Source organism: Hyperolius riggenbachi, chromosome 6, assembly GCF_040937935.1.
Source record: "Hyperolius riggenbachi isolate aHypRig1 chromosome 6, aHypRig1.pri, whole genome shotgun sequence".
Lineage (NCBI taxonomy): Eukaryota > Metazoa > Chordata > Amphibia > Anura > Hyperoliidae > Hyperolius > Hyperolius riggenbachi.
The window spans coordinates 55115680-55325264 of NC_090651.1; the positions used below are offsets into that span (position 1 = coordinate 55115680).

The 209585-nt window shown below is 45.8% G+C and overlaps 1 protein-coding gene and 1 long non-coding RNA gene across 2 annotated transcripts; one reads left to right on the plus strand and one right to left on the minus strand.

Moving 5' to 3' along the window:
* Nucleotides 1-6630: 6630 nt before the first annotated feature.
* Nucleotides 6631-115543, minus strand: AK4 (adenylate kinase 4). Its single transcript, XM_068239304.1, has 6 exons — nt 115331-115543; nt 112535-112725; nt 62965-63084; nt 26599-26771; nt 14545-14663; nt 6631-11204 (listed from the first exon to the last, which is right to left on the minus strand). Exons 2-6 carry the CDS (start codon nt 112677-112679, stop codon nt 11066-11068), a joined length of 696 nt encoding a protein of 231 aa, XP_068095405.1. The 5' UTR covers nt 112680-112725; nt 115331-115543; the 3' UTR covers nt 6631-11065.
* A 29956-nt stretch (nt 115544-145499) lies between these two features.
* Nucleotides 145500-161275, plus strand: LOC137520848 (uncharacterized). Its single transcript, XR_011021950.1, has 5 exons — nt 145500-145843; nt 146981-147077; nt 150622-150667; nt 158712-158862; nt 160597-161275. It is a non-coding gene; the product is annotated as an uncharacterized lncRNA (long non-coding RNA).
* The last annotated feature ends 48310 nt before the right edge of the window (nt 161276-209585 follow it).

The window sequence follows — 209585 nt, forward strand, 5'->3', positions numbered from 1 at the left end:
AAGGTTGGTAAAAACAAAGAGTTTTACAAGGCTTAAGCCTAGTACACACTTTCAATTATGATTAGCTAGTCACTGACCAATTTTACCATCTCCATGTAGTATGAGAGCTTAACTACATAATATTCTATATCTGTTGACTCTTATACTACATGGAGGTGGGAAAATTGGTCAATGATTGGCCAATCATAATTGAAAGTGTGTACCAGGATTAATCATAGGCTTCCATGTATCTGAAAATAATGCATCAGCCATATTTGATAAAAGTTATGCTGGCCATACACGTTTCAGTTGTGATTGTTTAACGGCAATGTATTTCGATACATAAGAATAATTCTACCTATACAAAATTGAACGGATAAGTTAACAATTATTAACTGCAATAGTTTTATTGAAGTGGAACGCTAAGAAAAATGTTGAGCTCGTTTTATTAAATTGGAAACTATAAAATATTTAAATGATGACCTATCTACCGTTACAACGGTGGACCGAATTAAAATCTTTACGTGTGTGGCCAGCATTAGACACAGGACATCTTGTTGGCTTTCCGTGAGTAAAGGAGGGAATAAATCTCTATATTCTTTTTCAAATAGCGAAATCTTGTCAAGCTGTTTCCCCAATGTTTACAAAAGATGTTACTTATTGATTCACTTCAAAGATCCAAAATAATGCACATATCAAATTAGCTCAAAACAGCCAATCAGCTACATACTTCCAAGATCTGATCAAGAAACAATTCTGAGGACCGCTTCACATTGGGCACTTTTCCACGTTCGCGTTCGTGATTCCGCAGCCCAAATATCGCAATTTGTTGCGATTCAGCACAATTTGCGCTTGTGATTCCCGTTCAATAGAATGAGAATCACAAAACAATCGCCCCCAAAACGATGCATGCAGCGCGTTTGCGATTAATCAAAATCGCAACCGCTGCAGTGTGAATGTATCCATAGGGATACATCGTAGCAGCGCTTTGCTGATCGCCGGAGATCAGTAAAGCGCTGAAACATCACCCAATGTGAACCAGCCATTATTGGGTGTTATGCTAGAGCACTTAAAGTAAACGAGTAATTAAAAAAAAAAAAGTTTAATACTTATCTAAGTAGCGAGAACCCTCTGGAATCTCCAGAGGCTTCCCTGATCCTCTACAACCCCTTCGCTGCCATCCAGAAACCTGCTTACCTTGCCAGCTGCGCTCCCCTCCATGTACGAGCACCACCGCACTGTGCAGGCACCAGCGGGTTCACACCTGCGCAGTGGCACGTAGCTGCTCATGCACAGAGGTAAAAAACTGTGCTGCGCACGCCGTTCCCTGCACCTGCACAGTGCGGCTGCACTCATACACAGAGGAGAGTGCAGGTGCAAGCAATCTTCAACTTCATTGTTGAAGTTGTTCAGAGGGTCCTAGCCCAGAGCAGGAGGGGCGTAGGGAGACTGGAGAAGCCTCTGGGACATCCAAAGGCTTCTTCCTACTGAGGTAAGTATCTAACTTTTTTTTTAATAAAGGTTACAGGTACACTTTAAAGCGTACCTAAAGTAAAAAATGAAATACTTACCTCAGTAGTAGGATGCCTCTGGATAGTCCAGAGGTTTCTCTAATCTTCCTCGAGCCCACCGATTCAGCACAGGGTGCTTCTGAACACACCCAACAAGAGCTTGTCAAATATGCTCTCATGGCTGAGCTCCCATCCATGCACATGCTCCTCCATGCTGGCTTCAGTCTACTAGGCATGCGCAAACCATAGTTGCACATGCATAAAACGGATGCACTATTACATGGACAGGAGCACAGCCACAAGAAGGAGGGGGTCCCGTCCAGCAGTGATGAGCTTGAGGGGGATGTGGGGAACCTCTGGACCATCCAGGCATCCAGAGTCTTCCTACTACTTGTGTAAGTATTAAACTTTAAAGGACAACTGAAGCGAAATGGATATAGAGGAGGCTGGCATATTCATTTCCTTTTAAGCAATACCAGTGGCCTGGCTGCCCTGCTGATCCTTCCTCTAATGGTGGGAATACACTACGAGTTATTTTTGACAGATAGATGACTCTATAGATCATTTCCAACAGGCCTGATTTTGAGCATTTTTTGATCGATTTTCTCATGGAAGTGAATTGAAATCGATTGGAAAAACAATCAGAAAATCGATCAGCCAGAAAATCTGCCAAAAAAATTCATTGTGTATTCCCAGCATAATTTCTTATAGCCGTAGACTCTGAACAAGCATGCAGCAGTTCAGGTGTTTCTGACATTATTGTCAGATCTGACAAGATTAGCTGCATGCTTGTTTCTGGTGTGATTTGGACACTACTGCAACCAAATAGATCAACAGGGCTGCCAGGCAACTGGTATTGTTTAAAAGGAAATAAATATGGCAGCCTCCATATCACTCTCACTACTTTAACCACTTGATGACCCACCCTTTACCCCCCCTTAAGGACCAGCGTGGTTTTTAGTGATCTGTGCTGGGTGGGCTCTACAGCCCCCAGCACAGATCAGGGTGCAGGCAGAGAGATCAGATTGCCCCCCTTTTTTCCCCCCTATGGGGATGATGTGCAGGGGGGGTCTGATCTCTTCTGCCTGCGTGTGGCTGGCGGGGGGGCACCTCAAAGCCCCCCTCCGCGGCGAAATTCCCCCCTCCCTCTCCTACCTGCTCCCCCCCCCCCCGGTGATCGAGGCTGCACAGGACGCTATCCGTCCTGTGCAGCCAGTGACAGGACGTCCCCTGTCACATGCCGGCGATCCCCGGCCGCTGATTGGCCGGGGATCGGCGATCTGCCTTGCAGCAGCGCCGTACAAATGTAAACAAAGCAGATTATTTCCGCTTGTGTTTACATTTAGCCTGCGAGCCGCCATCGGCGGCCCGCAGGCTATTCACGGAGCCCCCCGCCGTGATTTGACAGGAAGCAGCCACTCGCGCGAGCGGCTGCTTCCTGATTAATCAGCCTGCAGCTGGCGACGCAGTACTGCGTCGCTGGTCCTGCAGCTGCCACTTTGCCGACGCATGGTATAAGCGTGCGGTCGGCAAGTGGTTAATACCTCACACGTTTGCTTTAATATTCCTTAAAAAATAGGCTTATACCAGGAATGTTTCATTTGATTTCATGTGCTGGTTTCAAATGCCACAATTCTCCTTAGCTTAGAATTAATGGTGCATGTAACCAGCCCAGTTACAATTTGAACTCGAATTTACGATGTCTCCCTGTCACCAGAGTCTATTTTATTTTATGTTGAGGGAACTGTTGATCGTATCAATTTAGCCAGGATGCCTGGGAAAGCCTCCTCAGTATCAGTTAAGGCATCTAATTGCATTTATGTTTGCTAAAGAATGTTTCTCCTCTGTATGTCAGTGTATACAGTGGCTTGCAAAAGTATTCGGCCGCCTTCTTGTTTTCCACATTTTATCACATTACTGCCACAAACATGAATCAATTTTATTGGTATTCCATGTGAAAGAACATTACAAAGTGGTGTACACATGAGAAGTGGAACGAAAATCATACATGATTCCAAACATTTTTTACAAATAAATAACTGCAAAGAGGGGTGTGCGTAATTATTCAGCCCCCTTTAGTCTGAGTGCAGTCAGTTGCCCATAGACATTGCCTGATGAGTGCTAATGACTAAATAGAGTGCACATGTGTGTAATCTAATGTCAGTACAAATACAGCTGCTCTGTGACGGCCTCAGAGGTTGTCTAAGAGAATATTGGGAGCAACAACACCATGAAGTCCAAAGAACACACCAGAGAAGTCAGGGATAAAGTTATTGAGAAATTTAAAGCAGGCTTAGGCTACAAAAAGATTTCCAAAGGCTTGAACATCCCACGGAGCACTGTTCAAGCGATCATTCAGAAATGGAAGGAGTATGGCACAACTGTAAACCTACCAGGACAAGGCCGTCCACCTAAACTCACAGGCCGAACAAGGAGAGCGCTGATCAGAAATGCAGTCAAGAGGCCCATGGTGACTCTGCACGAGCTGCAGAGATCTACAGCTCAGGTGGGAGACTCTGTCCATAGAACAACTATTAGTCGTGCACTGCATAAAGTTGGCCTTTATGGAAGAGTGGCAAGAAGAAAGGCATTGTTAACAGAAAAGCATAAGAAGTCCCGTTTGCAGTTTGCCACAAGCCATGTGGGTAGAGTGACCAGACGTCCCGTATTGCCCGAGACGCGTCCCGGATTCGGGGTCCGCTGTCCCAAGCTGCATGAGGTCCCGGGAAACGTCCCGCTTTCAGCAGCGGGACGTCCTGGCCTCAGGACTCTGGCCACTCTATCCTCATGAACTGGCAGCGGCGTCTATAGACGCTGTGCCAGTTTATTGCCCGCAGCCCCGCTCCAGCCTCCTGCTTCTTCCGGTGTTTTGACACTGGCAGGCGAGCAGGGCTACGGCAAGATGGCTGCCGAAGCCCTGTACTGGAGACTATTTGTGTCTCCAGTACAGGGCTTCGGGCGCCATCTTGCCGTAGCCCCGTCAGCGCGGGAGACGAGCAGGAGGAAGGTGGTCCCGGGAGGAGCGCGCCAGAGGCCGGTGACTTCTGACAGGTGAGTAAATGCTTTCTTTTCCAGGTGAAATGTTTGCCCGCATTGCGTTTCTTTTCTAGTGAAATGTTTGCCCGCATTACGTTTATTTTCTGGGGAAATGTTTGCCCACATTGCGTTTCTTTTCTGGGGAAATGTTTGCCCGCATTGCCTTAATTTTCTGGTGAAATGTTTGCCCGCATTGCGTTTCTTTTCTAGTGAAATGTTTGCCCGCATTACGTTTATTTTCTGGGGAAATGTTTGCCCGCATTGCATTTGTTTTCTGGTGAAATGTTTGCCCGCATTGCATTTCTTTTCTGGTGAAATGTTTGCCTGCATTGCGTTTCTTTTCTAGGGGAAATGTTTGCCCGCATTGCGTTTACTTTCTAGTGAAATGTTTGCCCGCATTGTGTTTACTTTCTAGTGAAATGTTTGCCCGCATTGTGTTTACGTTCTGGTGAAATGTTTGCCCGCATTGCGTTTCTTTTCTGGTGAAATGTTTGCCCGCATTGCGTTTACTTTCTAGTGAAATGTTTGCCCGCATTGCGTTTCTTTTCTGGGGAAATGTTTGCCCGCATTGCGTTTCTTTTCTGGGGAAATGTTTGCCCGCATTGCGTTTATTTTCTGGTGAAAAGTTTGCCCGCATTGCGTTTATTTTCTGGTGAAATGTTTGCCCGCATTGCAGTAATTTTCTGGTGAAATGTTTGCCCGCATTGCGTTTATTTTGTACTGACATGTTTGCCCGCATTGCGTTTCTTTTCTGGGGAAATGTTTGCCCGCATTGCGTTTACTTTCTAGTGAAATGTTTGCCCGCATTGCGTTTACTTTCTAGTGAAATGTTTGCCCGCATTGCGTTTACTTTCTAGTGAAATGTTTGCCCGCATTGCGTTTACTTTCTAGTGAAATGTTTGCCCGCATTGCGTTTACTTTCTGGTGAAATGTTTGCCCGCATTGCGTTTACTTTCTGGTGAAATGTTTGCCCGCATTGCGTTTATGTTCTGGGGAAATGTTTGCCCGCATTGCGTTAATTTTCTGGTGAAATGTTTGCCCGCATTGCGTTTATTTTGTACTGACATGTTTGCCCGCATTGCATTTATTTTATACTGACATGTTGCCCGCATTGCGTTTATTTTGTGCTGATATGTTGCCCATTGCGTTTATTTTCTGGTGTCCGGGGTAACTGTTACTGCATTTATTATTTAATGGTCATAGATGGCTATGTTTGCTGCTTTGTGGTTACGGTATACTATTAGCATCACACAGTTTCTGCTCACCCATGATGCAAAGTCTTGTTTGTCCACATCATGGCGTAAACACTGCTTTCCTATGCCTCGCTGTTACATCATTACGTTAGCTCCGCCCATACAATGTCATGGCCACGCCCATCACTGAGCTGGAGCTGTTTTGCAAAGAAGAATGGACAAAGATTTCAGTCTCTAAATGTACAAAGCTGGTAGAGACATACCCTAAAAGACTGGCAGCTGTAATTGCAGCAAAATGTGGTTCTACAAAGTATTGACTCAGGGGGCTGAATAATTACACACACCCCACTTTGCAGTTATTTATTTGTAAAAAAATGTTTGGAATCATGTATGATTTTTGTTCCACTTCTCACGTGTACACCACTTTGTATTGGTCTTTCACATGGAATTCCAATAACATTTATTCAGGTTTTTGGCAGTAATGTGACAAAATGCGGAAAACATCAAGGGGGCCGAATACTTTGATAAGCTGTGGGCCGAATACACTGTATAAGCTGTGTTTTTCCGTTTTGGTCAGGAACCAGTCCGACGAGGGCTTTTTATAAGCCGAAAGCTCACTGTTTACTCATCTCCAAGTTAGCCAATAAATGGTATCATCCTGATTCAAAACACCAGGAATGTAATAAATGAATATAATAACACTGAAGTGTGTAGAGATCCACTGGATCACATACATGAATATACATCAGCCTATGTATATCTTCATGTTCACATGTGATCTGCCATCTGCACACGCGTGATCATGTTTGTATTAGTGACACAGACGTTTATGGTAAAATGCATCCGCATGTATATTACACACATGCTAATGCACAATGATGGCGAAAACAAAATAAAAAAAAAAACACGAGTTAAAAATGTATATTTTAATTGTAGCTGATGATATGATAATAATGACAGAACAATGCGCAGTCTCATGATATTATTCTAGCAGCGGGGTGTGCATCTCCCTATAATGTAGAACACGTTACCCAGCAATTCATCTGATTAAACTCTGATTTTATACCAACATCTTTGGACTGTAATATATATATCATGTTTATCCTGTTTAAAAATAAAAATACATTTCTCGCACATTTTTTCCCCCACTAATACACCAGAAAATATTGAACGAAACGCCAACGGATAACAAAAGTCATAGCAACACAACAAAAGTGCACCTGTCACATCTACAGGGTGCTGGCTACCATTTTATGCACTGGGTTCTATGCCATGAAGCACTATAGCCTGACTTAGGCCACAATCACAGTGGCCATTGTGTTGTGCTCCCTCTGACAGCAGCAACCGGTCGGGAAAGCGGCGCTGAATGTTATCGGCGTGTTATGTCGGGTACAGTGAAGCATACAGTCAATGAAAAGTATGCTTCACTTTTACTGTTAACACGTGTGTTTACTGGTAACACACTGCATTCAATGCATAACCATACCGCAACCCGTTATACTGTAACGCACCTGCCACGCTATGAACGCCGCATAGGTGATTGCACATTGCAGTGTGGTAAGCTGCTTTACAAAGTGACCGTTACACTGCACCACTGTGAACGAGGCCCAAGGGTCTTCGAGAATGGAGATCGTTGTAGAACATAAGTGATACTGGAAACCTGACCTGAATTTAAGTGTACCAGAGCTCAAGCTAAAAGAAGAACCAATACTTACCTGGTGCTTCCTGCACACGAGTCCTTTGCCGTTCTCCAGCGGCTTGCCGTTCAGCCGCGATCAGCCCCAGTAACAGGCTCAGTCGGGCTCAGTCTGGGTTTTCTGCGCATATTGACCCGACTGAACCTATTACCAGGGCTGATCGCAGCTGAACAGCAGACCGTGGGAGGACGCGAGGGACTTGCATGTTTATGCTGCAGGAGGAAGCAGCGGGTAAGTATCGGTTCTTATAATGTAGAGCTCTGGTTTCCTTTAGTATTTAAATGGTGTTTGCTATTGAAAGGCAAGAGTTCTGCTCAGGATCACTGATCATCAACACATACACAGGAGCCAGAACCTCTGCCTTTTGTGGGCTACGCCAACATTTCAAAGAACTGGGGCCAGAAATGACATTGGAACATCACTAGATCCTAATGATTTCATTCGATCACTACTGTCCCAGACTATAAAAGGGCAGCCTCTAGTGTTTGTAGGTGACAAGTACACGTAAAATGTCAGTCCACCAATATTTCAGTTTTAGACATTAGCAAGCCGAATAATTCTCCGTAATCTCTTTGAAACTCCAGCTACAAGATTTGAAACTAGGCCCCTCATTCCATCCAGTATTGCTTTTAAAAACTGATCTAAGCTTTAAAGGACAACTGAACTGAGAGCCATATTTATTTCCTTTTATAGAATACCTGTTACCTGGCTGCCCTGCTAATCCTTTGCCTTTAATACATTTAGCCATGGCCCCTGAACAAGCATATGCAGTTTATGTTTCTGAGATCTGACAAGATTAGCCACATGCTTGTTTCTGGTGAGATCCAGATACTACTGCAGCCAAATAGACCAGCAGGGCTGCCAGGCATCTGGTAATGTTTAAATGGAAATACATATGGCAGTCTCCATTTTCTTCTCACTTCCGTTGTCCTTTAATTAATACAATTAAACTCTCTTCCTGGCTGCCTTACTTACCAGTCCCATCACATATCCTCCCCCCAGTAAAGTCACACAACAAGGCTGCACCACTGCTGATGTCAGAGCCTAGTCAGGGGAGAGTAGGGAAGAGGAAGCATTGTCAAAACACTCTGACTTGCTTATTAATGTGGGACCCCAGTACACATTCTTTTCCTGTAAACGGACCCCATGCAGAGTTGTGCAGTTTGTTTCTATTGCCCTAAGTTTGGCCCCATATAGAGAAGGGTACTATTACAACCTTGTTCAGCTTTTTATTGCTGTCTGCATCCTTACTGAGATTTCTTTACTCCGGTCCGATGGGAAGCCCGACTTTGATAATGGAAGAAGAGTTCCCATTTGAGACTGAACCCCCAACTCCTGTCTTGGTGGCAACCAGTTCCACAAACCTGTGGAACTCAAATCCTGTAGAAAAAGACAACACACTTTCCCACATAGGGAAACTAACATAAATAAAAACCGATAAACAGATTTAACGTTCTCGATGCAATATCCAAAACTCTAAAAATAATAATAAAAACAAGTTTTTTAGCTGGACTTTTAGTTTAAGAAAACGTCTCTCTCTCTCTCTCTCTGCTGAAGATTTTCATAAAGCTCTACATAGCGCATTCTGGGGATTTACAGCACTAGAGTTTCCAAGAGATACAGGTGAATGATCCATCTTGGGTGGACTGACCCCCTAAACCTTGACTCTAGGGAAAATAATATTGTATTTTTGGATAGTATAGAAAGAGGTTAGAACCTTGTTTGAGATTTGTATTGCTGTTCCTATCGAGAACAAATAAAACCTTTTTTTTGTAAATTGATGAGGCGTTGGAATCCCCATCAAGGTTTTATTGCTGTCTGTGACTTCTTGCCCCCAAAACCATTAATGTTAATCTTTAAAGGACACCTGACCCGGAGCAAAGCTAAATAAGGTAAGCACAGAGGTCTGGTCATGTAGGATCTACATACCTTTCTGCGTTGTCTGTTCCTCTCTAATCGCATCGTGAAAAATCTGACCTTTGCCTACAGTCAAGAAGGAAGTGACTGGATTCCTGCGGTTACCTGTGTATGGGGCGGGGAAGAGGAGGGAAGAAGAAGGAACATCGCCACAAGCCAGCCTCTTCCTGTCTAGAGATTTAATTTTATCCAAAAGTCAGATTTTTCAAGGAGTGACTACAGGGATCGGGGTGGGGGGGGGGGGGGGGAGGGGGGGAATGGACGACACACATACGTATGTGGATCCAGCATGAGCATACTTCTGTGCTCAGCTTAGGAAGCCTTGCTCGGTTCAGGTGTCCTTTAAAGGGGAACTGAAGTAAGAGGTATATGGAGGCTGCCATATTTATTCCCTTTTAATCAATACCAGTTGCCTGGCAGCCCTGCTGGTCTATTTCTCTGCAGTAGTATCTGAATAACACCAGAAACAAGCATGCAGCTAGTCTTGTCAGATCTGACTTTAAAGTCAGAAACACCTGATCTGCTGCATGCTTGATCAGGGGCTATGGCTAATAGTATTAGAGGCAGAGGATCAGCGGGCTGCCAAGCAACTGGTATTGATTAAAAGGAAATAAATATGGCAGCCTCCGTATACCTCTAACTTCAGTTCCCCTTTAACCTAATAAAGGTCCACAAAGGCCTCAGAGAAGGGAATTGAAAATGGCCCCAAAATAGCAATAAAAACTGAAAATGATCTAACCCCTTTACAAACTACCCATTTTTGTTTTTCCCTTAGGTTGGGGTTCAATTGACAGGCACAAGTGACAGTTATAAAGTAAATTTGTGCTCAATCAGTAGACTTCATTGGTTGACAAAAAAAACACACATCTCTGCATCACAGAACAAATTAAAAACACTTTCTCAAAATAAGTGCTTAAAGAGACTCCGTAACAAAAATTGCATCCTGTTTTTTATCATCCTACAAGTTCCAAACGCTATTCTAATGTGTTCTGGCTAACTGCAGCACTTTATACTATCACTGTCTCTGTAATAAATCAACTTATGTCTCTCTTGTCAGACTTGTCAGCCTGTGTCTGGAAGGCTGCCAAGTTCTTCAGTGTTGTCGTTCTGTGATGCATCTCCCCCCTCTAGGCCCCTCTCTGCACACTGCCTGTGTATTATTTAGATTAGGGCAGCTTCTCTCTTCTCTCTTATCTTTTACAAGCTGGATAAATCCTCCTCTGAGCTGGCTTGGCTTTCACATACTGAGGAATTACATACAGGCAGAGCTGTCTGCACTCTGCAGGAAGAAACAGCCTGACACTTCAGTGGAAGATAGCTGCAGAGAGAAAGAAACACACAAATGATCTCTTGAGATTCAAAAGGAAGGGTGTATGCAGCCTGCTTGTGTATGAATGTATTTTCTATGTGTGGACATACTGTACATCAACCTACTTCCTGTTTTGGTGGCCATTTTGTTTGTTTATAAACAAACTTTTTAAAACTGTTTTTAACCACTTTTAATGCGGCGAGGAGCGGCGAAATTGTGACAGAGGGTAATAGGAGATGTCCCCTAACACACTGGTATGTTTACTTTTGTGCGATTTTAACAATACAGATTCTCTTTAAAGCTTTCAAAAAGGGGGAAAATATATATATATATAAAACAAAATACCATATACAGCTTTTATATATAGTGAGAACAGAGCACCACATGGATACGGCACACGGAGACCAATAAATAGACGAGGTCTTAGGACTCTTCAGGACGGAAGGCCTGGCTGGTGTCCTCTGGGTGTACCGGGGCGATCTTAGTGCTCATCAGCGTGTAGATGTACGGCCAGATTTTGTTGGTTTCTGTTCCTGAGAAGGTGTGGAGAATGCCTTTACTCCTGCCAACACAGGGGGAAATGAAGACTTTACAGCTCAATTCAATTAAACTTGAACATGGCAAACTCTAAAACAATCAGGTTGATTAAAATAAATCTGTAAGAAAAAAAAAAAAAGAGCCCCTGGGGGGTGCTTGCCTCGTAGCTGACGGCGCTGAGACAGAGGAGGAAAGGGGAACGCCTATTTAGGATCCAGAGGCTTTCCCCTTTCCTCCTATGTTCCGGCGCCATCAGCTGACGAAAGTCCATCAACAGATGCCAGGCTCCAGAGTCATAACAATCCTGTGAGAGCCTCGTGCAGGCGCAGTAGCGGCTTTCCTTCAAGCTCAGGCGGAAAAGTCTGAGCCCAATTAGATCCACTCTACTGCACAGGAGAGCGGTGTCAGCTCCTGCACAGTAGAAAGGATCCGATGTGCAAGGCTCTTACAGGATTGTTATGGTCCCGGAGCCCCGGCGGATTTTCAGCAGCTGACAGAGCTGGAGTGGAGGAGGACAGGGGAAGCCTCATTAGGATGCAGAGGATTCCCTCTCCCTCTCGAGGTAAGTTCCCCCAGGGGCTCTTTTTCTTACAGATTTACTTTATTGTAAATTATATGTGCAAGGACAGGGCTCTCTCCCCCTTTTGTGTCTTGGAATTTGTTATGCGTTTTGATAATTGTGTTACATTTTTCACTGTCATTATTGCTCACCAATTGTCCGCAGCGTACTGCGCAGGCACAGTAGTTCTGCGCCTGCGCAGTGCGGACAACGTGGCCATGATTGACAGCGGCGCTTCCCGCAGGTGCAGTAAGGACGACCTTGAGGTCGGCATATGCACCGTGCGGGGAGCCCGGGACAGCGGCGGAGAGCGGAGCGGTGAGCGTGGGACAGTCGGCTGCAAGGGACTGGAGAAAGTCCCAGCTGAGTAAAGCTGATTTTACGTTTTTTTAGCCTGATGTTTCCTTTAAGCAACTAATGCTATCACTGATGCGGTGAATGGGAAAGGGGCAGCTTTATTGGGATTGGCCCAAATCAGGATGTGCAAAACATGGTCCTACAGACAACCCTGTGGTTGTACTGAAAATAATAAATGTATATTGCATCGGTCATGCAGGAGGTCCAAATAACGCATACGTGTGTTTGGGTCCTTGCTGAAGTCTGTGTCACCCTATATGTAAACTACATATGGGTTATTTGTACCTCCTGCATGACCGATACAGATATGTTTTTATCAATGTTTTTATTGTGAAGAAAGTATTTCTTATTTTTTAGTACTACCTCAGGGTTGTCCGTAGGACCATGTTTTGCACGTCTTGTTCCCTAGTATGTATTCGGAATTGTCTGCAGACCAATCAGGATGGACAACTGATCCCAGAAGCCCTCAGGCTGCCACAACAATCAAGTAACTGATTAGTCCTGGCTGGTGCCGTAGTGCACTCGCCCTGGGGAACTGTCAGTGCATGTGGGAACGCACATCTACAGGGGTGCTGGGGATGCTGCGCCGGTGGACAGAAACGCCAGATCCTTCGCGGGATCACTGCCGAGGTGAGTGCATGACAGTCTGTATTATTATGTACTCCATGTTTGTTTCTTATAGCGCCACGGAACATGTTAACGCTTTATAAATAAATAATAACAATAAGTATTATCTTTGCAATGGAACTTTTCAGATTCAAAACTCCTTGCTTGCCTGCAGCTGTAAATATGATCCAATCAGTGGGATCATTCCGTTAAAAAGATCGACTGAACTATCGATACATCGATCGTTCGTTATCAATTGGCACAATTGACAACATCCGATCGATGTTGTCCAATCATTTGGGAGATTGCACTGTTAATGGGCACCTTTATACTGAACCCTTTATGTCTGACATGCTATCAGGAGGAATGAGTCAGGCCTGTAGAGAGCACACAGAGATTCCTTGTGCTGTGATGTTATGTAAGAAGCTGATTCACTGATCCATGAGACCATACTGCACTAACTCCCTCTAGTGGCCATGACAAGACAGAACTCGGTCAGTCTCTGTGCTGGCTTGTCTTCAGTCTTCACAAGAAACAATTACAGTAATAATAATAATAATGTGCTTTTCTCCCATAGGACTCAAAGTGCATAGATATGTCTAAGACCAAAACAGGGTTGCAGGCTGGACTGTGTAACAGAGAAAATAGTCAGGTTTTCATAAATGACAGACTGAACAGGTGGCTTTTCAGTTTGGACTTTAATGCTTCCAGGGATGGAGATGTCCTGAGTGGGTGTGGCAGGGAGTTCCAAAGTGTAGGGGCAGTATGAGAGCAGGCTCTGTTTACAAAAAAAAAATGCATTTCCAAAATATAAGGCTTCAGTAATGTAGCACATCAGTAGGGCTTCGAACAAACACTAAGGCTTCTTGCACACCAAGACGTTGCATTAGGTGGCACGTTAAGGTCGCATAACGTGCACCTAACACAACGTATGGTGCTGCAAGAGCCGACGGTAGAGTGAGCCGCGTTAGGCGGCTCGAGTCCTATAATGTCTCCCAGAGTGGCGCTGATTGGCCAGCGGGACCACGTGATGCGGAGCGAGACACTCCACATCACGTGGTCCCGCCGGCCAATCAGCGCCCGCCAGTGCAGTGAATATTAAGTAGCCATGTGCGCGGCTACTGTAGCTGGCTCTCCCCACCTCCTCCGCCCCCCACTGCGCATGTGCAAACAGTCTAACGCGGCTATAGCCGCTCCAACGCTGTAGCATGCTGCACTTTGCACAGAACGTGCAGCGTTACATGTAACGCAACGTGGGCTGTGTGAACAGCCCACTTGTGTTACATTGCTGTGCGTTGGGGGAGCGTTACAGGCGCACTAACGTGCGCCTGTAATGTCTTGGTGTGTAAGCAGCCTAAAGCCTTGTATACATGTATGGGAATTGTGGTTTGTCAGGGATCGGGACTCTATCCCTTGAGGAACAGTTCGGGGCTGGGTTAATGCATTGCTAGTTCACATGTCGAACTCTAGTCCTCATGGGCCGACATCCTCACAGTTTTTTGGCACAGCTCAAATTTATTGATGGTCTGAATCAGGAATGGCGTGGTTCATCAGATAGAACACATTTCTCCATTTCTCAGTCCATCCTAAACACTGGCATGGATCTAGCCCTCCAGGCCAGGAGCATTAACTGGTTCGGGACCACAGTAAGTAGAATCCACACCGATCGTTGCTCCTGGAAGGAGTAAACTCGGCTTGAGCTTCCTCCTATCGGTCAAGGGCTGTTTTCATTAGCTCCTGACCTGAACCAATCACAGTCACCAGGAAGTGTAAAAATAAAAAAAGCCAGAGGCTCCCGTCCCAAATGAGTTAAGCAGACAATATAAGTAGCTGTAATACTCACTTGTATCGTTCTATGACTGGTTTGGCAACATCTTTGTACTGGCGCAACCTGGCAACAACTGCGTCCGGCTTATCGTCCTCTCGCTGGACTAAAGGCTCCCCTGTGATGTCATCAATACCCTGAAATTCAACGTAAAAAATAAACAGACAGCTTTAAGATTTCTTTTGGGTCCCCAATGCTGAATTTTTAAGTGAGTTTTCAAACAAAAATCAAATGCGAACAGTGGCAATGAGATTAATTAGACAAATGTGCAGCAAATTAAAATGACCCTAAAGTAAACTTTTAAAAACAAAAGAGGGCGACTGAGAGCCCAATATAGTGCAGTATGTACTGAACACGCATAGATGACAACTGAATTAGAGCGATACTCACAAACGTGGGTTACCTCAAAGGCAATCAGGCGGGTTAAGAAATTGCTCTCTGTAGTATCAGGAACCATGGAATGACACCGCTCTACCAAGGGTGGACAATAGGCTTTGGCCACAATTCAGTAAAATCATACTAGTGATAATAAGGCAAGTGAAAACTTATCATCACACATCAATCAGTACTTTAAGTGTTAATTCACTAAAGAAGTTTGCCTTATTGACATGCAGTGATACGTTTTCACAGGGAAAGTGTTCTTATCACTCCAGTCCTTAAGTTATCACCTCTGTAGTTATTCTTACAAGCAGTATATAAGGAGGGGAGGAGCACAGGCAGACAGGATGTAGCGCCACCCCTCCTGCTGCCAGTACGATTACAGCTAGCCTGTGTAGGACACCAAGGGAAGGAGAGAGAGTGTGTTTGTTCTGTGTGTGTGTGTGTGTGTGTGTGTGTGTGTGTGTGTGTGTGTGTGTGTGTGTGTGTGTGTGTGTGTGTGTGTGTAGCTGTGTGTGTGTGTGTGTGTGTGTGTGTGTATGTGTGTATATATATATATATATATATATATATATATATATATATATATATATATATATATATATATATATATATATATATATATATATATATATATATATATATATATATATATATATATATATACACACACACACACAGTGGGTTGCAAAAGTATTCAGCCCCCTTGACGGTTTCCACATTTTGTCACATTACTGCCACAAACATGCATCAATTTTATTGGAATTCCACGTGAAAGACCAATACAAAGTGGTGTACATGTGAGAAGTGGATCGAAAATCATACATCATTCCAAACATTTTTTACAAATAAATAACTGCAAAGTGGGGTGTGCATAATTATTCGGCCCCCTGAGTCAATACTTTGTAGAACCACCTTTTGCTGCAATTACAGCTGCCAGTCTTTTAGGGTATCTCTCTACCAGCTTTGCACATCTAGAGACTGAAATCATTGCCCATTCTTCTTTGCAAAACAGCTCCAGCTCAGTCAGATTAGATGGACAGCATTTGTGAACAGCAGTTTTCAGATCTTGCCACAGATTCTCGATTGGATTTAGATCTGGACTTTGACTGGGCCATTCTAACACACAGATATGTTTTGTTTTAAACCATTCCATTGTTGCCCTGGCTTTATGTTTAGGGTCATTGTCCTGCTGGAAGGTGAACCTCTGCCCCAGTCTCAAGTCTTTTGCAGTCTCCAAGAGGTTTTCTTCCAAGTTTGCCCTGTATTTGGCTCCATCCATCTTCCCATTAACTCTGACCAGCTTCCCTGTCCCTGCTGAAGAGATGCACCCCCCGAGCATGATGCTGCCACCACCATATTTGACAGTGGGGATGGTGTGTTCTGAGTGATGTGCAGTCTTAGTTTTCTGCCACACATAGCGTTTTGCATTTTGGCCAAAAAGTTCCATTTTGGTCTCATCTGACCAGAGCACCTTCTTCCACATAGCTGCTGTGTCCCCCACATGGCTTGTGGCAAACTGCAAACGGGACTTTTTATGCTTTCTGTTAACAATGCCTTTCTTCTTGCCACTCTTCCATAAAGGCCAACTTTGTGCAGTGCATGACTAATAGTTGTCCTATGGACAGAGTCTCCCACCTGAGCTGTAGATCTCTGCAGCTCGTCCAGAGTCACCATGAGCCTCTTGACTGCATTTCTGATCAGCGCTCTCCTTGTTCGGCCTGTGAGTTTAGGTGGATGGCCTTGTCTTGGTAGGTTTACAGTTGTGCCATACTCCTTCCATTTCTGAATGATCGCTTGAACAGTGCTCCGTGGGATGTTCAAGGCTTTGGAAATCTTTTTGTACCCTAAGCCTGCTTTAAATTTCTCAATAACTTGATCCCTGACCTGTCTGGTGTTCTTTGGACTTCACGGTGTTGTTGCTCCCAATATTGTCTTAGACAACTTCTGAGGCCCTCACAGAGCAGCTGTATTTGTACTGACATTAGATTACACACAGGTGCACTCTATTTAGTCATTAGCACTCATCAGGCAATGTCTATAGGCAACTGACTGCACTCAGATCAAAGGGGGCCGAATAATTATGCACACACCACTTTGCAGTTATTTATTTGTAAAAAATGTTTGGAATCATGTATGATTTTCGTTCCACTTCTCATGTGTACACCACTTTGTGTTGGTCTTACATGTGGAATTCCAATAAAATTAAATCATGTTTGTGGCAGTAATATGAGAAAATGTGGAAAACTTCAAGGGGGCCGAATACTTTTCTATACAATTCAATTGTAAAAATCGTGTTGAAAGATAGCATCTGATTAAATAATTGTACTGTTAATGGGCACCTTAAAACAGATTTTGAAAATAGACCAATTTTGTCTTCCTACCTGGAGCCTTTTAAACTGTTTTTAGTGTATTTTAATGTTGTTGATGCCTTTGTTTTACCTACTATTACACTGTCTGAAGTAAACTTGGGCAATACAAACTGAACATATAGAAAACCATGGAGATGATAATAGACTTTAGGAGATCTCCCCCCCCCCAGCACCTCCCCTTAACCATAAATGGATCCACAATAACCCAAGTGGAGTCATTCAAGTTTCTTGGGTCCATGATCTCAAACGACTTAAAATGGGACAACAACACTGCCACTATTGTCAAGAAAGCACAACAGAGAATGTACCATCTACGGCAGCTGAAAAAGTTTGGCCTACCTCAAAATCTAATGGTGCAGTTCTACACTGCAATCATCAAATCCACCATAACATCATCTATGACTGTATGGTTCAGCTCCTGCTCAGCATTAGAAAAGGGGAGGCTGCAGCGCATCATCCGATCAGCGGAAAGGATAATTGGCTGTAGCTTACCTTCCCTGCAGGATCTTTATACTACCAGGTGCAGAAAGAGAGCAACCAAAATTGCCTCTGACCCCTCTCACCCAGCTCACTCCATCTTCCAGCACATGCCTTCAGGAGTAAGATTCCGGTCAATTGCTACCAAAACCTCTAGACACAGGAACAGTTTTTTTCCTCAAGCGGTAGCCATACTTAACCACTTAGCAACCCTTGCCACGCTTATCTACGCCCCTTTAAAATTCACCTGGGGCACAGGGGCGTAGATAGGCAACTCCTGTTTGTTTTCCCGCTGTGAGCGTTCGCGTGCGCGATCGCGTGCACGCGGATGCGCGGCCGCGTTCGGCACCCGCTGGTCAGCCAATCAAAGTGCTTACAAGTTTGAATGAGCACTGCCAAAGCCAATGACAGTGCTCATTCATTCAGAATGTGTGTAAACATTGAATCAGTCACTATGCTGTTACAGTTACTGAGATCACTCGTGAGAGGATCTCAGATAACCAATACAGCATTAGTGAGTGATCAGCATCAGTGAGGGTTTTTTAAAATAAATTATACCCCCATTAAGCCCATTAACCCTTGCCTCCCTGAAATGTTAAAATTGCTGTGGTTTTTAGGTGAAAAACCCTGTGGTAGAGAAGTGGTTAATGCTGAACCACGTTAGAGCTGCTAGGACTGAAAGTAATCAGCACAGAACTAAACATGAACAATTCTCACATTGCTTACTGCCACTATACTTATAATGTCCTTAACTTGTAATATTCACACTGCCTGTCCTTGTATTGTTTTTGTTTGTGTTTGTTAAGCAACTGCCAAGACAAATTCCTTGTAGGTGCAAACTTACTTGGCGAAAAATAAATTGATTCTGATTCTGATTCTAAAGTACTGAATTTGCTGAAAACTCTGACATAGACTTTTTATTCTAGACTTAGAAGTACTACTTAAAAAGTCAGGAGTAAGTTCCCTTCCCCCAGTGTCAGGAGGAAGTCCCCGCCCTGTGACCTTTTTTAAGCCTCCCTATTGGCCTTCAATATAATAAATGGCTTTACTGACCAACAGAGGAGCAAGGGAGCTCAGTTCACTTTACTCTTACTCCTACTTATGGTATATCAGCTGCAGCTCTATAAATGCTCCCAAGTGGCAACAGTTTCTCACTTTCTACTAGTCACATTCCAGGAATTAAAAAATGGCCGGTGCTCCTAAACAATGACCCTGTTTATCCCTTAAACTGGACAGCGTGTGGATCCCTTAGCTCTTTAGGGACTCCCAAGTCAGAAATGAATTTACACTCTATACCAGTGTTTCTCAAACCTGTCCTCGTGACTCCCCAACAACACATGTTTGCAGGCAACCTCACCTATGCACAGGTGGTGTAATTAGTGCCTCAGCTAGGTGGATTCCATGTAGCTGAGATACTAATTACCCCACCTGTGCATAAGTGAGGTTGCCTGCAAAACATGCACCATTGGAGTTGTCACGAGGACAGGTTTGAGAAACACTGCTCTACACTGTACTAAAAAATACAAGAACTACATTGGGTGTTTGTAGTGCAAACTGGCAACATTAAAATGTTACGCTACATAGCATAAGGCCCCGCCCTCTGTACAAAGGTAGAGGTCAATAATTCCCCACATAACATAACCAGGTGCTTTAGGTTAAGAAGTCCTTAAAACACAAACATTGAAAGGCTAATATACAACCACAGATAACCCTGAAGTTAGATGGGTTAGTGGTTACAATTTAAAAGACTTTTATATATGTTGAACCTGAGCCAGATTAAACAAACTCTTTATATTTTCCTCCCAGTCCTCAGAGATTTGAGGTCACAAGTGAAAACCTGATGGAGGTCAATAAACATCGGAACCACCATAGAGTATACATCTACATAAAGGGCCTGATTTGCTATTGCCACGGGTGCATAGCTACCAACTGTACATTTTTTTCAGAGGGACAGTCCCTTTTGGGAACCAAATCACTCTCCTTCTTCAATTGTACCTCTTCCAGGACTGATGTACAGATTTATATAAATATAAGTGTTTTTCTGCTGAAAACGTGTTTAAATTGACTCTTAACTTTATTCACATTATTTAAAGAGGAACTGTAACCAAGAATAGAACTTCATCCCAATCAGTAGCTGATACCCCCTTTCCCATGAGAAATCATTACCTTTTTTTTTTCTTTTTTAATAGATCATCAGGGGAGTTTGTATGGCTGATATTGTGGTAAAACCCCTCCCACAGTGTGATGTCAGGACCATGGTCCTGACAGTTTGCTGTCTGTGAGCCTTGTTGCACTGTGGAAAATCAAAGCTGTTTCCAACTGCCAAGCAACCACTATCTCCCTCTATGATTATGTATAGCTAGAAAAAAAAACAACCTTTTAGCCTATTGCAATGTTAGGGGGTGTTGTTATAGATAATAGCAATTGGCGCTGTCTGTTTTTTTTCACGTCTGCCAGAAGTAAAGATGATTACGTGCAGGCTGGTTGTGGATCAAACAATATGAACAAATTACATGGTGAATATCAATCATTTCTTGATCTCTCTTATTTTGTAACTTCTCACTTTGCAATGTATTAATTTTTTCCCCTTTTTGCTGCAGTTCCTCTTTCACTTTATACATTTCTTGTTTTCTAATGTTAATATAAAGGATAATGAACCAGGATAGAAAGGAGTGTTTTGAATTATAAAACAACATATTTTTCTTATGAAATCTTTATGGCATGCAAGACTAGGGGCGTGACTAGACTGTGCCAGGGGCATTATTAAAGGTGTGGCAAGGGTGTGATTAGGGGCGTGGCTTTAGTGTCCCTCTTTCTTATCTCAAAAAGTTTGGAAGAATGCAGGTGGTTGTGTGCATACCCATTGCAGCCCATCTGAGGGCCATAACCTTACTGATTTCAGTGACCGCTGGTGCAGTTCTGATTTCACAGAAAGCCACAGGTGTCACAATTTCAACACATCACGGACCCATCTTTGGTGGGCTAGATGTGATCACATTCAGCCTGATGTTCCCAGTTGTAAAAGACTTACAATAGACTGCAATCTCACAGCTAAGTAAATCAAGCCCCAAGTGTTTGGCTGCAGTTCTCTGATTCGGCTGCAGATGGCACTGCTAACATTGTGGTTCTTTCAACAGGAAAAACATGAACCACATTCATCAAAATTAGATCTATACCCAGACAGCCTGCAGAGTTCTCCCTAGATGCTTATTTGTCAAGTATAGCCTACAGTGTGAGGACACTTGCAGACAACATACAGCCAATCGCTATCCTTACTGTTACTACCTCTTCAGTGGCTTGCAAACGACAAGCCCAAGAGCAGCTTAGGAACTGTAGTTCTAGGACAAGCTTCACAAGCATGGCATATGTTTACTAATCTTCAAACTGTGCGGATAGGTGTCATGTTTAAAAGAAAAACACCCATGGCTATAATTGCTGGGTAATTCCTGCAGGGGTGAATTGGCTATTTTATCTCAATGTCATCTGAAGTCGGGAGGGATTTTTTCCCCTTTAGGGCTTATTGGTCCAAGCCCTGTAAGAGCATTTTCACCTTTCTCTGGATCATATGAGATATGTTATGCTGGGTACACACGATCCGTTTTTTCCGCTTGATTTTCCACCTAATCATTTTTTTCCACTCAATTCTCTTATCTTCCGCTTGTTTTTCTTATCTCTTTCCATTCGCTTCTATGAGAAATCGAGCCAATTGGCCGATCGGCAGGAATGTCGGAAATTATCTATCGAACCCATCTATTGGGGGTAAAAACGTATGGAGTATTCCCAGCATAAGAGTACGGGCTAATGTTGTACCCGTTTTCTGGTTGAACAACCTACCCATGTACAGCAAAGCCCCTGATATCTGGAACTGAGATAATTGGAAGTCTCAACTAACCGGCATGCCTGAAGGATAATGGGGACTGTTGGTTTTTTTTGGGGGTGGGGGGGGCATGGGGACTTGGGTAGGCTCGGTGGCATTGAAATACTTACCAAGCTTCCAGCAACGTCTTGTAGCCGTTCTGCAGCTCCTAGCGACGTCCTGGCGCCGTGTACGGAGGACGCCAGAAAGCCGCTAGGAGTGCAGAGAGGCTACAAGACGTCACTGGAGGCTCGGTAAGTATTTACAGGGGAGGTTTCTGCTCTGTCAGTTGCTTGCTTGAGCAAACGGCAAGCACATGTTTCTGTCATCAAGCGATCCCAGCCTGTGCCGGATATTGCAAACTCTGCTTTAATCTATTAAGATCTGATGATGATCCATATGTTTTTAAGTCACGTTTTAAATATCTAATCTTTGCGTTTGATCAAGAGAAAGTGTCTTCTTGTATTTAGGAAATTTATAGAAAATTTAATCCACATTTATTTAGGTGCCAGATATTGGGAGTCAATGGCTATCATTCATAAAGCATTTCCGCATGCGGAAATGCTTAAAACAGCTGACTTTACCGACCACGTAGCAAATTCAGCATTCATAAAGGCTCCTTCTGCATGAAAAGCTGACCTTACCGAGCAGAGCGATAAATCTCCGCCTTGTGCAGTGATTATCATAAAAAAATGTAACAAAATGTTAATTTATAAAGATTAGAGCAAGCGGTGAAGTACCACTCCCTCTGATGTGGCGATAACAGTGTTAAGTGAATGGAGACACAGACCCCTCAGGCAGCTGCAGTAGTGCGGAACACGGAGAAATGTATCAACTCGGCTGCTTTCTGTGCTTCCGCAAGCCTACCGCCAGCCTAGTTCAGGGAATCTACGCACTGCTACCGCACCTGGATACATTTTTATGAATGAGCAGCCAGAAGTCTAAAACACCGACAGTGGTGATTTCCCGCACAGATTCTCTTTACCGACAACAGGTTTATGAATGATAGCCATTAGGCCTCACAATACTGGTTTAGGGTTTCCTCAATAATTTGACCCTTTCCCTTTATATGGCCAAACTTTACCACTTGCCCTGTGCCAAACCCTAACCTGACCCACTCCAGCTCCTGCTGGTGCTGAACCCAAACTACCGATGTCTTCAATAACTAACACTATTGTTAGTTCTTTCATTTAATCACAGAACTACTGACTAGCTAAATGACACTTTACTATATTACTGTATAGAACAGTTTCAACAACAACAACAAAAAAACAGTAAGATTTTATTTAGGGCCTGCACACACTTGTGTGTTGGCCAGCAATGCAGGAGGCCACACGACACATGGCTCCTGCGTTGCTGGCCACGGCATTGCTGATCCCATTCAGTTACACTAAATGCAAAAGCAAAGGGGTGGCCAACCTTTTTAGGCCAAGGGCCATTGTAACGATTGTGTAATTATTTCCGTGGTCAGCGCACAGGATGCGCGCTGACACTGCGGAAATCCTCCACAAGTGTATAATCGGAGAGAACCCAGCAATGGTGCTATGCACCTGTAGAGGGGAATTCCTGCCGGCAGATGGAGCTGTGGAGAACAGAGGAACAACCCCTCTGTACTGCCACAGATGCCAGATAGGAATTGTACGAGGGGAAGCAATGCAGGGCAAGATAGCCCTTAAAGAGAGAGAGCACAGAGACAGGATGTATGTGTGTCCACCAATCTAGTCGCCACCCAGCGACGATGAACACACAACAGTGAAGACCAAGTGGGAAAGCAATCGCAAGAGATGGCGATTGCTTACAGCGACACAAGACTGAATAAGCACAGAGAAGGAATGTATGTATGTCCACCAATCTAGTCGCCACCCAGCGACGGCGAACACACAACAGCGGAAACCAAGTGAGAACGCAATCGTAAGAGATGACGATTGCTAACAGCGAAACAAGACTGAGTAAGCACAGAGAAGGAATGTATGTATGTCCACCAATCTAGTCGCCACCCAGCGACGGTGAACACACAACAGCAGAAACCAAGTGAGAACGCAATCGCAAGAGATAACGATTGCCAACAGGGAAACAAGACTGAGTAAGCACAGAGATAGAATGTATGTGTGTCCACCAATCTAGTCGCCACCTAGCAACGGTGAACGCACAACAACGGAAATGAAGTGGGAACGCAATCGCAAGTGTAGCGATTGCCAATAGTGACAAAAGACTGAACTAGACCGAGCACAAGTATAAAGAAAGAGCACAGGGACAGAATGAATGTGCGTCCACCAATCTAGTCGCCACCCAGCAACGGTGAACACGCATCAGCAGAAACAAAGTATGAATGCAATCGCCAGACTGGCGATTGCCAACAGACACAAGACTGAGCAGGACAGAGCACGAGAGTAGCAAAAGGCACAGCAAGCAACAACAATAAGAACATCAAGGAAAATAACAAACGCTAGCTAAACGGGAACACCGCACTCATTCGCAACAGCGAACGCGTTTAAGCACGATCACCGCGTGTTAGGCGTCCAGTGATAAGCGTGCCACCCTAACTAACCAAAGTACACAAACACGAAATAGAGAACGCGAACACTTGCTAAACGGATACCTCACCGAGCCTACAGCAAGCGTTCGTACCAGACAAGACAGACAGACAGATGGGGCTACCAGTAGCAACCGCTGCTCTGACTAGCACCCCTAAGGCAGAATATAGAAGGAACCACCGCTGCTACCACTAGAGCGGATGCGATCCAGACAGACAAACAGATGGGGCTACCAGTAGCAACCGCTGCTCTGGTTAGCACCCCTAAGGCAGAATACAGAAGGAAGCACTGCCACTACCACTAGGGCGAATGCAATCCAGACAGATGGAGCAGCCAGCAGCAACCGCAGCTCTGGCCTACACTCCCAGACAGACAGAACGATTTCCTGTCGACCGCCGCTGGCGACAAGACAATCGAGGCAGAGAAACAGAACAAGGCAATACAAGTAATACAACCTGACTGCACTAGAAGGGATGCCTAGTGCAGTCCCTAGGAATACTCTAAGATAATCTTTAGCAAACAATAGCAGGGCTGACACTCCAGGAATGTTTAGCAGGAACAAACCATCATGACCAGCAAAGGATCCTGGGAGAACATGGTATTTATACTGCAAGCCTTCAAAGGAGGCAGCTAGGCAATTTGCATGACAAGTGTATGCAAATTCCTCAGTGACAGAGCAAGTCTGAAACTTGCAAAGTAAAGACAGGTCTCTTTTCCAGAGACCTGCAGCCCTCAGACTTAAGGAATGGTCAAACAGCTGTCTGCCTGTGCAGACAGCTGAATGGATCATTACAGCCATAACTCCGTTCTTGGGAGTGATAGGGGGGCCGAACTAACAAAAATTAAACCCAATTTTTGCTGATTGCCGTTAGGTACACTATGTCTAACATTTTGCCAAATTATTTTTACGGAAATAACCCATATACTCTGTGCAGTAAGCACAGTAGCAGCTGCTAATCAGTGGCTGTTACTGTTGCTGGCATACTGGGGGCTGCTAATCAGTGGCTGTTACTGCTGCTGGCACAGTGGGGGCTGCTAATCAGTGGCTGTTACTGCTGCTGGCACAGTGGCAGCTGCTAATCAGTGGCTTACTGCTGCTGGCATAGTAGCAACTGCTAATCAGTGACTGTTACTGCTGCTGGCATAGTGGCAGCTGCTAATCAGTGGCTGTTACTGCTGCTGGCATAGTGGCAACTGCTAATCAGTGGCTGTTCTTGCTGCTGGCATAGTGGGGGCTGCTAATCAGTGGCTGTTACTGCTGCTGGCATAGTGGCAGCTGCTAATCAGTGGCTGTTACTGCTGCTGGCACAGTGGGGGCTGCTAATCAGTGGCTGTTACTGCTGCTGGCACAGTGGCAGCTGCTAATCAGAGGCTGTTACTGCTGCTGGCATAGTGGCAACTGCTAATCAGTGGCTGTTACTGCTGCTGGCAAAGTGGCAGCTGCTAATCAGTGACTGTTACTGCTGCTGGCACAGTGGGGGCTGCTAACCGGTGGCTGTTACTGCTGCTGGCACAGTGGCAGCTGCTAATCAGTGGCTGTTACTGCTGCTGGGATAGTGGCAACTGCTAATCAGTGGCTGTTACTGCTGCTGGCATAGTGGCAGCTGCTAATCAGTGGCTGTTACTGCAGCTGGCATAGTGGGGGCTGCTAATCAGTGGCTGTTACTGCTGCTGGCATAGTGGGGGCTCCTAATCAGTGTCTGTTACTGCTGCTGGCATAGTGGGGGCTGCTAATCAGTGGCTGTTTCTGCTGCTGGCATAGTGGCAGCTGCTAATCAATGGCTGTTACTGCTGCTGGCATAGTGGCAGCTGCTAATCAGTCTGTTACTGTTGCTGGCATAGTGGCAGCTGCTAATCAGTGTCTGTAGACAGCATCAGGGGCAACCAGAAATGGCTCGACATTTGGCCCCCGGGCTGGACTTTGTAAATGCCTAGTATAGCACAACGCACTGAAATGCATACAGCAGTGTGTCGCCAGGGCCCATAGCCGCGCAACCCTTCAGTGTGGACATCAGACGGTGCCATGAAGGCACTTTCTGATGTTGCTGCGGGTATCAAATTATGTTGCTTTGCTGAAACAGCTGAACGTCACACTAGGAACACAACTATGGACTGGGCTTTATTCTTACAGCAGAGAGGAACGTCATTCTGACTACTTTTTATTGTGAAATAGGACATTTGAACTTGCTGTATTTTTAATTACAATTTCCCTCTATTAGGAGTCTGTAGATATTGTTTTTGGACTCCAACTCCTTGACCCAAAAATGTCTCAGACTGAACAGCCCTGCTAAATACCACACCGTATTTGGCTCTGCATCTGCATTCACATAGTCTACTGAAACCTATGAGGATATTTACTCTGCGGAAATACCTCGTGCTGTTCGCTGTAAACTCCCAACAACATACAACAATACAAATCACACTGAATCTCAAGGACTTCATTATAGGGTCTCACAGGCACATTAGGGGGCGTGAATTCCAGGTTGTAGACTCGTCCACTGGGCGGGTGAATCCACCTCGTGTTCAGGCGATCTTTCAGCGTCTCAAAAGGAATGTTTAAAGTTATTACTAAGTCCAGCTCACACATCGTATCCAGTGTCTCTGCCTGGACAAGGGTCCTGGGGAAACCTACAGCCAAAACAAAACAAAACAATATTAGAGATGTGTTCTGTGGCCTGGAAAAAGCGTATCTACTATAGCTAACATCCATTCATTTTTCTGCTTCTATCAATATATGTCCATTGTAAAGTTTTACCTTATCATTTTACATAGTCAGATTTGTCCAAGATAGCAGCATCCACTAGAGGGTGCAGCCCGTGTGATCGCAGGGCGGCCCAGAGCTGTGGAGGACCCAAACTACTAACCTTCCCTTCTTCCAATACAGGGGACTTAAAGAGGAACTCCAGTGAAAATGTAATTTAAAAAAATGCTTCATGTTTACAATAATTATGCATCAATGATTTAGTCAGTGTTTGTTCATTGTAAAATCTTTCCTCTCCCTGATTTACATGCTGACATTTTTACTGCTGGCAGGTGATGTCAGTGGAAGGAGATGCTGCTTGCTTGTTTGGCAGTTGGAAACAGCTGTAAACAGCTGTCATTTCCTACAATGCAACAAGACTCCCACAGTGTGATGTCAGAACCATGGTCCTGACATCACACTGGGGGAGGGGTTTCACCACAATATCAGCCATACAGAGCCCCCTGATGATTTGTTTGTGAAAAGGAAAAGGTATCAGCTACTGATTGGGATAAAGTTCAATCCTTGGTTACAGTTTCTCTGTAAGTTCAGATCAGGTGTTTTTGTGACTTCACTTCTTAATTCACAAACGAGTAGCTATGACTGACAGAAATCAGCTGGTCTAATCTCTGTCATAAAACGTGGGCGTGGTTACTCCTTGTTTGCCTTTGTGAATTGCATCTTTTGATCATTTCCCCTGCTTTACCGACCTAATTACCGAATGTTTTAGACCATGTCTAAAAATAAGTCTAAAATATTACACCAAACCACCAGTAGACTAAAAACCATCTGTAGACTAGTCTAAACTTCTTAGTGAATTGAGGCCAATGCATTATGGATTTATTTTCTTTCTTTGTGAAGGGGGCAGGAACATCACATAATTGTAACGATTGGTGGCAACACGCAGAGAGAATCTGATTATTGGTGATCTGCAGATTCACCAGTAATGCAGATATACACCATATTATGAATGATCTGCAGAATCACTAATTAATAATCCAGGTATGTCTAACCTCTAGACACCTGAGTGGTGCGAGTGTTTGGTGTAACAGTACAACTCTGAGCATAGACCACCAGGGACCCCGGTGGCCTGAGTGACTTGAGGAATACTCCCCTGACTGTGGGGAATATTCCTGTAGCCTGAGGACTCCCTAGAAGAGGGACCCAGGCTTGGTTGCAGGAAGCCCTGCTGCTAATATGAACAGGCTTGCCCTAACTAGGTGTGAGGGCGTATTCTCTATGCCCTGGAACCGGGCTAAGATATAACATAGAAATGACACAGTATCCTAGTCTTGGGTGTGAGGTCCGTAGTCACAACACCCTGGAACTGGTCTAAAGCATAACATAGAACTGACACAGTATCCTAGTCTTGGGTGTGAGGTCTGTAGTCACAACACCCTGGAACTGGTCTAAAGCATAACATAGAATAACAATACAAGTAATCTGGCTCAGTGTGAATTCCCAGGTCCTCCTGGTTCAACACACTGTAGGATCTGACTAAGGTCTGAGTGCTTCCACATAAGTGTTCGCAATGGCAGACAACCAGCAACTGGCAAGCAAGCTGTATATATAGCTGCTGGAGTCTGCCGCCCCGCCCAAGCCACTCAGCCAATCATGAGTCCAGCAGGAATCAGCTGATCCTCCTGATCAGCTGACACTTCCTCTGCTGGTATAAAGGTCCTGACATCTGGGCCGCGCGCGCGTAGCTCTCCATGTCGTCCATATGAACCAACAGACCCAGCCACACCAACCGCACGCCGCCGCGTACAAACCGCCGCGTTGGACGCGGAAACAGCCGCCTCGCCGTCAGTACCAGCGGCGGATTTTCCGCGTTCCCTCGTAGTGCCAGGCGCACGTCTCCGCATGCCAGCTGCTGTGCTGGACGCGGACTCAACCGTCCTGCCGTTAGTACACGCGGCGGCTTTTCCGTGTTTCCTCACAATAATCTACATAAGTGCTCCTGGGAAGAAAGTTGCAAGGCACCATAGTCTAGGGTAAACATAACTGGGAGGTGGGGTTACATGCCAATATACAGTGATATATAAATACTGTATAAGAAGCATTCCTGATGCCAAAACAAGGATAAATAAAGAGGTACCACAATGACACATAATAGAATGTAACACATTATTCAAGATACCCAATTTTATGTTAAAGAGACTCCGTAACAAAAATTGCATCCTGTTTTTTATCATCCTACAAGTTCCAAAAGCTATTCTAATGTGTTCTGGCTAACTGCAGCACTTTGTACTATCACAGTCTCTGTAATAAATCAATGTATCTTTCCCTTGTCAGACTTGTCAGCCTGTGTCTGGAAGGCTGCCAAGTTCTTCAGTGTTGTGGTTCTGCTATGCACTTCCCCCTCAGGGGGGAAAGAAACACACAAATGATCTCTTGAGATTCAAAAGGAAGGCTGTATACAGCCTGCTTGTGTATGGATGTATTTTCTATGTGTGGACATACTGTACATCAACCTACTTCCTGTTTTGGTGGCCATTTTGTTTGTTTATAAACAAACTTTTTAAAACTGTTTTTAACCACTTTTAATGCGGCGAGGAGCGGCGAAATTGTGACAGAGGGGAATAGGAGATGTCCCCTAACGCACTGGTATGTTTACTTTTGTGCGATTTTAACAATACAGATTCTCTTTAAGTATACTGGTTTCAGCATCAGAAATGCATCCCTCCCAGTGATGTTTAGCCTATGCTATTTAGTTATGCAACCTTCTGCCCCAGAGCATTCTGGGAGACCAGATGTTGTTTCTGTTGGCTTCGAAATACACAACAAAAAAACAATCCGCAGTGATAGACGGTGATGCCCCAGTGCCATTTACAGTTCAGAAAGCAGACTTGCTAAGATATCTTTGCAAGCTTAAAGTGAACCTTAAAGGAATACTATCGATGTATGCATTTATTTTTAAATGCTGTATGTTGTAGCACACATTAGGGCAAGTACTAGGAGCAATTTGATTCCTCACACAGCTGTTCCTCTCAGCTGTAAAATCCTCCGTCAGTTTTGGCGTCAGTGTTGGATACAAAATGTCCTGCGCCTTCTATCAACGCTAAACGTCAGGAAAGCCTCCGGCCCTGACGGCGTATCCCCAGCCTGCTTGAAAACCGGCTGTCGGCAACTGGCCCCCATCCTCTCTGATATCTTCTCCAAGTCACTGAAGGAAGGCAAGGTTCCCACTTGCTTCAAGAGGTCTACCATCATACCTGTCCCTAAAAAGCAGGGGGTCTCAGACCTTAACAACTTTAGGCCCGTGGCCCTGACGTCCGTCATTATGAAAACCCTGGAGCGGGCGGTCCTAGCCAACCTCAAGCTCTACACTTCGCCCCTCCTAGACCCCTACCAGTTTGCCTACAGGGCAAACAGGTCCACCGATGACGCAATTAATATCTGCATGGAGCTCATCAATGACCATCTTGATAGGCCAAACGCGTATGCCAGGATACTACTCCTTGACTTCAGCTCGGCTTTTAACACCATCTGTCCACGCATACTACAGGAGGACCTTGCCGCACTTGGTGTCCACTCAAGCTTACGCCTTTGGATCACAGACTTTCTCACCAACAGATCCCAAGTCGTCAGGCTGAGCGACATCTGCTCCAAAGCAGTGACAACAAACACAGGCGCCCCTCAGGGCTGTGTGCTGTCTCCACTACTGTTCTCCCTCTACACGAACAACTGCAGATCGGAGGCAGACTCAGTCAAGGTCATCAAGTTCGCCGATGACACCACCGTTGTCGGCCTTGTCACTAAAGATAACGTCCAGGAGTACCGTCAGCAGGTGGAGAGAATCTGCAACTGGTGCAAGGAGAACAGGCTGGTGCTTAACACTGCTAAAACTGTCGAGCTAATAATTGACTTCAGGGGGTCGGCCCCCACCCCTCCCCCAATCTATATTGATGGCACTGAGGTAGCTAGAGTGCCCTGTGCCCGTCTTCTTGGCACTACTATCTCCAGTGATCTCAGTTGGAAGCCCAATATCACTGCCATCCAACGGAAAGCCCAGCAAAGACTCTACTTCCTCCGACAGCTAAGGAAGGTCGGCATGACCCGAGAAATTCTGACCAGCTTCTACTCGGCCACCACTGAGTCAATCCTCTGCTCTTCCATCCTGGTCTGGTACGCTGGAGCCACCGCCAGTGACAAGCTCAAACTACAGAGGGTCATTAGGTCGGCGGAGAGGATCATTGGGTGCCCTCTCCCCTCACTTGCACTACTGTACAACAAAAGACTGAAATCCAGGGCACTGAGGATCGCTAACGACCCCTCACACCCAGGCCACCGATACTTCAGCTTGCTTCCGCTAGGCCGGAGACTTCGAGCCATCCCCGCAAACTCCCTCCACATACTTCCATCGGTGCAAGCCCTAACGAACGGTGGAACAAGCCGGGCCATGGCCGAACAGTCGACCGAACCACACAGCCCACAAGATTAACCACTGGTCATCTCGGGGTCAATTAACGGACTAGAATGTTATATAATGTAATGTAATGCAATTGATTGCTTCTGCTGTTGCTGACATCGATCCATTTCTCTATTATATGTCCCCTTTATATGTCTTTCTCCCGAGCTATATGTATGTGCCAAAAATAATTCCGGGCATGAGCAATCATGCTTGGCGAAATAAACGATTCTGATAATACTGAGCTCCCAGAGGGCTAGACCATGTCTCTGCAAAGGGGAGATGCTATCAACTCCTCAGTTTATAGTTTAATGATCACCTTGCTGAAAGAATCTTGTTGATATGGTGGTAAGGGGTTAAAGATTCTAGCAATGTGTGTTTATTATCTTTGCTTCTCTTTACTGATAAAGATACTAATAATGCTAATTGTAGACAGTGGTCTGCCCCTCTCAGCAGCTTGTAAAGTGGATGCAGCCTGGAGTGAATGCCTCAAGCAGGCAGCCAGTCTGAGTGTAAACACAGACTCCTGGTATAGCTAGTTATATTCCAGCAATATTCCAGCTCATTTAGTTACCTGTTACCACCTCAGTGAAATATATTTGTGAGCTGTGTGACAGAGTAACCAAGCAGCTCAGGGTGACCCAAACTACTATGAGCTGTGTGAGAAATGAATTTTTAAGCAGGGATAGCGAGAGAGAGACCTGGGTGAATAAATAAAGTGCCCTTAGCACTAGTGGTAATGTGTACACTAATATAGAGTATTAAAAAAAAAGTCGTTTCAATCGATAGTACTCCTTTAACCTCCTTAGCGGTAACCCCGTGTGTGACACGGGGTAAGCCGCCGGAGGGTGCCGCTCAGGCCCTGCTGGGCCGATTTACTTAATTTTTTTTTTGCTGGACGCAGCTAGCACTTTGCTAGCTGCGCCAGCACCCCGATCGCCGCCGCCGCGCGCCCGATCGCCGCTATCCGGTGCGGCGCGCGGCCCCCCCCAGACCCAGAGCGCTGCCTGGCCAATCAGTGCCAGGCAGCGCCGAGGGGTGGATCGGGTCTCCCAATGACGTCCCGACGTCGCTGACGTCGGTGACGTCATTCCGCCCCGTCGCCATGGCGACGGGGGAAGCCCTCCAGGAAATCCCATTCTTTGAACGGGGGCTGGGGGGATGCCGCTGAGCAGCGGCTATCATGTAGCGAGCCCTCGGCTCGCTACATGATTTAAAAAAAAAATAATTAAAAAAAACTGCTGCGCTGCCCCCTGGCGGTATTTTTCATACCGCCAAGGGGGTTAAGTGAACAAAAAAAAAAAACAGCAACATAGAGGGAGCTATTGTTGCTGGGAACGCGAAGAATCACTCGCGTTCCCAGCCTGTCAGTTCCTGACGGCGAAACCGGAAGTGGTCGCCGGCGGGACCAGAAGGATCGGAGAGACACGCCGAGGGCCCCAATCAGCTGCAGGGGGCTGAGGAAAGCCCCAGGTGAGTAGAACTCGTTTTTTTTCACTTAAGTGCCTCTTTAACGCCAGGAAACCCTCAGGCTTGGATGGTGTGTCATCAAACTGCTTGAGAACCTGTGCGTACTAACTTGCCCCTGTCCGAACTTCCATATATAACAAGTCACTAACAGAAGGTAAAGTTCCCTCCTTCCTCAAAAGGTTGATGTTTATTCCAGTTCCCAAAAAGCCAGGAAACACAGAATACAATAATTTTAAACCTGAAGCCCTAACTCCAACCATCATGAAAATTTCTCAATCAACTGGTTCTTGACTTTCTGAACCACTCGACTAACGCTCTCATTGACCCTCACCAATTTGCATACAGGGTTAACAGGTCCATGCAGCACGCCATCAATGTCAACCTGGCAAACATCATGGAACACCTTGACCAACCCAACTCCTATGTCAGCATCCTGTTCTTGGACTTTAGCTCTGCCTTCAACACCATCTGCCCGGACATCCTTTTCGACAAGCTTAGAAAAGTGTTGTCAGCACTCTGTTCGCATGGGTCAAGGATTTCCTATTAGAATAGTAGTTAGACTTAGAATATACTAATATTCTTACACAGATCACACAATTCTTATGTCCAGGATTCGTTGGATTCAAAAAAGATTTAAAATCAAAAATCTTTTTGGATTTGGATTAGAGGAACCTGGGTATTCTTCCCATCTCTAATCCTAAATAATTTACTGCATTCTACTATATGTCGTTACATTTTGTCGTTGTCGTTGTATGTCGTTGCATATACCTGGGTCGAACTGCTGGGTACGGACCGTAGCACACTGATGTACTAACCCGAGCCGCACTGCCTGAAACGGTCTGTGTTTGCACCCTATGCCTGTATGTTTTGTCTTGTCTTCTAGTTGCCAGACACTGTATTGCACTGCCACTCTGTAGACTCCCACTGAGCGGGTTCTACACCCATGGATCCCACGAGGCACCCTCCACGTACCACCTACTCTAGGGCACAGCTCCTCACATGGGAACATACTGTTGCCCCACACCCAGAGGACAGTTTCCTGTCCAACTCCGTATGGAACCACGTCCAGAAAATCACTGCCCCCGAGCTAGAACCCCGCACAAGCCGGCGACACAGATGCTGTCAAGCAGGCGCACGGGCGAGATTGAAGAGGAAGGGCCTGCAGTCAGCCATCCCTGCAGCCATCCCTGCAGCCCTCCTCGCAAATGTCCGCTTCCTCCCCAACAAGCTGGATGAACTGAGACTCCTCGGGGACAAACGCGGACTTGGCAAAAAAAACCCAATTCTTTGCTTTACGGAAACATGGCTCCACGAGAACATCCCTGATAGCGCACTACATCTCCCAGGCTACAGCCTCATCCGCGCAGACCGTGACAGCACCCTCACAGGGAAAAAGAAAGGGGGGGGGGGCATCTGTTTTTACATTAGCTCTGCTTGGTGCTCCAACTCCACCGTACTTGCAAAGAAATGCACATCAGAGCTAGAGCTCCTTCTGGTAAATTGCAGGCCGATATACTCTCCCAGGGAGTTCTCCTCCTTTGTTCTCGCTGGTGTCTATATCCCACCTGATGCTGATGTAAAAAATGCCCTGAGCGAGCTCAGCGACACTGTCACGCAGTGGGAGACGGCCCTCCCGGACTCACTGTTCATCGTCATGGGCGATTTCAACAGGGCCAACCTCCGCCAAGAGCTTCCCCGCTACCATCAGCATGTCACCTGCTCCACCAGAAATGCCAACACACTGGACCACTGTTACACGGTCCTGAAGGATGCATACAAAGCCACCCCCTGGGCAGCTCTAGGCTCATCTGATCACTGTCTCATCCACCTGATACCAACTTACAGGAGATGCCTGGAGACATCATAACCGGTCCTCAAATCCTCCAAAGTGTGGTCAAGCGAAGCGAAGCTACAACTTCAGGCCTGCTTCGACTGTACAGACCGGCAGACCCTGGAATCGCCAAACCTGGACGAATGGGCAGACAATGTTACCTCATACATTAACTTCTGTGAGAATCACTGCATACCAACGAAAACCTTCAAACTCTAACCGAAGGACAAACCGTGGTTCTCAAAAAAACTACGGCAACTTCGCAGAGGCAAATAGGACTCGCACAAGTCAGGAAACCGAGATGAATACAGAAGGGCAAGAAATGACCTGAACAGAGAACTGAGGGCGGCCAAGACGGGCTACGCGGATAAACTGGAGCAGTACCTCTCCTCAAATGATTTGCGAGCTGTGTGGAAAGGGCTCAAGGCTGCCACCAACTATAAGCCTCCCCCCCAGCATGCAACACCGAGTGCTGAGCTCGCCGAGAATCTCAGCGAATTCTACTGTAGATTTGAAAACCAGTCTCCGTCACAGCTATGGGCACCCCCCCCCCCCCCCCCGGCCACTGCCTTTGAGGCCCCGAGACCAAACTTGCCCCCTCCATCAGTGAACGAGGCGGATGTTCTGCAACACTTGTTAAGGATAAATGACAGGAAAGCCTCGGGCCCGGACGGTGTGTCACCAGCCTGCCTAAAATCCGGCGCTCGACAGCTCGCCCCTATTCTTTCCTCCATCTTCAACAAGTCCCTTCAGAGCGGGAAAGTCCCCACATGCTTCAAGAGGTCCACCATCATCCCTGTCCCCAAAAAGCAAGGCGTCACTGACCTCAACAACTTCAGGCCCGTGGCTCTTACATCAGTCATCATGAAGATTCTTGAAAGGTTGGTGCTCCCCCTCCTCAAGCGCACCACGGAGGCCCTGCTGGATCAGCACCAGTTCGCATACAGAGCAAATAGGTCCACCGACGACGCCATCAATATCTGCTTGGAGCTCATCCACGACCATCTGGACAAACCTGGCACGTATGCCAGGATCCTCCTTCTTGACTTCAGCTCAGCTTTTAATACCATCAGCCCCGAAATACTTCAGGAGAACCTTGCCTCACTCGGGGTCCACCCCACTCTTCGCCTGTGGATCACAGACTTCCTCACCAACAGATCCCAGGTCGTAAAGCTAGGCACCATCTCCTCTCAACCTCGGATTACAAATATAGGAGCACCACAAGGGTGCGTTCTGTCGTCGTTACTGTTCTCCCTGTACACAAATGCTTGCAGATCCACAGCTGACTCCGTCAAAGTGATCAAATTCGCCGACGACACCACCATTATCGGCCTCATCACTAAAAATGATGAGGAAGCGTACCGCCACCAGGTTGAGAGCATATGCCACTGGTGCAGGGAGAACGGGCTGGTCCTAAACATGGCAAAAACTGTTGAGATGGTTGTTGATTTTAGGAAGCACGCCAATGCCCCCCCCTCCAATAAGTATCGATGACAAAAAAGTTGAAAGAGTTCCCTGCGTCCGACTTCTGGGCACCACCATCTCCAATGACCTGAAGTGGAAGGCAAACACCTCCTTCATCCAGAGGAAAGCCCAGCAGAGGTTATTCTTTCTTCGTCAACTGAAGAAGTTCGGCATGTCCCCGAAACTTCTGACCATCTTCTACTCCACAATTGCATCTGTCCTCTGCTCTTCCATTCTAGTCTGGTATGCCAGCGACAGACACAAATTACAGAGAGTCATCAGATCAGCAGAGAGAATTATAGGAAAACCGCTACCCGCTCTGGACCTCCTGTACCACTCAAGGCTGAGCTACAGAGCTTTGAGGATTGTAAATGACCCCTCGCACCCAGGCAACCGGTTTTTCAGCCAGCTTCCTTTGGGCCGGAGGTATCGGTCCATCTACACCAGGACCACTAGACACAGAAATAGCTTCTTCCCCTCAGCTATAAACTCACTAAACTCTCACCACGCACCCCCTTCCGCAACGTGATCATGTTTTTGCCGCCACACATATCCTTCATACACCTGAGTGCTGTGTAAATATGCATACTTAGAAATTGAAAATTGGAAGTGAAAATTGAGTGTTTGTTTGAATGTTTTTTTCTGTATGAAATGTCTGATATAGTGCTGATCTTTTTTGTGATGTATTCTGTGCACCCTATCCTACCTGTATCCTGTACGTGCCAAGACCAATTCCGGGCACGACCCAGTCGTGCTTGGCGAAAATAAAGATTCTGATTCTGATTTACTCTTTAATTTATACTGGTGCTGTCAGTAAAAGGGGTTTTGATGGTACTTATAGGAAGTTCGATGTGGATACATCATAAGGGTATTCCGATAGGCTGCCGTTCTCTAAGTTTCTGAAATGCTGGACTTACAATGAAGTATGGCAAGGATATGCCTGTGATTACAAATGCTGGCACTACGGTGGTTTTCATTAACATTCCATTAACATGGGCGGTATGACGGGGTGGAGTATATCACTCTTAACCTGCAGTAACCTCACCACATAGCAGTGAATGAAGTGAATGATTTTTAGTAGCTGTCAGCAAAGGTTCACACATACAGAGATACCTTCAGGTGGTGGTGAAATCACAGCTGTACGCAGAATTACTGAGAGCGTGCTGGGACCTGAACTGCATCGTTAAAAACGATTTCATTTGGTTGCACATTTCAAAAGACAAATCAAGGATTTTTTTTTTGTAGCTTTACTTTTTAAATAGCCCATAAAGGGGTTAGTATCTTGGAGGTGATGGATGAAGTCTACACACTGTTCTGTTGTTGTCTCTGTTACTTTGTGAGATTTTCACAGTGATCACGTCCTGCAGAGACACTAGACCTGACGGGGCTCAGGGTGGGATTACAGTACCAGCCGGTACTTAGAAAGGAGCGAGCATAAGTTAGCAGCGCACGCTATGCAGCACTACAGTGCGTAGCATGTGCACAGGATTTTTAACTCGCGCTGCTCAATTTAAGTTGCGCTGCTTAGTGAATCAAGGCCTATAAGAGGTAGTTCTAACCTCTCACCATACTCATAGCTCCCAACTGTCCCTCTTTCAGAGGCACAGTCCCTCTATGGAAACCAAATCCCATTGTCTCTCTCTCTTCCCCATTTGTCCATTTCAAGACTGATATAGAGATTTGTGTAAATATATGTATTTTTCTCCCGAAAATGTGTTTACCTGACGCTAAACTTTATTCCCATCAATGAAAATGATATACAGTATTTCTTATTTTTAAATGTTAAAATGATGGAAAACTTGTGATGATAGAAAGGACCAGTGTGGTTTGAATGATAAAACTACATCTTTTGATTCTGAATTATTTGTGATATGCATGGAGATGGGTGTGGTGGGGGTGTGGGTAGAGGTGTGAGAAGCGAAAAGGTCTGGCACTACAATCCATCTAAAAGTTCAGTGAAAAGCTGGTGCATATACAGTATACTGCAGGCATAAAGAAGTGTTGGCATAGTAAATTACAGTATATATATCATCACTGATGCTCTGGATGCAGGGTGCTGGCTGTGGGCGCCAAGCGTTGAGGGGGTTACGGCTTGATGACTGATTTACAAATTAGCTTCTTCTGAGACTGGGATGCACACAAAGTAACTTGAACTGGCCGCCATAAAAGCATCTACAAGCAGAGACGCGCTTCTAGTCGGCTAATGAGCCCCGCCCCTTAGTTAATGAACAAATGCTGTACAGTGTTAAGCCAAAGACGCGCCTACTGCCGCGTCATAGTAGTGACGTGTGCAGGGCAGGTAGTGTGCGTACATGTTAAGTGGACGTTTCCTAATTCCTGTTCTGAATAGGCCTGGAGAAATCACTTCAAGAGAGGAAAGTCTTTCCAACAGGAACACCTCAGTAACCACAACCCAAAACTTCTTCAAACCCCTTTCTACACTGTCACATGGTTGGGTGCTGTAGGAAAATGCAGTCTCTGGAAATGACCATCCACAGGGGAGGTACACAGCAAGCCACAAAATGGGTCAGGTTTATCAAAACCAGTGTAAGCAAAACAGGTGCAAAAGTGGAAGAGTTGCTCACAGCGACCAATCAGAATCCTGTTCAACTAAGCTTATAATTTGCTGTAGCTAGAATTTAAAGCCAATGGGAACCACTGTTAAAATAAAAAGACAGATACTTTCCTAAGGGGAGGGAAGTCTCTGGATCCTAATGAGCCTTCCCTCTCCTCTCCCGGTGCCCTTGGTGCAGCGCTGGCTCCCCGGTTAAATCCCCCTCTGTGGGGGACTTTGGAAGTCTTTGGGAGCCGAGGTGGCTCCATACTGCGCAGCTTGAGTGCACAAGAGAGGGCGTTCGGGAGCACTCGGGCTCCCGAAGACTTTCCGAATTCATCTTCGCCGACGGAAGGAGCAGTATTTAACTAGTTTAGTCAAATACTGCTCCCGGGGACAGTGTGGCACCAAGGGCACTGGGAGAGGAGAGGGAAGGCTTATTAGGACCCAGAGCCTTCCGTCTCCTTAGGTAAGTATCTGGTTTCTTTTTTTAACAAGCGGTTCCCATTGGCTTTAAAACTCAGGGTCTCATCTGCTAACCTCTTTGTCTTCTCCTCGAGTGTCTCAACTCCACTACCCTTTAGATTGTAATCTCACAAGGGCAGGGACCTCACCCTTGTGTTTCCTGTTTCTGTGCAATTTATCAAATAATCTTCCATTGGTATTGGTGATGTTTTTCAAACTGCACATCATGTTTGTATCTGTACTTGTGTCACTGGTTGTCCTGATTGTCCAGTTTGTTGAACTGCTCATGTATCTTTGCTCCCTGTTGTTGTATGTTTCTGAACATTGTTTAGCGCTATAGAAGGTGATGACCCCCTATAAATAAATAATAATAATCCTCGATGTAGGCATCTGTTCCACTTTCTCAGCAGTTTGGCCTAATCTACTCCCCGGCCTCTATAGGGACCATACATCACTTAAAGGTAGCCATACATCTAGCGATGATGGGCAGATTCGACCAAGAGACATATCTCTCTTATCGAATCTGATGGGCTGCCTATACACCGCAGGCCGATTCCCGATCAATTTCATGCTGATTTGCATGGGGCTCTAAGAACTCTATTGATTTGCATACTAGGAGCTTTCTGCTTATCACTATTGGATAATACCTATCTCTGCATGACCTCTGTATCATTGCAGGTGGGGGGATGATCAGGCCAGGAGCAGGAATGGCTGGAATAACACACCACAAAGTCTAGTCAAATTCAGGGACCCCGAGGGCAAGTCCCATTAGAATCAGCAGGAAGCACTGCTAATATATCCTCACCAGTACAGGATCCACTACAGGATTGCATTAGCATGAAAGCGCTGTCCTCTGTCTCCAGGCTTTGCGCACTGACAGCAGCAGAGGATGGTGGATGTTGTACAACACCAGTAATGAAGGGGTTTCCTTGCAGTGACCTGGCAGAGGTGTTGTGTAGGCGGACAGCTCGTCAGATAAGGACATCTCCGCCAGCTTGCTGGAGAAAGCCTCCACACTCATCTCCCTAATGAGGAGAGGATTCCACACTACAAATCAGAGCTGAACAGATCAGGCTAAACAGAGAATCGCCCTCTACTCTACCATGTATTTAACCAATATGTTTAATGCAGCGCTTCCTCGTGTGCACGTTTCATCACAGCGGCTCAACATGCCTTACGCGATTAACACTGAAACTGACGTGGCTGTGATTGATGGATACAGTATCAACTGGTGAAAGAGTACATTGATGGGGGGCTGATAATAACCAGTGGCGTAGCTAAGGAGCTATGGGCCCCTTAGCTACCCCCACCCAAGCGCTCTATACATAACAATTGATACAGCGCACCAAAACCTGCCGAAGACATCCACAGTGTCAGAGGTGCAAGAAGGGGATGGGGAACAGCGTGTTAAAGATTATTATCATTCAAAGCATTTATAGAAGTGATCATTGCAAGCACAGGACCAACAAAGAGCTAATAGTGCAGTTAAAGAGAACCAGAGACAAAGCACCCTCATGCATTTTACCTTATAAATCAGTGGGAACATGACAGTTAACACCTAATCTGCTCTTTGTTTCATTGTTCTCTGTTTAATCTGACTGTTATCACCTCTGATAAGAATCCCAGACTGAGCATTCAGTCTGGCTTTGCTACGGAATGATTATAGCTAAGTCTGTCTTCTCTGGTGTCTTTTCAAGCCCAAGCCTGCCCCCTTGTGGCTCTGCTATAATGACTCAGCAATAATCATTCCCGGCAAAGCCAGACTGAGTGCTCAATCAGGGATTCTTATCACAGCTGATAACAGACACTTTTAGCAGTGAGGATGAAACAGAGAGCAGGGTAGGCGGTTTCTCTAATGTTCCCACTGATTTATATAGTAAAATACATGAGGGTGCTTCGTCTCTGGTTCACTTTAAGGGAGGGCAATACGGGGCACCTCTGGTCCGTGGGCCCCTGTGTGGTCGAGGTCTCTGCAACCCCTATTGCTACACCACTGATAATAACAAAGCTGCCCTGTCTAGTCCTGGCGCTACTCTAAGACTCATATTATCTTTGTGTTTCTACAATCCATGTTCAGAAATGTTAATCCGGACCTGAACTCAGAACTTCCTCTCTGCTCTAAAAGATACACAAAAGCATAATAACCTTTAAAAAGAAAACATTTCATTGTTGCAGCTGATGCAAATGCTGCAATAAAATCTGCAGTGTGTCTACTTCCTTCCTTCATGGAAGCAGACATATTATCAACATCCCGTGTTTATAAATGAGCTGCTCTGCCATGGCAGTAAACTAATATGGCTGAGAGATCAAATTACAGGCTAAACTCTCTAAATACATACAGGGGGCATTTCTCTATGTTTTCCTTCTGTCCTGTGCAAGAGTTGAGGTCCACTTTAAGGGCTATTTCACGTGGAAGGCTTTCATTCAGCACAGGCCACAGATATCTAGCTTTTGACATCCTAAAAACTGCAGATAAACCTCCAGGCTCTGGAAATGAATGAGTGTTCAAAGATGATTATATCATTAGCGGTTTTCTAGTGTTTGTGTGCTTGTTCAGCAGTTGTAAAATGTTTGTATAAATCGTTAAATAGTCAGTTTTCCTGCCAACCCCTTTCTATAGACTTGAATGGGGATGCTTTTCAATACTTTCAAATGCAAACAAATTTTAAAGCGTATGGCAGAGTTGTACGTTGTCCTACGTGTCCGAAAGGTGGGTGCATCTTGTTCAACCGGACTATTTGTACAAGATGTACAGCATAATATTAGTATTCTATTCGCAGGACCACTATCACAAAAACGTTAAAACGCATGCAAACATACACATAAAAAGTACACTTGTTCAAGACTAGAGTAAACTGCACTTACTCTTACTAGGTTGCTGTCATTAAAGGCCCATACCGACCCAGCGATTTTTGCTGACATTTTTTGCATGGCGAACGTGTTTTTTTCAGAAATCCCACAATGTTGTTTAATGAAAATTTATGAAACGATGTTTAATGGCGCATGACACCCTGCAGCGATTGTTCATTTTTTTATCAACTGAAATGTCCGATTAGGTCAATGAGGATCATTTCAATCCTCAATGTCTTATGCAGAATTTGCAAACAACGCTTCCCGATCAGGAAACGATTGTTCGTTGGCGAAGATCTGCTGGTGGATATTTACAGTTGGTAGTAAAAATAATATTTTAGTTTATGCTGTTCAGTACGTGCTTTTGAAAATAAAGAAACCCCTGAGAATCCCCCATGAGGAGATGGACTAGTGCAAGATTTTTGAAGTAACAGTGAAATGGAAGAAAAATGAATATATAGTGCATTTTACTCTGGGGGCAAATATACATTTTTTATATATGTATTTAAAATTTACATTTTTTTTTTGTGTGATAGCTGTCCGTTAAGGTGCTAGACCTATGGATAAACCTTGATTAGGGTTCCTGGTCATACAAACGGCTGTTGCGGTATTTATGATGTATTGGGTGTTGAAAGACGATTGGAGTTCAGGTTCGTCTCTGCACCAGTACAAATACAGAATTGCTGATCTGTTTAATTTGGTTCTGTATGTTGTGCCAATCAATTGGTTGTGTGTTGTATTTAATATGCAAGATTTACAGTAATAAAGCTTGCCTTAAAAAAAGGTGCCAAATCTATACTCAACACGGAGGTGCCTGGCCCTTCTACTGACCACATATGCTATTACTCCATTGTTATTGCCTGATGAAGCGGGATCAAACCTGCGAAACGCGTTGCATTGTCCCCTGGAGTATGTAAATAAACTTGTTCTATTTGATAAACACATTGGCAATTTTTGTGTTTGCTTGGAGGCAGTAAGTCCACCACTGCCTCCTCATGTTTGAAACTTTTTAGATACTTTTAGCCTTTTGGCGCCTCTGTATCCATACTACGCTATACACAAATGGCTGTGTGTATGGGCTAGGCACAATGGGAGGGGCATACCAACATAGTGTTCACACAGTGCGAAGACAGGAGGTCAGGTGACGGGCAACACTGGTTTGTGGTGAAACATGCGGTTTAAGGCCCGTACTCACGGGCTGCAAAACTCGCCTGTCGCCAGCACACGTGAGCGTGTGGGCGACAGGCCGGCGACAGCTTCTCGCCAGGTCCCTCCGCGTACACATGCGGAAGAGGGACCAGCGGCAAGGTGGAAGCTGTCGCTGACGTTCCTCCTCCCCCCGCCGGAAGCTCACCGGAAGGTCTGTGCACCTCAATGGAGGTTGCTGTCGCTAGTCCGCGTACTCACGCGGACTAGCGACAGTTGCGGCGGGGGGGCAGCGGCGACTGTCGCCATGCGATTGAAACTTTCAATCGCATGGCGACATAGCGACGGGCGACAGTTCGGGGGCGCGCGCGCGTGCGACGGCCCATACTCACGGGCGACCTGTCGCCGCAACACGCGCGCGCCGCGTGTTGAGGCGACAAAAGTCCCTTTGTGAGTATGGGCCATTACACAATTATGGACACATGAGGGGAGGAGCAGGATGATGCACGGCGAGCTTCATGTGGAAAGATGAATATACTGTCTGTTTTATCATGTGGTTTTTATTTTTTTATTCAGTGAAACTGATTAAGACTAAGTGGAGAAAATTTCCTTTTCAGGAAGCACATGAGTGTAATGGCAAAATCCCAAAGCACATCCACAGGACAGAGAGTTTTGTTTCCTCGCCTGGTCAGAAGGCTGTAAGAGTTTTTTTGTTAAATTTTAAATTTTTTTTAACTGTATTTGAAAGTGTATATATAGTGTATATTTTCTTTTTACAGTGCTAGTGGCAACGTTGAGGCGTCAGGGGATGCCGGACCATCAAGTTCTAGATGTAAACTCAAGGTGATCGTCATAGAAACAGTATCTCCTGACCAATTTTTTTACCTTTCATCAGCCACACACATCAATAACATTTCAGTCTCCCTCGTCAGTTCTTATGTGTCCATGGGCCTTTCCCTAGTCCTCTTGTCATCCAGAGCCTCATCCTTCTCAGTCCATCCCAGCATGCTCCTGTCCCTCTGCAGTCATTTTCCATAGGCCCTGTTTACACTTAATTAGTTGGTACGTGTTTTTTTTTCTTCTCCATAGCAGTGCATTGTGAAATAGATTTCAGTTAAATGCGTTAAGTGTGAACTGTGCCATAGGAAAACATGGGCATTGCTTTGAAAATCAGTTGTCCTTTCAGTTGTAACAGAGAAACTGATTAAATGTAAACGGGCCACAGGCACACATCCCAGATCCAACACCACCAACTAGATGAGATGCCCTCATGTGTCCCTAAGGCTAGATTCACAGGAAAGCCTAAAGCAATAGACATTTTGAAGGGTCATGTGTTAAGCACAGGTTTTGCTCAGATATGTGCTGACGCATACCTTATATCCAATGCAGTGACAGACCACAAAGTTCAGACCTGCATGATTTTTTCAGACACCGCACATAAGTCTGGCATGTCATAGACAGTATGCTAACTATGACATGTTCATTGCAGCGGACAAGATGGAAGAATTGAGAAGAAAAAAACAAAACATATAGATTGCTATTGGACTCAAGATTGCTATTGGACTGTTGGACTCAAAGCGCTTGAGAAAAAGCTGTTAGCGGCATGCTCAGTAGGCAGTAGTAGTGTTAGGGAGGCTTGCCCAAGGACTCCTTACTGATTCTGTAGTGGCTTACTGAACTGGAAGAGCCAAGATTCCAACCCTGGTAACCAGTGCACTATCCAGCCACAAGAGGAAGGTTGTGTTGTGAACGGTCACACCCCGTGACCGGCCCTGTTCTAGTGTGAACCCAACCTTAGTGATGTAACCAGTACGGCATGCACGTGAAGACATGTATACTCGAGCGTGGAGAGGAAACAGCCGAGGCCACTGAATGACAAATTCGTCACTGGGTGAAGCCAAAAGACAGCTCGCCCTGCGCCTGCTGCTGGGTGGAGTTTTGCTATTCCCCCGCTGAGTTGTAGCGACTGGATTTGCTGCATGCCTGTTTCAGGTGGGTAAGTCAGACACCAATGAGGCATAAAAGATCAGCAGGACACCAGGCAACTGGTATTATTTAAAATAAATATGGCAGCCTGCATATCCCTCTGGCTTCAGGGGTCCTTTTATACAAGTATACCATTAACAGCTGCTAACTCCTTCAGAAACCAACAGCAGACTACAGCAAAGGCTTGTTGACTCATCCTGTCTCTTCAAACTCTTTACTTTACTTTTCCCAGGAAATTCTTAGAATACCCCTATTTACAGCTGCTGTCTATTATACAGACTGTCTGAACATCCACCATGAAATGTCTCATCTGAGGCAGACAGGCCCAGGCTGGGTCAGACAGCAGGGAGTTTGACATAACAACCTCTTTGCTTCAGAGAAGAGATATTTCAGGAGCAATGTTTCACAGAAGCATTTACCTATGGTGTGCATATCAAGTGCAATTTACAATCTACTTTGCAATTTAGGAAGTTTTCCTCCCAAAATGTATGCAAATTAAACTAAGTCTTACCTGTTCATTAGTGTTCTTTATTATACACCCCCCAATTTTCAAAAGAATCGCTAATCTGCTGACACTATGGAGTAGATAACAAAGAATGCTGGCACTGTGGAGTGAAGTAGCTGCTGGCACTGTGGATTAAAGTTGCTGCTGGCACTGTGGAGTGGTGTTGCTGCTGGCACTGTGGAGTGGAGTAGCTGCTGACACTGTGGAGTGAAGTAGCTGCTGGCACAGAGGAGTGGAGTAGCTGCTGGCACAGAGGAGTGGAGTAGCTGCTGGCAATGTGGAGTGGTGTAGCTGCTGGCCCTGGGGAGTGGAGTAGCTGCTGGCACAGAGGAATTGAGTAGCTGCTGGCACAGAGGAGTTGAGTAGGTGCTGGCACTGTGGAGTGAAGTAGCTGCTGGCACTGTGGAGTGGTGTAGCTGCTGGCACTGTGGAGTGGTGTAGCTGCTGGCACTGTGGAGTGAAGTAGCTGCTGGCACTGTGTAGTGAAGTAGCTGCTGGCTGTGGAGTGGAGTAGCTGCTGCCACTGTGGAGTGGAGTACCTGCTGCCACTGAGGAAATGGAGTAGCTGCTGGCACTGTGGAGTGGAGTAGCTGCTGGCACTGTAGAGTGGAGTAGCTGCTGGCACTGTGGAGTAGTGTAGATGCTGGCACTGTGGAGTGAAGTAGCTGCTGGCAATGTGGAGTGGTGTAGCTGCTGGCACTGTGGAGTGGAGTAGCTGCTGGCACTGTGGAGTGGTGTAGCTGCTGGCACTGTGGAGTGGAGTAGCCGCTGGCACTGTAGAGTGGAGTAGCTGCTGGCACTGTGGAGTAGTGTAGATGCTGGCACTGTGGAGTGGAGTAGCTGCTGGCACTGTGGAGTGGTGTAGCCGCTGGCACTGTGGAGTGGAGTAGCTGCTGGCACTGTGGAGTGGAGTAGCTGCTGGCACTGTGGAGTGAAGTAGCTGCTGGCACTGTGGAGTGGAGTAGCTGCTGGCACTGTGGAGTGGAGTAGCTGCTGGCACTGTGGAGTGGAGTAGCTGCTGCCACTGTGGAGTGGAGTAGCTGCTGCCACTGTGGAGTGGAGTAGCTGCTGCCACTGTAGAGTGGAGCAGCTGCTGCCACTGTGGAGTGGAGTCGCTGCTGGCACTGTGGAGTGGAGTCGCTGCTGGCACCGTAGAGTGGAGTCGCTGCTGGCACCGTAGAGTGGAGTAGCTGCTGGCACTGTGGAGTGGAGTAGCTGCTGGCACTGTGGAGTGGTGTAGCTACTGGCACTGTGGAGTGGTGTAGCTGCTGGCACTGTGGAGTGGTGTAGCTGCTGGCACTGTGGAGTGGAGTAGCTGCTGGCACTGTGGAGTGGTGTAGCTGCTGGCACTGTGGAGTGGAGTAGGTGCTGGGACTGTGGAGTGGAGTACCTGCTGCCACTGAGGAAATGGAGTAGCTGCTGGCACTGTGGAGTGGAGTAGCTGCTGGCACTGTGGAGCAGTGTAGCTTCTGGCACTGTGGAGTAGCTGCTGGCACTGTGGAGTAAAGTAGCTGCTGGCATTGGGGAGTGGGGTAGCTGCTGCCACTGTAGAGTGGAGCAGCTGCTGCCACTGTGGAGTGGAGTAGCTGATGGCACTGTGGAGTAAAGTAGCTGCTGGCACTGGGGAGTGGTGTAGCTGCTGGCACTGTGGAGGGGAGTAGCTGATGGTACTGTGGAGTGGTGTAGCTGCTGCCACTGAGGAAATGGAGTAGCTGCTGGCACTGTGGAGTGAAGTAGCTGCTGGAACTGTGGAGTGGAGTACCTGCTGCCACTGAGGAAATGGAGTAGCTGCTGGCACTGTGGAGCAGTGTAGCTTCTGGCACTGTGGAGTAGCTGCTGGCACTGTGGAGTAAAGTAGCTGCTGGCACTGGGGAGTGGGGTAGCTGCTGCCACTGTAGAGTGGAGCAGCTGCTGCCACTGTGGAGTGGAGCCGCTGCTGGCACTGTGGAGTGGAGTCGCTGCTGGCACCGTAGAGTGGAGTCGCTGCTGGCACCGTAGAGTGGAGTGGCTGCTGGCACTGTGGAGTGGAGTAGCTGCTGGCACTGTGGAGTGGTGTAGCTGCTGGCACTGTGGAGTGGTGTAGCTGCTGGCACTGTGGAGTGGTGTAGCTGCTGGCACTGTGGAGTGAAGTAGCTGCTGGCAATGTGGAGTGGTGTAGCTGCTGGCACTGTGGAGTGGAGTAGCTGCTGACACTGTGAAGTGGTGTAGCTGCTGGCACTGTGGAGTGGTGTAGCCCCTGGCACTGTGGAGTGGAGTAGCTGCTGGCACTGTGGAGTGGTGTAGCTGCTGCCACTGTGGAGTGGAGTAGCTGCTGGCACTGTGGAGTGGAGTAGCTGCTGGCACTGTGGAGTGGAGTAGCTGCTGGCACTGTGGAGTGGAGTAGCTGCGGCCACTGTGGAGTGGAGTAGCTGCTGGCACTGTGAAGTGGTGTAGCTGCTGGCACTGTGGAGTGGAGTAGCTGCTGGCAATTTGGATTGGTGTAGCTGCTGGCACAGAGGAGTGGAGTAGCTGCTGGCACTGAGGAGTGGTGTAGCTGCTGGCACTGTGGAGTGAAGTAGCTGCTGGAACTGTGGAGTGGAGTACCTGCTGCCACTGAGGAAATGGAGTAGCTGCTGGCACTGTGGAGTGGAGTAGCTGCTGGCACTGTGGAGCAGTGTAGCTTCTGGCACTGTGGAGTAGCTGCTGGCACTGTGGAGTAAAGTAGCTGCTGGCACTGGGGAGTGGGGTAGCTGCTGCCACTGTAGAGTGGAGCAGCTGCTGCCATTGTGGAGTGGAGTAGCTGATGGAACTGTGGAGTGGAGTACCTGCTGCCACTGAGGAAATGGAGTAGCTGCTGGCACTGTGGAGTGGAGTAGCTGCTGGCACTGTGGAGCAGTGTAGCTTCTGGCACTGTGGAGTAGCTGCTGGCACTGTGAAGTAAAGTAGCTGCTGGCACTGGGGAGTGGTGTAGCTGCTGCCACTGAGGAAATGGAGTAGCTGCTGGCACTGTGGAGTGAAGTAGCTGCTGGAACTGTGGAGTGAAGTAGCTGCTGGAACTGTGGAGTGGAGTACCTGCTGCCACTGAGGAAATGGAGTAGCTGCTGGCACTGTGGAGTGGAGTAGCTGCTGGCACTGTGGAGCAGTGTAGCTTCTGGCACTGTGGAGTAGCTGCTGGCACTGTGGAGTAAAGTAGCTGCTGGCACTGGGGAGTGGGGTAGCTGCTGCCACTTTAGAGTGGAGCAGCTGCTGCCACTGTGGAGTGGAGTAGCTGATGGCACTGTGGAGTAAAGTAGCTGCTGGCACTGTGGAGTAGCTGCTGCCACTGTAGAGTTGAGTAGCTGATGGCACTGTGGAGTAAAGTAGCTGCTGGCACTGTGGAGTGGAGTAGCTGCTGGCACTGTGGAGTGGAGTAGCTGCTGGCACTGTGGAGTGGAGTAGCTGCTGGCACTGTGGAGTGGAGTAGCTGCTGGCACTGTGGAGTGGAGTAGCTGCTGGCACTGTGGAGTGGGGTAGCTGCTGGCACTGTGGAGTGGGGTAGCTGCTGACACTGTGGAGTGGAGTAGCTGCTGACACTGTGGAGTGGTGTAGCTGCTGGCACTGTGGAGTGGAGTAGCTGCTGGCACTGTGGAGTGGAGTAGCTGCTGGCACTGTGGAGTGGGGTAGCTGCTGACACTGTGGAGTGGAGTAGCTGCTGACACTGTGGAGTGGTGTAGCTGCTGGCACTGTGGAGTGGTGTAGCTGCTGGCACTGTGGAGTGAAGTAGCTGCTGACACTGTGGAGTGAAGTAGCTGCTGACACTGTGGAGTGGAGTAGCTGCTGACACTGTGGAGTGGTGTAGCTGCTGGCACTGTGGAGTGGTGTAGCTGCTGGCACTGTGGAGTGAAGTAGCTGCTGACACTGTGGAGTGAAGTAGCTGCTGACACTGTGGAGTAGCTGCTGGCACTGGGGAGTAGAGTAGCTGCTGGCACTGGGGAGTAGAGTAGCTGCTGGCACTGGGGAGTAGAGTAGCTGCTGGCACTGTGGAGTGGTGTCACTGCTGGCAGGGGCGTAGCAATAGGGGGTGCAGAGGTAGCGACCGCATCGGGGCCCTTGGGCCAGAGGGGCCCCGAAGGGCCCTCCCTCAACTACAGTATTAGCTCTCTACTGGTCCTGTGCTCATAATAATGACTTCTATAGATACTTTGAATAGTGGTAATCATTAACAAACTGCTCCCCATCCCCTTCTTGCACCTCTGACACTGTAGTTACCAATGGCAGGTTTTGGTGCGTTGTATCAATTGTTAAGTATAGAGTGCTTGGGGGGCCCCAATGTAAAACTTGCATCGGTGCCCACAGCTCCTTAGCTACGCCTCTGACTGCTGGCATTGTGGAGTGTAGGCTTTGGACAGCGGCGTGGTTGTTGTGTGCAGGTGCATTTATGCGTAATTACATCCTTTGGTTAGTATAGAGGATGTCTTTATATGCAAACTGTACAGAACTGAAAGTGTCTGTAGGAGCTGCTTCTGCCTGCCTGGCTCACTCCGCTGACATCTAGGAAGAAGCGACTCTCACATTAGCGGCATAATGAGTTTTGGAAAGGTGCTTCCGATACAGCACAGATTACATATAAAGACCTGTTATAAAATAAGACATTGATGTATGACTTACTTATCTGGCATTGCTTGTGGAGGAAAACCCCTGCCAGCAGTATTGCTGATAGGATTTATTTTTTTTATTGACATTGCTAACGTCCCCACTCCCCAGAAGGTGAAATCTCCTGGAAATACAGAGAAGTCTTAATACCATACATACTAGAATATAAACCAAGCCTTACATTTTGCCTGGAATTACAGGTAAAAAAAGATTGGCACTAATATAAACTGAGGGGGCTTTAAAGCAAGTCTGAAGTGAGAATAAATAAAAAAACAGATACTCACCTAAGGAGAGGGAAGGCGCTGGTCCTATAGTGCCTTCCCATTCCTCTCCTCATCCGCTCGTTCCCCGCAGGCTCCTCCGTTTGAATCTTCCGCCGTGGGAGACTTTGGAAGTCTTTGGAAGCACTCGGGCTCTGTACTGTGCACGGATGAGACCGGCCGCTCGCGCAGTACAGAGCGGCCTGTCTTTAGAAGCCCGAGTGCTTCCGAAGACTGACAAAGCCAGCCCAACCTGGAAGAGAGCAGTCTACGATCGAATGGTCGTAGACTGCTAATGGGCGAGCTTGCGGGGAAACAAAGGGACCATGAAGGCTCTATAGGACCCAGAGCCCTCCCCCTCCTTAGGTGAGTATCTCTTTTTTATTCTCACTTCAGACTCCCTTTAATCCTCTTACAGCCACCCAATCCCGACACACTGGTTACCAAGCTGGTGCTGTAGCCGCTGTGATGCACCCTCCACCAGTCATCACTGCTCTTCCCAATAATGCAGTGTGTAGCATTGCAGTGTTTCTGCTGCAATTTATTTATCAAAACTGCTCAACAATGTATTGCTGGATGCCCTAATTGTATATGTATACTTGCTCCCTATTATTTGTTTGGTACTATGTACAGAGCAACGGAAGATTTAAAAAAAAGATCTTAAAAAAAATTTAAGATTGCCTAAGGGCCCTTTTCCAACCGTTTCCACTGCCCAGATGCGATCGTCCGCATACAGCAGTGGATGACTTCCGGTTGTCTTCCAGAAGTCTGGATGCGGCCGTCTGTTACTGCCTAGGGGAATTGGATGTGTGCCGCAGATATCTGCGGCATGCATCCAATACTTTTCCTGGATCACATCACATTGCAAAATTCGCATGCAATGTAAACTACTCCATTGACACGCATTGGCTTCAGGTTTGATGAGATGTGAATTCACTGCTAGCGGAAACGGGCCCTAAGGCTCAATCTGATGTATAAAGTCTTCTTTATAACACTTGAAGTACACATGGCTTTTGAGGTTTTAATGACTACATTCCCAATTGTGGCCCTAATTCCTACGGCTTGTAACGCCTGTGTAGCTGAGGCAACTGGTCATTTCCCAGATCTTCCTTATGCATTTTTCTCGATAAGGCCAGGGTCACACTTAGCAGAATCATATTTCCCTATAAAATATATTGAAAAACTCATGCGATTCTGCTAAGTATGACCCTGGCCTTAGATAACTGGGAACAAACATGACTGAATTGGGTAAAACTTCCCATTGATATCAATCATAAGAACTTGCGACACCTACCTTCCTTTCCCTTTTTCACCCCCTAGCTGTTATGACCTGTTGTCACATACACTTTTACTGTGCCAAAGGGGCCACACTGCAGATGTTTTGCAGGGGTTCAGTGGTCTGTAACAAAGAAATGTTTTTTCTTTAAAGGTTATTATGCTGCTGCTTATTTTTTAGCGCAGAGAGGACGTTCTGAGTTCATGTCCATTAGTCAGACGAAGACCATTTTTTTTTAACAATCTACAACACAGAAAATACTGCAGAGCACAATGTATGTTACACAATGGGCCTTGGTTACAGCTATGCTCATTTTTCTCGCCTAGCTTCCCTATTTCAGGCACAATAGACGTTAGTCACAGTTAAGTTATGCTCCGTGTATTTCTTTAGCTTGCCTTTTTCAGCACGCTATTTATCACTGCTAAGCTCCTCATTTTTTACATTACATATTTGATACACAATAGGCCTTAGTCATAGGTAAGCTTTGACTTGCGCCAAAGATGTCCAATCATACTCATGGCCACAAGTTTGACATTGATTCTGAAATACCTAAATTATTGCACATTGTACATATATAGCAATTGTTGCTGCTTAACTCCTTTTTGTCCCCCCCCCCCATAACAAATGAGAGCAGTATAACCCCCCCCCCCCCCAACATCCCCAAACATCATGAGAGGGCAGAATAGGGGCAGTCCCATTCCACCACTTTCTCCAGTAAGCCTGGACAGTACAGCGAGCCTTCTCCATAGCGAGTATGGACAGTGTCCTTGTGGGGTGTGCCATTAAGGTCCGAAGTTCAAAGATTCCGCCCGTGGACCACGCTCATGGCCACAATGCATGCTGGAAGCTGTCCCTATGGGAGAGGTTCTCATATCTATGTACTAGACAAGACAAATAACATTTATATCGAGCATTTCTACTGGTGGACTCAAAGCGCCAGAGCTGCAGCCACTAGGGCACACTCAGTAGGCCAGCCTTTCTCAACCTTTGTACCCTGGAATAACCTTGCAAATAACTATTGGATCTCAAGGAACCAGAGCCGGGACAAGGTCCTCCAGCACCCAAGGCTGAGACACCAAAGTGAGCCCCTCCATCCCTCCCACCCCAGCGGTCACACACTGATTGCTATCAGACTAAGAGGTGCCCCCGAGCCCCCAACACCATAATCTCTAGTTATCTGGCTTGCAATCACTCACTGCCTTGTATCCCCTTTTCTTATTTCTCTCTGCTTCAAACACAATAGGGAAATGATAGCTGATTGAGTTGTGCACCCCCTCCTACACTGCGCCCTGAGGCTGAAGCCTCTCTTGCCTCTGCCTGGCCCTGCAAGGAAGACCTGCAAACAATTTTTTGATCTTGAGGAACCTCTGCATGTATTTTGCAGCAGGCAGCATGGTCGTTAAAAGTAGGTGAGGCTGTTTATTTCACTACCCCCTATTACACTGCCACTCATTTCACTGTCTACGTATCCTAGTGCTTTGTATTAATGTATTCATTATTGTTATGAACTCTAATTTAGTGCTTCTTTTTACAGTACCCCTATTATACTTTCCACATGATGGGGGAAAATGCCAAGGAACCCCTGCAGAATACTCAAAAACCCTGGTTGATAAAGCCTGCAGTAGGCAGTAGCAGTCTTTTCCCAAGGTCTTCTACTGAATAGGTGCAGCTTACTGAACAGGAAGAGCCGAGATTTGAACCCAGATCTCCTGTGTCAGAGGCAGAGCTCTTAAGCAGTACACTATCCAGCCATGTATTACATGTAGCCAGGAGCACGCTCCATAGACAGAATCTTTGACATGCGGCCGCTGCGAGCATTGATGGCACAATCCACACGGACGTGGCTACAGTGGCCCCCCATAGGTAAGCAATGGAGCTCCCCCTAACCCCCCTATTCCCACGGCATACAGAGTTAAAAACAGAGCTGGATCATCCACAAGGCAAACCTAGGCAGTGCTGCTAAAATCCGGATCCGGGAGACATCCAGATAGTTCTATCCGGATATCTCCCAGTTACCTGTGCGGGGTGGGGTGTCAATCTTACCCTTCTGACGTCTTATTTGGTCCATCCCTCGGCGCCTCCCACAATGCGGTAGAAGTGGCGGTCCCGTGATTACAAACACTTCCTTCTTCCAGGTTGAAGGAGGAAGTGGTTGTAATCACGTGACGCGCGTGGAGTGCATCGTGGGAGGCACCGAGGGATGGACCGAAGGAGAGTGGCTGGAAAGTGTACTGGTTAAGGGCTCTGCCTTTGACATGGGAGACCAGGGTTCGAATCCTGGCTAGGTCAAGTACCTATTCAGTAAGGAGTTCAAGGCAAGACTCCCTAACACTGCAGGGTGGCCTCTTGAGCGCGTCCCAGTGGCTGCAGCTCTTGAGCGCTTTGAGTCCGACAGGAGAAAAGCGCTATACAAATGTTCGGATTATTATATTATTATAAGACATCAGACAGGTAAGATTGACCTCCCCGCCCATCCCGCACAGGTTTATTGGGAGATATCCGGATTTGAGCAGCACTGAACCTAGGTAGTTGACTAGGGCATGGAGAGAGTCTAGGGGCCTGGTGGATGCCCTACCAAATTGTGCCAAAAAAGCCGGGTGATCATCAGCAGTGGGTAAAAATTGCTATCTTGCCCCATTTTATCTTAATCCTTTTCTGGTTACAAGCCTCCTTTATGAGGAAGTTCACTGTAAAAAAAAAAAAAGTGTGATGGTTGCTCAGTGCACTTTAAAGAGACACTGAAGCGAAAAAAATATATGATATAATGAATTGGTTGTGTACTATGAATAATTACTAGAAGATTAGCAGCAAAGAAAATATTCTCATATTTTTATTTTCAGGTATATAGTGTTTTTTCTAACATTGCATCATTCTCTAATATGTGCAGATTACACAACACTCAGCATTCAAAATGATTCTTTCAGAGCAGTCTGTGAACTAATGACCTCTCCTCTGGCAGGGAAAAAGAAAACACTTATAAAAGTCAGAAGACAGCCCTCTCCACGACTTTGAAAGTCGTAGAGCTTAATGGCTTTTTTGCATAGAGATAACAACTGGAGTTTCTTAGCTCTTCCTGTACTGGAAACAATTAGACTGATGTATCTGATCTTAATGTTTTATTTCTTATCTGCACTACACATACAAATCATAATATCATAATTTTTTTTTCGCTTCAGTGTCTCTTTAAAGAGAGTCTGAAGCCAAATTAAATACTTCTTTTTACCTGATATTTATCTTAAGCAATATGAGCAGTGCTGAAACTCTGCATTCCCGTGCAGAACGAGGTCTTCATACCCCCCAATAGCAGAATTCTACAACTTTCCAGGTTGTGGATTTTGCTGCCCGGGGAGGCAAAGCTTTGCGCTGTAGCTCTGCCTCTACTGGAGTCAATCTCCGCGGATCTCCGCCTCTCCCCGCCCCTGTCAGTGAAAGAAGAATGAGAGGGGCGGGGAGAGGCGGCGATCCGCAGAGATCGACTCTAGTAGAGGCAGAGCTACGGCGCAAAGCTCTGCCTCTACCAGGAAGCACTCTCCGATTTTTGCCCCGGGATTTGGAGGGTATAAAGACCTCGTTCTGCAGCGGGAATGCTGCGTTTCAGGACTGCTCATATTGCTTAATTTAATTTGGCTTCAGACTCTCTTTAAGGCCAATATTGATGAAGAAGTCAACTAACTTACTAGTATATTTGGTTGGCAATGACACCAGCGTTGCCTTTAGCACTATCATTGAATAGATATTCATGGCCGGTGCAGCCTAGTGTGCACGCCTGACTATACCCCGTCTCAGACACAATCCTGCATGAAACCCAGGTAAGCACGCACAGCGTTTTATTGACCGCAGGAACATGGCATGTTACTACAAATACACACGCTTCCCTTCTGCATGTATAATCAGCTTTAATGTCAGCAAAATCAATATTCATCAAGGAGTGGGAAACATAATCTATCTTCTTTCCTGTTCACCATAAACAGGGCAGCAATAAAAAAAAACAACAGACGACTCATTAAACTGACAGGTACATGTATTAAAAATTAAAGGGAAGCAGTGAAATATGTGACAGACATTACACTCCTTCTCTTGTGGTGAGAGAATGAGGGGGGGGGATACATTGTAACCGCCACTAAGTTCTGAGGAGGAGGAGGGGGATACATTGTAACAGCTACGAGGTTCTGTAGAGGGGGAGGGGGATACATTGTAACAGCTAGGAGGTTCTGTGGAGGGGGGGGGGGCACATTGTAACAGCTACGTGGTTCTGTGGAGGAGAAGGGGGAGGGGGATACATTGTAACAGCTACTAAGTTCTGTGGAGGTGAAGGGGGGGGGGGCACATTGTAACAGCAACGAGGTTCTGTTGAGGAGGAGAGGGATACATTGTAACCAGTGGCGGCTCCAGGAAATTTTTTTAGGGGGTGCTATGCAGGTGCTGGACCAATTTCCGGGGGAGCTGACGACCTGCGCCGCGGCAAAAAATGGGTGTGGCTACAACCTGTGGGCGTGGTCATGACCGGATGAGGGCGGGGCTAACTGTAATTTAAAGTGAACCCAGGGTGAGAGTGATATGGTGGCTGCCATATTTATTTCCTTTTAAACAATACTAGTTGCCTGGCAGCCCTGCTGATCTATTTGGCTGTAGTAGTGAACTGAATTACACCAGAAACAAGCCATGCAGCTAATCTTGTCAGTTCTGACAATATTGTCAGAAACCCCTGACCTGCTGCATGCTTGTTCAGGGTCTATGGTTGAAAGAATAAGAGGCAGAGGACCAGCACGGCAGCCAGGCAACTGGTATTGCTTAAAGGGAGATAAATATGGCAGCCTCAATATTATTCTCACCTCGGGTTCCCTTTAAAAGTGCAACGCAAAGACAGAGGGCCCAAGTTTTGGTGACCCTTTTCCCAGAAAATTCACATAATTGTGCAGGTTTTCTCAAGAAAATACACGTAATGTGAGCAGATTTTAACAAAAAACGTCCAATGACCCCAATATGCACAATCGTTATCAGATATGGCTCCAATATGCACAATCGGTAGCAGATATGACCCCAATATGCACAATCGGTAGCAGATATGACCCCAATATGCACAATCGGTAGCAGATATGACCCCAATATGCACAATCGGTAGCAGATATGGCCCCAATATGCACAATCGGTAGCAGATATGGCCCCAATATGCACAATCGGTAGCAGATATGGCCCCAACATGCACAATCGGTAGCAGATATGGCCCCAATATGCACAATCGGTAGCAGATATGGCCCCAATATGCACAATCGGTAGCAGATATGGCCCCAATATGCACAATCGGTAGCAGATATGGTCCCAATATGCACAATCGGTAGCAGATATGGTCCCAATATGCACAATCGGTAGCAGATATGACCCCAATATGCACAATCGGTAGCAGATATGACCCCAATATGCACAATCGGTAGCAGATATGACCCCAATATGCACAATCGGTAGCAGATATGACCCCAATATGCACAATCGGTAGCAGATATGACCCCAATATGCACAATCGGTAGCAGATATGACCCCAATATGCACAATCGGTAGCAGATATGACCCCAATATGCACAATCGGTAGCAGATATGACCCCAATATGCACAATCGGTAGCAGATATGGCCCCAATATGCACAATCGGTAGCAGATATGGCCCCAATATGCACAATCGGTAGCAGATATGGCCCCAATATGCACAATCGGTAGCAGATATGGCCCCAATATGCACAATCGGTAGCAGATATGGCCCCAATATGCACAATCGGTAGCAGATATGGTCCCAATATGCACAATCGGTAGCAGATATGGTCCCAATATGCACAATCGGTAGCAGATATGGTCCCAATATGCACAATCGGTAGCAGATATGGCCCCAATATGCACAATCGGTAGCAGATATGACCCCAATATGCACAATCGGTAGCAGATATGACCCCAATATGCACAATCGGTAGCAGAAATGACCCCAATATGCACAATCGGTAGCAGAAATGACCCCAATATGCACAATCGGTAGCAGAAATGACCCCAATATGCACAATCGGTAGCAGAAATGACCCCAATATGCACAATCCGTAGCAGATATGACCCCAATATGCACAATCCGTAGCAGATATGACCCCAATATGCACAATCCGTAGCAGATATGACCCCAATATGCACAATCCGTAGCAGATATGACCCCAATATGCACAATCCGTAGCAGATATGACCCCAATATGCACAATCCGTAGCAGATATGACCCCAATATGCACAATCCGTAGCAGATATGACCCCAATATGCACAATCCGTAGCAGATATGACCCCAATATGCACAATCCGTAGCAGATATGACCCCAATATGCACAATCCGTAGCAGATATGACCCCAATATGCACAATCAGCATCACCTGAAAAAGAAAAGAAAAACCCATTTACTCACCTACAGCCAGAAGACCTTCTTTCCCGACCTCCTGTCCCGAGTCCCGACCTCATTGTGGCGCCCAGCGCCCGCGCGCCCACGATCCTCTTCCTTCCCGACGTCACGACGAGACTTCCTGCCTGCATGCAGAGAGCAGGGCTACGGGAAAATGGCCGCCCGAAGCCATGCACTGCAGACTCGAAGTCTGCAGAACAGGGCTCCGGGCGGCCATCTTACCGTAGCCCTGCTCTGCTGCTCCGTGCTGCCGCTGTGAACTGACTTGGCGTCTTTTAGACGCCTGAAGTCAGTTCACTCCAGGGGGTGCTTTGGGGGTGCTTGGACAATTCTAGGGGGTGCTCGAGCACCCCCTTGCACCCCCCTGGCGCCGCCCCTGATTGTAACAGCTACGAGGTTCTGTGGAGGGGGGGGAGGCACAATGGCCTCAATTCACTAAGCTTTATCAAACACTTTATCGAACAATTGATAATTTACCTCATAGGTAAAATCTAATTTTGAATTCACTAAGGTGTTATAGATTTATCAAATGTTTTATCGATAAAACGTTCAACAGAATTAGATTTTAGTCATGAGGTAAATTATCAAACGTTCGATAAAGTGTTTGATAAAGCTTAGTGAATTCAGGCCATTGTAACAGCTAGAAAGGTTCTGTGGAGGGGAAAGGGGGATACATTGGAACAGCTACCAGGTTCTGTGGAGGAGGAGGGGGATACATTGTAACAGCTATGAGGTTCTGTGGAGGAGGAGGAGGGGGATACATTGCAACAGCTATGAGGTTCTGTGGAGGAGGAGGAGGGGGATACATTGTAACAGCTACTAGGTTCTGTATTTACAAAAACAGATGACTCATGCCTTTCCGTTAATGTATCAGGCAGGCACGCTCAGCCTGGAGCATGGAATATTCCACAGCGTGATGAAGGCACACAGAGCCTGCATGACTCGCATATCACAAGAAGCGTAAGGATTATCAGACCGGCAGCCCCCTTACTACAAATAGATGAGAGAGACTTTACTTAAAGGGTCACTTAAGGCTAGAAAAAAAAATGAGTTTTACTCACCTGGGAATTCCACCAGCCCCCTGCAGTTGTCCGGTGCCCTCGCAATCCCGCTTGGATCCTCCTATCCCCATCGGCAGCTACTTCAGTTTTCGGCGACAGGCGCCAACAGGCACCGACAGGCCTGGGAACGTGAGTGACTCTTCACGTTCCTGGCCGCAATAGCAGGGGGCTGTCACCGAAAACGGAAGTCACTGCCCGCGTGGACAGGTGGATCCGAGCGAGACTGCGTAGGCATGGGACAGCTGCAGGGGGCTGGTGGAAGCCCCAGGTGAGTAAAACTCATTTTCTAGCCTAAAGTGTCCCTTCAAAGGACAACTGACGTGAGAAGAATATGAAGGCAGCCATATTAATTTCCTTTTAAGCAATACCAGTTGCCTGGCAGCCCTGCTGATTTATTTGGTTGCAGTAGTGTCTGAATCACACCAGGAACAAGCATGCAGCTAATCTTGTCAGATCTGACATGATCTGGGTGGTGCAAGACAGCAGCTGATGATGGTGAATTCACAGCCTTCACCTGCTGTACAAAAAAGCCCTTAGAGCTCTTTCAGGTTAGCCAACGCGTGCACGGCCACCGGGCTGTTTAGAGGGGACCAAGCGGAGGTGATGGGCAGTGGGACATGCATGACATCTCCATTCTCATAGGCTTTTATTGGACATATTTTCCCATCCGGCCCAGGAAAATGTGCCAATTTGGGACTCTGCGTTCCGTAGCAAACGGATTCATGATTTTTAATAAGTTGAAGCGGATCCTATTTTTAACATATGATCCGTTTCCTGCGTTTAAGTGGAGCTTAAAGGAATCATCAGCCAAAATGATAAAAATCTGCTTTACTTACCTGGGGTTTTCTCCAGCCCCTTGCAGCCGACTGTCCTACGCTGACCGTTCCGCTCTCCGCCGCTATCCCAGGCTCCCCGCGCAGTGCAGAAGACGACCTTGAGGTCGTCCTTACTTTGCCTGTTTGAAGCGCCGCTGTCAGCGGCTTGCTGCGCAGGTGCAAAACTACTGCGCTTGTGCAGGAAGCCGCGGAAAACGTCGGCTGCAAAGGGCTGGAGAAAGCCCAAGGTAAGTAAAGTCGATTTTTATCATTTTGGCTGATGATTCCTTTAAAAAAAACCTCCCGAATAGGTACGTTTTTTAAGCAAGTGTGAACCGACCCTAAGTTTGAGAATGGGGGCTGGGTAAGTAAATCGGAAAATATCAGTCAGAAAAGTTACCACAGCTCGAAATCATGCTTTCGATCAAACTGTCCAATTTCAGGTGTCAGTTAATTACAGGCAGATTACATCAAAAATATTTATTCTGCTGGAAAAGTGGATCCACTTATCTTTAGCTCCTATTAGAGGCTTCATTTTGTAAGAACTGTATAATGCCTGGTACACACCATGCAATTTCCCGTCAGATAGATGGGTCTAATCGATTATTTCAGATATGTCCGATCTGACTGCCGATCATTTTTCTGGTCGATTTTCTGATTATTTCTATACAAAATCGATCGGAAATCCGATCGGACCTTTCAGAAATGATGGATTTGACTCATCTATCAAATGGGAAATTGCATGGTGTGTACCAGGCATAACAGTGCCGTTACCTGTTGTGATTGCGATTTCTTTGAGTCTGACCTGCATTCCATATACACTGTAAAATAAATGATCAAATAAGACAGAAACAGGTTGATTGCCTTTGATCCAATTGCCACATTTGTGTGGATGGTCTCGTTGGATGGTAATTTGATCATTCTCAATATAAAAGCAACTGAACTGAAAGCTGGAAAACATTGCAAGGGGTTTGATCAGCAGGAGAATTCTTGGATATACAGTAGTGCATACAATGGTAAAAATCTCCCAGTCACATTAGATGGCGCACTCGCTGTTTCGGCAATCTGAATGCTTGGTTCCTAAAATAGCAGTGGATCTGTTTAACTTAATCAGGGAATTTGTATGTATATAATAATCCGGTGACCTACAAAACACTTACATTCACGTAAATCCGTTTCTACAAGTATTTTCGGCTCCCTACATCTGTCACACTGTTGCTGCCTCTTACGCACAACGGGAGCCTCCCAAGAGGACCTGTCACTAAAAAAAGAGATAGCACATCCCGTATTTAATAAAGCTAAAGTGAAAAAATAAGTCACATACTCTCCTATGGACAGGGTAGACTCTCGATCCTATAGAGCCTTCTTGGTCTTCTCACGGCCCCCTCAGTACAACGCTGTCAACCCCGTTGTACGTATTCGACCAACTAAACAAATATGCCTTCGGAGATCCTCAGAAGCCTACGGAAACACTCACATCCCCAAGTGCTTCCAAAGACAGGCCGCTCTGTACTGCGCATGCCCAGTATAGAACAGACCTCTTCTGACGCACTCGGGTACACTGGTGCTTCCAAGTGCACCCAGAGGTGGCAGATTTGAACCAGGGACAGCACTGGAATGTGTACACCAAGACCCTCTCCATAGGTAAGTATCTTTTTTTAAAAATGTCACTACAGATTTAATTAACTGGATGACATTTCATGATCTGCTGATGTCATCAACATAAAACTGAATTCACACTGTGGTTAGTTATAGTCCCATTGAATAGTTATTTGCCCTGCGTACAGCTGCCAACTCTACTCAGCCCGGCGCTATGTTTATAATAGGGTCCATCAGAACGATAGCTAGGAAAGTACCAGTAATAGTATTTCTCCAGAAAAAAAAATGGTGTTTTTCAGAGTGCTATATTTCCTAAAGTGGCAGTCAGCTACAAATATACCTAGTTTTAAGTTTTCCAATTTCGATAGAAATATCATTCAGTCCACCAATTGGGAGTAGACGCTGACACTGTTGCCATGGGATCGCTGTCACATGTGTGGCAGTGATAGGCCCGCCAGCCAGGGGGCTGTCCTCCACAGGGCTGGATAACATTGGCCGCCTCTCTCTCACTGGCAATATGCCAGTGATGACGCATCTGCGCCCTGTCTCCCATCAGGTCCGCGTACCTGAGGGAGCAGACATGGGCATGACGGGTGGCAGGGGGCGTGTCCCGCTCGCACGAGCGGGAGCGGCCGCCTTGGTTCTCTCCGTCATCTCCAGCCACGTGATGAGTAGGCATGGGGGGATTGGTTCACCTTAAACTTACACAGTACCCCATCAGGTCCGCCTTGTGAGCGGAATGATGATTGGAGGAAGGATATACAGCCATGTGATTGGCTGTTTTGGAGGTATGGTGAGATATATAAGCATGTGAAAGTCAAGCATTTATGTCAGACCTGTCATTTAACTTGATAAAGGAGCACCAGCCCCGAAACATCGTTATTGCTGTAATGATGACAGAACTACAATAAACTATCTTTAAAGAGTACAATACTTGACGGTGCCGGTTGATCCTTTCCATACATTATTATTGTTCAAAATGAAGCACTTTTTATGACATTTATTTTCACAGGAGTTCCTCTGTAACAGGTTTAAATATTGGGGTTGACTTAATACATGGGATCTGCATTATAGTCGCGTGTGGATGGTACTTGCAATAAACTAATCAAAGGGCTTGTACAGATAAAAACAAGCTCTGCCACTCAGTGCCTGCAGGAGGCTAGGAGGCATTGGTGCTTGAAGCTTGGATTTGCATCAAAAAAGTACCTGTCTTCAAGCTGTTCCCCTAGGGGTGTATTGACACCAGCTGAAAGTACCAACTACTGTATGTCTGTGTACAAGTGCAGTAAGTAAACTGATTGAGTTGATCTCATACCGTATATAAATGTTAAACAGAAGAGAAAGTATCACGTTACCATCCAGCAACCAGCTGTGCGTTGTCCTCTTTTCCAGTTCAGACAGCATGACTCGAGTAATGAGATCATCGGGAACAGGAAGACCTTGCTGGACGTACTGCTTGGCCAACACTCCAACCTCTATGGAGAAAAAATATAATTACAGGTAAATATTATCTATACATATATTTTAGATTGTGAGCTTGCAAGGGCAGGGCTCTCTCGCCCTTTTGTGTCTTGGATTTTGCTATACATTTGTATATCCTGTTACATTTGTCTCTGTTATTATTATGTCTACCAATTATGTACTGTGTACCAATGTCTATATTTTGCATATACCATTGTCAGTATCATTTTGTCCTCCCTTGCTTGTTTCTTACTCCGTACAGCGCCAGGGAATATGTTGACGCTTATAAATCACTAATACTAATAAAAAGATGATCACAAGGAGAAGAACTGGGCACTTGCTTCAAAAGGACGAATTATGAGTCAGCTCTGCTTATGGCGGGGCCAGGTAAAAACCCAACAGACTGTACTTACTAAAAATTGTTTTCATTAGAGCCTGCTATTTTAGTCCAGACACTGCTTCCATTGCTTTTGAATCTTTAGGACAACTAAAGTTGCCTGGCAGTCGTGCTGATGTATTTGACTGCAGTAGTGTCTGAATCACACCAGAAACAATCATGCAGCTAATCCAGTCAGTTCTGACAATAATGTCAGAAACACCTGATCTGCTGCATGCTTGTTCAGTTTCTATGGTTTAAGGTATTAGAGGCAGAGGATCAGCAGGATAGACAGGCAACTGGTATGGCTTAAAAGAAAATACATATGGATGGCATGCGCAGAAGACCCCGACTGACGCGAATTAACCATCCACCAGGGCTGAACGACAGACCGCGGGAGGAGGATGAGGAACTCAGACGTGCTTATGGAGCTGGAGGAAGCCACAGGTAAGTATCAAATCTTTATTGTTTTACATCTCTGGTACACTTTAAAGGGTACATGATGTGACCTTAAAGTGCACCTGCGCCTGCACAGAATGATTCCAGCCACGGGACTAGGACCACGAGCAGCGCATGCATGCCTCCGCAGAAGAAGCCGACGCAGTTGGGTCGCCGGCTATTACTGCGGAACAGCTGACGAGTGGGTGACTGGCCAGCTGCAGCGAGGGACACAGAGACTTTGCCCTAGGTGAGTCAAACTTTGCTTTCTTTAGGTCACCTCATGTATCCTTTAAAGGAAACCTCAGATGACGAACACCTCAGGATTATTACTTACAAGGGGCTTCCTCCAGCCCTCTTCAGTCTGTCTGGTTCCTTGGATTCCGTCTGGAACCCCTCTGTTGAACCGCAGTGAGGCCATGCATGATCCTGGCCACGTGCACTATTCAATCGTGCTCCCGTGGCTGCGAGCGTTCTGCGCAAATGCAGTTATAGTCTTTGTGAACTGCACATGCACAGAACGTTCCTGGCCACGGAAGCATGATCGGGTGGTGCGCAGCCTAACCCATGCATGTGCAGTGGCCCATAAAAGGGCCAGTGAAGGAACTGATTGGGCCAGACTGCAGGAGAAAAGAGAAGACCAGACAGACTACATGGGGCTGGAGAAAAGCCCAGGTGAGTAAAAATCCAGAGGTGTTCTTCATCTCAGGTTCACTAAGGGCGGTTAACCCTATCTGCTTTGGTGCGCGATGTACATGGCTCGGCATCACTGCTGGCCACAGTGCAGCATGGTGTGGTGCGTCTCCATTCAGTACAAGTGAAGTGGCCCTCTGTCTTTGCGGCTTACGCTTACTGCACCACATGCAGAGAAGCATAAAACTGCTCTATTAGTGAACATTGTAAATAAAATCAGATCTAAGAAACTCTAGGCATAGCTCTCAACTGGCGCCTCTTAGTCTAATAACAATCAGCGTGTGACTGCTGGGGTGGGAGGGATGGAGGGGCACACTTCACCCAGAGGAGGCTAAGACACTTTGGTGTCTCAGCCTTGGGTGCTGGAGGGCCTTGTCCCGGCTCTGCATTAAAACAAATTAAAACTCCAATAGGGAGGTCAAGGCTTCGATAGATCTATAATGAGTATATAATCAACATATGGTTAACAATAGATATATAACTGCAATAGAGTCAACAGGAAAAAAGAGCACCAAACCACAAATACTGTTCATTTATCTAAGCCAAGTATAGCTTTCTCCTCTGGAGAAGAGATGAGGGGGTCATGGAAGGCGTGAGGGCCCTAGGGGGCAGTGCTCACCACAGTCTATGAGGAAACTGGGTAAGAACACTTGTTATGCTGGTAATGAGCTGCTTTACAGCTCCATATGCATTAACACACTCTTCCTGCATTAACCGTCATAGGAGATCTTTGTATATGCCATTTGCAGAGGTATTTATTGTTTAGATAAATGAACAGTTGTGGACCTCCCTATTGGAGTTCTTTTATTCTATTTTTTTTTATGTTTTATGATTTTAATGGGGATACGTTTCCTGAATAATAAAACACTTTTTGGACATACTGAGGTGGCGATATATGTTTCAACAGTCGATCGAGCTCTTTTGCATAAATAACAACTCAAGTTTTTTAGCTCTTGCTGGACTGGAAATCAGAAAGGACTTACGGTAGTTCAGTTAGAACAGAAAGGTCTATAGTATTATATATGTACCGTACATGTTTATCTTATCATATCACTTCAGGTATGTTTTACGCACTTCAGTACTGAGGAGTTTTTCCCCTTCTGTACCAGAGCAATGTTCACCTGTCAGAGCTCCTTCCATTCATTCGCCATTAAACTTTATTACTACTAATCACAATGAAACGATTTATATCTTGTTTTATCCACCACCAATTAGGCTTTCTTTGGGTGGTACATTTTACTAAGAATTATTTTATTCTAAATGCATTTTCCTGGGAAAAATAAGAAAAAAAATGGAAAAATTCATTATTTCCCAGATTTCAGCCTTTATATTTTTAATATAATACATGCTACCGTAATTAAAACCCACACATTTTATTCTCCCAATTGTCCCAGTTATTAAAACGTTTAACATATTTTGCTAGTACAATGTATGGTGCCACCATTTTATTTGGAAATAAAGGTGCATTTTTTTTTGCATCCATCACTACTTACAAGACAATAATTCCATAAATGACATTAATATACCCTTTTGACATACATATTAAAAAAAAATTCAGTCCCTAAGGTAACTATTTCAGTATTTTTTTTTTTATTGTCATTTCTTTTTTATATGCATGTAATTTATTTAGGTAACTATGGGAGAGGGTAGGAGGTAAGGGGTTCATTTTAAATGTATATATAGGTCTTTTTATTTACCACTTCAGGATTCTGCGTACGCATAAGTGCGCCCCTGAATCCTGAAGCGGTTTCCATGGAAATGGCCGCTCGAATGAGCGGCCGTTCCATGTCAGTTCACGGAGGGTGTCTCCGTGAACACCCTGCGAGCCTCCGATCGCGGCTCGCAGGGTAAATGTAAACACGTGTGGGAAGATCTTCCCCGCTGTTTACATACATACTGCGCTGCTGCGCGGCAGCGCCGTAGAGGAGATCGGCGATCCCCGGCCTCTGATTGGCCGGGGATCGCCGGCATCTGATAGGCTGAAGCCTATCTGAGGTGGCGCAGAATGGATTTCAGTCCTGCGCAGCCCATAATGAAGAGGGGAGGGAGAGAAGGAGGCAGAGGGAGGAATAGCGCTGCGGAGGGGGGCTTTGAGGAGCCCCCCCCGCTAGGCACAGCAGCGTGGCGGCGATCAAACCCCCCCCCAGCAGGACATCCCCCTAGTGGGGAAAAAAGGGGGGAAGTCTGATCACCCTGCCTGCTATCTGATCTGTGCTGCGGGCTGAAGAGCCCCCGCCGCACAGATCAGGCTGAAATCCGGAAGTGGTTAAAATAAATAAATCTAGGTGTACTTTTACCATTTGGCCACAAGATGTCCTCGCGCATTATTTCCTATTAGCGCACTATATAAGTACGGTAACAGGAAGTAATGTGTGGACAAGTTACAAATGATCGCAGCATCTCATTGATCATTGACACGGGGACTTATATTAATGAATGGGAACTACATTTCCATTCATTCATCTCCCCTCTAAATATGCGGGTGGGTGCGTGGGAGCAAGCAGCGGCCATCCGCCGCAATAGACGAATACCTACGTCCCTGTGCAGGAACTGAAGTCCTGCAGGATGTAGATAAACCGTCTCAAACCACTTGTGGTTAAAAAAAAAAAAGAAAAATGATGTAGAGGGAGGTCTTTGGATGGTCCTGAGGTTTCCCTTGTTCTCCTGAACCCCACAGCCCGCCTGCATGGGATCATCTTCTAGTTCAAGGCCGCGTTCTGCGCCTTACCGCACTGGCGCAAGCATACTCACGCATGCAGAGTACGGACACACTTTTCCCAGATATGTTTAGAGGGACCCTGGGTGGTATGTTCATGAATCCTATTATTTGCTAAGTACCTAGTATTTTTCTTTTTAAAATGTACAAGTTTCCTTTAAAGTTGACCTGAGCTCTTGCTCAGAAGGAAAACATAGAGAAATGCACCCTGTATGTATTTAGAGAGTTTAGCCTGTTTAATCCCCCCCCCCCATCTGTGACTAATCACCACTATATTTTGATCTCTCAGCTGTGTCAGCTGACTGCCATGGCAGAGCAGCTAATTTGTAAACACAGGATGTTAACCCTATGTCTGCTTCCAATAAAAGCAAGAAGTAGACACACTGCAGATTTATTGCAGGATCTGTGTCAGCTGTAACAAAGAAATGTTTTTCTTTAAAGGTTATTGTGCTGTTGTGTATCTTTTAGAGCAGAGAGGAAGTTCTGAGTTCAGAATCGCTTTAAACTTGAAGTTTTTCAAATATCTGAATAGGTGGGGAAAGCATTGCTGGAGTAGCTGCGTACTTTCAGCAGTTCCTTCCTTTGCTTGTTGTCACTGTGAGATTGCTTAACTGATAACTGTACTGAAGCAGAGGAATACTGTTACCCTCCTCAGAAGCGCTGAAAAGAACTATGGTGTGTTATCTACTGCTCTATAGCCCTGGGGATACTCAGTAGATTATTCTCAGGGTAGACTTCTTGCTGCCACCCACCCCGATTTGTAATGTTTACACAGCACCTGACAATTCACTCGGCTTCATTTAATGTTCTCACATGACATGCTGCAGCTTAACACAATAGCACACTGGCTGGCTGTGAGTCTGTGACAAACAAACTGCTCACCCTCAGCCACTCCATGCTCAGGAAGGTACACACAGTACAAAAATGCTGCCCCTTAAATTTCTGCGCCTGATGCAAATGTTTCACCTTGCTTCATGAGAGAACCGGCCCTGATTATTCTAGATGATCTGGTCCTCAAGTCTAACCAGCTGTGTGGTAAATGAGCAGCACTGTGCATAAATTTTAGTCATAGGCCACACCCCATCGCCACTGACAACTACACTGAGAAATGTGGAGGAAAAGTGGCAGATGTCTTTCTCTGTATTTTAAACACACAAATCAACATACGGTAACTGGAAAATCTTGGAAGAATTTTTGTGTCTGAGACTGAAAGACTGCTGCACAGAAGTGGAGGAGGTTAAGATGGCAGCCTCCACAGAGCTCTCCAGGTGTACTTCCAGTTTTACACCAGGCTATTGCGTTTGCAGTGCGATGCTCTGTCCCCATCGCAACACACAAAACGTCATTCATATGATCCTGCAGCAGAGTGCACCGACAAGGTCATATGCATAGCGCCCCCTGCATGCCCTTCACCACCCATCGCCGCCCCTCGCCCAGCGATGTACTTCCTGCCTGACAGGAAGTCCGCCACTGGGTTCCTGGGTTTGCCCGTCGTATTCCAATCGATTCATGTATGTACTGTAGTGTCTGAATCACACACCTGGTGTGTGATTCAGACACTAATCCAGTCAGACTTCAGTCAGAAACACCTGATCTACCGATCTAGGCTTATTCAGGGCCTATTGCTGAAAGGCAATGTGCACCGTTTAAAGGGACACTTAAGCCAGGAATAAAAAAAAAATAGTTTTACTTTACTGGGGCTTCTACCAGCCCCCTCCAGCCGTCCCATGCCCTCGCAGTCAGTCATGGAGCCTCCGGTTCCCCGCCACCAGCTAGTCTCATTTTTGACAGGCCTGGCCACACATTTTTCTTCGCTTTCCCGTCCGCAATAGCGTCCTGCGCCTGTGCAGGACGCTATTGAGGACAGGAACATGAAGGAGGATACGCATAGCCAGTTCTGCGCAGGTGCAGAAAGCCCGCTGACTCCCTGTCAGCAAAAAATAAATTAGCTGGTGGCAGGGAAATCGGAGGCTCTGTGATTGACTGCAAGGGCCCGGGACGGCTGCAGGGGGCAGGTAGAAGCACCAGGCAAGTAAAACTGATTTTTTATTCTTCACCTCCAAGGGTTTTTAACCTAACGGACCAGAGCAATTTTCAGTTGTCAGTGCTCCTCCCTTTTATTCCCTAATAACTTTATTACTACTTATCACAAGAAAATGATCTATACCTCTTTTTTTCGCCACCAATTAGGCTTTCTGTGGGTAGTACATTTTGCTAAGAATTTTTTTTATTCTAAATGCATTTTAATGAGAAAAACAGAAAACAAAGAAAAAAAATTATTATTTCTCAGTTTTCAGTCATTATAGTTTTAAAATTAAACATTCTCCTGTGGATAAAACAAACACGTTTAATTTGCCCAGTGGTCCCGATTATTAAACCGTTTAAATTATGTCCCTATCACAATGTATGGCGACAGTATATTATTTTGAAATAGAAGTGTTATTTTTCTGTTCTGTTTTTTTTGTTCTGGCTATAATTACAAGCCCCTATGTAATAAAGTAAAATTAATTTTCCCCCATAAAATATAGAATAAAAAAGCTGAGTCACTAAGGCAACTATTTATTTTTTTTAAGCTGATTTTTTTTTTACAAGTGTATTTTTTTTTGGGGGGGGGGAGGGGGGAGGGTTGGAAGTGTAATTTTATTAATGATGTGTATATACTTGAAAATGTATGTATTTTGAAGGTGTAATATACTTTTTGGCCACAAGATGGCGCTACACTCGTTATAGAAAGTGTTCACTTTTTTTTTTTTTTTTACACTTTATTTAATTGTTACATTTCCTGTTTTTGTGAATGCACGTGCTGTTCGCGGTCACGTCCATTCACTCCAGGCACTGCGATTGGGTAGAGGACCGTTCGGTCTTCTTCCCCAATCACCCAGCACGGGATCCCGACGGACACAGCGGCAGTAGCGGCGCGCACATGGCGGTAGCAGTGGCGGGAATGCGCGACGTATTAAAACGTCATGTTGCCGTTAATAGCGGTAAGCATGACGTTTTAATACGAAATGGTTAAAGAGGAACTGTCGCGAAAATCTTAAAATTTAAAACACATACAAATAAGAAGGACATTTCTCCCAGAGTAAAATGAGCCATAAATTACTTTTCTCCTATGTACCTGTCACTTACAATAAGAAGTAGAAATCTGTCATTAACGACAGATTTTGGACTAGCCCATCTTCTCATGGGGGGGTTCTGAGGGTTTTCTTTATTTTTAAAAGCACTTAGGCCTGGTGCACACCGAAAACCGATAGCAGATCCGCAAAATGCTAGCAAATTTTGAAATGCTTTTTCTTATTTTTCTGTAGCGTTTCAGCTAGCATGTTGCGGTTTTGTGAAGCGTTTTCGGTGTAGTAGATTTCATGTATTGTTACAGTAAAGCTGTTACTGAACAGCTACTGGAACAAAAATCGCCTGGCAAACCGCTCTGAAGTGCCGTTTTTCAGAGCGGTTTGAGTTTTTCCTATACTTAACATTGAGGCAGAAATGCCTCCGCAATCCAAAATCTGCAGCAGCCCGGGAGTATGCGTTTCTGCAAAACGCCTCCCGCTCTGGGGTGCACCAGCCCATTGAAATACATTACCCAAGCTTATCCGTAGCCGCAAGCGGATCGCAAACCGCAGCCGAACCGCTCTGGTGTGCACTAGGCCAGAGTGAATGGCAGTTGCTCCATCCAACTGCTAAAATAGTGTACAGTGAGCAGGGAGGCTGGCCAGCATCTTTGTATTAATCATTTTCAGGAAATGTCTTTATAAAGAAAAAAAGCCATGCTGAGAATACCCTATGGAGAAATGGACTAGCCCAAAACCTGTCGCTAATGTCAGATTTCTACTACCTACTGTAAGTGACAGCAACATAGGAGAGAAGTAATTTATGGCTTATTTTACTCTGGGAAAAATGTACTTCTTATTTGTATGTGTTTTAAATTTTAAGATTTTCGCGACAGTTCCTCTTTAACTGCCCCTTTAAAGGGAAATAAATATGTCAGCCTCCACATCCCTCTCACATTAATGGGGAAACTTGCTATGTGTCACAGGGTTTGATGCACACCACGCAGTATAAAAGGCACAAGTCCTAAAGAGATAAATTGTTTTTCTTGGGTCCTTCCAGCCCTGGTGATCAGGGAACTTGCTGAACAGGCGACAGATGGAGTGTGAGGGAGTGGGAAGCGCAGGGCTGTGTGTGCCGGGATAAGCATGCGTGATATACGATGACAAAAGGGAAAGCCACCGATTATTTCACGCTTACAAAGCTTCCCAGAAAATAGGAAGTTCTGGATTATCATGAACAATCCACTGGCCGACAGGGCTAAATCCTTCGGTCAATATAACAAAGCCAAACACCTAGGGCTGTCTAATCCTACACCAAGCATGCCACCCCAATGCAGGGGAACAACAAGCCTCAGCATGGCTGGCTGCCAGAGCTCTTAAAGTAAACCTGAGATGTTAAAAATAAAAAAATATATATACATACCTGGGGCTTCCTCCAGCCCCCTTCAGGCTAATCGGTCCCACGCTGTCTTCCCAGGCCGCCTGGATCACCGCTAGGTGGCCCGGTAATTCCGCCACTCGGTGTCAGTCAGCAGTAGCGCAGAATGTCGGAGCACGTGCATGCGGCTGGCCCTACGTATGCGCAGTAAGCTTCAATTCCCAGAGGTAACAGGCCATCTAGCAGAAGATCCAGGCAGCGAAGGAGGACAGTGTAGAAGCCCCAGGTGAGTTTTTTTTTTACAGATTTAAAGAGGAACTGTTGCGAAAATCTTTAAACTTAAAACACATACAAATAAGAAGTACTTTTATTCTTGAGTAAAATGAGCTATAAATTACCTTTCTCCTATGATGCTGTCACTTACAGTAGGTAGTAGAAATCTGACATTACCGACAGATTTTGGGCTAGTCCATTCCTCCATAGGGGATTCTCAGCAGGGCCTTTATTCTTTATAAATACATACCCTGAAAAATCTTTATACAAAGATGCTGGCAAGCCTCCCTGCTCGCTGCACACTATTTAGGCAGTTGGACAGAGCAACTGCCATTCACTATCCTCTTTTAAAAATATAGAAAACCTTGAGAACCCACCTATGAGAAGATGGGCTAGTCCAAAATCTGTTGGTAATGTCAGATTTCTACTACCTACTGTAAGTGACAGCAACATAGGAGAAAAGTAATTTATGGCTCATTTTACTCAGGAAGAAATGTACTTCTTATTTGTAAGGGTTTAAAATTTTTGCTGCAGTTCCTCTTTAAAGTGTACCTGAGACGGGGAACTAAAAAAATGTATACATACCTGGGGCTTCCTCCAGCCCCCCTTAGCGGAGGCTGGATGGTGTACTGGTTAAGTGCTCTGCCTCTGACATGGGAGACCTGGGTTCGAATCTCGGCTCTGCCTGTTCAGTAAGCCAGTAATTCAGTAAGGAGTTCATTGGGCAAGACTCCCTAACACTGCTACTGCCTACTGAGTGCGCTCTAATGGCTGCCTCGCAAGCGCTTTGAGTCCCACAGGAGAAAGGCGCTATACAAATACTGCCATTATTATTATTATTACAGATGGCCCGGGAGGACGGTAAAGGAACAAAGAAGGGGGCTGAAGGAAGCCCCAGATATGTATAAATGTTTGTATTCCCTGTCTAAGGTTTCCTTTAACCACTTCACCACTGAGGGGTTTTACCCCCTGAGCACCAGAGCAATTTTCACCTTTCAGCGCTCCTTCCATTCATTCGTCTATAACTTTATCATTACTTATCGCAATGAAATGAACTATATCTTGTTTTTTCCGCCACCAATTAGGCTTTCTTTAGGTGGGACATTATGCCAAGAATTATTTTTTTCTAAATGTGTTTTAATGGGAAAATAGGAAAAATGTGGGGAAAAAAATAATTATTTTTCAGTTTTCGGCCATTATAGTTTTTAAATAATGCATGCTACTGTAATTAAAACCCATGAAACGTATTTGCCCTTTTGTCCCGGTTATAAAACCATTTAAATTATGTCCCTATCACAATGTTTGGCGCCAATATTTTATTTGGAAATAAAGGTGCATTTTTTTCATTTTTGCGTCCATCCCTAATTACAAGCCCATAGTTTATAAAGTAACAGTGTTATACCCTCTTGACATAAATATTTAAAAAGTTCAGTCCCTAAGGTAACTATTTATGTATTTTTTTTAATTGTAAATTTTTTAATTTTTTTTTAATTACAAAAAAAAAAAAAATGGGGAGTGTGGGAGGTAATGAGTTAATTTTATGTGTAAAAGTCATTTATTTGTATGTGAAAAATGTGTAGGGTGTAGTCTACTATTTGGCCACAAGATGGCCACAGTAACTTTTTGTTTTAATGCGACCTCCAAGCTTCCTTCCGGAAGCTTGGAGGAAGTATAAGGAGGCTGGACACGTGAGTTTTTTCTCACAATGATCGCGCTGCCCATAGGAGAGCAGCTGATCATTGCGGGGCTTAGATCAACGAACGGGAATGGATTTTCCCGTTCATTGATCTCTGGGCGAGCGGGCGGCGGCGTGTTTACTAGCGGCGGGCGGCGTGTTTACGAGCGGGAGCGCGGGCAGCGTCGGGAACGCGGAAAGTACGTGTTTCTCCGTCCCTGGTTGTTAAAGGATGGAAAAAGGGGCGGAGAAATACGTACGCGCGGGGGTAAAGTGGTTAAATCTACTTTTTAAGCTTTTAAAGGGAACCCAAGGAGAAGGGAATATGTTTATTTCCTTTTAAACAATGCAGATTGCCTGGCTTTCCTGCTGACAATACATTTAGCCAGAGAGCCTGAACAAGCATGCAGATCAGATGTCTATGACAAATCTGACAAGATTAGATGCATGCTTGTTTCAGGTGTTTGATTTAGAGCCTGCTGATCAGAAAGATCAGCAAGACTGCCAGGCAACTGGTATTGTTTAAAATGAAATAAATATGTTAGCTTCCATAGGTCTTAAAGGGGAACTGAAGATAGAGGTATATGGAGGCTGTCATGTTTATTTCCTTTTAAGCAATACCAGTTGCCTGGCAGCCCTGCTGATCCTCTGCCTCTAATACTATTAACCATAGCCCCTAAACAAGCATTCAGCAGATCAGGTGTTTCAGTTGTTCAGACTTTAAAGTCAGATCTGACAAGACTAGCTGCATGCTTGTTTCTGGTTTTATTCAGATACTACTGCAGAGAAATAGACCAGCAGGGCTGCCAGGCAACTGGTATTGATTAAAAGGAAATAAACATGACAGCCTCCATATAGCTCTCTCTTCAGTTCCCCTTTAATCCTCGAGTTCCTTTTATTGTTTAATTGTCCATGCTGAGTGACAGTCTGTAAAGGTGGCCATACAGCTAGCGATTTTGGCGGTCGATCGACCAATAGACAGATCTCTCTCTGATCAAATCTGATCAGAGAGAGAGATCTGTTGGCCGCCATAAACCGCAGGCCGATTCCCAACTGATTTCAGCACGAAATCGTTCTGCAATTGGCCTCATAATGCCGCCTTGTCGCTCCCAGCCACAGTTCTACTTAGTGTAAATGTACCCTCCGTGCCACTACAATAATACATTACCTCTCCACCACCCACGCCCCATGTGGATATTACCCATGTGCGGCAAAAGGTCGTCTGAGAGGTAAAGTATTAATGTGGGGGAGGGGAGGGGAGTAGGTTGTTACACTTACACTAGGGGGGACAGCGGCAAGTGGTTTCCATCACGTTCATCATTCACTGTTATCGCACGCCGTTACTGCCGCTCCCCTGATCGTGCATGTTGGCCCGACATCTTGCAGTAGTCTGATCTATACATTCGACCAATTTCAGCCCGAAATTGGTCAACCGGGCATGGTTTTGGCGATACAAAGTTTTTAATCCGATTCAATAATAATTATTGAATCCGATGGTCGATCGGCTGCCAAATCGGTAAATGCATAGGCACCTTTAGTATGCCAGAGCTAAGGTCTATGAACTGTTAAACCTTTTTATCTCTTCCCTGCTTTCAGAAGCTGTTCTCTGCAAGGATAGCTGTAATTCCTTATTAGTGAGGTTTACACTATAGTCCTATTAGATTCTGCCACTTGCATGCCTGAATGTTAACTCTTCGAGGCAGAGAAAGAAAAAAAAGGAACACAGCCTAGTTATTTGTATTCTTGGCACTGTACATACACAAGTCTATCTCATCAGTCTGTTTTCAACTCAGTATTCATTTAAAGGATATATGTAGGGCTTTTAGCATCTTAAAATAACTAGCACAATTATTGTGTTCAAAGTATATTCTAGGATTATTTTTTCAGTAACACATCCCTCCCCATCTATACTTGCTTAGTACCTCCCCCCAATACTCATCTCTAAGTGTCTTTAACTTTAAAGGTCATGTGATCCCACCATCCAGCTGGACAGCCATGTACAGGAAGTGCTTGAAGCCTAAAGATCCAGCACTCCGCCCACCGGCGGGAAGCCACTCCCTCCTCGTCCATCCGCCCCCTCTATGGCAACTCATGCAGGCCAGGATCTGTTGCCTGAGGGACGGAGCTACCAGGTGACTGCATTTGAAAGTGTGTGCTTAGCTTCACAGTTTCACAGAAGAATTTAGAACGTTAGCAGAGGAGCCCTTTCATTCTGCTTGTGTGACTGTTTTATGGCTCCATAATGTCTTTGCCAAAATTGTCTGGGAAGGCTGCTGTGAGCCACGATTTTTAGGCAGGCAGAAGGGAAAGGTCACACGGGCTCATCTGAGTTGTTTTGAGCTATATTAGGAATAGGAATGATCTGGAATAACCTTTTGACACAATGTGGCCCTGTTAGAATGTGTGTGGACCAGGATGACCTGTACAGATACGGCAGTGTGTATGTGACATCTTAATAGGGAATCTGAAACATTTAAAGGGAACCTGAAGTGAGGGGGATATGGAGGCTGCCATATTTGTTTCCTTTTAAACAATACCTGGTAGCCTTGCTGATCTATTTAGCTGCAGTAGTGGCTGAATCACACTAGAAACAAGCATGCAGCTAATCTAGGCAGATTTGACAATAATGCTGCATGCTTGTTCAGAATCTACAGGATCTTCTAAAAAAAATTAGCATATTGTGATAAAGTTCATTATTTTCTGTAATGTACTGATAAACATTAGACTTTCATATATTTTAGATTCAAATACACACAACTAAAGTAGTTCAAGCCTTTTATTGTTTTAATATTGATGATTTTGGCATACAGCTCATGAAAACCCAAATTTCCTATCTCAAAAAATTAGCATATTTCATCCGACCAATAAAAGAAAAGTGTTTTTAAAACAAAAAAAAGTCAACCTTCAAATAATTATGTTCAGTTATGCACACAATACTTGGTCGGGAATCCTTTTGCAGAAATTACTGCTTCAATGCGGCGTGGCATGGAGGCAATCAGCCTGTGGCACTGCTCAGGTGTTATGGAGGCCCAGGATGCTTCCATAGCGGCCTTAAGCTCATCCAGAGTGTTGGGTCTTGCGTTTCTCAACTTTCTCTTCACAATATCCCACAGATTCTCTATGGGGTTCAGGTCAGGAGAGTTGGCAGGCCAATTGAGCACAGTAATACCATGGTCAGTAAACCATTTACCAGTGGTTTTGGCACTGTGAGCAGGTGCCAGGTCGTGCTGAAAAATGAAATCTTCATCTCCATAAAGCTTTTCAATAAGATATTATTGTGTAAGTCAGCAATATTAAGAATATTATGTATTACCTGCTGGCATCAGGTGGAACTACTAAAAGTCTGGACTAAAAAATCTTTCCTCAACTTACTTCTATGAGAATTGATAACTGGCCTAGCCAGACACAGAATTTTTATCTTGGTTTAAACTCACCACAAAGCGAGTGCTAGTTGCTGTTCTGAACACCAAAGGATTCTGGTAAATATTAGACTGTGGAGCCCGTTGTACAAACTCCGCCCCCACACTAGCTGCGCCACCATACATCATTGAGACCCCTTTCGGTGTCCTGAATGGAAAGGGTGGTGAGCAGCAGCTCAGCCACACCCATTTCCACACACATCCGACCCACACTTGGCCACACCTTCCCTCCAAAAAAGCAACACGGCCTTGCCACTAATGATACAGTCTACATAACTAGTAGTGGTGGTCACTGATTTCTAAAAAAAAAAAAAAAAAAAAAAGTATTTCTAGCAATTTTATACAATAAGACCTATATTGCTGCTGTAGTGAGAGAGGAGGGAGAAATAGAACTGCTGCCTGGGCAGTCGCTGGCAGGAAGTCAGCTGTGCGCAGCATGAAGTCCCCCCCCCCCCCCCCCCCCCAGGCTATAAAAATATTTCATCCTTGTAGTCATCATCAGATCCTCAAATCCTAATGGATACTAGAGCCAGCTGTGGGGATAGTATGTGGGGACTGGAATCCCTTTGAAAACAGAACATTTACAACCCGCTGAGAATAAGCAGCACTGTCTAAATTATCAGCAATATACACTACAGCTGGCTTATGGTGGCGTTCCAAGGCCTCTGTAATACCATATATACCAGTGTGGCAGAATTACCAACAGGTGTTTTGATGATCACATATGCCAGATAAGAATTCTCACTACCGCCATACCACAAGAAGCAAGAATTGTATCATTTTCCATGTAATATTCTGTGCCAATAATCCAGTAGAGTAGCAATATTCCTGCACTTGCGCAGAACGCGACCACGAGCAGTGTGGCCAGGTCACAGGCTGCTATGGAGGGGACCCCGGAAGACCAGCTTGGAGTGGAGCAGCAGTAAGGAACACATTGGCTTCCAGGGGCAGGAGGATGCCCCAGGTAAGTAGATCTGATTTTTTGATAATGCCCAGATGTATCCTTCAAATGAAAGGAAATTGAAGAAGCCTAACTCATGTCCTGAACAAGAATCTACAGGGTAAATATAATAATCTTTAGCTGCACAAATCAGAGTTCCTAATATCTGTAAGCACAACACGTATGCTCTTCCTGATTCAGGCTAAACCAGACTGGACTGATTAGTGTGAGGATCCGCTCGGCTGCCTGCGCAGGCAGGCAGCCTTTTGACCACTGTTCAGGTCTGCATTCTGCAGGTCTCTGGAAGAGAGACCTTTTGTCAGTTTGGCAGCTTGCTGCTGAGGAATTTGCATATGTTTGTCATGCAGATTGCCTAGCCACATCCTTTGTAGGCTTGCTCTATATATACCATGTGATATCACAGACCTGGGCTGGTCATAAGGGTTAGTCCTGTGAAACACTCCTGTAGTGTCAGCCTTGCTCATTGTTTGAAGATTAGTTTAGAGTAATTCCTGGGACTGCACTAGGCAGGTTCCCTAGTGCAGTTAGGATTGCATATCTGTTTTGTTTGTCTGTTGCGATTGTCCTGTCCCTGCGGTGGTCGACAGGAGATCGTTCTGATCTTTGTTCTTGGAGTATATCTGGAGCAGCGGTTGCTACCAGCTATCTCATCTGTTCTGTCTTTGCCTGGATCGCACTCACCTTGCGCTAGTGCTGTGGATCCTTCTGTTCTGTCTTCCTGGATCGCACTAGCCTCTTGCGCTAGTGCTGTGGATCCTATCTCTCGCTTTTTCCTGTTTTCGTGTATCTGTCTTGTCTGCTACGAACGCTTGCTGGAGGCTCGGTGAGGTAACCGTTAAGCAAGCGCTCGCGTCCTCTGTTTCATGTTTGTCTGTCGGTGGTTAGTTAGGCGTGCTTGTCTCTGTTGTGCTTATCACGTGGAGACCGCGCATAAACGCGTGCGCTGTTGCGAATGAGTGCGGTGTTCGCGTTTAGTTAGCGTTTGTTGTTTTCCTTGTCTCCTTATTGTATTATTTGCTGTGCCTTTGCTACTCTCGTGCTCTGCCTTGCTGTAGCCTTGTGTCACCTCTAGCAATCGCCTCTCTCGCGATTGCGTTCCTACTTCATATCTGCTGTTTTGTATGCACCGTCGCGGGTTGGCGACTAGTTTGGTGCACACACATACAATCTGTTCCTGTGCTCATTCTCTTCCGCAATCGCTTCTCTTGCGATTGCGTTCTCACTTGGTTTCTTCTGTTGTGTGTCCACCGTCGCAGGTTGGCGGCTAGATTGGTGGACATACATACATTCCTCATCTGTGCTTATTCGGTCTTGTGTCGCTGTTAGCAATCGCCATCTCTGGCGATTGCCTTCTCACTTTGTCTTCATGGTTGTGTGTTCATCGTCGCAGGGTGGTGACTAGTTTGGTGGACGCTTTGATCTCTCTCTTTCAGGGCTATCTTGCCCTGCGTTTCTTCCCTTCGTGCAATTCCTGTCTGGCGTCTGTGGCAGGGCAGAGGAGCTGTTCCTCTGCACTCCACAGCTCCCTCTGCCAACAGGAATTTCCCTCTACAGGTGCATAGCACCTTTTGCTGGGTTTCCGCAAATTACACGCTTGTGGAGGATTTCTGCAGTGTCAGCGCACGTCTTGTGCGCTGATCACGGAGAGAATTCCACAATCGTTACAATTAGTCTTTTATTTCCCATCTGATTAGTCCTCTCACGAGCAAAATTTTGGTGTGGACCTCACCTGAGCATCTGTCTCAGGGAGTGAATTTTCCCAGATGAAAGAAATCTGGTACCAACATACACATCTTTGGACACTTTCCAAGACTTTCTTTATTCAACTGCCACAACAGCCACAATCACTTTTTTTCAGCCATATCTGCAAAGTTGTCATGGCACCACATTCTGTGTACCACCAGCACCTCTGGCTTGTATACACTTTTCACATATTGCATTCATCATGTGTACTCCTCCTGTCCACTCCCGCAAATTCAAACACCTCCCTCACTTTTCACACAAGCCCCACATTTGTTGAGCAACCTCTGACTGTAAACTCTTCCAAACTAATGATAGGTGGTTCTATCTTCTGGGGATTCCGGTTTTGCAAGATCACTTAGTGTTTCCAATGACCTCTTGCAAAAAGAGGCATGGAGATAACTTAATAAATGGCCAACCTGAAACTCTCAGCCACAAAATCACCATATTGTAACCACCTAATGCATGCCACTGTAGCACTCTTCCTGATTGGAGCCTGTCCACCTTGTAGTCCTGGGTGTTGCTGCCCTGTGCTTTTAGTCCTCCTGACCTCCAAAATAAAATTCTTTAAAACCCAACAGAGTGGGAACCCGTTGTGAAGTAAAACAGTCCTGAAAAGTCAAATGGTCAGAAAAACCGTGGCACAGCTTTAGCACTGAAATATCTTTTTTGGCTGGAAAACTGCACTGGGTTCATTAGCCTATCTCCATTTTTTTTACATTTTGTGTAAAATTCATTGTCCCTCTTTCCTCTGCAGTGGTCCTTCTTTTTGGTGTAATGTACTGAATTAAATGAATAAATGTGTCAATCTACTAATAGAAATTTCCATCAGCTTTAAGTGCTGCTGTCAGTCCATCACTTCACAAGGAGATTGTATAATCAGACGGCATCTAAGCAAATTTAGAAGTTTGCAAGCACTAGTGAAAATCAGACGGCATAATACAGATATTGTATACAGAACATTTTGGACAAGGATTGTTAAAGTGAACCTTCGGACTAAAAATCTACTCAGCAGCACTGAAAAGGCTTGGTGTTTCTTTAACAGTTTCACAGCATCAGAACTTTCTTTCTTACCAAAGCATCATTTTTAGCTGCATTTTTAGCTAAGCTCCACTCATCAAAGAAAACTGCCGGGTGTTTTTTCCCTGATGCTGTGCAAAGCATGATGGGATTTCCTATGTTGTTATTCATGTTGCCTAGCAACTAGGAGGGGTGATCAGCACACAGGACAGTTGGAGCTGTGTCTCATGCTCCCTGTCACCTCCTTTAAACCAAAAAGATGGCTGCCCTCATGAAATCAAACATTTTCCTGTTCTTTTAAAACAGGGTGGGTAAGAGATGATATTACCTATCTATTTTAATTAACATAACTAATGCAACTTAATGACAGTATTTTTGTTTAGGCTGAAGTTCCTCTTTAATGAAATTAATGACATCATAATAAACTACTGGATTTTCAGCCTGGTCACCCTGAAGGCTGGACTGTGCGCTTGGAGTTACAATTTAACCGCCACTCTCCTTGAAAGTGTCAGGAGTCATAGTGACCTATTTTTAGGTTAAGCATCTAGCTTGGCACTAGAATGAACTCTAACACTCACATGTCCGCCAATAAACTATCAACTGTTTCCATCCCCTCATACCTCAACTTTATATAGGAATATTGTGTTTGATCAGTATGACTTTCTACTAAGGCACTGTACGGCTGTTTATCACATCATGTGATCACCTGCCCCGCCCCCCATGGTGAATCCAGTATCCAACAACAAACAGTAAGTATCGAGTGAAATGGTATAAAGGGACAAATAAAAACCAAGAGAACAGGTCAGAGATATCAAATCACATTTTTCTTTTATTTAAGTCCACTTCCTGGGAAAAAAACAAACATCTTTGTAGCTATAGTAGGATAGTGTGATAAGGTGTCTGAATCTCTTTTGGATTGTTATTGCTGTTCTGTGTCCGCCTCTGTAAGAATTTCCATCACTTCCTATACATACAGGAAGTGGGAAAGTATTTTCATCAATGGCAGACAACCTGTTAACCTTCTCCAATCCTTTGTCGGACTATGACCGGCATTGGCCTATTCCAGCATAGGTCCCATGTTGGACATAGTCCGGCATAAGAAAAATGGCCGCTGCTAGGTGTTGCTGTTGTCGGATAAAATGGATGTGCGCTGTGCCCATTCTCTGCTGCTGCACCACGTCATCTAAATATTATGTGCGCACATTTGGGCTCATAATTAGGGACACTTTTGCCAGATCTTGTCAGGCATGGTGTTACCCTATGTGGATTAAAGTGTTGGAGAGCGCCACAATATGCCGTGTAATTACGCTATCATGTTGGTGCATGATCAATGAGGGCGGAGCTTCAGCATGGGGTCTGCCACCAGCCCCGCCCCCTCCCCCTGATGCCAGGTAACCTCCTCACTCTAGTGCGAGGAGGTAAGGACCCTCCGGATACCCTTGCTGAATCACTCATGTACTCCTCGCACACCAGAAAAAATTAAGTGCTGGGGGGACATAAATGATCCAGAAATTGGATTGCAAAGGCTACAATGCTCCACAGAGGCAGCAGGAACAGGAAGTAAAGGAAAATCTCTCCAAGCGGCATGTGCAGAAGAGGAAGGACCTCCTCCAGAGACACTTCAAGCAACAGGAAAACCAGAATCGACAGGAAAACCAGCAAGATGACAGGAATACTACCACCAAGACTAATGATGAAGAAAGGGGTTCTGGAGAAGAACTCCAAAAAGTTCAGTATAAAAAGTTACAATCCTTTGTATGGTTTATTGGCTCTATACACTAGTGTAAAGTGTATGGAATAACAGGACATCCTTATCTGATCAGTGCAAGCTTAAGATGACCAGATAGCACTATAAACCCACGTTGCAATAAGCAACCACCCTACTAGGCACAAGGAACGGCCTACCATTGGTGCAGATAGAGTTCTCTGGATCAGAAGGAGATGCTATGTCACCCCATCATTTCAGAGGCCTCGTCCGCCTCTGCTATGGGGACATGGCTCTTGAAGCCGAGGGGGTTGCTATGTTCTCCCTTCATTCTGGAGCCCTGTCCCTCTGCTGGCAGGTACCGGACTCTTTCAGATGGAGGAGTCATGCTTTTTTTTTTTTTTTTTTTAATTCTGTTATTTCCTGGCTGTGGGGAGATGTTTTATATAACAAAAGCACAGACATGTTGTTTAATATCAATGAGAGCCTGCTGTGAGCACGTCTTATAATAGCTGTTAAGCCAGCCGTACAAGACCAGAATAAAGCTCTCATTAAACACTTGTCAATTTTTTAGGGATGAGCAAAAATGTCAAACTTTTGATTGGTCAGCGAGACTCACACCACGTTATATTGCGTTAAACAGCGTCTGTTACAATGCAACCTGTCAGTGTGAAAGTACCCTAAGGCTTCTCTTCCACGATAATCTGACAGACGCTCCAGTCCACTGGCCGGGTGATTGCTAGCCCTCGCCACGGGCGACGGACAGACGCCCCCCCCCCATGCAGTTGTGTCTGAGAACGGTGGTTGCCATGCTCAGCGGGGACATCAGAGACTAGTTTTATGCTGCATGGTGACACCACCGCTTGTCAACACTTTGGTCCCGATGTTCCGCTGGGTCTTATCAAGAAGCGGCAAGGAGCTGGGTCTTATCGAGAAGCGGCAAGGAGGACACAGGAAGCCTCTACAGGATCCAGAGACTTCCGTCTTCTTAGGTAAGTATGTTCTATCTTACCCTGTTCACTCACCTCACGTTCTCTTTAATTTACCAGTTGGTTTATATCTCTTATCTTTGACTTCAGTTAAGCAAACTTATCTGCAAAAGCCAATGGCAGAGACAGCCATGCAAATATCACAAGTCGGACAACCTGGTCTTGAAGTGTTTATCCCCTTGAAAATCTTCTTTCGAGCATATAAGTATGCTAACAGCCACATATACAGGAAACCCTGTTTTATCATCAGATCACAGCACTGATTCTCTAACAAGATGAATGCTGCTGTTCTGTCACGAAAAATTACATTGTGTATGGATCAACACAGTAGAGGTCAGGATAACCATACAACACGATTAGCACAATTAAAAATGCACCTTTTTCTTGCTATGAATAAAACACACCATGACTCACAGGTTGGCCTGTTTGTTTATCTGTACACATGCATCAGAGCTCTGCCATCTAACATGTGCATTGGTAATTATTGAAGGTTGACATTTTGTTAATAATTATTATGAAGACATGCTGCTGGGCATCCTGCCGGTTCTGCCCTGGGGGAGTCCTGCTGCAAGATGTTATGCTAGTATTAGGCTAGACACTAAGCAGAAACGCTAGCAGTTTTGCCGCTAATGCTAGTTTATGGCCACATGTAAAAACGCATGTATGTGCATTTTACAGTATGCATTTTTCAAAATACATAACTTGTTGCATCATTTTGAAAAACGTGTGTAAAACGCACATAATGTATTTCAATGGAGATGCAAAATACTGCATTTTTTTACATGCTTTTTTTGATGCGTTGTTTTGGTTTGAAAATATTATACTGTATTTTACTCCAATGATAAAGAGAAAATACCGAAAAAAACAACGCACCAAAAGCGCACGAAAAAGGCAAACGCGTACAAAAGCAAAGAAGTATTAAAAAAACAAAACATGGATTTCTGCACTGCCTAAAGTCCTCCCAGCCAGAAGGCCCTTTTCCACTGGATGCAATCCGCTTCAAAAAGCAGCCATTTTGCCAATCGCTAGGGCACCATAATTTACATGTAAATCGTGGTGCTCATTTCCCACCGGTGCTCGCTGTTTTTTTCCCAAAATGCAATCGCAGGCTTGCGCGTTTCTCGTCATTATCACTTTCAATTTCCTTACGGCTATACCGGAGGCAATCGCGGGTAGTGGAAAAAGCAACTTGCGCGATTGCAAATGCAGGCAATTGCACTTGCTAGTGGAAAAGGGCCCTCACTCAACCTGGAAAAAGAACAGGAGGTGGACATCTGTGCGCAAGCTTGACTGTCGCCCAAAATGATCACAAACGATTGTTTCAGGTGATCTAAATCTAGGTTGTGTACGATGATTTTGTGTCCTTTGTTTATCAAGACGTAATTTGAGACTGCAGAAGCAGCGAAAGTTCATTGTTGGACAGTGGTTCTCAATCTTAGTGTCAGATTGCATTTATATGTTACAGCAGCTCAGGTCATGTGTTGCCCTTCCCAAGTCATGTGTCGCCCTTCCCAGGTCATGTGTCGCCCTTTCCAAGTCATGTGTCTCCCTTTCCAAGTCATGTGTCTCCCTTCCCAGCTCGTGTTTCAGTACTGTGTATTTCCACTTCAAACTAGAAACAGCCAATGGGATGCAAATATATAAAATACGTATAAAGCTACTAGTAGACCTAAGCCCATTTAAAAAACGGGATCTAGGTCTGTCTCTCACCACCGCCACTGCCGCATGTCAGTGAGCATGCGCGTTCAACCGCCCACCCGGATAACTGGCCCCGTCCTCCTGTCCCAAAGGCTGTCTGTGCTGCGCACATGCGCAGCAGCAATAAGCATGGACCCAAGGGCACAGGGACAGGAGTATGCAGGGACAGTTAGGTTTTTTAGGTAGGATGCTCCACAAACCGTCGCAGTTTTGCAGTATCATTGTGGTTTGTCACAGCCTGAAACAGCTAGAAACCAAGCTAGGATCATATTACAGGAGTTTAAAGAGGAACTGTAGTGAAAATAGTGTAGTGAATAAAACTGCTTATCATTTTCCTTACAATATTCATTTATATATTATTTAGTCAGTGTTTGCCCATTGTAAAATCTTTCCTCTCCCTGATTTACATTCTGACATTTATGGCAGGTAGCGACATCTTTAGTGCTGTCAGGTGCAGCTCTGCGGAATGCTTGTCTCTGAGAACTCTGTAGCCAGTGAAAATAATGCCTTGTCTCCCAGAATTCTCTGGGAGGAGAATGCTGCATAGCTAGACAGCCTAGGCCAAAGCTTTGTATACATGTAAATGAAACTCGATCGAGGCTGGCGATAATGACCGCCTCTGCTGAGAATCCAGCCATGGCAGCCAATAACCCGTCTTGACTCCTCAGTCAGTGATCTGTCCTGGTGGATCACTTCGGCCGAGCCACGCCTGAGACCTCTGTTCTCCTCCACTTACCCCGATCGCAGCGGAACGTCACTCCCGTGCTACTCCAATGAACCCCCCAACAGTAAGTGACACATCTGCACAGCTTCAACCTTACAAAGTCACAATCCCAGCCGGGCAACATTGATTGAGCATGTGTATGGCCATAAGCATCAGTGGGGCTACACAGGGCTGTGGAGTCGGTACAACAATCATCCAACTCCTCAGTTTATTGAAACCAACGACTCCAACTTCAGGTACCAAAAATTGCTCAGAATCTTCTACTCTAAATTAAATTAATGTTCAGCGCTGCGTAATATGTTGGCGCTTTATAAATACAATAAATAAATAAATACTCTGAGCCGCGCGCACCCTGGTCACTACCCCACCGCCAAGAGCATTCTGCGCATGCACAGTACGCGGAAATCGCTACTTTTGCATGTGTAGAACATTCCCAGCGGCAGGAGCGCGACCAGGGTGCACACGGCAGAAGGAGATACTGCTTGCTTGGCAGATGGAAAAAGCTGTTATTTCCCATAATGTTACGGGGTTCACAAACATTAAAATGTCAGGACCATGGTCATGACATCACACTGTGGGAGGGGTTTCATCACAATATCAGCCATACAGAGCCCCCTGATGATCTATTCGAGAAAAGGAAAAGATTTCTGGTAGGAAAGAGGGTATTGGCTACTGACTGGGATAAAGTTCAAACCTTGGTTAACTTTCTCTTAAGTCCTGCAATCTAACTCCACAAAGCTAGGTGTAGTGGCGTTCTGACTGATTCTCTATTAAATTTCTGCTACAACCTCATCAAATTCGAACAGTAAAGTTATCAATATTCCCCAACTGAATTTTGGCCATGGAAATATAGGTTACTTCACTGTTGGTGTACATTTTGCACAGCATATGTCTAGCTTTATTGTTCCTTTAACCAGGGACACATGCTTCTGTAATATTCCACAACAGGCATTGTCTTCCCTGATGAGTGTTTGGTAGTTGGCCAAAACAAACTTTATCAAACAGATCTGAACTATGGGGAGGAGGCGGGGCCTAGGCTGCTGTCTAAACAGGGAAAACAGAGATGGAGACTGTGTTTACCGATTCACTTTACCAATACGAATACATTCACCATTTAAAGTGATAGACACTTCAGTTTCAACAAGGGAGAAAAAAAAATAACAGCTTTGTAGGTCAGCTGTGTACTTTTGAAGGCATTAAAGTGAACCTGAAGTCAGAACTTCCTCTCTGCTCTAAAAGATAAGCAACAGCATAATAACCTTTACAGAAAAACATTTCTTTGTTACAGCTTACAGAAATGCTGCAATAAATCTGCATTGTGTCTACTTACTGGAGGCATAGAAACAGTTAACATCCTGTGTTTACATATTAGCTGTGTCTGCCAAGGACTGCCAAAGTTCGGTGCTGAAACAGCTGATAGATCAAATTACACTTGTGCTTATTTACAGACGAGGGGGAATTGGACAGACTCTTCTCTCTAAAAACACACAGGGTGCATTTCTCTCCATTTTCCTTGTGTCCTGTCCACTTTAAGCACAGATCCGTATCTGTTCTGTAAATGCTGAGATAGGTTTTGTCATTGCTCTTGCTGAAAAGTGAACCAGGTGTAGCCGGAAACCGGGCAGTCCTCTGGCCTTTTGTTATGCGGGATTTTTCGCCAGGACTCCCGCCAAGAAGGAAATTCCATGAAGTATCATTGGATTATGCATGAGAAAAAAAAATTTTCAAAATATTTTGCCTTCCAATGTACAAGCACTGTAAAGATTTTTCCACCGTACATACTTGAATATAAACCAAGGTACTTATTTTTTCCTTGAGAAAATGGTTTGACTTGAGCATAAACTTAAAGTGAACCTTAAAGAGACACTGAAGCGAGAAAAAAAAAATGATACAATGATTTGTATGTGTAGTACAGCTAAGAAATAAAACATTAGGATCAGAGACAAAAGTCTAATTGTTTCCAGTACAGGAAAAAACTCCAGTTGTTATCTCTATGCAAAAAGCCATTAAGCTCTACGACTTTCAAAGTCTCAGTGAGGGCTGTCTTCTGAAGTTTATAATCTCAACTGTCAGTGAAGAATTTTCTTTTTCTCTGCCAGACAGGTTAATAGTTCACAAGACTGCTCTGAAAAAATCATTTAGAATGCTGAGTAGTGTGTAAACTGCAACTATTAAAGAATGATGCAATGTTATAAAACTATGAGAATATTTTCTTTGCTACTAATCTTCTAGCAATTATTCATACTACACAACCAATTCATTATATCATATCTTTTTTTTCGCTTCAGTGTCTCTTTAAAGAGACTCTGAAGCCTCCCTAAATCACTGTTTTTACTTAACAATCCTGTTACGCATGATTGCCCCCACTGAAACGCTGCATCCCTGACCTCTATGTCACTGTCAATGGCACAATCATTCATCCAACCACACAAGCCCGCTGCCTGGGTGTCACCCTAGACTCGGCCCTCTCCTTCACCTCCCACATCCAAACCGTAGCTAGAGCCTGCTATTTCCACTTACGCAACATCTCCAAGATCCGGCCTTTCCTGACCCCAGACACTACCAAACTCCTTGTCCATGCCCTCATCATCTCCCGCCTGGATTACTGCAACTCCCTCTTGTCAGGCCTTCCTCAAAACCGCATCGCCCCCCTAAAATCCATCATGAACGCAGCAGCCAGACTCATCTACTCCTCCCACCGCTCTGTCTCCACAACTCCCCTACGCAAATCCCTTCATTGGCTTCCAATTCACTTCAGAATCAGCTTCAAGATCCTATGTTTGGCATACAAATCCTTACACAAGTCCTGCCCAACCTACATCTCTGACCTGGTCAGCAGATATACACCTGGCCGCCCACTTCGCTCCTCCAACGACCTCCTCTTAACCACCCCACGCATCTCACACTCCCATGCCAGACTGCAGGACTTCACTAGAGCTGCCCCTATCCTGTGGAACTCTCTCCCGCTGCCCATCAGGCTCGCTCCCACCTTCAACACCTTCAAAAAAGCACTCAAAACTCACTTCTTCAAGGAGGCTTACATCAACTCAACACTACCCTAATCCTTTCTGCCAATAACTTCTTGATGCACCCCCTCCTTTTGTGTCACCAGCCCCTCCCTCTAGATTGTAAGCCTTTGGCAGGGCCCTCTCCCCTTGTGTATCATACTTGACTGTGTGCACTTTACCCAGAATTTGGAACTGGTAATTTTTTACCACTACCATTCCAGTTTATGATCTGGCATTGTACTATTATCTGCATTGTGTTGTGTATCTTAGTGCTATTACCTGTATTGTTGTATCTATGGTCTGTTACCTGTATTGTTCTGTCAACCCTGTTATCATTGTCTGTAATCCTATTTATTGTACAGCGCTGCGTAATATGTTGGCGCTATATAAATCTAATAAATAATAATAATAATAATAATCCCTGCGACTGAAATCTCAATTAATCCCCCAAAACCACAGGGCAAAAATCCATGACTTTCTTGGTCGTGGATTTTGCTGCCCTAAGGAGGCAGAGCTTTGGGCTGTAGCTCTGCCTCCAGTCCAATAAATCTGCGATGATCGCCGCCTCTCCCTGCCCCTCTCAGTAAAGAAGACTGAGAAGGGCAGGCAGAGGCGGAGATCTGTGCAGATTGACGGAGTAGAGGCAGAGCTACTGCCCGAAGCTCTGCCTCTACAGAAAGCGCACCCTTTATCTTCGCCAGGGGATTTCGGGGGGATTGATTAAAACTGCAGCTGCGGAGATGTGGCGTTTCAGGTAGGGCAATCATGCCTAACAGGATTATGAAACATAAACAGAGATTTAGGGACGCTTCAGACTCTCTTTAACCCTGCAAAAGAAAAAAGTTTCACTTACCCGGGGCTTCCCCAAGCCCCCTGCAGCTGTTCTGTGCTCTCACCACTCCTCGAGTGTCCTCTGGTCCCCGCCACGGGTTAGTTTAGTTTTCGGCGGACTGAGAGCCGGCCCCCGGCCACGCGTATTCTTCTCCACCTTCCTGCCCATCAAGTGCATCGTGCGCAAGTGTAGTGCGCCTGCGCAGGACGCGCTTGGCGCTGGCACGGCAGAGAAGAATATGCGTGACCGGAGGTCGACTTTTAGTTGGGCGAAAATGATACGAACCCGTTGCGGGGACCGGAGGACACTCGAGGAGTGGTGAGGGCACAGGACGGCTGCTGGGGGCTTGGGGAAGCCCCGGGTAAGTGAAACTTTTTTTCTTTTGCAGGGTTAAGGTTCACTTTAAGGTACTACCCATACACCTATTCTAGCGATTTTGGCAGCCGATCAACCAATAGACAGATCTCTCTCTGATCGAATACAATTGGAGAGAGATCTATTGGCTGCTATAAACCATAGGCCGATTTACAATCAACGTCAGCCTGAATTTTTTCTGGAATCAGCCTCGTGACACTGCCTAGTCGCTCCTGACCACGTAGTTTTAATGCTGCCTGATCCCAAACATGGGTCACAATAGCGCGTCCCCCCAGGCACACAACTCTAAAAGACCGCAGAGCTCCGTAACTCAGTCAGGAGCCGTTTTCATTGGCTTCTGATCACTGTGAGTCAATCATAGTGATCAGGGAGTGAAAAAAGAATTAAAAAAAGCCTCAGGTCCTTAAAGGGACCTGAGTCTCCAGTCTGAAAAGAGCTAGGCATTCATAATGACTGCTCTTTTCATGGATATGATAGCACCTGGGTTAGAAATCAGGAATAGTTTGGATCCTTTAACGCTGAGAATAATGCTTGAATAAATAACATTTCTTTCAGTCTGAACAATTTTATTGAAAATATGATCATTCAGTAAAAGTAACAACTGCTGATTGACCGCCACTCCCATTCCCTATCACTGAAATGAACTAGATCGTTCGGAGAGGTGGATTTGATAAGCGGCTGTCAGGTGCTCAGATCACTGTAGAGTTTGTATTCTCAGGAGCTGTTTGCCGTCTCTTGCAGTCGACTTCTGTTGCACTACAAAAACAGAACAAAACCCAAGTATCTCGTTGACTGGATGTTCTAATCTACAGTATTTTAAAGAAGAACGGAACAGTGTATGGGGGCCTATGGAAAGATAAATTCAAATGCTTGATTGACAGCTCATTAGAGAGAGACATTAGAGGCAGCCAAAGAAATAGCAGAACAGATGGGTTCCAAACTGCTCATGCCTTAATCAGGTGCAGGAGGAATATTTCAAAATAATGAGCCGATACTTCGCCATAAAAATCGGCAGAGAAATTCACTTAGGAATCATTTTATCTAATGCTTCCTAGAGTTATCTAATCCCCAGCTCATTTTCATTTTTTTATTGGAAATATATCATTAGTTACAAGTCGCAAGGTTTTGTGCATCTCTTTATTTTTTTTTATTCTTTATTATCTGTCTTGCTAAGTTTGCAGAGCTGACTACCTGTGCTAGGGTCAGATGCTTCTTGCCTGGACTGAACAGCTAAGCCATCCATACTCCTCCACATATCCTTTCATCACGTCCTACAAGAAGCAGTTAAGGAGGAGAATGGATGGAGGTACCGGCTAATCTTTTCCTCTGAGAACTGAGAAAAAAAGAGTCACATCATCAGTTCCTTTCTAGTTTCTCCCTGCTCAGTGTGCAGTGAAGCTGGCCACAAAGAGTTACTCTATCTCAGCAGGGAAAGGGAGAGGTGGGTGGAGTCAGGTAATGGCTTTGACTGCTCTATACTTTGGCAAAAGTCGTTTACATGACTCACATTTGTGGACAAAGGAATTTCTCTGGAACAGATGCTTCAAATATAAAAATTGGATGAGGAATGGCACAGTCACCTTAACTCCTTCACTAGCAGTGAAATCTCTGGGAGAATAAACTACTTTGACTTGACTTTGTTCTATGAGGACTCCTGAGAAAGACAGAAAGGCCAATTACAGGAGCAGGAGTACACAAGGACATTACAGACTAAGGTGGTGGCACATCTCAATTTCTGAACATCTAAATTTCCATACTGCAGGTCGCCAGGTTGATGAGCCTCAATTACAATTAAAAATGTCCAAAAGGGTTACCTCATAAGCAACTGAAATTTCAACCTGGGGACAGCTGGTTCTGCTACGTCTAAAAGCACCTTAAGTGTACCTGAGATGAAGTGCAGCAAAGAATTTAATACTTACCTGGTGCTTCTTCCAGCCCCCTGTAATCTGTAAGCTCCTTCACCGTCCTCCTGGTCCCTTCGGTTGTGCCACAGTCAGCCCTGTAAAGTGGCCAAGTTACCGACTTCGCCGAGTCGCGGGTAACTGCTCATGCCTGCACCCCCTGATCGTTCTCCCGTGGCTGGGTGCATTCTGCGCATGCGCAGTTCAATAAGACTAGTACAGTTCATTATGCCTAGTACTCAGTGGCCTGCAACACAGCTGGATCGCAGGCCTCACAGCCATGTAACGGAGAAGACTGGGCTACAGACTCTGAAGGAGCCTCAGGTAAGACAAGACACAAAATTCTATAACGTACTTTTCTCCTGGTAAACAAAGCATTTCAGGGCTGCAGCCACTTAGGGCACTTTAGGATCATTAGGGAGCCTTGCCCAAAGGTTCCTTATGTATAACGCACTGCTTGAGCTGGGTTACAAACTCTGGTCAAAGGCTCACTTACCAGTGCGCTATACAGCATTAAAGTGACAGTTAAGAAAAAAACAAACATGATTTAATGAATTGTACATGTAGTACGGATAATTAACAGAACATTAGTAGCAAAGAAATGAGTCTCATATTGTTTTAAGTTATATAGCTTTTTTTATAATATTGCATCATTCTCTAATATTTGCAGTTTACAAACTACACTCAGTATTTTAAACTATGAAGCCGAGCAGAAACAGAACTATGAAACAGAGCTAATGACCCTTTGACATCGCCTGCAGTAAAATATTATCTGAAGTTGTCTTTCACTGTTTATTTGATGTATAAGTGCTTCAGAAAATAGCATTGCTCTCTGACTAAATTAGTCAGAAAGCTCAGAGAAGCTCTTTTGCATTATTAACAAGTGAAGTTTCTTAACACTTCCTGTGCTGGAAACAAATGAGACTAATATCTGTTCTACTAAAGTTCTATTTCTTAGCTGTAGAATTGGCTATCTGTACAATTCATTATATCATACGTTTATTTTCCCTTCAGATTGCCTTTAATGGCAAACTATGGTAGCCCATCATCCCTCCAGCTGAGGAGCCCCAAGGTTCTATGATCCACCTTGTCCCACACCCCAGCAATCCACCTGCGCTGATCTGAAAGCACAACGCAGATCATGCTCTTTGCTTTGCTGCCAAGTCAGACCACAGCCCGTCCCTCGCTAGTTAAAGCGCTAGAGAAAAGGTTAAGCAATTCGAGAAGCAGGTCGGTAAATCCCTAGCCTGCAAACAAGCTGCTCATTCAAAGCACATCAATCCGCTTACTACGTTCCTTCCTGATCTTAGTATGTTAACCATTTACTGGGCAGGAACGCCAATTCAGCGCTGGAAATGATCGGACGCCATCACCCCAGCTGTGTCTCTTTTGTAATTAATTTCTGCTTTCCCTTGTCCCTGTGTAGAGGGAGATCCGTTTTTCTACTGATTTTCACTACCCCTCCATGTATCCGGGATCCGTGAAAATCCTGCAAATCCGGACCGTTAATTCAGGTTTTTAAAACGGATTCCCCTGAATGCACACGGATCCGTTTTTAAATTGAGTGAAGAGGGCTGCTATTTTTAACATTCGTATCCATGGCTCCGTTTTTGATCCTGGCCAAAAAAACTGAGCCACGGATACGTTTTTTAAAATAAGTGTGAACCTACTCTTACACAGGATAGCTGTGCGTGGCCAGCACTACAATATTATAATAGCCACATGTAGTCTGCTTCGCTTGCAATTCTTATTACAAGCAAGAAGCAATTCTTATTACAAGCAGCGGCTGGATGGTGTAGTGGTTAAAGCGGAATATAACCCTGCATTTCAACTTGGCTCTAAAACATTATTTACAGCATACTATATGCAACCAGCATTTTTTTTTACTAGACCAGCATTGGAAGGGTTACACACAGAGCTTTAAAGTTCCGTGGATAGAAATGCAGACGCATTCGAAGTTTAGATAGATACATTTAAGTAAACACAATGTAACAAGTGGTGAATGTTACACACTCTCTGGCTGTAAAAGAGTGTCACATTCCACACTTGTTACATTGTGTTTACTTAAATGTATCTATCTAAACTTCGGCTGGTAGCATTTCTATCCATGGAACTTTAAAGAGAACCCGAGGTGTGTTTAAAGAATGTTATCTGCATACAGAGGCTGGATCTGCCTATACAGCCCAGCCTCTGTTGCTATCCCAAACCCCACTAAGGTCCTCCTGCACTCTGCAATCCCTCATAAATCACAGCCGTGCTGTGAGACTGTGTTTACATCTGTAGTGTCAGTCTCGGCTGCTCCCCCACCTCCTGCATAGCTCCGGTCCCTGCCCCCGTCCCTTCCCTCCAATCAGCAGGGAGGGAAGGGATGCAGGCGGGGACTGGGGTTCTGCAGGAGGCGGGGAGAGCAGCAGACTGACACTATAGAGATAAACACAGCCAGCTCTGACAAGCTGTGTGTCAGCAGCATGGCTGTGATGTATGAGGGTTTGCAGAGTGCAGGGGGACCTTAGGGGGGTTTGGGATAGCAACAGAGGCTGGGCTGTATAGGCAGATCCAGCCTCTGTATGCAGATAACATTCTTCAAACCCACCTCGGGTTCTCTTTAAAGCTTTGTGTGTAACCCTTCCAATGCTGGTCTAGTAAAAAAAAATGCTGGTTGCATATAATATGCTGTAAATAATGTTTTAGAGCAAAGTTGAAATGTAGAGTTATATTCCGCTTTAAGGGCTCTGCCTCTGACACAGAAGACCTGGGTTAAAATCTTGGCTCTTCCTGTTCAGTAAGCCTGCACCTATTCAGTAAGGAGACCTGGGGCAAGACTCCCTAACACTGCTACTGCACTCTGGCGCTTTGAGTCCACCAGGAGAAAAGCGCAATATAAATTTTCTGTGTCAGTCATTCTGCACTGTTGTATTGTTCAGGTTTTTCCTACACACCCTGCGTATAGCTCACAAATGTCCCTTCCCATCAAAGTGCTTCCTCTTTTGGAGCCAGAAGTCTCTGCCCATGTTCCCCATATGTTCCTCTTTCAGGACTTATGAATTTCTCTGCTAAAAAAGTGTTCATATTACTTCTTCTGAAAACACATCTTCTGGCCATGAATTGTTTGTGACACGCATGATAGTGGTGTGGCTGGAGGTGTGGCATAGGCTTGGCTTAGGCCCGGTTCACATTAGCGTTTTGAGCCAAACGGATCCGGTGAGTGGATCCGGTCTCCGCTTCACCGGATCCGGATGGCTCTGTGTACACTGCCAAATGGAAAGTGAAAACAGATCTGATCAACGATTGATCGGATCAGTTTTCACTCAGTTTGCCGTTAAATACATACCTAATGCTCTTTTAAAACCGGTGGTAGAGGTTTCCTCTTCTTCCACTGTGACTACACAGCGCGTCATGTGATTAGTCACATGACGCATCATGTAGTCACATGATGCGGAAGAAGACGGAAGCCTCTACCGCCGGCTTCAAAAGAGCATTAGGTATGTATTTTACCCTCCCTCACCCACCAGCCCGGCTGCTGCACCTTTCCGCCGCTCAGGTTTGCGTCCCCACATCCCCCATGGAACGGTCCGTTTCTTCACTAGTGTGAAGAAACGTCCCGTTCTCCATTGCCCCAATGCAACAGCATTGTTTGTCCGGTTCCGTTCCGCTGGGCAGAACGGTCTGGAAACTTAGTCCGGGGAACGGAACATATGGAACGTATCCGTACCAACGGACGCATGTGAATGGATCCATAGGTTAACATTGGATCCTTTCGTATCCGTTCCGTTTGTACAGTATACGTTCCAGTTACGTTCCGCAAAAAAACGCTAATGTGAACCGGCCTTATAGTGAACCCGAGGTGAAAATAAACTGATGAGATAAACAATTGTTTTTATCTTTCTACTCCTAAAAAAAGATTTTTTTGTTAGATACCCGAGGGTTTTATTTTATATTTAAACATTTACATAGTACTGTAGGTTGAATGTTTTGTTGTCTTTGCTCAGTGGCAGCCTATTAAGTGTCCCTAAGGCCTCTTTCACAGTGGGACGTTAAAGAGAACCCGAGGTGGGTTTGAAGAATATTATCTGCATACAGAGGCTGGATCTACCTATACAGCCCAGCCTCTGTTGCTATCCCAAACCCCCCTAAGGTCCCCCTGCACTCTGCAATCCCTCATAAATCACAGCGACGCTGCTGACAAACAGCTTGTTAGAGCTGGCTGTGTTTATCTCTATAGTGTCAGTCTGCTGCTCTCCCCGCCTCCTGCAGAACTCCAGTCCCCGCCTGTATCCCTACCCTCCCTGCTGATTGGAGGGAAGGGACGGGGGCAGGGACCAGAGCTATGCAGGAGGCGGGGGAGCAGCTGAGACTGACACTACAGATGTAAACACAGCCTCACAGCACGGCTGTGATTTATGAGGGATAGCAGAGTGCAGGAGGACCTTAGTGGGGTTTGGGATAGCAACAGAGGCTGGGCTGTATAGGCAGATCCAGCCTCTGTATGCAGATAACATTCTTCAAACCCACCTCGGGTACTCTTTAAAGTCGCACGTTATAAAAATGTATAACGCAGACTAACGCACAGTAATACCAAGTTTGTGCGACATTCACAGTGTACACGTTGCATTGTGTGTAACTCGTAGCAATATTTAGAAAGTGTTGCATGCTGTGCGTTTAGCAATAAATCTGCTGCGTTATGTGTGTTGCACATGCTCAGCAATGTTTTTTGTTTTTATAAATGTAACGCATGCGCCGTTTTCGTTCCATCAGTGTGCAACGAAAACGGCGCACCAATAGACACATAATGCAGTGCAAAATAATATCCAATGTCATAACCTACATGCGCTGCGTTAGGGGCACGTTGTGCGACTTTAACGTCGCATAAAACGCAACGTCCCACTGTGAAAGAGGCCTAAATGAAAATACATGAACTGTTGACCTATTTTGATGTCCCACTGCTCTCAGAAGTTGTATTCTGCCAGAAAAATTAATGGCTGTAGTTTGATCAGTGATGTTTACCATATTCCTGACAAAGTACAGTCAAATACAAACACAAACCGAATATGGGTACCAGGGAAAAGGAACAAACACTAATGTCTAGATCAGGCATGGACAAACTTGGCCCTCCAGCTGTTGAGGAACTACAAGTCCCACAATGCATTGCAGGAGTCTGACAGCCACAGTCATGACTCATAAAGGCAAATGCATTGTGGGATTTGTAGTTCCTTAACAGCTGGAGGGCCAAGTTTGCCCATGCCTGGTCTAGACTGACATGCCCTATAGGTACATTAAAAGTATTATTCACTTTAATATATTCATCACTATCGTTAAAATTGACCACCATAAATACTGATAGGTTTCCAGTGAGGCCCCCAAATAGGGACTGCAACCCTTCACTATGGAGGTCTTGGCTGATCCCCCTCCACCCAATACCCCGAGTGGGGTGTAGCTATCCCAGGTGCTGGTTGCTAGGCTAACACTGGTTAACGGTGGGTGGTACCAGAGTGTGACTGCACAGGCTGTTTGTCACATACCAAATTGCAGACACCTCCATACGTGAAGGTTCCCACACCACCCTGAATGAGAGGCATAAATAACAAAAGGTGTTAAAAAAACATGCATCGTGCTGTACATAAAACTTTAATGAGATCATATTTCACCTAAACGGCTTCATCAGAAGGTGCTATACATATGTACAAAAAGTGCTATACAACATACACATCCCTTAATATTTACAATTACAAAATGCCCCCCATAAGAAAGCCCCTGTCAGAGTACAGTCAAGACAGAAGCTGTCACATCCATGCCAGAAAATTAACTCTTTCAGGTAGCAAAAGAAAACAGCCTGGTTATTAATGTTTTGCACTGTACATACACATTTATCTCATCATGTCACATGTTACCTCTGGTACACTTTAAGGCCTCTTTCACAGTGGGACGGTGCGTTTGATGCGGCGTTAAAGTCGCACAATGTGCCCCTAACGCAGCGCATGTAGGTTATGAAATTGGATGTGCGTTATGTGTCTCTCGGTGCGCCGTTTGCGTCGCATACTGATGAACGAAAACCGTGCATGCGTTACATTTTAATAAAAAAAATTACTGAGCATGTGCAACACACATAACGCAGCAGCTACATTGCTAAACGCACAGCATGCAGCACTTTTTAAAAACGCTACTTGTTACAGACTAACGCAACGTGTGCACTGTGAATGCGTTAAAGTATTTTATATAGCCCTTAATGTGACCCTTTCTCACATCTCAGAAAGTTGGAAGTTATTCACAAGGAAGAAAGGAGAGGGTAAATGCTTTAAAACAAACGGAGCAGGGATGTATGAGACCTGAATTTATGAGACTATGTGAAGCAGCCAGTAACCTTGCAGTTCTGGCCACAAATAATAAATCTATCTCAACAGCAGAGAGAAGGTGGGTGGAGTTCACCGAGTGTTCTCAGTATAAAGGTGGCCACGCACCATACAATTTTTAAAATATTTGTTCAATTTAAGAATTGCAATACATTTTTCAGACTGATTGTAACATTTAAAAAATCTGACCAATGTACCACACACCTATGTTCAATTTTTCTCCAATTATGATAAAAATGATTGGAAACTCTGAGAAAATGACTAAGGTGTGTGTATTAATAAATTGACAATCAAACACACACCATACAATCTTTAGAAAGATTAAAGAAAAATATCTGGCATTCCAGATCGATAAAAATCGAAGAAAACAGGAAATCCGATCAGATTTTTCAGTCGAATGAAAAAAAAGCTTTCGATTTTTTCGGGAGATCCAATCATTTTTATTGAATTGCCGTAAAATCGGATCATTTTATTGTATCGTGTGTGGCCACCTTAAGCCTGTCTGGTGCCCCCTCCCAGCTCCTCACTGCCTACCTCATGTGAGTGATGATAGGACAATGGGAGGAGCATGGATATACATACGGTAGACCTATTAAAGTGGGCCTAATCTCTTGCATGGGATAGAAGGAAAACATAGAGAAATCCATCCTGTATGTATTTACAGTGTTTAGCATGTTAGTTTATATGTAACGCAACAATGCAAATTATAATATAATTAATTAGCCCGCCTGTTAAAAAATGGGCGCTAGGGCTGGGACGCGACCCCTTTCCAAAGGGTGCCAGCCCACGCTTCCTGCCAAGCACACGGCCGCACTCCTCGCCGCATGGCCACACAGCCTCCCTCCCCGTCACGCGCACCAACCTTTCGCCCTCCTGTTTGTAACGTCCATGTGCTGCGCATGCCCGCTGGCAAAAAGCACGGACACCGGGACAGGGGACGCAGGGACAGTGGGGTTTTATTAGGTAGGATTTCAAACATGAATTTAAAAAAAGACAGAAGTTTTAATTTCTTTAGGGTTTTAAGGGACAGGGACCCATCATCATTGCCCATGATATTTTCATTTACCCATTTTAGGTTCAAACTGTACAAAAAAATGTTGTTTAGCAGAACTAAATGGAACAGATGCGAATAGATCCTATGCAAAACAATAGGATCTGTTCGCATTAGTGCGTTCAGAACAAGCGCAACGCAAGTATGCACAATACACGATAATTTGAGGGACATTAGACTACGACTATGGTAGAAATTAGATCATGAGCTCCTCTCTGGGACAGTTTGTAACAGGAATTGTTACATGTATTCTATAATGCCCTAAATATGATGCCAGCAAGTATCTATATACACGCATAATAATATAATAATAATAAGTATACACCTATAACTAAAATATCAGTTCTGGTAAAAGTCTCACCTATCTGCAGAGAGAGGCAGACTGTTCCCTGTGCTGCTGTTTTTCCAGTAATAAGCTGTGTGCCAAGTCCTGCCACCTGTTGCCTACAGGGAAAAAATGCCACCTGGTTAGGCAGCATACAAATTACAGGTCTCCGAAGATTGGTAGTGCCAAAGACAATTACCCCCTTGGAGGAAAAGCAATAACAAACTTGGATAATGTAATAAAAAGCAGAGATGTAACCTTGCCAATGAAGGTTTGTATAGTCCAGGGGTCTGCAACCTTTAAGACATAAAGAGCCACTTGGACCCGTTTCCGAAAAGAGAAAGAAACTGGGAGCCGCAAAACCATTATAAAACAAATCTAACACTGCATATATTGTTTCTTACCTTAATGCTATATACAGGATCAGATATGACCCCAATATGCACAAATCATTAGCAGATATGACCCCCAATATGCACAAATTGTTAGCAGATATGACCCCAATATGCACAAATCGCTAGCAGATATGACCCCAATATGCACAAATTGTTAGCAGATATGACCCCAATATGCACAAATTGTTAGCAGATATGACCCCAATATGCACAAATTGTTAGCAGATATGACCACAATATGCACAAATCATTAGCAGATATGACCCCAATATGCCAAAATTGTTAGCAGATATGACCCCAATATGCACAATCCTTCAGCAGATCTGACCCCAATATGCACAATCCTTCAGCAGATCTGACCCCAATATGCACAATCCTTCAGCAGATCTGACTCCAATATGCACAATCCTTCAGCAGATCTGACTCCAATATGCACAATCCTTCAGCAGATCTGACTCCAATATGCACAATCCTTCAGCAGATCTGACCCCAATATGCACAATCCTTCAGCAGATCTGACCCCAATATGCACAATCCTTCAGCAGATCTGACTCCAATATGCACAATCCTTCAGCAGATCTGACCCCAATATGCACAATCCTTCAGCAGATCTGACCCCAATATGCACAATCCTTCAGCAGATCTGACCCCAATATGCACAATCCTTCAGCAGATCTGACTCCAATATGCACAATCCTTCAGCAGATCTGACCCCAATATGCACAATCCTTCAGCAGATATGAAAAGAAAAACCCATTTACTCACCTAGTCAGAAGACCTCCTGTCACGATCTCCTCCAGTCCCGACCTCCTTGTGGCGCGCAACTCCCACGATCCTCTTCCTTCCCGACGTCACGTCCTGCCTGCATTACACTGCAGGGTTACAGGAAAATGGCCGCCCTAAGCCCTGCACTGCACCGGTCCGGCGGCCTCTCTAATAGGCTGCTGGCTAGCGGCAGCACACGTCACACGCGCGCTGCAGCCACAGACACACACTACCTGAGCCGCGGCCTAGGAGCCGCGGCAAAGGTGAAAAAAAGCCGCATGTGGCTCTGGAGCCGCGGGTTGCCTACCCCTGGTATAGTGAAATCCGTGTTTTTTCCAGTGAGACTGTAGGGTTGTGAGAGTTGGACCAAATGGAAAGCTAAATGCTGATGAATCAACACCCTCGAATTGTGGAGCTGGAGAAGACTTTTGAGACACCCTTGGACTGCAAGAAGATCCAATCAGTCAATCCTAAAAGCGGTTCTGTGGGGTGTAAAATAAAACAAAAAGTGTCACTTACCTGGGGCTACTTATCGGCCCCCTGCAGCTATCAAGTCACACATCGTCACTGAAGCCTCCGCTGTTCGTCGCCGCCGGTGACCTGCTAATTATTCAGCTAACTAGACGAACAGCACTGCGCCTGCACTGCCAGGGCAGCGCGCATCATCGGGAGCTTAATGCGCAGGCACTGTAAAAGTAAACTAAATAAGCTCCCGATGATGCACGCTATTCGTCTAGCTAGACGAATAATTAGCAGGTCACCGGCGGCGACGAACGGCAGAGGCTTCAATGATGGCGTGGGACTTAATGGCTGCGGGGGGCTGGTAGAAGCCACAGGTAAGTGACACTTTTTGTTTTATTTTACCTTCGAGCGATTTTAGGTGTGAATGAGGCCTAATTCGGGCGCCAGCAATAGCTGGAAGCCGAATTACATCATTCCCTACCATCCACGTGGACCTGGAGGGGGAATAGTAATTAACGCTGCCTAGATTTGATCAGGATAAAGCTGTATCCTGCGCCAAAGTCTCCCGGCAGCGATTTCATTCGTACGCGAGTATTCAGCTCTACTTTGATTTCAAAGTAACCCTGAAATGAAAATAAACTCAAGAGACACGGCCATTAATTATATGTGCAAGTATAGCAGTGATGGTAAATCAGTGAGGTACCCTGATAGGCACAAGGGGCTGTTTCACACCAAAAAGCACTTTGAGATTAGCGATTGTGGAGCAAGTTTTTGCTTGGGATGTTAGAGCGGTTTTTATAGCATTTTTGCTTTTCTATGCCTTCCACAGATTTGCAGTCGCTACAGAAATGCTATATGCAGAGCTTTTTTGATTTTTAAAAAACCAAATCACTCCAGTGTGCAAATAGCCCATTTGAGTACACTGACCAAATGCTTTTCAAAACACTAGCGATTGGAAAATCATCAAAAAGCGCTCATGCTGTGAAACAGCCCTTACAGTGTTAGGGAGTTATGCCCATGGACTCCTTACTAGTTAGTTCTTTGTTTCAGCCAGAATTCAAGCCGTGGTTGCATACATGAAATGTGATGCCCATAATCAGTACACCATCTAACCAGTGTCCACACAGGCCCATTGCAGTACATTGCTGACAAATTCTACAGTACACACTTCAGGACAGTAGATCGTTTTATAAATGACATTTTTACTGCTGGCAGGTGCATCACTGCAGAATGTTAGATTACAGAGTTTTAAAGCCAGTAACAAATATACCTGGTCTCCCAGAATGCTAAGGAGGGGGGGGGGGGGTCATGAATTCCAAATAGCTACTCAGCTTAGGCTAAATATCACACTGAAGGCAGGCGCTACATACATATATACAGCAATATACACTGCAGATATAGGAAGGCAGCACAGTGGCATCCCTGGTTTTACTCCCAGGAGGGGCACTATCTGCACAGAGTTTGTATGCTCACAGAGGGCTGGTGCACACCAAGAGCGGTTCTGAGCGTTTTTTAAAACGCTTGCTGGTGGAAAGCTGCTTGGCTAATGAAAGTGAATGGGATGGTGCGCACCAGAGCAGTTTTTTTTTCCACAAACGCAAACTCCCGGGCTGCAGCATTTTTGCTGATTTCTGAGGCGATTCTGCCTCAATGTTAAGTATAGCAAAGAAATGAACAGCGCTACTTAAAAACACATGAATGCTTACCTGCAAAAAAGTGCAGACCCCACTCATGGGATACAAATACACAATGAGCACACATACAACCTGTCTACCACTTGGAGGATGTTAGTTTCCACTAACAGCTTGCATGCAATTTGTTAGGTACTTGTCCCTCCCACTGTCGAAAGAAGTCTTTCCTCCATGGGAGGGGACCTAACACTAACTAAATCCTACCTATGCATATGCATAGCCTGGGCGCGCTACCAGTAAAATTAAGAATTGCGCAGCAAAAGTGGGATCAGCGCATCACCAGGCCGCCTCTGAATGGCCTCAGCTCAGAGATGCGCTGAGCCCCCCCAGAGACTACAAACGCACCTTGAACCCAAACAGACCCTCTGTTAGGATACTTACTTTTACGTTGCTTTTTCTGCAATCAGCATCAGAACACTTCCTATAGCTATATATTGGTATGTAACCCTGCCCATCCAATGTTGCTTAGCCTAGGCTGTTAAGCTATGTGCAAATCTCTGACCCAGAGCATTCTGGGAAAGCAGGTATATTTTGTACCGGCTTCAGGACGCTCAGTAAACTAACATTCTGCAGAGCTGCACCTGACAGGACTAAATATGTCGTCACCCGTGATAAATTTCATAAGGCTGGGTGAACACTTAGCAGCGAGTTTTCTGTGTGTTTGCAATTTGATTTTTGCGTGCGTTTTAATGCATTTGCAGCTCTCATATATAAATCGCATCTGCGTTTTGTATGCTTTTTTTATGCAAATCACTAGGAAGTGAACATTAAGCAGAAATACATTATCAAACTTGTTTTTGTTTTTTTTAAACTCATATAAAAGCGCATACAAAACACACTAAAACGCAATACCTCTGCGTCACTATTGACTTTTATTATGTGCGTTTTTGAAAAATATGCAACAAAACCAGCGTTTTTAAAAACGCACATTGCAGAATGCAAGTATATGCGGTTTTTCATGCGGCCCTTTGACTTGCATTGTGTGCTTTTTCTGCAACGCTAGAGTTTCTGGCAGTGTGTGTTTCCTGCCTCATGTAAATCAGAGTGAGGAAAGGTATGTAAACAGTGACTAAAAAATGTATAAATAAATATAGTAAAATATAAGCAATTTTATTAATTTACTTTCACTGCAGTTCCTCTTTAAGCCATCTGCAGGCTACCGGCCTCTAATTTCATGCAGCCGAATGGCAGTGTTTGTGACCAATGGCAGCTTTTGACACGCGCTGCAGTTACCTGGCAGCACAAATGCATCACTTCATGTCTCAGTGCAGTGGCCACAGAGATGGATTATGATGTAATGGGATAATGGGGCCCTAGGCAAGGTAGTAGATGTGGAGTCCCCTTGTGGACCTTTTAGTAAGCTGAAATGGAGAGAGGTAAAAAAAAGTTGGCATGTGGGGCCCTTGACACCCACTAGTCACCTGCCTAGGTTGCCTGGTGGATGATCCTGCTCTGAGTGGCCACACCTCAACTGCCCATGTTGAGTGCTAGCAAGGGACTGGCAGGTACACAGGAGCAGCTGACTGTTGATGGATTCACTACTTCCAGCCTTCCATGTGAAGGAGACCTTAAAGGGGAACTGAAGAGAGAGGTATATGGAGGCTGCCATGTTTGTTTTGTTTTAAGCAATACCAGTTGCCTGGCAGCCCTGCTGATCCTCTGCCTCTAATACTATTAGCCATAGCCCCTGAACAAGCATGCAGCAGATCAGGTGTTTCAGACTTTAAAGTCAGATCTGACAAGACTAGCTGCATGCTTGTTTCTGGTGTTATTCAGATACTACTGCAGAGAAATACATTAGCAGGGCTGCCAGGCAACTGGTATTGATTAAAAGGAAATAAATATGGCAGCCTCCATATACCTCTTACTTCAGTTCCCCTTCAAGCTCGCCACACATGATTAGATGTGAAGAAGATCTGGAAAACAATCAACATACAGGATAGTCCCAGTTATCTGGACCTCAGGCAACCGGAAGTCTCAACTAACCGCCATGCGTAAGGGGTAATGGGGACTGTTTTCAGGGGGGGGGGGTTGGCAGTGCTGTATGCATCAATAGCCATCAGACAGAGGGAAAACAGCCAGCGCACAACAGAGCGGATTCCTGGGGGGGGGGGGGGGGGAGGGGGGGGCGTGCAATAATAAAAAAACGCAAAAATGAAATTGCGATTGATCCTTCTTGGGCGTCAAAGGTTGTTTAGGATTTTTAAAGGGTTACTGACGTGTATAAAAAATAAATCAGTTGAAGGGCTTATTCGCACTAAGAGCGTTTTCGCTTTTTGTTTTAAATGCTGACAATCGTTAAAATCGCTTTAAAAGCACTTGTGCAATGTAGCTGTATGAGAGTGTTCTCACATGAGTGATGACCTTCCTTTCCGAGCGCAAACCTGGCTCCTGCACCATTTCTAGAGCGTTTGCACTTCACTGCAAGGTATAGGAAAATTGCTTAGTGCTTGAAAAAAGCGATTGGAAAAGCGATTTTGGGAGCGCTTTTGTAAAAAATAACATTAATTAGAATCATTTCCAGGTCAAAGAGTTAATTTCTTGATTGTGTAAAAAAAAAAAAAAAAAAAAAAAAAAAGCGCTAATCGTCAAACAAAAGCGCTTACAAAATGCTTGGATAAATAGCAAATAGATCAGAAAGCGATGGGAAAATCGCTTACAAAAGCGCTTAGCGCCTGCACTAGCGACTTATAATCTGAACTAGGCCTAACTTATCAGGGGCTTCTTGCAGCCCCCTGCAGTCTTCCTGTGCCCACGCTGTCCTTCTGTGACCCTCCACCCAGCAGCGGAGAACCCCTCAAACTGGCCGCATACTATGCATGTGCAGAACGCTCCTAGCATTGGGAGTGCGTTGAGAAGGCACATGGCCGGCCAGCTTTGTGGTGGTCGCGATTGCCATCCAGAGGGACTCGGAAGGACAGTGAGCGATAAGGATGACTGCACGGGGCTGATTTTTACACTTTAGATTTCCTTTAAAGACTCGTGACGCCCAAGCAGGATCGATCGGTGATCACTGTAGACACAAAACTATTGTTGGCTGAAACAGTTATCAGCCTACAATGATCACATGTGTGCACCTACCTTTACTCATTATTCGATGAGATTTGAGCAGACATCTGACCCAATATCAATCTCGCCAGTACTAACTACATACCATTTCTAAACTATGTGGCTGTCAGTCACACACACACACACACACACACACACACACACACACACACACACACACGTCTGCTATCAGTCAATGGATTAGTGCCGGTGATGAAAATGAGTAAGAACGCCTCCTGCCTTGTGCAGATAATTACTCCAGCAGTAAGGGGAGTGTTTCCGGACAATCTCTTGTCAACTGTTGGCCAAACCCGTTACCATGACTGTGAAAGCAAAGAACTGCAATCTAAACTCGCTGACAGTTTTGGAAGATCTTTGTCGGATGCAAATTGAAATAAAAAAATCATTTTAACAGCGGGGAACTGCAGAAACACTTGAGAAACACAGAGTATTGTCATAGCAGATTTTCCCTTCAGCTCTTACAGTCTGTATGCTCAACTGCACATTGCTGTAGAAGGATAAATACACGTGCAGGAGGAGTGGCTCACCACATGCACAGCACAACATGCCTCAATGATCCCAAACTCAAGACGCCTCTCCTGCTGACCTTGAAACAGATACACAGTCTCGGCGCAGCAATGAGCTCAGCCGAACAAAGTGATTACCCCTCCCCAAACAACTGCCATAAATCGCTCAATAGGCTACCGAGCAAACAGTGCCTCTTCAATTCTTTTTGGGAGGATGCCATGGATCAGGCACTGCCCCTTCGTGGATTATTAAACAACCTGCACACATTATAAGGATTCCTGGCGTAAGCAATCCAGACCGCATTGGTATTCTCTCTACAAAAGGGAACGTTTTAAAACGTTTGCATACGTTTTACGTTAACCCTTTGTCAGACGAGATGTCTCAAAGCTTGATAGACAGTATACGATTCTCAACACAGGGTATGCGCCCCCTGGGGGCAATGGCGTAACTACAATTCATGGGGCACCCCAGTGAAACTTTTATGCCGCCCATTGTTCACACCCCTTCCCTCCTCTTGGTGCCCTTCACAGCCTTGGCCCCCATCTCACAAGGGTCATAAAACAAGTGTGGTCATCAGGGTCTTCACACCCATAACAAGTGCAGCCACAAATACACCTGATGTGAAGTATAGTCCCCTGTATCGGAGGAAGGTTAGTAGTCGGGCCCCCACAGCTCTGGGCATCCTGCAGGGCCTGCTCCCATCTAGTTTTGCCCCTGTCTGGGGTACTTGAGTTATTGAATTATTAGAACTTGTCAATCCATTACAGTGAGTTTTGGGAATAAACAGACTGATATATAAACAATCCTGAAGAAGTATTTTTAGCTAATTAAAGTGGATCCGAGATGAACTTTTACTCATTGCATAATTGTGTTCCTTTCCTATTGTTTATAGGGCATTCCTCAAGCCAAAGACTTTTTTGTTTTTGTTTTAATACTCTAATTCCCTATAAACTAAACAAGCCACGCCCACAGGGTTTCAGAGAGCCAAGGCACTTTCAGACAGTAGCAAGGGCTCATGGGAGCAAGTCTGGGCAGGAGGAGGGGGAGGTATTACTAGCCAGAGATTTCAGAGGCAGAGGGGAGGAGGGGGAGGGGGGATTAGGTTTTTTTGCTCAAGATGCAGATAAGCCTGCCTCTGTGTAATGTTTACAAACAACATGGCTGCTGTCGTATCACAGGAAGAAAGAATCATATTCTTTTAGGGCTGGTGCACACCAAAACCCGCTAGCAGATCCGCAAAATGCTAGCAGATTTTGAAACGCTTTTTCTTCTTTTTCTGTAGCGTTTCAGCTAGCGTTTTGCGGTTTTGTCTAGCGGTTTTGGTGTAGTAGATTTCCTGTATTGTTACAGTAAAGCTGTTACTGAACAGCTACTGTAACAAAAACCGCCTGGCAAACCGCTCTGAAGTGCCGTTTTTCAGAGCGGTTTGCGTTTTTCCTATACTTAACATTGAGGCAGAAACGCATACGCAATCCAAAAAATGCCTCACCCAGGCATTTTTCGTTTCTGCAAAACGTCTGCCGCTCTGGTGTGCACCACCCCATTGAGATACATTGACCAAGCAGATCCGCAGCCGCAAGCGGATCTGAAAACGCCCAAAAAGCCGCTCGGTGTGCACCAGCCCTTAACCACCCTGGCGTTCTGATTAAATCGCCAGGGTGGCTGCAGGAGGGTTTTTTTTAAATAAAAAAAAAACTATTTCATGCAGCCAACTGAAAGTTGGCTGCATGAAAGCCCACTAGAGGGCGCTCCGGAGGCGATCTTCCGATCGCCTCCGGCGCCCAGAATAAACAAGGAAGGCCGCAATGAGCGGCCTTCCTTGTTTTGCTTATATCGTCGCCATAGCGACGAGCGGAGTGACGTCATCGACGTCAGCCGACGTCCTGACGTCAGCCGCCTCCGATCCAGCCCTTAGCGCTGGCCGGAACTTTTTGTTCCGGCTACGCTGGGCTCAGGCGGCTGGGGGGACCCTCTTTCGCCGCTGCTCGCGGCGAATCGCCGCAGAGCGGCGGCGATCAGGCAGCACACGCGGCTGGCAAAGTGCCGGCTGCGTGTGCTGCTTTTTATTTCATTAAAATCGGCCCAGCAGGGCCTGAGCGGCAGCCGCTGGCGGTGTTGGACGAGCTGAGCTCGTCCAGACCGCTCAGCTGGTTAAAGCTGTTTTCAGCTAGATTTGCAGTGTAAACTATCTAAACTTTAGATAAGATATATAGACAATTTACTTGTTATAGTTAGTTTTTCATCTTGGATCTGCTTTAACAGCAAAATGGAGTGTTTGAAAAGCATTTATGCACAAATATGGGAACCCCAGAAGGTGGCCATACACACATAGACTGACACCCAATGCTTCAAATCGAATCTGATCAGAGAGAGATCGATTCCAACCACAGACACAGCACAGAGTTTTTTCAATATATTTCCTCCTGAAACTGCTTGATGCAGTGCAACGCTATAGGACCTCGATCTTCCGCCGTTCCTGCCCCGCCACCAAGCAATGGAGAATTTCAGTCTGGTTTGATTGACAATCTAAATCAATTTTTGAAAAAAAAAACAAGTTCCTTCCCATATCCTCCTCCAGACCACCGCTTCTCACTGGGACCCTCTAAAAGGCCGCGGCTGCGCACAAGTGCAGTGCAGCTGCGCTGAGGAGGTTCGGGGGAGGGGAGTCCTCAGCACTGGAACAGCGAGGTGGAGGGGTATGAGGGAAGCCTCCGGATTGGACTTTCTAGCATCTTTCCACACAAAACTGAGGCCGATTTCACATCAGCAACTAGGATTTTCATTGCGGTGGGCTTAGAGTATCACTTCACCAGGGCTGTGGAGTCTGAGTAAGTGGTTTCATAAACTAAGGAGTTGGAGTCGGATGATTTTTGAACCACATCCATAGCCTTTGTAAAAATTAGACTAAGGAGTCCAAGGTACCTGGAGTCCGAGTCAGAGATTTCATAAACTGAAGAGTCGGAGTCGGATGATTTTTGTACCGACTCCACAGCCCTGCTCTCCACAACACACTGCAAAAATCAAGCTTCGTAGATACCTGCATTCATGAGCGTTAATCTAATTCTTGATGGAAAAACACACCATCAGTGAGGCTCTCTACTGCTCACTTCCTGTGGCGGAAATAAGTATTGCAAAAAAAAAAATTGAAAAGAAAACTGGCGTCTAACGCATGCACACAGCAACGTCACCATTGACTTACATGACTTTTGGGGCAACGTGCGTCACCGCAGGTGCTGTCCTATAACGCTCTGTTGTCCTAGGGTCAAATCGGACACTTCCGACACATTGCATTGCACCGCATCTGATATGAGATGTCCCATAGACTTTCATTGCTTTAGCGTCAGCCTGCCTTAAAATTGGGTAACACAACGCAATAAAAATGTGCCAGTATGAAGGGGGCCTGAAGGTTTCAGTAAGGTTTCAGGTATTCAGTAGGTCTAGGTACACTTGGTAAAAGGTTATCTCACAGATGAAGATATGACCTCTTGTCCCAGAATATTGCCAAATAAAACACATAAAGTGGCACTACAGGAAAAAAAGAAAGACACTACACAAACAACTGTAAGCATGATTGCAGAATGTCACTTCCCCGGGAACACACCTGCTTGACCCTGATTCTTCATTTCAGAGCGGTTAGCAGCAGAGCTATCACTTCTTCATTGAATGAATGGAAATGAAGGTAGTATGGAGTAGAAGAAGAAGCAAACGCCCAGGCAGTTGGGGGAGGATGGACGGAGGTGGCTGAGAATCTGTTATGCCTGCCACACACCATGCAATTTCCCTTCAGATAGATGGGCTGAATAGATCATTTCCAACAGGTCCGATCTGATTTCCGATGTGATCTGATCGATTTTGTATACAAGTGATCAGAAAATCGATCGGAAATCAGATTGGACCTGTTGGAAATGATTTATTTACTGGGCCTGAAGCCTGGTACACACCATACAATTTCTCTTCAGATATGGTGTGTACCTGGCTGTATGGTGTGTACCAGGCTTCAGGCCCAGTTCAAAGTGGGGCTCTGCAGTGCAATGTAACTGACACACTGTAACACAGAACGTCGCACTGCAATGTAAAGCCTATTTGACTTTCACACAATCTAATGGTGTGCGGCATCCCAACCTACTTAATGCAGTGTATTACCACAAAACGTGCGCATTAACTGTGAAGCATACTTTTCATTGACTGTAAGCTTTACTGTATAAAACACAAACTAGCACATAACATGTTGTGTGACTTTTCAGTTCCGCTGCGTTCCTGCTTTTACAGGGAACACAACGCCCACTGTGAACTTAGTCTAAATAGCAGCATTTTACAACCATTCCTGGGAACCAGTCTAAGATTAACTTACCTGGGGCTTCTACCTGCCCCCTGTCAGATTTCTACTACCTACAGTAAGTGACAGCAACATAGGAGACAAGTAATGTATGGCTTATTTTTCTCTGGAAGAAATGTACTTCTTATTTGTATGTGTTTTAGATTTTAACGACAGTTCCTCTTTAAAGCGGATCCGAGATGAAAAACTAAATATAACAAGTGACTTGTCTATATATCTTATCTAAAGTTTAGATAGTTTACACAGCAAATCTATCTTCAAACAGCTTCAACAGTATATTAATATTTTTTCCTGTGATACAATGGGAGCAGACATGTTTTCTGCTTGTCACTATTACACAATCACACACACAGGCAAGCTTATCTGTATCTAGGCATGCTAATCTGCATATTCTGTGAAAACTCCACTCTTATCTCCTCCATTACACAGGCAACTGATCTGTATCTGCACTGCAGCTCTCAGATTGTGAAAACTCTGCCTCTGAAATCTATAGCTAGTAACACCTTTTTCACCTGCCCAGACTGAAATCCCACAATCCCTTGCAAGCGCCAAGGCACTCTGGAGAAGCTGTGGGTGTGGCTTATTTAGTTTATAGGAAATTAGGGTATTAAAACAAAACGAAACAAGTATTTGGCTTGAGGAATGCCCTATAAACTATATGTAAGGAACACAATTATGCAATGAGTAAAAGTTCATCTCGGATCCACTTTAAAGCAAACCTGAAGCGAAAATAAACTTGTGATGTAATGAATTGTATGTGTAATATAGCTAAGAAATAGAACATTAGTAGCAAAGAAAAAGAGTCTCATACTGTTGTCCAGTACAGGAAGAGTTAAAAAAAAACTTCAGTTATCTATGTAAAAGAGCTTCTCTGAGCTGAATACTGTGCTGTTTTCTGAAGCACTTAAACAGGCAAGAAACAGTGAGAGACAGCTTGAGATAAGTTCAAAGGATCACTATTTCTGCTTTGTTGCTTTGTTTTATAGCTTAAAAGACAGAGTGTGGTTTTGAAAATGCAAGTATGACAGAATGATGCATTGTTCTAAAAAAAAAAAAGCTATATAACTGAAAATAAAAATGTGAGTTTCTTTTCTTTGCTGCTAATGTTCTATTCATTATCCTTACCAACAATACAATTCATAATGTCATAAGGTTTTTTTTCCGCTTCATTAACAATATCATAATGATGATGTCATTCTGAAAAGTCAGGATTACAAACACAGCACGGTGATTTTTCTTTACACTTGTGCTGCTTTCAATTATTTTTACTTGGCTTCCACTCCTCCTGCAGCCTAAACCGCCAGCCAACTCAACTCATCTGCAAAGTTAAGTCTAACATCTGAAGCACTCAGATTGTTACATGCATACTGGTAAACATTGCTGTCAGCACAGCTTCCCTATAAAGCAACGTCTCATTCTGCAAAGTCGCTTTTCACGTCACGTACGTCGGTTTTTCAAAAGCAGAACTGCAAAAGATGAATGGTTAGAGTGCGACAAAAGGGAATAAGGACTCTTGTTAACATTCTTTAAGATAATCTTCCTTACCGGTGCCGGACTTGATGTTCTGCCTCAAGAAGTCCCCGCTGGAGAGGTGCTGGAGGCCGAAGTTTTTGGCGATCCTTTGGCACACGGTGCCTTTGCCAGAGCCCGGCGGTCCAAGGATGACAGCTCGCAAAAGTTTGGACGCCATCAGAGGGGTGTATGCAAGTCTAAGGGCTCCAGTTCTTGCTAGGGATCTGTACGGCAGCCAATAGGAAGGAATATTCGGTTACAGCCTCTGTTTTGTCCCAGCCCCTCTTAAGATGCCAGAAAAAACATTTAATGCAGTTAACCCCTTTCAGCCACAATTACCTCTTTCTGTGTAGAGATCTTTTCATACCACGTGGGGGTATAGCTAACCTGTTTAGCATTTTAATCAATTTTTTATCAAAACAGCTGCAAGAACGTCACTCAAACCTGCCACAAAAAAAATGCACCTGTGTGAGAAGCTTCTAACGGAAGCAGTCATTCTTGTATTTATGGTCTCTATACTGTTTTTGGACAGCCCAGCTGGTTGTGTAGGTCACATGACTCCACTGTAAACTAACAGGTGGCCTAGGGAGTCAGAGATGACAGCTTCTACTATAAGGTCTATACACATTGGCTGCGCTGCGATTTTAGAATCGCATGCAATTTTTCAGTTGCAAAGCCTTTATGAAAATAAAGTAAATCGTGAGGCGCTTGTATACAGTGGTGCGATGCGATTTTAGAAAACTGTAGGGCCTGCAGCACTTTTTAAATGCTCACTGTTTTGAAGCGCAGGAAAAAAAAACACAATGCACGCGCAATCGCAAATAGAATTTTGATTAAAAACACAATTGCATCGCACTCTGTTTGCGACTGTCGATTTTCAGTGTGTACAGTCCCTAAGGCTTGAGGAAGATTTATAACAATATCAAAATGCAATTGAAGGGAGCAGAATAAAAAAAGCAAAGTTACCTTAGTAATAAGGTATAAAATTCTACCTTTTTAAAGGGACACTGAAGCGAAAAAAAAATGATGATATTATGATTTGTATGTGTAGTACAGCTAAGAAATAAAACATTAAGATCAGATACATCCGTGTAATGGTTTCCAGTACAGGAAGAGTTGAGAAACTCCAGTTGTTATCTCTATGCAAACAAGCCATTAAGCTCTCCGACTAAGTTAGTCATGGAGAGGGCTGTTATCTGACTTTTATTATCTCAACTGTTCCTGGACTATTTACTTTTCCTCTGCTAGAGGAGAGGTCATTACTTCACAGACTGCTCTGAAAGACTAATTTTGAATGCTGAGTGTTGTGTAATCTGCACATATTATAGAATGATGCAATGTTAGAAAAACACTATATACCTGAAAATAAAAGTATGAGAATATTTTCTTTGCTGCTTATCTTTTAGTAATTATTCATAGTACACAACCAATTCACTATATCATATTTTTTTTTCGCTTCAGTGTCTCTTTAAAAATGACAGTTTTTAACATATCCATTAAATGGAAGTGTTTGAAAATGTGCCTATTGCAGTCATAGCCCAATGCTGAATGACTTCAGGTTTCTATAAGGTCCGGGACGCACTACAGTGGCGCTATACGGCAATCGTAAAGCACCCATGATTTGCCAAATCGCAGAAGTGCTGCGATTTCACCACAATTCCCAGAGCAATGGTGATTTGGCTAGTTTAGCCACTGATGCAGTCGCTCCGGGATTGCTCCCAGAATGCTGCAAGCAGCGTTTTACGATCGGTATGCGCTCCCAATGCTGCTAGTAGGACCATAGGGGTCCAATGTTGTAGCGTGGCAAGGGCTGCAAAAGCACTACTAGTGGGCCCATGCCTTAGTTTACACCACAAAATGCACTTGCTAAGCGCGTAGCGGTTGCGATTTTGCAATTTTCAGAGCGCTTTTTGAAGGAATGTGCGTTTATGCATGTTCATTCAAACTGAATTGCTCCAAAAATTACTACATGCAGCACGTTTGGGGGAGGAGCAGCGGGGGATGGACGGTCCCATAACACTGTACAACACTGAGCAATGACCCATTCTCAATAAGAGGTCCGCTGACATCAAGTGGATAAGGTGGTAGAATCGATCACTACTATCCAATCGACCTTCAATCAATTATCCAAGCGATCAATCATTTTCCATATCGGCCATATGCCATATAACTGAGCTGTACATGACATGCATAATTAGCCAATTATTATAATAATAATAAAGGTGCGCATTAATGATCCAATTTCCAGAACGATAGACAGTCCAATCTGATTAATCAATCAGAAATGATTGCTCAGGCGCACCAACAGAGAGGAAAATGATAAGCATTCCAAACACACTATTAAATAATTATTCAGAAATTCATATCGACGGTAAGATCCTCAATCAGCACCACTAACGGCACCAGTATGATCAATCGTTTGGGAGATTGTACCGATAATGTGCACTTTAGCCAATTATATGCTAGATAATCTCAAAACGCCCATAGATTCCCCTTCCCATCTCTTTATCAGGAATGCTTTCTAAACTTTTTGTGCACTTAAACAAACACAAATGCAAATATATAATAAAAAAGATATATTAGTGAAAACATGGCAAAAAAAAAATAAAAAAAAAAAAGACGACAGTTTTCAGGCTGATATGATTTAAATGGAAAAGCTGAGATCATTTTCAATGACAGATCTTCCAATTCTGACCCTACAAATCAGAGTCAGTATGCAGCTAAGGGAAGCCCTGTGTCTTGCCATTTGCACTGTACACGTGTGATTGACAGGCAGATATCACATCGGAGATGAGAAAGATAGCTGCAATTTGCAAAGTCTAAACTCACCTCCTCCTCTCCTCCTGATTTTTTTTAATTTTTTTTTTATTCTGCAAAATGGCGTGTAGTAGGCAGATGAGCTTCTATATTACATGGTCCTGCCCAGGCAGCTCAGGTCCTGGAAGCCTTCAAGAGAAGAGAAGTGGCTGAGCTACAGGAGAGGATCACTGATAGACGCCCAGCAGAGGCAGCTCCCTCACACATCAGCACGAAAGAATGCTGGACAATTGACTGTGGCTGCCAAAAAAAAAAAAAAAAAAAAAGACACCCCCTTTGCCCAGCATTATGGGAAATGTAGTCCAGCTGGCTGCAGACGGATCAGCTTACTATTTGCTAAAAAAAAAAAAAAAAATATTGATAGTACTGAACTACAACTCTCTGGCGCCTCCTGGTGAGAAAAAAACAAAATAACATCTGTTGTTATAGAAATGTACAGTAAACAGGAACATATTATTATTATCTTTTTTATAGTAAAAAGGAACATATTTTTATTATTTTTTTATTAATAATCGGAATCATAAATTATATATTTGACTATTTTGCTGTTTTTCTTTCTAGGCGCCATAAGGCACCCAGTTCAGTCTTTGTGCTTGATTTTACATAATAGACGTAGGCTGGTTTTACATCTGGCCATTGCGTTTGCGGTGCAACGCTTTGCCCCCATCGCATCGCAACTCGAAAACTTAATTCATATGACCCTACAGCAGAGTGCGCCAACAGGGTAATTTGCATAGCGCCACCGGGCCCCCACGCCCCTCATCACTCCTGCTGGACATGAAGTATGTTACTGGGATTCCCGAGTTTGTTAGTCGCATTTCCGTTGGTCAATGCATGCGCACCTCACCGCCGCCACCAACATATTTAAAATCCCTGCATTGCCCATTACTTTACATTACTTCACCACCGGTGGATCGCCACAGAATTCCGACGGTAATGTGCACATGGGGGGCACATTTATGCATTGTGGCGGAGGATTCCTCGTCTTGTCGCTCGCTCTGGAAATTGCCGCCGTACCGCCGCACACCAGACCAAGCGACTTCGGCCTGACATCTTGCAGCATGCGCGATAGACAAAGCGACCAATTTCTGTCCCGAAATCGGTCGCTTTGTTGGCTGGGCATGAACTTGGCGGCAAAGAATTTCATCCAATTCGATTATAATAATTGAATTGGATGGTCGATCGGCCGCCAAGTCGCCTGATGTATGGCCACCTTAAGAATTATGGGTCTGTTGACGATAAAGCTTGCTTTTAAAGGGTACCTGACGTAAAGAAAAAATTATACATACCTGAGGTTTCCTCCAGCCCCCTTCAGGAGAATCAGTCCCTTGCCGTCCTCCTCCGGTCCCTGGATCTGGCACTGCAGGTCACGGTAATTTGGCCAGTAGGCGCAGGTACAGTCCAGCCACACGCACTTCTTCCTCGTCCTCTCACAGCTGGGAGCATTCTGCGCCTGTGCAGTAGTGCTACATGCACACTACGCCGTAACTGCCTGAAGTACTGGGACCCATAGTGGAAGATCCAGGGGCTGGAGGAGGGCGGCGAGGGACCATTTAGGAGGGGGCTGGAGGAAGCCCCAGGTATGTATCATTTTTTCTTTATTCTATATCTCAGGTTTACTTTAAGCCTCGCCAACCAAATTGCAAAAACAGACCAAATATGAGCAGCCTTAGCCCTGTTCTAGACTTTTTGCTGCCTTAGGCAACCCCCCCCCCCCCCCTTCATTTGGAATGCTAGCACATCACCAGACAATTTACTCTGCTTCATTTAATGTTCTCACATGACATGCTGCAGCTCAACACAATAGCACACTGGCTGGCTGTGGGTCTGTGACAAACACATTTGCTTACCCTCCATTCCTCCCCACTCAGGACAGCAGTACCACCTCCTCCCTTCTGCTGTGCAAGTGAAATGGAACACTGCTGCTCTTCCCCCTACTTGATCCCTGTCAGACTCCTCACACAGCACAACAAGCTGCTTTTTCCCAGTGATGACCTCTTCACCTCTCTTGCTCTCCCCTCGCTTCTCCTCCTACTCTGACTGCATGGTGTAAGTGTAAACACAGTACAAACATGCTGCCCCTGTAATCTCTGTGCCTGATGCAAAGGTTTCACCTTGCTTCATGAGAGAACCGGTCCTGACTGTGTGTCCTATCAGCATTGGGATCACTCATTCCATAGTATTCTTGTACATTAGGTCTGGGGGACAGGCTTGATCCATGACTGCTTTATTGCCATAATTTGACGCTGGTATCCATTTTCAAATTAATAATGAAGTGGCCTCCATTTATGCTGGCACACAAATACATTCTTGGTCCAAAATGAGACCAGATAATGGACTGGATGCAGGTGCCATTCTTCAGGTGCCATTCCTCAGGTGCCATTCCTCAGGTGGTTCATCACTTCATTTTACACATCCACTGTTAAAAAATGTGAACGAGGAGGTACTACGCCTGGTTATCTTAGTTTGTAGTAAACACAGCATGTTTGGGAGTCTCCCTCTTCCTCAGGGGTATGCAAGACAGCACCCGTCACCACACTGACATACCTAACCCTCTAACTGCTGACACACCCACAGCTACACCTTCACAATCATTAACCCTGAAGGTATCATCATGCTATGGGATCCATTCATACAGTGTCTACCCACTAACACATCCTGATTATATCTTATGCCTCTAAATCTTCAACACAACACATCCGCCACTCCCCATCCTTTGATATCTTTAAACGTGCCCTCAAAACTCTCTTTTTCCATCAGGCCAGTTCACCTTTGACCTAAGGCCAAGATGTACTTCCTACCAGATAACTTAAAACACATTGGCCCAGATGCAATTCACTTTTTCAATTGATATTTTCTCAAGTTGCAAATAAAATGAATCTTAATTCACCAGCAAGCAAAAAAATACTCAAAATAATTTTTATAGTAGTTTTGCAACTAGTTTTTGCCACTTTTCTGATTGCAAAATGCCGAAAAGTTATTTAAAATACAAGATGCTAAATTATCTCCTAGGAAAAAACTCAGGTGAAAAGGTGAATTGCATACAGGGCCGAAATTAGGGCAAGGCTACCTAGGCCATGGCCTAGGGCACCACAGGTGCAGGGCATCAAAGCAGCAGGCTAAACTGGTGCAAGCTTGCAAATACTGCGAGGCAGGGAGATCAGGCAAGCGCCTGACCGCGGTACTCTGCTGCCAGCGGCCTGTGCAGCAGCCACCTTGCTCTCTGTGCACGTTTGCATTGTGGCGGGCGGCTATGGACTTGGACAGCATTGGAGACAGAGGGGAAGAGGAAGCTTCTGTGCTGGAGATGAGCAGAGAAATGAGTGACACTGATGGCTGCTGCAGTGTGAAGGAGAGCTGGCTATCTATACTGAAGGGCGAGTGTGGGAAAAGAAGGGATTAAGGGAGTCATCTGGCTACCTATAATGGAGGGAAAGGGGGGAGGAGTCATCTGGCTACCAATACTGGAGGGAAAGGGGGGAGGAGTCATCTTGCTACCTATACTGGAGGGAAAGGGGGAGGAGTCATCTGGCTACCTATACTGAAGGGAAGGGGGGAGGGGTCATCTCGCTACCTATACTGAAAGGGGGCGGCTGGTGACAGTGGCCTTGGGCGGTAAAGATTACAAATCCGGCCCTGATTGCATATGGTCCACTGCCTCGTCTGGGTATGAATATTATATACTACCCCTCCTCTTGTTTCCCCCCTATTCCTTTAGATTGTAAGCTCACAAGGGCAGGGCTCTATTACTCTTTTGTGTTTTGTAACACATTTACTCATATTATTTTTGTCACTGTTATTAACAATTCTGTACTTTGTACTCATTCTGTATTTTGTACCTACTCTGTATTTTGCACACTGGCGTATAACTACCATTGTCTGTATTATTTTGTACCCCATGTTTGTTTCTTACTTTGTATAGCACTATGTAATATGTTGGCCTTTATAGATCACTAATAATAACTATAGCATTATCAATATATGTACTGCTAGCATAGCTGCATCATACTCTAATAGCAATGGCTAGCTAGTCTGGTCCACAATAGAGCTACTCAAGCACAAATGACTGAATCCGCATGCTGGCTATGAGAGAGTGCAGTCAGAACACTCAGCACACTGCAGCTTGCTGTATACAGGAATTAAAGGGAACCAGAGACGAAGCACCCTTGTGTATTTTACACTGAAGTGAAAAAAAAAATATGATATAATGAATTGGTTGTGTAGTACGGATAATTACTAGAAGATTAGTAGCAAAGAAAATATTCTTATAGTTTTATAACATTGCATCATTCTTTAACCTCCCTGGCGGTAAGCCCGAGCTGAGCTCGGGCTATGCCGCGCAGGGGGAGATCTCAGCCCCTGGTGGGGCGATTTTTATACTGTAAATTGCTGTGCGCGCAGCCAGCACTTTGCTAGCCGCGCGCACAGCTTGATCACCGCCGCTCTGCGGCGATCGGCCGCACGCAGCGGCGAAAGAGGGCCCCCCCCGCCAGAGCCCTGCGCTGCCCGGACCAATGAGTTCCGGGCAGCGCTATGGGCTGGATCGGAGGTGTCTGACGTCAGGACGTCAGACACCTCCTGACGTCCATGACGTCATCCCGATCGTCGCCATGGCGACAGGAGAAGCCAAACAGGGGAACGCGTTATATACGCGTTCCCCTGTTTGCTATAGATGCCGGCGACGATGCGCCCTCTAGTGGTGTTTCATGTAGCTACCACTCTGGTAGCTTTACATGAAACAAAAACAAAAAAAATTAAAAAAAAAAAGGATTTTTGCCAATTTGGCAAAAAAAATTAACCGCCAGGGAGGTTAAAGTGAACCAGAGACTTTACCATATATATCAGTGGGAACATTAGAGAAAACACCTACCCTGCTCTCTGTTTCATCCTCACTGCTAAAAGTGTCTGTTATCAGCTGTGATAAGAATCCCGGACTGAGCATTCAGTCTGGCTTTGCAGAGAATAATTATAGCTGAGTCATTATAGCAGAGCCACAAGGGGGCAGGCTTGGGCTTGAAAAGACACCAGAGAAGACAGACTCAGCTATAATCTTTCCATAGCAAAGCTAGACTGAGTGCTCAGTCGGAGATTCTTATCAGAGGTGATAACAGTCAGATTAAACAGAGAACAATGAAACAAAGAGCAGATTGTATTGATTCGCTCAGCTGCCTGCGCAGCTTTTTGACCACTGTTCAGGTTTGCATTCTGCAGGTCTCTGGAAAAGAGACCTTTTGTCAGTTTTGCAGCTTGCTGCTGCTGAGGAATTTGCATACGTTTGTCATGCAAATTGCCTAGCCACATCCTTTGTAGGCTTGCTCTATAAATACCATGTGATTCCACAGTACTTTGCTGGTCATAAGGGTTTGTCCCGTGAAACACTCCTGGAGTGTCAGCCATGCTTATTGTTTAAAGATTAGCTTGGAGTAACTTGCGACTGCACTAGGCATCCTTGCTAGAGCAGTCAGGATTGTATTATTTGTATTGCCTGTTCTGTCTGTCTGTGGGGTGCTAACCAGAGCAGCGGTTGTTACTGGCAGGCCTTTCTGTTCATCTGTCTGTGGTGCTTGGATCGCACTAGCCTCTAACGGTAGCGGCTGTGGATCCTTCTGATCTACAACTCTCTTGCTGCACTTGGATCGCACTTGCTCTGGCGGAAAGAGCAGTGGATCCAGCTCGCTCGGTTTCTATACTTGGATCACACTCGCTCTGGCGGAAAGAGCAGTGGATCCTGCTAGCTCTGTTGCCTTACTTGGATCGCACTCGCTCTGGCGGAAAGAGCAGTGGATCGTATCTCTCACTTATTCCTGTTTTCGTGTATCTGTCTTGTCTGATACGAACGCTTGCTGGAGGCTCGGTGAGGTAACCGTTAAGCAAGCGCTCGCGTCCTCTGTTTCATATTTGTCTGTCGGTGGTTAGTTAGGTGTGCTTGTCTCTGTTGTGCTTAACACGCGGAGACCGTGCTGTAAACGCGTTCGCTGTTGCGAATGAGTGCGGTGTTCGCGTTTAGTTAGCGTTTGATATTTTCCTTATCTTCTCATTGTATGAATTGCTGTGCCTTTGCTACTCTCGTGCCCTGTATTGCTTAAAGCCTTGTGTCACCTCTGGCAATCGCCTCTCGCGCGGTTGTGTTCCTACTTTGTTTCTGCTGTTGTGTGTGCACCGTCGCGGGTTGGCGACTAGATTGGTGCACATACGTACATTCTGTCTCTGTGCTCATTCTCACTCGCAATCGCTTCTCTTGCGATTGCGTTCTCACTTGGTTTCCTCTGTTGTGTGTCCACCGTCGCAGGTTGGCGGCTAGATTAGTGGAGTCGGACATCCATACATTTCTCATCTGTGCTTATTCGGTCCTGTGTCGCTGTTAGCAATCGCCATCTCTTGCGGTTGCCTTCTCACCTGATCCTCATGGTTGTGTGTTCATCGTCGCAGGGTGGCGACTAGATTGGAGGACACACATACCCTCTGTCGCTTTGATCTCTCTCTTTCAGGGCTATCTTGCCCTGCGTTTCTTCCCTTTGTACAATTCCTGTCTGGCGTCTGTGGCAGGGCAGAGGAGCTGTTCCTCTGCGCTCCACAGCTCCACCTGCCGACAGGAATTTCCCTCTACAGGTGCGTTGCACCTTTTGCTGGGTTCCCCTTAAATTATACGCTTGTGGAGGATTTCCGCAGTGTCAGCGCACGTCCTGTGCGCTGACCACGGAGAGAATTCCACAATCGTTACACAGATTAGGTGTTTACTGTCATGTTCCCACTGATCTATAAGGTAAAATACAAGAGGGTGCTTCATCTCTGGTTCTCTTTAAAGGATCTGCTTCTAACGTGTTGATACTAGTGATGATCATAATCTGATAATGTAAACATTTTTGTAAAATTTCGCAATTACGCCACACGTAATTACAATTTGGATCATCACCAAAATTGCTGGGTATGCTAAGGGAAATAGTGGGAGCAAGTCACAACATTTTTCAAAAATACCTTATAGTTTTTGATAAAAATGATTTTAAACGTGCAAAGGAAATTTATTTTTTTTAAACTCTGAGCTTAAAAAACGAAAACATTTTTCCTTTGAATTTTTAAAATCAATTTTCTCAAAAACAGCAACGTCTTTTTGTGAGAAAAAAAATCTTTTTGACTTGTAAGGGGATAACATCCGTAGCAATTTTTTGACGACAATAGCTTTTATGAGTATGGGAGCTTTGCTATTCACCTCTAAAATTGGCAGGAAATTACGTGAAATTATGCATAATCTCAACATTATGGTTCCTGATTATGATTACAAACGTAATGAATTATGATTTTCTTTTTAAAAATTTTCACATTACAATTTCACATTGTAATTGCGAATTACAATGCAAAATTATGATGACACGAAATTCGTGCTCATCACTACTTGACAGTTCACACCAGATACATGTCGCAGGTCACCTTTAGCAGTCTTGTAGAGTTTTTAGCTTGGTGTGTTTTGGTAGCAGAAGGAGACCTATACTGTATCAGGTTGGTGATTTTAACATTTTGGCTAGTCAGCACGTTATTATTATTATTATGTATTCACAGTATACAGCACTGACATCTTCCACAGCACCTTACAGGGTATAAAGCTGTGTCACTAACTGCCCTCACACAAGCTCACAGTCTAATCCCTACCATTGTTATAGGGCCAGTGCACACCAAAAACCGCTAGAACATTTGCAAACACTAGCGGTTTTTGAAAAATGATTTTCTAATCATGCCTAGCGTTTTTGGAGCGTTTTTGTGTAGCTTTTTTTATATTTTGTATAGCTGCCCCCAGTATAGCTGGTATAGTTGCCCCCAGTATAGCTGGTATAGTTGTCCCCAGTATAGCTAGTTTAGTTGCCCCCAGTATAGATGCCCCCAGTATAGCTAGTATAGTTGCCCCCAGTATAGCTGCCCCCAGTATAGCTAGTATAGTTGCCCCCAGTATAGCTGCCCCCAGTATAGCTAGTATAGCTGCCCCCAGTATAGCTAGTATAGCTGCCCCCAGTATAGCTGGTATAGCTGCCCCCAGTATAGCTGGTATAGTTGCCCCCAGTATAGCTGGTATAGTTGCCCCCAGTATAGCTGGTATAGTTGCCCCCAGTATAGCTGGTATAGTTGCCCCCAGTATAGCTGGTATAGTTGCCCCCAGTATAGCTGGTATAGTTGCCCCCAGTATAGCTAGTATAGTTGCCCCCAGTATAGCTGGTATAGTTGCCCCCAGTGTAGCTAGTTTAGTTGCCCCCAGTATAGATGCCCCCAGTATAGCTAGTATAGTTGCCCCCAGTATAGCTGCCCCCAGTATAGCTAGTATAGTTGCCCCCAGTATAGCTGCCCCCAGTATAGCTGGTATAGTTGCCCCCAGTATAGCTAGTATAGTTGCCCCCAGTATAGCTGTCCCCAGTATAGCTGGTATAGTTGCCCCCAGTATAGATGTCCCTGGAGGGGGGAAGCAGCGCTAAAAGGAGGGGCAGTGGGGGCAGCGGTGGGGAGGGGGGAAATATCCCCCCCCCTCCCTCACCTGGGACCCCTCCTTCTGCCTCTCTCCCCCTCCATTCAGCGGTGGCAAGTGCGGTCTCGGCGGCACGGACGGGGAGACATGCGCAGAATTACTCACCACTTCCACGTTCCAAGCGCCGGCAGCGTCATGTCGTCACAGATCTCCGCCTTCAATGAAGGCGGAGATCTGTGACGACATGACGCTGCCGGCGCTTGGAACGTGGAAGTGATGAGTAATTCTCTGCACGTCTCCCCGTCCGTGCCGCCGAGACCGCACTTGCCACCGCTGAATGGAGGGGGGGAGAGGCAGAAGAAGGGGTCCCAGGTGAGGGAGGGGGCGATACTTCCCCCCTCCCCACCGCTGCCCCCACTGCCCCTCCTTCTAGCGCTGCTTCCCCCTCCTGCTCTGTGCTGAGGGGGGTCGTGGCGACACCCCCCTGGGTGTCTGTTACCCGGTGCGCCCCGCCCCCCTGCGCACTACAGTAGGAACGGCACTGAAAACCACTCTGATCTAGCGGTTTTTTAGAGCGGTTTTCCACTTTCCCATACTTAACACTGAGGCAGAATCGCCTCAGAAATCTCAAAAATGCTGCAGGACCAGAGGTTGCATTTGGGGAAAAAATTAACCTCTCTGGTGTGCACCATCCCATTGCACTACATTAGCCAAGCGGTTTTCAGCCCGCAAGCGTTTTTAAAAATGGTCAGAACCACTCTTGGTGTACACTAGCCCATAGTGTTATGACTTTATTGTAGTCTAAGGCCAATTATGGGGGGAGCCAGTTAACTTATCTGTATGTGTTTGGGATGTGGGAGGAAACCAGAGTGCCCAGATGAAACCCACAAAAACATGGGGAGTAAGTACAAATTCTGATAGTGTCCTGACCCAGATTGGAACCAGGAAGGAACCCAGCACTGCACCATGGTTGGTGTAGTCTGCTGTCCAACTACACCACCATCAGTAGCGTAGCTAAGGAGATATAGGCCCCGTGGCAAGTTTTACAAAGGGCCCCAAACCCTGCCAAGGACAACCACAGTTTCAGAGGTGCAAGAAGGGGATGGGGAACAGTTTGTTAATGATTACTACTATTTAAAGCATGTATAGAAGGGATTATTACCAGCACAGGACCAATAAAAAGCTAATACTGCTTTTGAGGGAGGGCCCTTCTGGCCCAAGGGCCCTGGTGCGGTCACAACCTTTCCACCCACTATTGCTACGCCACTGACCACCATTTATTATTTATTTATTTATTTATTGTATTTATAATGCGCCAACATATTACGCAGCGCTGAACATTAATTTAGGTTACAGACAATATTTAGGGGTGACATACAGCAATATGACAATACAGGAATACAAGAAAACCAGATCACACAGCACAGTATGAGTACAAGGTAATGCTTAGTCACTGGATGGGAGCATGGAGATTAGGCAAGTTAGGTTCACTTAGATGCATAGCATGGGTTCACAGTAATGGAGGTGCATGATCAGGTAGGACACAAAAGGAGGAGGACCCTGCCCAAAGGCTTACAATCTAGAAGGAGAGGTAAGGACACGAACGGTAGGGGACCAGAGTTCAGCTGTGGGTTTAGAGCACTTGTGAGGGGTAATAGGCCAGAGTGAAAAGGTGAGTTTTGAGGGCTTTCTTGAAGATGTTGAAGGAGGGGGCTGCCCTAATGGGTGGAGGTAGGGAGTTCCATAGTGTTGGAGCAGCTCTTGAGAAGTCCTGGAGGCGTGCATGGGACTGGGCGATGCGGGGGGCGGTTAGGCGAAGTTCATTGGAAGAGCGTAGTGAGTGGCTAGGTGTGTACCTCTGAGTAAGATCGGAAATGTAGGTTGGACAGGTTTTGTGGACAGATTTGTAGGTCAGACACAGTATCTTGAATCTGATTCTGGACTGGATAGGAAGCCAGTGGAGGGATTCTAGGAGGGGATCTGCCGTGGTGGAGTGATGGGAGCAGTGGATAATTCTGGCTGCCGCATTCATGATGGACTGCAGTGGGGCTGTTCGGGTCATAGGGAGACCAGACAGCAGGGCATTGCAGTAGTCAAGGCGGGAAATTATGAGGGCATGGATGAGGAGTTTGGTGGTTGCAGAGGTCAGGTAAGGGTGAATCTTACAGATGTTACGAAGGTGGAAGTTGCAGGACTTTGTGAGGTTTTGGATGTGGGAAGTGAAGGAGAGTGCGGAGTCCAGGGTGACACCATGGCACCCATGTGCATGTAGTGAGCTTCTCTGAAACTAGTGATATATAATTTTTATAAACTAGGCCTGGTTACATTAGCTTCCCATCTTTATATGTCTTAGATGGCATATTTCATTGGTTACTCTTACTTTTTCAAACACCAGTTTTTCATTTCTAAAGAGAATTAAAAAAATATATATATTTAGAAAACAAGCTCACTGTACTAGAAAATCATACATAAATAAAGAGCTTGGGCAGCGAAGGCCACACAGCGGATATCATCCAAGGGAAGGGCTGTGTGGAGCAACCGATCCCTGAGCTATTATAAGTCCCAGCGGTGGACTGTACAGGAATCTTCTTCCCTGCAGATCAATAACTCCATCCTTGGGAGCCAGAAAGAAAACAGATGTGTGCCAAGCGGGTAGAAAAATGTAAATAAGTTAAAGGACACCCGAGACTGAAATAAACAATTGTATCTATCTTCCTTCTCCTAAAAATGACTTTTTAAGATATGCCACAGTTTTATTTTATGTTTAAATCTACTTTTTAAGTTTTAACTGTTTTATTGTTTTTGCTGAATGACACATTCATGAGGTATGCCAGAGCTAAAATCTATAAACTATTAACACCTTTTTATCTATTTCCTGCTCTCAGAAGCCATTTTCTGCTAGAAAAGTGTTTTATAGTTGGAATTTCTTATCAGTGAGGATCACACTGTAGTCACTTCCTGTCTGAGTCAGGACTGAATCAGCCACTTACATACCTGATATTTAACTTTTTCAGGCAGAGAAAAAAAAAAAAAAGGAACGCAGCATAGTTATTTGTGTGCTAGGCACTGTACATACACATGTCTATCTCATCATGTCACATGTCACCTCGGGTATCCTTTAGGCTACTTACACACTAAGACGTTGCATTTTAGGGGACGTTATGGTCGCATAACGTGCCCCTAACACAACGTATGGTGGTGTTTAAGTTGGACATCAGATTGAGCTGCATTATGCAGCTCTCAAAGCAGCCTCTCCAGGTTAGTGATAGGAAGTCCGGATCTTTTGAAGGATTTGGATCATTTGAATCGGATCATTGAAAAGATCCGGATCTTTGAACCGAATCATTTGAATCATTTTACTAGGGAAGCAGACTGGGTGAAATGACTAGCAGGACAGGACTTTCTCTGCACTGTACATTCTGTATGTTCCTGTTTCTTCCAGACAGACATCCACTGTGAACCGAATCTTTCATTGTGATGATCCGGATGATTCGACAAAAAAGATCCGGATCAAATGAACGATTAGTTCATGATCCGGACAACACTACAGTCCTACCAGGAGTCTCTGCAGCGCAGTGAATATTAATTAGCCATGTGGCTGGCCGCAGAGTAGGAGGAGGAGGGGAGACCTCCTCCTCCAACATTACTGAGCATGTGCAAGCAGTCTAACACTGCTTAGCCCAGTATAACGTACAGCATGCAGCACTTTGTTTAAACGTGCTGCGTTACTATGTAACACAACGTGTGCACTGTGAACAGCACAATTGATTTTACAGTGCTGTGAGTAGGGCTCTTTTCCACTATGAAATGCGATCGCGATTGCGATCGCGATCGCAATCGCGTTTCAATTTCCACCATGCGATTGAGCTACTATACTCATTATAGTCCAGCTCAATCGCATACAAAACGCGGCAGGACGACGATTGCGCTTTGACCAAAATCGCATCGCAATCGGATCGCACTAATGGAAATTGCTGCTGCAGTTTCCATTAGTTTAATGTACCTTGCGATTTGCGATCAGAAGCAAGACGCAAATCGCAGGCTAGTGGAAAAAGGCCCTTAGGCTGCGTTACTGGCTGCTGTAACGTGGGACTTTACTGTCCCACTGTGAAACCAGCCTTAAAGAGAGTCTGAAGCGAGAATAAATCTCGCTTCAGACCTCATAGATAGCAGGGGCATGTGTGCCCCTGCTAAAATGCCGCTATCCCGCGGCTTAACGGGGGTCCCTTCACCCCCAAATCCCCTCCGTGCAGCCGGGGAGCGCTTCCGCATTGGAGCAGGGCTAACCGCCGCAGCCCTGCCGCATGCGCGTCTATCAGACGCGTACCTCCGCCTCTCCCCCGCCCCTCTCAGTCTTCCTTCACTGAGAGGGGCGGGGGAGAGGCGGCGATGCGCGTCTGATAGACGCGACTAGAGGCAGGGCTGCAGCCATTAGCCCTGCCTCCAGGAAGAGAAAATTTTACGACTAAGTCTACGACCAAGTTTTGCGGGGGTGGTTTGGGGGTGAAGGGACCCCCGTTTAGCCGCAGGGATAGCGGCGGTTTAGCAGGGGCACACATGCCCCTGCTAACTATGAGCTCTGAAGCGAGATTTATTCTCGCTTCAGAGTCTCTTTAAAGTGAAATGTAGAGAAATAAGCACTTCCCTCCAGGCAAGCTTTATATGTTGCAAGCAGGGTTGCCAGCCCTACAAATGTGGGCAAGGCCAAAGGTGTCACTAAAATGTATGGGGCTCTCCTTCAAAAAAAGAAAGCATGGGGCTCCCCTGGCTCCATAGGTGCCTTAAAACATCCCCTGACCCCCACCACTCCCTCCCACCATGCAGAGTAGCACAGGAAATGGTGTAATATTTACCTGCCCCAGCGCTGCGGGCCTCCTCCTTGCTTCACAGTCGCACACTCTGTACTGCCATCCTCTGTCTCTCGATCATGTGACTCATATTGGTCACGTGATTGGGAGCCAAGGAATGGCAGCCAGGAGCCTTCTCCTGAAGCAAGGTGAAACATTTGCATCAGGAGCAGAGATTTCAGGGGCAGCATTTTTGTACTGTGTGTACCTTTCTGAGGAGGAATGGAGTGGCTAAGGGTGAGCAGTGTGTTTGTAACAGACTCACAGCTAGCCAGCGTGCTATTGTGTTGAGCTGCAGCATGTCAATGAAGCAGAGTAAATTGTCAGGTGCTGTGCGACCATCCCAAATTGGGTGGGGGGAACCATCCTCACAAGTTTGCCTCAGGCAGCAAAAAGTCTAGAACTGGCCCTGATGGCAGCAGAGAGTGCGTGTGGCTGTGAAGCATGGAAGAGACCTGCAGCACTGAAGGAGGTAAATATTACAAACTCTCACTACACTGTATGCGGGTGGGGACAGGGAGGAGGAGCTCCCCACCGAAAGCCATTAGTACCCTTACACAAACATAGAAGAATTGTCCAAACAACATTCTCCTAGGAGCATTGTAGCTTGTCAATATGCAGTTAGACCGTTTTTTAATGTATTACTATCAACAATGGAGTTGTCCTCGGCCTTTTTCATTGAGCCAACTGTGGAGCACACATACAAGGACTGTCGCCAAAGAGGGATCGGGACACAATCCCTTGGGATGACAGAGCGGAGTGTCACAGAGTGAGTGGGGTCAGAGGGGACAGGGCCGGGTTCTAGCTACAATGGGGCCCTGGGGCAAAAGTAACTTGTTGGGCCCTGATCCCTCCTTGCAACCAAATCACTCCCAGGGCCCCTGAGCCATCTTCCAGGCCCGATCCAATCCCCCCCCCCCTCCTTTCCCCCCATCACACAATATCATTAGGTGTCCATCATATGTCCCCTAAAAAGCATTTTTGGGGTTCCCATTACTCAGTCACTTCTTTTCCTATAAGGAGTGTGCTCACAGCATCCCCGTTCTCGACCTGGGGCAATTGCCCCCTTTGCCTCTATGGCAGTGCCAGCCCTGCTGGGGAGAAAAGTGCTCTTGGCCAGTGCTCGGCTGAGTCAATTTGCCAGGCTTATTGCTGGCTGAGGTGTCGGGGCCACTGTACTGGAATACTGGATTCTCGGCAGAGGCAGTCATTATCTTTGGTTTAGTTTAATCTAGCATGTGTAGGAGGATTAACTCAGAGAGGGACAGATGGTGCAATCAGACACTGATGGACTTTGACCTTGGAGTTCAGCTTGTGTCTCTTTGGATGTTGTCCTTGTTTTTTATGTCTACACTTCTCACTGTCCTTCTGCCCATTCTGGGTTCAATCGTCTTCTTGGACTGCATCCAGGGAGGTTGGCTACTGTTCCATAGACTGTGAAATTCTTAATATTTGCAACTGTTGTCACAGGAGCATCAAAGTGTTTGGCGATGGTCTGGTGGCCTTTGTCTTTAAAGGGACATTGAGTAGTCATTCAAAATGAAATTGGTACTTACCTGGGGCTTTCTCCAGCCCACCGTAGGCCGCAAGGTCCCCTGGTGTCCTCCTGGCTCCTTTCTCGGTCCCGCTGGCAGCTCTGTTAACGGCGACTTTCGGGTTGAAAGTTGTCAGTATGCTTCCTGAAAGTCATCACGCCGGCCGCTACGCATCATCACAACGGCCGGCGTGACAGTCTTGCGCATGCGTGTTTTTCTAACTCTAAACCGTGCATGTGCAGGACTGTCACGCTGGCCATCGTGATAACGCGACATGATGACGCAGAGCGTGGACTTCCAGGAGGTATACGGACGACTGTCAACCCGAAAGTCATTATTAACGGAGCCACCGGCGGGACCGGGAGAGGAGCCAGAAGCATGCTGGAGGACCTCGCCGCCTACGGTGGGCTGGAGGAAGCCCCATGTAAGTACTCATTTCATTTTGAAAGACTGTTCTGGGTCCCTTTAACGTGACTCTCTCCTCTGCATTCTTTCTTCCAAGTTCAGCGTGAAACATGCTAGGGGCCTAATGCTTGAAGCAGCTGTAAAGTACTCACCACCCGACAGGTCCAGCGACGTCCCCTTGGTAACGAGTGTTCAGTGACTCCTCTTCCTGTTTGCGAGTCATGTGATGTCACACGACAGGTGCAAATGGGAATTCAAGCAATCACAGTACTTTGCACGGAGTGGGCGGCAGGGGCGTTTCTAGGGTCCTTGGAGATCGGGGGCACCTGTGGGCACCAGGTGGGGAGGTATATGTGCTGCCGCAAAAAAATGGGTCTGGCCATGAGGCGAGTGGGCGTGGCCATGGGTGGGGCCAAATGTACATGAACTTAGCAGCAGTGTAAGCTACAGATAACGGTCCTGCCCATCAAAATATTGGATGGAGCCCCCTGTCCTTTATTTAGATAATTTACAATCAGTATAGGCATAGATCAAAGATGTATACGCACATACAATTTTGATTGGTCAATCACTGACCCCCAATTTTACCACCCCCGTGCAGTAAGTGGGCCAACAGACAATGAATTTTATGAACAGAGCTAAAATTGGCTAATCAAAATTGTATGTGTGTACCAGGCTTTACAGCTAATACTGTACATACTGAAAGTAGCAGGGATCAGCATACAATATAGCTGGTTTACAATCAGTAAAGGCACAGAGTAACACCTTACACTGTACACACTGGAGGTAAATCAGCACACAGTGCAGGCACTAGAGAACAGCATATACTGTACATACTGTAGGCAGCAGAATTCAGCACACTGCAGCTAGCGTGCCAAAAATATGAGGATCACGTTGTGCGGCGTGCTTATCGCGCCGCACCGAAAAATGGATAGGCTATGAACCAGAATATAGGTGTGGTAACGGGTGGAGACAAATTTACATGAACCTAGCAATGGTGGGACATTAGATTATGACAGTGGTGGCGAACCTTTTGGAGGCCGAGTGCCCAAACTGCAACCCAAAAGTCACTTATCTATCGCAAAGTGGCAACAGCAATTTAAACTAAATACTGTACAAACGTTTTAACTCATACATGAACATTATGGAAAATCCAAGTTGAAAATAAACTGTGAAGATAAACAATTTCATCCATCCTACTCCTGAAAAATGTATTCAATTTTTTAGAACCTCCCAGTTTTATTTTCTGTTTTAAAAAGCTAAAAAAGTAGGTTTAATGCTATTGTCTCATATGATAAGGATTCAGCTTTTCCCATAGTCTCGCAGTTAGCAATCATGTGACCCCCAACAAGACAAATTCAGCAATCATGAGGCCCCCAACAAATCATGAGGCCCCCAACAAGACAAATTCAGCAATCATGAGGCCTCCAACAAATCATGAGGCCCCCAACAAGACAAATTCAGCAATCTTGAGGCCCCCAACAAATCATAACGCTCCCAACAAGACACATTCAGCAGTCATGAGGCACATAAATAGACAGCATTTCACATAAATAGGCAGAATGCCCCCTTAATATGGTAGCCCACCAAGTTAGGTAGTGAGTGACAGGGACCCCCAGGTTAGCTAGTGAGTGACAGGCGCCTCCAGTTAGGTAGTGAGTGACAGGGACCCCGATAGTGAGTGACAGGGAGCCCCTTTAGGTAGTGAGTGAGTGCCAGGGAGCCCCTTCAGGCAGTGAGTGAGTGCCAGGGAGCCCCTTCAGGCAGTGAGTGAGTGCCAGGGAGCCCCTTTAGGCAGTGAATGAGTAACAGGGAGGCCCTTTAGGTAGTGAGTGAGTGCCAGGGAGCCCCTTTAGGCAGTGAGTGAGTGCCAGGGAGCCCCTTTAGGCAGTGAGTGAGTGACAGGGAGCCCCTTTAGGTAGTGAGTGAGTGCCAGGGAGTCCCTTTAGGCAGTGAGTGAGTGACAGGGAGCCCCTTTAGGCAGTGAGTGAGTGACAGGGAGCCCCTTTAGGCAGTGAGTGAGTGAGTGACAGGGAGGCCCTTTAGGCAGTGAGTGAGTGCCAGGGAGCCCCTTTAGGCAGTGAGTGAGTGACAGGGAGCCCCTTTAGGCAGTGAGTGAGTGACAGGGAGGCCCTTTAGGCAGTGAGTGAGTGCCAGGGAGCCCCTTTAGGCAGTGAGTGAGTGACAGGGAGCCCCTTTAGGTAGTGAGTGAGTGCCAGGGAGCCCCTTTAGGCAGTGAGTGAGTGCCAGGGAGCCCCTTTAGGTAGTGAGTGAGTGACAGGGAGGCCCTTTAGGCAGTGAGTGAGTGCCAGGGAGCCCCTTTAGGCAGTGAGTGAGTGACAGGGAGCCCCTTTAGGTAGTGAGTGAGTGCCAGGGAGCCCCTTTAGGCAGTGAGTGAGTGCCAGGGAGCCCCTTTAGGCAGTGAGTTAGTGCCAGGGAGCCCCTTTAGGTAGTGAGTGAGTGCCAGGGAGCCCCTTTAGGCAGTGAGTGAGTGCCAGGAGCCCCTTTAGGCAGTGAGTGAGTGACAGGGAGCCCCTTTAGGTAGTGAGTGAGTGCCAGGGAGCCCCTTTAGGCAGTGAGTGAGTGCCAGGGAGCCCCTTTAGGCAGTGAGTGAGTGCCAGGGAGCCCCTTTAGGTAGTGAGTGAGTGCCAGGGAGCCCCTTTAGGCAGTGAGTGAGTGCCAGGGAGCCCCTTTAGGCAGTGAGTGAGTGCCAGGGAGCCCCTTTAGGCAGTGAGTGAGTGCCAGGGAGCCCCTTTAGGAAGTGAGTGAGTGCCAGGAAGCCCCTTTAGGCAGTGAGTGAGTGACAGGGAGGCCCTTTAGGTAGTGAGTGAGTGACAGGGAGCCCTTTTAGGTAGTGAGTGAGTGACAGGGAGCCCCTTTAGGTAGTGAGTGAGTGCCAGGGAGCCCCTTTAGGAAGTGAGTGAGTGTCAGGGAGCCCCATTAGGGAGTGAGTGAGTGACAGGGAGCCGCCGCCGCCGCTCCCCCCCTTACCTTGCAGTCAGCAAACCTCAGGATCAGCGGCGACCCGACCAGTAGTACGAGCGGGCGCCGGACGCACCCGCTCTATATGCGGAAGTGATGTCACTTCCGCATATCAGTGCGGGCGCTGGGTCCTAGCGCCCGCACGATTGGTTGGCGCCTGATCGAGGTCTGAGTGACGCTGCGGCGGCTGGAGGGAGCCGCTGACAGAGGGGGTGAGCAGCGGCCGGGCGGAGATCCGTGGCACCCCAGGACAGATTGGGGGCACGTGCCCCCCCAAAATAGGGCTAGCGACGCCCCTGGTGGGCGGAGATCTTAAAGATCCGATCCACCGTGACGGTCGTTATCAGCATGCGTCGCTAAACATGCGCCTATACCCATGTTGCGAGATTGTGAAAACGACCGTTCATGTCTCAAAAAATCTCCGGTCATCGGAAAAATCGTCAGTAAAATCGCGTGGTGGGTACGGGCCATAAAAGTGCCATACCCAGGCAGTGTTCTGCTCTATGGAGGAGGCAGAGATAGAACCAAAAACAGCACCACACTTTGGGAACTAACCGCAAAAAACAAATGTCATCAGCTGAGGTGATCGATCCTGGAGGCCAGTGATGCCGGGGGACACCCAAGCAATTGTTTGGGGTGTTAAGTGGACCTCTGCGGTAAATTCTAAAATGAAAAAAAGCCAGAATGTTACTTACTATGACTGTACTCCCTCCTTTTTTTACCTAATGCAATAATGGCTGACTACTTCATTAAAGACAAAAACAATCCTGCAGCGCTGCGGCAATAAAAAGTTATATTTTCCTCCGTAGTCTCATCCCACAAAACCGCCCCGAAGTCCCTGCATCACTACACTTCTGCCGGTTGGCCCCGCCTTCTCTCTCTCCTCCGAGAAAAAAAGGCCAGCAATTTAATGTAGTAAATAGCCGGGCGTTTTTTCTCGGAGAGGAGACGGGGCCAAGCACGGCGGAGGTGTAGAGAGGCGGGGACTTCGGGACGGTTTCATTGGACGATATTCCGGAGGTAAATATAATTAATAATAAATACTACAGCAGTGCTGCAGTGTTTGATCTTTTAGGATGGAGGTCCTCTTTAAGCAGCAGGGAAGCATTGTGGCAGCTCTGACTGGTCTCATACTGTGTCTGGCACTGCACTGCCTCTCTCTTCACCTCTTCTCTCTGAGACACACTGGAAGGCCTAGTGCACACCGGAGCGTTTCCGCTGCGGTTTGCGATCCGCTTGCGGGTGCGGATCTGCTAGGGTAATGTACTTCAATGGGCTGGTGCACACCAGAGCGGGAGGCGTTTTGCAGAAACGCATACTCCCGGGCTGCTGCAGATTTTGGATTGCGGATGCGTTTCTGCCTCAATGTTAAGTATAGGAAAACCGCAAACCGCTCTGAAAAACGGCACTTCAGAGCGGTTTGCCAGGCGTTTTTTGTTACAGAAGCTGTTCAGTAACAGCTTTACTGTAACAATACATGAAATCTACTACACCAAAACCGCTACACAAAACTGCAAAACGCTAGCTGAAACGCTACAGAAAAAGAAGAAAAAGCGTTTCAAAATCTGCTAGCATTTTGCGGATCTGCTAGCGGTTTTTGGTGTGCACCAGGCCGAAGAGATCGTTGTAAGAAAAAAATAGTGAGCTTCTAAGAGGAACGGACAGCGAGGTAAGTATATAATATTCATTTACAGGTACATCATGTGTTTATTTTAAATAATTTGACTCGGTTCGGGTTTCCTGTAAGTGTAAGGCCTTGTTCACATCTACCTAACGATCGCATGCCATCTGCGCCGCTGCGCTGCTGATCCCATCCATTGACAGTGATGGGATCAGCTCTGCACTTCCGGGCAAAATGCATGCAGCAGTACGCAAACGCTTCCCAGCACATCACAGTAGCACAGTAGATGTGAACGGTAGAAGGACAGTCTATGCCCTTCTGCCGTTCCGGCGGTATGCATGGTGTCAGCATTGCGCAGCAGCGCTTAAAAGCGCCCGAGATGTGAACGAGGCATAAGTGGTTACATTTGTTAATATATATTTGTAGTTATCCTATAAAGAATCCCCTTTGATTGCCCACTTTGTCAGTGATTGGTGCCTGCAAGTTATAGGATGGCGAATACACTGATAGTCACCTGTGCCAACGACAGCATCCTGCATTCCAGCCTGCCACTCGTTCCATCACCACCACCTCCCTGCTGCCTGAGGGCCAGTTTCCATTGTGCAGGGCATGCGCCTTGCAAGACACAATGCTGGCAAAGCTGTGATGCGAGGCACATCTGAATCCCACTAGCCATGCCATGCACTACTATAGGGATTCACATACATTCTGCATTTTATTGTTGCATGCAGTCTGAATTTTTTCCCCCACTTAAGATGGCAGCTAATTGATTTCAGTAGGCGGTGTTTAGGCATGCAGGGAAACACAGTGATTCACATATCGATGTGCACTGTCTTATGCACAGGCCTGGATTTACATCACAGATGCCTATAGGCGAAGATGTTCTGGCACCCAAGAAACTGACTTCCTTGAACCCACAAACCCACAGCGAACCCCACCACATGTTTGCTGGCTGGCCCAGTAGTCACCTCTTCCCTACTTCCCCTACCTGGCTTAGGTAGCCTGAGGTGCCTTAGTATCAGGTAGCCAGAGGTGTACTCAGTGTTAAATAGGTAGAGGTGCCCCAAAATTTTAGGCAACTAAAGGTGCCTGCAGCTAAAGGGAGGGATCTCATCAGAAGAATGCCGAGAGCTCGGTGAGTAACCTTTCATTTAAGCTACATAGGGAATGAGAAAGGGAGGCGCTCAGGGAGGGGAGCGAGCTGCCACTACATCATCAGGCGCCTGTAGGCCCGAGACTACAGTGCCTTATGGTAAATCCGGCCCCGCCTTTGCATGTCATCCTCTAATCAGACTCATCAGGAGCTGAACAGAACAGGTTGTTGGGCTGAAGCTTTGTAGCAGGGTGGTGTAACTACTGAGTGTGAGAAAACGCGGAAAAGGCGCCGCGTGTACTGACAGCAAGGCGGCTGATTCCGCATCCAGCGCGGCGGTCTGCACGCGGAAGCGTGCATCTAGTGACATGGCAGAAAGCGGAAAAGCCGCCACATGTATGGACAGCAAGGTGGCTGGTTCCGGGTCCAGCGCGGCGGGTTGCACGCAGCAATGTGCATCTGGTGTGGCTGAGTCTGTTAGTGCACATAGGTTCAGGAATACGCGCGCGCGCGCTGAAAGGCAGAACTTTTATGATAGTCAAGGGGGGGATCAGCTGACCAGGCCGGTCAGCTGACCTCAGAGCTGGTAACCATTGGTTGATCACTTAGGGGTGGCGCCAGAGAGCACTGCTCTATATATGGTTACTGCTGGCCACTCTCAAATTGTCTGCCGTTGCGATCACTACGTGGAAGCACTCAGACCTTAGTCAGATCCAACAGTGTGTTTGAACCAGGAGGACCTGGGAATTCACGCTGAGCCAGATTACTTGTGTTATTATTCTGTTATACTTCAGACTAGTTCCAGGGTGTAGAGACCACGGACCTCACACCCAAGACTAGGGAACTTGTGTTATTATTCTGTTATACTTCAGACTAGTTCCAGGGTGTAGAGACCACGGACCTCACACCCAGGACTAGGCATTGTTTGTAATTTGTTATGACCTGTTGCTTTCCTGACTATCCCTCTGCTTTCTGATTCGGTACCTCGCATATCTGATATTCCGTTGCCTGTCTTGGATACCGAATCAGCCTTCTGTCTTTATACTTTATCTGTCTGTGTGTTGCCGACCTGGCTTGCCCGACCTCGAGAGCTATCTCTCTCCACTTAAGAGATAGTCTCCAAGATCAGTCAGTGACATCCACCTTCAGGTGTCACTCACTCTCTGGTCCTTCCTACCTTCAGCCTGACTCCACCCCTTGGAGAGTCTCAGGCTGCTGGAAGGTTTCTGTACTCTCCATAGCAGTGTCTTCTGTATTGCTTAGGGTCACCTGTTCATCAGGTGGGTTGCTCAAAGTCATACTGTTACACAAAACACTCACCATATATATCTAGAGGTGTCCAGAGGTTAGTACTATATCTGTATTATTGGTGATTCTGCAGATCATCCATAATCAGGTATAGATCTGTATTCTTGTTGATACTGCAGATCACCAATGACCAGGTTCTCTCTGCATGCTGACACCGATCGCTACACTGAGGCAGCATGTACTGCAGCCCTGGGCTGTGCCCCCCCCCCCCCCCCCCACCACCAACTATTCACCCACCCTCTCATACAGTGGCCCCACTCCCAGTGCATGTGTCATGGCAGCGACATTCATGGAGACCATACTTATAATGTAACCCCTGGCAGATGACCCCTCCCCCCCAGGCTGTGGGTGTCACCACTGGGGGGAAGAAGGGAGTATGATCATTGGGGGAGGAGGGGGGCATCAAACGTTTACTGGGTCCCCATATTTTCTAGTTACTCCCATGCTGAGTAGGTTGTCCGTGCAGCAACTGTGTCACGATGATCATTCTGGGCGATAGTGATTGAGCATTTGTAAATCATAAAGCTAACTATAGTTTAGAGAATGTTCATAGGATTTGCTGTTGATGTTGAATGTTGAAGGACAAAAATAAATTTATAGAAAACACTTATAAATTACAGAAGGAGCAGCGAATCCTAGATGTAAAGTAGCACTGGCCTAGTGGCATAGCAATAGGGGATAAAGAGGTTGTGACTGCACTGGGGCCCTTGGACCAAAGGGGCTCTCCTTTATCCATCTTATTAGCTTTGCATTGGTACTATGCTGGTAATGAACACTTCTATATGTGCATTGCATAGTGGTATTACTTAAAGAAAATGTAAATTGTAAAAAAAAGCGTTTTAACTTACCTGGGGCTACTTGCAGCCCCCTGCACTGATGCTATGCTTGTACCATCCTTCCGAGACCCTCTGGCTAGCAGCGGTGCCCCCCTGAAAGATGGCTGGCCCTGCACCTCCTTGTCACGTCCCCGTGCACGGCAGCGTTCTGCACATGCACATTACAGGGTAAAAGCTACTGTGCATGCACAGAACGCTCCCAGCAACGAGCGCGCAATCAGGGTGCGCAGTAGCCTCCAACTGGCCATGACCGGACATCTTTGAGGGGGTCGCCACTGCTGACTGGAGGCTGGTGAAGGAAGCCCCTGGTAAATTAAACTGATTTTTTTTTCACTTAAAGAGAAACTGTCGCGAAAAACTAAAACATTTTAATTATATATACAAATAAGAAGTAGGTTTCTTCTAGAGTAAAATGAGCCATAAATTACTTTTCTCCTATGTTGCTGTCACTTACAGTAGGTAGTAGAAATCTGACAGAGCCGACAGGTTTTGGACTAGCCCATCTCCTCACGGGGGATTCTCAGGGTTGTCTTTATTTTGAAAAGCACTTAGTGAATGGCAGTTGCTCCGCCAACGAGTACATTTGAAATCGGCGCCGGTAGACTTGGGCGCAGGATCCAGCTGTTATATGGCTGATCCTGCTTCTGCACAAGTCCGGGCCGTTTTAATTACTATTCCACTTCCAGGCCGCCATGGATAGTGGGGGAATGAAATAATTCGGCTTCCAGCGATTGCTGGAAGCCGAATTATTGTGTTTTTTAAGCAACTTCGGCTCCGTCTTCTGACGGAGCCGACGTTACTCACTGAGCGCCGCTATAGACTGATTCCTATTATAGTCTATGGCGGCGCTGGCTGCGCCCAAATCTAGCAGCGCTGAAAAGCACTGCTCCACCGCCAACTGCCAAAAATGTGTACGGTAAGCAGGCAGGCTGGCATCATTGTATAAATCTTTTACAGGGAGCATCTTTATAAACAATAAAGGCCAAGCTGACAATCCCCTATGGAGAGATGGACTAGCCCAAAACCTGTCAGTTCTGTCAGATTTCTAGTACCTACTGTAAGTGACAGTAACAGAGGAGAAAAGTAATTTATGACTCATTTTACTCTGAAAGAAATGTACTCATTATCTGTATATATGTATTTTACATGTATTTTAAATTTTATTGACAGAGGTCCTTTAAGTATCCCTTTAGCAAACTGTTTCCTTAGTCTGATTACACTTCTCTGACACTGCAGCTGTCCTTGGTAGGTTTTGGGGCTCCATATCAATACAGTGGTTGGGGCCCCATGTTAAACTTTCACTGGGGCCCCAAGCTCCTTTGTTACGCCACTGCTAGAAACCTAAGAATGATAGTTTAGGAAAAAATAATGGAAAGAAGTTATAAAAGCAGTTGTGTGACAGAGGCACAAGTGTGTGATCAAGCACACTAATGTGACTACTCCGTCTGGATCTGTGTCCTCACATCACCTTCCTCCTCCATTGTCCCTTTAAATAACAGATGAAGACAAACAGATGCAGAGTTTACTATTCAAGTAGTGACACAGAAAAGCACTATGGGGTTTCCAAACACAGCCAGAGATTTTTGTGGTGCTTCAAAACAAACCCTGATTTGTTTCTTCGAGAGGGAAAATACTACAGAAGTTCAGGCTGGTGATAGAATAATACAGATCGGTGGTGGACTCCTCTAAACATAATCGTTTGGGTCTTTTTAAAGCTGAACTTAAAGAGGAACCCCAGTGAAAATAATGTAATAAAAAGTTCTTCATTTTTACAATAATTATGTATAAATGATTTAGTCAGTGTTTTCCCATTGTAAAATCTTTCCTCTCCCTGATTTACATTCTGACATTAAGCACATAGTGACATTTTTACTAGTGGCAGGTGATGTCAATGGAAGGAGATGCTGCTTGCTTTTTTGGCAGTTGGACCCAGCTGTTATTTCCCACAATGTAATAATGTTCACAGACAGGAAACTGTCAGGACCATGGTCCTGCCATCACACTGTGGGAGGGGTTTCTCCACAATATCAGCCATACAAAGCCCCCTGATGATCCGTTTGAGAAAAGAAATAGATTTCTCATGCGAAAGGGGGTATCAGCTACTGATTGTGATGAAATTCAATTCCTGGTCACAGTTTCTCTTTAAGGCTGCTTTCACAGTGAGACGTTACAGGCGCACGTTAGCGCAGCCTGTAACGCAGCCCAACCGCACAGTAATGAAAAATCAATGGGCTGTTCACAGTGCCCACGTTGCGTTACATTGTAACGCAACACATCCGTTGAGAGTGCTGCATGCTGTGCGTTATGCGAGGCTAAGCCGCGTTAGACTGTGCGCACATGCTCAGTAGTGTTGGGGAGGAGTGGAGAGCGGCCAGGCACATGGCTAATTAATATTCACTGCACGGTGTGACGTGCAGTGTTTACTTCCTGGAGCGGCCGCTCTGTGCGGCGATTGTCCAATGCAAAGATCCTGGGGCTCCAACCTACAAGAAGGGAAAGCATTGATTTGGCCAAAAAATGGAATAAAAATCATAACCATTCCGATCACTTCACGAGTAATCAATCCACAAAACAGACTGATAAAACGATTGATTAAGTGGTCATTTTTAGTCGAGTGGCATCGTCAACACTGTCCTATCCAATCAATCGGAGGGTTGATCGTTCAGTAAAATTGTTAATAAATATATTGATTACTGTGACCAATGAAAGTATGTGTGTGCGGTAGGGGGTTTGCAGTTTTCCAGGAGGCGGTTGGTGATAGTGGCCTTGGGGGGTAAAAAGTACAAATTTGGCCCTGCTCAGGCTTGCTTTAGGCTACTTACACACCAGGACGTTGCGTTTAGGGGACGTTATAGGGCACATAACGTGCCCCTAACGCAACGCCTGGTGCTCTCTGACGTGGACGTCAGAGTGAGCTGCGCTGTGCAGCTCACTCTGGCGTCCGTGATGCGGCATCCATCATGGCATCACGTGCTCCCCCTCTAGCTTAACTTCAGCAGCAGCCGCCGCTATTAGTGAGAGGCAGTGGGTGGGGATCAGGGCCGGTTTAAGCAACAATGGGGCCCCAGGGCAAAATAAACCTGGGGGGCCCCCCAACATATACCCCGGAATAAAAATCGGCATTAAGGGACCTTTTTTGCAGCTGGTATAGTCAGAGTGTGAAGCCCCAATCGGTCGGAGCTCCACATTCTGGCTACCCCAGCCTGCATGGGGGACAAGGGGTTAAAACGTTTCAGGAGGGGGGACCCCACATAATTAAAAAAAAAAAAAAAATTCCCACACTCTAAACAAAAAAAAAAATTGGGAAAATATGAACAAATGCCAGGGATCTTCATACAGCCATATTGCGGCTGTATAGCGATCCCTGGCCAAAGCGCTGCGGCTGCGTATGGGCCCCCTGGAAACCCCGTCAGGAAATGTATTGCTCTTTCGTTTGATGCATGTAAAATTACACTACCATTAGGTTTGCTACTAAAAGTGACATTTACCGCATTTAAAAGTATACTATTTTCCTTCGAAACTTTAAAATCGATTTTCTCAAAAACTATAAGGTCTTTTTGAAAAATTGTTTTTTCCTCTTATTCCTAATGATCTCCTTAACATATCCTGCAAATTTAGGGTTTCTAGCATTTAAGGTGGATTTGCTATTAACCATTAAAGTCGGCAGGTTTTTAAATGTGTATTTTTTTTCCTTTGAAACTTTAAAATCGATTTTCTCAAAAACTATAAGGCCGATTTGAAAACATTTTTTTCCTCTTGTAGCCACTGGGGGCCCCTACAAACTCTGGGGCCCTGGGGCAGCTGCCTCCTTCGCCTCTATGGTAGCGCCGGCCCTGGCGGGGATGACTCACCTCTTCCGCCCATGCAGCCGTCCCCAGGCCTTATTTACTTCATTATCTAGGTGAGCCTCGTTATTCCTCTTTCGTGCTACCACATTTGCATCTATTTCTTTCATTCCTCACTTGCGACAATACATATTGCATCCATCAGTCTCTTTCCTTACACTGACAATTTTCACTTATTTTCATTGATAAATTTTGGTTGTTATTACACTTGTTTGCCCTTAATTGACAATTCACTACCTCCTAGCACTATGCACCTTATAAATTGTTGAGCCATTGCTTCAAATAATATGCACTATCATGCACTTTTGACCTATGTATTGGTTTGTGATTGATGTATTCTCATATATCAGCATTTTTATGTAGCACCAGTCAGGGATATGTTTGTTGAAGAGCATTTTTATATACAAATATAGGTGTGCCCCTCCTTATGCATTGTGTGATTCAGTATTTTATTTAACATGATTATTTAATTACACAGTAATACTGAAGTTATAATTTTTCACGCAATGCTTTGAGATAGTGATGGGTCGTTCACGAACGAGCCGGCTCTAAGAGCCGGCTCTTTACTGTGAACGACAAGAGCCGGCTCTCAGTTTTGAAAGAGCCGATGCCTCAGCCGCCCCACACAGCTCTGATTTGCTGTGTAATAAAGGGCGCTGAGGCATGCTGGGGGATGTAGTCCTCCTCTTGCAGCCTGTAGGAGTGTATAAGGGCAGGCCAGAGCAGTAGCAGGAGGGATTGCCCGAGTGAGAGAAGCAGTCTGGAGTTGTCATGGAGACGGGGGCGGGGCTTTTCCTCCGATTCTGAGTGGTGTCCAGTGATATTTAATGAAGAGCCGATTGAGAGCCGTAAGAGACGGCTCTTTAATGGGAGCCGATTCAGAAGAGCCGATTCTCCGAGAAGAGCCGGAATTCCCATCACTACTTTGAGAGGGCTGCACCATCTGGATATTAGTGTATTCTATTACCCTTTTTTCCTGTATACGTTATTGCTTACGAGGCCACCTGTATTATTGTCATTATTGGGGGCCTTTTACAGGCTTGGATACGGCTTGCTTTGTTTTAGATGTTTTTAATCCCACTTTTTGGCTTTAATAAAGATATATTATACTTCCTTGAATCTTGGTCCAATCAGTGCTCTTTTTACTTTATACATGTTGAGGGGTTGCTTTTCTCTTGTTCTATGTCCAATGTTGGGTCTGGGACCCTTTTCCCCTGTTGATTAATACAACAAGCAATATTCATTGCTGATTAATGCATGCTCGCCCTTTCTTTTAGTTTAAACTCTTCCGCATTCCAGCGTGCGTTCCACTGTTGTCACCTCCTGCAATGCGTCCACTTACAATACAGTGGGGGCATTGCAGGAAGTGATGACAGTGGAACGCACGCTGGAACGCAGAAGAGGTGAGGCTGTGCCCAATACCCCCTACCTGCCAGCTACCCCCTTATGCGGCGTATGCTACGCCGCGGGTCGGCTAGTTATTAATAATTTATAAAGCGCCAGGATATTCCGTGGTGCTGTAGAAAGTAAAAAACAAACATGGGGTACATAATAATACAGACAATGGCATACAATATACAAAAATACTGAGTTGGTACAAAATACAGAATCAGTACAAAGTACAAATAGGTACTGACAGAATTAATATGAATAAATGTGTAACAAAATACAAAAGGGTAAGCTAGCCCTGCACTTGCAAGCTTACAATCTAAAGGAATGGGAGGGGGGAGGGGAACAAGAGGTGGGATAGTATACAATATTCATACCTAGAGGCAGTGAGATAGACAATTTTATCTATCCTCCTACTAAAAACTTAAAAAATAGATTTAATGTTTGATTGTCTCTACTCAATGACACAGTTTTCAAGTGTCCCAGAGCTAAAATATATGAACTATTGACCTTTTTTATTTATCCCCTGCAATCTGAAGTTGTTCTCTTCCAGACAAGAGTTTTATGGCTCGAATTCCTTATCAATGAGGGCTAGCTATAGCCCGACTAGGTCCTGTCTAAAAAGAAACTGTCACTTACATAGATGAATTTTAGGCAGAAAATTAAGAAAAGGAACACAGTGTAATTTATCTGTATGCTTGGCAAGTTTAACTTACCTGGAGCTTCTACCGGCCCCTTGCAGACGTCCTGTGCCTGCGCCGGGTCAAAACGATTCTCTGGTATCTCACCCCTGCGCAGGACGCAGGCGGGAGGGAGGACATGCACGGCCAGGGCCTTGCAGGCGTAGTGGTCCGTGACATTAAAGTTGCAAAATATGGAATTGAGCTGCAGCAAGGACTACTGAGCCTGCGCAGTACAGCCCAGAGGACGTCCGATGACATCAGAACGCCGACGTGAGGCGCATTTTGGAGCGCAGAAGAAGTCCGACCTGGCCGCCGACCTGACCAGGTCGGGTCGGCCACCGGAGACCACCGGGAGCCTGCGGAGCGGCGCCGAGGGCACCTCCTGCCGGCTGGAGGAAGCCCCAGGTAAGTGGATGCGGATTTTTATTTTTTTTTAATCGTCCCTGAACCTTCCCTTTAAAGAAGGCTTAGGCTACAAAAAGATTTCCAAAGTCTTGAACATCCCACGGAGCACTGTTCAAGCGATCATTCAGAAATGGAAGGAGTATGGCACAACTGTAAACCTACCAAGACAAGGCCGTCCACCAAAACTCACAGGCCGAACAAGGAGAACGCTGATCAGAAATGCAGTCAAGAGGCCCATGGTGACTCTGAACGAGCTGCAGAGATCTACAGCTCAGGTGGGAGACTCTGTTCTTAGGACAACTATTAGTCGTGCACTGCACACTGTGTATATGTGTGTATGTGTGTGTATGTGTGTATGTATATATATAAATAAATTATATATATATATATATATATATATATATTAAATAAATTATATATATATATATATATATATATATATATATATATATATATATATATATATATATATATATATATTTATTTATTTTTATTATTTTTTATTTATTTATTTTTTTCTTATTATCTGCATTTAATCATCTCAAGCATGTGGCACAGTGAATGAATATTGTATAGTAACAGGCAGGTGAGCCCTGCAGTAGCAGCAGTGTCCCCCTCCCCCACTGCCATGGCTCATCAGCGCCCAACTCATGTGCTTTTTGTTATTTTCCTGTCATGAGACCCGGAAGTTTTTTTTTTTTTCTATTTCCATCACATGGCTGGGAGAGATTTAATAAAAACAGAAACATGGCGCCAGTCACGTTACTACTGCTGCGTCACCAGCCCAGCCCGGGGCAGAGCTGGGCACACGGGCGCGGCGAGGGGCGCTGGGCACCGGCAGGGGGGAGGGCAGTGCGGTGCCAGGATGGGGTGCAGTGCCCAGGTGACCTGCGGGGGCTGCAGTCACTCCTCTGCGTGCCAGACGCAGCATGGCACTGACAGCTGGCACCGGCCGCCTGCCTAGGAGGGCACCCTCGTTCCTACTGCGTTGTTGGTCTTTGTTTTTGTTTTTTTTTAGTGGGTTTTTTTATATATTATTTTCAATGTATTCCTATACTTTGCAGAGCACCTGATGTCTGACCATCTGGAATTGCGTTTTGTACAACCTTGCACCGCATGTGATGACGCAGGTGGGTAAATGGGCAATTAACCCCTGCAGTGCTGATGGGGGTAGGAATGCCATCTGGGGGGCAAGGGGTTACAATTTGGCATTTAGACCCTCTCTCTTGTTTTCTTTTTTTCCCCTGCTCACTTGGTTGTAAATATAGCCAAGTTGTTTACATGAGAGGTGCAGCAGGAGGGGCAGAGAGGGCTGGACTCGGGGCAGAGAAAGGAGGGGCTACAGCCTGGGGGTATGTATGTATGTATGTATGTATATATTATATGCTTTTATGTATGTGCCCCCTAACCTACATACTAGTGACATTGGCAGACAGTCTTTTTTTTTTTTTTTTTCACAGGATGTTTTGTGTTCCCATTTGTCTTTATTGTATTGTCACCATTATGGAATGTTGTAGTTGTTATTAAGCATATGTTACAAGTGAGCAGACCTTGAGCACACAGGTGCCCATTAATGATACAATTTAGCAAACAATCGTATAGTGATGTTGGTGCCAATTGACCGCAAACGATTTGTTTATTGAGCAGATGATCTATCTGTTTGTTTGTTTGTTTTTTTTTTTTTTGGATCAATGTTATTGTATTGATTATACTGAATTTTTTTTTTTTATATACCATTTGTGGCGATGTCGGCCGGCAAAGTGCTACGCCAGTGAATTTCTCTGGGGGTGGTCCCACTAGCAGCAATCGCAAAATGCTGCTTGCAGCATTTTGAGAGTGATTTCCGGAGCGATTGCATCAGTGGCTACAGTAGCCAAATTGCGATCGATCTGGGAAATTGTGGCACTTCCGCGTTTTAGAAAAATCGTTCGAGCGATCAGAAATTCTGATCGGACGAAAAATCGTTCACTACACCATCAACTAACCAATCATTGCTTCCTATCTATCACGACCACCAAGAAAATCCAAATTTTCGTTCGACGAAAATACATTCGGGCAACATTTTTTTTCACTCGTTCATAATCGATTGTGTCCACCAATGGAGATTATTTACAACCAATCCGATCCGAATTTCTGATCGCTCGAACGATTTTTCGCTAGAAATTGGACCGTTCGTGGCCAGCTTTAGTGGGTCCCAGCCTTGTCTGTTGATCTCTTGCTGAATTTATTTATGCATATCAGAAAAAATAACTTTTGATTGCTTTCAGGCAGTTTGTCAGTTGAAATAACTGGAAGATCTCGAGTGGGTGGGCGGGAGGAGCTGTAGGCGACCAATGGCTGCATAGCGCTGCACTGCATTGAGTGGTAAGACTCTTGCAATTCTCAAACTGTCCTATAGATTTATGGTGAGGTCTTTCACGATTGAATGTGCTCTGGTCAGGTCAATTAGGTGCCGCAATTGATGCATGTGTTAATTTAAGTTAATCATTGTAGCCGATCAGTTACAACTATTAGTCGTTTGGGGTGCCAGATTTCTAGTTGAGTGTTATGCTAGGTACACACAATTTTGTGTTAGATGGATCGATAGATAACTTCCGACATGTCAGATCTTATTTTCTATCGTTTTTTCTGATTGATTTCTCATAGAAGTGAATGGAAATAGATAAGAAAAGATAACATAATCTAATTGGAAATTGATCATACAGAAAATCGACCGAAAAACGCATCGTGTGTACTCAGCATTAGGCACTTAAAGAGGGGGGGGGTTGAGCTAAAGACATGGGGGGGTTAAGCATTTGGTAGGGGGTCTTCCTTTTTAGGGGGGTAGAGGGTTAGGTTTGGGCACTCAGTAATTTACATTACCAATATTTTATGATTAGCGGCACCACCTAGCACCCAACTGATGTGATGGTGCCGCCATGCATACTCTGCCATGTGGTGTAGGAATCCATCACTATCAATGGATTTCTGATCGGTAACTGATCAATCAACCTGGCACATTTGGTGGTAATGAACGTCTGTATGCCTAGCAGTAGGACTTGCACAAACAATATATCCAATTTACATTTGGTCAGTTGGTTCTTATATGTAAGTTTGTATAAAAATGGTATGTTTAGAACGTACTGTATATGACCAAGGTTAAACTTATAGGATGTGGTAAGACTGAATTAAATTGTTCAAGATAGTTCACGCAAAATAGTAAGGTGTATGGCCAGCTTAAAGCGGACCTGAACTCAGAACTACCTCTCTGCTCTAAAAGCTAAGCAACGACATAACTTTTTAAGAAAAAATGTTTTTAATAACTTAAAGAGAACCCGAGGTGTGTTATCTGCATACAGAGGCTGGATCTGCCTATACAGCCCAGCCTCTGTTGCTATCCCAAACCCCACTAAGGTCTCCTTGCACTCTGCAATCCCTCATAAATCACAGACTTGCTGTGAGGCCGTGTTTACATCTGTAGTGTCAGTCTCAGCTGCTCTCCCCTTCTCCTGCATAGCTCCGGTTCCTGCCCCCGTCCCTTCCCTCCAATCAGCAGGAAGGGAAGGGATGCAGGCGGGGACTGGAGTTCTGCAGGAGGCGGGGAGAGCAGCAGACTGACACTATAGAGATAAACACAGCCAGCTCTGACAAGCTGTTTGTCAGCAGTGTGGCTGTGATTTATGAGGGATTGCAGAGTGCAGGGGGACCTTAGGGGGGTTTGGGATAGCAACAGAGGCTGGGCTGTATAGGCAGATCCAGCCTCTGTATGCAGATAATATTATTCAAACCCACCTCGAGTTCTCTTTAAAGAAAAATATTTCTTTGTTACAGCTGAAACAAATCCTGCAATACATCTGCAGTGTGTCTACTTCCTGCTTTCATGGATGCAGACATAGGGTTAACATCCTGTGTTTACAAATCAGGTACTCTGTCGAGACAGCCAGCTGACACAGCTGAGAGATCAAATTACAATTATTACTTGCAGCTGAGGGGGAATTAGACAGGCTCTTCACTCTAAATACGGTACTTATCCGTTAGCCGGGCGCATCCTCTAGGTGGCGATAATTACTATTCCCCCTCCAGGCCGCCATGGATAGTAGGGAAAGATGTAACTCTGCTGGAGTTCTATCGCCACCTAGAGGATGCGTCCGACTAACGGATAAGTACCCTAAATACATACAGGGTGCATTTCTCTCTGTCCGGTGCAAGAGTTCACGTCAACTTTAAGAACGTTCTCATGGATATAGTTGCATCACGTCACTTGATACTTCAGAAAGAAGCGTCTCTATACTAATGGCGTGCGGTATGGCCAGATTTATTCTGCAAGTTGCAGCATCGCCATCTTATTGGTGCTTGTCTAGTTTAGGGAACCCAGCAGGAAATCTCATAGGGGAATGTTGCTAACGTGATTGGGTGGATGGCACCCTCTCGTACTGCTAGGTTTCAGATGGGTTATTGCAAACTACGCCCACACTATTTGTCCAATCACAATGCTTTGTGCTGTAGAGGGTGCTGGGATTGGAGAATTGTTTCCTATGCGGTTTCCTGCTGGGTCCCTTAAACTAGACAAGCACCAGTTTAATTCCTAATTATTACAAGTCCACCAACCTAAAATAGGTTTAGTGTTGTTTGGTACATGTTGGGAAACTCTTCCTTGTATAAAGGAGGCCACACACTATACCAATTTATTGATTTCGATTCGAGCATGCCTATCCAATTTTCCGATTGATCGGAAGTTTCAATCAGAATTTTCGAGGTACCACACGTATTTTCAAGATTGCCGCAATTTTAGGATAAAAGATCGTAGAAAAAAAAATTGGTTGGTTAAATAAATTAAAAATCGAGAGAAAAATTTACTGCATAGTGACAGATAGATAGATAGATAGATACAATTTATTTTTTTCTGGTTGAAAACAATCCATAACTCGCCATACAATTCTTGATAAAAATTGGTCTGAATCTTCCAAAATGTCCATTCAAAAAAACAAACAAAAAATGGTTAATTCTATCAGATTTTTCGATCGAATTTCAGTGGCGAGGTCTTTTTCTCTTAGGCACCTATTGCCACATCGCACTGCGATCAATGTGATTGCCCCATAGGAATATCACTGCATTCGCATTGCCATGCGATTTTATTTAGTCAATTGCGACGCAACAAAAAAATGTTCAAAGTGTGAAAAAACTCTCAGGTGTCACTGCTGCAGAACCTCTTGTCTACCGCTATAACTCCGCCTTTTTCTGTGCCTCAGTGTCCTATAGAATGGACGCTTTCCCCTAGGAAAAAGGGGCACTTCTTCTTCTGAAAATTTGGAAAAATGTATTATAAATTGTTCCAGAGACGACATAAGTAAAAGATTTGATACTTACCCGGGGCTTCCTCCAGCCCCATAAGCACCGCTGAGTCCCTCCGTTCTCCTGCTAGTGGTCCCGGTAACTGGCTCAGACGCGTCAGTCTGTCTCTTCTCCGCGGAGGGACTCAGTGGTGCTTATGGGGCTGGAGGAAGCCCCGGATAAGTATACTTATGTCGTGTTTGGTTTACTTTAAATTTCACTATTTTTATATTTTTGTCAACCATGCCAGTTTGTTTAATGCATGTCCTAAGCTTTATATTACATTTTTACTTTAAATCAGTTTTTCTGTGTCAATGATCAAGTTTCTACCTATATGTTTTTTGAAGCTACCACCCCTTTGTGCTGAGTGCGTAGCGTTTGTTTTGTTTCTTTAGCTGTTGTTGTTGCCTTAGCCCCAGTGACTATATGTTTGCTTCAAACAGTCTGTCACGTGCGGGGGAAGTTCATCCTTTCAGTTCCAACGCACGTGATTGGGTGTGTGAAATGCACTGGGGTGCGTTGGCTCAGTGAGGGGAAAAAAATAAATAACTACATTGCATTGACTGAAAGTCACTCTTTTTCTTGTCTCCTAAAACAGTGGCATTTCTGGAGCGTTGTGTCCGACAGAAACTTCACTGAACTGGGTAATTAATTACCATTCTTCCTTCTTTGTAACGAGTCATGTTTTCCTAGTCCTATAAAAAGTGACTTATTTATATGTGAAATGTCTGCATGTTAAGAATGTATAGTTCTATAGTCAGACTAGTAGCTTATTAAAGAGGACTTTATGTGAAAATTAACTTTCTTAGTGGGAGATTTATCCAGGGAGGGGAAGATCTATCCTATGGGGGGGAGAGAATACTCTTCCTAAAGGTGCCCCTTGACTATACAAGGATTGTACAATCTCGACCAGTTTTGCCAAATCTGTTGTAGCTGGGGGTAAACTTTTATTATAGCTTTGCTGATTGCTACTTACTGTGATGTGCAACAACATTTTTCTTCCCCCAGAGGTGGGAGGGAGTAAGCCCCTAGGGAGTGGGATGTCTCTGAATTCTAATGAGACTTCACTCGACCTCTTCAGCCTCAGGGATCTAGCGCTGGCAACCACAAAAAATCCACCAACAATCTTGGCGGTGCGCGCAGTTTCAGTAGTGCTTGCAGTGTGCGAGTCGCCTGCACAGTAGAGCGGACCCGATTGGGCTTGCCTATTTCCGCTGGAGCCCATCGGAAAGGCGCTACTGCGCCTGCACAGGAGTGCAGATGGTAAATACTGACGTGATGTTCTGGGGCCGCCAATGCTGGATTGCTGGGGCTTTGGAAAATGGGGTAAGGCTCATTAGGATCCAGAAGTTTCCCCCTCCCGAGTTAAGTACACCCCAAGGGACATTTTCTTTATTACAGATTTCCTTTAAGCCCATCCCCAGGTACAAATATCTTTTTAGATCTGGACAAGCACTCAGTGATAAGATGACTACAAATATTTCACATTTAAAGTATCTGGTCGGGACCCCCTACTCCAGCTATTCCGTGGTATAGACACACAGAGCTACAGGCTGTGATCGTTAGACACAAACCTAGTCTCCGTTCCACTGACATGCAGTCTAAAACGCCACATAGCAGTAGTCACACCCACAGAACCTGCTGTTAACTCCTCCAGCCCACATTTTTAAGATCAGATTTTTAGGTGCTGAAATTCTGTTTCATATAATAATTATCATTTTGGGCACTGCGCAAAGCAAGAGTTCAGATAGAAATATACAATCATAAGTAAAAGTCTAGTCCAGAGAAATGGAACAGCTCAGCTTTGTGTGGCCACATTAAAATGCAATATGCTGTTATTGCTTGTAATCATTTTCAGGAGGTACTGATAGTCCTTAGAACTTCAGTGTAAAAGTCAGTATTGCTGCCATGTGACCCTCACTTCTGCTTGTATAGTTTCTGAATGCACTAGGTCAGAGGAAACCTCTGTTGGCTTTTTAGAGCTATAGTCAAAATCTCCCATATTCTCTAAAACCTTAGCCACATCATAAAATCCTGCAAGGGCAACCCATTATTTCATTAAGTTAGTAAAAGGGTTAATAGACTGTTTTACTTTACTGGGAAGAAACTCAGTTACATGCGTGGAAGCTTATAGCTGTCACAGATGCGCACCAGGTTCTTCTTTCAACACTAACAGCAGTTGAGAAGACTGAGCAAACACAGCACAGTATTTATCATGCTGCATGATTCAGTCACTGTGTGGCTCTGTAAGTAGAGCAGACAGAATTTTGCTTACCAAAAAGACTAGGATGAATTTAACAATCTACTATTTTCATGAAAACGGCCCCATGCAGTTTTGTACTGTGAGCTGGGGGAACTTGTGATTTTTACACAGATGACATTACTGTAAGTCAAAAGCAAATAGGGTAATTCTAGGGGTATTTGAAAGGGATACTTAAGTGAAAATAAAAAAATGATTTTTACTCACCTGGGGCTTCCCTCAGCCCCCTGCAGCTGTCCACAGCTCTCGCAGCCTCGCTCTGATCCTTCTGTCCTCGCTGGCGGCTACTTCCGGTTTCGATGACAGCCGCCGACAGGCTGGGAACTCGAGTGATTCTTCGCGTTCCCAGCCACAATATATCGCCCCCTATGCTGCTATTGTGGCAAGAAGGCAGCTGTTGCGGACCGCAATGCGTACAAAGATATGCGTTGCCTCATATCTACGCGTGTGGAATGCGGCAACGCGTATGTTTGTATGGGTTGCGGTCCGCAACAGCGCTAATTTCAGTAGGGAATGCGTCCAATAATACGCATGGCGGCCGGCCGACTGGTGAGTCGTCAAAAACGAAACTAAGTGACAGCGGGGGACTGGAGGATTCCAGAGCGGCTCCGAGGGCACAGGACTGCTGCAGGGGGCTGGTAATAGCCCCAGGTAAGTGAAACTCGTTACCCCCCGTTCAGTTAAGGTTCCCTTTAAAGAGAACCCGAGGTGGGTTCTAACAATGCTATCAGCACACAGAGGCTGGATCTGCTTATACTGCCCAGCCTCTGTTGCTATCTAGACCCCCCCAAGTTCCCCCTGCGCTCTGCTATGCCTCCATAAATCATCAGCCGAGCTAGCGACACACAGCGTGTTGCAGCCGGCTGTTTACATCTGCAGCTGTCAGTCTCGGCGCTCCTCCGCCTCCTTTATAGCTCTGGTCCCTGCCCATGTCCCTTCCCTCCAATCAGCGGGGAGGGAAGGGATGCGGGCGTGGACCGGAGCTATGGAGGAGGCGGGGGAGCGCCGAGACTGACAGCTGCAGATGTAAACAGCCGGCTGCGACACGATGTGTGTCGACAGCTCGGCTAATGATTTATGGGGGCATAGCAGAGCGCAGGGGGAACTTAGGGGGGTTCGAGATAGCAACAGAGGCTGGGCAGTATAAGCAGACTCAGCCTCTGTGTGCTGATAGCATTGTTAGAACCCACCTCTGGTTCTCTTTAAGGAATATGACCAGTGCTAAAACGCTGCATTCCTGCGGCAGGACAAGGGTTTTATAACCCCCAAATCCCAGGGGCAAAAAAATGGAGAGCGCTTCCTTGTAGAGGCAGAGCTTAGCGCTATAGTTCTGCCTCTACTCTCGTCAATCCCTGCTGATCGCCACCTCTACCCGCCCCTCTGTCTTCTTTCACTGAGAGGGGCGGGGAGAGGCGGCAATCAGTGGAGGATTGACGCTAATCGAGGCAGAGCTACAATGCTAAGCTCTGCCTCCACGGGCAGCAAAATCCACGATTTTGAAAGTCGTGGATATTTGCCCCAGGATTTGGGGGTTATAAAACCCTTGTTTTGCCGCAGGAATGCAGCGTTTTAGCACTGGTCATATTCCTTAAAGAGAACCAGAGACGTTCAAGAGAATTTTATACATACCTGGGGCTTGCTCCAGCCCCATAAGCCTGGATCGCTCCCACGCCGCCTTCCTCTGCTTCCTCTGTCCGCCGGTACCGGGTCCCGTACTCCCGGCCAGTCGAGGCAAGTGCAGTGCGTCACTGCCGGCGGACGCAGCCAATTTTCCACATCACAGGGGCTCCCGCCATGGCCTTACGCATGCGCCTCCATACTATGCAGGCGCATGCATACAGATATAGAGGGAGCCCCCTGTGATGTGGAAAATTGGTCGCGTCCGCCAATAGAGGAAGCGGAGGATGGCGGCGTGGGAGCGATCCAGGCTTTTGGGGCCGGAGGAAGCCCCAGGTATGTATAGTAGCCTTTCCTATTTTTTTTACTGTCTTTCTTCTCTGGTTCCCTTTAAGCTAAATAATGGGTAAAATCAAGTTTTTTTTAAAGTGGCTTCAGTGTCTCTTTAAACTGGTGAGCTTTTTTTTTACTAGTTATGCATAAACAGAAATGGGCTACTGCTCACTTGCGGCCTCACTTCACCCAATCAGGTTCACATTTTTGATCCCCACCTTGCATTTTGATGGTCAGCAGACTCATAGGATAGGTTGAAGCCAGTAATCACTAATTTGTATTAACCATTTGTGTAGTGTCCATGTGTGGGATTGAACATCGCTACTAATTATCCAGTGATTGGCTCACATCCGCTCCAGACCCTGCAGTAGACCACAGTGCAGCCCCTATAACTGTACAGTCTGAAGCCATGATAGGCAGTCAGTAGGTGTGGCTGATAGAAAACATGCCCTTCCCCTTTCTTGTGATGAAAGGGGGAGTGGTTTAGACTTGCTGGCTGTGACAAGGCAACTGTAAAGTCAATGAACATCTATAAACTGTTTTTTTTTTTGGGGGGGGGGGGGGGGATTTCAAATCTTCTTTATACATAATTAATATAAAATTTGGTTATTATGCATGTAGAAAACTGTGCCTAAACTGCAGCTTTAGGGTGTTATTTTATAGTGTTTACCTTATTCCTTTGATAAGAGAGCATCACTTGCCCTGACTCGCCCAGCAATGCCACACTGATGGATTGACACAGCAGCTTTGCAGGCTGGTGGAGGGAATAGTAGAACAGACAGCGAAGAGCTGTATGAGAGGGAGGGAGAAGCATCCAGTAGTGCCTCCATGTGTGCTATTACAATAAATATGCCCCCATCAGCAGTGAGTTGTGACCTTTCTTTTAGGCCCAAAAAGATGTTGTGTTTTCGTTGCTTTGCTTATTGCTAACTTGCACGGTTTTCCTTATACAGTCGGCATTCCTACAAATAATTTTGGAAATTGTGCACATACTTTAACATACCTATCTTTTGGAGATAAGATAGAGGGACACTTAAGCCATGCCACACCTCTAACCACTCCCCTGGCACACCCCTAGTCATGCACACCATGAAGATTTCACTAGAAAAAAAATGTTTTATAATTCAAACCACACTGGTCCTTTTCTATCCTGGGTTATTTTCCTTCATATTAACATTTTGAAAATAAGAAATGTATCAATTTAAAGGATAGAAATAAAGTTTAAAGTCAAGTAAACACATTTTCAGTAGGAAAATACATATATTTACATAGTACTGTACATCAGTCCTGAAAGAGGGACAGACTAGGAAGAAAGATGGACAGAGGGATTTGGTTCCCAAAGAGGCGTTGTCCCTCCAAAAGAAGGGACAGTTGGGAGCTATGCTTGAGGGCTGGTCCAGACGGACGCTTGCGGAACGTTTACCGTAAGCGTTCGGAGCGTCGCGTTAAACGCTCCCATTCACGTGAATGGGAGCGTTGACACTGAGCTTTTACGATTTTCACTTGCGTTCGTGGCCGCCCTGGAAGCTACATGTAGCTCCAGGGGTGGCCAACCGCGACGGCTAGTGTCCCCCTAGGGCAGGGGTGTCGCACTGAAATACAAAGTGGGCCACAATTGAGATCTGGGACCAAGTTGCGGGCCAATCTCAGTGTCTAGTGGCCACCTCTCTCCCTTATACAGTTCTCTGGTGTCTAACAGCCCCCCCCTCTATCCCCTATATAGTTTCCTAGTGTTTAGTGGCCCCCTCCTTCCCCTATACAGTTCCCTAGTGTCTAGTGAGCCCATTCCCTATACAATTACCTGGTATCTAGTGCTGTCCCCCTCCCCATATGGCTTCCCTAGTGATCTAGGACTTACCCTCCAGTCTAGCTTCTCTGGTGGTCTAGAAAGGGCCAAACATAATGCAAAGTGGGGAAACCACCTGAGGGCCAAATCTAGGGCCAGATTTGGCCCACGGGCCAGAGTTTGCCATGTACGCACTAGGGGAATAAAAACGCCAACCGCATCCAGACACGACGCGAAGGCTACTGAAAGCCTGACCACGCAGCAGCCGCCGCACGTCATCAAACCCGACGCCGGGCAGACGTCCATCTGAACCGGCCCTTAAAGGGAACCAGAGACTAAGCACCCTTGTGTATTTTACCATATATATCATTAAGAACATTAGAGAAAACACTTACCATGCTCTCTGTTTCATCCTCGCTGCTAAAAGTGTCTTATCAGCTGTGATAAGAATCCCAGACTGAGCATTCAGTCTGGCTTTGCAGGGAATAATTATAGCTGAGTCATTATAGCAGAGCCACAAGGGGGCAGGCTTGGGCTTGAAAAGACACCAGAGAAGACACTCGGCTATAATCTTTCCGTAGCAAAGCTAGACTGAGTGCTCAGTCGGGGATTCTTATCAGAGGTGATAACAGTCAGATTAAACAGAGAACAATGAAACAAAGAGCAGATTAGGTGTTTACTGTTATGTTCCCACTGATTTATAAGGTAAAATACAAGAGGGTGCTTCATCTCTGGTTCTCTTTAAGTCAGCTTTGAGGATCTTGATGTGTTCTGGCCATGTATTGTGAAAGGTATGTAATATCTCTTCTTTCCAGACCTGGCTGTAATGTAGTACAACTGGGGAAGAGTATTTTCAGCAGCACTAGGGGAGGAGTCTGTCGCAAAGACATCATCACACTCTACTCATGTCTACAACACTAGAAGGGGTGTGTCTTATGCTGGATACACACCATGCGTTTCCTCGTTCGATGCGTCCGTCGATACGCGTCGATTCGATTATTTCCGACATGTCCGATTCAAGCTTCGATGGATCGTTAGGTCGATTTGCCATACTTTACATGGCAATCGACCTAAAAATCATCTAAATTCGTTCGGAAATGCTCGGAAATAATCGAATCGACGGACACATTCGATGCGGAAACTCATGGTGTGTATCCAGCATTAAACCAGGTTTGATATCCCTAGCAGCCTTGTAAAAAGTGTGGTCTCCCGGGTGGCAACACAGCTGAAGCTTCTCTGTGGCTTTGAAGTTGCTTTTCCTAAAAGTTACTGGCAGCTGAATCTCACACCTGGCATATGAGGTGATGAGCAGCTAGCAGAGTGTTTGAAGCCACTAGAAGCTAGTAACGGAGCAAAGAAATATCTGAAAGCTTCCATATGGTCCTCTGACTCCACATGAAGATGTCTGGACTGGTCACATTTGGAAGGAGGCCCAGCCACAAACAGCCAGGACAGGAAGCGTCGGGGCTTTGTATAGAAAGGCAGAGTTCCAATGACCAGTGGCTGCAGCAGCAGTCTTTTTTTATGTTTTGTTTTGTTTCGTGAAAGTGGGCACATTTGTGCTCTAGCTTCCTTTTTCACTTTTGCAGTGCTGCGTTGTTGAGCTTTAATACTCCTTTTCTGTAGATTGGTAAATCCACCAGCTTACTCAGCCATTTAGAGTCTTCTAAACTGTAGTTCCATTTTCTCAGAATGAAAACCTGAATCCCAACAAACCGTTACATGTATTGGGGAGATGTCAGCAAAATTTTTAGTTTCTCAATCTGCACCCATGACTGTGCGTCATTCTCGTGACTCACTGATGTACTGCAGGAAGTGATCTCTGGGTAAGGTGCCGCATGAGCTGCGGGCGGGTATTCAGCCTGCATGGATAAAATAAGAGTGAAATGAGGATGTCCCGATTTCTACTCAGGGCTGTCCAGCAGTTTATGAAACCACCGACTCCAGGTACGCAAAATTACTCCACAGCTCTGTTTATACCCGTAGCGGATACACCCACCAGGCAATAGTCTTTAGCGGAAAAAGCACAAGTGCCCTATTCACTGCAAATCATGTTCAGGTGCGCTGCAATTCTGATCACAATTTGCAGGTTTTCCCATTAGCAGTTTTTTTCTCCCCCATTCGATCATAAATCACAACCTAAATGCCGAAACGCAAACACTGCGATTGCGTTTAGGCAAAAATCTCCCCAGCAGCCATCCTGTCCCGCACCGGTCCTCCACAATCCTCCATTCCCCGCCGCCAGCTACTTTCGGTTTTGCCGCCGGGCTACTGCACCTGCGCGGCTCTGGCCACGTGTATCCTTTCTTTGCGCTCCAGTCTGCAATAGCGCTGTAGCAGCGGGGAACGCAAAGGAAATATACGCGTGAAAGGGCTACGCTGGCCTTGACTTACAAGCAGAGGAACGGAGCAGCGGCGGGAGACGGAGGCTCGTGGAGGACCGGCGTGGGGCAGGACGGCTGCTGGGGGCTTGCAGAAGCCCCAGGTAAGTGAAACTGTGTGTTTAAAATAGTTCCGCTTTAAAGAAACTGAGTTTTCTGTATATTTTTTCGTTCAGTTATGCCTGTAATAGTACAGTACAATACGTGTGTTTGTTTTGAACATGAATGTCGTTATTCTATAGGTCTCAGTTTAATATGGAGGCTTTAGAGAACTAGTTTTCAATAAACGTCTGTCCAACCCTTGTTTGCAGTTGGAGGGCAGCCAGAGCCTCATCCCCTGCCCTATAATTTAATTCCACAGCGTCTCATGAGACCAGCACTGCTCCTAAAATAAACCGATGGCGCAGGAACAGGAGCCGGGCACCGCTGACACACAAATGCCTCTACAGTAGCTGCTGCCAGGTAATGACCAAGACCTTTTCTGAAGTATATTTGTGTGTGTTTGGGATGAAAACAGGTCACTGTGGAGCCGTCAGTGACGAGAGTTAATTCGGGGTCAAACTTTGTGCAGAAAAAATGCTACTGTAACATAGTATCGTTACATAGTTACATAGTTATTTTGGTTGAAAAAAGACATACGTCCATCGAGTTCAACCAGTATAAAGTACATCTCCAGCCCGTCCCCCACATACACCAGCCTGCTCCCTCACATATCCCTGTTGATCCAGAGGAAGGCGAAAAAACCCTTACAAGGCATGGTCCAATTAGCCCCTAAAGGGAAAAATTCCTTCCTGACTCCAGATGGCAATCAGATAAAATCCCTGGATCAACATCATTAGGCATTACCTAGTAATTGTAGCCATGGATGTCTTTCAACGCAAGGAAAGAATCTAAGCCCCCTTTAAATGCAGGTATAGAGTTTGCCATAACGACTTCTTGTGGCAATGCATTCCACATCTTAATCACTCTTACTGTAAAGAACCCTTTCCTAAATAAATGGCTAAAACGTTTTTCCTCGTTGATGGCAATGTTAGGCCTTGACCTTTGAACTTGAAAAAAATGTTGTTCCTTCATTACCATTATCTCAATACAGATCATCTCCAACGACACAGCTTACCCAAGCCTTACCTCTGTCCCTCCTCTAGCACTAACCATTTGACCTAACTCTAACCCTTTTATTTATTTATTTATTTTTTGCTGCTACCTCCCCCCAATGACCCTATTCTGAGTTGTGCACCTGGCTACAATATTAACCTGAGTTTAAATTGCAGCATAGCGGACAGCACAGGGTCCCCAGTCCAAATCTGACCCAGAATAATGTGTGCATAGAGTTTATATGTTCTCCCCATGTCTTCATGGGTTTCATCTGGGTGCTTCAATTTTTCTAACATCCCTAAAACATTCAGATAATTTAATTGGTCTCCCCTCCCCCAAAACTTGGTCTTAAAGTGGACCTGAACTCAGAACTTCCTCTTTTGCTCTAAAAGATAAGCAACAGCAAAATAACCTTTACAGAAAAGTATTTTTGTTGCAGTGTGTCATGGAAGCAGACATAGGGTTAACATAGTTTGTATACAAATTAGCTTCTCTGCTGAGATTCCTGTGCTGAAACAGTCGTGATTTAGTCACAGATGAGGAGGAATTACAGGCTAAATCCTCTAAATACTCACAGGGTGGATTAATCTGTGTTTCCTTGTGTCCTTTGCATGAGTTCAAGTTCAGTTTAAGTTCAGGTACACACATCCAATTTTGATTGGCCAATTTTACCCCTTTTATGTAGTGTGAGGGCTTGCCTGCTTATTCTGTTGTGTAAATCTGTAATGTCCCATCCTTCATTGAGATATCAAAATTGGATGTGTACCAGGTTTTAGTCTACTATTGGGACATAGGACTATGATTATGGTAGGAATTTCATTGTGAGCTCCCCTGAGGACAGTGAGGCGTCATGACTATATTCTGTAGGGCTGTGGAAGGTGTCAAATAATGCCATAAATACACGGTAACATCCGTATACAACAACATTATAAGGTGTTCCATTTTGCGGTCCTTGGCTCAGTAGAGCGGTTTGCTTTACTGAACATCTTTATTTGTTTTGTTGTACTGCTCTCTAGTGGAGAAACCGAGCACTGAACACTGACATTTGTAGAAGAAAGAAATGTCATGAGTTTTACGTTTTCCTCTGTTTGCTGTGCGCAGGTAACTGCCTGGATACGAGTCCTGGGACACTGTGACTGACAGGCTACCCTGGCTCAGTTATCACAGTGCTGATGCTGTCAACTCTAAAGGTACAGTACTGTGATAACTGAAGGATGGCGGCCATCTTAACATCACTTTTCATCACACATCAGAAGCCCAACGCTAACAAGTAGAAGATTTCAAAGCTGAAGTGCAAGATATTGTTTCAAGTGAATCAATACTGCAGTCTTTAAGTTGAACCATTTAAATCAAACTTTATTATAGAAGTGAAAGATTTGCTAAGCACAGTACATTAATTTGTTTTTTTTATTTTTACATACAGTAGATATAGTTGTTTTATCAAAATCGTAAAACTGATGGCAGTTGTTTAGATAGAACAGAACACAATAGTGAGTTATATAATCAAAACATGTTATATTAGAAGCACAAAACTGTAGATACTACTTGACTATTTTTCTTAGGATTGGGGCGGATTGCAGCATGATTCCACCAAGTGGGGGGTAGGGAGAGATGGGATGTTTTTCCTGTTTCAAATGTTATGTGATTCTTTATGGCTATGTTAAATCAAAAATCTATATGACCTTCCTATGAGAAGTCCTGTTTTTTGGCTAAAGAATCATTCCGATTATGTATAAAAATTTTGAAAGCTTTTAAAATAAAATATTTGCAAAAAAAACAAAAACAGTACCTTCATCACAATCCTAATATGTGAATTTTTTGGAATTTTATTTTCATAAAGTGAGTACTTTTTTCTGTTAACGTCCCTTGGAACCTGCTGCTTTACTGCGGAGTCACGAGCTGAGCTTAGTCAAAAAGTGACTCGCCTCTCTGCAATCCTCCTTACCCAAGTCTCCATGGCTACAGTGGTGACAACCTTCATGTGACCCATCGGCATGAATTGGCGGGTCACATGAAGAAAGATTGCACAGGGGCCATAGAGAGGGGACACTGGATGTGCAACTAAAGTGAGATCCTGTCGCTGGAATTCTTAGAGGTGATTAACTTCTTGACTACACTCTGCGGCTCTGCCTACACTAGGGGGGGGGGGGGGCTGCCTAATACTAGGGGCACCTGTTTTCTGTGCTGCTGAGAGATTCTGTGGCCAGCACTTCAGCTGTAGCTCATCAGTCTCGTCTTGCGATCCATCGTTCGCTGTGAGCTCGGAATGTAGGTGTTGCACTTATCTGATTAAGGGCCACATTCTGCTGTCTGGGGGAAAATGTGTGCAGTAGAACTATTCTACAACGGGACAGAAACTGAATGGCTCAATCTGAACTGGCATACAGAAAATCATTGCATTTTACGACCCATCCATTTTACGTACATTAACATTCAAGACAGCAGATGTGGCCCTTATCCAGTTCACCTTTTCTCCTAGGATATAATTTGTTTTTAATCTTCTAAATAAGTTTTAAAAATTATTCTGAGCATTTTCTTGCTTGCTAGTGGCTTAAAGGGCATTTTTATTAACCCATTAGCAGCTTCTAACAACATTTTTCATTTGAAAGCTACTGGTGCATTCTAAACCGCTGTTGGCATCTTTCATTTGTTGGTAGGGAGAAGTTATATTTACCTGTTCCAGATGGTTTTTTCTCTTCTTCCACCGGCAACTCTGAACTTCCGACAGGTCCCTATCACATCCGATCACTTGATGTCATTGCTATCCAGGAGACCATGTCAGTGTTACAGCGCCACCTGGTGGTAAAAGAGGGGTGATGGAGGGGTCTCTTCCACCTCCGGGTGGTGCTGCAACGCTGACATAGTCCCCTGGATAACAATCACATGTCATATCATGATCGGAACCCAGAAGACTTGTTGCGATTACATTGCCGCCAGGGTGAAAGGGGAAGAAGCCGATCCAGCGTTCCGGACAGGTAACTATGAAAGTTCCCTGCCAGGCTGGGGAAGAAACGCTTCCCTAACAGCAGGAAAAATTTGGCCCTTCAGTCAAAGTTTTACTTTATTTGGCTGCTAAAGGTGTGGAAATACTAGGAGAAAAGATGACTTGATAAGGGCTGTAATGTGAAACAGCCCTTCATGTGTTTTGATGTAGGCCCTAATTTTTAGGCGTGACTCCCTCCCCACAGCTACACATGTACAGCTGGAGTTGGAGTACCCCGGGTGTCTTGTCGGGATACGGCGTATTAACTGTCAGGCATAATTTCAGCAAAATGTCAACGCCTGCCAGTTGCCTTTGTAGAGAGTGCCTTATATCTTCGGCTCTGTTCCCACGTGAGGGATGCAAAACCGCACCCTTAAGAGTGCATCCCTTAAAGAGACTGTAACAAAACAAACGTCCCCTGGGGGGTACTTACCTCGGGAGGGGGAAGCCGTCCCTCAATCCTCGCTCGACAAGCCTGACGAGGCTTGATATATTTACCTTTCCTGGCTCCAGCGGGGGCGCTGTTGCCGCTCTCAGCACAGAGATAATCGGAAATAGCCGATCTGTTGGGTCTGCTCTACTACGCAGGTGCAGGAGACTTGCGCCTGCGCAGTAGAGCACACCGACAGCGATCAGCTATTTCCACCTATCTCCGAGCGGAGAGACGATCCTGCGCTGGAGCCAGGAAGGATAATATTTACATCCCCGCTGTTCGGAGGGGCACAGCGAGTCCGCTGTGGGACACAGGAGGACGGGGGAGCCTCGATAGAATCCGGAGGCTTCCCCCATCCGAGGTGAGTGTCCCCCAGGGGAACTTTTTTTTTAAGTTACAGGTTTTCTTTAAGATGGTGCTGCACTCCATTGGACGTCCATGCCATGGTTCACATTACCTGCCATTTTGAGTCCACTTCACTCCCCACTATGACACTGCCACTTATTAATAGCCGGTACAGACTGGAGGCCAGCAGGATTATGGGGCTCCCCATTGGTTTACAGTAGGCCAAATATCCCTAGCAACAGGGAGAATTTTCATTGGTCCACCATGAACCAATGAGAATCCTCCCTGTTGCTAATAATTCCCATTGGTATTTTGCAATCCAGTGGGGAGCTCCATGCTTTTACAGGCTTCAGTACCGAGTGGCTTACCTGACTGGTGGAATTGGGATATGTATTTGTGTTTGGCATGCAATGAGCCTACTGAGACTAGACACTGTCCGTTCTCATAGGCACTTCATGCACCGGACGTTTTGTGATATGTTCTGTAAAAATGCAGCAGGTCAAAACTAAGCATATATTTTTTTTATTTTTTTTGGGGGAGGGGTAAGCAATAGAGATGGCCCGAACAGTTTGACTGCAAACTTATTTGTGCAAACTTCGGTCGTTCGCGGTGAACCTCGAACTACCCTCTACATCACAGTCAGCAGACACAGGGTAGCCAATCAGGCTACAGACCCTCCTGGAGCCCCCCTTATAAAACGCAGGCAGCATCAGCGTTTTCACTCCATGTGGCTGCAGTAATTGGAGAAGGGAGAGAACCTGCTGATATAGGAAAAGCTTAGGCTCTTGTGTAATGGTATGTACACACCTGCGATAACGATCGTTCGTTAGGAACGATAGTTCCGCGACGAACGATAGTTGGCCGAGCAGAGCAGTAAATGCAAATTAGGCAACTGAGAATTAGCGCAGCGATTGTTATTGCAGAAACGAACGATCAGTGAAGAATGGTTGTGTGCGCACATGGATATGACGTATTTAATGTTTTACAAAACATTTGGATTAACAGCAAGATTGATGATTTTTTTTTTTTCAAAATTCTCACAGAACGATTGTTACCAAACACAATACGTAGGTTCCAGCTATATGCGCAGTTGCGCACTACATTCTGTAACGATCGTTCTCGCACGATTGCTGTACACACCTTTCTTTAACAGCGATGATTGCGCAATAGGATCCAACTTGTTGGAAAATTCGCTCGTGCAATGATTGCACTTTCCTCGCTCTCCTTAACAATCGCTTCTGATCTCGACGGAAAGAACTTTATGCAATTGTTGGACGAGCGATCGTTAATTGGTGTTTACGAACGATCGTTATCGCAAGTGTGTATGCAGCATTAGGTTGCTCCTTTGAGAGCTAATGTGGTTTTTGTGATCTTTTTTTTTTATCTGATTTTTTTTTGTGTGTGTGTGTGTGTGTGTGTGTGTGTGTGTGTGTGTGTGTGTGTGTGTGTGTGTGTGTGTGTCCCACAGACACTTGTGTTGCATATACAGCCCTGTCAGTCGCAGCTGCTGGACCTTGGCCCTTTGGTAATTCCTACTGTGCCACTGCCTGGCCCAGCACATTCAGTGACTACCTGTGTGTGACAGCTGCACATTTGTAATACCAATCACTGCATTCCCACCTGTTCAGTGCACCCACCCACATGAGCGCACGCAGTGTTATATACCAGTCAGTCGCTGCACCTGTTCACGGTACCTGTGTGTGTGACAGCTGCACATTTGTAATACCAATCACTGCATACCTGTTCAGTAGTGCACCTACACTACGTAAGCGTATGCAGTGTTATATTATATACCAGTCACTGCACCTGTTCAAGGTACCTGTGTGTGTGACAGGTGCACATTGTATTGATACCAGTCACTGCATACCTGTTCACTGCACCTGTGACTGCACATTGTATTAGTCAAGTCAGTGCATACCTTTCACTTTATCCCCCCCCCCCAATATGGGCAAAACAGGCAGAGGCAGGCCACACGGCAGGTCTGTTGGAGGTCGGGATTTTGTGCGGCCCTGGACCAAAGTACAGTGTTCAGAAGGCTTGTGCCATCAACCCGGAAGATTGTCAGGATGTAGTTGACTATTTAACACAGAACACCTCAGCTTCCACACGGAAGCGTGACATTTCTTCCTCCTCCTGCTCGGATTCTGGCACCACACTTAACACTCAGTCGGCCGCCACCACCAAAGTGTCATCACCCAGGGCTCAGCGGTGTGAAATTTTTTTTGTGTCTGCCTCAGATGAGAGTAATGCCATCTGTACTCTCTGCCACTAAAAATTGAGCCGCGGAAAGACCAAGACCAGTGTAGGGACAACTTTCTTACGAAGGCACATGATTACAAAACACAAACTGCAATGGGATGACCACCTGAGGAAAAGCAGCACACAAAAGCAAAGCCACACACCACAGTGGAAAATACCAGGCTGCAATTATTTCTCAAAAAAGGTGATACCCAAACTGTACCGTGATGTTGAAAGGCAAGTGGTGACATCTCTGGCACACAGCGTTGGGTCAAGGGTCCATCTGACCACGTGGTCTGCAAAGCACGGTCAGGCCTGCCCGAAAACTGTCAGTCCCCCCCCCCCCCACACACACAGCATCTCTGCCTGCAGGCCGCTTGACTGCCTTCTCCACCACCACCAACAGGGTCCAGGACTCCAGGCGGATTCCTGAATTTTTAAGGTCGCTGCTAGCAGAGGCCGCTATAATAATTTTTCTGGTGTGTGTACATGCCTGCCTAGTTTTTCTGGCAGCACTACAGCTGCAACAACAAAACAAAAGGCATGTACATGTGTCAATTTCCCTTCATGATTGTTAACTTGCTGCGGTGAAGGGGCTTGCGTATCACAATGAAGCAATGACTGACGGCTATATGAGTGTCTCGGGGGGGGGGGGGGGGGGGAGAGGGGCACACCCACAATAATAAGGTCGTTGCGTCATTGTGGACAGACCAAATTCGATCAGCTGGACAGTCACTGTTCTGTCATTGAGCTATCTCAGTCCAGCAACCATATGGACTGGAAAGCCGCCATCACCTGCACTCTCGTCATGGTGCGCACCAGTCCACCACGGCCGTCACTACACAAACAGCTGTTTGCAGTCACTGCATACCTTTCACCACATCTGTGACTGCACATTGTATTATACCATGCAGTCAGTGCATACCTTTCACTTGAATGGATGGCAGACTTGCCATCCATAACAGATTCTCGTTAAAGGATTTAAAGTTGATTCGTTTCATATACAGCAGGGCCTCGAAAGTCCTCCTGTATTGTTATTTTTCGTCACTACCATCCTGAGTCGGGACTTGCATGCCATACCTGCTGCCTTCCTTGGATGTGTGGTGGTAGCCGTTCCTGCTCCTTTGCCCACAGCGTGCCTGCTGCCTTCCTTGGATGTGTGGTGGTAGCCGTTCCTGCTCCTTTGCCCACAGCATGGCTGCTGCCTTCCTTGGATGTGTGGTGGTAGCCGTTCCTGCTCCTTTGCCCACAGTGTGCCTGCTGCCTTCCTTTGATGTGTGGTGGTAGCCGTTTCTCAGGCTCCCACTCCAGACCGGAATTGAACCCTGATTCCCCGGCCATTACCAGTGGTCACCATGGTACTGAGAAAGTAATATGGAAACTTGTTTATCAGTCACACAGTTGAATGAATGGCAGACTTGCCCTCCATACAAGATTCTCGTTAAAGGTAAGTGGTGTCATCTCTGGCACACAGCGTTGGGTCAAGAGTCCATCTGACCACAGATGCCTGGTCTGCAAAGCATGGTCAGGGCAGGTACATTACTTATACAGCACAATGGGTCCTTCCCTGGATGTGTGGTGGTAGCCATTTCTCAGGCTCCCATTCCAGACCGGAATCGAACTCTGATTCCCCGGCCATTACCCGTGGTCACCATGGTACTGAGAAAGTAATATGGAAACTTGTTTATCAGTCACACAGTTGAATGAATGGCAGACTTGCCCTCCATAACAGATTCTCGTTAAAGGTACTGAACAGCCAGCAGAAAAAGTAAGAGGTAAGCTTTAACAATGGTAGAGAAAGAGCCATTGAAAGTTGATAAGGCAGTCAGACATTACCTGATATCACTGAGGAAGAGCAATCTCACCATGGTGCGCACCAGTCCAGCACGGCCGTCACTACACAAACCGCTGTTTGTGGTGCGTTACATGGTGAGTTTGGTGTGTCAATGTGAACCAGTACACTAATTACACTCCCTGATTGATGTATACACATGCAAGATGTTTGAAAGCACTTTAGGCCTCCAATTTAGCATGCAATGTGATTTCTGCCCTTAAAACGCTGCTGTGCGTCAAATCCAGATTTTCCCCCGGGACTTTTGGCGTGTATCCCACTCCACCATGCAAAAACTCAATGTTAGACCCCCTTGAAACTAGTGTTGGGCGAACAGTGTTCGCCACTGTTCGGGTTCTGCAGAACATCACCCTGTTCGGGTGATGTTCGAGTTCGGCCGAACACCTGACGGTGCTCGGCCAAACCGTTCGGCCACATGGCCGAACTAAGAGCGCATGGCCGAATGTTCCCCGAACGTTCGGCTAGCGCTGTGATTGGCCGAACGGGTCACGTGGTTCGGGCCCGAACGCGCTCTGATTGGCCGAACGGTCACGTGGTTCGGGTAAATAAATACCCGAACCACGTCATATCTCCGCCATTTGTCTGTGGGTTTAGCTTTGGGTAGGCAGGCAGGGTAGTTCGCTCTCCAGCCACGCTAGCCAGGGTCCCCCCCAGTCATTGTGTGTCGCTGCTGGGAACAGTAGTACACCGCTCGCTCAGCCACACTATATATAGCATTGTTTACTGCCACTGTGTACCTCGCTCAGCCACGCTATATATAGCATTGTGTTTTCTGACACTCTGTGTACACGGCTTAGCCTGGCTATATAGCATTGTGTGTACTGCCACTGTGCACCTCGCTCAGCCACGCTATATATAGCATTGTGTTTTCTGACACTGTGTACACGGCTTAGCCTGACTATATAGCATTGTGTGTACTGCCACTGTGTACCTCGCTCAGCCACGCTATATATAGCATTGTGTTTACTGCCACTCTGTGTACACGGCTCAGCCAGACTATATAGCATTGTGTGTACTGCCACTGTGCACCTCGCTCAGCCACGCTATATATAGCATTGTGTTTTCTGACACTCTGTGTACACGGCTTAGCCTGACTATATAGCATTGTGTGTACTGCCACTGTGCACCTCACTCAGCCACGCTATATATAGCATTGTGTTTACTGCCACTCTGTGTACACCGCTCAGCCAGACTATATACCATTGTTTACTGACACTCTGTGTACACCGCTCAGCCAGACTATATAGCATTGTGTGTACTGCCACTGTGTACCTCGCTCAGCCACGCTATATATAGCATTGTTTACTGACACTCTGTGTACACGGCTCAGCCAGACTATATAGCATTGTGTGTACTGCCACTCTGTGTACACGGCTCAGCCAGACTATATAGCATTGTGTGTACTGCCACTCTGTGTACACGGCTCAGCCAGACTATATAGCATTGTGTGTACTGCCACTCTGTGTACACCGCTCAGCCAGACTATATACCATTGTTTACTGACACTCTGTGTACACCGCTCAGCCAGACTATATAGCATTGTGTGTACTGCCACTGTGTACCTCGCTCAGCCACGCTATATATAGCATTGTTTACTGACACTCTGTGTACACGGCTCAGCCAGACTATATAGCATTGTGTGTACTGCCACTCTGTGTACACCGCTCAGCCAGACTATATAGCATTGTGTGTACTGCCACTCTGTGTACACGGCTCAGCCAGACTATATAGCATTGTGTGTACTGCCACTCTGTGTACACCGCTCAGCCAGACTATATAGCATTGTGTGTACTGCCACTCTGTGTACACGGCTCAGCCAGACTATATAGCATTGTGTGTACTGCCACTCTGTGTACACCGCTCAGCCAGACTATATAGCATTGCGTACTCTGCCAGTCAGTGTGTATATTGCTGGGATCAGTAATACTCCACTCACCGCCAACCACTATATGAGCTCACCATGAGTTCCTCAGAGACCTCCGCTGTGAGCAGCACTCCCAACAACAGCAACAGCCAACGCCCCACGCAAGCTATAACATCCACCCCAGCAGCCAGTGGTCAGCAGCAGCCCTCTCCGGAGGAGAATGTTGTGTCCATCGGTCCGTCGCCAGAACGATTAATGAGGGCTGCCATTGAGGAGATGATGGGGCCTGATGTGGAGGAGGAGGTCTGGCTCAGGCCAGCATCCCAAGTTAATGTTGAGGACGATGAGGGGTCTGTGTCTGGGGATGTTGGGGTGGCAGAGGTGGTGGGTGGGTCAGACTCAGGAGAAGAGTTGTATGATGAGGATGATGATCGGGACCATCTGTATGTGCCTCAGAGTCCGACCCCGGAAAACATGTTGTATCGTGTGTTTAGGTACTAAAATCTGCGTTCCCACTTCCCAGTACTGCCCGCAGTGCCCGGGTCCACGGATCCATATAATTTTTTGGGCAGCACTATCAAACTGTGGTACTATGAGTGAGTTGCCATGGTCCTTCTGTGCTGCCTGTCACACTCACCGTCTGTCTGCAGATGGATTGTTCAACACAGCTACGCCATCTGACATGTAGTCCTGGACCTTGACCATCTTCTCCAGGCGATTGGTGTTGGAGGACGTGGAACTGCCCGATTGCTGTTCTGTGGGCTGCTGCATGGGTGTCAGAAAATGTTCCCACTCCAAGGACACTGCCAATACCATTCCCTTTTCGGCACTAGCAGCAGCTTGTGTTCTTTGCTGCCCTCCTGGTCCTCCTGGGTTTGCTGAAGTCAGTCTGTCGGCGTACAACTGGCTAGAGAAGGAGGAGGATGTCAATCTCCTCTCTAAAGTCTCCATCCTCAAGGGCCTGCTGGAATTGTTCCATTTTTGACCTGTCTAACACTTTCTTCAATCAGTTTTTTAACATTGTGTTTGTATAAACTGGGTATAAACCCAGTAATTGGTGTTGTCCAGATTCCAGAATAATGAATAATAATGAATAGTGAATAATGCACGGGCCGCGTTCAATGCAGTCTAGCATGAATTGAGCCATGTGTGCCAGAGAGTCCTGCCAGACTCCTCTGTCTTCATGTTCTTGTAAGCGTTGTGATTGTTGTGATGCACCATATTCGTCACCAGCATCACTTTCTTCCTCTTCTGCTGTCCTTTCCCGCTAAATTGTGGAAGTCCAACGTGCACCGCTCTGTCCCTCGGCAGTGGGGGCATCCAATTCCTGCTCCAACTCCAGCTGTTCCTCGTCCTGTTCTTTGTCATAGCTGGGACCAGCGTTTCCTGAGGCAGGTTGCCTGATGTTGGTATCATCACGCTGATCGTTTTCATCTTCAGAATCCCCCACTTGCATCATGCCAGCGGTTTCCATCTTCAACATTGATTTCTTCAGTAAACACAGCAGTGGTATTGTAATGCTGACTGTAGAGTTGTCACTGCTCAGTCACAAGCAACGTGGATTGCTCAAAATTTTGGAGGACTTGGCAGAGATCCAACATGGTGGCCCAATGAGATCCACAGAAGCTTGGTAGCTACTAGCTGCTGGAATGCGCCTTGGCACTGCGCAAAAGCGTGCTAGCATGTGCAGCGTAGAATTCCAGCGCGTAGGCAGGGACATCACCCAGCGAGCGATGGTGCGCTAGATTGAAGCGCTCCTGCATCTCTTGGTGAGTCCTTCAGAAGCGGTACTGGACTTTTAACAATGTTTTTTTTTTTTTCCTTCAACAGAAGATCTGCCACGTTGGAGTTAGGAGGACGCCGCCGACCCCGACACCAAGCTGAACCCCGGCGAACTCCAAGCAGAGGATCTTCAGGAACCCTCAAGGCTTTGAGCAAGCTGAGGAGGATCAGCAGTCCCGACGAGACCTCTCCTCATATGCGACTGAGTGCAGTGGAGCTCCCCAGAACAACCTCTCAGTTGTCACTTTGTCACTGGTCACTTTGTCACTTTGTCACTTTGTCATTTTGTCACTTTGTCAGTTGTCACTTTGTCACTGGTCACTTTGTCACTTGTCACTTTGTCATTTTGTCACTTTGTCACTTGTCACTTCTCACTTTGTCACTTCTCACTTTGTCATTTTGTCACTTGTCACTTTGTCACTTGTCACTTCTCACTTTGTCACTTGTCACTTTGTCATTTTGTCACTTGTCACTTTGTCACTTGTCACTTTGTCATTTTGTCACTTTGTCATTTTGTCACTTTGTCACTGGTCACTTTGTCACTTGGTCACTTGTCCAGATGATCTCGGTACACCTCCTGAGATTCAAATTCCTGCACACATTGCTCTGGGATTTGGGTGTGATGAATGATGCATCTAACTGGCCACCGGAGGCAATTAAGGCCTTCAAAACATTGAAAGCAGCTTTCTGTTCCGCCCCCATTTTGCGTCATGTTGAGTTGTTGACGTCATGTTCATCCTCGGCCTCGCCTTGCATTTCAGTGCGAGGTGCATTTTCCACAGAAAAAGGTTGTGAATCCGGGCACAACATTTGTGGCTGTTCCATTGACCTTTCACAGGTAGAAGATTGTGGGGGTGGGAATAGCTCCTCCGAATAGCCCATTGTGTCCTGAAAACTACTCATTGCATTGCTTTGCGCACACATTTTTTTGTCCTCATGCAAGGCCTGAGTTGCACCTGAAAGCGTGGCCTTCTCCTCCTGCGCCTCCTCCTGTTCCATCACGTCTGCTGCAGCTGGGTTAGCGTTGACGCCCGGTCCCTGTTTATTGAACCTCTTATCTTTATTACATTTATGACTGCATGGCGGTAAAAAGCATGCTATCCGCACGCTTCTTGTCCTCATGCAAGGCCTGGGTTGTTGTGTCTCAAAAAGCATGGCCTTCTCCTCCTGCGCCTGCTCCTGTTCCATCACGTGTGCTGCTGCTGCTGGGTTAGCGTTACCGGTCCCTTTTCCTGGAACCTCTTCTCTGTATTATATTTATGACTGCATGGCGACAAAAAGCATGTTACCTGTGCAAAGAAACATGACATTTTCCACATTTAAAAGACAGTTTTTCCTTTGAAACTTCTAATCAATTTTCTCAAAAACTATAAGCTCTTTTTCAAATATTTTTTTTCCTCTTGTACCCACTCCCAAGGTGCACATACCCTGCTAATTTGGGGTATGTAGCATGTAAGGAAGCTTTACAAAGCACGAAAGTTCAGGTCCCCATTGACTTCCATTATGTTCGGAGTTCGGCGCGAACACCCGAACATCGCGGCGATGTTCGGCGAACGTTCGCGAACCCGAACATCTAGGTGTTCGCCCAACACTACTTGAAACATCTTTTCCATCACTTTTGTGGCCAGCATAAATCTTTCTAGTTTTCAAAGTTCGCCTCCCCATTGAAGTCTATTGCGGTTCGAAAAGTTCGCGAAAAACCCAAACTTTTTGCGGAGGTTCGAGAACCTAAAATCGGAGGTTCGAGACATCTCTATTAAGCAAGTGGAAGTCGATCCTATTTTTTTAACATCCGCTTCCTGTGTTGAGAGGAGGTGTAGAAAACGTACCGAAAGGGTATGTTTTCTACACAAGTGGAAACTGAGCCTTATGCTGGAAATACACGCTTCGTTTTTTAGGTGATTTAGATGGTTCGATAGATAATTTCCGACATGTCCGATCTCCCTTTCGATTCTTTCGCTGCTCGATTTCTGATAGAATTGAATGGAAAAAGATAAGAAAAACGAGCGGAAGATAAGAGAATCAACTGCAGAATCGAGCGGCAAAAACGATTGAGAGGAGAAACGCATGGCAGAAATTAACCGTGTATTCCCAGCATTAGACAATGACACTACCATGAGCCACAAGCGTTTGCCTAACATAGTAGTGTATATTGAGTATAAAGGGAGTCTGAAGCGAATATTAAAAGAAAAAAAAAAAGATACTTGCCTAAGAAGAGGGAAGGCTCTGGGTCCTTATGAGCCTACCTGCTACTTTCACTGTCCTCCCGTTCCAGCACTGGCTCCTCCGTTCAAATCTCCCACCACAGTAGGCTCCGAAAGTTTTCAGGAGCCCGAGTGTTCCCAAGGACAGGTGGCTCTGTACTGCATTGGTGCAAGAAAGTGTGCTTACGCATGCGCAGTATGGAGCTGCACGTCTTCAGGAGCACTCGGGCTCCCGAAGACTTCCAGAGCCTACCGCAGAGTGCCGCCTCCAACCCATCGGTTGGAGATAATTAACGGGGGAGCCTGCGGTGGAACGGGGGGACCAGGAGAGGAGCAGGAAGGTTCTATGGGACCCAGAGCCTTCCTGCTCCTTAGCATCTGTTGTTTTTTGTTGTTTTGTAATATTCACTTCAGATGCAGGTTAACTGGCTCAGTTTTAGGTTGCATCCTAGTTACTAACAAACTCACAATAAACCGTAAGCATCTTATTTATCATCTCTGGTAGTGAGATTCTTCGCATTTCTAATTATGAGGAAGTTGCACCTCTAGTTTGACTGCTTCATGGACGATTAACTAAAAGATGGAGTCCCTACTGTGATATTTATAGGTTGTTGGGGTGAGACCCCTATTGAAAGTACTGTGTAAGTTTTACAGCTTTTTAGTGACTACCTTGCCCTGCTGTACTGCAGCAGTAACTGGGATTTTAGCTTTCAGCCACAGGCTCTGCTGAGTAACAACAATCTGTTGACACATATTTATAGGCTTGGTGGCTGACAACAACTCTGCAAGAGTGCAATCCAATCTGTGATATGAATATTTCTCAGGAATCGGTCCAAGTTACACACAGTTGTCACGCTTTTGCAAACCTGAACTGAAAAATAAAAGTACAAATAAACATACATGTCATACCTACCTCGTTAAAATGGATCCGAGATAAACTTTTACTCATTGCATAATTGTGTTCCTTTCCTATTGTTTATAGGGCATTCCTTAAGCCAAATACTTTTTTTGTTTTAATACTCTAATTCCATATAAACTAAACAAGCCTCGCCCACAGCTTTTCAGAGAGCCTTGGCATTTTCAGACAGTAGCAAGGGCTCATGGGAGCTCAGTCTGGGCAGGAGGAGGGGGAGGTATTACTAGCCAGAGATTTCAGAGGGAGGAGGAGGAGGATTAGGTTTTTTACACAGGCTGATATAATGTTTACAAACCTGCTGCTGTCATTGTATCACAGGAAGTATTAATCATATTCTATTGAAGCTGTTTGCAGCTAGATTTGCTGTGTAAACTATCTAAACTTTAGATAAGATATATAGACAAGTTACTTGTTATAGTTAATTTTTCATCTCGGATCCGTATTAAAGTGACTCTGTAACAAAAATTACAACGTTTTTTCTACCATCCTACAAGTTCCTAAACCTATTCTAATGTGTTCTGGCTCACTGCAGCACTTTGTACTATTACAGTCTCTGTAATAAATCAATGTATCTTTCCCCTGTCAGACTTGTCGGCCTGTGTCTGGAAGGCTGCCAAGTTCTTCAGTGCTGGTCTGTTCCTCTATGCACACTCTAGTGTGTGTTTTATTTACATAAGCCAGCAGCTTCTCTGCTATCTTATCAGTAATAGAAGAGAGCTGGATAAAAATCCTCCTCTGTGAAAGTAGCTGGCTGACACATACTGAGGGATTACAAACACAGGCACAGGCAGAGCTGTCTGCAGGAAGCCTGTAATGTTCAGTGCGTGAGAGCAGAAGGGGACAGAAGGTAAACACACAAATGATCTTTTGAGATTCAAAAGGAAAGCTGTATACAGCCTGCTTATGTATGGATGTATTTTCTATGTGTGGACATACTGTACATCAATCTACTTCCTGTTTTGGTGGCCATTTTGTTTATTTATAAACAAACTTTTTAAAAACTGTTTTTGACTACTTTTAATGCGGCGGGGAGCGGCGAAATTGTGACAGAGGGTAATAGGAGATGTCCCCTAACACACTGGTATGTTTACTTTTGTGCGATTTTAACAATACAGATTCTCTTTAAGCTCTGGATGTTGTAATGGTTAAAGGGGAACTGAAGTAAGAGGTATAAGGAGGCTGCCATATTCATTTCCTTTTAATCAATACCAGTTGCCTGGCAGCCCTGCTGGTCTATGTCTCTGCAGTAGTATCTGAATAACACCAGAAACAAGCATGCAGCTAGTCTTGTCAGATCTGACTTTAAAGTCTGAAACACCTGATCTGCTGCATGCCTGTTCAGGGGCTATAGCTAATAGTATTAGAGGCAGAGGATCAGCAGGGTTGCCAGGCAACTGGTATTGATTAAAAGGAAATAAATATGGCAGCCTCCGTATATCTCTTACTTCAGTTCCCCTTTAAGGGCTCTGCCTCTGGCACAGGAAACCTGGGTTTGAATCTTGGCTCTTCCTGTTCAGTAAGCCAGCACTTATTCGGTAGGAGACCTTGGGCAAGACTCCCTAACACTGCTACTGCCTACTGAGCGCACCCTAGAGGCTGCAGGCCTAGCGTTTGAGGAGAAAAGCGTGATATAAATGTTGTTGTCAGGCTTGTCTGGTTCCCTGCTGTATGCCCACATGACTGACCTATAGCCCAGTCCTAACACCTGTGCCAACTCCTACCTACCTAATAACAATACTACAAAACCTTGCAGGTAGATGTAGCATACAGATTGACAGATGGCATTCACCAAACACAGCAATGAGTAATACAACACAGAATACTTAATAGTCACCTGAGGCCTAAAGGCTGAGGCAGTCCAGATGAAAGCAAGGATAGCAGGCTAGGGATGAAGCAGTTCAATCACTAAAGAGATACGTGGTTAGTTCCATGCCCAAGTCAGTCCAGGCAGAGTTCATGGAAGTCCTTAAACATTTAAACATGCAGGGGTCGATCCAGGCGGCAATCAGGGTAATCCGGGATCAAGCAGAGTCAGCAACTGATGATCCAATCGAGAAGTTTGGTCAGGGACAGGCAAAAGTCGGCAACGATAAGGCAATCTAGGATCAAGCTTAGTCAAGAGACAGGCAAAGTCGGCAACAACATTGCATATGCTATCACGGGTGATTACTGAGGGCGCTCACCTTTAATTTATACAAAGACTAACCAATCAGAACATAAAGGAATCCAAAAGAACCAAACCTAGCGCAGCAAGTCAGCCATTGCTTACGGCGGCGGAGCACTACTGGGAATGCGACCACCGCCTACCCAATGAAAGCTAAGCGTCATGCGCTCCAGTGACGTCAGGTGGTCGCCGAGACCCAGAGGCTTGCGTCTCTGCGTAGGTCTCGGCGTTCTGCCATGAGTGGCCGTAGGTCTTTACAGTTGTCTTGTCTTTCTCCTCTCCTGCCTCCTGTTTGTCCACTGTAATCAATGGTATTCTCCATCCTCCATTTTAAAAATAGTGATGACCCCATATTGGTGGGTGTGGGCAGGGCCGGCGCTACCATAGAGGCAAAGGGGGCAACTGCCCCAAGGCCCTGACCTCTGCAGAGGCCCCGCAGCGCTGACCCTGGCTGCCTGCTCCCCCCGCTCGCACTGCACCCTGGGGCCCTGAAAGTATATTAGTAGCAATAATTACCTCAGTCCCGGGGTGTGAGCAGGGCGGGCAGCGGCAGCACTTTGAGGCACGCTGTCTCTCTCTCATTCTATGATCCGGCGCGTGTTTACACATGACGCGCTGGGTCATAGAGTGAGAGAGAGACAGCGTGCCTCAAAGTGCAGCCGCTGCCCGCCTGCGCACACGCCGGGACTGAGGTAATTATTGCTACTAATATACTTTTAGGGCCCCGGGGAACAGAGGGGTAATGGTGGGGGGGGGGGGGGGAGGGCTGCGCAGGGGGGCCCAACCCTGCAGTTTGGGTGCTGGGTGTGGGCCACGGCAAAGAATACTAACTTGCCTATGTCCTCGCCCTTGTGTGCTGCTCTCCATCCATGACATTTTACACCTTTACAGACCTTTGGGTTGTGGAGATGGAAGTGCAAGGAAGATAGAGGTCAGCGTGCAACAAGAAAGGCAGTGACATTATTAAGTCAACTTTCTCTGCCATGCCCGTGCTCACCAACATGCTGGTTCAATTTCATACTCGCTGGCCTGTCCTCCCTACTGAGGATTATTAGCATATCATTGATCATCTTTACTATTTCTATTTCTACTTCAGCAATTCAGTTATAGAATAGCAAGAGCCTGTGCCTACATTTTACATCTACGTCTGGTGAAATGTAGTTTTGGCTACGCTGCTGCCAGTATTATACACCTAACTCTGATATCTGTATACTTTCAATGGCGTACCAGAATTCCCCACACACTGCACTTCTCTGCCATTAGATGGGTACATGCCACTTGGCATCTGGGCGACAGTTTTTCAGCAGATCTTGCACAAAATTATCATCAGTAATTGCTAGTTTGGATGGTGCTATCTGTAGTAATGATTTTATCCTCCTACCTTCATAGCATTCATTTGTATTTATGTACAAATAGTCCCCGGTTAACGAATGAGATAGGGACTGTAAGTTCGTTCTCAACCTGAATCTGTCCATCTTGTCTACTGTACCTCCTCGATGCTTCCCTAAATCTCCAGTGTTCCTGTCTGTGTCCTATATAAATACGAAAATAGTTCCAGGTCAAACGTCCTTAACTATTGCTTCAATCTTCTTCGATTCCACCACCAGAAATCGCCAATACAAAGCGCACTCACCAGATGCAATGTGACCACTGTCAGACTGGTCAATCAGCGCTCACCTCCAGGATACCCCAGCACCTCAGGTCCTGGTCCTTTTGCACATATATTCCCTGTCCAGGTTCACTTGTCCAGATTCGTGTATCTCCAGTACCTCAAACAGTGGATGGATTCAATGGATTCACAGGCAGGTGTGTGAAGGACTCCAGGACAAGTGCAGTCCACCTACAAGCTGTTGCTCTCAGCTGTGGAGTCTGTAGTGTTTATTTAGACCAGTGCTTTCAGCTGGAGCAGTTTCGGTTTTGGCCACATCCAGAAAGTCTTGCACAGGTGATGATGGTCAGAGGAATGCCTTGTTCAGCAGCACAGAGCACAGCCCTGTGTCTCCTCTCTGTGCTACATAGATGTGCGCTGGACTTAAACTATAGATCACTTGTGGAGTATTGCTGTACTCAAGTTAAAGCGCACTGTAATGATAGTGTGAAATATATGTATCCAGTAACCAGTGCGCTTTGAATACCTAACAACTTCCTGTCTGTGTCACCTCTTTTCCCCCATGCCTCCAGTGTCACCCTCCGTGTCACCTCTGTTCCCTGTGCCTCCGGTGTCCCCCTCTGTCACCCCTGTTCCCCCAGAGCCTTCAGTGTCCCCCTCTGTGTAACCTCTGTTTCCCCATGCGTCCAGTGTCCCCCTCTGTGTCACCTCTGTTCCCCAGGAGCCTTCAGTGTCCTCCTCTGTGTCACCTCTGTTCCCCTGTGCCTCCAGTGTCCCCCTCTGTGTCACCTCTGTTCCCCCAGAGCCTTCAGTGTCCCCCTCTGTGTAACTTCTGGTTCCCCATGCCTCCAGTGTCCCATTCTGTGTCACCTCAGTTCTCCCATGCCCCCAGTGTCCTCCTCTGTGTCACCTCTGTTCCCCTGTGCCTCCAGTCTCCCCTCTGTCACCTCTGCTCCCCCATGCCTCCAGTGTCCCCCTCTGTGTCACCTCTGTTCCCCCAGAGCCTTCAGTGTCCCCCTCTGTGCCCTCAGTGTCCCCCGTGTCACCAGTGTCCTCCTTTGTGTCACCTCAGTTCCCCCATGCCTCCAGTGTGTCTCCTCTGTTCCCATGTGCCTTCTGTGTCACCTCTGTTCCCCCAGAGCCTTCAGTGTCCCCCTCTGTGTAACCTCTGTTCCCCCTGTGCCCTTTAGTGCTCCTCTCTGTGTCACCTCTGTTCCCCCAGAGCCTTCTGTGTCACCTCTGTTTCCCAGGAGTCTCCAGTGCGCCCCCCCCCCCCCCCCCCGCCCACACACACACACACACACACACACACACACACACACACACACACACACACACACACTCTGTTACCTCTGTCCCCCTGTGACCTTAGTGTACCACAGCAAAATGTCATTTTACTGGTTTAAAAACCATTTTGTCTTTGTCAATTTTTCAGTCCGTTTTCTCTAAAACTACAATACTACACTATTTGACTTGTTCCCACAGAATCAAATTTCACATTTTTGGGCTGTTGTATCGATGGGTCATTTGCAAGTCGGGTGTCTGTAAGTTGGGGACTACCTGTATTGCGCTGTTTAGTTTTGTTCAAGACGTGAGGAACCAAGTCCGACAAAGGCTTTTTATAAGCCGAAAGCTTACTGTTTATTCATCGCTAATGCTGGGTACACACGTTGCGATTTCTCGCTTGATCCGCAGGATCGATCCCGGTCGATTGATGATTTCCGACATGTTCGATCGGGTTTTCGATGGATACAGATGTTGATTTTGCATACTTAACATGAGTAAATCGACGGCTGTATCGATCGAGACCCGATTAAACATGTCGGAAATAATCGATCGACTCAGGATCGAGCGGGAAATCACAACCTGTGTACCCAGCATTAGTTAGCCAATAAATGGTATCATCCTAATTCAAAACTCCTTGTTCAAGACGTGGAAACTATTTCTAGTATCTCAATGAAAGCTCCTTAGAAGATAAACAGATTTATTTGGTGCTATTAAAAATCCTTGCTTTGTTTGTACTGCTTAAATTGTGTATACGTTTCCATAGCTACCCTGTGTTTCACTATGTGCTGTATGATGACTCAATGTGTAGGGTGTTACCTTGTTTTATTATTATATGAACCCAAGATAAAGGCAGGGAATCCCTGAAACTGCTGGCAGCTCAAAGTCCAAGCTTGAGGTCAGACAGAGTTTTTTGTTTTATTTATTTTTTTAAATATGTATTTAATGGGAAACTATTTTAAGTTAGTTGTGCACAGAAGGTTTGTAAAGAAAAAAAGATCAGTGTTTGGAAAATTAAGGAACATATCTGCTATCTGAAATGATACTAAAGTGTTTGATTTAAGTAAAACTAAAACTAGGGGAAAAAAAAGTTTGATACTCACCTATGGACAGGGAAGGCTCTGGATCCTAAAGAGCACGGGTGTCCAAACTTTTTAGGCAGTTAGGTTAGTTAGGTACACTATGCCTGCGACATGTTGTCAAATGAAACATTTCCACGGGAAATAACCCATATACTATGTGCAGTTAGCACCGTGGCAGCTGCTAGTCAGTAGCTGTTACTGCTGCTGGCATAGTGGCGGCTGCTAATCAGTGGCTGTCACTTCTGCTGGCCTAGTGGCGGCTGCTAATCAGTGGCTGTTACTGCTGCTGGCATAGTGGCGGCTGCAAATCAGTGGCTTTTACTGCTGCTGGCATAGTGGCAGCTGCCAATCAGTGGCTGTTACTGCTGCTAGCACAGTGGCAGCTGCTAATCAGGGCCGGATTACTGACCAGGCAACAAAAGCAGTCGCTTGGGGCCCCATTCAGAGTCAAAGGGGCCCCATCAGCACATAAACCAGCCCTCGCCATCCTGTCAGCGGTGTCTGGATGGTATAATGGTTAAAGGGACTCTGAGCAGTGCAGTAACTATGGAAAGATGCATATCATTTTAAAGCTCTCTTTCTCCTCTTTCCAATGATATATAAACCGCCACCCTACGCCTTTTAGTTTTCGCTATTTTCGCAATCGAAACTGCGGCCATGGCAATTTATCTATCATTGGAAAAAGGAGAAAGAGAGCTTCAAAATTATATGCATCTTTCCATAGTTACATTGTATTACACAGGACGACTTTTCTCCAAAGTCGGCAGCTCGATTCAGCACAATACAATGAAATATAAGGAACCCAGGGGATATAATTACAAACATCATGCTGGTAGGTGTGAGGATGTAATTAATTAGTTGTGGGTATGCTTAAAGGCATACCCACAGGCACTGCTCAGAGTCCCTTTAAGGGCACTGCCTCTGACACAGGAGACCAGGGTTCTCGGCTCTGCCTGTTCAGTAAGCCAGCACCTATTCAGTAGGAGACCTTAGGCAAGTCTCTCTAACACTGCTACTGCCTATAGGGCGCGTCCTAGTGGCTGCAGCTCTGTCGCTTTGAGTCCGCCAGGAGAAAAGCGCGATATAAATGTTATTTGTCTTGTCAAATGATGCCGTGTGCTGCTGATTGTCTTCAGAGCCAGGCTCTCCTTCTAGGTCCCCCTCCTGCCACTGTGCGCTCTGCCGCTACCCACTCCTCCCTCCTTTCCCACAGAGAACCACAGCTGCAGCAAGAATGATAGCAGCAGATGGCAAACGCTTACTCACCTATCCATGATCCAAGCGATAGAGATCCTGTCATCTGAAACCCATCTGTCTCTTCTACAGTGCAGCCGCTCGCTCTGAACTTCCTGATTCTCAGATCAAACAGGAAGTAGTAATAGTAGTAGTAACAGAGCGGCAGCACTCTAGAGGAGACAGATGGGCTCCGGATGACGGGACCTTTATTGCTTGGATCGCAATAGGTGAATGTGAGTCATCTGGTGCTGTCATTCTCCCCGCTGTGGCTGCCTTCTCTGCTGGACTATCATATTCACTGGGATGGAGGCTGCATGGTGGCTGTCTAGTTTGGGAGGAAATCGGTTGTTCGGTGGTGGGGGTGGTTATGTAATTCTGACTGGGGAACGGCTTCCGGTTTGGCGGTGTCCAGAGCTTTCTGTTATTGCCAGGCTGGAGATGCAGGGGGAAAGTGCTGCTGCTGTGATATCTGGCACCCTCTTCACAGGGGTGCCCCAGCCCCTGAGTGCAAATGTCCCAGCCATTCATCTCTCACTCTGCATTTTGCCTCTGCTATTTCCTGCATTGCACACCCACAGAGGAAAGCGGGCTGTTGCCCATAGCAACCAGTAGCTCGGCTGCCCCGGTGTGTGCGGCATGTTGCTGTGCAGCTGCATCTTCTGATTCTATGGGGGGGCCCAAATCAGTTACTTTGCTTAGGGCCCCATTTAGCCTTAATCCGGCTCTGCTGCTAATCAGTGGCTGTTACTGCTGCTAACATATAGTCGGCTGCCAATCAGTGGCTGTCACTGCTGCTGGTATAGTGGCAGCTGCTAATCAGTGGCTGTTACAGCTGCTGGCATAGTGGCAGCTGCTAATCAGTGTCTGTTACTGCTGCTAGCATAGTGGACACTGCTAATCAGTGTCTGTCACTGCTGCTGGCATAGTGGCAGCTGCTAATCAGTGGCTGTTAGTGCTGCTGACATAGTGGCGACTGCTAATCAGTGGCTGTCAATGCTGCTGTCATAGTGGCGACTGCTAATCAGTGACTGTTACTGCTGCTAGCATAGTGGCGACTGCTAATCAGTGTCTGTCACTGCTGCTGGCATAGTGGCGGCTATTTATCTGTGGTATACAAGGTGGTCCCTGCGGGCCCCATGGGATGAACAACTGTAAAAAGCTTTGGGGGCAACCAGAAAAGGCTCGGCTGGCAGCATTTGGCCCCTGGTGCCTGCTAAAGAGCTTTCCCTGTCCCTTCTCGGTCCCTTCATTCCAGCACTATCATCCTATAGCATGTATTAGACCAACTGGTTGAATACTCCCTCGGGAACCCTCTGACATGAGTGCTCCTAAAGCTGGGCGGCTCCATACTGCGCATGCGCCAACACACACTGGTGCATATCAATCCACTACTGAAGAGTCAGGAGCCCCTTCACCTGCTGTTTTCTCCTGCTGATACATTCATAGCTGTAGGCTGTGATCTCCTCTGACTACTCTTTCTGTAAAAACACTATGTTGTTGGGGCTTACCAATCGGCCTTGTGCCTTCTGTTCTGGGAGGGGACAGGACACGTATGCCACGCCCCCTGTTTTGGGTTTATGTGTCTGTTGCAGCAACTAATCGACCACTTATTGTAGAAGAGGCATATCTAAGGAAAACAGTGCACATGGCACGCTCTAAAACTACACCCTTGGTAAGAGGGAGGGTGGGGTGTGATAATCTCTCAGACTGACCTCAGTAACAGGCAATCCACCCCCATGACAGACCCCACTAACAGTGAGCCCCCCAGTTACAGACAACCACTCCATGACACCCCCAATAATAGTCATCCTCTCCCATATATAACACTATGAACAGAAAGCATGCTGTGTTAGACACTGAAGCGAAAACAAAATTATGATATTATGATTTGTATGTGTAGTACAGCTAAGAAATAAAACATTAAGATCAGATACATCAGTCTAATTGTTTCCAGTACAGGAAGAGTTGAGAAACTCCAGTTGTTATCTCTATGCAAACAAGCCATTAAGCTCTCCAACTAAGTTAGTCATGGAGAGGGCTGTTATCTGACTTTTATTATCTCAACTGTAAGTGAACTGTTTACTTTTTCTCTGCTAGAGGTAAGGTCATTACTTCACAGACTGCTCAGAAAGAATCATTTTGAATGCTGAGTGTTGTGTAATCTGCACATATTATAGAATGATGCAATGTTAGAAAAACACTATATACCTGAAAATAAAAGTATGAGAATATTTTCTTTGCTGCTAATCTTCTAGTAATTATTCATAGTACACAACCAATTCACTATATCATATATTTTTTTTTGCTTCAGTGTCTCTTTAAGGCCTATACACACGGGCTACAACAGTTGCTGGAAACACATGGCGAGCGCATGTTGCGGCGACAGGTCCTCCGTGTGTATGAGGCGCTCCCATTAACTCAAGATAGGAACATTTTTTAAAAAGCTCTTAGAGAGCTCTGATGGCCAAAAAGTGCTCAGAAAAGCGCTTATAGTGTCTGAGCTCTAATCGTTTTGGGCAAAAGACTTACATGCAGTAGCCAAGTGGCGTGCACGGTTCTATGAAGAGAGGAGGGCGAGTGTTCTACAGCACAGAAAACAATCCTGGGACAACAATACATACATTACATTCTTTAACTACGTTTTATTGCAAAAAGAAGCAACAAGTACAAACAAAGCATAATATTGCACGTCATACAAATACAACAGCCTGCTGTATCAACACACATTAGATTCTTGTCAATGACGGTCCAAACCCGATTGTCTCAGCCGAGGATTATCCAGCGTCGGTTTGAGGCTTTAGCCACCTAATAGGAAGAATCCAGACACACGCCTGGTGCACCCCCAGAGCGCTTCTGAGCGCTTTTTAAAACGCTTGCGCTTCAAAAAGCGATGAGTGAGGCCTTGTTCACTTGCGTTCCAATCGTGTTATCGTTCTGCGTTTTTTGACGCTTTTTTTTCGATTCCCGGCGATTTCTATGCATTGGGTGTTTTTGGTAAGCGTTTGTGTAAGTGCATTTCTAAGGGTCCTAGGCCTTATTTTTAAAGGGAAAATGACCTAAAAATCCCAGGAACACTGCACATTTAAATTGACAGGTGAAAAAAAAAACCACGAAATTGCTGGCAAAAGTGCTTTTTCTATACCTCCTATTATCACAAAATAGCCCTGAAAATGGTCCATGAAGCGATTTTCAGATCGGAAAGCGAACGGAACGCCCTAATCTGAACTGGCGCATACGAAAGCATGGTGCAAGCGCTTTCAGGGTGATTTTAAAAAATCACCAGCGCTTAAAAAAATGAAAAAACGCCACTAATGTGAACGAGCCCTGAATGTATTTGAATGGGATGGAGCACACCAGAGCGATGGTCTTTTTTCCCAAACGCAAATGCAGGTCCTGCAACATTTTTGCTGTTTTCTAAGGCGATTCACCCTCAATGTAAAAGGGAACCTAAACTGAGAAGGATAGGGATTTTTCCTTTTAAAATAATACCAGTTGCCTGACTCTCCTGCTGATCGTGTGTCTCTAATACTTTTAGCCACAGCCCCTCAACAAGCATGCAGATCAGGTGCTCTGACTGAAGTTAGACTGGGTTAGCTGCATGTTTGTTTCAGGTGTATGATTCAACCAATATTGCAGTCGAAGAGCTCAGCAGGACTGCCAGGCAACTGGTATTGTTTAAAGGGAAACATCCTTATCCCTCTAAGTTTAGGTTCCCTTTAAGTATAGGAGAGTGGAAAATCACTCTGAAAAGCGCTATATCAGGGCTGGTGCACACCGAGCGGCTTTTTGGGCGTTTTCAGATCCGCTTGCGGCTGCGGATCTGCTTGGTCAATGTATCTCAATGGGGTGGTGAGGCATTTTTTGGATTGCGGGTGCGTTTCTGCCTCAATGTTAAGTATAGGAAAAACGCAAACCGCTCTGAAAAACGGCACTTCAGAGCGGTTTTGCAGGCGTTTTTGTTACAGAAGCTGTTCAGTAACAGCTTTACTGTAACAATATATGAAATCTACTATACTGAAAACCGCAGCAGCAATCCGCAAAACGCTAGCAAAACGCCATAGAAAAATAAAAAAAAGCGTTTAAAAATCTGCTAGCATTTTGCGGATCTGCTAGCGGGTTTTGGTGTGCACCAGCCCTCAGAAAGGTTTTACAAGCGTTTTTGTTACAGAAGCTGTTCAGTTACAGCTCTACTGTAACAAAATATAAAAAATGCTACACCAAAACCCTCCAAAAATTGCTAGGCATGCTTAGAAAATCGCTAGGCACATGCATAGAATCGCTCTGAAAAATCACTTCAAAAAGCGCTAAGCTAAGTGCTTTTACACAGTCACTTCCCTGGTTACAGCTCAGGCAGCTGTCAACAGCCAGGAGTCAGATCTGCTGCTAACATGCGGTTACATTAAGAATCTCACGTATAATCCCAGCCTGATAGCTCATTAAGACACTGTATGCGGCTTCTGACGTCTCCTGTATTACAGAAGACCATACTGACTATTACAGCTGTTGCTCCTGCCAGGGAGCTCTGTTCATCCCAGGGAAATCGATACGTTTTGGGAATTCCTGGCTATTAAGAAGCTGCGAGGATTCCACTTTCGGTAAATAAGGCATTTCCCAGCTCAGGGACAATTTTCTGGCAATTACGTCTTCCTGCAGGTTTTCCCTGAAACCAGGCCCCACCCTCAGGCGCCTGCCATGTCCGCATGGTCCTAAAGCCCGTCTGCTACCAGCTTACCATCCGTCAGCATTTTACAGACAAAAACAACACCAAAACTACAAGTATAGGGATTTGGAGGCTGACATGTTTATTTCTTTTTAAATAATGCACATTGCCTGGCAGCCCTGCTGATACTCTGCCTGTAATACTTTCAGCCATAGACCATGAACAAGCATGCAGCAGATCAGGTGTTTCTGACATTATTGTCAGATCTGACAAGATTAGCTGCATGCTTGTTTCTGGTGTTATTCAGACACTACTGCAGCCAAATAGATCAGCAGGATGCCAGGCAACTGGTATTGTTTAAATGAAAATAATTATGGCAGCCTCCGCATTCTTATCACTACAGTTGTCCTTTAAAGAGAGCCCGAGGTGGGCTCAAACGAAAAAAAAAAGTAGGCTACCTTATCCATGGGAAGGGGGGTTTTGGTGGTTGGCAGGGTTGAGCGTATCAGGTATAAAAAAAAAAAAAAAAAAAAAGCACTCCTCACTGCTCCTGTGGGCTGCATTGGCCCCCTTTCACTTTTGTGACCTATAGGTCACAGCCCTGCAAGGAGAGACTGTGTGTCTCTCGCAGCATGCAGGGTGGTGGGGGAGCAGCAGGGGGCGTGGCCAGGGAGAGCTGCCCAATGGCTGCTCTGGAAACCCTGCAGGAATGCCCCTAGCAGGCGTTTTGAATTAGTGATCCCTCTCCCTGTGTTTACTCCCGGGGCTGGCGGCTGCAGCACAATGACACAGAGGCATGTCATTGTGCACAGGACATGCCTCTGTGTCCTATTAAGATTTGAAAATGCCGCCTCGGATTCTCTTTAAATTATAAAAAATAGCCAGATACTTACCTGTAGAAAGGAAAGGCTGTGGGTCCTCTACAGCCTTCCCGTTCCTCTACTGATCTGCTTGTTCCAGCGCCATCACGACCATTCAGGGGCGTAGCAATAGGGGTTGCAGAGGTAGCGACCGCATCGGGGCCCTTGGGCGAGAGGGGCCCCGAAGGGCCCTCCCTCAACTACAGTATTAGCTCTCTATTGGTCCTGTGCTCATAATAATCACTTCTATAGATACTTTGAATAGTGGTAATCATTAACAAACTGTTCCCCATCCCCTTCTTGCACCTCTGACACTGTAGTTATCATTGGCAGGTTTTGGTACGCCGTATCAATTGTTATGTATAGAGTGCTTGGGGGGGCCCCATTGTAAAACTTGCATCGGGGCCCACAGCTCCATAGCTACGCCACTGCGACCATTCAAATATCCCGCTGCTGGAGGTTTCAGGAGCTCAAAAACAGGTGGCTTGGTTCAGTTCATGCCCGAGTGCACAAGAGAGTGCGCTCACACAGGTGCAGTACGGAACCGCCTGTCTGAACCTCTGAAGCCTCCCGTGGTGACACAGAGCAGTCTTCAACCCATCAGTCGAAGACTGCTAACGGGAGTGATGGCACTGGAATGAGGGGAACAGGAAGACTCTATAGGACCCAGAGCCTTCCCTCTCCTTAGGTAAGTATCTGTTTTTTTATTTAGATTTCACTTTATGTTTGCTTTAACTGTAAGGATAACTAATGTATGAAATAAGGGGCCGTATGCAATTAACTTTTTTTTTTACTAGGTTATCTGTTCAAAACTTGTCAATGAAATGCCCTTTAAACCACCAGTAAACAAGGAGATACTTAACCACTTCACCACTGAGGGGTTTTACCCCCTGAGCACCAGAGCAATTTTCACCTTTCAGCGCTCCTTCCATTCGTTCGTCTATAACTTTATCATTACTTATTGCAATTAAATGAACTATATCTTGTTTTTTCCGCCACCAATTAGGCTTTCTTTAGGTGGGACATTATGCCAAGAATTTTTTTTTCTAAATGTGTTTTAATGGGAAAATAGGAAAAATGTGGGGAAAAAAATAATTATTTTTCAGTTTTCTGCCATTATAGTTTTTAAATAATGCATGCTACTGTAATTAAAACCCATGAAATGTATTTGCCCTTTTGTCCCGGTTATAAAACCATTTAAATTATGTCCCTATCACAATGTTTGGCGCCAATATTTTATTTGGAAATAAAGGTGCATTTTTTTCATTTTTGCGTCCATCCCTAATTACAAGCCCATAGTTTATAAAGTAACAGTGTTATACCCTCTTGACATAAATATTTAAAAAGTTCAGTCCCTAAGGTAACTATTTATGTATTTTTTTTAATTGTAAATTTTTTAATTATTTTTTAATTACAAAAAAAAAAAATGGAGTGTGGGAGGTAATGAGTTAATTTTATGTGTAAAAGTCATTTATTTGTATGTGAAAAATGTGTAGGGTGTAGTTTACTATTTGGCCACAAGATGGCCACAGTAACTTTTTGTTTTAATGCGACCTCCAAGCGTCCTTCCGGAAGCTTGGAGGAAGTATAAGGAGGCTGGACACGTGAGTTTTTTCTCACAATGATCGCGCTGCCCATAGGAGAGCAGCTGATCATTGCGGGGCTTAGATCAACGAACGGGAATGGATTTTCCCGTTCATTGATCTCTGGGCGAGCGGGCGGCGGCGTGTTTACTAGCGGCGGGCGGCGTGTTTACGAGCGGGAGCGCGGACAGCGTCAGTAACGCGGAAAGTACGTATTTCTCCGTCCCTGGTTGTTAAAGGATGGAAAAAGGGGCGGAGAAATACGTACGCGCGGGGGTAAAGTGGTTAAAATAAGTTTGATAATACTTTTTCACAACTTTGTGGTACTTTTTCAAGTGCAAAGAGCTGAACAGTTACTTTTAAAGAGAATATGAAAAATTATCTCCTAGGAGGAAACACAGGAGAAAAATGTTAATTGCATATGTGCCCAAGGCATGCGCAGCTATGAGGCTGTCAGTGCACATGGGGTGAGTGCTTCATGACGTAGGAGCATCAAGGACGCGCACCACTGGACACGCACATGCGCAGTACTGTGCAACTCAAGCAAACTCAGCTACTGCAACAGGCCAAACAGCTGAGCGAGGAGGAGGACTGGGAGGACGGTGAGGGACATGCAAGCCTACAGGGGCTTGCAGGTAAGTAAAAGAACAATAAACCTCTGGTATGCTTTAATAAGTAAAAGGACCTTGAGCAGTGGATTAAAATGGAATTGGTACTTGGGGCTTCCTCCAACCCACCATAGGCTGCAAGGTCCCCTGGTGTCCTCCTGGCTCCTCTCCGGGGAACGCTGGCGGCTCCTTTACCGGCGACTTTCAGCCAGAGTGTCGGCCCAACACTTCCTGGACTGGGATGCTCAGTCCTGCGCATGCACGGTTTAGAGTTAGGCTAGGTCCACACTGGTCCATTTTTTTAACACCCCCCCCCCCCCCCCCCATTTTTTCTAAAAATGTCTTTTTTGCAGCATACGTTTCCAGTCCGTGGAAACATATGCCCAGCTGTGGGGGGAGAGGCAGCCACCATGCTGGAGGGGTATAGCAGGCAGGATGGAGGTGGCAGCGGTCAGCGGGGACGTCCCCCCTCCCTCACCTTGGTTCCCTGTCCCTGCTACCCCTCCAGCTAGTTTCTGCAAAACTTGTTAAAATGTATAGCGGGCGGCAGCGAGCTTACCTCCTCCTTTTACTTCCTCCGCTCGCCGCGTCACTGCCTGCAATGCCGCCCTCTATAAGTCGGAGGGCGGCATTGCAGGCAGTGACGTAGTGAGCAGAGGAAGTAGAAGGAGGAGGTAAGCTCTCCGCTCGCCACTGCTATACATTTTAACAAGTTTTGGGGAAACTAAATGGAGGGGTAGCAGGGACAGGGAACCCAGGGGACTTTCCCCTCCCTGCTGACCGCTGCCACCCCCATCCTGCCTGCAATACCCCTCCAGCTTGGCCGCTGCCTCTCCCTCCACAGGCTGTGACACAGAAACGGATCCGTTTCTGTGTCTAAAGATGCCTGAGTAGAGAGGGGATCCGTTTTTCCACTGCCCTGCACTACGTGAATGCCGGACCGATTATGGTCAGAGAAAATGCAGCAAATCTGGATCGTTCGTTCAGGTTTTTAAAATGGATCCCCCTGAAGGCAGACGGATCAATTTCTTTTTGTTTTTTTTAGGTTAAGGCAGCTTCTATTTTTAACATAAGTGTCCGTGGCTCCCTTTTTGATCTGGGCTGAAAAAATGGAGCCATAGATACGTTAATGTACCAAGTGTGAACCTAGCCTTAGAAAACCGCGCATGCTCAGGATTGTCACGCCATTTCATTTTAATCCACTGCTCAGGGTCCCTTTAAGTGAGATAATTCAACAGAAAAGCTTTGTAAAGCAGTCCCTATTCATTCACTTTTTATCCTAAATTTTTCATCTTCGGTTTTAAAGACCTTCTCCTCATTCTGTAATTGAAAAAGTACCAAAAAGTAGGGGAAAAAATACTATTTTATTTTCTTGCTTGAGGGTAGTTTAAAGTGTGAGGTGTGAAAATATCACCCAGGAATAAACTTAGGAGAAAGGGTAACTTGAATTAGGGCCTATGTCTGTTGCGTTGCAGCGGACAATATCATTGTATCACAACGCAAAGCAATGATATTCCTATGAGGCTATCACATTGATTATGGTGCTTTGGGTTCCATTGGGATAACACACTGTATGTAGTGCATTTACAGGGTAACTTGCACGTTTACAGTGGCAGTCAGTGAGGCATTCTTTCATTGTACTGTATGCCTCACTATATCGTCACACCACAGTGCTAGTGGGCAATGCGTATTTTAAAGGGTGTGGTACCAATGGAGTCTGTGGACCTTCCAAAGGAGTCTAAAAATGAGACCGGGACACCAGGAGCCCCTGATGGTGTAGCACATTGAGGGTATAGGACACTCAACAACAGTATGTGCAGAATACTCACAAGAATAGGTTGCAAGACCAGCAACCACAGTGTAACTGCTGGTGAGGAAAGCCCATCCTCACTCTGGATCTTTAGTCTTCGTCAATGTAGGTCGCTCTCCAGGAAAAGAAAAAGGGGTGTAAGGGTTCCAAAGAACCAACATACACGGCCAATACCCCAAGCAGAGGGGGTTGGTGTGGGATATTACTGGGAGGGAGGAGGTGCCCCAAGATGTGATGTGTGGAATGGATAATGTAAGCTGGATAAAACATACATAAATAGACTTACCTCTAAAAGAAAGGAGTAGCCAAAAAAAGTAATAACATTTTTAATAGAAACCAGACACTTGAATGATAACGCGTTTCGTGGATCGCAGTCTGCTTCCTCAGATCAAATAACAAAAGTGTCTCAATACTAGCGATTTGCAAGCAGGGAGCGCTTCTATAATGGCGCTCCCTGCTTGCAAATCGCTAGTATTGACACACTTTTGGCACTCCCTGCTTGCAAATCGCTAGTATACTTTGTGGGCTGACTTATTTCCAGCTTGCATGTTTAGTGCAATAGATTTGCCATAAAGCTCAGGAAATTAGCAGCTCATTGATCCTATTGAGGCTGTAGTAAGACAGCTGCTCACAGCTTCTATGCACAGTTTTATTCTGCAGATGCAGATCTGTGATGCCGGACAACTGAATTATACGGGGGGGGGGGGGGGGGGGGGGAGGGTTGATTTTATAGGTAGCCACACACATGCATTTTTTTATTTTGGATTCCACCAAACAATCCAATTTTTATGTTGATTATACGTTTTGAGGAAACTGTTTGTGGTACCACGCACGTTTGTTCAAGATTGCCGCAGTTTCAGGAAAAACAAACGTAAACGGCAAAAACGTTGGCTGGTTTGAAAAGCATTTCACTCAATAGTCAACTTTGGATGTTTTTGATTTTTCATATAAATACCTTTTTATAAGGATTTTTCAAATTTTAACATCTCTGTACAGAGTATGTATGTATTTACCGCCCGCAGGGCCGGCGCTACCATAGAGGCAAAGGAGGCAGCTGCTCCAGGGCCCCAGAGCTTGTAGGGGCCCCCAGTGGCTACAAGAGGAAAAAAAATTCAAATCGACCTTATAGTTTTTGAGAAAATCAATATTAAAGTTTCAAAGGAAAAAAAATACACATTTAAAAACCAGCCAACTTTAATGGTTAATAGCAAATCCACCTTAAATTCTAGAAACCCTAAATTTGCAGGATATGTTAAGGAGATCATTGGGAATAAGAGGAAAAAACAATTTTTCAAAAAGACCTTATAGTTTTTGAGAAAATCGATTTTAAAGTTTCGAAGGAAAAAAGTATATTTTAAATGCGGTAAATGTCACTTTTAGTACCTAACGGTAGTGTAATTTTACATGTATCAAAAGAAAGAGCAATACATTTCCTGACGGGGTTTCCAGGGGGTCCATACGGAACCGCAGCGCTTTGGCCAGGGATCGCTATACAGCCGCAATATGGCTGTATGAAGATCCCTGGCATTTTTTTCCTATTTTCCCAATGTTTTTTTTATGTTTAGAGTGTGGGAATTTTTTTTTTTTTAAATTATGTGGGGTCCCCCCTCCTGAAACTTTTTAACCCCTTGTCCCCCATGCAGGCTGAAGTAGCCAGAATGTGGAGCTACGACCGATTGGGGCTTCAAACCCTGACTATACCAGCTGCAAAAAAGGTTCCTTAATGCCAATTTATGCTCCGGGGTATCTGTTGGGGGGGGCCCTCAGGTTTATTTTGCCCTGGGGCCCCATTGTTGCTTAAACCGGCCCTGACCGCCCGGTCAGTTGGGTGTTGAAATTCTGGGCGGTGTTAAATACTATTCCCACTCCCAGTTGTAGCAACTGGGGAGGAGAAGTCATTTGGGGTCCAGGACATGAATGAGAGTTTAAATCCTGCTGCGCCGCTATAGACATATTAACATTATGTCTATGGCGCGGCACCCAGGTCAGACGCAGTGCCCCAGTAAATATCTCCTGCCATCATTATTTTTTTATAGCATTACAATTATCACTGAACACCACATTGCTACTTAAAACTTCAGTTAAAGCAGGAGGATTAGCCATCCTATGCCAAGGGAAAAACACATATATAAGTAGATAAATACTTGATCTGCTTACATAACACATGTATTGTACTGTCCACGTGTTGATTTCAGTGAATTTTATATAGTAAATTAAGATAATTCTGTTCCTGGTGGGAACCATGTCTTTTGCCCACAGTTTGAGGCTAAATACTGACGTAATTCCTTCCCTTAACTTTTTTTCTTTTCTCCTCCAATCACTGAATCACCTCAGCCTGGCTTGTAAACACAAGTGAGCAGAGGATCATGTTTCAGCTAGGCAGGAAAATAAAGGGAAGAGGAGAAATATATTATAGATAAAAAGAACCCCCAGCATACAACTGAATGGCAGTGGCTATTAAAGGGCCAGTGCTCCTAATGTATGTAACAACTCCAGTCCAAACCATAACAGCAGAAAAAGTTTTGAAAGTTTTGAATGAAGGATTAGCATCTTTATCACTTAATACACTCAGACCAGTTGCTGTTGAAATCTGATTTTTTATGGTGACAATCCCGCTTTGACACACTTTTTTTTTTTCTGCAACCACTCATATATTTATTAATTAAAATACATAAAAAACCAAGTACAATACAGTTACATTTTATTATAATTCTACCCAACAATCACTTTTTTATATGTATTTCATATGTATTATTTTCACATTACTCCACTTGACCCCACAGGCTATTTTACCCTTACTGCCAAGATCCATTTTCACCTGTCAGCACCCCTCCCATTCATTTGGCCATAACCTTTTCGCTGCTTATCACACCCAAATGATCTATATCTTTTTTTGTGTGCCACAAATGAAGCTATGGATGAATGTTACTATCATTAAATTACAACAATGCAGCCTTATTTTAACTGTTAGGAATTTTTTAATGTAAGTAAAATTTCACTTCCAATTATAAATATTGCACTATTAAAGTAAGAAATTACAGGCAGTCCCCTACTTACAAACAGGTCCCATTCTGGGAGATTGTTTGTAAGTTGAATTTGTTTGTTATGCTATGTACACACTTGCGACTATGGTTGTTTGTAACAGCAGCTTAATGATCGGTCTGATGACAATCGGGGAAAGAACTCTACTAAACAATCATTAAGACGAACAAACGATATCTGGATGATGAAAACATCCACCAGGCCGGATCATATTGAACGGCAATCGTTACAGAACTATAGTGTGTACAGACATCGGCCGACAAAGATCATTACAAGGTTAAATGCGCCTGTGTTGGATTTTACAAAGATCATTACAAGGGCAAATGCGCCTGTGTTGGATTTTGCCCAGCTTCCGTACTTCCTGTGTAGTGCGGCCCGTAACGATTGTTACATTATACATTTCAAACAAACTTTGTTTTCAAGTTAACTTTCATATATTTTTATCTATTGCAACCCCATGTTTTTTTTTTTTTAATTATTAATTTATATAAATACTAGCTGTCTTTAGGTCTTTCACTAATGCCCGCCGCGCACACACGCATCGCGCGCACCCGCCCGCCTCCTGCCCCTTCCTGCGACCTGTCCCAACGGCTGTGTCGGTGCAGGATGCGCAGTAGAGCAAAAGCACTGACACAGGGACAGGACGCAGGGACACTTGTATTTTATACATAGAGATGTACTCAACATTTCCCTCTTATCGTTCTTTTCTGCGAGAACGATCGTTAATATGTGTATGCTGTATCCCATCGTTGCATTCCAATTGTTCGTATGGTAATTATTGTTCCTTGTAAAGGATAGTTATCACAAGTGTGTACATAGCATAATTTTTGAGTCCTGTGTTAAATATGGTGAATCGTTGATAAAAAATTTACTTTCTGACAACTCTGGATTGGACAGATACAGCAGTATAAACTGTTTTTTGGCTGTTTTCAATGTACTTTAATGGGATTCTGAGGTAAAAATAACAATAAAAAACACATCCTCACGTAAGGATAGGTCTGCACTTATCTGATGAAGGGGACCCTCCGCGGCCCCGAAACAATTGTCATGTTGTGCATTCAATAAATGTGCTTGGGAACTTGATTGGTGTGCCGACCGACCTTGAATCAATCGCACGTAAGGATAGGGAAGGCTCTGGGTCCAATAGAGCCTTCACGTTCTCCCCCCGGTCTCCACGTTCCCGCGCAGGCTCCCGTTAGCAGTCTGTGACTGATCAGTCGGAGTCTGCTCTCTTCCTCTTCTGGTGTGCTTCGTAGTCTTCCAAAGCACTTGAGCTCCCGAAGACGGGTTGCTCCGTAATGCGCACGTGCGAGCGTCCTCTCTCGCTGCGCAGTACGCGTGTGCGCAATACAGATCAGTCCGTGTTTGTCAGCCCGAGTGCTTCCAAAGACTTCTGAAGCCACCTATGGTGGGAGATTTGAACCGGGATCCAACGCTGGACCGTGGGAACTGCTAGGAGAATGAGAAGACTCTACAGGATCCAGAGTCTTCCCTCTCCTTAGGTGAGTACGTTTTTTTATTTTACTTCAGATTTACTTTAAAGTGTTTTAAACTACTTATAACAGTTTAAAATATTTATAATATTATATTTATAATATTTAACAATAAAATACATAGTAAAAAAACTGTATTTGTATATTTTGTACATGAAGACAACTTTGTTTGTATCTCTGAAACGTTGAATCTCGAGTTGTTCGTAAGTAGGGGACTGCCTGTATATCAAAAGCCTGTTCTTTTTCTTTCTTTCTTTTTTTTTTTTTTGTTAGCCAATAAATGGAATCATGCTGATTCTACAATTATAAATATTCTAGAAAATATTAATATGACTTCTAAATAAATATAGAAAACGTTATCTTGCAAAGAGAAAGCTGTAGACGGTTAATGAAGATTTTCTTTAGGCTCATCAATACAGCAACATAATGGACCTGAAAATAATGTAGAAAAAATGTCAACAAACAAAGATGTGAAGCCTTTAGCGTAGCATTGGATCCACCTTAAAAATTCTCAGTTTGGGGGCGGGGTTTTCTTCCTGTGACTTCTAAGCAGTCACAGTGGTTTCCTGAAAACTGTGACTTCACAGTGCCTGTACAAGACAGGACAGGGAGGAAGAGGTGGCCATGTCTATCATCAGGAAATCCCCATGCCTGCTTAGGTCTAATTTAGAATAAGACAGACCAATCACCCCTAGAGGACTTATACTGCAAAATAGAAAAGACTTGTGTTTTAAATCACCGGGCCTCTTGTCAAACAGGAAGTGACTTGGACGTGTTAGTTCACGCATCGTCTTACGAGTAAAGGGACAAACATGTCATTACAGCCCTTCAATCAGTACTATGCAGCACTAACAACTGTTGACGGTAGATGGCAGAGATATGGTTATGCGTGCAAGTCTTGCTGTGTATAGTCATATCAACATTAATAAATAAACCAGTAATTGGTTACACAACGTACTAGACGTCACCACTGACCCCAACTACAGAGGAGTCTCAGCTTCACAAAATAACTTCACAGAAAATTCAAGTTCCAGTAGCAACGCTTACAAGTTTCCACAATTCATGTCTTCTTCTGCACAGATGATGATGAACTACAAGTCCCAGTACCAAAGTGAATTAAAGAGACAATATGGTTCAAATTAGGCATTAGAAGGATCTCCTTCGGGTAAAAAGTTTTATAAGGACTTGCCGGTTTTTTTTATTTCAAGTCTCCTCTCAAGCCCCGTAAGCATCGGCTTCTGGCGCGTAGCCCCGCCTCCTTGCAGACGAGTGCATTGACACTCTAATAGTGCCCATACATGGTACAATTTGTTTCATCCAATCTTACCATTTCTATGTAATATAAGGGAACTGCCTAAATTATCCTTTCTGTATATTCACTTAATTTACCCTTCTACTACATAGAAAGGGTAAGATTGGATGAAAAAAAAATTGTACCATGTATGGGCACCATAAGTGTATCATACAGAGTGCCATGGAAGCGCCACAGCACTTGTCTGCAAGGAGAGCTTTTGGGTCTGAGGCTCGGGGGGCTTGCCGGGTCTTTATCTCTGAAGTCACCCCCTCCCTGAGTCCCGGAAGTGTCGGCTCAGCATAGTCCTTTCCTGTAACGAACGGTGGAGCACAGAGAGAATCTGATTACCGGTGATCTGCAGTATCACTGGGAATACAGATATATACCAGATTACCTCTGTACACCTGAGTAGAGTGTAGTGTTTGGTGTAACAGTAACACTTTAGAGGACTAGGCCTCAGAGCAGTAAGGAGTACTGCACGGATTCCTTCCGAAGACCTGCACTCTCCAAAGCGGGAGGAGTCAGGTTGAGAGAAGGAACGACAGAACGAGAGTGACACTCAAGAGGGAGTGTCACTATCAGGACTGGGAACCGCCTCTAACAGTAAGGTCGGTTCTCGAGGTCGGACAAGCCAGGTCATAAACACACGGACAGATACAGTACAGATTCAGAAGGCAGAGGCGGAGTCTAAGGTACAGGCAGGGTTCGGCAACAGGGTATCAGATATATCGAGGTACAAAGTCAGGAGGCAGAAGCAGAGTCTAAGGACGAGCCGGGGTTCGACAACAGAGTATCAGAATGGCAAGGTACAAGATCAGAGTTCAGGAGGATAGTCAGGCAGGCAAAGGGTCATAACAGGTAATCACAATCAAACTAGTACTTTAAGCTATCAACAGAATCTAGCTAAGTGTAGGATTACAGCTCCAGCTGGTCCCGGCACACTTAAGGATCTGACTTAACCACCCTGGCGTTCTGATTAAATCGCCAGGGTGGCTGCGGGAGGGTTTTTTTTAAATAAAAAAAAAACTATTTCATGCAGCCAACTGAAAGTTGGCTGCATGAAAGCCCACTAGAGGGCGCTCCGGAGGCGATCTTCCGATCGCCTCCGGCGCCCAGAATAAACAAGGAAGGCCGCAATGAGCGGCCTTCCTTGTTTTGCTTATATCAACGCCATAGCGACGAGCGGAGTGACGTCATCGACGTCAGCCGACGTCCTGACGTCAGCCGCCTCCGATCCAGCCCTTAGCGCTGGCCGGAACTTTTTGTTCCGGCTACGCTGGGCTCAGGCGGCTGGGGGGACCCTCTTTCGCCGCTGCTCGCGGCGGATCGCCGCAGAGCGGCGGCGATCAGGCAGCACACGCGGCTGGCAAAGTGCCGGCTGCGTGTGCTGCTTTTTATTTGATGAAAATCGGCCCAGCAGGGCCTGAGCGGCGACCTCCGGCGGTGTTGGACGAGCTGAGCTCGTCCAGACCGCTCAGGTGGTTAAGGGCTGAGTGCTCCCATGTTGTGTTCGCAACGCCAGACAACCAGCAACTGAACAGCCGGCTGTATATATACACAGGCATCTCTCCAGCACCTCCCCAAGTGCTGGACCAATGAGACGTGGAGCCAGTGTCAGCTGACCAGCCTGGTCAGCTGACTCACTTCTGGCTGGCATATAATCCTTGCCTCAGTGCGCGCGCGCGTCATTCTAAACCTAGAGGGACTACGTGTCCCAGCCACACTAACACCGCTCTGCGGTGTAACAGCAAAGGGGCCATGCGCGCTAACCGCCGTATCCAACGCGGCGGTTTCTCCGCGCTCCGCCATGCCCTGCACAGAGGCAGCCGCCTCACGCTGGGCAGAGGCGGCTGCTCCTCTGCGCTCTGAAATGCTGTTTACGGCAGCCGCCTCACGCTGAGAAGAGGCGGCTGCTTCCCTGCGCTGTCTCACAGTACCCCCCCCCCCCCCCCCCCCCGAGGAGTGGACTCCGGACAGCTCCTACCAGGCTTCTCGGGATGTAAGGCATGAAACTCCTTCCTTAACTCGTCCGCATGCATGCGAGTCCCCGGTACCCATTGTCTCTCCTCAATGCCATGCCCTTTCCAATGTACCGGATATTGTACCGAGTTCTGGACAATGCGTGAGTCCAAAATTTTCTCTATTTCAAACTCAGGTTGACTATCCACCAGGACAAGAGGAGGAGGAGTAGGGCCCACAAGGACTGCTGGTTTGAGCAGGGATACGTGAAATGACCTTACCCCACGCATGCTGGCGGGAAGATCAATGGTATAAGTAACGTTGTTGATCTTTTTCGCTACCGGAAACAGACCGACAAACCTGGGGCCCAATTTGTCTGAGGGCTGTTTCAGGGTCAAATGACGTGTGGATACCCAAACCAAGTCTCCTGGTTGGAACCTCCACTCCACCGAACGTCTTTTGTCAGCTTGACCCTTCTGACTCAAAAACGCCTTTTGCAAACTATCTCTCACCGTCCGCAAAATGTCTTTAAAAGACCTTTGCCAGGCCTCCAGAGCTGGAAACGGGGTGGAGGCCACTGGCAATGGTGAGAATTTGGGCAATCTTCCAGACACTACCTGGAATGGAGAAAATCCGGTGGAAAAGCTTTTCAAATTATTTTGTGCAAATTCCGCAAAGGGCAGAAATTTGACCCAGTCGTTCTGTGCCTCTGCAACGTAGCATCTCAAAAACTGCTCCAAAGACTGGTTGACCCTCTCCGTCTGCCCATTGGTCTGTGGGTGGTAGCCCGATGAAAATGACAGCTTCATGCCCATTTGGTGGCAGAATGTTCTCCAGAATCTAGACACGAATTGGACTCCCCGATCGGACACTATGTTTTCCGGAATGCCGTGCAGCCGGAACACGTGTTTGATAAACAAGTCGGCCAATTCCTGGGCCGAGGGGAGTCCTTTCAAGGGCACAAAATGGGCCATTTTGCTGAAGCGGTCGACTACCACCCAAATGACCGACATGCCCTCTGACCTGGGAAGCTCACCCACAAAATCCATGGATAAGTGGGTCCATGGTTCACTCTGGGTGGGTAAAGGCTGCAACGTACCTACAGGTTCCAGCCGGGAGGGTTTGCTTTTAGCACATACCGCACATTCCTTAACAAATTCTTTGCAATCAGCTGCCAGAGAAGGCCACCAAGCACATCTGGCCACAAGATCCTGTGTTCTAGATGCCCCAGGATGTCCCGCATTCTTGTGTGAATGGAACATCTGTAGTACCCGGAGCCGGAATGGCAGAGGCACAAATAAAACCCCCTCAGGTTTCCCCTCAGGGATTTCCTGCTGAAACGGACTCAAGGTCTCTGTCCAGTCTTCCCAAGTCTCCGTTACTGCTAGCACCAAATTCTTTGGGATAATGGTCTCTGGGGCAGAGGGCAGTGCTGTCTCCAACTCAAAGCATCTGGACAGGGCATCTGCCTTAATGTTCTTGCTACCCGGGGTATACGTAATTACGAACCTGAACCTCGAAAAAAATAAAGACCATCGAGCCTGACTGGGACTTAATCTCTTAGCCCCCTCGATGTATTCTAAATTCTTGTGATCCGTGTATACAGTAATCGTATGTTCAGCTCCTTCCAGCCAGTGACGCCACTCCTCAAAAGCAAGTTTAATGGCTAGGAGCTCTCTGTTGCCTATATCGTAGTTTCTCTCTGCCGGAGAGAACCTACGAGAGAAATAAGCACAAGGGTGTAGCCTTCCCTGCAACCCTGACCGCTGAGACAGCACAGCCCCTACCCCAACCTCCGAGGCATCTACCTCAACAATAAAAGGATAAGAGGTGTCCACATGTCTCAGGATGGGTGCGGAACAAAACAAATCTTTTAAAGTGGAGAAAGCACTTAATGCTTCAGGAGACCAGTGGGTGGTATCTGCCCCTTTTTTCGTAAGACAGGTGAGGGGTGCAATGACCGTGGAATACCCTTTTATGAACCTTCTCTAATAATTCGCAAAGCCTAAAAACTGCTGTAAAGACTTCAACCCAACTGCCTGAGGCCATTCCAAAACAGCGGAGACTTTGGCGGGGTCCATAGACAGGCCCATGGTGGAAATTATGTACCCCAAAAAGGCGACAGATGTTACTTCAAAAATACACTTCTCAAGTTTAGCGTAAAGTGAGTTCTGCCTTAGTTTGTTTAGTACAAATTTTACATGCGTTCTGTGCTCAGAGAGGTTGTTGGAGAAAACAAGTATATCGTCAAGATAGACCAGAACAAATCTCCCCAACACCTCTCTGAAGACCTCGTTGATGAGTTCCTGGAAAACGGCCGGGGCATTACATAACCCAAAGGGCATCACCAGGTACTCGTAATGCCCATCTGGCATGTTAAAGGCCGTTTTCCACTCATCGCCCTTTCTTATGCGCACCAGATTGTACGCGCCCCGCAAATCCAGCTTAGAGAAGATCTTGGCGTCGGTGACCTGCGTAAATAAATCGTCTATCAGGGGTAACGGATAGCGATTCTTCACCGTGATTTTATTTAGTCCCCGGTAATCGATACAGGGCCGCAGGCCCCCGTCTTTCTTTTTAACAAAAAAGAAACCTGCTCCAGCAGGCGATCGGGACGGGCGAATGAAGCCCTTGGCCAAATTCTCACGGATATATTCTTGCATAGCCAACTTTTCTGGCCCAGATAAATTGTACAAATGACCCCGAGGGGGCATACAACCTGAACGGATATCAATCGAAAGAGCGGTGTGGGGATAATTTGTCTGCTGTCTTGGGACAGAATACATCAGAATATTCCAAATATTGCTCAGGTACCCCCTGTACATGAACCCTAGTTTGGCCCAATTTCACCTTCCCTAAACATTGCTGAAAGCAGTGTGCTGACCAAGAAGTTAGTTGGCCGGTGGCCCAATCAATGTGTGGAGAATGAAGGTGCAACCACGGCATGCCGAGTATAATGGTGGAGGTTGTCATATGCAATACAAAGAACTGTAACTTTTCCCAGTGCAGTACTCCTATGGTGACTCCCACCTCTGGTGTCTGAGACAATGGGTGATTCCCTTGCAGCGGAGAGTCATCCACTGCCGTAACCTGGATGGGTGGTTGTACTGGTGTGAGCGGAATACACAATCTCTTAGCAAACTCAAAATCCATAAAATTTGCCGCGGAGCCTGAATCAATAAAGGCTTCCGTGACCTCGGTCTTATCTTCCCACGTAACGGTACAGGGAAGAAGCAACCGCTTTTGTTCTAGGGGTAAAAGTCGTACGCCTAGGGTGTTTTCCTCTACAACTCCTAGGTGGTAGCGTTTCCCCAGCTTATTAGGGCAGTTTCGTACTCTATGCCCCCCTTCAGCGCAATACAGACACAGCTGTTCGGTCATTCTCCGTCTTCGCTCCACCTGGGTCAATTTTGACCGACCAATCTGTATCGGCTCGGATGGAGGCAAGACCAGAGAAGATGAAACAGTAGGAGGTGGAGTCACTGGGGCCGTGGTGTAAGACACCCTTCTGACACGGGAACTACCCCTGGTCTGTCTTTGGTAGCGCAGCCTGCGGTCGATTCGGATGGCCGCTGAGATAGCCTCATCGACTGTTCTGGGCTCGGGCTGACTTAGCTCAGAGATCAGAGACCTCATCGGAGAGCCCTGACAAGAAACAATCTAACAGGGCATAAGTGTCCCACCTGGCCGTAACTGACCACCTCCTAAATTCGGCCGCGTAATCTTCGACCGGACCTTCGCCTTGACGCAAAAGCTTGAGCTTCCGCTCAGAAGTTGAGGTAAAGTCCGAATCGTCGTAAATTACTGCCATAGCTTTAAAGAATTCCTCTACAGAGGTAATAGCTTTGTCTCCGGTGGGCAGGCTATACGCCCAAGACTGGGAGTCGCCGGACAACAAAGTTTTAATAAACGTGACCCTCTGGGTCTCAGTACCCGAAGATTGGGGTCTCAACTCAAATTAGGACAACACTCTACTCCTAAAATTCCGGAAGTCAGATCTGTGGCCAGAAAAGCTTTCAGGTACAGGCATACGTATGTCAGAGCTAGAAGGAGATCCCACATGATCCACTGATGTCTGGAGGGTTTGTACAGACCCTGATAGGGCATCAATTAGAGTTATGTGGGTGCCCAGTACTTGTTTGATGTTGTTCACCGAAGCGGCAAGTACACCCAGACGATCAGTGTTTGCGTCCATTTTGTATTTGGTCTGGCGTTCTGTAACGAACGGTGGAGCACAGAGAGGATCTGATTACCGGTGATCTGCAGTATCACTGGGAATACAGATATATACCAGATTACCTCGGTACACCAGAGTAGAGTGTAGTGTTTGGTGTAACAGTAACACTTTAGAGGACTAGGCCTCAGAGCAGTAAGGAGTACTGCACGGATTCCTTCCGAAGACCTGCACTCTGCAAAGCGGGAGGAGTCAGGTTGAGAGAAGGAACGACAGAACGAGAGTGACACTCAAGGGGGAGTGTCACTATCAGGACTGGGAACCGCCTCTAACAGTAAGGTCGGTTCTCGAGGTCGGACAAGCCAGGTCGTAAACACACGGACAGATACAGTACAGATTCAGAAGGCAGAGGCGGAGTCTAAGGTACAGGCAGGGTTTGGCAACAGGGTATCAGATATATCGAGGTACAAAGTCAGGAGGCAGAAGCAGAGTCTAAGGACGAGCCGGGGTTCAGCAACAGAGTATCAGAATGGCAAGGTACAAGATCAGAGTTCAGGAGGATAGTCAGGCAGGCAAAGGGTCATAACAGATAATCACAATCAAACTAGTACTTTAAGCTATCAACAGAATCTAGCTAAGTGTAGGATTACAGCTCCAGCTGGTCCCGGCACACTTAAGGATCTGACTAAGGGTCTGAGTGCTCCCACGTTGTGTTCGCAACGCCAGACAACCAGCAACTGAACAGTCGGCTGTATATATACACAGGCATCTCTCCAGCACCTCCCCAAGTGCTGGACCAATGAGACGTGGAGCCAGTGTCAGCTGACCAGCCTGGTCAGCTGACTCACTTCTGGCTGGCATATAATCCTTGCCTCAGTGCGCGCGTGCGCGTCATTCTAAACCTAGAGGGACTACGTGTCCCAGCCAAAGGGGCCATGCGCGCTAACCTCCGCATCCAACACGGCGGTTTCTCCGCGCTCCGCCATGCCCTGCACAGAGGCAGCCGCCTCACGCTGGGCAGAGGCGGCTGCTCCTCTGCGCTCCGAAATGCTGTTTACGGAAGCAGCCGCCTCACGCTGAGAAGAGGCAGCTGCTTCCCTGCGCTGTCTCACATTTCCCCTTGCAGATGAGTGCCATGGCACTAGGCCCAGTTCGCCCTGAGGCAACTTTACCTACAAGTTCCAAAAATCCCAGTACCAAGTTACAGCTGGGGATCTGTCCTCAGCTCAGAATCCCCTGACAATCTCAGCCCTCTATAATGCTGGGGATACACGGTACGACCCGGCGGCTCAATTAGCTGCCGGATCGACTCCCGACGCGTCCCCGCTTGTCTCCGCCACCGTCCGGATCGATTCCCGCTCATCCCTGTGGGCGCTTCCTTATCTTCCGCTCGACTCCCCGCTATTGTCTGCCCGCGGGGTTCAAGCAGGGATCCGGCGGGTCATCGGACCTGTCGGAAATTATCAATCGAGCCATCAGCAGCTCGATTGATAAGGGGAAACGTACCGTGTATCCCCAGCATAAGGTAACCTGCTTTCAACCCAGGACCCACCTTTCAGAATACATCTGAACACCCTTTTCAATTCCCTCCACTGCAAAAAACAGATAATCCTTTTAGTAAACTGTTGGTCGATTTTTGGAAAAGTCACCACTTCATGTTCCACTTAGAATAGATCTCACCAGGGGTGTAACTACAAATCATGCCCCACCCCCCCACCCCCCCAGCAAAACTTTAATGGGCCCCAACCTGCCTTTGCCTATTCTTGGTGACTTTCACACAGGGCCGGCACTACCATAGAGGCAAAGGAGGCAATTACCCCAGAGCCTGTAGGGGCCCCCAGTGGCTACAAGAGGACATTTTTTTTCTCAAATCGACCTTATAGTTTTTGAGAAAATCGATTTTAAAGTTTCAAAGGAAAAAAAATACACATTTAAAACCCCGCCAACTTTAACGGTTAATAGCAAATCCACCTTAATGCTAGAAACCCCAAATTTGCAGGATATGTTAAGGAGATCATTTGGAATAAGAGGAAAAAATAATTTTTCAAAAAGACCTTATAGTTTTTGAGAAAATCGATTTTAAAGTTTCGAAGGAAAAAAGTATACTTTTAAATGCGGTAAATTAACGGTAGTGTAATTTTACATGTATCAAAAGAAAGAGCAATGAGTTTCCTGACGGGGTTTCCAGGGGGTGGAAACTCCTCCGCAGCTGCAGCGCTTTGTTCAGGGATCGCTATACAGCCGCAATAGGGCTGTATGAAGATCCCTGGCATTTTTTCCTATTTTCCCAATTTATTTTTTTGGGGGGGAGGGGGGGGGGGACTTTTTAACCCCTTGTCCCCCATGCAGGCTGGGATAGCCAGAATGTGGAGCTCCGACTGATTGGGGCTTTACACCCTGACTATACCAGCTGCAAAAAGTTCCTTTAATGCCGATTTTTGTTCCGGGGTATCTGTTGGGGGGCCCCCAGGTTTATTTTGCCCTGGGGCCCCATTGTTGCTAAAACCGGCCCTGCCCTCACAGCTCGAGGGGCCATCTTACAAGGCTTAGTCATAAAAATAATGCGGGCATCAGGATCTTCACACCCATAACATGTGTGGCCACAAAAACACCTGATCTGGATTACAAGAAACAGGGAAAGCTAGTAGTTGCCCTGCCCCCCCATCTCTGTTTCACCCCGCAGTTGTAGGGGCTGCCCCCCCCCCCCTAGATCTCACAGATTATCAATAAACACATTTACGAGTGTCACCTGCATTGAGCAAGTACTGTACCTGCACCCCACGCAGCTTTATACTCTTCAAATGAGATGGGAGGAGTGGGACAGGGCAGGATCTAAAGATTTTGCCGCCTGAGCTTTTGCCCATTTTTTGTCCATTGCTTATCAGTCAGTGTTACTTATAGATCCGGTCCCTGCAAAATGGTTGGCACTGTAGCGACTCACCTGTTCCGGGGGGTGCATACTCCTCTGTGGCTCCATGGACTCCTGTCTTCATCCTTGCTGGCTGCATCTTCTCAAAGACCAGCCGCATGCTATATAATAACATGTGCTGAGTCACAGAGAAGAGGAACCCCTGCGAGGGTGAAGACAGAAGAGCCGGACTAAGTGAGTCGCTGCCGGGGCTGTAGAGTCGGAGTCCAGGAGTCGATGGTTTCATAGACGGAGGAGTCGGAGTTGGAGTCAGATGATTTTTGTACCGACTACCCAGCCTTGGTCACTTTACTGCTGAACATTTTTCAGGGGCCTCGGGGACTAAAATAAGGTTGGTGTGGGGACTTGGGGGGGACCTTGAATGGTGTAGGACGAATTGGGCAGCAACAGGTTAATTTTGCCCTGGGGCCTTATTGTATCTACATATACAGTGAAACACGTGCAAAAGTTTGTTTCACTGCAACTGTAAAGAGCATATTATCTAGCAATGCACAGCATGCCTCACGTTATTCTGATGGATATTGTAGTGCACTGGTATTGAGTCATTATGAACGTCCTACTACAATATAATTGCATTTCATTTGCTCTGCGGTTATACTGTCCAGCGCAATACCAATGTGTAGGTGTGAAAGTAGCCTAAAGCCTGGTACACACTCTCGATTTTGATTGGCCAATCACTGACCAATTTTACCACCTCCATGTAGTATAAGAGTTTACCTATACAATCTGTCCATAGTATTCAATAGCTGTTAACCTTCCTACTACATGGAGGTGGTAAAATTGGCCAATCAAAATCAGGGGCGTATTTGGGTGACATAGCGCCTATGGCAAACACTGAATTTGCGCCCCCTCCCCCCATCAGACCACCTTTTCCCATAATAACAGCTTCTTTTCTTGCAATGATACAAGTCTCCCCAGTAGAGGTTGCTAACCCCCAAGTAAAAGTAACCAGAGGTAGCACCCTAGTATAGGTAGTCAGAGGTAGTTCACCCAGTATAAGCAGACCCATGTTTACGTTGCCCTCCCAGTATATGTAGTTAGAGATGTCTCCACAGTATAAGTAGCCTTTTTTAGCATAAGTGGTAAGAGGTATCCCCCCAGTGTAAGTAGTCCTTCAGTATAGGTAATGAGAGGTTCCCCCCAGTATAAGTAACCCCCCCAGTATAGATTTCGCGGGTGTCTCCCAGTATAATTATACCCCCCCCCCCCCCGTATAGGTAGTGAGAGATGTCCTCCAGTATAAGAGAAGGTACAAATGCCTGAGAGGCATCCTTAAGTATGAGGGAGGTGAAGGCAGCCATGGAGCCAATAATGCTGTGGCGCCCATGGCACAAGCCATGCTTGCACCCCTCTAAATACACCTCTAATTGAAGGTCTGTACCAGGTTTTAGAAATATATCCCTTCATACTGGAGACAATGATAGTGCTGTGTCACTTTAAGAGAGTAGAGGAAAATTGGGAAAATGTATAGCAAACATAGTATGGCATAACAGCTCAGTCTATAAGATGGATGAGAGAACACAGTGCACAGGGGAAAGCTGCTTTGCATTATTTATTAGCGCTTCATCATCATTCTAATGAAGCGTTAGTAACACCATACAGCTGTCGGCTTCCCTGCACTGTATTCTCTCATCCATTTTAGAGTTGTTATGCCATATTGTGTTTGCAACACTCTTTGTAGTGTTGGAATAATGTATAACGTTTGGAAATTGAATTGAATGTGACCTCTCAAAGGACCACTATTGCAATGTTTTTGTAAAACATAAAGGAAATACTGAGACTTCCCCATGAGGAGATGAACTTGTCCAAAACCTGTCAGATTTCTACTACCTACTGGAAGTGACAGGCAGCAGCATAGGACAGTGATCTGCAAACTTGGCTCTCCAGATGTTAAAGAAGAACTCCAGTGAAAATCATGTAATAAAAAAGTGCTTCATTTTTACAATAATTATGTATAAATGATTTAGTCAGTGTTTGCCCATTGTAAAATATTTTAAATCCCTGATTTATATTCTGACATTTATCACATGGTGACATTTTTACTGCTGGCAAGTGATGTAGCTGCTGCTTGCTGTTTTGGCAGTTTCCCACAATGCAACAGGGTTCAAAGACAGGAAACTGCCAAAAGTACGTACTCAGAATTTCTTTGTGGGAGGGGTTTCACCACAATATCAGTCATACAGCGCCCCCTGATGATCTGTTTGTGAAAAGGAATAGATTTCTCATGTAAAAGGGGGTATCAGCTACTGATTGGGATAAAGTTCAATTCTTGGTCTGAGTTTCTCTTTAAGTAACTACAAGTCCCACAATGCATTGCAGCAGTCTGACAGCCACAGTCATGATTCATAAAGGCAAATGCATTGTGGGACTTGTAGTTTCCTTAACAGCTGGACAGCCAAGTTTGCAGATCACTGGCATAGGAAAAACATGATTTATAGGCAGCACGGTGGCGTAGAGGTTAGCTCTCTCGCCTTGCAGCGCTGGGTCCCTGGTTCGAATCCCAGCCAGGGCACTATCTGCAAAGAGTTTGTATGTTCTCTCCATGTCTGCGTGGGTTTCCTCCGGGCACTCCGGTTTCCTCCCACATTCCAAAAAAACATACGGATAAGTTAATTGGCTCCCCCTAAAATTGGCCCTAGACTACGATACTTACACTACATAATATAGACATAAGGCAATGGTAGGGATTAGATTGTGAGCTCCTTTGAGGGACAGTTAGTGACAAGATATATATACACTGTACAGCGCTGCGTAATATGTCGGCGCTATATAAATACTAAATAATAATAATAATAGTGGTCCTTTAGAGTACTTTTTAAGAGTACGTATTGTATGGCTGTCGTGAGTTGGGTCCGGGAGAGCCAAATGACGGCTCTCCCTGCTGCTGCAAAACTCTGGCTGGTCTGAATACTATTCCTCCTCTAAGTTGTTGCAACTTGTAGGGAGATGTAATTACCGTTACTCGCCCCTGGTTTCGGCGCCCGGCGGTGAGCTCCATGCGCCGAAACCACCTGCTTCGCCTTTTACGCATGGTGCAGAGCGTCGTTCCTGCACATCATCTGAAAATCTGCATCTGCGCACTACACTCCAACTGCGCCAAAAATTCTAAATTTGCGCGTTACCATTAACTTACATGCTTCTGGTGTGGCACACGGTGCGCGATAACACACTGCTACTTCAGCTAGAGCACTTCTAGCACATCGCACCGCAGGTGATGCCACAGTGGCTGCATTCTTGTTTTGAAATCAAAACGCAATGATAAAAGTGACCGCCTGGTGTTTGCATCTTTACAAACAAGTCAGCAAATATGTGCGACCCTGCGCACCAATCATATAGTCCAAGTGCTGCAACTTGACTATGGGTTATCGCCAGTAGTTTCAAATTAAAAACAATTCATGAATGTTGCGCTTCTTGGTATTAAATGGACCTTCATTTGGTCTATACCGGTTCCGGGGTGCAAGCTTTTTCTACCATTTTACCAACAGCTTTGGAGGATATACTTGGCCTAGAGCAGAAGGTTAATCCCTACGGGCAGGTGCTTGACAAGATAAAGGCATGCTGCACCGATGATGAGCCTGTGACAATTGTACGATGAGAGGCAATGAAAATATAGATTTCGGCTGGTTCATTGAATGATAGATAATCGGGCGACTTCCCCTTTAAAGAGACTCCGTAACAAAAATTGC

Bases quoted from the DNA above. Each gene is read 5' to 3' on its own strand.
- AK4 (XM_068239304.1), bottom strand. From the start codon at position 112,679: ATGGCGTCCAAACTTTTGCGAGCTGTCATCCTTGGACCGCCGGGCTCT. The intron at 14,664-26,598 runs GTGAGACCCTAT...GTTGAATTTCAG, and splicing joins TCACGCCCCCTAATGTGCCT to GGTATTGATGACATCACAGG. The intron at 11,205-14,544 runs GTGAGTATTACA...CTGTGTTGGCAG, and splicing joins CCAGTCATAGAACGATACAA to GAGTAAAGGCATTCTCCACA.